The sequence below is a fragment of the Lutjanus erythropterus genome, chromosome 20 (assembly GCF_056507025.1).
Source record: "Lutjanus erythropterus isolate fLutEry1 chromosome 20, fLutEry1.hap2, whole genome shotgun sequence".
Taxonomy (NCBI): Eukaryota; Metazoa; Chordata; class Actinopteri; order Lutjaniformes; family Lutjanidae; genus Lutjanus; species Lutjanus erythropterus.
The window spans coordinates 30,735,001-30,964,173 of NC_139336.1; the positions used below are offsets into that span (position 1 = coordinate 30,735,001).

The 229,173-nt window shown below is 39.4% G+C and overlaps 2 protein-coding genes across 5 annotated transcripts; both read right to left on the bottom strand.

The window, feature by feature from the left end:
• Nucleotides 1-26,432: 26,432 nt before the first annotated feature.
• pappaa (pregnancy-associated plasma protein A, pappalysin 1a) lies at nt 26,433-145,480 on the bottom strand. Its single transcript, XM_084745800.1, has 22 exons — nt 143,941-145,480; nt 134,587-135,691; nt 123,894-124,039; nt 123,287-123,580; nt 122,226-122,418; nt 121,792-121,913; nt 111,151-111,652; nt 101,483-101,611; nt 101,221-101,312; nt 96,039-96,235; nt 75,843-75,953; nt 75,408-75,543; nt 74,922-75,135; nt 68,908-69,082; nt 58,360-58,543; nt 56,931-57,132; nt 56,647-56,851; nt 54,828-54,975; nt 54,373-54,488; nt 47,797-47,868; nt 45,809-45,907; nt 26,433-29,036 (listed from the first exon to the last, which is right to left on the bottom strand). The coding sequence occupies exons 1-22, from the start codon at nt 144,329-144,331 to the stop codon at nt 28,932-28,934; spliced, it is 4,938 nt and encodes a 1,645-aa protein (XP_084601926.1). The 5' UTR covers nt 144,332-145,480; the 3' UTR covers nt 26,433-28,931.
• A 33,992-nt stretch (nt 145,481-179,472) lies between these two features.
• Nucleotides 179,473-219,842, bottom strand: znf618 (zinc finger protein 618). Of its 4 annotated transcripts, none has more exons than XM_084746164.1 (15): nt 219,483-219,842; nt 205,929-206,214; nt 203,922-203,999; nt 203,585-203,629; nt 196,875-196,964; nt 194,487-194,567; nt 193,938-194,027; nt 193,441-193,530; nt 191,678-191,767; nt 190,174-190,251; nt 187,871-187,915; nt 187,015-187,092; nt 183,049-183,219; nt 181,506-182,605; nt 179,473-180,533 (listed from the first exon to the last, which is right to left on the bottom strand). In XM_084746164.1, exons 2-15 carry the CDS (start codon nt 206,185-206,187, stop codon nt 179,985-179,987), a joined length of 2,844 nt encoding a protein of 947 aa, XP_084602290.1. In that variant the 5' UTR covers nt 206,188-206,214; nt 219,483-219,842; the 3' UTR covers nt 179,473-179,984. The 4 variants fall into 4 exon arrangements, with proteins under 4 accessions (XP_084602290.1, XP_084602289.1, XP_084602292.1 ...); XM_084746163.1 differs by having other exon boundaries at nt 205,875-206,214; XM_084746166.1 differs by lacking the exon at nt 193,938-194,027 and having other exon boundaries at nt 205,875-206,214.
• Between the last annotated feature and the right edge of the window lie 9,331 nt (nt 219,843-229,173).

A 229,173-nucleotide genomic window follows, 5' to 3' on the forward strand; every position in this document is an offset into this window, starting at 1 on the left:
ACATATGAGCATACATGCATACATACATACATACATATGAACATGCATACATTCATACATGTGACCATACATACATACATACATATGAGCATACATACATATGAGCATATATACATACATACCTATGACCATACATACATACATATGACCATGCATACATACATATGAGCATACATACATACATATGACATACATATATACATACATACACACATACATACATACATACATATGACCATACATACATACATACATACATAAATATGACCATACATACATACATACATACATACATACATATATACATATATATATAAATTCTTTTTAAAATTCTTTTTAATTTAAAATTTAAAATGAATTGTGACTTCTTGATGTTATTGAATATTTTTGCATATGTTTATGAAATAAACAATGTTCAAATTGGAAAAGGAACGTTCTTTTTCACTTACGCACCATTATGGTACAATGTTGCCTACAGGCAACGAACCCCAAAAACTTCCAAAAATAAAAATAAAAATAAAAATAAAATTTCTTCAGATTATGTCTATTTAGTCTATTTTGAGACATAAAAACACATTTCCCTCACTGGCATCATAATGTGTACCATAGAGGGATATGACCATACATACATACATACATACATACATACATATGACCGTACATACATACATACACATACATACATATGAGCATACATACATATGAGCATATATATAAATACATACATATGACCATACATACATACATACATACACATGAGAATACATACATACATATGACCATGCATACATACATATGAGCATACATACATACATATGACCATACATATATACATACATACATATATATGACCATACATACATACATACATACATACATACATATATATGACCATACATACATACATACATACATACATACATATATATATAAATTGGAAAAGGAACATTCTTTTTCACTTATGCACCATTATGGTACAATGTTGCTTACAGGCAATGAACCCCAAAAACTTCCAAAAATAAAAATAAAAATAAAATTTCTTCAGATTATGTTTATTTAGTGTATTTTGAGACATAAAAACACATTTCCCTCACTGGCATCATAATGTGTACAATAGAAGGATATGACATACATACATACATACATACATACATACATACATACATACATATGAGCATACATGCATACATACATACATACATATGACCATACATACATACATACATATGACCATACATACATACACACATACATACATACATATGGTCATACATATGACCATGCATACATACATACATACATACATACATACATACATACATACATATGAGCATACATGCATACATACATACATACATATGAGCATGCATACATTCATACATGTGACCATACATACATACATACATATGAGCATATATACATACATACATATGAGCATACATACATACATACATATGAGAATACATACATACATATGACCATGCATACATACATATGAGCATACATACATACATATGACATACATATATACATACATACATATGACCATACATACATACATACATACATACATACATAAATATGACCATACATTAATATATACATACATACATACATACATATATAAATTCTTTTTATAATTCTTTTTAATTTAAAATTTAAAATGAATTGTGACTTCTTGATGTTATTGAATATTTTTGCATATGTTTATGAAATAAACAATGTTCAAATTGGAAAAGGAACGTTCTTTTTCATTTATGCACCATTATGGTACAATGTTGCCTACAGGCAACGAACCCCAGAAACTTCCAAAAATAAAAATAAAAATTCTTCAGATTATGTTTATTTAGTCTATTTTGAGACATAAAAACACATTTCCCTCACTGGCATCATAATGTGTACCATAGAGGGATATGGCCATACATACATACATACATACATACATACATACATATGACCATACATACATACATACACATACATACATACATACATACATACATACATACATACATATGACCATACATACATACATACATATGAGCATACATGCATACATACATACATACATACATATGACCATACATACATACATACATATGAGCATACATACATACATACGTACATACATATGTAGCTCAGCGTATGTTCAATCAGGAAGACCTTCTATTACGCTGCCTTCATTCACAACTTTCCTTTACTCCGCCTCTCTCCTCCTATTACCTCTAATCAGCTGTTTGTGGGCGTTCACCTTCGTCTTTACCATCCATTCAGATTTTGCCACGGTCGCGATAGCCAGTCAATTTGCTGCTGCCAAATCTTTAAATCGCCTCTGTCTTTGCTCTATCAGTTGTCATTCAGTCAATCGCGCGACCCTCCTCCACCCCTCTCTCCTCCAGTCACTGGACCCAGGTAGCAGAAGATGTTCACCTCGATCCTCCCTGACGCCCTCTCCTCCAGCCTTCAGGTCCAGGCAGCAGGAGTCCAGAGCCACTTCACCTCACCAGTCTCTGCTTTGCATCTCATCATCACCACCACCACCAGTGTCTAGACCCCGGGGGGGTTCTCTTCACTACAGCTTCATCACCCCCATTTATATATACATATTGTTTCACCTCATTGGGGTCTAACCACCAAAGACTGTTCATGTTTCATATATCATGCATGTGCCAATAAACAATTTCTCTTTTACTCTTAGTCTCTCCTGATTGAAATGAGCATACATACATATGAGCATACATTCATACATATGGCCAAACATATGACCATCCATACAAACATACATATGACAATACATACATACTTACATACATACATACTTATGATCATACATGCATACATATGACCATACATACATATGACCATTCATACATTCATATGACCATACATACATATACACATACATACATATGAGCATACATGCATACATACATACATACATATGACCATGCATACATACATACATGTGACCATACATACATACATACATACATATGAGCATATATACATACATACATATGACCATACATACATACATATATACATACATACATACATACATACATATGACCATACCTGCATACATACATACATACATACATACATACATACATACATATGAGCATACATACATACATACATATGAGCATACATACATACATATATACATACATACTTACATACATACATACATACATACATATGACCATACATACATACATACATACATAGGACCATACATACATACATACATACTTATGACCATACATGTATACATATGACCATACATACATACATACATACATACATATGACCATACATACATATGACCATGCATACATTCATATGACCATACATACATACACACATACATACATACATTAGTCATACATATGACCATGCATACATACATACATGTGAGCATACATGCATACATACATACATACATACATGCATACATATGACCATGCATACATACATACATACATGTGACCATACATACATACATACATACATATGAGCATACATACATATGACCATATATACATACATACATATGACCATACATACATACATACATACATACATATGAGAATACATACATACATATGACCATGCATACATACATATGAGCATGCATACATACATATGAGCATACATAGATACATATGACCATACATACATACATACATACATACATACATATGACCATACATACATACATACATACATACATATATATGACCATACATACATACATACATACATACATACATACATATATATATAAATTATTTTCATAATTCTTTTTAATTTAAAATTTAAAATGAATTGTGACTTCTTGATGTTATTGAATATTTTTGCATATGTTTATGAAATAAACAATGTTCAAATTGGAAAAGGAACGTTCTTTTTCACTTATGCACCATTATGGTACAATGTTGCCTACAGGCAACGAACCCCAAAAACTTCCAAAAATAAAAATAAAAATTCTTCAGATTATGTTTATTTAGTCTATTTTGAGACATAAAAACACATTTCCCTCACTGGCATCATAATGTGTACCATAGAGGGATATGGCCATACATACATACATACATACATACATACATACATATGACCATACATACATACATACACATACATACATACATACATACATACATATGACCATACATACATACATACATATGACCATACATGCATACATACATACATACATACATATGAGCATCCATCCATACATACATACATATGACCATGCATACATACATACATGTAACCATACATACATACATACATACATACATATGAGCATACATACATATGAGCATATATACATACATACATACATACATACATACATACATACATATGAGCATATATACATACATACATACATATGACCATGCAAACATACATACATGTGACCATACATACATACATATGAGCATACATACATATGAGCATATATACATACATACATACATACATACATACATACATATGACCATACATACATGCATACATACATACATACATACATACATACATATGAGCATAAATACATACATACATACATATGACCATACATACATATGACCATTCATACATTCATATGACCATACATACATATACACATACATACATATGAGCATACATGCATACATACATACATACATATGACCATGCATACATACATACATGTGACCATACATACATACATACATACATATGAGCATATATACATACATACATATGACCATACATACATACATATATACATACATACATACATACATACATATGACCATACCTGCATACATACATACATACATACATACATACATACATGCATACATATGACCATACATACATACATACATACATACATACATACATACATACATATGAGCATACATACATACATACATATGAGCATACATACATACATATATACATACATACTTACATACATACATACATACATACATATGACCATACATACATACATACATACATAGGACCATACATACATACATACATACTTATGACCATACATGTATACATATGACCATACATACATACATACATACATACATATGACCATACATACATATGACCATGCATACATTCATATGACCATACATACATACACACATACATACATACATTAGTCATACATATGACCATGCATACATACATACATGTGAGCATACATGCATACATACATACATACATACATGCATACATATGACCATGCATACATACATACATACATGTGACCATACATACATACATACATACATATGAGCATACATACATATGACCATATATACATACATACATATGACCATACATACATACATACATACATATGAGAATACATACATACATATGACCATGCATACATACATATGAGCATGCATACATACATATGAGCATACATAGATACATATGACCATACATACATACATACATACATACATACATATGACCATACATACATACATACATACATACATATATATGACCATACATACATACATACATACATACATACATACATACATATATATATAAATTATTTTCATAATTCTTTTTAATTTAAAATTTAAAATGAATTGTGACTTCTTGATGTTATTGAATATTTTTGCATATGTTTATGAAATAAACAATGTTCAAATTGGAAAAGGAACGTTCTTTTTCACTTATGCACCATTATGGTACAATGTTGCCTACAGGCAACGAACCCCAAAAACTTCCAAAAATAAAAATAAAAATTCTTCAGATTATGTTTATTTAGTCTATTTTGAGACATAAAAACACATTTCCCTCACTGGCATCATAATGTGTACCATAGAGGGATATGGCCATACATACATACATACATACATACATACATACATATGACCATACATACATACATACACATACATACATACATACATACATACATATGACCATACATACATACATACATATGACCATACATGCATACATACATACATACATACATATGAGCATCCATCCATACATACATACATATGACCATGCATACATACATACATGTAACCATACATACATACATACATACATACATATGAGCATACATACATATGAGCATATATACATACATACATACATACATACATACATACATACATATGAGCATATATACATACATACATACATATGACCATGCAAACATACATACATGTGACCATACATACATACATATGAGCATACATACATATGAGCATATATACATACATACATACATACATACATACATACATATGACCATACATACATGCATACATACATACATACATACATACATACATATGAGCATAAATACATACATACATACATATGACCATACATACATATGACCATTCATACATTCATATGACCATACATACATATACACATACATACATATGAGCATACATGCATACATACATACATACATATGACCATGCATACATACATACATGTGACCATACATACATACATACATACATATGAGCATATATACATACATACATATGACCATACATACATACATATATACATACATACATACATACATACATATGACCATACCTGCATACATACATACATACATACATACATACATACATACATGCATACATATGACCATACATACATACATACATACATACATACATACATACATACATATGAGCATACATACATACATACATATGAGCATACATACATACATATATACATACATACTTACATACATACATACATACATACATATGACCATACATACATACATACATACATAGGACCATACATACATACATACATACTTATGACCATACATGTATACATATGACCATACATACATACATACATACATACATATGACCATACATACATATGACCATGCATACATTCATATGACCATACATACATACACACATACATACATACATTAGTCATACATATGACCATGCATACATACATACATGTGAGCATACATGCATACATACATACATACATACATACATGCATACATATGACCATGCATACATACATACATACATGTGACCATACATACATACATACATACATATGAGCATACATACATATGACCATATATACATACATACATATGACCATACATACATACATACATACATATGAGAATACATACATACATATGACCATGCATACATACATATGAGCATGCATACATACATATGAGCATACATAGATACATATGACCATACATACATACATACATACATACATACATATGACCATACATACATACATACATACATACATATATATGACCATACATACATACATACATACATACATACATACATACATATATATATAAATTATTTTCATAATTCTTTTTAATTTAAAATTTAAAATGAATTGTGACTTCTTGATGTTATTGAATATTTTTGCATATGTTTATGAAATAAACAATGTTCAAATTGGAAAAGGAACGTTCTTTTTCACTTATGCACCATTATGGTACAATGTTACCTACAGGCAACGAACCCCAAAAACTTCCAAAAATAAAAATAAAAATTCTTCAGATTATGTTTATTTAGTCTATTTTGAGACATAAAAACACATTTCCCTCACTGGCATCATAATGTGTACCATAGAGGGATATGGCCATACATACATACATACATACATACATACATACATATGACCATACATACATACATACACATACATACATACATACATACATACATATGACCATACATACATACATACATATGACCATACATGCATACATACATACATACATACATATGAGCATCCATCCATACATACATACATATGACCATGCATACATACATACATGTAACCATACATACATACATACATACATACATATGAGCATACATACATATGAGCATATATACATACATACATACATACATACATACATACATACATATGAGCATATATACATACATACATACATATGACCATGCAAACATACATACATGTGACCATACATACATACATATGAGCATACATACATATGAGCATATATACATACATACATACATACATACATACATACATATGACCATACATACATGCATACATACATACATACATACATACATACATATGAGCATAAATACATACATACATACATATGAGCATACATACATACATATGTACATACATATGAGCATACATACATATGAGCATACATTCATACATATGGCCAAACATATGACCATGCATACAAACATACATACATATGACCATACATACATACATACATACATACATTCATATGACCATACATACATATGACCATGCATACATACATACATATGACCATACATATGTACATACATACATACATACATACATACATACATATGACCATGCATACATTCATATAACCATACATACATACACACATACATACATACATATGGTCATACATATGACCATGCATACATACATACATACATACATATGAGCATACATGCATACAAACATACATACATATGACCATGCATACATTCATATAACCATACATACATACACACATACATACATACATATGGTCATACATGTGACCATACATACATACATACATACATATGAGCATACATACATATGAGCATATATACATACATACATACATATGACCATACATACATGCATACATACATACATACATACATATGAGCATACATACATACATACGTACATACATATGAGCATACATACATATGAGCATACATTCATACATATGGCCAAACATATGACCATGCATACATTCATATAACCATACATACATACACACATACATACATACATATGGTCATACATATGACCATGCATACATACATACATACATACATACATATGAGCATACATGCATACAAACATACATACATATGACCATGCATACATACATACATGTGACCATACATACATACATACATACATATGAGCATACATACATATGAGCATATATACATACATACATACATATGACCATACATACATGCATACATACATACATACATACATATGAGCATACATACATACATACGTACGTACATACATATGAGCATACATACATATGACCATACATATATACATACATACATATATATGACCATACATACATATGACCATGCATACATACATACATATGACCATACATACATACATACATACATACATACATACATATGACCATACATACATATAACCATGCATACATTCATTTAACCATACAGACATACACACATACATACATACATATGGTCATACATATGACCATGCATACATACATACATACATACATACATATGAGCATACATGCATACATACATACATTGATATGACCATGCATACATACATACATGTGACCATACATACATATGAGCATACATGCATACATACATATGAGCATATGTACATACATACATATGACCATACATACATACATACATACATATGAAAATACATACATACATATGACCATGCATACATACATATGAGCATACATACATACATATGACCATGCATACATACATATGACCATACATACATACATACATACATACATACATACATACATACATACATACATATGACCATACATACATACATACATGCATACATACATACATACATACATACATATGACCATACATACATATGACCATGCATACATTCATATAACCATACATACATACACACATACATACATACATATGGTCATACATATGACCATGCATACATACATACATACATACATATGAGCATACATGCATACATACATACATACATATGACCATGTATACATACATACATGTGACCATACATACATACATACATATGAGCATACATACATACATACATATGACCATACATGCATGCATACATACATACATACATATATACATACATATGAGCATACATACATACATACATACATACATATGAGCATGAATACATACATACATACATATGAGCATACATACATACATATGAGCATAAATACATACATACATACATATGAGCATACATACATACATACATACATATGAGCATACATACATATGAGCATACATTCATACATATGGCCAAACATATGACCATGCATACAAACATACATACATATGACCATACGTACATACATACATACATACATACATACATACATACATACATACATATGACCATACATACATATGACCATGCATACATACATACATACATATGACCATACATATATACATACATACATACATACATACATATGACCATACATACATATGACCATGCATACATTCATATAACCATACATACATACACACATACATACATACATATGGTCATACATATGACCATGCATACATACATACATACATACATACATACATATGACCATGCATACATACATACATGTGACCATACATACATACATACATACATACATACTTACATACATACATATGAGCATACATACATATGAGCATATATACATACATACATACATACATACATATGATCATACATACATGCATACGTACATACATACATACATACATATGAGCATAAATACATACATACATACATATGAGCATACATACATACATATGTACATACATATGAGCATACATACATATGAGCACACATTCATACATATGGCCAAACATATGACCATGCATACAAACATACATACATATGACCATACATACATACATACATACATACATACATACATTCATATGACCATACATACATATGACCATGCATACATACATACATAATACCATACATATATACATACATACATACATACATACATACATACATACATATCACCATTCATACATATGACCATGCATACATACATACATATGACCATACATACATACATACATACATACATATGACCATACATACATATGACCATGCATACATTCATTTAACCATACATACATACACACATACATACATACACATGGTCATACATATGACCATGCATACATACATGCATACATACATACATACATATGAGCATACATGCATACATACATACATTGATATGACCATGCATACATACATACATGTGACCATACATACATATGAGCATACATGCATACATACATATGAGCATATATACATACATACATACATACATACATATGAGAATACATACATACATATGACCATGCATACATACATATGAGCATACATACATACATATGACCATGCATACATACATATGACCATACATACATACATATGACCATACATACATACATACATACATACATACATACATATGACCATACATACATATGACCATGCATACATTCATATGACCATACATACATACACACATACATACATACATATGGTCATACATATGACCATGCATACATACATACATGTGAGCATACATGCATACATACATACATACATATGACCATGCATACATACATACATACATGTGACCATACATACATACATACATACATACATACATACATATGAGAATACATACATACATATGAGCATGCATACATACATATGAGCATGCATACATACATATGACCATACATACATACATATGACCATACATACATACATACATACAAATGACCATTCATACATACATACATACATACATATATATGACCATACATACATACATACATACATACATACATATATATATAAATTCTTTTTATAATTCTTTTTAATTTAAAATTCAAAATGAATTGTGACTTCTTGATGTTATTGAATATTTTTGCATATGTTTATGAAATAAACAATGTTCAAATTGGAAAAGGAACGTTCTTTTTCACTTATGCACCATTATGGTACAATGTTGCCTACAGGCAACATACCCCAAAAACTTCCAAAAATGAAAATAAAAATAAAATTTCTGCAGATTATGTTTATTTAGTCTATTCTGAGGCATAAAAACACATTTCCCTCACTGGCATCATAATTTGTACCATAGAGGGATATGACCATACATACATACATATGACCATACATACATACATACATACATACATACATATGACCATACATACATACACATACATACATACATACATATAAGCATACATACATACATACATATGACCATACATGCATGCATACATACATAAATACATACATACATACATACATATGAGCATACATACATATATACATATGAGCATACATTCATACATACATACATACATATGAGCATGAATACATACATACATACATATGAGCATACATACATACATACATACATACATACATACATACATACATACATACATATGACCATAAATACATACATACATACATATGAGCATACATACATACATACATACATATGAGCATACATACATACAGTCATATGTACATACATATGAGCATACATACATATGAGCATACATTCATACATATGGCCAAAAATATGACCATGCATACAAACATACATACATATGAGCATACATACATACATACATACATATGAGCATACATACATACATATGTACATACATATGAGCATACATACATATGAGCATACATTCATACATATGGCCAAACATATGACCATGCATACAAACATACATACATATGACCATACATACATACATACATACATACATACATATGACCATACATACATATGACCATGCATACATACATATATACATACATACATATGACCATACATGTATACATACATACATACATATGACTATACATACATATGACCATGCATACATTCATATAACCATACATACATACACACATACATACATACATATGGTCATACGTATGACCATGCATACATACATACATGTGACCATACATACATACATACATACATACATACATACATACATATGAGCATACATACATGCATACATACATACATACATACATACATACATATGAGCATAAATACATACATACATACATATGAGCATACATACATACATACGTATATACATATGAGCATAAATACATACATACATACATATGAGCATACATACATACATACGTATATACATATGAGCATACATACATATGACCATACATTCATACATATGGCCAAACGTATGACCATGCATACAAACATACATACATATGACCATACATACATACATACATACATACATTCATATGACCATACATACATATGACCATGCATACATATATACATATGACCATACATATATACATACATACATACATACATAGATACATACATATGACCATACATACATATGACCATGCATACATTCATATAACCATACATACATACACACATACATACATACATATGGTCATGCATATGACCATGCATACATACATACATACATACATATGAGCATACATGCATACATACATACATACATATGACCATGTATACATACATACATGTGACCATACATACATACATACATACATACATACATATGAGCATACATACATATGAGCATATATACATACATACATACAAATGAGCATACATACATGCATACATACATACATACATACATATGAGCATAAATACATACATACATACATATGAGCATACATACATACATACGTACTTACATATGGGCATACATACATATGAGCATACATTCATACGTATGGCCAAACATATGACCATGCATACAAACATACATACATATGACCATACATACATACATACATACATACATACATATGACCATACATACATATGACCATGCATACATACATACATATGACCATACATATATACATACATACATACATACATACATACATATGACCATGCATACATATATATGACCATACATACATACATACATACATATGACCATACATACATATGAGCATATATACATGCATACATATGACCATACATACATACATACATACATACATACATACATATGAGAATACATACATACATATGAGCATGCATACATACATACATGCATACATACATATGACCATACATACATATGACCATGCATACATACATACATACATACATACATATGACCATACATATATACATACATACATACATACATATGACTATACATACATATGACCATGCATACATTCATATAACCATACATACATACACACATACATACATACATATGGTCATACATATGACCATGCATACATACATACATACATACATATGAGCAGACATGCATACATACATACATACATATGACCATGCATACATACGTACATGTGACCATACATACATACATACATACATACTTACATACATACATACATACATACATACATACATATGAGCATACATACATGCATACATACATACATACATACATACATACATATGAGCATACATACATATATACATATGAGCATACATACATACATACATACATATGAGCATAAGTACATACATACATACATATAAGCATACATACATACATACGTACATACATATGAGCATACATACATATGACCAAACATACATACATATGACCATACATACATACATACATACATACATTCATATGACCATACATACATATGACCATGCATACATACATACATATGACCATACATATATACATACATACATACATACATAGATACATACATATGACCATACATACATATGACCATGCATACATTCATATAACCATACATACATACACACATACATACATACATATGGTCATACATATGACCATGCATACATACATACATACATACATATGAGCATACATGCATACATACATACATACATATGACCATGTATACATACATACATGTGACCATACATACATACATACATACATACATACATACATACATATGAGCATACATACATATGAGCATATATACATACATACATACATATGACCATACATACATGCATACATACATACATACATACATATGAGCATAAATACATACATACATACATATGAGCATACATACATACATACGTACATACATATGAGCATACATACATATGAGCATACATTCATACATATGGCCAAACATATGACCATGCATACAAACATACATACATATGACCATACATACATACATACATACATACATACATATGACCATACATACATATGACCATGCATACATACATACATATGACCATACATATATACATACATACATACATACATATGACCATACATACATATGACCATGCATACATTCATTTAACCATACATACATACACACATACATACATACATATGGTCATACATATGACCATGCATACATGCATACATACATACATACATACATACATACATACATACATATGAGCATACATGCATACATACATACATACATACATATGACCATGCATACATACATACATGTGACCATACATACATATGAGCATACATGCATACATACATATGAGCATATATACATACATACATATGACCATACATACATACATACATACATATGAGAATACATACATACATATGACCATGCATACAGACATATGAGCATACATACATACATATGACCATGCATACATACATATGACCATGCATACATATATATGACCATACATAAATACATACATATGACCATACATACATGTGAGCATATATACATACATACATATGACCATACATACAGACATACATACATACATACATACATACATATGAGAATACATACATACATATGAGCATGCATACATACATATGAGCATGCATACATACATATGACCATACATACATACATATGACCATACATACATACATACATACATATGACCATACATACATACATACATACATACATGCATACATATATATGACCATACATACATACATACATACATACATACATATATATATAAATTCTTTTCATAATTTTTTTTAATTTAAAATTTAAAATGAATTGTGACTTCTTGATGTTATTGAATATTTTTGCATATGTTTATGAAATAAACAATGTTCAAATTGGAAAAGGAACGTTCTTTTTCACTTATGCACCATTATGGTACAATGTTGCCTACAGGCAACATACCCCAAAAACTTCCAAAAGTAAAAATAAAAATAAAATTTCTTCAGATTATGTTTATTTAGTCTATTTTGAGACATAAAAACACATTTCCCTCACTGGCATCATAATGTGTACCATAGAGGGATATGACCATACATACATACATATGACCGTACATACATACATACATACATACATACATACATATGACCATACATACATACACATACATACATACATACATATGAGCATACATACATACATACATATGACCATACATGCATGCATACATACATACATACATACATACATACATACATATGAGCATACATACATATATACATATGAGCATACATACATACATACATACATATGAGCATAAATACATACATACATACATATGAGCATACATACATATATACATACATATGAGCATACATACATACATATGAGCATAAATACATACATACATACATATGAGCATACATACATACATATGTACATACATATGAGCATACATACATATGAGCATACATTCATACATATGGACAAACATATGACCATGCATACAAACATACATACATATGACCATACATACATACATACATACATACATATGAACATACATACATATGACCATGCATACATAAATACATACATATGACCATACATATATACATAAATACATACATATGACCATACATATATACATATATACATACATATGACCATACATACATATGACCATGCATACATTCATATAACCATACATACATACACACATACATACATACATATGGTCATACATATGACCATGCATACATACATACATACATACATATGAGCATACATGCATACATACATACATACATATGACCATGCATACATACATACATGTGACCATACATACATACATACATACATATGAGCATACATACATACATACATACATAAATACATACATATGAGCATAAATACATACATACATACATATGAGCATACATACATACATACGTACATACATATGAGAATACATACATATGACCATACATTCATACATATGGCCAAACATATGACCATGCATACAAACATACATACATATGACCATACATACATACATACATTCATATGACCATACATACATATGACCATGCATACATACATACATATGACCATACATATATACATACATACATACATACATACATACATACATATGACCATACATACATATGACCATGCATACATTCATATAACCATACATACATACACACATACATATGGTCATACATATAACCATGCATACATACATACATACATACATATGAGCATACATGCATACATACATACATACATATGATCATGTATACATACATACATGTGACCATACATACATACATACATACATATGAGCATACATACATATGAGCATATATACATACATACATACATATGACCATACATACATGCATACATATATACATACATACATACATATGAGCATAAATACATACATACATACATATGAGCATACATACATACATACGTACATACATATGAGCATACATACATATGAGCATACATTCATACATATGGCCAAACATATGACCATGCATACAAACATACATACATATGACCATACATACATACATACATACATACATACATACATATGACCATACATACATATGACCATGCATACATACATACATATGACCATACATATATACATACATACATACATACATACATACATACATATGAGCATACATACATATGACCATGCATACATACATACATACATACATATGAGCATACATGCATACATACATACATACATATGATCATGCATACATACATACATGTGACCATACATACATATGAGCATACATGCATACATACATATGAGCATATATACATACATACATATGACCATACATACATACATACATACATATGAGAATACATACATACATATGACCATGCATACATACATATGAGCATACATACATACATATGATCATGCATAAATACATATGACCATACATACATACATATGACCATACATACATACATACATACATATGACCATACATACATACATACATAAATACACACATACATACATACATATATATGACCATACATACATACATACATACATACATATATATTTAAATTATTTTCATAATTCTTTTTAATTTAAAATTTAAAATGAATTGTGACTTCTTCATGTTATTGAATATTTTTGCATATGTTTATGAAATAAACAATGTTCAAATTGGAAAAGGAACGTTCTTTTTCACTTATGCACCATTATGGTACAATGTTGCCTACAGGCAACGAACCCCAAAAACTTCCAAAAATAAAAATAAAAATAAAAATGAAATTTCTTCAGATTATGTTTATTTAGTCTATTTTGAGACATAAAAACACTCCAAACATTTTTTCCCTCAGTGGCATCATAATGTGTACCATAGAGGGTTAAAATACTTCCTGTATACTATGCATTCAAGTGGGAGATTGATGTTTTTCCTTTTTCCATTTCAGCCATGCTAGTGGCGCGAAGGATGATAGTGAGTGTCTGTCTGTCCACCATTTTTTTTTTTCTGATCAAAATATTTCAAAATCCATGCCAATAAATTCTAATTAAGGCTGACCCCAAGACTGATGGACTGGCAAGAAATCTGATATATCTAGCACCATCCTCACGTTAAAATTTCAATGTGTCCAATATTTTGATTCATGACCATATGCATGCAAAACTATTGACATTCTCATCAGCCTCAACTGTGCTTGTTTAATGTTAGCATGCTAACATGTTGCACAATGATGGAAAAACGCAACATGCTAAATATTAACATATTAGCGTTGTCAGTAGCCATGTGACCATGAATGTATTTTTATGGTCATTTGACGTATCGCATTAGAAAAGCTTGATTAACACGACAAAATTAAAAAAAATTCCCTTAATTTCTCAAAAAAAAGTTTATTACCTTCACTTGGGGTGGTTATTTTGAAACAGAGTTAATGTGGTTAATGGGAGATGAAAACACTTTTTCTGAATACATTCTGACTTAGTGACATTAAAGTCACATGACTGATCAGCTAATTCTGTAGCCTCCTCATCGCTGGCATGGATCTATAGTGCATCCATGATTTCTCCACACAGATCTGATGCAACCTTCCTCAACATTACCACATAAAACAAAGAGATTTGACTGTTGCGCCCTTTTCTTCTGAAATGTTATGAAAGTTTTCTGACTGGAGAACCAACGCTACCTACTGCTTATCTCAGTTAAAAACCTTTGCAGATTTATTTGAAATTCGGCAAAACTTGCTCATGTTAGCATTTAGCTCAAAGCACGACTGTGCCTCAGTACAGCCTTGCAGAAGTACTACCATGACTATTAGGCTTTTCTAATATTCTAATATACATATTTGGTAGAAGTCATGTGTAATCAGAAAATTGCATACAGGTGTGTCTCATTGCAGCATTGCAGCAGAGACAAAGCGCTCAGGACAAATTGTGAGAAAGGGAGCGTGCAAATATGGACAGAAGTTTTGACATAATATAAACTTTCTTTAAACATCAAGCTCAACTTTACAATTCAGTGGTTTATACTGCAGACTGGAGACTCTGTTAACAGTCACAAACAGGTATCCACGTCTCCTCTATGAAAAATGTATTTTTGTTGTTTTGCTGTCCATGCTCTGTCTCTTTGTTTGGAAACCCATTACTGCAAATTTGATGAAAAAAAGAAGATCCTTCAAATCATTATAATGAGTAACTTTCACAAAAAAATGACTTATTATCTCAAAATAATGAGAAACTTTCTCCTAACATAGCGGCTCAGTCCGTCATCAACATCAGCATGGAGCAGAGTAGACAATAATGCTGTGCTGACTTCAAGGATCTGTCTTGTTAGGAGGTTAAATTTAATCTGAGATGCTTTTGATCAGCTGATGTGGCGCACATGTGTCCTAGCTGAACTGAGAAAAGCCCCCGGGGTGCAAACCACGACACTGAAGTTGCACAATATCACAATATTTGGATCAGAATTAGTTAGCATGATGGCATTAATGGTGAAATGAGACTCAGATGAAAATAACTGCAATCAGATTTTAACTGAGCTATTGCAGAATGCAGTGCAACACTATTATTTCCCTGGTTTTACCCAATTTAGTGCATGATTCAGCTGAAAAATATTTACATTGAGCTGGAAAGGGGAGAAATCAGTCACTGAACTAACAGACAGCTATCCCCTATGAATTACTCTAATTTATATCATTAACTGAAGGTGGCTATGCCTCTCTGCATGTGAGCTGCTGGGAAGCATTTTCTTTTTCCATCTCCCTCAACAAACTATTCCTTTAAGCTCAGATCCAGTTTCTTTCCAGTCATGCAACATTAACTGCACTTTAAAAATCAGTAGCTTGATGTTCATTCTCACAAATTAGGCCATTAACGTCACTGGTGTGCCAGGAACAGCGCTCACATTTTGATGCCAATGTATCAATGAAGGCTTAAAGAATGAGTTCCTCTTTTATAACCAACCACCTCAGCCCCTTTTTGTTTTGAGAAGGATCACTGTGAATATTTGGTACCTCAGTGACTTCCAGAAAAGTGAAAAATACAATAAAAATCAGATCCAGAATGAACCTGGGCACACTTTTGCATGATGCAGGGTTTCTGCAGTTCTAAACAAGTTGAATGTAAGACTTTTATGACCATTATGAATTCAAATTAAGACCTATTTTACAAGTACAAAAATATTTATGCTAAATTTTCATTTCTGCTCAGTACATAATTAACCATTGATGCTAACCAAGTGAAAGCTAAAACAAGTAAAGTTAACTTGATGTATGAACTGGCAAACGTTCATGCTAGCAGCCAATAAAGCTAATAATGAAATTTGATAGAAACTTCCATTAAGTTCTGTTTTGTTAATTTTAAGGAGGCCAAATTAAAGAGTGGATCCAAACGTTTCGTAATATGTTTTCTGATATATTTATGGAGCTGTTAAGTTAGATTTTTTCCAAGTTGATCCTAATTCACCTGTTTTTTTGAGCAAGGTTTGGCATAATGTTCTTTCCTGCTACATTAACATTAGCTTAGCTCATTAGGCTAATGCAACAGGAAATAGTGATTTAGCAAAAAACACAACACTGAAGCAAAATATCTCACATCCAGTGACTTTTTGATGGAACTTTAGGCTCCTTCGGTCACTGATCAAAACTTCCATTGCAGAAATTATATATTTATGAGGTCTTTTACTTCTAAAGTTTAATTTGTTGTATTTGGAAACTGGAAAAAATCAAGGAGTTTTTTCCATGTTTGCATTAGTGCATTAGCATGATCACATCAATTATTTTCCCAAAAGCACATTATTTTTTGAAGTAATGTTAAAGGAACAATACGGAACAATTGCATATCCAAAAATGAGTGTTGCAGTCCAAATAGTGAGGTGGAGCCATAGACAGTGTATATATGAAAGAGGTTGAAATCTAAAAATTTAATATACAATCTATGGCAGATGTGAGTTGCTTTACCCACCCCCTCCCTCCTCCCCGGACTCGACGAAGCTTCGGTAGACACCGGGAACACTTCAGGAGACGAGCTAAACATTGCAATTTCACAAAAACAAGCGACGAGTCCTCGACCAGCTGTTTGCAACTGTCAGTGTAAAGCTAAGCTCGTTATCCTGAAAACAAAAGCTGAAAATACATGCTCTGTCGTTGGAGTTCAGTGTCTCGCTGCCTGCCAAACTCCATTAACATACTGCTCAATTTAACGCTTACAAACATCTGCGTCTTCTAACAGATTCCTAATGGTTTCTTACGACTTATAAAAAAACACTCATTCGGTGAACATTCGGCATTAATTTGAACTCTGGTTAATGTGAAACGGGTAAACAATAGTTAAGGACCAGAGTAGAAATTTCAAGGGAGGATAACATTGTCGGCAGTAGAGTATTTCAACTTAGCGTGTTTCCTCAATCTTTGATGACATATCATGGTAATTTTATGGTATATGAAATGAAATATATTACAGACTTTTTAAGACCTTTCAACATTTGTATTTAAGACCCACAGAAGCCCTGATGATGATCTGACTTTCAAAGAACTGACCACACTCTTCCAACTTATGTTCACTTTAACCAGTGTTTTATTTCTACACAATAAATGACAGCAAAATGAACATGATACTCATCTTTATGACTCTTCCTTATGAAAATATAGTACACATCAGACATGTTTTGCCATGTACCAGAGCACCAAAAATATATATAATTGCAACTGTGAAAACAGAGAGAAAACATCAACTGAAACATAATAGTCCAATCTGTTGTATATGTGCCTGAAAAAGTGCATACTGTGTAAGAACCAAAGAGAGAGGAGGCCATCAGAGGGAGGGAGCGAGGGACTGCGGAGTCTGATGGCTACCTTTACAGTGTTGGTGAAATTCTCAGCAAACACAAAGGCATTGGGATAAGACTCAACAATATACAGTATGGAGTGAGGAAAAAAAAAAATGAAAGCGGTTGGTTGGTGCCAGTCAACTCAGACAAATTTGAAATGAACTTAACAAAGATCAGTCAAGTTTGATTATGAGGATCGATTTCAAAAGACCCAGAATGATTCTGTTTTTATTCATCTTGACAACAAATAAATAATTTATGACTCAATGGATAAATTCATGGTTTAGACAACTGACAACAGTGCTTGTACTAAGCCATTATGAACAAATAAAAGCTGACAGCGAGTGGTGTGGTAAAGCATCACAGGTCTTTTTTTTTTTTTTCTTTTTTTTTCTGTCTTGCAGGTGATACTTTGACACAATGCACAACATATTCACGGTTCATCTCTTTGTATAATAGTTATGATAAAAATCAATCCAAGAGCTACTCCCAAACAGTTAGTACATGGTTTGCAAATACAATCATCATATAATATTATTATTTACATCTTAAAATATATTTGTTGAGCAATCGGGTACGAAACATCGCAGTAATACCACTAGATATCCATATAATATGTAAATACACTTTTTTTTTGTACTTCCCACTTAGAAAAAAGGACAATTCACCTTTTTTTTTATTCATCGAGGGATTAGGAAACAGACATAAGTGGACCATTCTATAACCAGAGGCCTGTGAGAGGTACTTCATGTGTTACAATACACAAAGAAAATGTCTTACAACAAGATGGCACATCAGTATTTTTCTCCACAATGATCTGAAAAATATTAGGGCTTCAGACACTCTTTCTTACACTCCTCGTCGCTTTGTAATGACTTAGACACTACAAAGTTTCTGCCATTTTTAGACAAGCAATGCAACAACCCAGGTGTTAAATTAGAAACAAAGGAGCGACTGTTGGTGGAAAACGCGGAGAGGTATCAAAGCCTGTCAAAAACGACTGCTATACAAATCATATTATGTGATAAGCGTAGGCTCTAGGTGAGGAGAACTGTTTCCTTCAGCCCAACTTCAAAAGGCTCCGTAAGCTGGGCAAACATCCTCTCTCATTTTCACAGGGCCGGTTTGACCCTGGCAGCCCGGCGCAGGCATACCTGACAGTGACAGATGAGGCAGTGTGTCGAGGAGTGTTGGGGAGGGGTGGGGGGGCGGTGGGAGTCCCATAGAGGGATGGCTGCCACCCCCGGGAGAAACTCTGACTCACTGGCCTCGGCTTGTTGCCAGTCGAGCGCCGGCCACCCCTGGCCCAGGGGCAGCCTCTGCGAGTACACATTTTCACACCTGGACAAATAGCAAGACAGGCCAGGAAAAGCAGCCCACCCATCCCTACCCACCTTCTACTCCTCCCCCACCCCACCACCCCTCCCCATCCAAGAACACTCTATCTGGGGCACCATCAGCTTGCCTTCTGACCTCCAGTCCGTCTTTTCCTTCATTTTTTTTTTTTTTTTTTGATCCCTCGCTTTGCCCGTTCTCTCCTGCCCTCAGCTCGGCTGTGTACATATATTCTGTGTGCCTCTCACAACCTTATTTGCTATATCATGGACTCACGTTGACCATTATATACTTGGTTCTCTTTTCACAACCCCTTGTACGTATGGCTAATGTGTGCATTTTAAAAACAATAAGCAAATAAAAGACAAAAATATACTTTACATTCTGTTTTTTTAAAGGAAAAGAAAAAAAAGATACACTGCACTCAGTAACATTTGAACATGTGGTGAATCCTCATTGGATGCAAGCAGTGTCCACCTACACTCAATGACCAATGAGTTCTCATGTGGTTGTGGGCCCGAAGTGTACTGTACTGGATGTGATGACAGAGACAAAATGACAGTTTTGACTCACAACCGATGTTTTTGTTTATAAGAACAATGTAAAAAATAACTTACATGGACATTAAATATAACTTAAAAAAGTATAACACTCTCAATAAATAGTTCTACTATTTACACCATTGTTATGAGACGCAAAAATGTCACTAAAATACCAAAAATATAGAAGCAGCAAACATTACAGGCATGAGGTACAGCAAGGGATCCTGTGATGACTACAGTAGAGAGGTGATGTCCTCATCCAATGCGTAATCTTATACTTCCTTCCATGAATATCTTTGTTAGCTATGGCTTATGTGGGTACCTTCTCCAATATCAAAGAATATGTTTTTTTTTTTTTTTTTCAAGTTGACGCGCGGTCACATTCTGTGGCCTTTCCGACGGATCAGCTGTTTTGGTATCCGGGAGGATGCTTCTAAGCTAGTCAGAGTGCGCGAAAGCGACAACGGGTCGTGTTACAGAATGAAGGGAAGGATCCAAACGCGAAAGGTTTTGGATTCGTCCATTCGAAGACGGCTTGAATGGCTTTCCAGTGACCTCAAAATGACGGATGATGAACCACAGTACTGCATGTCGTCGGCATAGTGTAGTGATTGCAGGTCAGTCTCCAGTCTCCTCACTGGTAACAGTTCTACGTAAAGCAGCAGTATCTGGAGTACTAATATTACATATAATTTGATAATATCAACATAATACAAGTCTTTTTTTTTAAAACCAGGGCTATATATATATATTTTTTTTTTTTTTGTAAAAAGTGTTAAATGCGATCTTTGAAGATGATGTAGCCTTTACAACGTCCTTACAAAAAGTTACAAAGTCTTTCAAGAGTCCCTTTTTTAATGGGAATTCCTTCATTTAAGCTCCTTCCCTTCCCCTTTGACATCTCTTGGTTTCTCTGCAAAAATTTACACCTTTAACCTAAGATGATGTATCACACAAACACCTTAAATATGTGACAAAAATATGCCTTGACCCTATTTTGGAGGGTGGTTTGAGGCCTGTACGGATGATGGATGGATGAATATAACAGTTCATAGCGACAATACCTCCCTACATCATTGATAACATTGAATGCAAAGTCAGTTTAGGTTGGAGAGGAGTATCTATGGATAGATACAAAAAAGTAAAATGAATGACAGGAAAAGCTAATAGCAACACAGGGAGTCAAACGACCGAATATCATACAGTTTGTTTCAGATCACCATTCTGACAATAGCAGCTTCTAAACATTTTTTTTTGAAAGATATACTTTTTCTTCTTACATGGAAAACTAAAAAAAGTGCAGTAACTGAGGTCAATAATACAAACACTGATTAAATATGACATTTTGTAAAAAATGAAATACATGAAAACAAAAAAACCTAAAAACATTTTTCAACGCTCCTGTCCATCAAGAACATATAGTAATATTTACATATTTTTTCTTTGTATTTGGTGGAAAATAATACCTTCTCACTTTCTCTGCATGTTTTGTCTTTGTTCTTCACTAACATTGGATTTCAAAAATGACATGAAATTGGTCTTACATTGCCACTTTATGTGATTTATGAGAATGATCTGGAATGCTATAGCAGCCTATATGAGTCAGAGGGACTGTGCCATTGGCCCAAATGAAATGAAAAGGCATAATCATGCTGATTGTAACCACGACTATGGTTGCAGCCAAATAAGAGCAGCAGTAATTTGGACCAATACGCCAAGCAGCCTTCATTATCAAATGTGCATGAGAGAAAAAAAAACTAGTGTGTCTGGAATGAAGAGTAACAAAATACAAAGCTATTGTAGCAGCCATATAATCTAAAGGAGTAAATTGGTGGGGACGGAGACCCGAGTTCACAATACTGAAAAGTGCTGATCAGAAGTGCACTTTTTACTGCAGAGACAAACGTTTAACTTAATGACTTAAACACGAGACCCAGCAGAGAATCTTAGGGACCTTTGATTATGGTGTGACTGCAAAATGCTGTGCTGACATATACATCCAAATGTCATTTTCATGTACAACCCTAACCCAGAAAAAGTAATGATGCTGTGTAAAACTTTGACAATAACAGAATGCAAGGATTTGCAAAACCTTGTATTCAATTGAATACAGTGCAAAGACAAGCTCTTAAATCTTCAAATGGATAAAATTCATAGTTTTTTTTGTAAATATACACTAATTCTGAATTTGATGTCTGCAACACGTTCCAAAAAAGTTTGGAAAAGGGCAACAAAAGACTTGGAAAGTTGTGGCATTCCACAGGTAAACAGTGTGAAAAGGGGCATCCTCAAAAGCCTCAGTCATTCACAAGCATGGACGGGATGATGGATGCTGCAGCCTGTTTTTTGGAAATCGTGGATGTCATGACCTCCAGGCTAAAGAGGAGCTAATGCTAACTTCTGCATCTGTGATGGTATGTCGGTGTGTTTGTGCCCATTGCACGGCTAATGCTGAAAGCTGCACACAGGTTTTGGTGCAACATATGCTGCCATCCAGACAACATCTTCTTCAGAGACGTCCCTGCTTATTTCAGCAAGACAACGCCAAGACACATTCTGCACGTGTTACAGCAGTGTGGCTTAGTAGTAAAAGAGTTCGGGGACTAGACTAGTCTGCCTGCAGCCCAGACCTGTCTCCCCTTGAAAATATGTGATGCATTATGAAGCACAAAACACAACAATGGAGGCTCTGGACTGTTGAGCAATTGAAGTCGTATATCAAGCAAGAATGAGAAAGAATTTCGCTTTCAAAACTTCAACAATTAGTGTCCTCAGTTCCCAAAGGCTTACTGAGTATCTGAAACATGTTGCAGGCATCGTATTCAGAATGAGTATATGTTTAGAAAAAACAACAAAGTTAATGAGTTTGAACATTAGATATCTTGTCTTTGTAATGTATTCAATCGAATGAGAGTTTTTGCAAAACATTGCATTCTGTTTTCACAAACGTTTCACAAAATGTTCCAACTTTTTTGGAATTGGGGTTGTACGTTGTTGCCTGCAGAGCTACAGCTGAGCGTTCAATACTACTCGGAGGGGAGAGAATGAGAGATGTGTGTGTGTGTGTGTGTGTGTGTGTGTGTGTGTGTGTCAGATGTGGTCTCCTTCCATCTACACTCGTTCTCACTAAGAGCCATGGCCTATATCCAGCCCTTTATTTCTGTACTCTTGTGTGTGTGAGACTGTGCTATGCAGAACTGTGCGATCAAAAGAAGCCACAGACTCCTGACAAGCATTGACTACATTCTGAACAGGGCTGGGATCGTTTTACTTTCAGTTTGAACGTTTTGAATCGGCACTTGAGGCAAGAAAAGCTCTTATCAAGCGCCGTGAGGGAGGAGTTGAAACTGAAACTAAAATCAAGCCAACCTGAAGTGAGGTGTTATCGATGACATTCTTTAAGTCGTGGTCAATGTATGATGTATTCTGCTCTGGCGGCTGGGTTGAACGGGAATGACAAGTGAGGTTCTGGGTTTTTTTTTTTTTTTTTTAAAGTTCTTAGTGCATTTCATATGTGGTGCTGTCAACATGTATTCTCTGAACGTATCACGGACTAACATGCAAGCGTGGATGAATGCTATAAAGAGGTACTGTAAGCAGCAAGGCAGACAAAAGCTGTCTAACCCTATTAGATATTGTGACGTGAAGATGGCAAGTAGCAGCAAACACAGTAGCAAGAAGCCATGCTAAAAATGTTTTAATTATGCATTCAGGATTTTGCTCTAAGTATAAAATTGTCTTAGGAAATTGTGTCTATGGATTAGTTGACTTTTTTGTGTGTGTTTGTGCATCTTATTTTGGCTTTTGTGGTTTGAAACTTAACAAATATGGCTGTCTCATTCCCCACCAAGCTAGGAATAACCTCTGATGTGCCTATGAAGAAACACACTTTACTGAAAAGGACATCGAGATACAGAATGTCTGACCAGTTTGAAACCAGGAATGATATAAGCACAAACTTCTAGCCCCTCCAAAAAATGTGTTTTACATGCCTTCAAAGTGTCTGAGGATTATTTTTAACATTTGATTTCCTTCATATTTGCAAAAACACAGAGCCAACATCAACACAATCCCCCACTTGCACATTTTGATTTACCTTTGGTTCAATCATGTGATTGTAGAGCAAGGTCACTAAAATAGACACTGAAGCCAGCACAAAACTGAACAAAAGGCATGCTACCTAGGCTTGGTTATGTTTTTTTGTTTGTTTGTTTGTTTGTTTTCTTATTCTTTCAAAAAAAAGTCTGTTTCATGTTATTTTTTTCTCCTTGCTATATATGTTTTTTAAATGATGATATTGCAGGGTTACTTTCCTTTTAGCTGAGAAATGAAGTTTTCTGTGGAGTCTCATGAGTCCCAGCCTCTATTCTAGATCTTTCTGTGATGAGGAGGCGGAGGCATTTCAGCTGGTCGGGGTTGCAGTATGGATGGAGAGGTATGCCTGTTAAGCAGCATGTGCAGGAAATTGGAGGCCGAGAGGAGGATGAAGGAGGGGGGGTCTGCCTCGGCCGCTCTGGCTGTGTTGTGTTGGAGCAAGGGTCCTGGGACGTTGAACAGAGGTCCCCGCTCAGGTTGGTCACCCCAGGGAATGGACGTGTTCATCTTTTCTGTTCTCTATGGCGTTTGGATCCCGACAGGAGCACTCATCCCGTATGTCGCAGGACATGGGGAACGGAATCACCTGGGAAGGACAGAATAAGATACTCACATTCAGAAAATGTAAATGCCAATGGTTCATTGGCTCAAACCTACAGCAAGACTTTTAGATTCTTAGTCAAGATTCCAAATTTCCAAAAATACCAAATATTTCATGTTGAATTCAGGTCAGTGTTGATCTGGAGCAATTTGATGATGCAAGCATTTCTCACTTCATATTGAGTCCAGGTTTGTCCCCTGCTAGTCCACATTTAGTAGCAAACATGCTACTGATTCACCAGTCATAAAAACAGGAAGAGAAAACATCTTTTAACCAATGAAAGGACACATACAAACATATGCTTGGAGCGGTGTTCACACCAGAAATGAATCATTCCAGAATCCACTTGACGCTGGTCCAAGACCATCCCTTCAAGGCGAATTAGAGAGCGTTTATATGGTCCAAATCAGAGTTGAAGTCTGGCGTTGTAAATGCAAACAAACCACACCAAGAAGCTGCTCGAGGTTTCTGTTCAACCAGGCTGGTATGAACCAACCCTTAGTTAGGGTTAAGGAAAGGCCATGGTTTAAGCTGAAATGACTACTTTGCCAAGGTTAGGGGACTTTTAAATTTTTACTCTGTTGTTTTAGGAGGACAGACTCATAAAATCTATATTTTTTTTCAACTTGATGTACTGGTGCCACCATTAAAAAGTGCTGTAGCAAGTAGATAAGAAGTTGACAAGTAAAAGATACCACCCTAAAAGGTGTATAACCCGTGAAGCAAACCGCTGCTGTGTGATCAGGGTTTTTTTTACAAAGTATGAACTAATGTTTTTTGCAACATTGCTATTATTTTAACTCGCAGTTTTACTATATTTGTAATATATATATATATAACAGTCTGTTTCCAGTGAACATGCACATCACCTAGCTCTTTCCATCCCTTTCTTTGCTAGCTGTACCCCCCCCCACCCACACACACACACACACACAAGTTAGCTCACCCATTTCTCTCTTGTCGTAGCTGATGTAGACCAGATTCTTGCAAATATCAAACAGATTTGAAATCAAATTGGCATGGTTCTCATTAGATCATTTGTATTGGGTACACAAACTCATTGTACAAAGTGTACCAAAACTTGGGGCTCAACTGTTCACAGTGCCCTTCCTGTTGCTATCTGAACTGTTCAGTATTATTGTATTAATCTAATGAGGTGTGCAGTTACAAGAAAATAATGGTCATCTGCCAGCCAACGAAAAGCAACATATCTTCTCATGTTAAGTGTAATGTATGTGACAATGTCATGCAGGTTAACTTTTTTTTGTTTCAGACCCAATCTCAGAATATCAGAGAAATTGATAATTGATAGTTATTTCCCTGATAGTCTGATGTCAAAGTGAAATAGTGTAGGTGAAAATAGAACCGGAAGATCAGTGGCCATTGCCCCCGGCGTTTGACGTCACTGGATAACGTTGGCAGTGCGTCACCAGCACCAGCTGCTACTGCCTTGTCTGCTCGCCTCTCGGGGGGCCTGCTTCAGCTGTTTGGGTACACAAAATGTGTCCCCCTTCTCCGGGCCAAACAAGGAACACATGTGGTCCAAGTCATGGAAGGCAGGCAGCAGACCAAGGGCATGTCTGTATTTGTGTCCTGGTGGCTTATCAGATCAATTTGTGGCGGCTTGCGGCCGGTGTCGCCTTTTCTTGTTGGGGCTGAGTGGTGCTGCCTTTTTTGCACAATGGATCTCTGTATACAATGCAAATGTAACAACAATACTGGCCACTGTGACCAACATGGATACTTAGCTGACAGCACGCCTCTTGCCAAAGACAGCTATTAGTTCAATGCTATTAGTGAAAGCTGTCTGGCTGCTGTGGGAGGAGTCGTTTCCAGGGGAGGGTCATGGTGCTATTATCTGAATATGGAGTAGCTGCAGTATAATTACAGAGACTACTACTGTAATGCCATCAAATAAATTGCATCATGAGCTCATACTATCTGGGAGGGTTATTCAGGTAATTACTAAATGCATTAGCAAAGAATCAGAAAGGAATTAGAATTTTCTATCCACTAAAAGATGTATTCATAACAATAGTGCCTATTACAATGCACAACATCAGCGTCAAAGTGCTGGACTTTGAAGCTGACTCAGGGAGCTTCAAAGTCAAACTGACTTAAGATGAAAATCCAAATTCATCTTGCTGTGCTAAATATTAATAGTAAGCACATTGTGAGGTTGTATGAGGTTGCTTAAGGCTAATTGTTTTTGTGTTTTGCTGATTTTCACAGAAAAATTCTGAAATTTCTTGAAAGGGGCAGATCCCTTTAAACCTAGATTAACTTTCACATGTGCCTGAAGATTCTTGTGTTTCCAGCTACAGGAAGATTCTGAGCAACATTAAACAAGTTCCTCAGCTCAGAAAATCTTCCAATAAGAGACAGTTCTCTAATACTCCTTTTCCATACACATGTTGGTTTGACTTGTCTTGTTGACTCATGCATCAGCCCATCGGGGATCTACATCATTACAACAAGGCTACTTGCTTGAGGGTGTCTTAACTGAAAATGAGCTTAGCTCAAGTCGAGCAGCTGTAAATGGGTGAAAAAACACTAAATTTCTTAACTTAATTTTCTGTTAATTCTTCACAATAAAAGTCCCCGTCACTTTGTTCTTTAAATGTTTTTATCATGAAGCAGCAAAATCAGGAAATGTCGCATTTTCATCATCAGTGACTTAACAAGACTCCTATCTGGATGAAAGCGCACATGAAACAAGAAAATAAAGCAGATATCTTAAAGTACAAACAGTGACATAGGTGGTGGTTCAAACCACAGAGATTCAGTTAGAAGCTACAAAAGTATTGAGAGATCAACACAAAGACGCTATTAAAAATGCCTTGTTACATGGTCTTTTTACACAGGAACGAGTAGAGTCTGGTGACACACACTTGTTTGAGGAGTTGGCCGCAGGCGGCTAGACTTTACCACAGCAAGGTAAGGCAAATCAGCGAGGCATGGTTTGACTTGGTGTGGCCAAAAATGCCAATGGAAAAGCCCCATAAGTTTATTGTTTTTATTTCTTTAAATAAATTGTTTAGGGCAAGGAAACTGTAAGAGCACTGTGTTGCAAAGGGAAAATATAATATAAAATCTCATTTTCACCAAGATTTTAAAGTCTTATTGTCTTTTTAAGTAAAAGTACATCTTGAAATTAGACTCACATTTTGCTTTGGCTGTCAGTGTAAAATGTTATAGTTGGTGGTAAACGCAACACACAGGAAACAGCACCAACAGTTTGTGAGAGTCAGTGATTTGTAGACAGCAGGTCTGTGGAATGACAAGGGGGAGCATGCTAGTCACTGAGGAGCAGTGACGCAGGCTCCCCTTTGAAATGGAGTATAAAGTAAGTTGTTTGTGTGGGGGGTGTTCCTAATGTGAGGGCCAGGTGGGCAGTGCCCAGACTCCTCTGAGAAAATGAGGCCTGCATGTGACGACTTTACAAGCCCAGGGCCGGACACACTTCAGAAACAGCTGTCAACCGCATGAGCAGTGTTTCCTCTGTGGCGTTTTGAAGCCAAGAACACAGGGCTCCTCGATCCCACCTGACTCTTTCTCAGTTTAATTACACTATCTCTCAGTTTCACACTTTCACCTTGTCTCCTTTTAGTGTCTCTTCCTCACTTTACCTTGCTTTATTACTTCTCTCTCTTGCAGCAAAAAAACCCACTACCCCTCCTACCCCCCTTCTATTCCCCACTTCCCTTCCAAGGCCAGTTCTGTTTATCTCTCTATCTAGAAAATGATGGTGGGTGGCAAATTTGACATGGTTTCCTTTGACCTTGACCTCAAGGGTGGCTGGGACAGCTGCCACATCTGGCCCTGACTTGAGGTTCTGGCGGGGTGGCTGGGAAATGGGACTGGCTGGCCTTGTGGGCCTGGGGGCCCTCATGCTGCCCCGTGTCCCAGGGCGTGTGGAGGGCTGGGGGGAGGACACCCACTAACAGGAACATGAAAGCCCCTCTGAAGAACGCAGACCTTGTCAGAGCCCCATCCTTCCATCTCAGGAACAGGTCAAAATAACACAGAGTTCGTCTCATTTCTGAGTGTGCAGTCTGTGCGTGTCAGCCTGCGCTTAAAGGGAAGAAGGTGTGCAAGGGGCACAGGCCCGGGTAAAGGGGAATTGGCTGATCTAGGGAAGTGTAACACACTGTTCACTAGCAAGCAACAGCCGCTATTAGAGTGAGTTATAACTAGCAACATTTTTGTCTGTCTTCAAAATCAACATATCCTCACACATATATGACAGGACAGGTAGACTGCCAGTGACTTCCAAAATAACAAATTGTCACACCAAACAGTCACAATTTGGTTCTTTGTTATGGTGAGGCACCAAAATTTCTTGGTTAGGTTTAGGAAGAAAACGTGGTTTAGGTTCAAATAAGTATGTTGCTTTGCGTAAGTTACATAAGTCACATTAATGAAAGTCACATGACATGATGTTAAACACAGTTAACATATTGAAATGGTCACAGTTTGGTTGGGTTAGGTTTGGGAGCCAAAACTACTTGGTTAGTTTAAGGCAACAAAACTTCTTGGTTAGGTTTCAGCATCAAAATTACTGCTTAGGTTTAGGCACCAAAACTACGTGACTAGGTTTAGGGAAAGATCATTAAAATTACAAAGTATGTTAACGTTATGTTACATGACTTACTTAAGTTGTATAGTAATATTAATTTTAAAATAAGTCAAAGATGACATGATTTTACATGGGACATGAACCCCCATCTCTTTCACGTCTTGTTTTTGTTTGACTCATTCATCTACCCCAAACTCCTCCATCCATATGCGGACTATCTTGCTCTTTATACGGCTCCCGTCACTAGAGGTCGCTGCCAAACAATAAACGTATATATAGCTCATAATAAGCTGCACAGATGACTTATACGGCCGTTTCTTCAGTCAGCACGGGATTTTCAAAATATATTAAATTAACCCTAGCCCAGTGGTTCCCAAACTTTTTTGCCGTGCCCCCTTCAGAGGCCAAAACAAGTTCATGCCTCCCTGCCCCACAATTACTGGCAATTAATATCAATAACTGAGGAAGGAACTGATTTAAAGAAGTGAAATAAAGGTCAGCATGATAGCATCAGTAAACTCTTGTTTCTTTCATGCAGACAAATTCATGCATTTCCCTTTAAAGTGTAATAACCTCTTTCCACAAAACTTTGAGAGCAAACCGCAACACAATGCACTGCAAAGCAAACGGAAACATAGAACCCAAACAGTCAGCTGTGCTTTGACCAGGTCATGCATTTTTAGTCTTAAGATTCCAAACAGCTTTGCATGACAGCTTTGTCACTTGGTGTGTCACAACAGTTAAAATCAACTGTCAAATACATCAGCCACTGGAACCACTGAGACAAATGTGATAATCTTTGAGGAAAATAAATTATATATAATTATCTAAATGAAAGAGGCAGAAAGGAACAGAATGAGTTTTAATGGTAAAGATTAGGAGGGAGAAAAAACAACTAAGGAGCAAAAAATCACATTACTGAGTTTGGCAAAATAAGTGCAAGCACATCAGCAAATACCCAAAACTCTTAAAAACTGTGGGGAGTGTGTGCCCCCCTCCGCCTCTCCCCTCCCCGGTGTGTAACTACCTTCGCTCAGCTGTGTAGAAAAGCCCCGCTCCTTTCTCCACATTATCCTTCCTCCCCCTCAGATGCATTTTGGAAGCTTTGGCATGCTGCAACTTATTTAATTATCAGCCATAAGCATTGCATTGCAGTGGCTTGACAAAAAAAACAGAATGCCATGCAATGCCATAACCAAGAAATCCTGCTACTGTTCGTACGGGTGCCTCGGGCCCCTTCCTCCTCCTTAACTGCCCTGGCAGAGCCGCGGCAACAGGGAAATAAAGTCACCTTAGCTGCCCTCAGACATTTAAAAAATAAAGAGCTGTTGACGGCATGTGCTTTTGGCATCCAGTTAAGTGAATATTTAAAGTAGAACATGTTAAGGCAGAATACAGGGGGAAAAAAAATACTATTCACCACTGAAAAATACTGTCTATATCTATCTATCTATCTATCTATCTATCTATCTATCTATCTATCTATCTATCTGTAATAGCTCCAAAAGATTGTCTGCTGAAATGTGATTTATGTGAAATATATAGGACTAAATAGCAGCCAAGAAACCCAGAGAGGAAAAATGGAATTTCAGTTGTTATTTTGGAAAGGTTTTGTGTACATGAATCACCACCAGAAACAGAGGGGTTAAGTGGTCAGCTGCGGCAACGGTGGCTATCACGGACCATCAGCTTAGACACAAACATCAGTCGTGACACATAGCAAGTCACGTATTGTGCATACTTGAGCCAGACTGAGAGCTGTAAACAGGGCGAAGGACTGGGAGGGATCTCAGCGCTTACCCAAGACCCCACCACCAACGCAGACAGAAAAACCTACAGGCACGTTGTTTCAGAGAGGCCAAGCCGTATAACTATATAATCGGTGCCCTCTGCGCACTGCTTCCAGCATCCAAGAAAGGAATTCCTTCCAAACTAGGGGGGGGGGGGGGACCTACAAAAAGGTTCTTGCGCAGGCAACCCTCAGGAAGGCATACTGCATATACCCTTGCCTCCGCTCCTCCCTGCCTCTCCAAATCCTGCCAACAGCTTGCAACTATTAAGGGGAGATCCTGTGGTGACCTTACGTGCAGCCAGTCCTTGCACCTTCAAAGCTCCTGGGGTGGAATAATACACAGCAAGTCATCCAGAACTCCTTAATACACAAATCTCAACCAAAATAAAAGACGCGAGAAGCATATGCTGGGAAGGGGAAAGTAAATGAGCAGCAGAGTTTCACTGCTTTTCAAAATACGGCTCCTTTTTTCTCTTTTTTCCTCCTCCCTCACTTATTCAGCTCTTATCAGGATGAATCTCTCAGTTGTCAAGAAGAAAGAGAAGCCGGAGGAACCTGGAAAACTTTAATAATTGCTAATAACCTAATTCCTTCGACAGCATTTTAAGCGTGGGTCCATCATTTTATTTACATTTGTTTCATACAATAATTCTGTAGCTTCCCAGTAGTGTTCCTTACGTAGTCAAATCTCAACATTCAAATTTTAGTTGAAGTTTGTACAATTCTCAAAAACCTGGGACATTGTGTAAAAAGTAAAAAGAAAAACAATGCAATGATTTGCAAATCCTTTTCTTCCTATATTAAATTAAATAGAGCAAAAAGACAAGATACTTAATGTCCAAACTGATTAACTTTTGTGTAAATATACACTCATTCTGAATTTGATGCCTGCAACACATTCCAAAAAGTTGGGATAGGGGCATGTTTACCACTGTGTTGCATCACTCAACAAGCGTTTGGGAACTGAGGAAACTAATTGTTGAAGTTTTGAAATTGAAATTCTTTCTCATTCTTGCTTACTTTAAGTGCTCAACAGTCCAGGGCTCTGTTGTACCACATATTTTCAATGGGAGACAGGTCTGGACTGCAGGCAGGTCAGTCTAGTAGCTGCACTCTCTAAGTATGAAGCTAGTATGTAACACATACCAGAATTAGTCTTGGCATTGTCTTGCTGAAATCAGCAGGGTTGTCTCTGAAGAAAGACATTGTCTGGATGGCGGCATATGTTGCTCCAAAACCTGTATCAGCATTAATGGGCCTTCACGGATGTGTCAGCCATCCATCCATCTTCAACCACTTACCGAAATCGGGTCGTGACTCGCAAGTAATAGTTCCAGCAAGGGACCCCAGACATCCCTTTCCCAAGCTACATTAGCCAGCTCTGACTGGGGGATCCATGACCATAGGTGAGAGTAGGAGCGAAGACTGACCGGTAGATCGAGAGTTTTGCCTTCTGGCTAAGCTCTCTATTCAATACAACAGTGCAGTAAAGTGAATGCAATACTGCATCAACTCATGAAAAATGGGAGCAAAAGCAAGCGTGTTGCTATCATATTTTGTTGAGTTAACTTAGGGCGAGCATCAGCATCATCTAACATACATCACTCCTTTTTGGCTAACGGCTAAGTGGGCATTTCCTTTAAAACAAAAAAAAAAGAAAAAGAACCCAGATGGAGTCACCCTTTGTTTGTAAAGAGAAGAAATTGCCCAATTGTTGTATCTGGAAAACATTGTATTAAATTCCAAAAAAATATGATTTTTCATATTGAACCGTTGAATCATTTCAGATTTGAGAGGCGCGCTGTTTGATGTTGGGAAACGTAATAATAAACAATCATGAAACGACTATAAAGAAGTCACTTAACCATCCTCTGCTGAGGAGGGGCGAGCAGATGTTTTCATCTCTGTGTTGTAGTGGACTGGTGACTGAATGCTGGTAAGAACATTGGGTTTAAGGTCACAGAGTAAAGTAAGGGAGACAGATGAGTTTTTTTTTTTAACCTTTGGACTCTTGGGATGGACTAAAAGGACAAAAAAAAAAAGATATACGACTCTGGTTGATGAGGGAGAATGAAAGTGTTGTAAAATTTTATTTCGCCCTGTTCCTCTCCCTTTACCTAATTACCACAGATCAGAGGGAAATAGTACGTGTAAAAGGTTTTGGCAGGGGAACAAATAAGAGGTGTGTCTGCGCGTGTGCCTGTGTGTGCGTGGTCGTATGAAAGGGGTCATATCATTGTTCTAATGTGCTGTGTCACAACACACTGGGGACGACAGCACTGAGCTAGACTCCCACTGAGTCACCAGACCTCTTGTGCATAACAACTGATGGCTGGTGTGTCTGTTCATGGGCTGCATGTGTGTGTGTGTGTGTGTGTGAAAGAGAGAGTCTGTGAGTGTAGAGTGAGAGTGAGAGAGCGAGAATGTGAATGAGCATCTGAAAGTGAATGAGAACAAGAAAGACTGAATGAGAGAGGAAAACAAAGAGAGAAGTGGTACATATGTGGTTTTTCATCAGTCTTTCACAGGCCTGTCTCTCTAGTTCTGGGTGAGAAACTGTATATATGCAAATAATTATATAAATACATGTATGAATTTTTCTTGTCTTTTTCTTTTCCTATTTTATCACACCACTGACTGACTGACATACATCATAAATGCTGTTACTTGACATACAGTATACATTCAGCCGCCAGTTTCCTATTTACACCAAGCTAAAACTAGTGGAAAACAAAACACAAAATGCCTCCATCCTGCTCGTCTGGCATAATCAAAGTCCTGACATGCCGTTTGCACACCGCCACAACACACAAACCCAGTTCAGTGTGCATGTGCATGTGAGTGTGGATCTTATAGTGAAGATTCAGGCTAAAAACATGGTGTCAACATTTTTTTAGTCAACTTGGCATGTTGGGGCTTTAGGAGACTTGAATTACACCTGACGATCAGTATGGAGGCATTTTATGTTGTTTTTGATGTTTGAAAACTGGTCATTGTTCACGTCGGTTGTCTGGGAGATTCTCCTGCTCTGTTTTCCTGTGACACTCCAGGAGTGTTTTGTGGACTTACAGCATTAAACACGACCATCAGCTGGCATGAGGGTGAATAGATAATGACTGAATTTGCATTTTTTTGGGTCAACATCTCACCCAATCCAACACATCGACATATATAAAGATGGACGACATGACAGCTATCCAAAAATGGAGCCAAAGCATGTCAATCACCCCTTGATGGATGGCCAATTTCTTTTGTTTGGCTCATGTCCCATCTGCTAACATGGAGGGGGTGGGACCTGTGACCTATACTGCAAGTGCATGTCAAATAAACTTTTCCCAAAGATGGTTTCTCTCATTTTAGGTAGCTCTTGTCACACTGACATCTGTTCAAATGTTCATTTTTCTGACAAGTTTGGTTTTAATCAGTCATTTGATGCTACTCTATGAAAAACGGGGGTTTCACATCATTTCTGACAGCGGAGCCCTCTTGGCGATTAAGTCGGCTGGCTGAGGCAAGACTGCAACTCCAACCCTGATCGATACTCTGGCTCCGAATGATGCCGCACGGTGGAAGATGGCTGCGCTCGTATCAGGGATATTTTGGCTTTGTTTTTGGTACTGTTTTTGTACATCTTTGTTCATAGTCAGACTCTGGCTCATTGGCGTATTTTTAACACTAACCACAATTTTTTTTTGGAGGTTGGTGGTTGTCATCCCCCTAGTTGGTGGAGGGGCAGCAAGAGTACTGATGTAGAGTAAAATGTATTTTAGCCACTTTCAGACAACCTTTTCTGATGGGAAACTGACATTATTCGGCCAAATATCACTTTATCCAAAGCAAGCAGACATATTTAAGAAAAACAGTAATTTTACCTCACAGAACACAGGAGTTGCTGGTCCTCCAGTTAGTTTGTTTGTGTTACTGTGTGACTTTGGTGTTTTAAAAGGTTAGTACAATCTGCGTGTTAAATAAATGCCATGATAATTCATCACTGACCTCCAATGACCTCCAGTGTGGCAAAGACCAAAAAATCTGTTAACAACATAAGTCTGTGTTCAGCAACAATTAACCAAGTTAGGACAAAGTCTTCACTTGCGGTCTGGAGAAGAACATTGAGGAGAAAAAAACACTGTCTGTCTCTGTCACCCAGCAAGTGTGTTATTCAGCAGCTCAGAGGAAAGAGACTGTCATAAATGAGTTACAGATTCCTTTTTTCATATATTGTGTCATTTTGTTTTGTTTTTTTGAGGTTTTTATGCAACTCCGTCCTTGCTCGCCTGCCACGCATGTGTTTGGTTTGAGGAAAATCAGAATCAGGTGCAAAGTACCCTGTTTCTGTTTTGACTGAGTTGATCAAATAGGGATGACTATGAGGATAAGCTTTGCCCGAGAGGAATAAACAACTAAAGCCAAATGCCTAACTAAATGCAAGTACCAAAACGATAATAAATACAGAGGAAATTTAAATGTGGACAAAAAAATACCAAAGTAATAAAACAACAAGCAAAGTTGTCGGGAAGGTTATCTGGCTACTAATTTAAAACTGACATTCAGGTTAATTTGAGTTTCATGCAAATAAGGTATGTTTATACTGGCCAGGCTGTTAAGCAACATGTGTATGCAAGCAAGCAGCATTAATTAGGCAATGGGCTCACAAACTAGAAAGCAAAAGGGATTATATCAAACATCTGGCTTTCCTCTGTTCCCATATCACTCTCACATATCAGCTTCATTCCTTGGTGTTTCCTTTTTGTTGCTCACCCACAGTAACCTTCCTCGCCCCTTTCTCCTGGCAGCCGATAAATCAAATTATGATTGGTTATTTCAGAGCAATTTTTCGTATCTTTCCGAATAGTTTCCAGGGGACCTACTAGTGGAAAACACCAGACAGACTGTTTTCCTCAAACAATGCCAAAGCAAAATGCATTCAAGAGGAATTTGGACAAGCAGCCTGGAGTTCTTCAGCTCAGGTATTCCACTTACTGTATCATAGTGTAGTAGCCAACTGTAGTAATGTTTCAGTGTTTGAAACTGAGCTGCTCCTCAACCGATCTGTCTTTAACTGGTGCGACAGAAATTAGTACCAAATAATTTGATCTTCCCTTTGCTTGTGGTTATTATTTCAGTGAACTGGTAGCACCTGTTTTGCAGACGCTACTATTGACCATCGGCATGTAGCATCCCTGGCTTGGAAATACAGCCGTAGTAAACCTGTGCCAGATTCCTCTGGGAAGGATTTAAGCCCAACTGACATCACATTTAATCATCCCTTGAAGGGGTCGTGTATAGAGGGGAACCCTAGATTTGCAGGACGTGCAAAACTCTTGCAAGACTTGCGCTAGTCCCACCCTAATGTGCTGTGATTGGCTACTACTACTACTGTACATTGATTGACTTGACTTTCTAATGTTGTGTCGTGTCTATTTTAACCATAAACCATTATCTTTTCTCTATTTTGTCTCTACCCCTACCTAAGTAGTTTTCTTTCTCACCTAAAACTACCTAGACTGAAAACTGCATATATATATATATATATATATATACATATGTTTTTAATGAAAAAATAATAACATAATTAAGTCTCTTTTTAAAAGAAAACGTTACACTGAGATTACTGTGCTGAATCAAGTGTGCATGTGCCAGAATTTTGCAAATCCAGAGTTCCCTTCTAGACACGACCCCTTCAAAGGGGAGCTTGTAAAATACGGCCAGCTGTCGAAGGCAACTCCAAACAAACGGGCAGCGTATTACCAGAGCAACAGCTACCTCAGTGGTTCTCAAACTGAGGGGACGTAGAGTCATTGTGGGGGGGGGGGGCATGGATGACGGATGGATTGGTGAAACACAGAGTGAAAGAAAGTTAAAATAATATGATTATGAGGAGGAAATAAGGAGGGGTTTGCTGATGCTATCATGCTGACCTTTGTTTCACTAAAATTCAACTTTTTTATCAGTTCCTTCCTCAGTTATTGTTAATAATTGCTAATAATTGTGGGGTGGAGATGCGTGAACTTTTTTTTGGCCTCTGAAGACGGGCATGCCAGAAGAAGTTTGGGAACCACTGAGCTAACTGATGCTCACTATACTTTTTGCTAGAACTGTCTTTGGCTGCAGTTAGCCTGTTAGCTCAGTTAGGCCTGCAACTAGAGGCAGAGGCCCGATTATGACTTAGATCTGTCCGGAGCTGCAGCCTGGAGCACCAGCGGGGTATTTATGTTTACACCGGCAACAGAAGCAGGCTCAGCAGCCTTTCAGCGAACACAGCGGGACTGGGACACGAACACTACCTCCGGGACTGATGAAGGCCAGGCTCGATGACAAGGAATACTGTATCGATGCATCTTCCAGCTGAAACTACGGGGGGATTGGACTATCGCCTCTTGAAGCACAAAGTGTTTTTACTGGACAGGATGGGACAGGGCTAGGTGGGCATAACAGTTATCTTTAACACCGCACCTTTAACACAGTCAATATATGATGTCAACATGTTTTTTTGTTTGTTTTTGTCAGTTTTTTTCATTAAAACAAAGAAAAAATCTCATCCACAGGAGGGGTGTGTCCACGTTTGATTGACAGCGGCTGGCGGGCTGAGCCCCAGCAGGACGCTCATTAAACAAACTTCCAATATAGCTTACAAGCCACGGGCAGACAGTTTTGTGTTAGAAGCGGTACTGAAGAGTCAGGACCACACCAGCATCTGAACAGAACAAAGTGATACTTGCAGGTACATTTGTTGTTTAATGTGCTGCAGCTGAGCAGCTAATCAGCTATCTAGCGTGTAAACTGATGTCAGCAGTGTACTTTTCTCTGGCGAATGTTTGTTTGGTCGCTCATTCAACAAGCTGTAAAGCAGATTTTATTGGCTGTATGAAAACAAGTTCTCCATCTGGGAGAACTAACATGCCAACATGAAAGGAAAAAAAGATTAAATATAAATTTTTCCTTTTGGTTTCTGATTTTTTTTTTCTCAAAGGAGAACACAGTGCGTGTGATTTACAGAGTTGATATATGCTGTAGCAGACAAAAACAATTCCATTGCCATTGAAATGTGTCTTTAGTGCTGAACTAGTCCTAACCTCTTTTTGGGAAGTGGGCCAAACTGTCAAAGCCATCAAAGAACTTCATTTTCAAATAGATTTCGTACTTGACACCCAAACATAAGGTCAGTTAAAGTGACCATGCCCCCGTTTGATGTACAACATGACACATCCTAAATCTAACAAGACCCATGGCTTGCTATCCTCTTACCCAGCTCAACCTCTTGTTGCTGCAGTAATTCAATGGAGTCTATCCTCCCATTGGGGTCTGTCAGTAAAAGTGAGTTATGCAAGTTCTGGCTGAGCCCCTGCACTGGACCGGGGCCAGAAGATGTAGAGATGAGATAGCGTCAATCAACAGCAGCGAAAACCACTTCAGGAGTGAGGTCACTTCCCAGCGGGCTGCTCACCGACTTTCCTGCTGCTATTGAACCTAGGATACTATCCTCATATCTGATACTGAAGTTATGAATATGGGACAAAAACAAACTTTATGGGTTTTATGGGTTACGTGTGTTAATAGCTGCGTAGCACAGTGCAATCAAATATATGAAGTCTTGCTGATTTGCCTAACTATTTTTGCATCTAGTACATTTGCAATAATTGCAAGTCTCAGTGAGCTTAATCCTGTACAAATATGCCCATTCCATTATTTATTTTTACTGCAAATTACCAGTTAAATTACACATGGGGTGATATCGTCTTTTTTTGTGTGTGTATTACATATTTTGAACACCCACTAGCCAGGAGTAATTCAGGATCTGATCCAAACTGCATATTGGACAGATTTTGGTGCAAATTTAGTGATGGATTCTTAACAACAGCATAGAGGCCATTTCACAAAGGATTGAAGATTAAAGTTTGTAACCACTAAGTATGATGATTGCATTATTTCTCTGTAAGCCCATGTACAAATCTCCTATCAAAGCACTGGCTAGCCACTTAAAAAGTTACTACAGGCTGGTAGGAAGTATTTCTAGACTTTTTCAATCAGACAGATGTACTTAAACAAGTGTAATCACAAAGGGTGAGAGAAGCATTAATGCCCCAACTGGTATCTCATTTAGTCACCATGTTTTCAAAAATATTGAATGGTTAATATCTTTTTATTCTTATTAAAGGAAGGAAAGAAGTCTTTGGGGAAATATCAGGTATGTTGTTTCGTGTCTCAGGTGGCTGGAGGAGCGTGTCCGTGTCTGTGTTTGATTGACAGCAGCTGGCAGGCTGTGTGTTACACCGTCGGGAACAAGAGACAAAGTAAACAAGCCTGCGCTGTTGCCTTCATGTCACGGGCAGACGGCGTGTTGTTAGTGGTGTTGACGAGTAAGGACCACGCTGGCATCTAACCAGACAGAAGTGACATATGCAGCTATGTTTGTACACGCTGTTTAATGTGCTGCAGCTGAGCAGCTAATTCACTGATGCTAGCGGTGTCGTTTTCTCTGGTGAATGTTAAACAAGATAAAATGCAAGACAAGATGTGTGTTCATGTTTCATCTTAAATAAAAAGAAGACTTTAGCAGGAAAGCTAATGTGGGTTGCTGTTCAGAGTCTGTTGCTCTTGTGTTCTGCAGCAGGTACGGATTTAATCATTTTGGAGCCAAGGGCAAACACAGGCGTGGGGCCCTCCACCTCCATTCTTCTCCCTCTTTTTTCAAGCCTTAAATAAATAATAAGTCATAAAAATAAAGTTTTATTTATGGTGGAGTGCGGAGAATAAATTGAGGAGTCTCACAGCCTCATTAAAATTGCTGTTCTGAAGTCTGTTGGTGTGGCAGAGGATACTTCTGTATCTCTTGTCAGACGGCAGCAGGGTGAAAGGCTGTGGGTGGGGTTGCTATTGTCTTTTAGTGTCCTCCCATGTCCTGCTTTTTTCTGCACTGCTGGAGCAGTCTGCACACCATCCTGAGATGTTTGTTTACATGACGTGGATACTGTCTTCCTGAACCATTTCCCGCAGTTAGAGGAGAGGCCCAGAGACACTCATGAATTAGGCACTGTGATGCCATTTTAGCATAAAGACTTTATTAATCAGCAAAAGGTTTTTTAAAAAATCTGTATCATATGTTCATGAGGCATTTTATGGGGCACTCGTATTGAACAATGTGGATGTGACCATTTAAAAATGATGCAGCAGCGCTGTTTGAAAACCTTGTTCCTCTAGCGAAGGCCATCCCTCGCTCAAATACGTTGCCACTGGAAAAATGTTAGCTGTTAGCCAGGAAAGAAACATGATTATTTCTGTCCTCATGACTTAATACTCAAAACGTGCATGAAGGTGGACCGGAAGCAATCATGGGAACTTTTGATTACACTGTGGAAGATGGCGAGATGTCCCTTGTATGTTCTTTTTTTTTTCCTCCCAGAAGAGGAAATGAAGAGGCTCTCCAGTCAAACACACTTGACACAGCCAGTCAGACACATAGACTGCAATATAAATCCAGCCAGACATACAGATGGATATGCCAGGAGTACAACTAAAGTCCCTCGCCAGATTCACAGAGACAGGCCAAGCCAGAGAAGCAGATGCTGCAGCACAGAAGCTACAATACACTTCCAATCAGATCACTTGCCAGCAGCTGGCTGGAACGATCCAGACAAAGTACCTCCCTGAATTAAGAAAGTTACTACGACAAAGATGACCAAACTTTTCTGTCACACTCAGCTTAATAATAAAAGACAAAACAGCTGATTGAGTGCTGACAGTTTAAAAAAAGGAACAAGTAAAACTTATTCCAAGCTCTTAAAGTCATGACCTTTATCTCTCGGTAATAACTAAATTCTAAATAGCTACCAACATTTTGGTATGTGAGTAACTTCACACAGAGACAAATATAGACGTTTTACACATTAGGAAACTGAATACCACAGAAAAAACAAAGACTATTGATGAAGTCTGAAAACTCCCACTCTCTTGGATGTGGAATCAGTAATCTGTCTACCAGTAATCTCAAGTTGGACACAAGGCAAAGGAAGGAAGAATCTGTTTAGAGATGTTCCAAGAGGTGAAATACAGCAGTCTTCAACAGTATACTCAGGTGCGCTTTCCATTATACTTAGTATGTGTCGATAGAAATGATCATTTATAAATGTCAAAAGGCTTGACAATGGCAGCATGCAGCCTCCGCTCGATACAATGCGGCGAAAAGTGTAAAAAAAATTCCTAGTTGGTTAGGCGCAGGAGAAAAATGCTCACATGTGGGACGTGGGATTTTTCCCTAAGCTATGTGTGACTCCAGAGCTGGGGGAACAAACACTGACTGTTGATCAGTGTGACCAGGACCAAATCCATCATCATCTCTTTGTCTGAAGCTCGAGGTTTACTCTGAGGTACAAGCATGCCACTAACCTTCTTGGTCTTGACAGTGGATTGGCAGCAGTCTCCTCCATCGTAGTTGCAGAAGGCTCTGTTGTTGACCGCGTCACAGTAGTTGTCTCCCATGAATGGCTACACCGGAGAGAAAACGCATCAATTAGACAAAACACTGAGTGAGGAAAGTGTCATCTTTAAACTGGGGTTAAAGGGATAGTTTAGTGGTTTTTTTACATGGGTTTGCATGAGATACCACAGTGCATGTTTTAGCTACAGTAGATGGAGGTCTGCACACCCACAGTTTGGAGAAGCGGTAATTCTTAGCAATATTCTTATTCAATTTTAAACAGAATTCTTCCCCTACCAAGTCTACATAAAGACGCCATTCTAACTGGTGCAAAATATTCATGTCCTCTGTATTTGCATTGTATTTGTATTGATTTGTATTTCACATTATTATTGTTTGATTTCCTAGAAGATGGTACACAGAAGGACACTTACACTGTATGTATGATTAACCTTATTATTATAATGGTGAAATTCCATATCCATAAAAGTAAAGTAAGTATGAAGACACAAGACACTTTGTCATGGCCAGGATAACTTATATCCAGTTACAATATAACAATATAAGAACATTTTACACTACAGCAGACAGCAAATTTAAAGTGTTGAAATTTCCAACTGGGAGCCTGTAAATTCCAATTTTCCAGTTAAAAATGAATGCATCGTGAACGTTTTACCTTGCAAAAACATGGGAGTTGCTTGTCACTGTTAGTTTGTTTGTTTGTGTTATTGTGTGACTCAAACAACCAAACTCAAACAAACTAAAAGGTCGAAGCAGCGGTAGACCAGTAACTCCCATGTTCTGAGAGGTAAAGTTATTTTACAGCCAAAGAGTTTGGTTCCTTTGGAGGGGAACAATATTTGGCTCACATAACTGTGAGCGGAAGTAACGCTGTAAAAAATATTATAAATATGTAACTGATATGACTAAAATATGTTTGGCTGCATACCCTATCCACAGCAGTAGCTCTGATACTACTGTTACATCCAGGTAATAAAGACTTTAAGTACGTCATCCAACCCCAGTGCAAAAAATCCCAACTATCATTTTATTATCAGAGGTCTCGGGATGAATTTGTTGATGAATCTGATACACTTTTCTCATCTTATAATGTAACCGAGGACACCATAAACTGTTCACTGCACAAAACACTCCAATAAGGTGATTTACTGGGCTGGCCCCACCCTCTCCACTTGGGTTATCAATCAGGTTACCCAACTAGCGTAAACTGAGTCGATGATAGCATTCCTCCATGAAGTCAAGTTGCATTCTTTCACATGCCGATGCACCTTTTTTGGAGGAAAGACAGGTCTAGCACGAGATCACGTGATTGCGTGTGAGAAGCGGTAATAAATCAGTAATTACATCAAAAAGTTAAACATTAATTAGTCTGGTACCACATATATATAAATGTTTAAAAGGCTTCCTTCAGCAACTGGCATCAGAAAAAAAAAACCTTCAACGTGGACAATTACTTGCCAACTTGTCAACTGTATTTCTCCAACATCTGCTAGCCAGTTTAAAAAACCTAGCCGCCAATATCAACGCTGACTGGAGGTATGTTTAGACTTATAAATCCAAATATTCTGACAGGACATTCTGTCTTCACCAACAGCGCAGGTTGGTTGGTGAGTGAGTGTGAGTGTTTTACTTGCCCAACATCTGCCAATCCATTATCTGTCCAACACCATCGGCCAAACACAGCGAATAAAACTTTATGAAACTACATTTGGAGGTTATTAAGCCTGAGATTCTTTTTTTAAAAGCTGTTGTTTCTTTAACAAGAGGGTAATTTATCAGGTAATTTTCTGTATCTGTGCACTGTCAAGCATGTCCATGTGTATATGTAACTGTAATACTGGCTACCAAACACTGAAAACATATTATATCAAGAAAGAATTATGAAACTATTATTCCAAAAACACAAAAATAAATCAAATTCAGGTCAAGTCCTTACCTCACATCCTTTGAGGCAGTGGAGCAGTTCTGGGTGTGGATACCATTTCAGCCCCATTGTACAGACTATACTCTGAAAGATAAAACAAATGCGTAATTAATTAAATACTGGTGCTTTCAATGGTTTGGGTTATTGTTTGTGAAGCATTGCCAAGACTTTGCTCTTCATACCTGCAGAATTACACACACACACACACACACACACACACACACACAACACCATTCAGCCTAGTAGTTATCAAAAGGGTTCATGTGCTACACATGGAGATTTTCATTGTGAATCCATCTTTGATTTACAATGGCCTTGTTCCACCTTTTAACAAAGCTGGAAAGGTTTATTTTGACATGATAGACGCTGATTTAAAAAAACTGTTTTATTTTATATCTAAGATGTGGCCCCAGGAGGGCAAAGAGCTGAGAGGGAGAAGGAGAGAAAGACATAGAGGTGAAGAGCACATGTTCTCAAATATCTTTGCAGAATGTGTGGAATCCCATCTTGTTCTCCCACTGTGCTGTTCATTGAAATGCAACAGAAAACATTTGCACTGCGCATAGAATGTGTACCTGCATGTGCAGATGCATTCATGCAGGCATATACATGAGGCTGCATATTTTCACATGACTCTGGACTCAGTGCCCTGTGCGGTGTTGCTGTGTGTGTGTGAGTGTGTGTTTGTGTGTGTGTGAGGACTAGAGGCGGTTATATGAGTGTACTCATGCCAGCAGGTGGACGAGGGTTCTGTTTACAGCATGAGTGCGACCCCAGACTTGGATAGTAGCGTGCCTGATCAAAAGTGCCACCCACAGCAAAGGACTGGCTGACCTCAGATGGTCTATTTCTCAGACCCCCCGTGTCCCAATATCTCACAAAGTTGACGTGCTTTTCTTTTGTTGCTGCAAACTAAGGTATTTTTCATTTCAGTGCTGTCAGCAAATCAATGCAAAAAAGAAAGATGGGGGGGTTGAAGGTGGAGAGAAAGAACAACATAGCATCTGAGGACAACTGAGAGCTGCAGGAGTAACTGTTCTACTACTGCAGAGCAGAATGCAGGCTTGTCTGTGGTGTGTGTACGCATGTGTAAAAATGTATTGCAATAGAATTACTAATTACTTGTTCAAGAAATGTAGTCAGAAACCTAATCCAAGTATCACAAAATTACAGTAAAATAACCTGAGTACTTTGTGTTTTTGGTCTGCGTGGTTAACATTAGCAACCAGTCTGTGTAGCTAATGTTAATGTTTAGATTGTGTACCTAACATTTGCAGCTCGTCTGTGTAAGTAACGATAGCTGTTGGTCTGAGTAGCTAACATTAGCGGTCAGTCTGTGTAGCTAACGTTAGCCATGTGTCTTACCTGTGAATTTTTCTTTAAATTAGATGTTGGGTTCTTGAATAATGGCAGCCTTAAACACAGCTGAAGGCAGACACTGTCACTGTACTATGATGTTGTTCAGTTTTTCTCATTTTAAGACAAAATAATATTGAAATTTCCACCCAGTGAAATTTTAATTAGAGGCCATGATAATGAATTGGAGGCTGTAATGTAGATCAGAGTGGTACTGTGAGACTTGTGAAGTGATTTTCTCACTATGTAATTCCATTACATGTAATCCATTACTCCCCAAGCCTCATTAAGATGGTTAGTTCCTGCATGGTGGAAAATTAAGCACATTTTTTTGTCTTAGAGGTGAAACTTTTTGCAACTTCTGTACTTTTATTCTGTTTCCCATGCTCCACTATGATGATGTCATCCAGAAACTCCTTCTCTTCCCCTCTCCCTCATTTTCTCCCTTTTTTTTTTTTCCTCTCTCAGCAAGGCCGTAAATCATGATAATCCATGATCGTGGCCTGGCCTCACCCCTCACTACGTATAGGATCCTCACCCTCTGAAGCCTCCCCGGGGCGCTGATACCACATAAAAATAGATCCCTATCTCAGCGCCACCACAGACGAGGTCATGTCATGTAGAAAATGACTAATTCCGCAGCAAGCCCGACAGGGTAATTTTGCTGATAAAGGGGGAGGAGGGTGCTGGGGGCGCAGAATCTTTAGAGATAGAGGGACAGGAAAGAGAAGAGGAGGAGGTGGAGGTAGGGAAGCAGGAGAGAATTCTAAGTGGGTCACACTCAGAACCGAAATACAACTAGTTTAAAGGCAATAAATCAACATCACTTATTAAGGTGGGAGACATTAACCTCCAACTCAGCAAAGTAGAACTACAAAGTGTATTTGGGGACATGAATTCTCTTTTAGTCACTGTATGAAGAACCCCATCCAAGAGGGGAGTTTAGAAGTATGATATCATGTCCACTCCTACTTACTACACTCCTACTGTTACTACAACTGCTAGACATTGTCATGATTGATTTCTTTTTCCACCGCAGCAGCCTCCCCCTGCTCTTGTTTCTTAATACCATTTCGTGACAGCCCTGTGCATTTCTTCTATCTTATATCTCAACCATATGTGTCTGCTCTGCTTAGCCCCTGGCTATTTATTTCATTTCCTGTTGCATCTATTTTTCTTGCAGCTCGAATCGAATTGGCAGCACTCTCAAGGTGGACCATAAAGGATGCCTCAGACTTTGACGCTGGACTACATTTTGACCGGAGGCAAACTTCTGTCCGCTCATCTCGTAATCATTTCGATTACTGTTGTAAAAGTTGGAAAAGGTGCACATGTGTGTGTGTGTGCATGTTTGCGATGACACTGACCGTCCTTGCTTTACGTATATCAACACTGGAATCAATGTATTCTTTATCTCTCATTGACAGTTAGTGGTGGAGGACAAAACATGGCACACTACCATCAAAAACTTTTCCATCTCCAACTTCCTAACCATGGTGCAATTTGGAGCCTGTTCACAACTGGTAATAACATCTTGGGTGATCTGATCACAAGTGAGCAGCTCCAAGTTCAGGTCTGAATGCGTCCAAGACACACTGAGGGCGCCTCGGGACTCGATCGCTCAGACCACATTCAGTGGTCTGGTCCGCATGTCACCACATTCTGGGGATGAAACGATAATTGGTTTTTACGATAAACCGTGACAAGATTTATGACGATTAGTATTGCCAATTAAATTTTTACTTATCCCTAATAACTCATGCATCAACCAAAGTTAGCGACAGTGACAACACTGATGTCGCAAAGGACATGATGCATTTTCAAATTGTGGAGAGGTTTTCAGTGTAAAAGTTTGTGAGATGATGTCAGTGTGTGTTAACTTTTTGAACATTTCAGCACATTTTAACAATGTTGCAGTAATAATGATAATCGGTTACTGTTGAGTGAGGATAAAGTTAATGAACCTTGGCTATAGTAAACTGTAAATCATTTGTTCCTTCTTGTAAATTCGGCATTAAATTCAATATGTTAAGTTGTTTCTTTCCTTGTGAAAACACTGTCTCTGTATCAGTGGTTACTTCTGTCTGAAGTGCATCTTACTTGCCAACATTTAGCAGCTAAATTTATATTATCTAACATTTTATTGACGATTAAACATGTCAACTTTCACAAATACAGTAAACAGTAACCAATACAGGATACGTCTTTGTATCCCACAGTAGTAAGAACAATATCCTCCTTTGAGTGAAGTTGTTGAGTGAAGAGAAACTTTATAAACTTTGCAAAACTTCTACGACAAATTCTTAATCATTTGTGCCTTCTTATAAATTTGCCATTAAAGCAATAAGTTTTTTTCTTTCCTTGTAAAAAACGCTGTGATTTGCAGCAGCACTGTACCTGTGGCAACTCCTTCCTCTTTTTCTCTACCTGCCAACATTTAGCAGCTGTTTGAACCCAATGTTTCATCTGATTTCACCAAGTTTATGAGAGAACACGACATTTTATTGACAGTAAACATGTCAACTTTTACAATAAGCAGTAACCAATACAGGTTACTTCTTTGTCGCCCGTGAAGAAAGTCTCCAGACTCTTCTGAGAGTTGATGAGTTGGGAGAAACTTTATAAACTTTGAAAAATGTTATCATTGAAAAAAATCTTAATTATTTGAGCCTTAGTATATTTGGGCCGTGGGCTGCCAGTTAAATACAATAACACATTTTGCAAATGTGTTTATCGCATACAGAGTGGAGAAGTGAAACTGCCGCGGTGACTTCTTAATCATTCGTGCCCTCTAGTAAATTTGGTTTTGAATGCAATGCATACATAAATACATGCATAAATGCAATTCACTCCCGTTTTTCGAAGCCCTCATCCTAACACCCTCACCTCTCTGACTTCTCTTGTGCTATCCTCTGCCCCCGACAGCATAGCCTCTGGTCTCAAATTACCACCAAGCACAAATCATATCAATTACACAAATCCATGAAAAACAGATCATTTCATGTCCACGTGGCCCGAGCCACCCCTCTCTCCCAACATCCACCACAAAAAGCTGCTGACTCAGTGTGACTCTGAAACAAAAACAAAAGGAGTTGTAGGGGAAAAAATACAGTAAGAAATACAATGTGTTCCTTTACTCGGCAGTGGCTTCACTTTTCTCCTTCTCTAGTTACAAAACTTGATGCTATTTAGTAGGATCTCTGTCTGACTCTACAGCTAAAAGGGCATTAAGTTGACAAATACACTTAAAATAAATTGCACATCGTTGACATTAATCAAGTCAAATGGGGAGAGTAAAATTAGAAGCGTAGATGAAGTCCAGTACTTTTTACCTACTGCACACACACATATACACACTCATATACACACCATAGCCCTAACCCTACCTCTGGACCCCACCCACAGGCGTCATAAAAATATCCCACACGACACCACGGGGGGTGGGGTATCATTCATGTCCAAGTGGCGCTCCCAGAGGGACAAGGTGTACAGTTCTGAGTGACCTCCCCCACCATAACCTCTAACCTCTGAGCTTTGCTGTCTGCCGGTTTAAGCAAACAGTACATGATCAGCACAGTCGGTAGCTGTGAGGAATATCTAAATAAGTGAGTCATAAACCAATGAGAATCATAGGTTTATTTCAGAAAATTACAGTGATTACCGGTGACTAGCCATTTGAAAAGGTTTTACAACTTGGCCGCAGTGGTAGTGAGGGCTCCATGCTTCTCAAGATTTCTGCAGAGGGTATTTTTGTTCTGTTTTGTTTGTCAGTACAGGTTATTTGTGGTGAAGACAAATACATGTGAAACTGAATGGTACAAATAGTGCAATTACTTGATTACCGGTGAATGGACAAGATTAGAGCTAATAGAGTTGAGCAGAATTAGGTTAAAATGAGTAAATCCAGATTTAAAATTAAGCAGAACTCTGTAGCACAATTAGAAACTACCCTTTGTATAGTAAAACAAGTTTATTGACATAAACCAGAATTAAATACAGTTTAATCAAAGTGGGGATGCTTGTTTACACAAATTAAATGAATAAAATAAATAAATTTCAGTGCTGTTGGTACCTAGTAAATAGAGGGGTGTTCATTAACTTTCAGCTGTTCTGCATTCCTTAACAAAACATTATATTGTTTGCTAGCTAGCTAAAAAGTTAACAAGTTACAGTGCTTGCAAGCTAGCCAAAAAAGTAAACAAAATATGACCATTTGCTAGCTAGCTAAAAAGTAAACAAGTTGCAATGTTTGCTAGCTAGCTAAAAAGTAAACAAAACATGCTATCTGCTAGCTAGCTAAGATGTTAACAACAAGTCACATTGCTTGCTAGCTAAAAGAAATCAACAAAATGTGACAGTTTGCTTGCTAGTTAGAAAATTAACACGTTACATTTTTTTCTAGCTAGCTAAAAAAGTTAGTTAGCCTAGTTAGCCTCATGATGGTTCAGCAGAGGTGCAATAATTTGTCCTCCTTTGAGAAAAACTTGTTGGTTGAATTAATGTAGCAACATAATGAAACAATAGAAGACTGTAGACTGTTTTAATGGATGAACTGAAGTTAAAGAAATAATTGACAGATCATAAAAACTCAATTGGTTTGAGACAGTCCCTTAACTTTCTTCAAGGAACTTAATTATTCTCTTCAATCCGTCTCAAAAAGGCAGCCATATTAAAAGTTAAACCTCCTCAAGTATAAGTTCAAAGTTAATTCTTGATCTCATTTTAAATTGGAGTTTAAAGTTTTGGAGCAACATTTAATCTAAGTTTAGAGTTTAAAGAGAAGTTTAGATTGAGTCTTTCTTCATTTTAAGCTTATTTTGAAGTTTGACACAACATAATTTAAAATTAAACCATTATTTAATCGGTTTTAAACAATGTTAGTGCCACTCAGCCTTAATTTTCAATGATGCTTTGCAGGTTTTTGTTTCTTCAAGAGGGCAGCTCTAATGTCATACTGAGGACAGGGATGCAGGCTGGCAGCACCATGTTTTCAGACTCTCAATCAAAAATAGACCGTAAATGTTTCAAGGGTTGCCATGCTCCTAAGATAAACATTTGCACGGCATCGGGCACAAAAGCCAGGCACTAGCTGGCATTTTGCATTGTGGGTAATGGAGCCAGGATGTTGACACTAAGTGCAAAATTCCTTACAGGAGAGTTGTGGATCGCAGAACTTTGTGAAGTGCGTCTGTCAGAGCTGTGAGGTGGACACAAACACACGTACAAACTTACCTTGACTTTGTGCGGGTTCCTCCAGTGCTCTTTAAGCACGCTTTCTACTGTCATGTTGCTGGGGAGGATCACCACATCACTGTTACTCTCCCTGCACGTGAGCTCGCACTCCTCACCTGTGTGCGTGTGTGTGTGTGTGTGTGAGCGGGACAGAAACAGAGAGACGAAAACCGATAAAAGTACAGTATGCACAAACCACACCCAGACGAAATGACACATCCTTACCCCTTCCCCGCTTTCACTTTCAAATGATTTTGATATTGTGTGATACAAACAGTTCTAGGTCACATAATAAAGGACAAATGATTATAAACAGAACAAAATGAAAAGGACTGAGTAATGCAGAAAATGAAGAATAATAGCACACTTTACAAAGGCTGTGAGTAATACCAACAATGAAAGATGACATCAGCCGTAAGAAAACAAAATAAAACAGTATAATTGTGTATACAGACCTATGCCGTGTCCTCGCTTGCATGAGTACTGAAGGGTAAAATGGAGGTTTTGAGGTAAAGAACACTGGCCTTTGCTGTGTGGGCACAGGCGGAACGACCCTGTCCAGTTCCCATCCTTCCTACAGCGGATCACATTGGACCCCGCGCCCTGAAAATAACACATATATTGACTAACAAACAATTACACACACACAGTGACACGCAAAACACGAGCGGGCCAAGGACACCGAGATGGCATCCCGTTGCAAAGGGGGAAATACAATCCAATTTTTATCAGGCATCCAAGCCACAACGCCTGAGAGGCAGAACAGATTAAAAGGTGTATACATTTCAAAAGTCTGTGGCAGCAGGACTATTCTGGAAATCAATAGCAATCTAATTAGCATGGCGTCAAATTGAGTAGGGCTAAGGGAGACAGGAGAGAGAGAGACAGGCGGCGAGAGAGAGAGAGAGGCGTTCAGACGGTGAGAGCGGTGTAAGAATGTATCGAGAGGATAGTGAGAGTATTTGTGAGAAGCTGTTTATTAATTCTGCATCTTATAATGAGTTTATCATACCTACATGGTATTAGATAAAGGTATGTGTTCAATAATGTATCTGTAGTGAACTAATACTGGACAACACTTTATAATAACCATCATTAATAAATGATATATTGATAGTTTAATTGTGGTTAATATTTATTTCACTGTCAACAAACAATGAAATGATACTTGTGTCTACTAATTATTACTAAAACTCTAATTTATGTTATTTTATCACTAATTTATATAATATAAAATAATTAGTTTATAAATTATATATTGTATCATAGCTGATGATTGTTGCACACATTATAAAAGTTTATATATTAAGTATTTGTTTACCAAATTATTTGTGATCATTTAAGAATCATTACATAGAAAAATACAGAGAAAGATGGACCATATGTTTGTAACCCTTTATTAATGCTTAATAATTCATTTCAAAACTTCCATTAAGGTATAATATGCAACATTTTCCACCTCCAAAACAGACCCTGCACTCTGCCTGTATTTTTTTTTTTTTTTTTCTCATTGTTTTGCCGCGCTCGGGATGTTTCACCAACCCAAAATGTTGGTATTTGATGTCCTGATGCGTTTACAAACGGCTCGGACAAATCCCACTGACTCTAGCTTTAAACACTAGTTGGACTGCGATCATAATGTTGAGTAAAGGTGGTTATAACACCCAACATAACTGACGTATGTTATTATGTAAGTAACGTACCTATATTAACTCAAAGAATAATCTTTTCCTAAATCTAAACAAGTAGTTTTTTGTCTTTTTAGTTTGAAATTACATCCGGACGTTGCATATTTATTACTTCAAACATGACTCTGGACTCTGGACACTAGAGGGGTATTTATAGTGGCTTAGTTTTAAAGTGTATTGGGCAACTGACCAAGCTGCCATGTTTGAAGAGTTGGGAGTGAGAAGTAAGAGATAACAGTGTTCATGATACTAAGTATAAGTTGCAACTGATGTCTATAAAACTTTACAACTGATTGATAAATGGTTTATAGAGCATATATGAACATTACAAAGTTTAATTTATTATCAATTTACATTTATTAATGATGGTTATTATAAAGTGTTATGACTTATATTATTCACTACTTCTATGCCATGTTCAGTCTGGATGTGATATGCAGTAGGGATGCAGAGAAGTGAGAAAAAGAGAGAATGTCTACTTTTTATACACGTGACAAAAAGAAGACAAACACATAGGTAAAGCAAGAGTAGAAAGAGAGGAAAGAGATGGACAGACCTGCTTGCATGGAGCGTGCAGCAGCCTCACCGTATGGGCAGAGCCTCCTGCGGCGGCGATAGCAGTATTACCGGCAGGGTCAGAGCAGTTGAGTCTACAGACGCTGTCAAAGCGGAAGCCGTCGCTGCAGTGATAGGAGCCGTGGAAGATGGGAGGCGGGGGATCACAAGTCACCGGCTCACACGCCCCTTCTAGCCAGCTGCCGTCTTCCGTGCACTGGCGCTTAAACGCACGTCTAGAGAGAAAGGAGACGAGCAACATTTAGACCGGTTGTGTACAGGTTCATAACAACAAGCCTTACTGTCTTTCCTTACCTCTTAGGTTTGTTGGTGACGTGGTAGCCTGGCTTGCACTTGTACTTGCAGAGCGTGCCCACTTTGAGGCCTGTCTCGTTGCAGCGCTTGGTCTGCAGCACAGCATTGGGTACAGGGGGAGGGGCTGGGCAGCGAAGCTCGCAAAGAGCCTCCGGGAAGGACCACAGGCCATCTTCTAGGCAGGTAAGAGTGTTGTTTGTACCTGAGGACAAACAAGAGAGAGGGATGGACACAGAAAAGAAAGTTCAGTGTTGGTCAGTGACTTTGAAAAGATCTTGGAGGGAAGAAGAACTTTGAGAAGATCAAAAGAGGACAAATTTAAAAAAAATGTGAGTAGTTTGAAGGACAGAATGTGAAATGTTTGATTGTTGAATAACAAATGAAAAAGAGTCTGATGAGGACAATTTAGTGACTCAACAAAAAATAAGTAAAAAAAAAAGTTTTGACTTTCACTGATTCCAATCTGTTTGTTATGTGGTCTTATACTGTAGTATTCATGATTGATTCATGATGATCATTGAAACACTTTATAATAAATTTGGAGTCGTTACAAGTGAACATTTAGGGAACAAATGAAAACCTAACTGCTAACTAACTCCTCATCCAACTGAACAGAGTAGTTCATGATTAGTGGTTCCTGATTAACACTGAATCAGCTGGTGAACGGTACATAGCTAATAATGACTCGATTACTTACACAGTAGTTACTGTTTTATTACACCCCAAATGTATGCGTCATACATGACACAGGGTAGTTACTAAGCAGTCCCTCATTACTTTATGATTATCTTATGACTAATTACTCTTTTTGTGGCCCCCAAAGTAAAGTGATACTGAGTAGTTACTACTGTAAATAGTAACTCATTACTTCATCATTATCTTATGACTACTTATTCTTTTCTGTGGCCCCTAAAGTAAAGCGATACTCAGGTTTGTGCGATTCACTGGCTGGGTCTGAGTTACTTCATTCATGAAGTAACAGGTCAATATGATCGATTCACAGATATTCATTAACTAATGATTCATTAATATAGGATCTCCCAGTCTGTTCTCATCATTATCTACTATAATCCTTCATTAGGAATTATTAGGGAAGTACTTATTGACGATTCATCAATTACCAAGTTTTTCCTGATTTGTTGCTCACTTGTTTCTTCATCAACTAATTTGCGATCATTAGCTACTCAAAATTTGATGAGGTTTTATTCATTCACTAATAGTTCAATAGCGGTTAGTTCCTTATTTGTTCCTCACTTCTTCCCTGGTAACTAGTCAAGACTTTGTGTTACTGAGTGTGTTAACTATTTTGCATTAACTTATATAATCTAAGGCAAAAACCTCTGACGTTAACATGCACTCATCTAATCTCATGGGCCCTAAAGATAACGCTCTGAAAATATGCATCTGCGGGTGCGTGTGTGCTTCTCACCTACGAGCTGGGCAGGCTCTCGACACTGAAAGGTGCTCTTTTTGCCGTAGGTGGTGCCCTCTGGGAAGTCGAAGTGGGCAGGATGAACATGGTATTTGTCTGGCAGCCCGCAGTCCACGGGCTCACACGAAACCTGTTTGTTCCACTTCCCATTCGCACAGGTTATGGTCACTGAAGAGTCCGACTGGAAAATATGACAAGATATCAAGTGAGTGTCAGACAGAGACAAATATATGGATACAGGTCTATCCTGTAGTCGGCTATAAGCATGAGTACGCACTGACACAAGCTCTCATTTGTGCATTGGTATGACAAATTGATGTCCCACACACATCCTATAAATGTTTACCTCGCTAAAAATGACTACAGCAATTCAGCACTCACTCTCTAATCAGTGTGTAACCCAACAAAGCTTGATCAGGCTTAGTTTACTGTATGTCAGTATCCTCACAGGCTGCCCAGCAGCTCAAGTAACTGCTGATAGCATTTGTAAGGTCAAGTCATGCCACTCAGACAACTGATATCCAACAACTGCATAATCAGCCTTAACACAAAACAGATTGACTTTGGTGGAAGTGTGACAGGTTCTGAGAAACACACACACACGCAGAGAGAGCTACAAACACATACAACCTCTGTGGATTCATCCCTTTTATGAGTTTCTGTGTATCATAATCCTAAGAAGTCGTATCACTGAAAAGTTGTTGCTTTTGACAGATGTCTTTAACGCCAAACAGAAATTATACCTAAGTCGTAGCATGCAATGAACTTGGTGTTAAGTGGAAAGCAAAGAAAATTTTTGGAAAAGTAGATACGAGTGCAGCTCATAATTGTAAGCACACACATGCACAATTTTACGATCTTACTTGAAGGAATAGTTTGTATTATTTGAAGTGGGGTCGTATAAGGTACTTATTGTTAGTCAGTGCAGTATCTGCAGTGGATGCCAGTCGGCATGGCCCCCGTTTGGGGAGGCAGCAGGAGTACCGGAGTAGGAAGCTAATATAAATGTATATGTTTAAGTGTACCTAACTTTCCCCTGCCATCAAACAGATGTTTCTGACAGAAAACCACCATTATGTAAGCTAAATATTGCTCTATCTCTCACTCAACCAGACTCCATTGGCAAAATCAGTGATTTTACCTCGCAGAACACGGAACTTTCTAATCTACTGTGGGCTTGACCTGTTAAGTTTCTTCGCGTTATCGTGTGACTTCAGTGAATCAGAACTAATCTTTTAAAACACCAAAGTCACACATATGCAGAAACAAACAAACAAATCGAGGCAGTAGTAAACCAGAAACTGCTTTGTTCTGTGAGGTAAAATGACTGATTTTGTCAATGGAGTCTGGTGGCTTCGGAGAGAACAATATGTGACTTACATAACAGCAGTTTCCAGTCAGAAAAAGCAGTCAGATGTCAAAGTAAAGCATCAAAACTATTGTAAATATAGAGTACACATGAACGGATACAGATTTTTTAAAGTGGGATTGTTTTTTAGGTTGATAAATACATTTTTTTCTGCTGACCCCGCCCACAGCAATACATTGCTTAGTGTCGTACACTGGCACTCCAGCTGTCTCTTAAAAATGTGGGCATGCCGATTATCATCTACTGCAGGTAAAACACTGACTATGGATAAATACCTGGTACATCCTCACTTTAAAAAAATCCTAACTGTTCCTTTAAGATAGCTGTCAATAACTACGCTGCACGGCTTAGCGGTCGGTTTTGACTATGCCTGTCGACAGAAAGAAAAAAAAAAAACCTGTGCTCCTTTTTGTGCAAGCTTCTCAAAATCAAGGCAGCCTGCCTCACATTTTCAAGCCTACAGAGTGCATCCTGCGCAAACGGACCCTTTACATGTTGTTGGAATGTGGGAGGAAACTGGAGAACCCAGAGGAAATCCGCACACGGGGAGAACATGAAATATCTGCAAGAAACGGACTCAGGCCAGGAGTCAAGCCCAACAGTGGTAACACCACTCAACTATGACAAACAAAGACGAGCTCAAGTCTTACAGCACGATATAAGACCCAGTATAATAGATTAACATCCCATCCATTCCCATTATAGACCTATCATTGAGAAATAGCCCTTGATTAGAAACAGCAGCCATTCAGGTTACTGCTGAAGGAGCTATGACCTGGCAAGGTCTGACTGAGACTTGCCACATGTCTTGCATTAATTGTGTGTGTGTGTGTGTGTGTGTGTGTGTGTGTGTGTGTGTGTGTGTATGAAGTGTTTATACACCCCATACACATATCACTGTGTAACCCTTCCTGATCAAGAGTGATGAGAAGATTGTGCAGAGAATATAACATTAAAGACCCAGCATTTGCTCCTATATGAGTTCCTGGAAGCAGCAAAGGCAATCAGAATATTTCCAAAACATTACACTTCAAAATAGCAATCTCTTGGTCCAGGGCTTTTTCTCCTGATGAAAAATTTCCTGATCGTACGTCTATCAGAAATAGCTCTGATTCCTGTAAATTATTTGGCTTGCGGTATGATATTTGCAAAGATGAGACCAAAATGGGGAGCCGCTGCATCATCCAAACCTCAACTGTTTTCATCCTCTTCCATTGAATAGCACCATGTAACGCAACAAGAATGCTTAAATTGATAGCAGTGCCAAGAAATCTCACAACAAAGCTGTGAGAGCTCAATCATTTTGACTTTTTTTTTTCTTCTCAGAACAAATAAAATGAAGGGGAAACCTGTGTCTCACCATGAGTTACATCCTACCCCTGTTTTGGTTAACTTTAATTACACACATCTTTTTAAAGAGGGGCCAAACTTTAAGGCCACACAAGCTGGACTCAGTTAGCATTACATATCTGTTGCTTCATAACCTTCTCCCTCTTGCCCTGAATTTCTATCTTTCATCTTGATCCCATTATATGATACTGCATAACAGTATCAGGTTCCCTCAAAATAAATAAGCTCCTTTCATATTTGGATGTCCAACAAAGTAACATATGCATCACATGTGAGCGCCTGCTGAAAAATTACTGGGTGTAGAGTTGAATGTGTCAACCGTGATGGGAGGCTGTGAGCAAAGTCTGCATGGAAGACATGTGGAAGGATCTATTTCGTGATAATGCGATGACTGTAAATATGTGTGTATATGGGATTTTAAAGGGATAGTTCGGATTATTTGAAGTGGGGTTGTATGAGGTGCTTATCAGTAGTCATTGTATTTACTTAAAGTAGATGGCGGCTGGCAGGCCCCCAGTTTGGAGAAGCAGAAAGGAGTACCAGAAAACTGCCTTCTTACAAGCTAAATATCGCTCTCTCCAAACCAACCAAACTCCATAAGCAAAATCAGTGATTTTACCACACAGAACATGGGAGTCACTGATCTACTGCTGCCTCTATCTTTTAGGTTGTTTGTGTTATTGTCTGACTTCTGTGTTTTAAAAGGATAGTTCAGATTCACAAAAGTCACACAATAACACAAACGATCTAAAAGATAGCGGCAGCGATAGGTCATTAACTCCTGTGTTCTGCAAGGTAAAATCACTGATTTTGCTTATGGAGTTTGGTTGGTTTGAAGAGATCAGTGTTTGGCTTTTACAAGAACCATTTCACATCAGAAAATTCCATCTGACAGCAAGGTAAAAAGATAAAAATCATGTAAATGTAGCCTACACTTAAACTGATGCTGATGTTTTCTTTAGGTGGACCTTTTTTAAGTGACTAAATTATGTTTTAGTGCTGATCCTGTCCACAGCAGTTCGATGCTGAGGTTCCTTCACCGAGACTCCTGCTGCTTCTCCAAACTGAGGGCTTGCCAACTACCATCTACTGTAGGTAATACACTGATTAACAATAAGTAACTCATACAACCCCTCTTCAAACAATCCAAACTTTTCCTGTGCGCAAATACAGACACACACGCACACAGAAACACGTTTACGTACATCTGCCATGAGCTGTTTTCACATTTAATCAAGCGTGTATCCCCAAGTGTCTGAGTATATATAGGCTTGTGTGCCTATGTGTGTGTACTGTCTGTGTAAATGTGTGGGAATTTTCCTTCCTTTAAAAAATTTACAGCTGACTACTTCTCTTCCAGAAGCGATTTTAACAACCTTTGGCTACTCTGCCTAATTCAAGCCAGACAGACTAACAGACAAATGAACCGACTGACTGACAGCCTCTTCCTTCAGCTTAGGGGCTTTCCTCTTCTCAGATGGCACATGAACACAAAAAAAAGTTTAGCAATAACACACAGTTGCACATTGATAGACAGAGTTATTACAGTATTGCTTAGTAATGGAATTAAGTATAATTTATTATTGCCTGGTCCTCCTGGAAAAGCCCTTATGAAACAGTTTTGGAGAAAATAATCAGCTTTACTTAGAAGCAGAGAGGTTTTATTTGCCTGGAATACACACATTTTCTGGTAGAAAAATAGTTTTTGCACGTTAGCCTGGACAGAGTGGATTTCAAACTAACTTTTGTTTCAATCACCACGTGAGAGCTTTCGTTTTGAGAGAAAGAATTAATGATCTTAAAGAAAATGTACAATTTTGTTCAAATAGAGAGAAACTAGGGAAGTTAACGATGCCGAATAATCATTAAACGCCACTCAAAAAATGTAGAAAATCATTCACAGTTAATGCATGTTTTGTGTACCATTTCTGCAGCACTCACATGTTTTCTTATGGTTTGGTTTGGTCTACTTTGTTAGTGTAGAAATGGCAGTAATTGCGTTGTTCTGATCAATTTGTTGAATAAGGGCAAGTGGACAAGAGCAGCTGTTACAAGCAAGAGTTTTATTGTTTTATTATTTGTTTAAATTGTCTTTGTATTTTAAAAATGACTAATGATTAATCAATTATTATTATTATATTATCAATTATGTTAACATGTTCAAGTTCAAGTTGGTTCAGGAAAATGCATAAAATTTTCAACTCTAAAGGCAACTGTTCCCACACAACTGAAGGTTACACAGGCTCTCTATTAGCAGACACAGAGTACAGGGATGGGCTCCATAAGTTTGACCACTTGTTCGCCCAATCACCTGGTACCAGCCGTACAACTGTCAAACTTTAACTCAGCATCCACATATTCAGCATCTTGTGGAGAAACAGGCTGTACCTGCTTGTGCTTAAAAACTGGGATTACAATGCACAGGATTCACTCTCATTCACACAGGTGCTGTGGCACCATCAGCACCTCCATGACCTCTCTGCACAGGGGGAGGAAAAGGTGACAGAAGTGACATCTCAAAAAAAATGTCCAGAAAGTCATAATGAAACAGGTGTTACAGCATTTATAGCTTCTGCAGTGTGCAGGGGCGCATTTAGTTAATTTGGGGCCTAAAGTGAACACAGGCATGGGACCCTCCTCATCCCAGTCATAGAAATATATTATCATTTATGGTGAGGTGGGGAGGAAAGCCTCAGGGAAGAAGCTGCTCTGTTGTCTGGTTGTATGGCAGCAGATACTTCTGAATCTCTTGCCAGACGTGAGCAGGATGTTGTCTTTCAGTATCCTTGCACCTCCTCCTTTTTTCAGCATTGCTGGAGTAGCTTTGCTTCATTCTCCAACAGTCTGTGCACCACACTGAGCCATTTGTGGCGAGGCCCTGAGACATTTATGAATTAAGCACTGTGATGCCATTTTAGAGTATAGATTTTTAGAAAGACATGATTAATTAGTGAAAAGTTAAAAAAAAAAAAAACAGTTTTATGGGGCCCTTGGTAGCTGGTCACTGCAAATCACATTTGGTTAGACAAATTTATGCAACCATACCTGAGTTCAAGATTATTCCACTCATATTTAGCCCGTCCATATTTGACCCGTCCTTACAGCGCAGCACCGCTGGATCAGCTCCAGCTGTCAGGCCACTGCCTTGATGAAAGTCAAAGGCAATAATATTTCAAATATGGTACCTTACACGCAAATTTGGAGTGAGAAGAAACTGGAGCACCAACAGAAACCCCATGCACGAAAACATCCACACCATGGTTGAAACGAGGACTGGATTCATTTTTTTAAAATGGTGCCCAATCATTCCAATCAAAATTGCTCACTGGGCATAAATACATCCATATTTGGGTGCCTATAAAACATGCACATAAAAAGTCTTGCTTTGCCTGAGCTGGCTGACTGCCTACTCGTATTAACATGACAAAAATAATATGTTGATATGGCTCTTAATAGGCCTTAAAACTGTATAGGGTATAATGGCTCAAATTATGTCAGAGCTCTAATTCTTGGTCATCACTTTGATGAGACCTAAAGGAGGTCTTTCAGTTATTTAAATAAAGTGGATTGGCATCATACACCCACCGCCCACTTTATGAGGTACACCTTGTTAGTACCGGGTTGGACCCCCTTTCTGTCATCTCAAACCAGTCTGTTCATTCTTCTCTGACCTCTGGCATCAACAAGACATTTTCGCCCAGAGAACTGCCGCTCACTGGTTGTGTTCTCTTTTTCGTCCCATTCTCTGTAAACCCTAGAGAGAACAACCACACTATGCTCACAGTCACTTAAATCACCTTTCTTCCCCATTCTGATGCTCTGTTTGAACTTCAGCAGGTCGTTTTGACCATGTCTACACGCCTAGTTGCTGCCATGTGATTGGTTGATTAGATATTTGTGTTAAGCTGCAGTTGAACAGGTGTACCTAATAAAGTGGCCGGCGAGTGTATAGTAGGCAGGTAATGGTGGTTTGATGGGCTTCTTCTATGTTCTATGACGGACGGTGGGGAAGAATAAAGAATCTGATAAAGGAAAAGCCTTTTCAGTAGCAGCAATGAGTGTTTCCTAAAAACTTCAAAGAAAGAGAACGATAGGAAAAACAGACAGCAATAAAAGACACAAATCAAGCAAGTGAGGGGAACAGATTTTTTCTGAAGATAGCATTATCTAAGAAGGTGGTGTTCCCAGAACCACTTGGACATCCCTGAAACAAGAGCGTAATTGGCTAATCAAAGGAGACGAGATTGTGCTTCACACCGCACTTTTCAACCTTAGTGTGGAGGTATGTGTGTGTTTCTTCGCAAGCGTTTGTAATGACTGAGGAGATGTACAAGGAGGAGATAAGGAAAATCTGATGAAAAGTTGTTTTCTGTTTTATTTTGTGACATTTTTGCTCATTAACTTTAAAGTTCATTTAACTTTTGCATGGGGTTATCAGAATATCAGCCCATCTGAGGGGGAGGTAAGAGCAGATGCTCTGGATGCTTGCAGGCCCCTTGTCGAAATCCTACAACTACTTGACATGAAGCATATTTTCTGTATTACTTTTGATCTCAAATGGATGTGCCCAATGTTTTTTTTCTGTTTTTTTTTAGATCTCTATTGTCTTATTTGTCCCACTGTTGTACAATTTAGTCAGTCACAGCTGTGCTGCTGTTGCAGTCACAGAAATATTTTGTTGTCCCCTGCTGGAATCCACAGATGGCAACAAAACCTGCTCCAAAATGTTGCATTCTGCTCTCAAATCAAAGAAAAGTTTATGTCAAAAATGACGGTTTACTGCGGACAGAAAAAAAAAAAGAACTTCAGTTTATGCTGAATGGTGCCCATGTGTTTATTCGCAGTGGGACCGTTTCTGCGTTCCAACTTACAAAGGCTTTCGGGAGGAGACTTCTACTGCCCCTGGAGGGACGTGCAACTGGTGAAATCATTTCCCAGAGAATTGTTTCGCTCTTTGAGGATAAAAGGCTGGACTTGAAATGGATCAACAAGCTAGTAATAGAAGGCACTCCTGCTATGACAGACAGGGTGAGTTAAAAGAGGATTGGATTCTGTTATGGTAATTATAAACATTTTTCATCTGCACATCTAGTTTGCACCATCAGTTTTTTTTTTTAAAACCAGTGACATGTCAGCTGAGCACAGTGATTTACTCATCCTCGACGTCTGAGCTCTAACTTACTTCGGAAGTTTGGGATTTTGGCACGTCGATTTCTGTCACTCCTGATGAATGCATGTCAAGTAGGAACAGCCAAAGAATTCTGGAGTTTTGGAATGACATATTCCATCATTTTCATTACCCACACAAAGAAGTTATCATAACATCTGTGAACAAAAAGTGATAAGGTGATTCAGAGTCCCTCCATTTAAACACAACAGGCTGAAGAATTTGTTTATACATCAATCTCTCCTGTTGCTAAACCAAAATCACTGTGCTGCTAACTGAGAGTTTAATGTGATATGTAAATTTGTCATGACTGTTTGATGGGTTTTGTACATTTGTTGAAAGTGTCACATGTGTACTGTATGTTTATTCTATGTGCAAACCCTTGGATGGAGCTGCCAAAGGACGCAAAATGAAGTTTGAATGAAGTTATCTCATATCACATCATATCGTAGATTATATTGTACCAAAAAAGTTTGAATTTCTGCAGTTTATAATGCTACAATCCAATATATTTACAAAATGAGAGCTACATAGAATATTTTAGTTCAGAATTTTATTATACAGTGACAGTAAAGTTATCGGGTATCGGTCAGTAAAGATCGTAGAAAATACTGTACCTAGAACATTCTTATGCTTTTGGCAAATCATAATGCTACAATTCATTACTACATGGGATATTTTGCACAGTTTAGTTCATTTTAGTGTCAATAGTGGCAATAAAGTTGTATTGCATTGTATCATATCTTATTGTATCATATCATATCATATCATATCATATCATATCATATCATATCGTAGATAACACTGTACCAAGAAAGTTATTTTTGCAATCCAACATGCTAAAAATCAAATATATATACAGAATGATAACTATGGGACATTTTGCACAGTTTAGGTCACAGAACATATGTGTGGTTTTATAATCATATCTAAAAACATTTAATATTTTGCTATCTAATGAGGAAAGTTACATAGTACTTATTTTACAAGGTATGCATAATCTATTTAAATTAGCTGCAATATGCTTATTTGATATCAAACCAAACAAAACAGACCAGAGGTCTTTTAGAGGAGTGAATGGATGCCAAAAGTTACCAGGTCCTCTAAATACCTTTGAACTGTCAGTCATCATTTGTGAAAAACTGTCCAAGTCCAAAAAATGATATTTGGCAGAGCCCTACTTTCCTTTCTATTCTCTCCTGTCCCCGACATTCTGCGTACTTTCCTGCCCCCCCCCCTCTGAAAAGCATAATTTATCACTAAATGAATTGACATTGATGAATAGCCACATAGTGCACTGTCAATCAAACTCTAATGCAATTAGAAGTCTGTGCCGACTCAATGGAGAACTATTCTGATGGTGTTTGTACATACAGTATGTATGGATGTGGATGTAAATCTGCTCCCGCGCATGTACACACAGCCACACACAGATACAGTAAACGGTATGCACATGTGTCATGAAGGCCATTTAGTGACAGACAGCTGAACGACTTTGTGGTTCCGAAAATGCTCCAATTATGACGAGTTACAGATCCAAACAACAGCCAGTGAAAGACAGGATAGAGAACACATTGTTAAGGTCAGAATCCCGACCAAATACCAAAAAAGTCATAATTTCCCCCCTCTCTTTCACTCTGTGAAACTCTTCTCCTGTACTCCCGAACACACAAACATACCCACACATACAGTTCCAGACTGAAATACACATAAAAACAAAATTTACCTTGTTCTCTGAACCTCCCTTCTCTCTGAGGGAGCATTAATAGATTGTCTTGCAGACTGCTTTACAGAGCCGTGGAGAAGGATAAAGCGTTTATATGGCCTTTACAGCAGCTTGGCCCCGATCCAAAAAGGTTTACGATGCGGTGTCAACTACCCTGTTTGTTTGTTTACTTGTGGTGTGCATGCATCTGCGTGTGTACTGTGTCTGTCCTGCATCTGTGTCCTGTTTCTGCAGGAGATCATCTGTACTTTGCCGTTTACTGTGTGCTGGTATCTACATGGAAGCGTTTAATGTGAGCTGCTGTGCAAGAGAAGCGGTAGCAAATCTCTGCCCTTTAACAGAGACTTCAATGTGTGCGAAAATGAGCAGGGATGGAGCGACGGAGGGAGGGAGAGGGAGCAGACACTATGCGATGATGTCATCGTCCCGGTGGAGTAGCGAAACAAAGTGACTGTTTGAGGTGATGGTGCAGCATGCTCAGCAAGAGACTAAACACTATTATGTCTGTGCTTGTACAGAAAATGTGTGCGTGTGTGTGTGTGTTTGTGTATGTGTATGTGTAGCGAGCCAACAGGAGGAGGAGGAGGAGGAGACTGGGGCGTCTCCGCTCCTCAGTGCAGCACTCATCTACCTGGATGTTCATGATGTCATTCTCCCCGGAGGCTTGCCGTGCCAAGCCTAGTTTTTGCAGGTGACAAAATAAATGCAGAGATGGAGAGGAGGAAAGCGTGTTTGCACTCGTCTCTTATGGCCATTTGTGTACTTGAGTTTGCATCAATGCATCTCCATATTTGCACGCATGTTCCCATATGCTGCAGAAATGCTTTCACACGTTAAGTGTTTGCACATTACATGCATTTTGTACATTTATGCATCCGTCTGCCTCTTCGGCTGCCCAAGTGCGTTCAAACGTGTGTGCGGCAGTGTGCTTACCTGGCTCTTGATGATGTCATCATCCTGGTGGATTTGCAGGACGTAGCCAGAGTTGCAGTAGATGGTGCAGCGGTCTCCGTTGTAGAAGTGGCGGCCAGGGCTACTGCACTTGAGCTCTGCATTGCGGATTAAGGGTTCCTGGCAGTCAATGGCTTCGCACGAGTAATGTACACAACTACAAGTGAGCATGTGTGTGTAGGGGGGTTGGGTAGAGGGGGGAGTTGTTGGTAAAAGAATGACAGAGGGAGAAAAAAGAGAAAGAGAAAGTAAAAATCATATTTTAAGGAGTGATATGTAACAATTGCATCCAAAAGTGAGTACTGCAGTCCAGATAATGAGCTGGAGCCATAGACTGCGTATTAAATAAGTTGGTTCCCTATTTAATTTACAAGCTATGGTTGGAGCAAGTAGATTTTTCCTGCTCCCTCCTCCCCAGACTCAAGGAATCTAAGGCAGACTGCAGGGACACTGCAAGAGCACAAGATGAGTGCAAGACAAGCACGAGTCTTACACTGTAAGATGATCAGCTGTTTATAGTTGTCAGTTGTCTGTCAATGTAAAGCTAAATCCGTTATCCTGAAAACAAACACCCACTGCTCCGAAAATACACAGTTTATTAATGATTTGTGTGTCAGAGACGCAAGTATTTAAACTTAACATGTTCCCTTCATCTCTAACGACATATCGAGGTCATTTGATGATTTATTACAGTAAATATATTACAGATTTCTCCTTTAACGTTACAACCAACATAAACTCAGTGTATAAAATAACACTGCAAACATGGAAGCAGTCACACATTTGCTCACAAACAGAAAGGCTACGCACCGAGTCGACCACATCCATCCATCAATGACTGCTTAACATATCAAATCAATAAACCACATGGAGAAAAGATTGGCGTATTTGCTATGTGCATGAATATGGCGCCTGCGCGCGCACACACACAGCTTACGGTGTACTTTGTGAATTAAGAGCGACAGGATATATTATGTGCAGGCTTGGATGGCAGAGTTTGGTCACAGCTCTGTGTCAGTAGTCTGATGAAGAAGGCATTTAATGCTCTTGGAATGCTTGCATGCCCAAGGCTCATTTTTACAACGGTCCACATTCGACAGTATAGGGTTCCCTTATGAAGCCGACGGGGAAAGAGAAAGAGGGGAAGGTATGGGGGCACAGAGAGAGAGGATGTAAGAAAATACAGGTCTGGAGAAACATTGTTAAACTCTCCCCTGCAAGAATGAAATCTCTATTTTGCTCTTTGTATCCATTTGTTTCCCTGCTTCTGTTGCAGCCATGATCTTTGACTACTTCTTCTCACAAATTATTAACGATCCAAACCTTCTATGCACTTATATTATTTCTTATGTCCTTCATTTTCCCATCTTGTTGTCTCTTCCACTATGACACTCAGAAAAACCTGGTATTAAAAGAATGTAAAAGTAAAATCAAATGAGCTCATAGTGAAATTGTAAAGGAGCAATATGTAACAACTGCACATCTACACGTCTTACTACTACAGTCCAAATAGTGAGATGGAGTCACTGACGATATATTAAACAGGTTGAAATCCTATTTAATGTGTGCATCCTCCTCCCCATACTCGAGGAAGCTCAGACAGGCTGCAGGAACACTGCAGAAGTGCAAGACAAGCTGTTTATAACTGTCAGTTGTCTATTAATGTAAAAATAAGCCTGTTATTCTGAAAATAAGCAGCTGAGTTCGGTGACTGCTGCTCCACTGACATATAGTTCAATTTATCCGTGTAAACATCTGCTCCTTTTAAAAGTAACAACTCATGAACAGGCATTAAGTCTTTCAGTGAACATTCAGCATTAATTCTAACTCTAATAAATGTGAAACATGCAAACAAAAACACAAGTTATGGGCCGGAATAGGAATTTCAAAGGAGGGCGCCGCGACTGTAGCGTTATTGTCAGTGAAGCAAATATTTTAACTTAGCATGTTTGCTTAATCTCTGATGACATATCATGGCCATCTTATGATTAATTACTGTAAATATATTACAGATTCCTCCTTTAAAATGCTCATGTTGAAAAGATGCTCAGCTGAGCAGGTGAAGACTGTTTATAAAGCACGAGAGCTGCAGTCCCCTTCTGTACATTCAGACTTTCTGACGACAAACTGGGGAAGTCTAGAAGCCTCCTCTGTGGACACTTTGGCTTAGAACAAAATCTCTTTGTGGTTTTCTGCTAGTCATTCTGGAATCTCTGACATAAATTACAATTAACTACCTGGAAAACTATCCTCCTCCCTTGCAAGTAAGAAGCACAGTACACAGCACAATAGAATAGTGTGTACGACAAATAGAAAAGGGAGGACAGGACAAAAAAAGAGGTGATGAGCATTGAAATTGAGGAAAAAAACATGAACATGACAGAGAACGGTGAAAAAAGGGAGACAAAAGGGAAAACATACATGTGGATGCATTTGCAGACAAGCATGGAACATAAAACTGAGTCATGTTAATAGCTCCTGTTGTTAACAACTCAGGGAAAAAGGGATGTGGTGTTTCGTGGAGGCACAAGTATTACGGGAAATGTGCTGCTCAGCCCAGGAGAATGAGAGAGTGAAAGCGGGAGCAGGAGGCACAGAAAGGGGAGAATTAAGGCGAAGGAGATGGCAAACAGTTAGGGAGGGAAAGGAGGATGACGTGAAAGTGAAGGATGAGAAGACAGGGATAACATATGATGGAGGGGGGGAGGAGGAAAGCAGGAAGAGGGAACGGGAATAAGGACGAAGCGAAGACGGAGTGAGGTTAAAATGGGGAAGAGGGACAAAAAAATATTTAAAAGTGGGGTACAGACGACAGAAAAGCTGATGAATTGGAGTCGATTAAAGAGAAGAAACCGATCAGTGATATAAAAAGACAAAAAAGACCGAGCCAGAATTCTCTGCTGATGTTGTAAGGATAAACTAGTGAATAATAACTGATCATAATATTATAATATTCAGCTTGTGGCAAGTCAAAACTGGTCTGCTTGACTCGCCGTCATAAAAAACATTATTTTTCAAGCGCCATTGGAAATTAGATGAAGTGGAGAGAATATGAAAGAAAGGAAAGTCAGCAAGAACTCCGGGAGAAAGCAACTAGTCTGTGTGTGTGTGTGTGTGTGTGTGTGTGTGTGCGGTAACAAACAATTTCCTGGCTGATGCAGATACACAGCAGTTTTAATCTATTTAGGTGCTCTTGGATGTCTCACTGGCACACAACAAAAGCCACAAACAGCTCTATCTCTCCGCACAGACCCCCCGACCATCCATTCTTTGTGCATTGTGGTGTTTATTAGTGCATTTCTTGTTGAAAGGGCTGTGGGAGCATCATCAGTATGAATTGTCTCATGCATGACAGTGGTGTGGAAATTGGTAAATTGTGACTCCTTGTGCATGTGTGGTCTGGTTTTAGCTATGTTTGTGAGGAGTGACATGACATCATATGTTTAGAAGTTAAAAGTAAAGGAACAGTTCACTCAAAAATACATGTTTTTACTCTTACCTGTAGTGCTATTTACCCACCGGGATTTGGTGTGAGTTGCTGCATTTTGGAGATTTTGGCCATAGAGATATCTGCTTTAGATGGCACTTAACTTGTGGTGCTCAAAGCACCAAAAAATGACCTGGTTACTATAGGTACCAGGTCATTTTTAGTACCTATAGGTATAGGTACTATATTCTGTCCACTGTCTTCTTGTCGACTATATTCTGTCTACTGTCTTCTTGTCGACTTAAACTCGAGAGGCTCGGGCTTGTGACAGCGTAAACATTAATGGCTGAGTTGTAAACTCTCATCGATGATGCACGCCTCCTTCTGCACTGTGGTACAATTGGCAGGTGTAGATCGGTTCAAAGAAAACTGTTCCTACGTGCAACTGCTTGCAACAAGGTCTGATGATTATCTTGAGTAACTGGGTCATGATTTCTGGACGAAGACTTTGCTTTTGTTTTTTAAAATGTATATTTTGGCACTTTGCGTACCACAAGTCAATTTCCATCTACAGGGATGTTCCATTATCACTTTTGGGCACGCCAAAACCATGCTACACTGATTTGCATTTCCATTACCACTCACAACAAGCCAAGCTGTGCCAAGTCGCATCTGAAATGGACCACCACTAGAGTGGGGGCGAAGTGCGCACAACCCACGGTAGACGAGACGTCAAACCCGTGACAAACCCCCCCTTCTCCCTCTCAAGCGTGTGTTGAGAATCAGCTCATCTGTTTGCAGGGCAGCAGAAAGAAGGATATACACAGCTCTCAGTACTTTAACTGAATCTCTGTGGTTTGAAATTTAGTTACTCTCCTGTGTCGCAGTTTGTTCTTTCAGGTATCTGCTTTATTTTACTGTTTCATGTTTGCTTTCAGTTGGATGGTCATGAGAAGTTACTGCTGATTAAAAAACCCAACATTGTCTGGTTTTACTGCTTCATAATAAAAGCTTTTACATAAAAAAATAACGGGAAACTTTTACTGGGAGGAATTTATAAGAAATGAAATGTATTTATCCACCATTTTACAAGTACTTGACTCAAAACAAGCCCGTATCAGTTACAAGACACACCTTCAAGCATGCAGGCCTATTGTTATGGAGATTCAAATCCCTGCTGTGCTCGGCTGATGAGTTGAGTCAAGCCAAGCCAGCGCATGTGTATGGAAAAGTGGCTCTGGTTCCACTGAATGCAAGAGAAAACAGACATCTCAACAGCCGATATCTCCAAAACTCAGCGACTCACACCAAAACAAGCCAGATGGCTAGCATGGCAGATAAGAGAAAAAAATTGTATTTTTCAGCTTGGCCTGAGTTGCCCCTTTTACAGTGCTGGAGGGTCAAAAGTTTGGCAGTCTTGTCAAAAGCCATTACAAATCTCTTCAATATCTGTTATGGTATTTTTACTTCAATTGGATCATTTTCATTTCCTGGTCCAGATCCTGTGTTTCCAACTGTTACAAATCATTTCGTCACACAGAAAAATGTCCAAATATGGAATAGTCTTTGGCCCCGGGCAGCACCTTTGATGCTTGATTGACAGGTCATTTACTCAATTAACCAGTTAAAGTTGAGAAAATGGCAGCTGACAACCTCAATGTAGTGCTGAACAATGCAGAAACAACTACGGGAGAAACATGTCCACTTTGGAAAGAAAAAGAGCATTTGTATGCAGTGTGCACTTCAGCCGAACTCAGTACAAAACAAACTGGGGTGGTAAACAAGATTTAGTGCTGGAGGCGGCGCGGTGGCTCTGTTGTTGGAAATTTGTGGACCTCAGCAACAGGTCCACATTAATTGTGAATTTCCAGTGATATTATATTTGTTACCTAGAACGTTTTACTGTTATAGCTGTGGCTTTGGGCAGACGTCTAACATTAAACAGCTTGTTGGCAACATTAATTACACCATGCCTCCGCCTCTCCCTGGCTCATATATGCACACACAAACAGCTCTTAGCATCTCTTGTCTCTCCTCTTTTTGTGTGAATGGTGTCCTTGACTTGCATCTTGGGTGTAGTCTGTCGTTTTTCTAGGTGGTAGAGAGGACATTTTGTGGTCTTATCAAATCCACGGCCTTCGCTACAAATGCTTTCACACCCTACCTGAAAGGCTCAACCTTTGTCAATACACGCTTAATAATTCTTTTATTTTATTCTCAATTTAACCCCTCCTCTTTTCTGGAGTTTTCTTTATGCATGTCAAATGTTGTTCGACTGTAAAGCCCTAAAGTCACCAACAGAATGTCCCCTAAAGTCCTGATGTATCATAATCCATGAGAAGTCAGAATAAATGATAGTAATTTGTAACTTCATCACATGGAGACTTGGAAAAACATGATTCCAAATTAGGTGCAATTGTGCAACTTTGTGTCTGTGTTTGTGGCTGCATTCTTGTGTAAATGCACATAATCTTAGGATTTAAAATGCATGTCTTTGGTTTTGATGTGTGTGTAACATATGTATGCCTCATGTTCACCCATCATCCATTTCAGTATGTCTCAGCCTCACCTCTGGCCTGTGGGGTTGTAGATCTCATTGCTCTGGCAACCGCTTATCGTGATGGGGTCGAAGGACTGGAAGGAGCGCAGGCCTACGCCGGAGATGGCCACCAGGCGGGAGGCAAACATGACCACGATGGCCTTGGTGTGGTAGAAGGCCACAGACAGGTCGTGGCTCACCGGGATCACCAAAGGGTTGGTGCGGCAGCTGAGACGCCACTCACCTGTGGAGAGGATATCGGCGATGGAGAGGAGACAAAGAGAAAACAGAGTGAATTGAAATTGAGGTGGGAAAAGCAGGGACAGAAACATGTCCATGTCTTCGTAACCATGTGCAAGTCAAACTTTTTTTTTTTTAGAAGTTTCAGCACTCAAGTACAGTGCTAGTGCTCAGGTTGCAGCTTGACTATCAAACCGTGTTGTTGTTTTATTTGTCCTACTGTACAAAGGTGATTCAAGTGAGTTGCAATTTAAAAGTACAGGAAACAGTTCTCACCGAGACTATGGATACCCTCCTTGGTGTCCACCAGCTGAACCGTGATGTTGCACTGAGTCTGGTCTATGTAAGTAGTCCCGTCAGCAGCGAGATGGATAATCACTGCTGCTGCCACCATGGGATGAGAAAAGTGGGCCTGAATAAAGGAAAATAAGGAGTTTAAAGTCAAGTACAAATCTTCAGTAACTGGAATCCATATAATCCTTCTGTACTGGCTTGTATTTTTTAGGTTGGGGAGTGTTGCACTCTCTCAGCTACCATAATAATGGCACGGTGTTATATTGTAATTCCCTGCTGGGTGTCCCAGTATAGAATGATGTGGACTGAGGGTAGAGAACTCCTCAGTGCAAGGTGGAGTGGTGTCCAATGTCTTGCCTTGTTCATTATATTGTTATATTCTATATTTTTGCATCATTCTTTTCAGATAAGTCTTACCTTCAGCAAATAGTTTTGATATCCATAGGTTGACACGTGGGCCTCACGGCAGGGGAACCATGCGTACTGGGACACTCCATCTGATAGATCAAACACCTTGGACTGACATGTCTACAAAAACAGAAGAGAAAGAGAAAGACATTGGGTCATTTTGTCTGCATCCTTCTAACTGATGCCTGTTTTATTCCATTTCATAGATTTTTTTTTATTTGATTCACATAAACAAATCAAAATGAATATATGTTGAAATCAAAAAAACATTTTTTTTTTGTTTTTACCAAATTTATCAAAAAAGAAAGCAAAAAGAATAACTGTCTGTAATATGGCATCTTTGGTTCTGTGTTCATGGGGATTATGCCAAATGCAACTTGTGCAATGCATGGACAACACCTGCTAAAGGCAAAGACATGGAGCATGCAATGATGATGTTGCACAATACCAAAATATTTCAGTACCATCAACAGCTAGCAAGCAACTACATTAGCTGCTGTTGTTAGTTATCTTTTCTGCAAACTTTGCAGACCTCAAAACTTGAAAAAAGTACCTATCTAACTAATTTATATTTTACACATTCGCTTTACATGAAATAGCTTCAGTTTGTTTACTGTCTTGCCCTTAAAGGCTGTGACCCCTGTTTTTCCACCGCTGTCAGCTGTTTGTCTCCTGCTGCTTGGGCTGACGTGCAGCTGACATTCATTCCGTGCAGCGCTCTTTGTTTGTGTCTCGTCAACAAACCCGGCACCGTGTGATGTGTTGCAAGCCCCATATATCCCTTTTATCTATCCCTGTCTTTGATTCTCCCTCACACTAGTCTGTCTGTATTTTTCCTTTTTAAACCCTGCCATGCCACACCTGTCCACTAGAAGCCCTCAGAGAGTTTGCATGATTCCACAAAGCACCTGAATTAGGCACCTGTGCCATATTTAGTCCTTGGGTGTATGGGAGTTTCCCCCAAGCAATACACCTGTTGCATGGACTTTCAACTGCAGAAAAACACACACAGGTTGATTAAAGAATCTGATCTCTTTAGATCCAGTTTTTTTGTCTATGATTTGAAGACATCTATAATTTTAACACCTTTGTATTGTAGAAATAAAGATCAGCAACATTTTACTGACATACTATACCTTGAAAGCCCTAGTTGTCAAGAACTAACCTGCATCACAATGAGACATGGCCTTTATTTTTCTACTTTTGTCAAATTCAAATTGTGCAGAGATCTGTCCTACGACAGAGGAAGGTGGGGTTTTGTCAGTTAGGGTAAAGAAATGACACTGAACACACGCTCTGGATCCACTAAAAGTTAATGCTAATTCTACCAAAAGAATAGGATGATTTAGAATCTGTTCTGGCCTGTTCTTACAAGCGCTACACAGATGGTACATTTGTTCCTCAAATCAAACAAGGAGACAAAAAGTATTGATTTCTTATCAATGTCCATCCACAATTGAAAGTTGTGATATTTATGAATTCCTGTTTGTATAACTTGTATAACTGCTGCAGGTGAATTCAACTTCAACTCTGTGAAATGCTTCACCCAAAACACTCTATGGGAGGTTCTACAGAGACCCCTTCTATGATGTAATGGTTCCACCCAGAACCCTCTCTGCGGTTTCTATCCAGAACCCTTCTAGCTTCTACCAAGGGCCTTTTTTTCCCCAAGGGTTTCATCTAGAACCCATCCAGGAGCTTCAACAGAGAAGCCTTTTATATTGTGGTACAAAGAACTCTGGACAAAGCCTTGACGAAAGAGTTCTTTATGGGCTTCAGCAGTCCTTCAAGAACTCTTTTCCAAAAGGGTTCTTCAGATGAAAAGGGACTTTAATGACACAAAGAACCCTTGACAAACTCTTTCTTCAGTGTATAGAGCAGGCCTGGACTGTCATACTCTTGATATTCTTTAGAAAGACCCAACAATTCCCACCAAGAGCAACCACTAGGGTGACAGTGGTGAGGAAAAACTTCCTTTTGAGAAGCAGAAACCACTTGGAACTGACAGTTTTTCCCCGTTTTTGCTGACTGCTCTGGTAAGCCACATACATAAAATACTAACGCCAAAACAGCTCATGTATGGTGATTGGTTCGACCTTTCCACTTTAGCACTCTGTCATCCTATCAGAAGCAGCGATAATGGTAGGAGAGAGCTTTAAAGGGTCCAGGAATGCAGTTGCTTGTATCCAGTCATCGTAAATCCTACAATGACAAAGCCACCTCATTACCGTAGCTTTGCTGACATACAAAAGATCAAAGGACCAGCTCCAGGATTTGTGTCCTACACGTTATCGCCTCATTAGATACATTAGGGATGATGTTCAGCAAGGTATGGCGAGTGACTTGAGACAGACAGGATATGGAGAAAACAGGGCTGAGGTTCTGCAATAAGTCATTGTGATTAAAAAGAAGGAAAAGCAGCAGAAAGGCAGAAAAAAATGATACATGGACATATCGGTAAAAGACTATTGAGCAATAGATTACACAGACAAAGGGGAGAGAGGGCACATACCCAAGGACGGTGAGTTTCGCCCGCTGCCCTGAGCTAGTGAAATGAGACACCAGTAACATGAGAGTTTTGCTAGAGAGGCTACTGTAAGATCCTGCCACCGTGGAAAACTGGCCAGACCAGCTATCTGTCTATATATCTGTCCCCTGGATCTGTTGACGTGACCTTTCTGCTCAGAGCTGAAGTGGCAGAAATGAGAAATGCAGGTGACAAACACCTGAGATCAGTCGCCATGAGACTTTGGCCCCACATGACTTCAGCTGCTCAGATCTCCATTATGCATTCATCAGAAAACATGGTCATTTTTTTAAAAAAAATGTTAATGAAATAAATACAGTTAGACTAAGGCTTGTTTTATTCTGGCAAGTGCAAGGTTTCCCAGAGTCCAACATTGATTCCCAGCCCAATTCTGATTTTGGTCTGGGCTTGACCCACAAAAACCCACAACACTCTGAGTAACTCTCTATGACTGTATGACTTAACTAACCAACATGATTTAAAGGGACAGCAGGATGCTAATGAGCTGCAGTCAAGAAGAGGTTTCTATTGCTACTCTGTTTCTGACAGGTGACAGAACCCCCTCCCTGTGCAAAATGATGACTTATTCATGTAAACACAGGTGGCACTAGCTACACCTTCCTCCACACCCCTCCTCCTCTCATCCTTCCCTCCTCGTCTCCTGCTGTGTTTTTCTAACAACCCACTGTTCAAGACAGACAAACACTGCTTAGCATGCCGAAGCCCCCTGCACTCAAGCAAACACCCCCCCCCCCATAAAGTATCACACCACTAGGATGCAGTTCACAAGTCTCCCATGGCTCATTACACTTCCTCCAACCTCCTCCCCACGCGATGGCAAGAGTCACAGCGCTCAAAATAGATTTGTCATTGATTTGATTTAGTCATTAAGAGACAGGGTAAGGGTGGTGATGGTAAGACACTTTTGCACCCATTCAGTGTTTAACCAAGCAAGGACACTTTAGTTCCACACATTCAGATTTTATCCATTCATCCATCGATCCATTCATCAATGCCCACTTTACCTTTTCAGGGTTGCAAAGGGCTGGGCCTCTCCCAGCACACATTGGGTGAGAGGTTGGGTACACCCTGGAAAAGCTGGCAGTCTGTCACAGGGCTGACACACAGAAACATTCTCACCCATTTTTACACCTTCAGGCAGATTAGTGTTGCCAATTAACCTAATCTACATGCCTTGGCCTGGAGGAGGAAATTAGATCACTCAGCTAAAACCCACACAAGCACGGGAAGAACGATACATGGACAAAACATCCAGGTCTGAAAAGTAAAACCACTGTGAAGGGCATTACACATGCATTCTTTTTCAGAAGGAAGTCTGACTGTATGTAAGTTTATGGCAAAATGACTCTATTTTTTCACTTGACAGTACACAGTTTCCTACTGAATCTATGGGCTCAATTTCTTCTATACACCATGATGTTCATTTTGTAAATTACGGTGCCATTTAGAGTAAAAATATATGATAAAGCAGTGATATTGGGGCTCGTGATTGACAGGTCATTCTCAGTAAGTCCATCCAGAGACAGGCACAAGGCTCACGAAACTCAGATCAAATTGTCAAACTAGGCAGTGTTGATTAAATATGAAGGAAGATCCTGTTCTGCATTGCGTATTCTCTCGCCTAAAATGTCTTCAGGAGCATGTTTTGGTGTACTGCTCAGCTGTAATATGAGAAAGATTGCAACCAGGTGGTCGCCACTGCATTTCCAGTTTCCAACGAAGTCTCCCGAAACTCAGATAAAGCTGTCAAACTACGCAGTGTTGATCAAATGTGGACTGTGTGCAGTACATCACTTTCCTGCTCCAAGCTCTTGTTGTTACGATGCACGCACCGGTTGCAAAAAAAAAAACCCAGATGGCGACCCCCATAATGCAAAGTCGGGGCTTCAAAATGGTAGTCCACAAACCGATGGGTGACATCACAGTTGGTTCACACTTGGGAAGAACGTGCAAACTCCAGACGCCCTCAGCCGGCCAGCTCTGGACTCCAACCCAAGACCTTTTTGCTGTGAGACAACACATCACGCATCACGGTGCTACTACTGTCATATTTTATTTTCTATAAAACTTTTAAACTCTGCACATGTATTTTTCAGTTTTATAGTATTTGTTCATTGAAGCTCAGTCTAAAACATAAGTGTTGATAAGCCACACCATCATTTTAAAATTTTTGGAAGCAGAAATTGTTGACGGAGAGTGTTTGCTTTTTCATTTTATTTGTTTATTATTTTGCAGGAATGGATAGTCATTATCTGTCCAAGAGTTAGCTAGATAGCTTAATTTCATCAGCAGTCTCTGAGCAGGCAAATTTCACCCAATATGGTAGGCATCCAGGATCCAGGAAACAAAACCAGTTCTGGCCCTCTTATTTTACAGTCTTCTTTTTTGATTTTATTAAAGAACAATGTTACAACCACTTTTCTCTCTTTTCATGCCAATACTGTTCTCTATTGACATCATCTTTGAACAGATCTTTATGCAGGCAATTGAAGTCCATTTTGAGATGTGTTAGGCTTTTCATTTTCAAATAAAATCAATAAATATGACTACCTTGGCGCCCACATTTGTCTTTGAAACGCCGTAGCAATGTCAGACCTAGCAAACTTTTTATTACTGTGCCTCACGTTTGCTTTTGCATAGAAATTCCAATACAACTTTCTTCAGAAACACCTGAGAACAATCAAAGGTTTAACCTTTGAGCAGACCTCTAATGGTTTTGGACTTTGTAATCAATTTAATTCACCTTCTTTCAAGTTCAAGCAAACAAACTTTTGAAGGGCTTTTTTCCTTGCTATTGTTGTTGCTGTTGCTGAGATAATGAAGTAAAGAAGTCACCATAAATGGACTTATAGTACAATGACGTATGGTTAATTGAACAAAATACTTTTCTTTGTCAAGGTGTAGAAATCTGCAATCTGTCAGAGAGAAAAAAAAGATAAACAGCACCATTACATTTTATGTTAAACTTAAGGATAGAAAGTTTTATCTAAATTTTGTGTTGCAACGAGATGTGTAAAACGCTTGTAAACATCCAGTCAGTTCATTTAATGAGGAAGTAGCAAGCTCATGTCTACAAACAAAATTTAGACTGCCAGAGATCATGGATAAAAATGTATGCGTCTCATATGATCAGGTGTTAATTAAGGACTGGGGTAAACGTATTCTCAACAGTGAGTCCCCAAGGATGGTAAAAGGCATGTGCATTGATTAATGCACTGAGCAGAGAGGGAAGGGAGCCCAGACGCATTCATAGCACTCACTTTATCATAGATTATGTAACAAAACCTGATAATTTTACACAGAATTTGCAAGTATGCAACATATGGCTGCAATTATCAATATGCAGTACACACACACAGGCTACTACAACAAATTTAGCAACCGAGACAGCAGCATAAGCACTGTTACAATAACATCTGCACAACATTTTTCTAGCATAGAGACTGTACCTGCTATTGAAAAATACAAGTCAACGTCTCTCTATGTCTTTGCGTGTTTTTATTCCAACCTCTTTTTATAATCTCTCTCAGAATTTTCAAAATAAACTTTTATGGCTAATACATCAGCTGAATCCAATGAGACCAAATAAAAACCAGATGTGATTTCCTCTATCTCAGACATACTGTAATCACTGATCAATCAACCCGCCCTTAATATTAGGAATATTAAATTACCGAAAAACATTTGGAGGAAAAAGTCAATGTGTCAAACACATTATTTACTGTAATTTTTTTTGTAAGATGTGGTGTGCAGAGCCACCCATATTGTGCACACAAAGATTTACTGTTATAAGAGAGAAAACAAAACATTTGCATGTACATGTGTCTGTACATATGTGATGTAACACCAATATAATCAGGATAATAGATACCTTCTGTGGTTCCAAAGCATTTCAAAAGCATTGAATAATGTTATTGACACCCCCAACAGAGACAGGAAGCAGAAGTCAGAAACAACACTCAAAAGTTAAATTGCTGCTCATTCAGGTTCTGACTTTAAATGGATTATACAGGAGACGAGGAAATATGGAAATTAAGAGACGAAACAGTGCATATGCATCCAAAATGAGACCTGTTTTTGTTTGCCCTACTTCAATCTGTTATGCCTATAAAATATACCACCTGCCAGCAGACCTTTAAATGGATTGCTTGATTACAACTACAATATCACAGCAGGAACTGTTGACAAAAGACAGTCAAAATAAGTCTCTCAGTTGGAAAGACTAAGGTGAAGATACCGCAGATCTGTTGATTGTAAAGTAAAAGCGAATGACTAAAACTGTTGCAAATGATGGGAAAAGCTTACGCTGTGATGCTCGTAATGCGTAGTACTGGGTGCCCACTGACATAAACACTATGCAGTTGTTTAGGGTGACAACCATCACTGGGGGTCACTTGATCAGCGTGATCAACTTTCCATGTTGCTCACTTTACAGCCACACTGGCCTTCACGTCCCAACAGTAACTAGGGAGGGGCGGGGACTAGCGAAGGGTCAATTACAGGCCCGCTCCTCACACTTTGCATGGTGTTAAGTTGGCTCGCTCGCTTTAATAAGTCAGTGTGTAGCCATCATATCTGAGGTTAATGTTGCATGATAAGTAGTAACATAGCTAACAAGCAAAGTCTGTGTAGTCACTCAGTTATGAGCAGTGTGTGTGTTTTGAGTGTTTTAGGGCCACCAACATCCTAGGTCCGGCCCTGGTGTAGTACCTGTTTTAAATGGGTTTGCCTCTAAGTTGATGCGGTTACTGTTAAATTACTACATCTGATAGCGTCTCCTACTCCGACTCATTCTAAACACACAATTCCCTTCTTCTGATTCATAACAAGGACGTACTGTAACAGTCACTATTCCAGGTACATGAGTTAAATGTTGAAAAGTCTATTTGGAACAAAACAACTTCTCGCCTTCCTTGGAAAATGGTAACACTAGGGATGAGTTCAAAGTCTTGACTCAAAAACACACACACACAGTTACACACATGGTCTTAATTTGTACCAGCTGGCTAGTCAGACTGGCAGACAACAACCAATCCCTGGTCTGTAGACAAACTGGTGTTTGTAAATCACCACTTCAGATAAAAGGAAAGCTAAGTGTCTTGAGCCAAGAGGAAACCAGAGAAGATAAAGGTGAGCAGAAAGAGAGAGTGTAGCTGTCAGCCTCATTACCCTGAAAATATGTCTGTACTGTAAAAACGTTCATTAGGAGCATAAAGGAAAACATAAACCTGGAGAGGGGTGAAATGGAGAGTGGCGCTGTTAGTAAAGACAGAGTAATGACAATAATAATGGCTATAATAAGCATAATGTACCTCAACCACAGCCTTTCCCCCCGTAAATCACCTCTACAGAGAGATGCTTGCACATATCCATATACAAACACATGCACAGGCTCAAATACCAACATACACATATGCTACAGTCACCTTGGCTCAAACACTGACTTTGAAGCCTCCAGATTGTCAAAAGGTCCTGTCTTGGATTCAGATCGATAAACCAAACAGACACACGTGTAAACATGGTCCATACGTTCATATGATTATCGAGGCCCTCAGACTTTTAAACGGCCCCACAAAAGTCCTCCCTGCATCTTCCAAACACTGGAGGACAACAGTGAAGCTTGAGGAAGATCTCAGCTCAACGCTTTTCTGACACATCGCACTCAGGTCTCTTTACTTACAACAAAGAAGAGAAATGTCATATTTCAGATCGGCATTTCAGATCTCTCATTACACAGCCATGCCACACCTGATGGTGTCAATAACTAAAATCTTTCCTGTAATACATTAACTAGCAAATATTTCTGTGTCATTGTGCTGACAAATCACTTGTGGTATAAATATATTACTCAGTCTTAATATATTAAAGGGAAAGTTCGCATACAGTAGATGGCGATCTGCAAACCCCCAAATTTGGGGAAGCAGCAGGAGTACCAGTGCAGGAAACTAAGCATTGTAGTCCTGTGGACAGGGTCAGCAGAAAAACATATTTATCTTAAAAACAAGCCCACGGAATAAATTCAAGTATCTGACATATTTACAGTATATTCCTGCTTTACTTTGCCGTCGAAAAGCAGCCTTTTCTGAGAAAAAAGCACTGTTGTGTAAGCAAAATGTTGCTGCCTCTTTCTCAACAATGCTCCGTTTACAGAAACTGTCATTTTATCTCGCAGAATACAAGTGTTGCTGGTCTACTGCTGCCTTGATCGGCTAGCTTGTTTGAGCTACTGTGTGACTCAACTAACCTTTTACAACACAAAGGTCACACAACAACACAAAAGACTGAGTCCGAGACCAAAGGGATCTGGTTGGTTTGGAGAAAGTGGGAAAGTGGGAACGGTAGTTTCCCATCAAAACAGGCACATTTAGAGCACACTTAAACTGATATTCATATTTTATGTGAGCAAATACGGACACCAGTACTCCTGCAGCTTCTCCAAACTGGGGTCATCCCGACTGATCTACTGTAGGTAATTCACTCACTATGGATACTTAATACAACCCCACTTCCCCCCCAGAACCCAATTCCCTTTAAGGTAATGCATCAGTTTAATGGGAATCAATTTTGTTGTCATCTATAAGATAATGGTACTAAGCATGACTCTAAAACTATGTAAGTATGTGGCTTTGGTTATGTTGGGATGTTAAGTGGTGATCATGAGAACGTATCACATCTACACATCTTGACAGACAAAAGGACGCCATCATGCCAACATAATGCCTCACATGTATGCCACATGCACGTTGAAGAATGCAATCGCTGGCAGATATTATCAGCGGACTGGCTTGTAAGAGCGTCTCTGTTCTTGGGACTGTTAGAATTTATCTTTGTCAAGCAACTTTCCCACAACCCCTTTTGTCTACACCACTTTACAAGTTCACATTTCCCAAAATGATTCCAACCCCATCATCTTCAGTCTCGATAGTCTGTGCATGGTTTTTGCCTTCATTCAGTCTCTCGCTTTAGCAGTAAATATAATCACTACCACAACTGAGCTGTTCATTCATTTTGCGTGATCCATCAACCTCAGCATCCAGCGACTCAGTGTGAGCGCTGCTGCACCAGGAGTCGATATGAGAGGATACCTGCTGAGTTTATTGTTTGTTTCAGATCCTGGTTTATGACTCTGTGAGGTCAGACAGTGACCTAGTTTGTTTTTTTGCTGGATTTGTGGAAATTTTGGACACATGCAAATGAAGAAAACAATTTCCTAAGAGAATGTTTATCCTGTCACAGCACCTCCTAAAACATGTTTATTTCCATCAAAAGGTATTTCTTCTTCTTCTTTTCCATTCCTCCCTCTCTCTTTGTCAAAGGCACATATATACGAATTTGAAGCCTGAGCAGGAGTGAGCATCTGTGAGGCATTTGTGGAGAGAAAGAGCAACAGAGAGAAACTAGTATGAGTTTCCAAGCACCATCCCATGGTTTACTGGAATGCTGGTGAGCGCCTGGTGTGTGAGGTAATGTCCTGTCACCCAGCCCCACCCATACCCACTGAAGCTCACCGTCTCATTGGTCCAGGGGCTAATGATGGGCCACTTCCATGGCCTACTGAGAATGGGGCTGTAAAAGTTGGGTGAGTGGGTGCAATTATGCAGTTTACCTATCCCAGTCTCATCAGGGCAGACATGAGTAGCGACTGGGTGGCAGGCAACACGGACCACAACCTAATGTATAGGGACTGGTAAGCGTACAATGCCAGCAAGTTGAAAACAGATGGGTCTGCGGAGAATATAAATGTCCCTCAGTCAGTGGCCCCCTATGCTCAATAAAACAGGGCCAAAACCCTGCATATTAACAGCTTGAAAATGTTACAGGGGGTCATCAGTGCCATGAAAAAAATACACCAGTCACAATGAGGTTTCCACATGGCAGAACCACAATAATAATTGAAACGGGAAAAGTAAAAGGGAAAAAGGAACGCCATCCCAGAGGTTTCTTTTTAATGTTACCACACGCTTATGTCACTGGCACGGTGCCTGACGAGGGCTGTGTGGTTTGGGGGAATGTTGGTGAGTGAGACAGTGCCAGAGGAGCTGGCCTTCCTGCGCTGCTGAAAGCAACAGCTCGGCTACTGTATGAGCTTTTGTTTTTGTGGGCATGTTACGCGCGTGTTTAAGCATGTGTGCAAGTTTGCCTGTGTGTTTGTTTGCATGCATATGTTGAGCAAAGAGTGTTTAAATGTGTATATACACTCTGCATTAGCCTATACACCGTCTTAGAAATAAAGGTGTCAACTAGAACGGTAAAGGACAGTCCAGGGGTCGTGTCAGGGGTTGCCTGGTCAGCAGCTTTCTCTGGAGAAATCATCTGTCTTGCTGAACCGTAAAGGATTCTTTGGTTTGTCCCCAAAGCAGTCTTTTCGGTTCCTGGTAGAACCTTTTATAAAGGCTCCACTTGGAAACCTTTCAGAGAGTTCTTCCTAGAATCCAACATAAAGAGCTATACAGAGAACTATTAGCGAAATGTTTTACTGAGAACCCTCTATGAGAGGTTCTACGGGGAATCTTTCTACGATGTAATGGTTATACCCAGACTCCTCTCTAACAAGAGACCACCCAAGGGGTTCAAGAACTCAACCACAGGGTTCTACCGAGGACCTTTTTATATTCCAAATGTTTTATTTAGAACTCACCCAGGCAGATCTACCGAGAACTCTCTTATATTCCAATGGTTTTATCTAGAACCTACCTAAGAGGTTCTACCAAGAACCTTTTAACATTCCAAAGGTTTTACCTGGAACTAACCCAGGGCACTTTTCCACCAAATAGGCTTGGGTTCTTGGACCAGCTCCCATTCAAGATCCTTGGAATCTTGATGTTATCCACTTAACCAGTCCCCATTTTAACAAATTTTGAGTTGAGCTGTCGTAATCAAGGATCTGCAGAGGGATCTGCACAGTGTACAACAACCTCTAGATTACAGTTTGGTTCCCAAGAAAATCCTGCTATTTTTGGTTCCAACTGGGAACCAAGCTATCAGGTTCTGAACCAGTTAAGTTTTGGTGGAAATGCTCTGAATGGCTCAAAATTAGGTGCTTTAACTGGGACCGTAGCGGTTCCGTGTTGGTGGAAAAGGACCCCCACGAGGTTCTGTGGAGATCCCTTTTATGTCATGGTACCAAAAACCCTTGACAACCTCTTTATGAAAAAGTTCTTAACGGATTTCAAAAACCTTTTAAGAACTTTTTCTTCCAAAAAGGGTTTTTTTTGGATGAAAGGGGCTCTTAATGGAACCTTCAGATCCCTTGATGAACCTGTTCTGTGCAGGTGCTGAAAGAACCTTTTTGGAACCTTTATTTCTAACGGTGTACAATATGCATGTTCACCCCGCTGAAGTACACAAACACACACTGGCTGATATTTTGGGACCTGGAAGAAAACTGGGACAGTTATTATTTCTTTGAGTCATTTCTTTTACTTGTCCATCTCTGAAGCATTACTTACCTACAGATGACTGTGGTAGGTGTTATTTAATTCAGACCTCATGCACATATGTTTGTTTTACATCTAAAGATGGGTGAACTTTATATATAGGCAATTTCTTGCAGCATGAGAGGACTAAAATGTTATCCCTTCTGTTGCTTATGTATAATTAAGGGGAGTGTTCTCCAGGGGTGCCCAGGGGTTGCGTCAGAGATTGCCTGGGCAGCGGCCCTCTCTGGAGAAATCACCTGGTTTGCTGTTTGATCTTAAAGTTTGAATGCACATGCACACCTTCCACTAACACAAACTCATCTGCACACATGTACAAGAAGGTCGGCACACACTCAGACACACACACGCACACACACACACATGCACACACAGGTTAGTTGCTAAGGCCAGTTCTCCAATCCAATCCCCCTAGAGCAAGTTGAGCTGGCTCACCATATTCCATGGTGTGGTAGTGGGGGAACATTATGTTCTGCTCCACAAAGACAGCAGTAGTACATTTCAGTCCCCTATGGACCTGCCCTATAATCCTGCATGGAGTCGGCACTGTGAGTGTGTGTGTTTGCCTGTGAGTCTCAGTTTGACTGTGTACCTGTGTGTAAGGAGAATCATTTAAGTAAGCTGAAGCCACCTTACTGTATTCACAGGTAGGCCTATATTAGAGGTCTGCTACAGCATTTTGCAATGGGTCTGACATTCAAATAATGAAAACAATAAAACTATTAAACCTGGCTAGAATGTTTTTGGCAGTTTTTGCAATCATTAATGTGTCTCAACTTTATTAACTTCATACATTCTCTGGTGTCCATATGGTATTTTGATTGGATCGAACTGCTCATTTGAGGACATTCTAATGTGGAAATGGCCAATAAGAGTGGTTTTGGACCATTTTCTACTTTCACAATCATTTTTATTCAATGATGTATTTTCTTTTGAGTGCAGTAAGACTGTCGGTCAAACTAATTTCCAGATTGTTTTACCTCCAATTACAACCACCAACTCCATCTGTTCATCCATCTGTCATTTGTCATCTGACTTCTTACATTGTTTCATACGTCATTTCAGCCATCATTTAATGTATGCTATATATCATTTACTTACTCGTCTGGTTCTACAGCACCTGATTGCTGTTTGCACCTTTGTATTCATTAGGGGTTGTGTCCACCAAAGTGTTTTTTCACAGCTGCAAACACCCAGCTGGGAATACTTGAGAGTGCTTCGGTTACTATGATACAGAATACCTGCGGAAGTAACAGTTTATTTATGGGCTGCAATTACCTAATTTCACAGAGAGTTTGTGTTATCAACAAATATTTAATCTTAAGATGTCACCACAAGGTAGAGCACCTGCTCCAGGCCTTGCTCTGGATGAAGGAAAGCCCAAAGCAGGGACCCACCTGTTTATGTGGGCTTGTGAGATATTGCTCGCGAGGAAACATCGCCTGGGTCAACAGTTGAAGTTAGATAAAGACTGGTTCAAAGAGTACTTTCATACTGAGCAGGTCACGGTTTATAGTATTTGTCCCAGCTGTCCTCAGATGTCACTGGACAGCATGAAGTGACACTGTTCGTACCATGGTTCCTTCCACCTCAACACAACTCTGCAAGCTGCTGCTGGGATTTGCACTCCACGACCCAAAAATGAATGTGTGTCATTCTTAAAAAATTCAGCGCACATTTACATTCTGTGAAGGTAAACTGCAGACTACTAAGCCATTGTGTACAAAAGGGCAGAATGTATTTATGGCTCTATGCACCATTTATTCTTATGTTGCTGAACCCTCCCTCAGCAGTGGTTTGAATGTGGGAGCGTTCACCCATCCTTCTCCTTGGCTTTGCTCTGGTGCGTGAAGATTCAGGAGTTAAAAAAGTTCAGCTCAAGCACAAATGCAGTATATTGAGATTATCATTCACCGTGGCATTTAATGGATGTGAATCTGTATTAGAGTTTTACAGTAGAAATAAATTTGTGTATTCCTCTTATACACACAAGTACATAGCACTTGAGATTTCGTGCAGATACATGATCTCTCTTTTTCCTCAAGTGCCTTCTTGTGCTGTTGTTGCTTTCTTGCATCCGCAAAGATCCCTATCACTGCTGCCCGCCTCCCGCTCTCTCAGACACAAAGACACACACACACACACACACAGCATCAAGACTGTCCTTAGACATCAAACGGAACTGACACACAAATCCAATGCAGGACTTGTTTACTAGATCAGAAGGAAATGATGTACTATCCATTCCCCGTACCCTCAACGCACTCATTCAAAACAAAAAAACACACCCACAAACACAGAGTCAGTTACACTTTAGCATTGTCCCGTATCAGGGTAGCACATCTTTAACCCAACTCTCTACCAAAGAGCTGTGAGCCATGAACATGCAAACATGATTAAATGAAACCGCAAAGGATGAAGCGAGCTATTACTGTAACAAGGCAGGACAATGTGCTGTTGGTTCCTGATAAAATTACAACAACTACAACAAGCACAGACTCATTTTCATAGGCATTTTTTTAACTTCTCTGCATCATGGCACTAAGGCAAAGTTTGAGAAAGTAGTTAAATCTTCCTACCTCCAGTTTGGTCCAAGTTATGGCTTGTGGATTAAAAACTCCTAAAAGCAATTCTAAGAAAGATAGTTGGTTACTGATTTCGGGTTGGTAATACGGGTCAAGCCAACAATCAACTCGCTTGCTGCAGCTTTAAGTGTTACAGTTTTCCATATGTTGTATCTTAAACACAACACAGAGGTGGGTCAGTAGAGGTTTTGGTTGTCAGGGTCTCTCCATTACAACAAGTCCTCCAAATTAAACAACAAAATACACTGTTTGTATGTAATTACCTTCCAGAACAACACATGCAAGCGTTTTCTGTTCTGACACACCTATCAGCAGGATGATTTATTTTTAAGTGCCTTCAAAACCATTACAAATCCCTCTTGCAAAAATAAAGCCATTTTTCAATCTTATTTAGGAACAAAAAAAGTCTTGGTATTGATTAGGGAAGGAGCGTGGCGACGGTTAAAAGACACCAATGTTGGCTTTTGGTCAAAAATGGAAAGTGAACAGCGGTCCCCTGTGTCTAAACCTGACACCACCATGAACCCCTCTCTTTGTGGACCTCCTGGCTCCATAACATCACAGTATTTCCACCTTTGTGGAACTTTTTGTGGCTACAGTAAATGTCGAACCCTGCAATTACTACAGCCACTAGATGGCTTTGTCACTTTAATGTAAACATCCAGTGTGTCATTTTGGGGCATTGGCTGAAATTACTGGCTGTGTTGTTTTTGTTGGGAGTACAGTCTTGTATATAGACTGATTTTAATGCAAAAATCAAAAGGTATGTGCATGGAGGAAGTTTCATTTGGCATTTGTATATTACTCAATAAATATTAGATAGAATATTGTAAGTATGTATTGTAATTCAGTTACTATTCCCAGACTCAAGAAATGAGGGAATATCTTTTGGGAGAATGGTACTCATTTTTCCAGTAGGGATCTGGAGATTTGGAGAACCCAAGGAGCACTGAAGCTGTTCTGGTGGCTTGTGGTGGCCCGACACCTTGCTAAGACACTTAATGGTGGTTTTCTTTGTACACTCCCTTTGCACTTCTAACCTTTATTCTGGGACTCAGTTTGCCTCCCTCGCTTTATTCGTCTCTGTCTTCCTCTCTACACAAAACCACTAGAAGGACAATAATGGCACATTTTGTGGGATGGATGCTCGTGGTTAACCAGACACTAACTCCAGCAGAGAACTTTACTGTCATTTTGGCTTTGTGCCGTGGTAATGACATTGTCTCGGGGGTCTGGTTGGCTGAGATCAAAGGGTTACGCTTCCTGCCAAGTCCTGACAAGAAATGACAGCTGTCCCCTCTGTATCTCTATTATTGATCCCGTCAACCATGAGAATCTCGCTGTACTGACTTAGTGTCACGATTGTTGTAACTTCACTTACCGTATGTTTAGCATACAAGGAATGGGGGAGTGACAAAGAGAGAATAAGTGTGTTGTGACCACATTGTGAATGCTATGTAACCCCAGAGCCATTCCAACAGCAGCTTAGCATCTGACAGGGTCACCCTTAAGCTTATTTATGCATGGTCACTCAACACTCTCAACAGTTGTTTCTCGAGAAAAGACACTATGTCGCAACATGACCTGCATTTATACCAGTGAAGAGAATATTATTCAAATGACTGAGTATAATCATAGCCCAATTAACCTTTTTTACCCTACAGATTGAGTGCATTCACTTTATTCTTTAATGTGTCATACAAATGTCAATATTGTCTGACTTCTTTTGGCAGCTTGGTTTCCTTGAAGTAGCAAGTATTCCATGGCATTGAACCATCCAGTGTATGGAAATTGTTAACATTGACAGCAATGCTGCAAAACAGATCTTGTTGTCATCTACAAAAGGAAAGCAATAGCATGTCTCTGCTTTTCATTACTGAGGAGGCAGGTGTCAGGCTCTTCCATAAAAACATCATTGATATAGACAAGGTCATTTCTCTTGAAATGACTCAAGAAATCTGGTGAAAATTGGTCTGTATTCTTACACACTTCCCCAGTGGTTTATTCTCAGTAATCATTGATCTGTTACTCGTTGAAAGCATTCTCCTCTTTCACATAGAAACATTCAGCTATGTTCCACCAGCATAAGTCAATTCAGTGTCAGGGTGTTGTAAGTTCTCACTAAAGCTTTGTACCATATACAGGCTTCAAATTAAGGTGAATTCACAAGTTGAGTTGATGCTCACTTTCCCAGAAATAATGTTTTAGTGTATTCTCCCTTGAATGCAGAAAAGAATCCATGCACCCTAGCAGCAGTTCTCAATCCTCACATCTTTAATACTTTTACTACCCCAACAGCTCCCTGTCAAGGGCAATATGTGAGTCTGGATCAGCAAAGCTATGGTGCTTTTTGCAGACTATTTTGGAGGTTTGGGTGATGGTCCACAAAAGTGGCATATGACGATGTCCACACTGAAACGTTGGCAATGGATGATGACATCATCAGGTTGGTTGTCCCATAGCAGAAAAGCCATCTTGCTCACCAGCTCACCACTGTCCTCACCACTGCTTACCACTATCACTCTGACCATGTAACTATGTTGTGTTCAGCTTCTGAAGCTTGAAACAAAGTTGGCCAGCTAGCTATACTGAGGAAGTTAAGCTAAGAAAAAAATAGTGCAAATAAAAAAAATGGCACAATTGAAAGGAACACACAAACAGCAGCCGTTAGAAAAGAAGCATTGCTGCCACCAATGTAAGCGAGTGTCCTTCCTTCACCAAACTGGGAAGGTATACTAAGACATGGAGACATAACCAATGGCCAGCAGCAACTGCTCTTTTTTTTTAATTTTTTCACCTATAGGTTAAAAACATCACTCTGAGAGAACAAACTTACCTGAAAATACAGAAAACCTTTAAATCACAGTGTTACGATGGTAGAGGGCTAAGTGACTGATGACTGACTGAACAGTGTCCTTTGGCTCAACTATTACATTGCTCAGACAAAGTACATCGCAATCTCAGCAAGGATCGCAGGTTAACAGTATACCATTATGAGAAACTATGCAGCTTTGAGGCTTGGAATTTGGTTCACCTGGTTGTTATCACATCAAATGCCCCTTTTGACCAAAAAATCTTCAAAGTCACCAAGGAAATTAAAACCCTTTATTCAGGCAATCACCAACTAACTGAGAAAACTGGAACGTCGCACGCTAGATAGGGAATGAGATCTAGATGCCTGAAAAATGACTATTCACTGGACACGCTATGGCTGATTGCTGGTTGGCATCAAAACCAACTGTCACCAAAAACAGCACTTAAAATTCCAGCTGCCAGACAGAACCAAAAGCTCCTGCTAAATAGGTAACATCTTCAGTAACTTACCGATCAGCCACTGTGGTATTTTATATGTTTTTCTAAAGTGGCCACATTTAAACTGCAAGCCTACGACCTGGTCTTCATCTCCAGATCCAATCATGTGGCATGAGCCTCCAGGACAGTCACAATAGCCACATGCATGCAATTGCACAGTTGCTTAGGAGCACTGCCTGAACAAGAATCTCTAGGTTATCTGAGGCCTTGTTATGTTATCTTTGTTTTCAGGGAGGGACTACCATAAACAAACAAGTGTGCGCAATTGTTTGTGCAAAATTGTCTGAGTATTTTGTGCTCGAAATGTGCAAGGACACAGTGTAATCAAAGTTCATTTTCAGTTGAAGAGATGGCATTTGATGCTGCTGTACTGCATGTTACTGGAGTGGAAAAATAAATGTCAGCGATTACATGAACATGTACTATATTGGTGAGTGGCCACAATTGAGGACACGATTTTTGATGTAACAGTGTACCTACAAGCTCACGATTTACTGGATATTTGGCCAAGTGCGTGAGAATTCACAGGGAGATGGAGAGGCAGAGAGAGATAGCGACAAGACCAATGTGTTTTGTTAACCTGTGTTTGCATATTTTCCACACATGCACATGCACTTGTGTGTCCACATAGAGTATACAGTCAGTGGCCTTGTAATGAGGTGATCTCATCACATATGACCCTTGGGGAACAGTGTGTTCTCCACAGTAAAACTGCTTTTTGTATGAACAATGTGTCCTTCACAGCAGAAATCCTGTCTTTATGGCTATATGGACATGTTCCATCAGTGTCTCATTCCTCTCAGAGAATAAACCATCTGCAATGTTGACGGTTGGACCGCGCTCACTTTTTTCGGTTCAGACAGAAGTGGTGCCATATAAATATCAAATGCATTAAATGGCGGTGGTTAATCTCCTACCTTTGTTTTTTCACAAATCTTTGCCAAAGTGTTCTTGAGCAAGGCACCTGACCACAGCTGCTCAAGAATTCCTACTTCACTGGGCTTGTAAAATGCATCGTCAGCAGTGAGAACAAGCTTTACAGCCAACATCACACACTTCCAACATCACACAGATGCTTCTGAAGACAGAGCACTGTCTGCCTAGAGGTGTATAACCTAATAACTTTAACACAAGTCTCCTTTGTAGGATTATGAGCAAACTGTATAATTTAATAATGTATGTTAATGTCAGCCAAAGCAAGATACTGCAGCATGTCTGTCTTAACATTTGGTTTGAACAGCAAACACCCTGAAAGCTATTAAAGAACTGAACCATAATGAATTGAAATAATAAATAGGGCTTTAAAGGAGATACTTCAACAACACGCCTTAACTTTGACCATCCATATTAGGGAAATGGGATTAAATAGGATTGAATCTAACGCACTACTATGTGTCTGAAGCGTTGTGTGTGTGCGCACATGGATGTACGTCTCACCCTAATGTTTTGGCCAATCAGTCCCTTTCTGTGTTGTGACAGCAGCAGATCAATGCCTCCACCGGGCTTGGTCAGAATCAATGGCTTCTTCTTTCGTCTTCAATAAGCATTACTTTAATGAGAGCAGCAAACTTCTGCACCCACCCTGGGAAACATCTAATTAGATGTCCCCAATCTCTGAAATTACTTAACTGGCAAACAAGCAAAAGACGCTGTTTTGTGAGTGTCTTGCAAATATTATGGCGTTGTGATTTCTGGTTGAGAACGCAATGGCACCAAATCACCAAAGAATCAAAGACCATACCTCAAATAATGAAGGAGAATGCCTGTTTGTAAAGACCAGTAATGATCCAATTTGTTAACTGACCCGTTGTTTGACAAAATATTTGACTTCATGTCTTCATATAGAGAATTTTAAAGGACCAGTGTGTAAAATTTAGGGAGATCTGCTGGCAGAAACTGAAAATAATATTCATAAGTATGTTTTATTAGTGTATAATCACCTGAAAATCAGAATTGTTGTGTTTTTGTTATTTTAAAATGACCCCCTTTTATCTACAGAGGGATACACTGGCTCTACAGAGGTCCTTTAGTGTTTTTTAGCAGCCAATTATGCCTAATTAGACACTGAAAATGTTAATTGGCTTTAACTGGTTTTGACACCGATCCTCTGTAAAAAAAATAAATAAATAATAAAATAAATAAATATATATATATATATATACACATATATATATTGAAATACTTTTTTTTCAGTTGCCAATCTGTAGCTTGGATGGAAAGCTGTGATGGGCTGGATGTGATGATCACTGGTTGATGATCACAAGGTATTCGGTTGGTTGCAGTCTGCAAGCTCACCGTGAGGACAAACTGTGTGTGTCCTTACCTTGGTTACAGCAGGGTATCCAGCAGCCACCTCACCGGAGCAGTAGGGCTTCTTCTCATGGGAAACGTCGACGGAGGAGGCCCACTGGTCGAGGAAACCGTTGGGAGTGTAGAGGCCACAGTCTCTCACTCCTGTCTCTCGCTCGAAGTCCTCACACACCCCATCACCGTCATAGTAGTAACACATGCTTGGCTCCTCTGCAGGTGAACAGACAACAGAAAAAAATATGTTATTTTAAATAAATCTTTGTGTTTTTATCTGTATAATACAAATGACAAGACTTTACACTTTCATTTTGTGTGCAGGTGATACTCCAATCCTTTTGTGGGAAACAGGTTTACACTCAGGTAACTTATGTCATCATCCATGGTCAGGTGACCTTCGTTGTCATAGTAACAATAGCTGCGACAGTTTGGTCAGGTTTAGGCAATAGACGGTTATCTGTTAATATTTAACAGGGGTTAACAGGGGTTGTCGTTTCATGTGACTAGCGAACCAACTTTTGAATGACTCTTTTGGTTTTGTATTTTCCATAGCTAACCTATATAGCTGAAACAACACTATAGATCAAAAATGAAAGGACTACAAATCCATCTGCTCCTTCAGCACCGAGGACAGCACCATGGATTTTGTGGTTTTTCAGAGCCATAGTCGGGGCCATAGATTATAATTTGCACAAACCTCAGTCAGAATCAATGAGTCTGGTAGACTAGACTAAACATATCCAAGCAAACCACCCCCCTCTGCCCCTGTTCTCTCTCTGCTACAAGAGGATGGGGGGGGGGTGGCAGCTTAACAAGAGGGATGTGTTTTTGTCCTTTTGGTAACAAGGGGAAGGACATCCCTTCTCAAATCACCCACTGGGTTAAGGCAACAAAACTACTTGGTTCGGTTTATGAAAAGATCATGGTTTGGATGAAAATAAGTACGGTGCATTAAGTAAATCAGGTGACATCACATCACACAAGTCACGTAACTTTATGCACCTAAAAACTTTAAAGCATAACTTTTGGTTTCACACAGGAAATGACCTCCAGCCTCCTGGTTGTCCCATGTAAATCTGACCCATCCATCCACCCCACCTCCTCCACACACAGACTTTCTCGCTCTGTATACTACGTTGCTGCTCCCCGCAGAAGTTAATGGGAAGGACTGGCATAACTGCATGCTATTTTAAAGTATAAAGTCATGATATTTGCCTTGCATGTTTTCATTTGCACAAAGCCATACAGGTAAGTTTTTACACACCACTTTGTTCACACCACATGACCATTCTAACTTTATCTCGATTATTTCAGAGGCTGAAGAAGGAGATGACCAGAAAAAGAAGGGTAAGGGATAAAAGGCGCAGGGGAAAAGGAAGATGAATTCTTGAGTGTGTGAAAATCTACAAATAGAGATGAAAGAATATGTTAACATCAGGAAGAAAGAAACAAAAGGAAAGAATGAAAGGGAGAGAGACAAACAGATTGAGGAGTTTGGGGGGGGGCTAGGGGGACCAGACAAAGTCAAGAGGTAAAGAAAGATACAGCCGTAATCTTTACAGACGTCCCACCCGGAGTTAGGGTCTGGAACTGGAAGCTTATGGACTGGAGGAGAGGGGAGCAGAGCAGGGAGGTTGCCTGGGCCTCATTGCTCTCAGCTCTCAGCTAAAGCAGTGTCAGCCGGTGGGGTTCCAGTTAGGGGGAAAGGCGGCATTCTGTGCCAAGTTGGCCGGGGCCTCCTCCTCGAAATTCCAGCCCTCTCCAGCACAGCCAAAAACTCAAGTCAGTTCTGTGCTCTGGCAATGGTGAAACGAGGGGCTACTGAGGGGGCATATGGAATACGCTCCCGCCAGTCACTCAGCGGGAACAGAGGCAAGGAAGAAGGGGAAGGAGCGAGGCTGAGATGAGAGGAAGCTCAAACAGTGGCTTGTGAAAGCTGCAGAAGTAATGGATAGAGTGTGAGCTAAAGAGAGGAGAGGAGAGGAGAGTAAAGGATGGAAAAGGAGCAAGACTATTGCTACAGTATTTGACTTTGGACAGGGATAGAATAAACAGATAACGGAAAAAGTGGAAAGGTGATTGAGTGCAAGAGCAAAAAGAAAAGAGAGCCCTACAGTTGGAGAAAGAAAGAGAGTGATGAGATGAACAAAGATGGATAGAGACGGAGAGAAGGTCCAGAAGCTGTCAAAACAAACTGTACCTGTGTTTTTTTTTCTTCAAATAGGAGCAAATCTGAACTTCAAAAGCCATCACTTATGTGACAGTGGCAATATGTGACTGTGGAGTAAAGGGATAGTTTGGACTATTTGATGTGGGGTTGCATGAGGTACCTCAGCTGCGGTAGATGCTGGTTGGCATGGTGCAATTTAGGAGAGGCAGAGAGAGGACCAGCATAGAAGCTAAGCAATGTACCCCTGTGGACGGGGGTCAGCGACAAAAGGTATTTCAGCCACTTAAAAAAGGTTCACCTAAACAAATATCAGCATCAGTTTAATTAAGCACTATATTTGAAATATTTTTACCACTTTACCTTGCTGTCGGACATCCTTTTCTGACGGGAACATGCCACAAAACAAGCCAAATGTCACTCTTTTCAACCCAACCAAACTCCATAGGCAAAATCAATTCATTTTACCTCACAGCTCATGGGAGCTGCTGATCTACCACTGCCTCAGCCTGGTAGTTTGTTTCTGTTACTTTGTGACTTTGGTGTTTTAAAGGGATAGTTCGGATCCACCAAAGTCACACAATAATGCAAGCGGAGTAACAGATTGAGGCAACGGTAGACCAGCAACACCCCTGTTCTGAAAGGTAAAGTTATCGATTTCTGCTGAGGAGTTTGGTTGATAATAGTTGGCTCATGGAACTGCAGTTTCCTGTCGGAAAAAGCTCTCTGATGACAAAGTAAAACAGTGAAAAATTTTCTAAATATAGCCTACACTTACGCTGATATTTATTTTTTTAGATGGGCCTTTTGTTGCTGACTTCTTCCACAGGCGTTCATCACTTGGCTTCAGTGCTGGTGCCTCTGTCTGATACACTGACTGTCCATAAGCCTCTCATATAATTTCAAATAAACCCAACTATCCCTTTAAGAAAATCAGATTACATTTCCTTTATCCTTTTTCTCCACCTATGTTTTCTATGGCTTTGAGCCTTATTGAGACATGGCCGCTGGGATTGTAACATCAGGTGGGGTCGTGAAAAGAACTTGTCGATTTCATCAATTCCAGATATAATTCGGCTCAATCGTGTGAATAGCCTATTAAAGCTCATCCAGGCTGTAGCACCCTGGCCCCGTTGTATACTTAGTGTCAATTCTCCATCCAACTCTCTCTTTCACTATCCAACACACTGACAAGCAGGCACTCTCTCACACATACAGACAGATGGACAGAAGGTCCCATCATTATAGTGTCAGATTTCTGTGCAAAACTACAACTATGTCAGACAGTGTTGAACACACACACACACACACACAGAAAAACACACACACACACATTTACGCACACCCCTGAGCACTGCAGTTGGTGGAAAAACAGCACAGCCAATGCAGTCATCCAGCAATCTGACAGGGATTAAGTGGCCACTTCACAGAGGCTCACACATGTGTGTGCATGCATGCATGTACTGTACATGCACAAACACACACACACACACACACAATCACAACAGGGGGGCAAAATGATTGTCAGACAGGAGGAGAACTGGACAGGAAACCATCCATCTATTCATAAAGAAAAAAAACTACATAGGAGATGCCAGTCACTCAACTATGTAAAGTAAAATGACTCACCCTTTTGAAAAATAATGACTTCCAGATTTTCAAACACAAGGTCAAAGTGATTATGGTATCTAATGCAATTTTTATCCTTTTGAGAGAGACATGAAGTACTTGGATGAAACACCCGCAGATGTCAACTCTGTTCATTCACAAAGTCAGCCCGTGGGTCTCATCGACAACTTCGCAGCATTTGTATTTTTTTTTCTATTTAATATTATCATGGCACAGAGGAATACAAAGCTGAAATATTATGTTAGAACTTAGAGCACACTTTATATAAAAGTTGCATCTAACATGTAGATGCCATTTAAAATGTCACTTTTGGCCAGTAAAGTATCAGTCAACATTTAAAAACACTTTAAAACATGAAATAGATAGAATACGTATAGATTTCAATAAATTAAATTAAAACAGCCTTTAATTACTTGTGTTTTCTATACTCCTCTTTACAAAATGTGTTAGCTCTGGCTACATTTACTACACAAGCAATGTCTTGCTCCAAATGATTGCTTGCTGATCCAAATGTTAACATAAAAGCCTTGAGATAAAACCATACAGACTTACTAGAATGCAGAAATTCGTAACACAGACTGCACGCTCATATGACACACACTAACTGTTACTGTTGCTGATGTATGTCGACAATGATTTAACACAATCTGGGCACTGCACAGCCACAGCGCATATTACAACGGCTTCATCAGAACATGAAAAGAGCACTGAACCACTGTAGTTCATAATAATAATTGAACGTGCTTTCCCCTGATGCAATTAACAAGCTACAGAGGAGTTAGATTTTCTCTGCAACCTTGTAAATAACATCATCAGAGTCCACATTCATTAGGATGTCTTTCCCCCGCTGCCAATAAATCTGTTATTTTTGCACATTTTACACCCTCAGCCAAAACAGCTTTCTTTGTTTTTTTTCCTTCTTCTTCGCTGCCCCACACCTTTTGTCGTTTGATTCGTTTTCTTTCGGCCTGGTGGCGCTGGTGTAACATTACATTTCGTGCACGCTCAATTTCAAGTTTCCGCGCTGACTTTGACCTGTACCTCAAGGGGATCGTGGGTGAATGTATTTATTAAAAGGTACAGTTCTCAATGGTTTTTGGCTGCACTGAAATATCTTCTTAAATCAAAATTATTATTATTATTATTATTATTATTATTATCATTATTTCAATCAGTGCAATTTCCAGATAGCTTGCTATATGTCACACAGCTTCTGATATATATCATAACCACATGCTTCTACTAATGGTACCGGAGCAGCTTGAGAAGTCAGTGGCTAAATTCCTCAAATCAGAGGTGCACTGAAGGCAAACAAACTATCTTCTATTTCTAGTATTTTCCTCCAGAGAAATAAACCAGTGAGCAAGCATTTCTATTATAACCTTGACGACATGTGACTTACCAATACAGTTGAAGAAGGGCTCTTTCTTGCACTGACTGGAGCAACCATCCCCATTCATGGAATTCATATCATCACATTCCTCTCCTTTGGAACTAAAACGGCAGGGAAGCATGACTCAGAAAACATCCATACAAACATGATAAATAAGGAAACACATTAAGAGCAAAGCAGTTCTTTTCTGAGAGTAATTCATTGCACATCTGCATGCATGCATTTTAGTATGTTATGTATTTTAATCATGTGAGTGTGTGGGGCCTGTTACCTCTGGATGCGTCCATCCCCGCAGTAGTGCGCCCCCAGTTCGTGCACCAGAGGCGGGGAGGGTTCACTCTCACTACGGCCGGAGATGGTTTGGACCTGGTAGGTGTAGGCAACGTGTGGCAGCACATCCCTGCGCAGACAGAGGCAAAAATCACAGTAAGCTCACATATTTGGTAATAGTGTGAATCCTTGAAGACATTTCTGATGAGTACAAAGAAAGGAAAAAAAGAGTAAAAGTTTGCACAGTGAGAAAGAGACACGGGCCAGGCTTGTGGAGGATGGGTCGACAGGACTGAATGTGTGTGTCTCCTAGTAACTAAGGTACCACTACCCAACAAAAATTACAACATCTGTTTTGGCACACACTGCCACAAATCTACCAATCCAGTCACACGTTGCGTTTACTGGGTCCAGCTTTGATTTGTTTCCTTATCATAGTGAATCAAGGAACCATCATGATGAATGCACAATGGACAGGAGAAATATTGGGGGGGGGACTACTCACTTTGCCGGATGTAAGTCGCCATGATGGTTTCCTGAGTCACCATGATAAGGAAGTCTGAAATAAAAGTCTGAAAGGAAAAAAAAAACAAATGAGAAAACCAAAACCATAAACCGAAAAAAAAATCAAAGCTGTAAATGAGAAACCAAAGCCATAAGCAAAGCAACAAAACAAAACTCGATGAAAGAAAACTGTAACAAGTGCAACTGAGGGTGCTGTTGTGACATCAGCTGTCCTGTTTTTATTTTTCGTACTTTTTCTCTGATCTGTTGTTTGCCTTTACATGTTGTTACACAATCAGATCTAATTGTTTCAGTTTGACTACAGGCATGATTTAATGGTTTCTGATCAAGTGAATGACACACATGATGGGTCTCCTCAGACTCATCAATAATTCTGCTTTAATCGCTCAGATAAGATGAAACATGGAGCTGAGGCAAGTAGCCCGTTTTATAAATCCTCATTATCTTTTGTTTCATTTTATTTGCAGGAAGCAGAACTAAGAAGAAAGGTTAAAACAAAAAACATGTAAAGGCAAGCAACAAATCTGAGATTATGTATTTATACATCTATATTGACCGATAAAAACAGGATAAAGATCGTTTTAACATCAGCACTCTCAGTTGCAGCTTTATTGTTTACAGTTTTCTTTCTGTTTTGACTTTTTTTTTCCTTTTGCTTATAGTTTTGGTTTCTCATTTCTAGTTTTGATTTGTCGCTTATGGTCATGGTTTCTCCTTCATGGTTTTCTTTTTTTGGCTTTCAGAATTTTTGACCCGACATCACGTGTGTTTGTGAGTGTGTGTGTGTGTTGGGGCTGAAGACTTTAGATTTTAATTTTGTTTCAGACATGCACACACTCTAATATGTTTTATAAATGTCTTGTGTTATTTGTGACTTCTATATGACCTGCGTTGGCTGCTGTCTGTAAATGGTCTTAAAATGACAATAATATTGTTAATTGTAATTACTTTGGGGACAAACAAAAGTAGTTATTGTGACAGGCCTAGTTGTCATGTATTTGTGTAGTTGTAATTTTGTGTTGTTTGTCAGTTGTTGGCTGAGGTAGATACAGTTGGCTCCCTTGTCTATTACAATTAATTTTTTCTCAAACAAAATTTTTTTAACTTTTGTTTACCACCGGATGGATATGATATGGCTCACATGAGTACCAGGGCATACATGGATTCATATGTCCATTACACAAAGCAACTCATACACATGCACGCACATACACATACACAATAGCTTTGTTATTAGTACCACACTGCCCGTCAGCTACCGGCTTTAAAGTTAAACAACAATGCACAGGCATGAACCACTGTCCCCACTGCTGCCATATAATCCCCAGTGTGAGTGCAATGCAACACCAGCAGCAAACATCACTCTGGTACCACAAAGGTTTCGCCCAAGGCCAAAGCTAAAGTCAGCAACCGAACCAGGAGTGTGTTGTATCTTTGGTATCTTTTTTTTCAACTGGAGTTCTGTAATGTTGCATTGGTTCATCACAGTTCTCTCCAGCAACTTGATAGGATGCTGTCTGATTGGTTTAAACAAAGTGGATCTGGGGAATTCAGTGTTGACTTCCTGGCAATGAATAGCGTCAATGATTTGTGGATTCTCACTTTTTAAATAACATACCATAATATTTGGGCTTGGGGAAGGTATCAAGTATCAAAAGGCTCAAGTCCGGGTGAAGTCACAAGTAATCGGTCAAGTTGCAAATCTTTTTTGATTTTGTCAGGTCGAAATCCAAAGTCATCAAATGTGCGACTCGATACACCTCTGGTCAAGGTATCCAGCATACCCATGTACAAACATATCATAGACAAAAAAACATTGCATTGCATGATGGATGCTCTCCCTTGAGTGATCCGTGTTAAAAGGAGCACAATCAAAACATTTACAACAGGAATGAGTATTCTCTTCACAACATTTCTGACTGTGACTCCGACTGTCCTGTGGCTTTTGTTTTTCACCCTCATCTTCGTTTCTCCAGTGTTTGTTCATCACATTCCCGGCAGACAGAAAGTAGACCAAGTTCAAGTTAGCTGTGCTGTGCTGTCCCAAATATAAAAAATGGTGGACCTAAAGATCAAGTAACAAAATGAATTTCCCCACAGCAAAATGTGTGCCTAGGATGAGATATTTATGTTGGCTTTATTATTATCAACACTGAATGTTTGACCTGACAGACTCTCTTTTATATTACAGTATGTCCTGTTCTGCAATGTTGGCTCACACTGGTGCAACTCCAGGCTACACTCAAACATGCCCCCTCTAATTGAATTAGTTTAGCCCCTGGAAAAGTCAAGCTGTGGGGGACTTTATCTTTGAGGAGAGCAAATACACAGAATAGAGGGAAAGAAGAGAGGAACAGATATTGCTTTGCAGCAAGGCAGCACATGAATTTCCTTTTTGTGGATAATGAGAAATTCTGGCTATCATACTGTAGGTAATCCAATGCACAGAAGAGTAATTGCACTGCTTGATCAGGCCACAGTGAGAGGTACGGTCATGCAAGAATGAGCAAGAACAAAGAGACAAGTTGCTAGATCCGACTGAGTAGGAATTAAGTGGGGAGGAAAGCAGGAAAATACATAGGGCAAATACATAAAGAAAAGGGAGGAGTAAATGGTGACTTCTAAAATAAGGTCTAGGCAAGTTGTATATATAGGGCAGGGGGACTTCTGTGGAAAATGTGATGAGGTAACGGTCATCTATTCTGCATTATGCTGAGGTTTATTCCATCGATCTTCCCACGGGTAGTTAGGCTCAAGGTACTGCTCTCCCAATAGCTTTGAGTTAGCTCAAAGAAGAGATTTGGAGACCAAAGACACCTGAAAAATTACAGCATTGTTTGCATGTTTATATTTCCCTGACAAGCGATTGTCTCAGTCATGGGGATAACAACGGTCTTCTTTCAGCAGCAAAGGAGGAAGTAGTGTGATGTTGGTGTACTGCCACAAAAAAAAAGTCTTAGGAAGAAGGCCGAGGTGGACGACTGAGCACCCAACCGCAGTGTTTCAGACCACAGGCTGTGGTTTGCGTCCACAGTCAATGTTGATTTTCTTTAGCAAGTCTATCTTAGACTCGCAAGTCAGCCTCTGAATGCTTCGCTCAATAGAGACTGAGAACAATCTCCCAGCTTTTGTTGCTAAAACTTGGTGGAAACAATTAGGGAGTTTAAAAAAAAAAAAAAAAAACTCCATTGCTGAACCACTCAAAAGCCTTTAGGGAGGCCCTTCATATTGGTGTGGTGACATCGACTGCTTACTCCTGAGGAGACTGGAGGGGAGCCATGACTTAGAAATCCCCTGTTGATCACTAAAAGGCAAGACCTCTGATTGTCTGGTATTGCAAGACTGTATTTATCTGGGCTAACAACTGCAAACCCGCCAGCAGTGTCACTAGTAGCCCGCTACTTTTTGAACCAGACCCCACAACTTCCTCCCATAAGAAGCTGTGTCAGTTATAGGTCTTGACTAATCTATTGCAGAGGTCTTTCCACTAAAGTCCTTTTCTAACAGTTCCAGTCTCACTGACTTGATTCAAAAAGCCAATCACTGAATTCTACCAGACCTGTATATCCTCACTTATTTATTGCAGACTACGCTAAGAACTCCAATGTCACTGTGCCATTAACTGCTAGCTGCTTAGGCCACATGGGCAGCTCCCATACCTTTAATCACCTGAAGGCCTTGATTCAGGACTTCTCTCCCAGATAAAATGTTTGGCTCTGCAGTACAGGAAGCCTCTAGGCTCCTCCAAGACACAACAGAACTTCTCTAGTCCAATCTGTTTAGGTCTCAGTTGAGGGGCTCTATAGTCACCTGATCTGAGGGAACATATGAGGGTACTGTGGCCTTTCTTTCTCCATGGTCCTGAATAAAATGTTTGATTCTGCAGCACACCAAGCCTCTGAGTGTGGCATCCAGGTAAACACATTTTCAAGAAAAAGGGCTCCACCTGGACATGACAGAACTTCTCCAGTCTAATAGTTTAGATCTAAATCAAAGGGCTTTAAAGTCTTTTGAGCCTTTGAGTACAGAAGATCAGATGCCTCCTTAGTGAGTTTAAAAGAACAGAACTACTTTGGTCTTTGTGCATCACAGGGAAAGCAGTGTGATTTATCGTTTTGTTTGTTACAGAGGCTTAAAAGTTAATGCCATTGTAAACAAAGTATCTCAAGAGACTATCAAGGTTATTTCAGATATATACAGATCCAAGGATATATCCCTGATCTAATCCACCAGTAGTGTTTCTATATCCTGTGCTGGACTAAGAGCTGAAGTATGCTGCCAAGCAACATGTGTTAGCTGGGTGTCATAATGAAACTTTGGTGCTATAGTTTAAATTGTGCTCTTCCTCATAGCGTGATAATAACTGTTTAAACGCGGCTTTCACCCTGTTCCCAATTAGATGCATGCTTGAATCCTCTTGAGCTCGCTACTAATAGCCACGCTGTGTCAGGCAGGGAAAACTGAAACCGAACACGTGGCACAGATGTACACAGTTCTATGAATTCTCCATCCCTTAGAACTTGGTGAGTGGGATGTACCGTACAGGAGCAACATTTAGAATGACAGGGACATTAATAAATGGCAAATTTGTGAATGAGTTTATGGCCAGCGTCATCTTTACATCTCACTTGATGTGGTGCAGTCATTTGCGTACGCTATGTGGTGGATAATATCCAGTGATAGACATGACTTCTGGCGGCGATCCAGACACCATAAAACCACACTTTCATCTGTATGTGATTAGATATGAAATGTAACTGATCTGATATGCAACTCACACTACAAAGGATGTTACTCCAGTCGCAGACAAGGTGTCACGTGATAAGATTTCATCGTTGGTGCCTCTTTGTGCATCCAGACATTCTTCTCAAGACCCCTGTAGGAATGGAGGTTTTATCTTGGCTCGTGCTCCAAGTCAGGCACAAGGCACTGTAATATGCCTTTCAAAGGTGTTTTGATAGCACCAGGTGATTACACATGGAAGCATGTGCTAATGTATGTGCCTGCTACTGAGAGCAAGAGGAGTGTTTGTGTCTGTGTGTGTGTTCAACTGTGTGTGTTCCTGCCATCACTTATGTGTGCACTCAGCTTATATGTGAGCATGCATATGGATGTGTTTCCGTTCTGTAGCTGCTTGTTGTTCTTGGCTGAGAGATCCCAGATGAGAAAAGCAGATAAATTTAAGGACGTTGAGAAAATATCTTAGATTGAGCCTGCAAGAACAACAAACAGGGCAATGCTCCTTTTGTCGGGGTGGCAGCTGACATGCATTTGAGGTTTTACTCCTGTTGTATGTATGTCTAGTGTGTTTAGACCTAAAAGAGGTACTTTCAAAGAGAGAGATCATTTTAATGGCAAATACTTATCTTTGTAGAGGGCGTCTGTGTTGCTATGGTCAACAGTTCATTTTTGCACAATGAACAACCCCATTTTTGTGATGTCATCAATTAACCTAAAGGTAGAAACATAGATGTCAAAGACACCAGTTCTGATATCCACTTTGCTATAATAGCCTTTTTTATTCCTATGTAATATGTCCGTTTCTTATGTTGGAATACAAACTGCTGGAGAAATTTTGGTGAGAGTACCAGACATCCCATTACTCCCCATGAGGGCTACACTGTTCACTCTGTCTGCAACTCATGAATGGTTCATATTAGGACGATTACGCAAGGCCAGCATCCTATAGGGACAGAGAGTGGGGGGTGGAGGGGGTGGTGGTTGAAGGGAGGTCAGCCTGACGTGAAAAGAAGAAATTGTTGAGAGGTAAAAACCAATGAGTGATGAAAGGGACTTAAATTTTCTAAAGAAATAAAAAAGTGTAGCCCAAACCTTCACAGTTTGAACTATTGAGGATGAAAATTAAATTCAAAATAAATACAGTTTAAATTTGAAATACACTCTCGTCACCCTCCCCTTCCAAGCAGGTAGGACAAACTGAAGAGGCCAAACTCATGAAAACTGATTTAGACCCTGTCTAGGTTCATAGATGGCACAGCGTACCTTACAAACTTTTATATCACACTTATATCATCTAGATTATCTTTTTAAAGAACAATTTGAAAATGTTGTCAGTTGTCCGGGCATAAAACCAATGATATTGATCTTAACAAATAAAAACAGCTATGGTGTTAGTGCAAAAAAAAGAACATTTAAATAAAAAAATCTTATCACATTGTGGCCTTCAAAAGTCACATTAAATCATAGATTTGAAGAATCATGACACCTTTACTTATAAATGTTGTATTACATTCCTGCATATAAAACATAAAATGTGACATTCTTGTGTCCACAATAAAAAGAAAAAGAGCTTGAAAGAGATGTTCAGACATTGCTTACTCCCTTAGAGACACACACACCTGGGCAATCACAGTGTGAAGTGTACCTGGGATTGTCAGTTTCAGAAAGTTACAGAAATTGGAGGACACAGTCCTGGCGCCTTTTCTGGTACACACAAAGAGTACTCACAAAGGAGACTGCCGGAGCGCAGAGCTATTTTTCACAATTAGACAGAGAGTGTGCAGCACAAAAAGCATAAATTTAAGAGGAAACACGAGGTAGACTGATTTCTCAAGCAGCAGCAGACATGTCAGCAGAGTGGGTAAGGGATGGATGGGGAATATAATGGGTAAGAGTTGTGCAGACCCAGGGAAGAGTCAGATTACAGAGGGGGTGTGGGGTGGTAGTGATGCTGGGGGAGCTGCCCTCTCTCTCTGTGGGCTGGGAGGTCTCTTCACATCAGCTCTGAGATAGGCTTTGACTGAATGACAGCTCTGAAGCCCACATCAGGAAGAGGATTAGCCCATGGGCTGGGGTACCTCAGAGGGATGGGGTCAAACTAAGCCAATCCATCTACCCTCTCTCTTCATACTTTCTCGACCCCCTAATGTTCTCCTCCATCACCTACTGGCCCCCTTGAGCCTAGCAACGATTTACCCCCAACCGGTCCAACCTCCCAACCCTGCGTCTCCTTTTCGCTTCACCCTTCTAACTCCACGCCATAATTTACTCTGTCACCCGGACCTCCCACCCTGACCTCCCAGACCCTGGCCATTCCAAACAAGCCATGGATGAAGCCAGGATGTCAGTTGTCCTCTTGCTCAGTTTGCCCCAGCTCAGGTGAAGGCCAATGCCCTGACAGTGGGAGGTCAATCACCCCCCCCCATCAAGACCTCCGTTGCCCCATCCAACCCCATGGAAACACGTTGTGAGAAGAAGCAGCTTGCTGTGTGGTCAACAAAAGCGTCTCAGCAGCTGGACCAGGGCAATCAAACAGAGCACTTCACATTGGATTTGTGGCATGCCAAAACATCTGAGTGAACTTTGCTCTTTACCCCACCATGTCAAAGGCTATGTTTGTTATGAAACAGTTGAGTGTGATGGGGTATTATCTTAGCCATGAAACTCTCAACAAATGCTATAACATAACTGACAAATTTCTGACTCTAAATTCTTCTGTTCGACATACATTTTGTTTGAATGATTTATTTGTTGAAGTATGCCACAGTAACAGTAGAGTAGTGGCATGACATGAAAACAGATACCAGAGCAGAGTAATACTCAAACAAATCATTTAAATTCATCAATTCATCTATAAAAAGAAAATTAGTTGCCAATTTTTATGGCAATCAGTTTATCATTTCAGCAAGTTTTCAAGCAAAAATGTCAAACATTTGTGGTTTCCAGCTTCTCAAATGTATGAATCTGCTGCTTTTCTTTGAGCATCTTTGGGTTTTGGACTGTTGGTTTAACAAAAGAATCAATCTAAAGATGTCACTTGGGACTCTGGGACGTTGTGATGGGCATTAATCACAATTATGTGACATTTTTACAATGATTTATTGTGAAAATGATCTGCAGATAAATCAGTAATGAAAATAATTGTTAGTTGCAGCCTTACTTCCCCTGCATCAGTATCCTAAATTAGATATACAGGCCATTGTCCAAGCACTGATTAATAACAGAGAGTAACTTAAAACACTGCAAGATTATTATCTTTAATTTTATTATCAAAATTATTTTTTTAAGGTTTTCTTCCTAACATTTTAGGTAGATGCTTTATTTAACAAAAGACAGCAAAAATGTTTTGTGGCTTTTACACTTAATCTTCATTTGAATAAGATTTCAAAGGCTGAGACACAGATACTTATACTTGCTAGAAACCCCTGACCATCTTACAGAGACAAGATCCCATATGTTCTCACAACAGAAAATAGTCAGCCAGTGCCACTGACCACTACCACTGGAATGCAACCACAGCTAGTGAAATATACCACAGCAGCGAAACTACCTACAGTACATCAATAATCACTGAAGTGTGCCAAAACCCCCAAATAAATACATCCCTACTGCAGACAGCCTTCCACAGACACTGCAATTCAACCAGGAAGTTGCGCGCGGACATGGAACGTAGGTATCATCGCTCCATCTTGCATAACATGCATACTCACCCTTTCGCCTCTTATCAAGCACTTTCCGTCTCATGTGAACCACGCTGACAGCACGATAGTGAGATGGCATAACACGCAGCAGTGCCATGTATAGCACAATCTTTATCGAGTCAGCACATTCCATGAAAGCAAAGCACTAAACTCTCACCACAGTGTGCAGATAATACCTTTAACAAGCCATCTGTTTGCCTTTGCTTCGTGGAACATGGGAAAAAACAAATGTAGGCAACGATTGACCTGTGACTTAGGAAACAAATGTTGGGCTGCAGATTTGAAACTGCAGAAGCGGTGGTGGCTCGCTAGTGCTCCTGGGGGCATTGAAAAGGATATCTGGTATTACAAGAACATATTTTTGTGGATAGTTTCCACAGATAAACAGCTTCTGACTGGCGTGTCCAAAAACCCCTAATTACATCATACTGAAGCAGGAAGCTAAATGGCAATCACTCAGCAATTTTCAATTTATGAAAAAATATTTTGTATTGTTTCAAAGCAAAACATGTGTCCAAGTTATTGTGTGGCTTTCTTACTCTGCTTGGTCTTTCTTAAACCTTGATAAGAAACAAACTTTTATTCTATATGTTATTTAAAGTTCAACTCCAGTCAGGAATGTCAGGGAGAACATATCGAGTTTTAATCAGATAAAGCCAGTCAGAGATGACGGACGTAGAACTTCACCTACCAGGTCACTCACCTGTCTGTGTATCGGCGGGTGGGTTCATTCAACATCAGACCGTGGGGTGCATGGGTGAAGGGCGGCTGGCGCAACAGGCGGTAGCGTAGCGGTTGGCAATGCCTACAAAGTGCGCTGTCTGGCTTGGATGCCAAGAGGGTGGCATCAATCTCTAGGTGTTGCTCCATAGTAAAAAACTGTACCCCATACACCTCTTCTTCGATGTCCAGCTTCAGGGTCAGCGGGGTGTCACAGAAAACATTACTGGGACCCAACGAAATGTTGTTCCCACTGACAGTCAGCAGCAAGATGTTGTGGATAGCTGGCAGTGCTGTTTCCTCGGGGCTAAAGAAGGTGACCCACACGGTCAGTGAGTCTGGTATCAGCGGGTAGAGGAACTCTAGCTGAAGCATGCAGCCCTGAAGTGGGCACTCGGACAGGCCGACAACACCTTGCTCGATCCCTGCATTGGGGCTCCAGGTGCGCACGCTTGGCTCACAGGCCTGCTCCACATCTGGAGGGCCTGCGGGATAAGATAACAAAAAGAGACACACACAACATGTTAACAATAAAAAAGACCTTAAATAATTCAAGGATACAAAAAAATGACATTAAATATAAATCAGACACAAGTAGAAGAGTGTGCTAAATAGAGTGCAGATCTCTGCCAGGAAACCTAAAAAGAATATTTGGATGTTACCCGTTTTCAATCACCAATATTTTGATTGATTTTGGCATTAGTGTATAAAGTCTTGGCTAAAAACATGTTTTGTGAGGTGACCATTGACACAGTGATGTTTACCTTTGACCACTAAAGTTTAATCATTTAATCCTTGAGTTCAGGTGGACGTTTGTACCAAATTTGAAGAAATTCCCTCCAAGAGTTCACAAGAATGCCAGAAACACGAGGTCATGGTGACCTTTACCTTTGACCTTTAACCACCAAAATTTAACCAGTTCATCCTTGAATCCAACAGGTCACCTCTGGCCACAGGTGTGGAAGCATAAAAAAGGTTTTACAAGGTTATTAAAAAATTGGGAATCACAGAGGTAATTCAGTATTGATTAATCAATAAAATATCAAAAATTTGGGAAAAATGTTCAGCACTGTTTCACAAGCCCAAACTGACATCTTCAAATTGCGTCTTTTGTCCAAGCAATATTTCAAAATCCAAAGGATCTTCATTTATTATCAAAAATGACAATGAAAAGCAGCAGCAAATCCTTACATTGGAATTACAAATTGATTATCAAAATAACCCTACAAATATTATTTGGATTGACTAATCTATTAATTGTTGCAGCTCTAGAATTATTGTTAAATAAAATAAAGACGTGTAATGATGAATACACATATTTATGCTCCAGGTCCTTGAATTCTTCAAAAGATGCAGGTAAGGCAAGTGATTTTGAACTAAATTATGAATCTAATTGCATTTTATGAGTGCTGACAGGTCAAAAATTTGCATCAGTGATCTTTTGAGTCTGACTTCCCTTCTTGCAACATCAAGGTGGAGGTGAAACTGAGAGTTCATTGTGAGTCCATCTGCAGAGGAAAGGCAGAGCTGAGGTGTGTACCTTCTGAGAGGGGCCTGTGCAGGGTTCTCACTTCAGCGCAGTCATTACAACCTCTAACAGTCACACTCCAGCCATATTTGGAGTCCACACACAGCTAACTCGCATTATCCCAAGTGACGTACACTAACATTCATCAAGCACTTTTAGAAGCCAGCAAGCAGCAGACACTATGTTCTCCCTCGATTTCCTTTTGTGCATTTCCAAGCTGGCAACCAACGAAGCCATTTGCTAACCTCATTTCTGGGCACCGTGCAAAATTCCAGTGTTTAATCAAGTGAGGACTGAATACGGTTTCCAAGCCACATTATCTCAACACATTTATTATTGTACTGTAAGTGTGTGTGTGGCCAGAGTGGAGGTGAATTAAAGAAAAAGAGAAAGAGAGACAGAGAGAAAGAGAAGGAGAGGGAGGGAAAAAGAAGGGGGGGGGCTGAACTAAGATACTCCAAGAGCTTGGCTTCGCTCGGCTCATGTAGTCCTGGCTTTCTGGGTACATTTTCATTGAGTTTGCAAGGAAAGGAGCTGTAGCCACTGAAAATATTTTGTAATGTCAGCTGTTATGATGGGCCCTACTCCTGGTCTGGCGCTGTTGCTAATGTGGTTGGAGATTTAAGAGGAGACAGAATAGGGGTGTCATCCACTGTGTAACCTAAGGCAATGTAAACTGTATTTCTACGATGCAAAGATGTATCCATGATTGGCAGTACAATCTGTGCACGCAAAGGGGTTTGAAATCCAACATCAAAACCACACTGACTCACATTTAATTATCTGCTTAATTGTAGACAGAGCAGCTACCTGCAACAGGTCATCAAAATTCACAATGTCTCAGCCCTCCAAACTCCACAGCAGAATACAGGCCGCTCGAAAATTTATATCACATGCCTACCACTACATAAACAGCTCAGCTCTGAAGTGTTTGACCTATAATTCCCTTAGCGGGAGGAGAGGGGGCCTCAAGGTGACTGAGGCGTCCAGACCTGAGCTTTGAATATGAGCCATTCATTCTCTGTTGATGAGCTGGTCCCATCTGTTTAGTCTGTCGACAAAAACACCCGTTCTGGGGAAAATGAGTTAAATACATTAGGCATCACTCCAGTGTGACTGGCCCTAGGTTCAACGTAAACCATTGTCTCTATACTCTCAATACTCCTCACTATCCCATGGACATAGGTAGAGGTCTGGACAAATGTGACTGAAACGGACAAGGTTACATTTCACCGGAATTTGGGAGGGATCAGTGTTGGTATCCTTCATGGAAAGGAAGCTCACAGCTGCTTCCAGAGTACAATTATTACAAATGACTTGTGGAAAAATCAGGTGGATGATGGGCCTCCATTATTAAATAGTAGTGATGGAAAAATCATGATTCAATTTGAAATCTCTCATTTGAAAAGTTTTTTATTCTGTTAATGACCTCAGAATAGATGGTATTGATTGTGTATTGTGGAGCACACAGTCCAGCACTGGTCCTGGTGGTTTGGGATATGGAGTTCAGACGAAACATGGCCCCGTGCTTAAAACAATGCAAATGCCTGCATTGGTGGGGGTCATGTTGTTTCAGATTCCAATGAAAAGATGAAATATTATCCAGGAAGTCTAGCTTGAGTAACAGATCCACGGGTTTGCAGGCTTATCAGACTGGACAGTGGTTTATAATACTATGAGACAGGATCTTACAACTCTGTAAAGAATGGTCACAGTTGCTTATCTTTCATGGTGATGATCGCTGGGTAAACACTGGAAATGCAGTGTTCAAGTTACAAAATAATCTACCACAACTGTGCACTTGCACGAATTTGACTGGCCAACAAATGAATGAATGAATAACATCCAATTGTGTTCCAGGAAAGTTGAGCCTTTTTCACCTTTTTTGCCAGACAGCCCTCCATTTTTTGCCCGACCCCAACCCCCCCAGATGAATCAGGGGGGTTCATTATTTCATACAGCCCCAATCCAAGAAGGACAATTTAGTCTCTGGGGGGCAGCGGTCAGTGTTTCAGGGCTTCCGTTGTAGCCAGCAGATATAACAGCTATGGGGGCCAAGACTTCTTCTGCAATGTGCCAGTCATTGTTTATCATCCAATTAGCAATTTGAGATGTAAGAATGGAGTTGGACTTGAGAAACAATGTCTAAGACCAGATTGTTTCACAAGTATGACAGCAAATAAATTTTTAAAAAGCTACTGAAAAGCTACATTGTCATCAGATGATAGTCTGTGGGTTCCGAGACCGCATTTCGGCCAGCGCGATCCAGGTCTTTTGCTTTCCACATTAACTGTTTATCTGCACACAACTGTTGTCCACTCAACACCTACACCTTAAAGCCAAGGGACACTCCTTTCAAGAGAACAATGTTTGTATTTTGAGCCATTTTTGTTAACCTGGAACGACCATCCCTCAACAAAGGAGGAGGTCTACCACACAATATATCTGCCAATCTTAAGATCACTTCCCAGGCAGTTTAACACCCAGCTACACTCATGTGACTCTAACGACTCACATGATGGCAGGGTGAGTCAATGACTCACATGTGACTTTAAAGACTCTCATTCACACCTTCACTCAGGTGAACCTTCACTCAATGGAACATGAGTCACATGCCTCTCAAGGTGTTAAGGACCCCACAGAGGTTAAATACCTGGAACTCCCAACTAATCAGTCGGAACTGAAGAAGCCTCTTGGATGAGGTCTTCAAGAACTCTAGCAAGTCCAGTTGCCTACGACAACCTTTTCTGGGAGCACTGTCCGCACAAACATAATTGCTCAATACTACTCAGACAGCAAACAAACTAAACTTTTTAGGGTAAACGTTTGTAATATCACATGACAGCAGCATGGTGAAGGGGTGCTTTGCATTTTCACCTCATGCAAGAAGGTCATTTGTTCGAATCCCAGTTCGGACATGGCTTTCCGTGCGGAGTTCGCATGTTCTCCTCATGCCTGCATTGTTTTCCTCCAGGTGCTCTGGTTTTCCCCGCCATACATACAGTACAGTATGCGGAGAATAAATTTGGGAACAACAGGGATATACTCTGCTTGGGTCATTTTCCTGACACATTTTTAAATCATCCCCCGGTCAATTATTATCAAGTCGTCTGAGTATTGCGTAATGTTGCATTGGAGAACTGGGAATCCCATAATAAGCAACTGTGCTGGCCAATTAAGCTTAATCTTTTTTATGCACAGGTAAAGAAAAAACTACTGATATACTGTTCGGAAATGAGGATGATCAATGTTCGATACAACCTACGGAAATCAGCTAAAGACCGGCTGGCAAAGTATAACAGGATAGATGCAGGTGCCTGCCCACTATCCAGGCATAATCCTTTTGCTCTGGAGAATTGTACTGATCCACAAAAAGTCCTGAGAGCCGGATGAATAAACAGACAGGGATATGTCCGGGCATGCACGCTTTATGCTTTCTAAGAAGTGTCTGGCTCTGGCTCTCACTATCGATGACTCACTGTCACACACTGTTACACACTTCCTCACTTAGAAGGCAGACATCAACCCCCTCCAACCCTTTTGCCCTGACACACATACAAACAGAGAGACACTCCACAGACACACTTCATGAGGGCAATACACACTCTACGGCTTGGGAACCAATGTCACATCATGTTCCGTTCGGGGTATTTTGGAGGTTAATCTGTCATCGCTGTATTTAATCATATGGAACTGTCGATTATAAATCACTACAGATTGATATTTTTTTACTGATAGATGTTTAGTGAAATCATTTAATAGGAAGGTAATGACCGGCAATGGATGTTAGAGGATTTAAAATTCAAGGATAGATGTTTCCTTAGTTAAAACTTTTTTTTTGCCGATAATAAAAGGTTTACCAGAAGAAACTAATGATTAAGAACAAACTGACAACTGTGTTTCAGGTGATGTATACATCATACAGCCTCTACCATCTCGGGTGAGCGCAGAATTTGTCCAGATATGCTACTAACGGTGACACAGCGGATCCGCTTGCAATTTCTTCATCTGCAAAGTGTCATAATTTTCTTAAGTCAGCCTTGTTTCTATCATTGGGAGACACTTTACTTGCTTGTAATTCCCAACAGCTCCCCGTTTTCCTTCCAAACCTTGTCCTTTTTGAGGATATTCCAATAAAAAGGGTGCTCTGGATAAAATAAGACGTGCCACTTCTCAGCTTCTCAAAATTAGACCCTCATCACTGACTGCTGACCGGAAGGAAAACGTGAAGAATGTCAGCATTGATTTTGATCAAAGAAAACAGGTTTGACGCAAAGCAAGTATGCGAAATGCTAACAAGCAGTACATCGCTTAGCCTGTTCACTGACAAAGAAATTCTGAGTGAGAAAAACTCAAACAATCTGATGTTATCTCATTCGAATCGCCTCCAGTTAGGAAGCGGTGTAACAAGGGAGAAGTAAGCCGAATGTGAAGGAAGCTTTGTGCTTTTCTCTCTGTGCAATAAAGGGTTGTAAATGTTAAAATAAAATAAATACTCACTCAGTTACATCAGACATCAGGCCATTTTCTCAAGAAGTTTTGACAGGTAAGAGAATGTCACTGTTTGTCTTCGATCACTTGTTTTTGTGTTTCCTCATTGCTAATTACATGAAAAAACAATGGGTCACAATGAGTGATGTGTGACTATTCTCATGCGTATTTCCCTTTTTTCTGTCCCAGATTTAGCTCATCAAAATCATTGACATATATAAAGATGGACAATATGACTAGACTTGCACCGATTAATCGGCAATGCTCGGAATCAGGCCGGTTTTCACGTGACTGGCCTTGACCGGTGACCGGCCGGTCAGCGTCACAAATCCGGTTCTGTGCCTGTCATTGTCACACACATGTTCTGCACGATGGTCACGTCATGCGCGCAGCAGACAAACTGACCGTGACGTCAACACAGCGCTGATAACAGCTACACACTCAGACACACGTCTGCATGAAGCTGGTGTCAGAGACAGATTCCAAGAACAGGATAAAGAGAAGACAGACAGTCTACAACGGGACAGAGCAGCTGACAATGTCGCAAAACAGCCGTAAACTCTCTCGCACTTCAGGCTAATGCTAGCAAGCTAGCAGCAGACTGCTGTTCACAGAGGGACAGTTAAAATCTCACCTCCTGTTCTGGCTGAAGAATAAACATCCTGTGTTGATGCGTCTCCTCAAACATTTTCTCATCCAGACACGTTTAACTTCTGTGTTTGTTTTTCTCACGGCAAAGTTTTACTTCAAACTGTTGCACCGCGTTAGTCTCCGGTTTGTTTACATCTGCTTCCACAAAAGATCACGTGAAATCGCGTCCCACGAAATCCCGCGAGATGATCTCGCGAGATCACGTTCACCCAATTCATAATCTTAATATAAAATTATAATAAAGCCTGGTTGTAATCTGGATGATTTTGGAGAAAGTATTAAATGAATATTTAATAGTCAGTGTCTAATTATGAACATATTTACAAGAAAAGTTGCAAAAATGTTTGTGAATGCTGTCAATTACAGTTCTTAGAAAGACTGAAAATCGGAACCGGCCAAGAAAGTTGAAATCGGTGCAAGTCTAAATATGACAGCTCCCCAAAAGTGAAAACAGAGCAATCCGATTGTCCCCTGGTGGCTGCCATACATGTCAGTTTTTTTTTCTCAAAGCTGGTTTCCGTCATTTAGGTAGCTGACAGATTTTCAGTTGTTAATTTTCTCATAATTTTGCTTTTAATTTGTTATTTGATTCTATAAAAAAGGGTTTCACATCGTGATTGACAGCTGAGAACCGATCGCAACTGAGTGAGCCAGGTTTATAGGCAAGAACTCGATACCGCTGCTCCAACTGCGAGTTTGGCTTCAAATGATGCCACCAGCACAAGATGGTAGCGCCCGTATGCAGGATGTTTTGGCTTATTTTTTGTACAGTGGGAGGAAGTGACTGGTTATGCAGGATATGAGAAGGAATTAGCTACAGTAATTAATTCAGCTCTGGATTATGTAAAAATCTATTGCTGACAGGGAATTACACAGTCAAATTTAATTTTTGGACTGTTAAAACCAGTGGATGAGCTTTAACATCTTTGCTGCAGTGAAAAAAATGTTTGGGTCACCAGAGTGCTAAAGACCTATTAGTGGGTTCTTGTTGAGAATGTTACTTAAAACAGCCTAAGCATCAAGTGTGTCCACAAGGATTTTACTTCAAATTCTGTGTCACACAGTATGTAACAATTAATTTTGTTGTTGTTTCATATTACTTAGTTATCCTTGTTTGGACCATGGAATAAAACAAGTCTTCTGTTTTCAAATGTCAGCCAGACTAACCCTGTGGCCTGACACTGTATTTCTTCTAGACTTCTAATAATATCTTGGACCTATACATACAGACACACATGCTTGCAGTTAAGACTTATTGGGTAAAGCCATATTTACACACAAGCAAACATTTTGTACATTCTGTATAATGCAAATGCACATGAAGAGCATTATTTTGTAAATGCAACTCCACGTGCACACACACAGCAACAGGAATGTGTATTCACTTAGAGCTACACACACACACACATTCCTGCACACAAACAGTATGATGGTGAACATACACATTCTGGACCTTTCACTTCCATTCATGCACACTGCTGTTTTCAATCAACCCAGGATCCTCCCTTGTGAATGTCACTAACCACATGCAATTCTCCTAACTATCTTGGGTGGTTTCCACCCCACCCAACCTCTCGTACCCCCTCCCTGAATCCATATCCATGTGTGTTTTTGGCTCTTTTTTTTCAGTCTTGCTATTTTTCCCTCCAGCCATATTTCTCCGAGGCATGGAGTACTAAAGATTTATGAGAGCTACTCTGGCTCTGTCTGACCACACCAGCGTTTCCCAGTCAAGTAGTGTGAGGGCAGAGCCCACAAGTCCTGATATAACAGGTGCCATGACTATGCATGCATGCTGATAGATTCATGTAGATGCACATGCACAGTTACACAAGTGCATTAACACACTTATCTTTCAATGCAAGGATGCTTTGCCAATAGTGAAGACTTTAGTTTACAGTATCTTGGAGTCAGTAGTTTGCCAGAATGTCGATTGGAAGTTAGTAACTGCTGGACACATATGCACCATCACAGCAGGAAACGGCAGCTGTGGTATCCAGTGAGAAGCTGGCCCAAGCAGAGTTAACAGTGAATGGGGAGCTGCCACAAACAGGGACCCCTTCCAAGAGGGAAAATAGAGTACAGTTTACACACACAGCATGTTAGACAAGCCCAGACTTGCCTCTGGTACAAACACTATAGCCAGTGTGAAGGCAAGGTTCAGTGACTTTAGAATCTATAGAGCATCCACACGCACGTGGACACCAACGTGCAGAAAACCATTCATGAGAAAGCGTCACAGTCGGAGATAGAGACACAAATAACACATGCTGTTATCATTATTTTTTTAATTGTTGTTGTTGTTGTTGTTGCTGTGTTGGTTATTATTATGTGGGTTTGTTTTGTTTTTTTTGTCACAAGTTATTCTAATCGATGGTTTGTGCATGGAAGCAGCACAAATTGCTTCCATCCACTACAGAAATCATACAGCCTACATACGGTACGGATAAATCTGATTGGATGATGAGTGAGGACTCATTACTATGTTGCTTGTACAGTAAAAGTCAAGGCAAATAAAAAATCAAATATGCTTGACGCATGCACGGGGCAAAATTTGAAATGGATGAACTTAAGCTAAATGTATCTGTATGTCTGAATTTATCATCAGCTGAGAGAGGGGCACTATTTACTTATTAATTTCTTTGTTTGTTTGTTTATTTATTTATTAAAAATGTGTTTTGTTAGATGAGGAATGAATAAGGACAAGTCAGCATGAGTGTAATCAGTTCATTCCCTCAGGGCATTTCAGCTGAAAAATACGATACGCTAACTAACTTTTACTAATGCAAACTTTTATTACTGCGAAGCTTAAATAGTAGGGTTTAGCATGGCAGTTTTGTCCTGCTGTTTAACATTATTGGAGTTACAAAGTTTTACCCAAAAGCATTTGTCAAATTCAGGGGTTTAGTTCTTGTCACTGAAGCATTTTCATATCATATAAACATATCATTCGAACATACGTGGAAAGGTACTGCCCTCACCTTTGTGTGGAATTTCGTTATTACCATTACAGACACATGGCGATGCATTTGCTAGCAACATTAAGGCAACAAATGACCCATAATGCAACATGCTCTTAAAGCAACAGACTCTCACTAACACTACTAGCTTGCTCCATTTATGGGGAACATCTGCTGTTGTGAATAAGTCGATGTGTAGTCCCTGTTTCCAGAAAGCAAGTCCTAAATTCAGGCCACTACAGTACTATGCAGATCTCAACACATGTGGGAAACACCGCTACACCTGAGATACTCTACTGCACACAAGATGTGGTGTCTGATGTAAATAATGCATTCATTAAAATGTTTAAAAAGTGCATCATGAGGGAGAACAGCATGCACACATCGCTGCACATACAGTAGTGACATGCATGATATCCAGAGTATGCTTGATGCTGCCAGAAGCAGAGAGTAATCAGAGGTGCAAAGATGGGTCAACAACTATTTTTACAGCTGGAATACCTCATCTCTAATGCCTGTCCCTGTATAGCTCTTCTAATATGGATTCACAAGCAGGGCAAAAATAGAAAAACAACCAAGATTCCACTAATTTTATTGCACTCAAATACCCCTAAACTGAAATTTAAAAAAAGGGGGAACAGCTAAGACGTGATCTTTAACCTTGGTTTTGGGCCTGAGCCCTAATATGGGAATTGTGGTACCATACAGCACCATCCATTGGGAAGCGACCTCCTTGATCCGTCCCTGTTGTCCCACGGCCCAAGTGTCATGAATCCAGTGAGTCATTTGCATGTTTTGAGGTTGAGTCAGTCACCAAAATTTTTTGAATGTTAGAGTATTGACTCAGAAAATCAACAAAAGGCGAACCTCAAATCATGCTATCGTACAGTAAACCGAGCCGCAAAGAGTAAACCAACAACCACCTTACAATAACAGCATTCGATGCAGTGAAACCTAACAACCAGTGAGTATACAGCATAGTATCATACTGTACCTTCAGCCTCTCGTGGGGACCAGTGTCCAGAAGGTGCACACGGTCGTGGTGAGGAGGAATTGGAGGCATACTGCAGCAGAACTCTCCCCTCAGTGCATTTATCACACACTGATCCCACTTCTCTAGGAAACCAACAGACAGGCACAGCAACCAACTTAGATACAGGCCAAATACACATAATTCATACAGTGTGTAAAGATACAGTAATGACAATATGGTCATATTATGTGACAAATTATGAGGCTTTAATAATGTTTTAAGACAGTGCTTCTAATTATTTGGCTCGCTTTTAGGTGTTTTAGTATCTAAACAAATCATTTAAACACACTATCATTACATTATGTCAAACAATAATCAATAATGTAATTAATCTCTATCAACTTTATTACCATACACACCCGCATCTGTTTGGCAACCTATGTAGCTCATTTCACCTGTCGTAAAAGTGTCCAGAAATCGGTGGAAACCATTCCAGGGTGATGGAATTATGATGCTGCTCAACCACTTGAGGTGCCATTGGCACTGGAGGAGGTTTGGAGGCCGGTTGCCAGGTCTGGTAGATGAGGTCCAGGTAGCAGTGCATCCTCGCCACCTGGTTCAGTGTGAAGGAGTCCGTGCAGGCATCGTCTGCAGGTACCGGAGATAGTTGGTTGGTGTGAGGAATGTGGGTTAAATCATTTCACATGTCTGGATCCCATGAGTAAAATAAACCACCAGATGATATTTTGGAGTAGGGGAGACAGGGGATGATTGCAACACTGTTTGCATTTCTATTACTTACTCATATACATCATTGGACTAGACCAACCAATCCTGCTAATTACCCATACAATTTAAAGCTGATTACATATGACATATTGTTCAGTCAAATCAGATGTTGCAACTGACCCCAACCTTGAAGACAGTTGCAACACAATCAAGGGATGCTTGCAACATGTTAAAGGTACATTAAATTTCACTATTTAACTTTTGCCTTTTGTCTCAATAAGCATAGCATTCTGAAAATATGCACTGAAACAACACTGTTGCATTTAAAACAATGTGATGTTATTTAGTTCCACGATAATATTCTAATATTACTTATTTAGTAATATTTATCAAATTATATTTGCTAATTTGATTTTTTTTTAACTCCAGTGTGGAACTATTCTGTGTCTTGTGTCTTCCTGGTGGGTGGGTAGAAGGTCTAACTGAGCATGTGCAGTATGAGTAGAATGTTTCTGAATGGAGGAATAAGACTTGTTGCAACCGTCCCCAGTCTACCCTATCTTTTTTTAACTGTAACAACAAAAATATTTCAGTTTTGCACAAAAGCAGTGACATACAAGGATGTGCCCCCCGCTGTGTTTCCCATGAAATGTCCCTGCTAAATTCCACACCCGTCTCAGTATGCACACACACTCAACAAATTCCTGTACAGCGACCTCTGTGTGTCATTTTTGTGCGTGTGAGAGGTGTATCTGTAAATGTTTAGCCCAGGTAAAGAGCATCTCACCTGCATAACTCATGTAGTTGTTAAACGGCGTGTGCGTGAAATGCCGACAGCCACAGGTTTCGTTGCCTGGCTCGGGATCGTGGCAGCCTTTGTATTTGGGCGTGGGGTTGGTGTCCGCGCACAGATCTCCGGTCTCCATTGAGGGCTCAGTTTCCAAACACGCGTCATTACACGACTCAATCTCTGAAATACCTCGAAACACGTGGTAAAGGCCGAGACTGTGACCAATCTCGTGGACCATTGTGTCAGTGTGACCAAATGTACCATAGAAGGACGGGTTCAGCACGATTCCACCTGAGAAAACACAGAAGAAGACACAGATACACATGATGTAAACACTGCACACAACACAAAAGCCTACACCTAGTGTGATGTGAAGTGATTGTGGATCTGTAGTAAGATTCAGACAATGCATTATTAATGGGCCTCCTCAGCTTCATTATCACCTTCTTCCCTGTTAGAGCTGTGATGAAGACAGAAACTGCTTGAGGCTTGAACTGTAATTACTCAAAATCAACAATCTGGGCTGCCAAAGAAGCGATGTGTGCATGTGGGCATGCATGCATGCGTGCATGTATGTATCTATGTGTGTTTATTTGTCTTCTACCCAAATGTGTGAGGGCCTCTTTGTCCCAGGGCCAAGTGGCAACCCCCGCCAGATCTTCATCAGAAGAATTGGCAAAGAAGACATTCAGGTGAGTCGAGCCATCCAAATGCAGAATCTCTTTCAGCTCTTTCACATCCAAATAGGCTCTGGAAAATAAAGAAAAACAAGAAAAAAAGAGCATTAAGCTAATGGCTTTGCAATGAGAGTAGTCTCTTCCTTAAGAATGCAGATCTCACCAAAGCAAAGCTTAACAAACAACAACAGCGTTCCTGGCCAGACACGGTTTATGTAATGCTATCTTTCAGAAAAACAGAGCTCAGAATTAAGTCCCTGTTGAGTTTAAATATTTCGTTAAAGTGTATTGGCAATTTAAACCAACAGAATGAGGAATAATTGACCCTGTGAGGTTGGAACCAGTTGGTGTTTTAACCACTATGCCCAAATAAATAAAGAACTTCTCTCCTTGTTCTGCCCAGGAGTGCCTGAAGTAAATCTTCCTCTCTGTGACCAGAATGAGTGTTGACCTCACTATAAACCAACTTGTAGTTGATAATCCCACAACAATCTGTGTTTAGTTTCTTTCGACACACAACAACACTTCTTCACTTGGACATGACCAATAGATTTTTGGTAATTTTCTGTCTGGAAGGCCTGGCACAGCGATTGTGCACCTGCAGCGTGGTTATAAATGGTGTCAGATAAGGTTAAAGAACTGTGAAGAGGGCTGGTATCAATTTCACCCAGATCATTTGTTCTCATTCCATTCCATTTCATTGCAGTCGCCGTTCACTTACACTTGTGTTTACAGGCCATGTGATTACAGACCGTGTTGTTCGTGTTGTTGTCTAGGAAGTGCAGAGGGCAAATAAACAGTACAATACCCCAAATATGCAGTTAAGGGCGTATAGTGTTTTTAGAGTTGAATTGTCGCTTGTGGAGACACGAAACGCCAAGCCGCAATGTTTTTTATGTGTATGGTGATGTCGGATGTTTTATGTCAGAAGCCAGTGAATCATGCAACAACCAGTACAATAAAAAAAATGTTTTTCATTATTTTGTCTGTTTTTGACAATCCCCTCGAGTGTGTTTCTTCTTCTTTTAGACATACAGTAGGGCTAAGAGAAGCCACGGCGAGCCACATAAGTACCAAACAGGTGCTTGTGGTGATAAACCATCTTTTCTGCTGAGAATTAAAATAACATGGGATGTTTTTTTAACATTTTAAAGGGATAGTTCAACCCAAAAGTCCAAAATACCTATTTTTCCTTTTGCTCAAAGTGTTATTTATCCATCTGGATTGTTTTGGTGCAAGTTGCTGAGGTTTGGAGAATATAATGGAGCATGATGTCACTTGGCTTCCTTTCAGAAATCAGGACCCACTTACTCGAGATAATCCCGACCTTGTTGTGAACAGATTGAGCAAACTTTGCCTGCTAACCATATCAGCACGCAGAGGGAAGGATGTATCTGCTCATTGACAAGAGGTTAGAGCTTGTGACAGTACGAGATGTAAACATTAAAAGAAAAATTCATTTGTTTCATGTGGATGCAGGCAGTGAGGATGGAAAATGTAGTCAATTGAAGCTACAAATTCCAACACATTCCATTCCTTTATCCCGGGATATCACAGTGATTTAAGGATGAACTACAGGCTATTTTAACTTGGATTTGTAGTCTCCACCTCTGGGTAGCTAAGGCGCGTGCAAGATGAGTACTTTTGCCACCTAAAGCTACGCTTTGGCCAACAAAGCAATAGCTATAGGCTTGGCTGGTGATACACAGCAACATCATAAGGTCGTCCGCAATGCATCCTGGTACATGCAGACACCGTTGCGTGGCTCTGTGAGCAGGAAAACTCTGTAAAGCCACACGAAAACTGCAGAATTTTCCCTTTAATGGCGACCTCATCGGTTGAGCTCAAACAAACAAATGGACCTTGTCAGCTCACATCAAAACTATCTAGATAGATAACTTGCATTACAGGTAAAACAAAAAATATATATTTTGATTTCAGGGTGAATTATTCCTTTAGTATTGTGACACTGCTTCATGTTTTTTAATGCTTGAAATAAACAGCGAGTGGCTCACACACTTAATATTTGATACTACAGATTAAAATCTTCACACTTGCCCTTAATATACTAAATGAATGTACTATACTGCATATGATGAGGTGCTAGTGTGGTCATTAAACGCGTCCCTGCAGAAACGGATTCCGGACTTTTTGTTGTTGTTGCTTTGTTGTTGTTTGTTAGGCTGTATCTATAGCACAAAATGTGTTTTAACAGTTTTTTTTTTTTTTTCTGATAGCGTCTCAGATCAGGCTGACTCATTCAAGTCAGCTTCAAATTAATTGTTCAGATATTCCGATGTCTCCCTATCCACAACAGTGTTTTGTCTTGGCCCTGGGAGTACTAACGGCAGCACTAACGACTGCAATCATTCAGCACAATGAGATATCTTTCCAGCAGTGAAACTGTCATTCATTTTATGAACACATCAAACACGTTTTTCTCTATGAGCTTGGCTGGTGGTCCTGGCAGACAGCATCAACAAGCTCAGTCATCTCTTGGAAGAGCCAATAATCTGTTGCATATGCTGAAGTGATAGTTTATTCCTCTCCTTTGGCTTTGAGAGGCTTTGGAAATGGATATGCAATGGATACAAGAACGGGAGTTTATCAGAAACAAAACATGACATTGGCCCTACTATCACAAATTAGATCCTCTTCGGATGTTTTGACCTAGTTTGCGTGACCCACTTGCCCGCCGTATATTTTGTGCTCTTATTTTGTAAGTGCTTAGATCTTCAGATAAGATGCAGTAACAGAGAGGCTAAAAAAACATGCCTTTACCGCACCTGACCCCAGTGAAATGGGGTTTCACTGATCCCCCTCTTTGATTAAACGTGTACTAACTTGTAAAATAACACTCTGTGCTCTTTTGGGAATCCCCTGTGTCTTACCATCTAGGCATCCCTAATTCAGTGGCTAAATATTGTAATGTTGAGCCTTGGTTTGCATGTGCTGGCATAAAAATGGACCTTGATGAAAGGGTTTGGGGGAAAGTGAAGTGGGGCTCTCAGACATGAATATAAAGTTGAGAAAAGTGTATAAAGTGACAGGATGACGGATGAATGAAAATGTGAAACAACACACAAGTGAGATTGATCACATCTGAGTAGTTACTACAGGTATGTTGCAAAGTTTATTTCCACTTATATAACATGATCAAATATTATTTACGTTATACAAAGAGTTCCCAAACTTTTTCAGGCCCCCAGAATAGCATTAGTCTGTGTTGGGCGCTTTTACTTTAGGTGACACTGAAGTTAAGACGGTTTTAAACTCATAGCTCTTCTTACGTGTGGCATCCATACTTTATGTTTGCTGCATCACATTTGCAAGTTTAACTTGGTCTGGAGTTCTTAGGATTTTTTGCAGCTGAGCTTTTGTCAGCTGGGCTGTTGGTCTGCTCATCAGGTCTTTTTTTTCCTTTTAAAAACATGTCAATTTCTTTTGAGTTCGCACTAAATTTCTGAAGCAGAGCAGCTTTATGGCAGGCGGCAGTCCAAGTCTTCACTGACGGTTTATGATGTGATGAATGATATTTTGACTGGTGGGCAATTAGGAAGAAAGGCACGGCAAATAAGATTTTGATTTTTTTATATACTATCATAAATTATATTTTATCATAATTTACATAATGATATAGATACATATTTTTTTAATTATTGTTGTCTCACATTTTGTTGAGACTCCTGACAACCCTTGGAGGTCCCCACTTTAAAAATCACTGCTTTATACTACCCACCTTTAAAACATACATACATGTACTTACAGTATGTGCTACATTATTTGTTAAGAGTAAATATCATGCTTTTTCATGTTTTTTTTGTTTTGTTTTTAATCACACATCACATTTGTCCCACTTAACTTAGGTGAACTCAGGTAAATATGAGGATAAAAGCAAACATTTCAAAGACTCATGAAGTGCAAGCGAAGTGCACAGTCCTGGAGCATGCTATTTATATTTACTCTCCCACACAATAGCTGCCTTGAAATGAAGTATGTTTACAGTATAATTGAATTGCTGTAAAGTTATAAGGTGTAGTACAGTTCCACTGGACAAAGACACTCGACCTGATTTCCTTTGCATACAGTACAAGCTAAGGAGGAGAGGCTATCACTGACGGTGTGGCCTGCACGCTGGTAAAAATTTCTCTACTGTGCATACTGTCATTTAAAGTTTTATGAAAAATTGCATACAGTGATACTGACATGCAACACAGTTTATGATTAATGACCTTTTGATAAGCGATATGCACAAAATAGCAGCTTCAATTACAGTGTTTGGCTGCCAAAAGCAGTGCAACTGCGTGAGTGGTACGGCTTTGGGTTCAGTGTTAAGCTAGTTTCTCTTTATAGGCCAGTTTTTGCTGAATGCATAAAAGAAATTTCAATTGCTTCATCTTCATTAGACAATTTGATTTGGTTTCGAGACTCAAAAGTTGACCTGAAGAATCTATTTTATATGCGTAGCATTTAAAAAAAAACATTTAAAAATGTGTCCAGCTGCATCAATGTGCTCATTTTCCTTTTTTGCTTAATAATTCTATGTTGGAAAAGCAAATGTCTGCATAAAATATTAAAAGTTGAGCGTAAACTCAAGCTGTCTCATAGCGTATGTTCAATGTAGCCTAAAGGAAGCAATTTAAAAGTCAGTAACACTGGTGTTTGGCAGTGTTCTGGAAGAATTTACACCGGTGAGATAACTCTCCCACTGCGACAAGCCTGCTAAGGTTACCACCAATGCACATTTCATATGCAGCTACACGAAATGTTTCATAACATCTCTACAACCACTGTTGGACAAGTCTCTCTGACTCAAATCACAAGTTGGATAAGGAGCTGCTTAGTGAAGATGCAGTGTTCCCTCAAAACAGACGTTTTGAATAAAGGGTTCAGTGTAGCAAATGCTTTCTTCAAGCCTATGCGAGAGCAACTGGGGGCACTCACTGGGGCCAGGTCTAAGGAGCAAGAGAGAGAGAGAACAGATGATATAAGGTCCCTCTTCCTAATAATTTCAGGAATTTCATTATTTCCTTAGAAAATATTTGTCCAGAGTTTTTGGACATGCATGAGGGGGAAAGGGGTCACAGAGGTTTGATGCTGAAATTATTGAGTCAGCAATGAATAAACGCAGCATTTCTACTGTAGGGTCAAAACCTAACTAATCTGAGTTCAATTATTCTAACGTCCTTGGCCCTGTTTCAAAAATGAAATGTGCATCACATGCCGGACTGATGCACAGGGGAACTCTCAGAGCAAAAACAGGCAGTTTTAGTATAATCAATTTAAAAAAAAAAAGGTCCTTTATGTGTCTGCGTGTGCATCCAGCATATGTGTGTGCATGTTTTTGATTTCACACTTTCTAACAGATTCCTATTAGACAGTGTGAAATCAAAAACATGCACGTCACACGTCATGACAACTGACACTTGGTACCTAGTCGAAGCCAAAATTCTGAAAACGTGATGTTAGTCATTTTTCGACAGTACTGTACGTACTAAGGGTACAATCCTCCACTTCTGACAGGGGCAACATTGTCGAAAACTGTCCTATTCTGCCATTAAATGCCAAAGGAAGAAGAAGAACGCCTACTGGCACAGAAGAATAGCAACTTGTTTAAACTGGCGTCAAGTGCAGCTGCAGCGACAGCTCCACCTCAACTCGCCAAAAAGAAAAACAGTAAGAGCCGTGTATGGGAGTACTTTGAGTTTGTGGCAGATCATCAGGGATTAATAATAAATTCACAAAAAATGCCACTGAAGTCTTCAGATGGAAGGAGGCAACACTTCCAACTTAGCATGAGCAGAATGAGTTTCAATTCGTGTTACTTGTTATCCTTATCCTGAAATACACTTGTTTAGCCTACCATGTTTCAGCTAACGTAATGTAACCATAGCTTGTAGTAGTAGGCAACCGTCCCGACTGGGGTTGGGTATCCATATTGGCACCGGTTCTTACACGACCAGTACCTACTGGGCCAAATGACAATGCAGATTTTGGTACCTCAGTCCGGTGCCACATGCAGTTGACTGAAATAGCTGCCCTCTAAATGGCTCTGGCAGCAGATAGCCTACCCTTAGTTTGTCGTTACTTAGCTTTAGTCCTAACTCCTTACTGTTTTTGTTTTTTAAGGTATTTGGTATCCAGAATCATGGAAGTTCATTGGTTTTGGTATCAACCACTAAATTTCTGGTGACATCCACCACCATACCATAATTCACTGAGGTGGTAGGGTAAGAAGCAGTTGCCGCTCCCATGAATGCACACAAGTTGTGCTCAGTCTCGCCATGCAGAACTTCGGCCAATCAAATAGCAGAAGTTGAGCTTCATTGTGGAACCAATGATCATTGCTGCCCCCCCTGCCCCCCCCCCCAAAAAAAAACTTTATTGCACACATGTTCATATACAGAGATTTGCAAGCTAGTATTGTGTTGTGGACTTTTGGGTGGGTTGTACCAAAGCTATGACGTTCATCCAAGCACCTGCCTCTCATCACAGCATTGGACTGCAGCAGCAGTGGCTGCTTTTAAAAAATGCTTTGGTTTTGCAAGTAGGTGGTTGTCACGGTGGTTAAAGCTCCTTAATGACAACGTTGGTTAATGTTTGTTAGAGGCTTTGGTTAGCTCTCACTATAGAAAGTCTGTACCAAATGGCTTCATTGGGGTGTCTGTAGTGAGCTTGGGCCTTTCAAACACTGTCTTTGTAACTGTCCATCCACATCTTACTCAAACCTCCTCGCCAGTAACCCTTTACCCCGCTTTACCCCGCCCCCGGCGTTCTCTCGCTCTCCATCTCTCACACACCCCTCAACTATTTCCCCATCCCATAGCCCCTGTTCCCCTCTCTTGCCTCTCATCATACATTTTTTCAGCGGAGATGAGCCACTTGGGAAAGACAGGATTTTCCATGCATTTAACCACACCACTTTTCAGACATGTCCTGGGAAAAAAAAAAAAACAAAAAAAAAAAAAAACTTTTTAAGACTTACCAAGAAAGAGAATGTGAGAGAGAAAAACTCAGCGAGGCAGAGAGGGAGAGAAAGGTAAGGTGAGTGCAAAAAACTCAAACATCACTGCGGGGCATCTGTTGTAGGGAGATCCAGGGGTGCACGAGGCACCTCGAATTGCTGTGGTAATGCTTTTATATCTGATACATTTTAAATGGGAGATTATGACTTCATCCATTTGCACCCATATATAATTCAAATAAGCTCATAAATTTGCCTTGTATACATATGTCTGGGGCAACATAGTGTGAAAGCTGGGGTGAACTGGCATGGCAATGACGGTCTCACGGCCAAGAACACTTTTAAAATTGGAGGGGGGCCCTCGGTTCCCCTGTCATCAAGTCAGTCAACACCACAGCCCCTAAACCCATCATTCATCTCTGCCTTTATTACTATACTTGCACTCTCCGCTTTAACCTTCCAGCTTACTCCTCTGATTATTTTTTTCCCTTGCAAGGAAGACACATTCATAGGAACTATGTCAACGCTCGGATTCCAGAGGTCCTGACACGACTGCTCACAGCTAAGAGCAGAGTTTGAAAAGGCAAGATCTGGAGACATGGAACGGACGACTGGATGGTGCAAATTCTGTGTTTGAAAATGAGTCTGAGCGCTTAATTGAATACTGGGGTGAGCAGTCTCAGTCCTGGCAAAAATCTGTAAACCTCTTCATCAGCGCCTTCCTTGACTTATGAACCACAATGACCTTGCCAAGGCATTCTCAGCTGAATTCCCGGGTGTGTCATATTTTCAAAAGACCACCTACAGCATCTGGCAACACAATATCCCATCATAGCCAGATGCAACTTCCCTACCTCCCTAGCGGCCCAAGTAAAGCCCCTCCTTACTCCACTTTCCACTCAGTCCCCTGGTTAAGCAGAAAGACTTCTATCAGCCCCCATGAGAGCACAGGTGAAACCTCGACAACAGGTGCTTTTATAAGTGTGCTATGGCTTTAAAGGGGAAGTGCAAAGTCCTGGTATTTACGCCCAAGCACTCCATTATGTTTTATGGGACGGGGGCTTAAGGTTTAGACGACCAACTGTAAAACACCCAAGTCAAGGGCCCTGGGGATTAGCTCCCCGCTCTGAGCTAGAATACAGCAGGGAGAGGGAGCGGAGGAAAGAGAAAGAGTGGTCCATCCATTAACCTGCCACAGTGAGAGGTATTGACTCAGGAGGGGGAGAGAGACAGAGGCCAAGGGAAAACAGATGACCTATTAGCCTCTGATAAAGCCAGACCAGAACTTCATTTCCCAAAAACATATTGAGGCTGAAATGGGCCTAACAGGCACCTTGCAAAGTTTGTGTATCCATCTTGCTTTTGTTTGGGAGGTTCTTCCAAAAAAGCATTTTTAATTTCAGGAAGGACTCTGATGAGCTCCGATATTATGGGATTGAGCTTCTATCCAGCTGCTCAGATAATACATTCATCTTCCATTGACAGTCAAACGCACACATCAGCCCCTCGAACAACTTATTCAGAGTGCCATTTGTTTTCTGCTCCCTGCACACATAATGTAAATTCACATTGAACAAATTACAGCCCTCCTTTGCTCCAGACATAAGAATGTTCGGCCTTACAATACATACTGTCAGATAACATCAAATACCAGCAAAACCATAAGAAGTGTCAAAACCAAAGGCTGTGAAAACAATGCAAAATATTTCCCTCAGCCAAATGTGGAGGGAGGGAAAGGGGGGGATTATTATCAATGGTATTTTCAGAGGAGAGACTGTTGCAGGACCACAGAGCTGCCTGTGTCCTGTGCTAGCCAGATTTTTGAAAACACTACATCTAAGTGGTAACAGGCGCAAACGCTGCAAAAATAAATGCAGGACCTCACAACCATTGTTCCCCTGCATACGCAGTACATTGTTCATCCAGAATTCCATAATTAAGGAGGAATGTCAAACTGTTTGTAGTGCAGCTCTCCAGACATACCATAATCAAAGCAAAATAAGCAACCACTTGAGGAGATTATATCTATTTTTTTTAGACTGAGAATTCTCTTGTCCTCTTTCTCTCTCTTGCTGGTAACCTTCCATTCACAAGTCCATCCTTCAAACACCCGCAGGGGGAGGTTTGAACATTGCAACGGCAAGCGTTTTGCCAATGGCTGATGTCTAAATGAAGTAGTTTGCCTGCCACTTGATGAATGAGCCTCTAATGATGACTTAGCTGGAAGGGATGTGGTGGGAATCGAGAGATGGAAGCAACGGCGAACCCACCTGCTTTCCCCGTCTGATGTTGTTAATTAGATGTCATTATTTAGCTATTTAGCGGTCATTTTAAACAACGGGATAGTGCCAAACAGACAATGCTCCCAGCTTAACTGTGATTGAAAACAGTCTGGTTTCCTTGATTCATGCTATCAGAAAGACCCAAACAATCCCACACACAAGGGCTGGTAATTGTTCTCCCTTTCGCTTATCCCCACATGACAGTGGCAAGAAATACCGACAAACATCTGAATTTCAGTCATTTTTGCCTCTTTTTCTGGTATAACCATAAAGACCCCCTGCATTTTCCACAAAAATGTCTCAGTCTACTGTGTTGAGTTTCAGTATACCAAGAAACAAACAATCTTGCTATTGGAGGTCTGGCACAAACCTTATTACAGCAAATTCCTGAGATGTATTCTCCTTGCCAGCTTTTACTCATCATCTACAAGCCACAGTGAGATTACCACAAAAGCAAAAAGTTGCATGCATTCATGAAGGTCTCTGTATTCTCCCAAGGTAGCTGCATGAAACCACATAATCCCTTGCTTGATGTACAGTACACCTAGGAGTCTGTAAATCTGGTATTCACGTGCAAGCAAAGTGAAATTCTTCAGTGTTTTTCCTGGAAAATTCATTCAGGCACCCACGTTCAGGGACCCATACCTGCCTCCCCAGGAAACATGTCTTTCAGTGGTTTCCTGGAGAGAGTGGTATGTCTTTGAAAGTATTTCCATTGCTACAAGCAAAAGCCATACTGAACTCTCTTTTCTGACCTCTAATTGCCCTTACACTCTGTTTAGAGTGTCACTCTTTCCAAACCAACTCCCTTCTCCAATCAAGCCAGCTTAATTAGGACCACTGGGTATAGGAGAAGCAGAGTAGAAGAAGCAGGGGAGAGTTGTTGAAAAATTGATACAAAAATGAGCGGTCTGGCCTGTGCATTTGCTACCGGGAAAGTCATCTGCTTGCGTTTGTTTTGCCCTGCTTAAGTGTGGAACACTGATTGAACCAGGCCAAGGCTAGATTGGACTAGCTGCTCCCAGAGGATTTCCCAGGCCACACAGGCTGGGAGTTATGTTACACTCAGCCTCAGCCCAAATGGTCAGGAAACAGTAGGACTAGACATCAAAACCTCTCTTCAGGGACACATGTATGGAAAGATTTGTTGTTTGATTTACTCTAGGCATGTGAGGCCATGGTGTGGAACTGGTTTACCAAAATTATTCAATCATGTCAACCAAAAAATGCATCAAATTAAGCAAGGAATGCTGTGGTTAGTTAAAGCTTTTTGGTGAATCTTTGGTGAGTCTTATGTTTTATAAACAACGACTTAAGAGGATTAGCAGTGCTGAAAACATGTTAACATGCAAGATGTGAAGAAAGTGAACTTACTTGTGTGGAGAAGAGCGGTTGAAGCACGTCTTGGTTACATCCGTCACATTGGGGTTACAGCAGTCGCCAAGATCATAGAAGAAGTTTTCCCAGTTACATTCAGGGTCACATATACCATTCCCCTGCTTGTGCTCAGGGCAGCGGCTCCGAAGGCCAGACATGCAGTCACCTGCATCATACCCCGTCAGTGGATGGTTGCATTCTGGGTCGCATGCATCATCGCCCACTTTGCTGATATCACAGTTGGCTAGAATCAGCCGGTTTCGAAGGGAGGAATTGGTCACATTGTGAATGCTAAGCTCCCAGGTGATGTTGTAGGGACTAAAGGCATCATTTAGCTGCTGGTGCTGCAGGCTGATCTGGTGGTCTGATACAGTCGGCCTCATCCGTGCGTCGTCCCAAATGTTTATGACGCGATATCGTACTTTCTTGGGCCGACGGAAGTTCCAAAGGTCGTTGTAGTTTTTGATGACCTCAATATTGTCGCACACAGTTTGACCACAAGTTGGAGGCTCTAGCGTTGTGTCCAATAATCCCTCTGAGTTTCCAACTCCACCGCCACCCGGAAACCATAATCGTCCACCTCCACTGTGCTCAGGCTGAGGAAAGCTACCATCTTTTACAGTCAGCCACTTCCGGCCTGGGTGCTCAAAAGTTTCACGAATGACCAGCTGAGGTAGATCTTGGGGGTCCTCGTGGCCCTGCATATCCCTGATAATCTGCCTCTGCCCTCGGGCCTGCCTCCATAGACCCACCCTCTCCACTGCCCCTCTGTAATTATGATTCAGTGCATTCCCTCCAATCATCAGCACTTTGCACTTTTTGGTCAAATGGCTAAAAACATCACCCGACTGCTCCCGACTGACACCCACTTGGGCGCCATTGACAAAGAGCTTCATGTACACGCCATCATATGTGACAGCAACATGTGCCCATTGATTGGGTACGTAGCGGGTGTTGGAATGGATGGAGGTCACTTTGTGGGCACGGTCAGTTTTAAGGGAGAAGAAGAAGCGGGGGTCACGATTTCCGTGTTCACTAACCGCCTGGATGCCAAGCAGCCAGCCTCGGTCACTGGAGGCGTAGAAACATTTGTCGTATAGGCCTGGAGAGACAGAATGAAAAAAGTCAATTAATATGTGTTATTTATTTATTTATTTATTTATTTATTTATTGTCAGGTGTGAATGTGAATGTGAACATGAGAGAAAATGAACAGCAATGAGCAATATGGTTGAGTACCATTGACATTTGAACCAGTACCAGTACCTGGAATTCAGTAGAGGTACCCAAAGATTTTTTTTTCAGTGCTTGACTCTTTTATTAGGGACAAATGTAATTTCAGTTGTAAAAAATAAATCCAAAGTCATATATTTCAACATGGTATTTATTAACAACATTTTGTTATTTATTTAAAACATTTTGGGGTTTTTTTACTGTTTCATGTTCACTTTCAGGAATCATGTGAAGTTACTGCTGATGAAAACCCGACATTTACTGATTTTGGTGCTTCATAATAAAAATTTTGTTAAAAAAATAACGGACTTATTGTGAAGAATTTCTAGGAAATTAAATTATTTTTTCCATAGTTTTAAAGCCGCTTGACAAGCTAGACATCTTTTAAGCGGGTAGCCCTGTTGTAATGGAGATGTAAATCCCTGCTGTGCTGGGCTTATGTGCTGAGTCAAACTGAGTCAGCACATGTGTGTGGAAAAGGGGCTTAAGTTACTCTCTCACCTAGATAGGCTCTTGGGTACTGCAATTTGGCACCAATTGATTTAATGTGAATTGGTATTCAGTAGTACCAATGTAATTCGGTAGTTACCCTTCAGAGTTCTGAGTTCAATGCCCAGCCCTAACGAGCATTGCTCATTGGTCACCTGTAAGAGAGCTGACACTTTCACTCCGAATTTTATCTAGTCAGTAACAGAAATTTTTGAGATATTCACTGGCACATGCAATCCTTATTGCTAATTTTATTTCAGCGTTTGTTGGTCAATATGCCAGTAAGATTTCAGTGTATACATTTTAAATACTAAAGATTACTGGAATATTCTGAAAAGTGTTATTTCCAGAGGGAGACTGAAAACATAGTTGAAATTAGGGGTCAAATGTAGTAACATGATGTATATTTTTTGATATCTAAGTACGTGTTGCCCTGGAAATTGGGTTGAAGTGCATGTTTAGCTAAGGGAGACCCCATGGAAATCTCTCTGTATAGGCTTTTCGTGAACACTGAGCGCATTTAAAGCTGTTCGTGTAAATGTCCCTTGCCAGTGGGGTAGCCAGAAAAGGCTAGTTTTCTGCTAAAGTCTTGTTTTTGTAGAGGCACCAAAACACCTTTTTCCTGTTTCACTTGGACCGTGTGTGTCAGCTTCAGCATGGTAATGTGTTTTCACTTCTTAGGGGATCTCTGAATGTTAACTGTTTGTTTGTTTAGCGCTTGTTGAGGTACGTGTGTGCAGGCACACAAATTCATGCCTGTGTGTGTGTGTTGGTTAAGGCATGTTCGTGACTATGTGCATATATCCATACGGTCCAGTGAGAGTGTGCAAAGATTCCAAAGCACCTTGGCATGCCTCACAAGGTCCATCTCAGTATGTGGAAGTCTGTGTGTTCACAGGTGATTCTAAGGAGGGAGCAGGACTTCACTCTTGTCACAAGAATTACATTCTTGGGATTTGCTGTCAGGGCAGCACTTCTAACCATGAGCCTTCTGGCAATTATAGTATATATCTACAAAGAGACACTCAATCTGTGACCTGCAAACCCAGCCCATTTAGCTATGCACTGTCCTTTACAGTTGCTTCTGGGATCTGTGCATCACATGCCTGTAAATCCCCTTTGTATTTGTCTCTGCTACCTTTACTATGGTCTGAAATTATAAGCTGATTACCATAGTGATGATCACATCTTTTCCTCAACGTACTTGCTCACTCAGATGACTTTTTTTCCTCATCGATTAGGCTACCTGAGCCTGCAATAAGGGGCCGGCTAATGGTGATTGCACGGACATCTTGCTAACTTGACCTGTTTCTAATTAGATACACACTCCAGTATGCATTCATTAACTTGGTATTTCAATGGACTAATGTTCAAAGAGCGAGGGTTGGGTTCAGCGTCAAGGTCAGTCCTTTGGAGGATGACGTTTTCAGGCTTTCCACTACACTGGAAGGAAAAAGCCTTCCATCTGTCAGCTAGTGCACTCAAGGCTAAAAGGTGTGCTAAAATGCTCGTAGGGCTCCTAGTGTAAACAGCTGTCATAATTCTGCCATGCTCAATTAATCTAACACACTACACTTTTCCAGACCCTGCACTGCGCCTCCTCTGGCTCACACAAATACACCTACACACACACACATGTGCGCATACTTACACAGACATGCTTATATACATGTTCATGGGCAAATACACGCACTCTCATATACGCACAGAGAAACTGAAAAGCTGAAGTACACATTTGTGTCCTCTCAGAAACACACACACACGCAAAGGGATTTGCATGTGCGCACGCTACGGTAGAGAGCTGTTCCTGTCAGGTTCAAAGGCAACCTTCCTCGCACTTGCCATTTGTCTTCTTCCAAGAAAAACACACTCAGGAAAAAAGAATAAAGTAAAAAAAAACCCACACATACACACACAAAGAAAAATGTCACAAGGACTTGATAAAAAGCAGGGAGGAAGGGAACAATGAAGACTCCGTTTACTTTTGAGCTGTTCTGGCTCTGAAAGGTCAAAGAAAGGCACTTTTCATAGTCATACTAAAGTGACCGCCACAGCAGTCTCCCCAAGGAGACAATGGAAAATTCCATTAATATTTTAAAAACAGGCTTAACGAACATAACAAGGATATTGATTCTAAAAATGTCATCGCAGCACTTGAAAACACTTGACTTTAAACATTTGACTTGGCTGTCAAGTTTCACTCTGAATCACTTCAACTAAACAAGTCATAAATGATCTATGATAACAGCACTTAAACATGTTTTTCAATGTTAGATCACATAAATTTACACCACTTTTTTCTGCATTATAACTTACAATGTGATACTGTCATCACAGAAAAGCTTACCAGTAGATGTAAGCACATTAATCTGAACTTTGGGGTAACACTTTTCCAAACACTCATTAAAGGGATAGTTCATATTATTTGAAGTGGGGTTGCATGAGGTACTTATGGATAGTCAGTGTATCACCTACAGTAGACGGAGGTTGACACGCCCCCAGTTTGGAGAAGCAAAGAGGAGTACCAGCATGGAGGCTAAGTACTTCTGTGGAGAGAAACTGCCAAATATCACTCTCTCCAAAGCAACCAGACTCCTAAAGGACAAACAGTAATTTTACTTTGCAGAACACAGGAGTTTCTGGACTACTGCTGCCTCAATGTTTTAGTTTGTTAGTGTTAAACTAATCTTTTAAAACACCAAAGCAACACACAAACTAACCGATTGCAGCAGTGGTAGCCCACCAGCTCCTGTGTTCTTCAAGGTAAAACCATGTTTTTTTCCTTAAGGAGTCTGGTTGCTTTGGAGAGATGGATATTTAGCTTATACAATGGCGGTTTCCCGTCAGAAGAGACGGTCTGACAGCAAGGTTAAGTGGTGAAAATAAACTTAAACTGGCATTGTCTTTTTTGGGTGGACCTTTAGGTGGTTAACATGGTACTGGTACTCCTCTCCTACTGTAGTTAATACACTGACTGAACCTCATTCAACCCCACTTCAAATAATCCGAACTATCCCTTTAAGGCACAGCAAGCCACTCATGACCATGATAATGTTTCAAACTAATAAGAGGACCGTGAAGATGTTTCTGGTTGATTGCTGAGGATAAGTGTCACTCTCAGTGTTCAGCCCCTCTTCAAACTCCAACCACTTGCCAGGTAATTAGTCATGATCTCAAGATTATTCATCCTCCTCTTAGTATCACATTTGATTATGATGAAACAGGAAGGGGATCCATTCCACAAAAAAAGGACCCCCAACAAGCAAAATTTGTTTTTGAACAAATGTTTGTCTGTATCATCACACCAGATGATAGCACCAAAATATATCTGTTATCTCAGCAATTATCTGCCAACGTCTGCAAATAATTGTCCCCGGCAGGTCATGGAAGAGAGCCACTGTTCTCCTTGTGATTTATTTTCCTCTTCCTTTGATGCGGGACAGCCCAACATGACCCGGATACAAGGGCTAATAGGGCACAACAAAGTTTGCATAACATTTGAACACAGAACTTGATGTTCTGATTGTGTGGTCGTGTGTGTGAGTGTGGATGGGTGGGTTCGTGCATTTACGTGTGTGCATATGTGTGTGTATAAACTCTTACACCATTTCTAATGTGTTTAAACCTGGGATCAATTCTGACCACATGTAATTGTCACACACGGGAAATGACAGCACAGGAAAAGCTCTTTTTTCCTCATAGTTCACTTTAAAGGGCACAAGACAATCCATACTTGTATTTGATGATGGTTTGATCAGTCATCTGTGGAGAATAAAGTAACAGCTATTGATCCCTGAACATTCTTTTCTTCAGCCAAAGGTGGTCCTGCTCTAGCTCACCAAAGAATTTCTGTAAGAAAGCTGGTCAACTCCAAGTGAACAACTTAAAGGGATAGTTCACCCCAAAATCAAAATCATGTATTCCTCTTACTTGCAGTGCTATTCATCCATCTAGAGGGTTTTGGAGATATCAGCCATCGAGATGTCCACCTTCTCTCAACTATAATGCAACTAGATGGCACTAGATTGCTTGTTGTGCTTATAGCGAATGTCTATTTGTAGAAATCAGTAGCGGATGTAAACACTCATGGTAACCTCCTCTTCTGTCCGAGTTGTATCGTTAGCACCACTGAGCTAGCTGGCATGGCAATACAGTTGGCAGATGTAGTTGAGTAGAAAGACAATAGCACATACATGAAACTGCTCACAACAAGGTCTGTGGATTATCTCGGGAAACCAGATCATGATTTCTGGAAAGAGACACTGCTGTTGAGTTTTTCAAATGTAGCTTTTGGCGCTTTGGCCACATTCAAACAGAATCAGACGTTGCAGCAATTAGCTGTAGGGTTATTTGTGCTTAGAACATAACCACCGTGAAACATGATGTGAAACCGCTGATTCACTGGCTTTCTTGCTAGCAGTGCTATCTCACCTCATTCAGCCTCTACCTTGCATGACCACAGCTGCTCTCTCTCTCTCTCTCACACACACACACACAGACACACAAACCAAAGGAATCTTCTTGATGTCACTATTTAGCAGTATAACACTGCAAGCCAGACCCAGATGTTGAAGCTGGATGGTAGAGATATGCCTCTATCAATATCTAGGCACCACTGAATTGCTCCTTGCAGTAATTTTGGTCAAAAACATTTAAATGCAACCACTGTTGTCTTTCAGTGTCCTGTCAATGCCTACCTATAGCAAAAGATCTCTCTTTACTGCCAAAATATTTAATATATGAATTAAGCAGATCATCAGGGTGAAAGTGAGAATTATATACACAAATCTACTATTTTGTAATTTATTCCAACATGTAATTTATACCAGCATGTGCTGTAATCTCGCTCAGCACTCCTCTGGCAGCAGCATCTCTCTCCATCTCCTCTCACACCGTACAACTCAGGGAGGAAAATGCCAGTTTTTACTTTGCTTATTGTACCCACCAACTGGGACATGAAATATTCACCATTACGCCTGATTCTTCCTTAACTGGGCCTAATGATGTCCTCTTGATGAGCTGTAATGTTAGCACCACTGAGCTAGCTAGCATGCTGATTCGGTTGGCAGGTGTAGTTTGGTACAAGGAAAATAGTTCCCACATGAAACTGCTCAGTCTGTGGATTATCTTGAGTAACCATGTCATGATTTGTGGAAAGAGACATTGTTGCTGAGTTTTTCAAATGTATTTTTGGCGCTTTGAACACCACAAGCCAAGTGCCATCGAGTTCTATTATATTCAAGTGAAGGCAGACATCTCTAGAGCCAATATCTCAAAACCTCAGCAACTCACACCAAAAATGTCTGGATGGATAAATAACACCGTGGGTAAGAGGAAAAACATGTTTTTTATTTTAGAGTGAAGTGCCCCTTTAAGTTGATTACATTATCCAACCAGAAAAAAACATATGCAAATGCAACTTTAATAGCCTCTAACTTGAAATTTGTATTTCTCATTCATTGTTACTAAATGAGGATATTTCACAGAGTTATAAGAACTGTGTTTGTGCAAGACGCAACTCAAAAACAAAGACTGAGTCACCAGAGCTGGTCAAGGATGCAAAAGTATCAGACCACTCCAGGGCTTCCAGTTTTCATTTTTCAAGCAGAGACTGAGCTCACTGTATGATGATCCCCCACCGATCGCACAGAAAACAACAACATAAGTCAAAAGGTAAATTGAAATGTGGAGGAAAGAAAGCAAAGAACAAATGAAAAAGAAAGAGAGAGACAGAAAGAGAAACAGCGGTGGTCAAAACAACACAGTAAAAGGAAAAAAACAGCTGCTGCTGCTGCAAACAACACTGTGCTGGGATCAAAACAAGGGGATGGAGCATTTTTAGAGGCACTGGGATTTTTGAGGTCTGAATTGGATTTAAAAGATTAGGCTTTATTGAATTTGTTTGGTCATCCTATTTGTTCTCTAAGGTCCCCTCACTGACCACGCTGATGTGAGCACAATGTGAGTAAATCTTAAAAAATTTACACACAAGATCATACATGAGTGGTAATCTCTAGTAGAAGCAGAAGCCAGCACAATATGAGGAGGCACAACAACAACACCTGCATAAAATAACATAATAAAACCCATAATGTTCACTTTTTTTCTGCTAAGATTGTGTCTGAGATCAGTGTGATGTTGTTGTTGTACTAGACTGCATTATACTGTACAGATGTTGCTGTTATTGTGTCCATCCACTGTAAATCTAAGAGTCACTCAGGTCACAACAGACCCTCTCACCCCCCTCTCCCCCTCAGTTTGAGACTCTTACAAGGGATTGGTTTTGCAGAGTGTGTCCCTGCCAACTGGCGAGCACTGCCTAAAAGTCTACTGTATTTCAACACACACATATACACACACACATAAGTGATTATTTATGTGTGTGGTGAAGTGTGTGTGAGGGGGTTGTTTTGAAAGAGCCAGACAGATAGAACATAAAGGAGCATGTAAATTTACTCATATGGTTCAGCAACGTCTCCAAATGTGCAGACTGGCATACTGAGGAGTTCAATTCAGTTCAGTTCAGTTCAAAGGCAGCCATCTGCACGGGTAGTACTGTAGCAGGCAATGAGTTGTGTATGCAACGCTCCCTATCGGCAAGGAAAAGCAACAAAAAAAAAAACTGTCCTATACTGTAATGCACAAAAGCAGCTATTGGTCAAAAAAACAGATGATGCAGGACAGTTTAACACCTTTCTGGTGCTCCTTTACGCATGGCTGCAGGACAAAAAGCAGTGCGCACAAGTGGCAACTACAAGGTGTCAAGCTTTCCTCCGACGACAGGGATCTGCTCAAGTGTCCTCCTCTGCGCAGTCAGTGGAGAGAGATGCATCATCACTATCTGATTGTGCCTTAAATTAGAAACTCGCCGTGATTTCTGCACAATTGTCTGCGTTTTTTTGGAGAGACTGTCTGTGCACGACACCATGAAAGCACTAACACAAGCAGGACATTTTCGGGGCAGCAGAAAGGGGGGGAAACCCTGGCATCTCTCGGTCCTGTCCCGTAACTCCGGTAGCCAATCCAAAGGTGTCGATTTTTGGGGGACACTCAAGCTTTACAGCCTGGAGCTGCGTGCACTTTGAGCGCCTTCACTATACACTACACTATACAGCAGCCCTCTCTCCCGCTTTGTGCCTGACGTGACGTGCTCGCTCACAAAGTTTTGGCCATTACATCATAGTTTTAAAATAGCCAGAGAAATTACATTTTACGCACAGTGACATCAGCTGCCGGTCAAATGATGCAGCCGCTTATATCTGCTGCTCCTCACTGAGATTTTACGATCACAACCCGCATAAATCATCATTTTCAAAGTGGGGAAAATGAATTTGCAAAATGAAATCAAACCGCAGCGATTTTCTCTCTGCAAGGTGGCCAACTTGATCAAAATCTTCAGTGACCCTGTGCTTGCACTACCTAAAATATCCGCTATACTTTTCAGAGCATTACATCATTGTCTAGTCTGATAGATGAACTCATTTTCAACTCGCTGAAACTGCATGTTGCTTTGTTGGATACACTAACATGACACTGGGATCAAATGCTGCACATTTGCATGTTTAGTTCACATTTTCATTTGTAACTTTCAGTAATAATAACAGGAGTTAATTAGATGGAGGATGTGTACCTGCAATCACTGTGGGTGATCGTTGACCTCCCTCCGGTTTGATCCACATCTCCAGAGTGAAATTTCCTCTGGGTATCTCCACGCCGGGCTTGAGCCGTAGCTGGTCCCCTCTGCCGGTGAAATATACAGCTTTCCCCCGGTTTGGAGAGTTTTCCTCCGCCTGTGAGGAGCGCCGACGCTGGCGAAGCACCCGCCGCTCCAAGCCGGGCAAAGAGCGTTTGCCCCGGGGCAGACGTGTGGCACAAGCCCCTGGGATGGTGGCTTTCGCCTCCCTAATGCGCACCAACTCCCTCTTGGATCTCCCCTTTCTCCGGACTGTCCCGCACTCTGATCCAAAACACAAGATGAGAATCACCAGGCAAGACACCCAGGGAGATGTCCAAAGTTTCATTTTTCGGGAGAGGAAATGGCAAAAAATATTTAAAATAAAAGAAAGGAAAAAAAATAAAAAAATAAAAGAAACAACGGAATAAGTAGAAAAAAAATGTATGTCCACAATGTTCTCCTCTTCGAGTTTTTCCTTGTCTTTTTTTTTTTTTTTTTTTTACAGCGGCAGAATGTCAAAGCGTAGAAACTGTCTAAATAAACCCATAAAGCTATGCTGTTTTTCCCTCTTTATAATGCTAAGCCACGACCCCCTCTCTTAAGCAAAACTACTCTGGAGACATTCAGGGGACACAGGAATATTTGATTCATGTATGTGTTCCACGGTGCCTTTTCAATGGGTCCCATTTAGCCAAAGGGATGACTAATAAGTAATCAATCAAGAGGGGGGTCCGGCCGATGCCCCCCTCATCCCCTTTGGACGGTAGGAGTTACTCGCAGAAATCCACAGTTGTCCGCCAAGCTCCTGTCACACCTTTTTGTTGTTTCCTTATCCTACCCGTAAAACAGCATGAGAAATGGCACATATTAAATTCCAAAGAAAAGTGACAACAAAGCGACCTCTCATATTTATTACAGGAAACAAAGAGGTAAATTGTGCGCAAAAATTGGAATCCAAACTTCCCCTTTTGCCTGTGTGCCTGTACAAAAGTTGCACTATAATATCTGGTGAGACGAATGAGAGGAAGAGGGACAGGGAGCTGCAGAAGAAGAAGAAGGAGAAGAAGAAGAAGAAGAAGTAAGCATCGCGGTCCTCATTGATTGCCTGGAGCAGATACACTTGGAGGAGTCGCAGCTCGTCGTCCGCTTTAGAGGCAGTTTCTCTCTAAGTCTTTTTAAGAACAACTCATGTTTCAAATGTTCCGGGGCTGTGTGTGTGTGTGTGTGTGTGTGTGTGTTTTCTTTTTTTTTCAAAGTGGGAAGTCACACAGGTAGGCAACTCTCACTGACGGTAATTCTCTCTGTGGCACATAGTGATAGGATGGTGTTTACGGAGTTTGAAAGGCGTATATGTATCCCTCTAGCGGTTACAATTTAAACAATCCAACACTTCCAACCAAGTGCACAACACAGGACCAAAAACCAAGCAGCCTGAGAACACGAGAGAATTATTACTGTCCCCTCTGGAAGCTCTGTTTTAAAGTTTATTTCATTCTCAAAATCAGTTTTAACCACCGGTATTCCTCTAGATATAAACTTAAGCTCAGTTAAACATGTCTATAAATGTTAATGTTTAAAATATACTGTAAAATATGCTATAACATATATACAAAGTTGGCCAGTATTTTCAATTGTTAAATATATTTAAAATACGTATTTAATTACTTTTGAGCATTTTATCATTTGTATTTTTGCTGGGCAGAAAAAATAAGGTGTCATTTAAAACAAAATACAAAAAAACAAAAACAAAACAAAACAAAAAAACAATCAAATTTGAAATGCTTAATATAAGAGCCAGACAGATATATCAGTTAGTCAATATTATTGGCCCGATATTGGTCTGACACACCACTATCAGTCTATATGGATGCAGATTGTTTTTATTTATTTGGATCATTTTAAAGGCAGAATTTGTGTATATTAGATCATATTTCCCAAATTCAGATTGTTCTATTTGTGTGTTTTTTTTTTATTTATACTTATTTAAAAAAAAATACCAGCAAAAGTTTACTGTTTCTCTCATTTTGGATTTTACGAATAAAGATTTTTGCCGATATATCGGTATGCAAATTTTTTAACTTCCTAATATCGGCATCAGCCCCAAAAATCTCGTAGCGACAGACAGATCCATAGTGATAAGGTGTTGTTTTTTTCCAATTAAGTCCACAGGACCAAAACCAAGCAGCCTGAAAAGATTAAAGAATTATTACTGTCCCTTCTGAAAGCTCTGATTTAAAGTTTATTTCATTATCAAAATCACAATTTTAACCACCGGTATTTCTCTAGATATAAACTAAAGCTCAGTTAAACAGATTTAGCAATGTAAATGTTTAAAATATACTGTAAAATATGCTATAACATATAGACAGAGGTGACCAGTTTTTTTTTTAGTTGTTAAATATATTTAAAATAGATATTTATTTACTTTTGAGCATTCTATCATTTGTATTTTTGCTGGGTAGAAAAAAATAAGGTGTAATTTAAAACAAAATACAAAAACCAATCAAATTTCAGAGTTTGTATTTTTGCATTTTAAAAACTTAAAATAAGAGCCAGACAGATATGTCAGTTAGTCAGTATTATTGGCCCAATATTGGTCTGACACACCTCTATCAGTCTGTATGGATGCAGATTGTTTTTTTATTTATTTGGATGGTTTTAAAAGCAGAAATTTGTGTATATTTGACATATTTCCCTAATTCAGATTGTTCCATTTGGGTTTTTTTCATTTATACTTATTTCTAACTAGTAAAAATAGCAGCAAAAGTTTACTGTTTTCTGTTATTTTGGATTTTATAAATGAAGATTTTCACTGATATAATAATATCAGAATTGTTTAACTTTCCTAATATCGGCTTTAGCCCCAAAAATCCAGTAGCAACAGATAGATCCATAGTGATAAGGTGTTGTTTATGGAGTTTTAAAAGCGTATGTATCCATCAGGCAACACTTCACACAACACTGGACTATAACCAAGCAGGCTGAGAACATTGAAAGAATTATTACAATCTTTCTTGTTCTTTGTTCAAATCCATCCTGAAAGTTCTGCTTTAAAGTTGATTTCATTTTCAAAGTAACAGATTGAGGCACTGACGCACATTAAAGCTTAGTTTAATGTATCTATTTGTGTAAATGTTGAATTTTTACTGTAAAATGCAACATAGAGGCTGGAGAGACATGGATATGTATTTAATTTCTTTTGAATGTTTTGTAATTTGTTTCTTGCTGGGCAAAAAAAAAAAAGATGTAAAGTGAAGCAAAACACTTTAAGAGCTTGTGTTTGTGTTTTTGAAATACTTAAAATTTGACCCTGATATAGATATAGACAGATATATCAGTCAGCCGATATTATCGGCCCATACGTTGTCAATTTTTTTTTCACATATTGGTTTCATTTATTCATTCATTTATTCATTCATTTGTTTGTTTGTTTGTATGTTTATTGGCAGCAATTTACGTATATTTGATTATATGTTCTTAACTCGAGTGGTTCTGTTTGTTTTTTTTGTATTTACGTTTTTTTATCATTATTAAAAATACCTGTAAAAGTTCACTGTATTTTATATTTTGCTGGGCAGAAAAAAATATTTGATGTAATTTGAAACAAAATACTTTAAAAGCCATACAGATATATCCATCTGATATTATTGGCCCAATATTGGAAAAGATATCTACTTCAGTCTATATTGATATCGGTGTAAATGTTGTCAGATATTTTTTTACAACACACAGTGCAGATTCTTTTTTGTTTGTTTGTTTTGTTCTTTAGTTTGATAAGCAGCATTTTGTGTGTATTTTATTTTTTAAATTAATTCAAGTAGTTCTATTTGTTGTTTTTTATAATTATTAAAAATGCCAATAAAAGTTTACAGTTTCAATGACCTGACCTCAGTTTGGATTTTATATAAATATAGTGGCCAATATATCGATGTATGTTTTTTTGTTGTTTTTTTTCTTTTACTCCCCGATATTGGCATCAGCATTGGTCCCCAAATCCAGTATTGGTTGGGCTCCTCTTGAAAAAAAAAAACAAAAAAACAAAAAAACATTAACAGGTTGTATTTATTTATAAAATTTAGTTATTTAGTTTAACAGCATTTTGTATTGTATATTTGATTATATGTTCTTATTTTAATTTGTTCCATTTGTTTTCTTTTAAAGTATAGTCACATATAATTATTTGAAATACTAATAAAAGTGCTTTGATCTTATTGTGAAATAAAGTGAAGCATATCACTCGATATATGGATATCTGACTTTCTTTCTTTTTTAACTTCTTAACATCAGTATCGATATTGGCCCCAAAAATCCAATATCAGTCAAGCTCTACTTAAAATACATTATTCAGTCATTAGTAATTTATTAATAATTCTATTCAGTTTAAATACTCAGTATGTAAATTCTGGTATGACGGATCTCTCTCACATTAAAACAATTATGAAAGAAAAGTTTGATGATGTCATGAAGTAGCATGAGATCATGTGACTTGTTTTCTGCACTCATAGCTGATGAGAATCAGTCTGACATGACTCAGGCTCACGTTCATGGATGAGGTAATATTAAAGATTTATTCACATTATGTTTAGTCTCATTCACCGACTTCCTTCTTCACTCTCTGATGTATCCAATACATCCCAGCAACTAGCAACTAGCTAGCCACAGTTAGCAAGAAAAACATTTATAACATTTGTATTTGTGTCCATCTCTGCTCATAGATTTTTGCCAAATAGCCCATGAGAGCAAAGCTTTTATTTTGAAATGTTATAAAAATCAAAACTGTATTTGTAATCCATATATATAGGCCCCAAAGTTTACAGTGTGTTTAATGCAATATAAACTACTTCTCACACTCCTCCATTTTAACTTTGGTAAAGGATGATGTCTCTATAAAGGTAGAACTAACTGCCCCGTCAAAGTCATGTTTCCCATTAATGTCTTTTCAAAATAAAGTAAGCAGTAGATCACAGAGGTAATGGGAGAACAATGACAAAGCCATTGCGGATCTTGTCTCGTCTTTACTTAACTTAATTTGATGGATCATACGTCCTTTCTTCTTTCGGTTTAAAAGCCACAGTTTGATGTTTTTAATCACAGAATGGGAATAAGTGCACTTATGAATGTTTTGTTTTTTAAAAATCGGGCCAATTCAATTAACTTCGGTCTAAATTTACTCCAATTTAGTATTACCACACAGTGATTCTTGTCAATCTGAAAAAGAAAAATGCAAGGGATTCGTAAGTTTCAGGTTGACTCACACATCCTAATGTTTACTGAGCCGTCACTCAAGATGGATGTGAGTTTCAAAACCGCACTCTCGACTAAGGTCTGTGAGCCTTTGAGAGCGGTGACGAAGCCTTCCTGAGTCCGAGCCGCTGAGTGAAATGAAAACGATCCTTAGGTCAGTGTTACTGTTACTCAGAGAGTATTTTGACACAAGAGAAGACAGTGACTCTACCTTTAATGGCTTTCCATAGAGACAGTCAGCAGGAATGCCAGTGTTTCCTCTCTGTTCTCCCACGGTTGTTTGTTGTAAATGTGTGTTTAGACGGCCAAAACTTGCCACCTACCATAAAGGGAAGAGAGAACAAACATTAAATATTTGCTTTCTTTTTTCATATGGTGTTGTGACTTCGGGCCGCATATTTCCCTTTGTGTCCTGAGTTGGGGGGCTGGGGGGGGGGGGGGTGACATATTGAAAGGTGTTTGACCTTGAAAGTAGCTGGGAGCAGAGTTTCACATGGACCACACATTTTAAATCTTGTCAAAGGAGACGGTGGATAATTCTGTCCAAACTTCACATGACGGGTAGTTAACACACATTCTCCCCTCAGAGTTGGTTGTGTGGCAACACTTCCATCTCTTTGAAAGACTTTTTTTTTTGAGTCCTTGTCTCCCTGAACCCCTGATCAGAGAGATTCATTGCTTTTAATGCACACTTGCCAAAACTTTTCACCCAGAAATTATTAAATTTGTATATTACTGAATTGTTTTATTAATTATGCTGTGGATTTGCAAGGAGGTGGTTGAAGGGAAGGGGGCATGAGATGTACAAAAATCAATATTTTTTTGAGTTTTTATCACATATATATTGCGTTAGGTACACCTATACGCCTGTATCTGGCACCAAAATGACAAAAAAGCTGTTTTGTAGATATTCTCATGGTATTTTTTCTTTTCCTGGAAACAATTTTTGGTGACTCATCCTGCACAGTTAGTTTCCCTGATTGACAGATAGCTTTAGCCTACTTGTTGCTAAAGTAGTTTATCATGTCAGTTAGCATTAGCTGACAACAGAACTGGGCTCAGCGGCTTTCTAGCGAACACAGTCGGTCACCAGGGCGGTCACAGCCTCCGAGACCGAACAGGAAAAACAGTACAGGGGTAAAGTAACTTAGCTAACTGCTAACTGCTCTTAGCTCTGTGAGCTGTGACTCAGCCCTGGGGTGCCAAGAGCCAAACTCTGGCACAGCCTCGGCACTTTAGCCTATTCCCTCTCGTCAGCCAGCTCACCGTTGGTCTTGGATGGGTGTTCTGGTCCCGTTCTGGCCGTGTTCACTGGGAGCCCTGAGTCTGGGAGATGGGGGGAGGGGGTTCCCTAGCAACGAGCTACTTCATGGGAACTTTAACACCCCAGTCCACAGTCCTGCAACAAAAGAGCTTTGGTTAAGGAACTGAAATATCGTGATCTTTAGTAGGTTTAGGCAACAAAAACACTTTGATTAAGGTTGGGGAGAACTCATCATTTTGGTTAAATATCACGTATGTTCAGGCACTGCTGACTTTGCAAAAATTCTGCAGTCACTACGACTGGATAGTGTTTTGCAAGATTGCCTATTTTGTTGGTGAACATTTTCCTGATATGGTCAATACCATGGGGTGGAAGTAATTAATTACAACTAGTCAAATTACTGTGATTAAGTTTTCTTGTACTTTTATGAGTATTTTCTTTGAATATTTTTCAGTAATTTTACTCGTACTTCAGTATGCATTACACTATGCAGCCTACTCAGTTGCTTTTGAAATCATAATTGAATGCTGAATACAATTTGAATGAATATCCAAACCTTTCATTTGCATTTCTGCAGCCAGGCTATCCGATCACAAATGGGTCGATAAAAACAATGACATACAGACAAAAAAACAAAAAAACACAGTAGCAGGCACAGATGTGACCATGGCCGCTGAGGAGAACAGCGCAGGCGTTCAGAGTAATTTAGAAATAGAAACCGCACTGGATGTCTGCTATTGATCGCATTAGACAAGTAAGTTAAAAAGTAACTGATACTCTGAGTAGTTGTAAAAGAAATACCGCATACTGTCTCATACTATCTAACAATTTATCATTTATTTGTGATGTTTCGGACTTTCATCAGGCAAAACCAAAAACAAAAAGGCAAAACTTTTGGCCCACTCTCTCCAATGCACCTGACTTTTCTAATAGAATTCTAACCGAATTACGTTTTCCATTAACATAATGTGCAAACTGTATTCTCTGCTGCAAATGAATTGTTTATAAACAGTATTTCACACATTTTGCACACATTTGCGCTCATTTCCGGGATGCATTCTGGGACAATATCGATACCAGTGTTTAAGATAACGATCGGGCTCATCAGATACGTTTTGTCACCACCCCTCTCCAACTCATACGGATGCAAACGGTACTCATTAGTGGCTGAAAGAGACGCCAGGCATTGCCGGATGAATGAAGCACACAAGGCTTACAATGTAGTATAAAGACGGAGAAGTGCGCACGTGGAGGAGGTGGGATGGACGGATGCCTCAGACAAACACAGGACTTTTATCCAGGAGACCGGAGTTCATGCAACATGTTAAACCAATTGCTCACGGCATCTTTTAACACTATGTGTGGATTAATATTGTTGCGAATTGACGGCCTGGGGCGCCTCATACAGGCACTGAAGGGTATGAGACAAAACACCAGGGTTGGACAGCAATGTTTTTTTTTATTGTTGTTATTCCTCTGACTTTTTGTGCCAGGGAAACTAACAAATCTCCTTATAAAAATATAACTTCATTCTTTTGTACCACTCAGCCCTTCATTACACCATCTGTGAATGAGCACATCATGCGTCATTCTTCTCCGAATCAGCAGCTGAGTATGCTAGCTACTCAGTCCAACCACAAATAACCAACACAGCGTTTAACCAGCCCATAATGATGCAACACATAAACATCAACCACTGCAATCTGTGAATGTCATCTTATTTACCAAGAGGCAGATATAGTCAACAAAGACACCAGTGTTCAGCTGATATATCATGCATCCCTGCTTTTTTTTTTTCAGTTGACCTATATTTTTTCAGCCAGCAAAGGTCACGGTGTAATTTAGTGCTTCAATGTACTGTAAAGGGATTTTAACAAAATGTACTTGATATCAGAAGTTAACGCTGAAAGAACATGGAAATGCAAACCCACTAAGGTGCCAAAGTATCATGATCGAAGGTGAAAGATTTCTCCAGTCCTGTAATTACATTCTTCACAAGATCAGACAGTGACTCTGTCTCTCTGTAAAGGAACATGAGTGCTGAAGATAGAAAAGATGACCTAATGTCTTACAGTCAGCATCCGTTCAGGTTGGTACACTATGTGCAGACTGAGGAGGGGGGGGGGGGCAGGCAGAGAAAAACCCTCTGAAACATGCTCACATAAAGGTCATTCACCATCCCTCTGTTATGCAAGGAGATTGAGTTGAATTGTTTCAATATAGTCTTGCACCCCACCACCCCAACCCCTCGGGGCACGGACCAATCAACAAGCACAAAGTTCAAACCGTGTGCCTCCCCGTCTCTCCACTATTTTCCAGCAAAAAGGCATCACACAATATATCTCCTTTTTTCAAAAACAGGGCTGATTCCCAGTTATTCCTGGATTTGATGGTCCGGGAAGACAACATCCCATCTTAACCCAATGACCCGTGACGGTTCATGTCACGGAGCCCCTGTGCAATACTGCAAATCCCGCCGCAAATCTGAGTCAGTCTGTAAAGTAGAACCCACTGCGCTGCTTTCAGAGGGGCACGAAGCAGAGATCAGTCAAGGGTCAGCAGTGGACAAACACAAACCTTTGACACCATTGAATTGGGGGGGGGGGGGGGGGACAGGCATAACATTTTATAATAATCTCTTTTGAACCGAACTGAAAATGCAAGAGACTCAATTAACTGAGTCACATTATCTGACCCTTTTGTCATGCAATTGTCCAAACAGCTCCTTAGATGTACAATAAAAGCCATGTGGCATGGCATAGTAAGTATATAATATAAAGAGTTGCACTGTTAGGATTATCTGCATTCATTATCTGAATGCATGCAAACATTTTTTGGCTTTTCCTTCTCTTGCCACTCACTTTTGACCCAGAGAGATTACATCTGTGCTATCTAAAAATAACAGCTTGGTGAGATGGGTAAAGTATGAGCAGGAATCAGAAAGTTCATATCAAAAGCAGAATGAAGCAAAAAGAAACATATATGGGATTTTCAAAGGTCGTTTTCATAAATTATAACATGTGAAGAAAATAGATGACGTGAACTTTGTCTAATGGAGCGTAGATCATAACCGTCCTCAAACTTTATCTCGAGCTCCACATATTGCTGCCTCCCTATCACTTGTGTTTAGAGAAAAGTGGTTGCAGCATTGTACAATAATCCCAGTACGTCATCCGAGTGACTGTGGAGCAGTGCGAGTCAAATAGGAAAAAAACATTGTCCTATAATCCATTAATGCACCCAGCTTAATCTGTGACTGTGGCTGTTCTAAAGTGCAAACCTAAATGCTTTTGCCTTATTTTTTTTTTTTTTTTGTGTGTGTGTGTGTGTGTGTGTGTGTGTGGTGTGTGTGTGGATGATCTGGAGAGAAAAATTATATACACACTCGAGTGTCAACAATGTTAACACGTTAAAGAATAATGCAGATTAGGTTTACAGTAAATATGAGGGGAATTTTGAATGGTTTAAAGGCATGAAAGGAAAATAAAAGCAGTATAGTGACAATAGAATTCCATAATAGTGTCCAGAGCCTTGTAAGGCGGCAGCGGCGGCTCTTTCTAAATATAATGCCGTTACAGAATACCCATTAAAGCCCTTAAGAGTATAATCCCGTGCTACCTACAAACTCATACCAGGTCCAGTTTTCAGCGATTCCATGAAAACTGTCACGCAGGCAGTTTCTGGCAAATAAAAGAGCAGCCACTTCCTAATATGTGCTAACTGAGATGGAGGTGTTGTTTGTTACTTTTAAACAGAATAGCGCAAAGATTACAGGAAATGTATATGTTCGCGTAAATCGGGTTTAATCTTTTCTAATGCTTATGACAGCTGTCATTTATATGCGCTTAGCATGAAGGGCAGCCAGTTCAGCCGGACGGTGCCGTGCTATATGTGAACGCTGGAAAATAAGAGCCCGCTGTTGTGTCATGGTCTGAGAATCAAAACATAATCACAATATTGGCAGAATGGTGTAGGGGAGTTTCTGTGACTACGGGCATTTTTGACAATAAAAAAAAAATCATCTCTGTCACCTTTAATTTTAACCATCAGAGTCTGTGATACAAATAAACTGTGTTTTATGGTTTTCACCACTTGTTCTTATACAAAATGTCCTTACTGCAACATTATAATAAGCTTTTAAAAAGCTTTTTTTGTAGAAACATAAGAAACAATAGTGGATTTTGTGATTTGCTCTAAGCAATGGAACATTTAAACAGATGTCAGCTGTGTTCATACACACGAAACATAAAATATGCTGCTTTTTATGACAGATATTGCAATTCTAACGCGTAAATCATCTTGAAGTGTTGAAATCATTTTCACAGATAAAAATCATATTATTGACTAAAATAAAGCAGTAATGACATCTTGTATTTACTTTAGCATCAGTCAATTAGACGCAAAAACATGGAAAATTAGAGTCCAGATTGCAAAACACTTACATTAACCTTTACATGTTGTAGAAATGACACGACAGCTAGCTTGGTCTGCTGTGTTATCTTTGACCATCAGCATCTAATACACATTTTTAAAATGTGGTTCAAAATATTCAATCACTAAGCTGTTTGGTGAGGACACACAATAAATACCTAAGAAAAAAAGGAAAAGGATTATTTTTTTCAAAGCTGCTGGTGAGGATTCCTTAAACATCAGTTATTTTGAAATGCTTACTAAGCATCATTTTATTTTGGAAGGACATATTGCAAAAAGAAATGATGACTTTAATTTATTTAAGTTGAAGGCTGACAATAACCTCAATGATACGTTTTTTTATTTCTATATATGATAAAGAAATTATGTTTAATTAAGTTTTGTTACCTGTTACCAAGATTGTTGGGTTTGTTTTGATGTACTGGTTGTGACATCATACGCTGTAGTGTCTTGTTTGTTATTAAATAAAAATTTAAAGGGAAAAAATTACAATTATTTGGCTTTGAAAAAACTTTTACTATGGCATTTATTCAGTGTTGCGACATTCACATGCAAAAAATCATATAAATGATCAGTAAATTAAAAAAAAAAAAAGAATTTTAATATGTGTGTATATGTAAAAGTAATATTTGCATGACACTATCTACTTTATTGTAATTAAATGAACCCACTCTCCATATCTCAACACTGAGACCACAGTTGTGGAGACATGAGTGAAAGTGGTGTTTGGACGTATAAAAGAATTAATAAATTTTATTAAACTGCTGGGACTTAAAATGCCCATAATTGCAGAAACACCCATACGTGAAATATGCATCGCAGAGAGATTACTGACTTTGACTATAAGATGCATAAAATCAATAAAATGTCACACTTTGTTGATGGAAACTGAAACTGGTTCCATCTTTTCCCATGTGAATTAGTGAAGTCCGTACTGTTTAATTTATGTTAATTAATCACAGCAAATTGAATCATCTTAAGTCGGACTGTAGATCATTCTGGATCACAGCGAACTCATGGTTGTGTCCTACTTTTATATCTGTAATTTACTCCTCTCTCCTAAGTGCGTTTGTATCACTGTGCAATAATATATGACATGCTAGTCTCTTTATCTATAGATCATCCCACCTCCCTAACTTCTTGCCTTATCCAAGTGCTACATCATTTATTAGTCATAGCTCCCAGCTGTAGAGCAACAGAAAGTGTGAGGAGAGGATGTTGTATCTCTGCCTCTAGCTTCTCTCACCACAGAGAATCCCATCTTTCAGACTACATCTGTCCACTTATCTGCACCTTTAAGGCAGATTTTCACTTTCACAATACAACTCTTTCCTCAGAGCAAAAGGTGGTTTTCTCCTAGATGCTGACTTGGGTGAATAATTGCATGTTTGAAAGACAAAAACATCTCAAAACCCTGATATTATTGGTGGTAGGTACAGCAGCTTCACCACCTTGAGTTAACTTTTGGCATCTTGTAGCATAAAAGATCCACTTTCTCAAGTAAAATGCTGGAATGGCTATTCACTTATATAACATCTCTTGAAGGCTAAGGTAACATATAGAGTATCATTTCATGCAAACTTTCCAGTCAGAAATAAATCACACCCACTAAAACAGAGGAACAGGGATACAACTGAAAATGCAATTTACTTCTCAGAAGTTTTCTGTCTGCGTCTGCATTTTAGATCATGGTCTAAATGTTTGCTGTCCACACTCTAATGTCACAAAACAAACAAAAAATTCATATTTTTTTTTGTCTTCTTTGTGTTTTAGTTAAATGTTGGTTGACAAACAATGGCATGATGCTTTACTGCCAGCATCTGGTAAGCTGTGTGGTTGAATTGGTCGATTTTCTTTGACAAAGCTGGCTGCCGATGCCCTTCACTTAGCCATCGCTGGCGAAGCTCAGTTGTGTTGCAGTTTCACTTGGATTGCGATCGTGTCTTGTTTTTTCCTGCTGGGATAGTAAATAAATGAGATTTGGAGGTTGGTCTCTCGTTTTCTGGGAAATGGAAGAGCGCTGGCCATGTTTTTGGAAGCTTCAGCACATAAAAATCATATCATCAAATTACACATCAGCATAATTTTCCCATCCTCGCTGCCACGAGAGACTGGCATTTTCAAATGTATCTGCTTTGGAGAGCCACAACACGGAAAACAAAAAGCCCAATGCTTTTATCAAAGTTCTAAAATAGCAACCTTTTGAATCACAATGCCTCAGTCTAATTATTGATGGCACATGATGAGTCAATCTAATAGAATTCACTGAGCAAGATGGACAAGTTACATTAATTTAACGCACAGCTGCTTCTTTTTTAGCACATCCTCATACCTAAATGACAGAATAGGCGGATTGCCAATGATTCCCGTTGGGGAGTTCGAGCACCAGTCCCCAACTGAACGCAAATTTTGCCCCGCGTGTGCTCTGTGTTTAAAAAAAGCTAGCAAGTTTGCCATATCAGCTTTAGGTGATAATATGTCAGTGTTGTTTACAGCTCTTTGCATTGCCCCAAATAGCCCCAAAATATCAATGAATTTATTTTTAGCATGTGTTTTCCCAGATGTTATAGCCACTAGCTAGCAACGGAATAAATTACTCTTTCTCTGCATTCGACCATTATTGGAAACATTTGGGATAATGTAAGGAGGCAACTCAACAAAATATATAACATATGTCTCACGTTTGCTGAGAGCATGGTTTCACATGTTACGTGAACCCTAGTCTCCTGGTGAAAGCCCTGTGTTTGACCCTTCCATCCACCCGTCCTCTTCTATATGTGGACTTTCTCACTCTTTATGCAACTCCCTGATAATTACTGCAGCCACTAAAGTTCGCCACCTACCAAAAACCGTAAATACAGGTTGTAATAAACTACATGCAAAGATGATCTTTACGGAGATTTTTCTGGTTTTCATACCAAAATGAATGCACTGTTGACTTCAAATATAGACAGGTATATAAAATAGTTTAACATCAATACTTAAAGTTAAAGCTAAATATTTAATTTGGACACTTCAGGAAATAAAGAACCGTGCTGAACATCACATCATTGTCTGCATATGTAAATGTGCATGAGCAGTGTGTTCCTCATCATCTTCACATCCTGGATTTTAGCCGCTGTTGTAAGCTGTGCGGTAAACAATAACCCATTATGGGTCCCCAACGGCAACCAAGGCTTGCCCTTGGTTTAACTCTGCTGCTTGTGGGGAAGAATTATATGTGCAGGGGAGCAGAGTACGGCACAGTCAGCACACCACTGCTTGCCACCGCTACTGCCCCTCCGTCTAGACGTTAGAGCACGTCCATATGGAGATGGTTAAAAAGCTCATTAGCCGGCCTACTTGAAATACAGTTGCAGTGACGCTTGTCCATAAAAACACAAAGTAGAGTGGTTTCTGCAGTGGTATTAACCAGGTTGAAGCATCAAGCCCCCAGGACTGACAACAATTTGGCGCAGGCCTCCCGTTCACCAAACGATGGCTAAAACTTCGTGCTTTCCAAGAAAGGAATAAGGAAAGAAATTATTTCTTGGAAGAGTTCTGAACCTTTTTGCTTGAGGTAGTCTGATCCATCTGGGTGAGGAAGAGTGGAAAAATGTCTGGTAAGGTGAATGGGATATGGCCCATTGGAAGAAAAATGGCTTGGTCTTATTAAAAACATTTAGGGTGACCAAAGGATTGCTTTAGGGCAAGGAAAGATTTAAGGAAGAGAGAGCAAAGACCAAAGTCATGCGGCAGCCAATCCCAGTTTGTCACTACTGAATGTTCAGCTATACATTCACACAGTGAACCCAGTGACCTAAAACTCAAACCCACCATCCTTTACTTACATAAATCACCACATTATGAAATATAGCTATAGTATATCTGACCCCTTTGGAAATTTGAACAGCTGTAGATTAAAGCAACATATTTCCCTTTAACTGTACAGTCAAGTCGATGTCTACACAAACTTGATTTAAGATTTTTAAAGAACTTGATACCATAGGAAAATTGTACTTAATTGTGTAAAAATTAAAGTCTCTTATTCCATTAGATTTGCATGAAAGATTGCAGCCAATGAAGATATAATCAGGAATTTGTTTTTACATTTATGTAGAAAAAACACGTCTGAAACCTCTGCCCAATCTCAAACAAATACTTTGACTCAACAAACAGTAACTTATGTAACTTTCAAGCTCCTACAATCAGTGGTTTTTATATTAGCAACATCCAAAATAATGCATTGTGAAAAATGCTGCTTATAGTGACGAACCTACAGAGGTGAACCTACCCCCTCAGCTAACTATTGTTTTGGTTTTACAGCCTGCAAAAAGCTCTGATAAACCCGCTGCACTGTACCTGCCCAGTGCTAAAACATAGACAGACAATATTAGCAACTAGCTTGTGAACTTAGTGAAGCTTTTAGCAACTTAAGAGCCGGACGTTTCCCTCAGGAGTCGGTGGAGAACAAAACGGAGCTAAAAGGAGAGTGACTATGTACTAATGTTGCCCTGTGTCTGCTCAATGTTTCAATAAGTTAACAAGTTGCTATATAAATTTAATATTTGATAATATATATTTAACAGTCATATAAACCCAAAACTAAAAAGACAGCAACTTGATTAATATATAAATATTAGTAAAGTTTTTATGACATGTATATCATATATTCTAGGATATGTCAAATCTGGAGTTAAAGGTTGCCAGAATGGTCTTACAAAAAACTGCTTTCTTTCCCAAATATAAGATGATTTTCAACAATCAGAAAACATAATCAAATTACTGCGTCCACTAGCGCATTGACTGCAAGAGGCTGCGACGAGGATGAATCAAATTTGACAGCAGTGACCACAGAGCAGCAGCAGCACTATAAAGCACTGAGGAGAGAAAACCTCAAACATTACAGATGAAAGCTGCAGATAACAACTGTCGGTGCAGTTTAACCGGTTTGGAACTGAAGGTAATGCTGCTTATTGAGCTTGCCTCAGCACAATCCGTTTCTCACAAACAAAACACCTGCAGAGCGGAGGTCAAGTCAAGGGGTCTCTGCGTAATACACAGCAACCATTTTTAAATATAGCAACAGACAAAAGGGAATCATCAGAGACCGCTGGGCGTCCTGGTGATTTGCTGTTCAGGCTGCAGTTTTAAATACGCCGTATGCTACTGACGTAAGAATGACTGACAGTAAATCAACAGCTGTCAAAAGTTGGACGAGCCCTGTACGACAAAGTCAACAGTCTCTCAAGTATGCTTTGTGAGCACATATGAAAGCTTCACACCTATTAAAGTTTCCCCTGTATTAATACAACCAAGCCTCATTGCTCAACATCTTTGAGGTTGTGTGTTTCATTGGCAGGGCATGTTTACACTCATCTGAGCATTCAAAGAAAAAACGCTCATAAAGAATCGGATTCATAGAGTGGCGCCAGTGTCACGGCTCCGTACTGTACGAGCGTGCACACCAGTGTTTATCTGCGTGACTGAGTCTGGGTGGATTGCACATGGTTGACAGAGGTGTGTTTCACCTGTAAGCAGAAATGGAAATAGCCACATGTGTCAAAGGGACAGTTCTTCACTGTGTTGTTATATTTAGCCATCTAGATTCTTTCTTTTTTTGTGTTCATTGAGTTTTGGAGAAATCAGACGTAAGATGTCTGCCTTCTCTTTAATATAATGGCACTAAATGGCACTCGGCTTGTGGTGCTCAAAGTGCAATGAAATACATTTGGAAAAACTCAACAGCCATGTCTCTTTCCAGAAATCATGACCTGGTTACCAAGATAAACCACAGAACTTGTTGTGAGCAATTTTATTTAGGAACTATTTTCTTTCTGTACTATAAAGGCAAGTGTTGGTCACTGAAAATCTGTACTGTTATATTGCTAAAATATTACTCAATTTAAGGTAAAAGTACTGGTGTTTGAAAAATACTGAAGTAAAAGCACAAAGTATTCATCACAAAGACTACTCAGTGTATTAGTTACTTTTAGCCTTAATGTCACACTCACCTACCCAAATTAGGGTTGAAATTTTTGTGCGTTTTCCTTAACCAATAGCTGAAACACCAACAACGGATTTATCATTAATAATTTATGAGAAACACATTTTTCCCCTCATTTTCACAGTTTTTCTGTTTTTTGTAATTTTAAGTTGAAGTTTAAGTTTCTCTGCCAGACAAAACAACGTCAAACGAGGAACAATTACTGCCAAGACTATAAATTAAATATCCATGAATACATTTTTAATAGGTTAAATTCTTAATGGCAATTAATTGATTAATTGATTAATAATTAACAGTCTCACTCCAAATTTGTGCTGTTGCAGCGTGTTGTTTTTTGTTTCTATGTCCTGATTTTCATTGGCCCGTTTGTGATCGGATCACCTCATTGGCTACTAAAATGCACTAAAATGCTATATTATTGGATATTAATTCAGTAACTCTGCATACTTATAATGCATATACAGACATGAAAATCTACTCATAAAAGTACAAGTACCCCCCCAAAAAAATACTCAGTTACAGTAATTTGAGTATTTGTAATTAGTTACTTCCACCCCTGAGGAAATATAGTAATGTAGCCAATAGTTCAAGCAAGACACGACTACAGGATACGGGAAAAAAAGTTTTAAAAATCGTTCATCAATTAAACTTTGAGCGACGCCCTCCAGTGGATGTATTGCTCAACATCCATGCAAACGCAGTGGAAGTATGCTGGCAGTGACAATTACATCATTTGAAACTTTTTTGCACATAAACGGGGCGTAAATGAGCCTTAATGCCGTCCTCCTCGGCTGAGGTGTAACCTCTCCTCTGTGAGTGGATGCACACTTCCCTCTGCATGGTGATACAGTTGGTGGGTGTAGTTCAGAAGAAAGAAAAAGGTTCCTGCATGAAACTGCTTACTGCAAGATCTGTGGAGTAACTGGGTCACATTGTTTCACTGTTGTGAGTGAAAGGAGTGAATTTTCTGTGTATAGTTTTTTAAAGCCTGTAAGTCCAAGAGTATTCAAAGAGGTATGGTCCTTAGGCGACTACAACTGAGAGAAAAATGGCAGGAATGTCTAGAATGTGGCCGGTAAACAACATTAACAAAATGCAGTGGACTTTGTAAAGAACATATATAACTCATTCTCTCCGGGTGTGTCGTAAATAATCGGAGAAGTGGTTTGTGGAGTACGTAAACAACGTTGTGGTTTTTGTAGACGGCACGGAGTTGCGTAAGACGTAATGTATAGTCGAGTCTGGCTGGGAAAGGAAACATAATGCGTTTAGTGGGATGCTAAAGTCAGTAAGCAGGAAAACACATGCTGCAGCATAAGTAAACAATGCATAATGCTACATTGAGATGAGCAAACAATGGGCACGTGCTGATTTGCAGTCAACAATGCAATGCCGCACCTTAATGTGTCTGGGCCAAACAATGCAAAAGCCGATTATGCAAATTGGGGTTATCGAGGGCACTGCAATGTAACAATGGCACCAAGTTGATTGAGTCGGGCTGTGTGTGCGCGTACGCTACCCATCCCCTTGGGTTTCTTTTTTCCCCCGCAGATGCCCTTCCCTAAAAAAAACAAAAAAAACCCTATCCTACGGTCTCTGTTCTGAGGCCTCATTATAGGCGCTGCTGTCAATCACAGGGTCAGGGGTCGTGGCAGAGGATCAGCTCGATCGATACCCCCCGGCCTGATCAATCAACTTGTCTTTTTCGTTTCCACCAATGAGATGCCGGCTTCCATCAAAACAAAGGGGTGAGAGGGAAAAGGATGCCAGAAAGAATTAGGAGGAATAAGAAAAGGGAGAATGTAAAGAAGCCTGCCTCGCTGAGCAGGTCCCTGAAGCACCGTTTTTTTTCCTCAGTTTGGAATGACATTGTCAAGGACTAGGACATTGATGAGTGCTGTGCGTCATCATGATGCACCTGTAATGCCCTTGGGTCCCTCTGTGTTTGCTCCAGATCTGAGACACCTTGTGGGAGATTTAGATCTGAGGCTGCATAGTGATCAGTTCCTTTTGGCAGCAACATGCACTGGTCATCTTTGTCTTCTTTCGTGGTAACACTATTTTTTTTTTTTTTTTTTGAAGTTAATATTTACAAGGTAACACGTTCATCTAAAATTCTCACAATGGAAAAACCCCGCTTCTTACGAAATAACTCAAACAATTAAACTTTATGATTACAGAAGCATACTTCCATTTAATTATAAATCACCTCATTTCATATATCCAAATTACCAGACACAGACAGCCTCTCCTCATTTCCTTTTAGCAGTTGCAGAGTTAAGAAAATTGAAATGATCCATTAGCTTTGATTATCAAACAGCTTTAATAAATGGGTCATTTTTCAGTATCCTCTCAAATTAAAATTGCCCAGTGTGTATTTTCAATTGAGTGTCTGCTTCTGTGCCAAGGAATTATTCTCCCCAAGGAATCATTCCAGCCACCAAGTAGTTACAAATCATGGAAATGAGATGATGGAATATAGAATAGAAAGGCACTCAATGCTAAATCATTAAAAATGTACTTTCTTTACCTCGGCTCCGGAGCGACACCTCACGTGACATTAGTTGGCGGAGAGCCAAGCATAAAGAGCGTGCCGGCCCGGGCCGTTCCATGGTAAAAGATAATTCTTTTAAAACTGCGGGCAATATCCTAACAACGCAGTCATGACACGCAGCAATAAAACAGATTTAAAAGGTTTGTAATACAATTTCAATGCTCCAAAATCAGGCGGGACAGTGGTCTTAAGTGATGACACTTGGACTGCCAGAAGGAGCAAGTCACTCACAAAACTACTTTCTCCTCATGATTGTGTTACTTTCAGATAGCATAACACAAATGCCTCAATTATTATTTATTAGAAAATATAAAACTCCGCGTCCCGCTCCTTCGCCCCAGCACCACAAAAAGGACAGAATAAAATCTACTTCAAACGAGACGGGATGGACCACCAAACGGAAACTCGTGATTTGTTCAATTTTACCTTTTTTTTTTTTTTAATAGAAGTGACACAGACACAAATCATAAAAACATTTATCATAAAATCCTTCCAGTTGAAGCAATGCAGGCTTAAGGGAAAGGGAAACCCACTTAGTGACTTTCTTGCTGAGAGTTAGATGAGAAGATTGATGCTACTCTCAAGCCTGTGTGCCAAATTTAAATTTGGATCTAAGAGACACTGAGCTTAGCTTAGCACAAAGACAGGAAATGGGGTAAAGCTAGCCTGGCTCTGTCCCAGTGTAATAAAATAATAATATTAATAAAAAAAGTACCTACCACCGCCTCTAAAGGGGTGGTATTGTGACTAGTTTCTGGAGATCGTCCAGAACATAACCCTCTGTAAAAATGTAACTTGTCATTTTTATTCTTACTTGTTTTATACAAATAAAATAAAGAGACATAACTTGTTAATAAGTGAACTTTGGACATGCTGGTAGGCTGACTTAAACTTTTGACAGGCTAGTTGCTTCCCCCTCCTTTCAGTTTGTATGCTGAGCAAACTGCAGCCGCCAGGGGTTAAAACTGAAACCAACGTCCAAGTGCCAAAAACTGCAGTTACCCTCATAGCCAGTTGAGGCTTTCTCAAAAACCAAATGAATCTCCATAGACCCCGATATTAAAACGGCCAAATTTACAGCAGAATTAAACGTGTTTACAGACTTTCTCTATAGCCAATTTCCCCCTTCATGACAGCTGCATGGGTGGTCTATTTTTACATAACTCACCCATTTAAATCAAGTTAAAGCTTAAAGTTATGCTTGATTAAGGGCATACCCACTCTGAGTGACAGGTGGGTGCCATCACAGAGGGCTAAACGCCAGGGAGACGCCTCTTTTGAGCACCTCAGCTCCACTCATGCTCCACCTCTTTGCCCATTTTTGGCTGAGTCAGGCAGGAGCCACTACACTGTGGGCTTCAAAACGGCTCCTCAGAAACCAGCTTTATCTCAGACCCTCCAGGATTTCATGGGCCTTTTTTGGGATTGTTGCGGCCTAAAATGCCTGATTTCACGGCAGCTTTTCTAAAAAATTGCAATGCATGTTGCGCTGTTTTTAGGGAATTTTTGCAGTTAAAACTTGCAGGACCGAATGAAAATTCCAAAAGAAAGTTGCGATTTCTTTTGTAGAATTCATTAAAAGTCAAAGGCAACTTGTTCCAGGGAGAACCGCGCTCTGTTCTAAGTGTTCCAGCTAACCTTTAAAAAAGGCTCAGAATTACAAAAATGCTAAAAATCTGCTGCACCAGGGGGATATTAAACAAAGAAGCAGAATATTTTGGAGCTCAAACTCAAAACATTGATAAATGGTCAATAACAATGACAAATGCAAAAAAAAAAAAAAAATAGTGAATAACAAAACAAAACATTGGTTTTGGAGTTGGGTCATTGTTAGAGCTGGGGACTCTTCTGGCAAGGCTGCACAGAATTCACAGGGATTGGTCGAACTTGCATGAATTGTCGCGATCGCACCTGGACTGTTTGTATTTAAACACGGTATGTAATTTCGCTATCGACAAGCGAAATGAAACGCACCATTACCTCAAATAAAATAACGAATTTCTCTAGGTCTGGCACGATGCAAGTACACAGACAGATGCAAGAGTAGCATCAATCTTCTCATCTAACTCTCGATGGGAGAGTGAGTAAGCACATTTCCCAAAATGCTGACATATTCCATTATAAAAAATGTTTTCACAGATCTGAGTCAGCGAATGCTACTTCTTCAGAGCCGCATGGATCAAACGAGAGAAATGATTTATGAAATAAAAGCAACCAAACAGGATGCAAAATCAGAACTGTGATAACAGAGTTTGAAAACATGTCCAAAGAAACATTACTACAGTTACTTATTTTCGACTCTTTTGCATTATTGTATAACAGGTACATGCAGCAGGGGACAGAGGGAGGAGAGAGAGGAAATGTAAGAACAAACAGGTCATGAACTGGATTTAAACTCACTATGTTATGGTATATGTTTTAGCTTAGCGAGCTGTCGACGCAGCCCAGGGGAGACTGCATCCAACAACTCATTTGCAGGGGAAGAAGGTGCAGCAGAAGGTGAACTGATTGAACAGCTGAAAACTGTGCAGACGCTTACAGAGGAGGGACAAAACGGGGTGATCGAGAAACCAGCAGCAGAAGGAACAGATTTTATAATAAGCCAAGACAGAGGAGTTGATTACTTTCAACTTCTGACATTTTGAAATAATTTCCCAGCCAAATAACACAATTTTATTGGTGTGTGTGCAGTGTTACTTGTCAGGCCTTGGGTTCTCTTTGTGCAAATTAATTGTAGAATACAGAAATTATGTCAATGAAAAAAAATGTTTAACAAAAGGCAGAGTCATGTCGGGAACAGAACCACTGATGTGCCCTGGCAATAACAATGGTTGTAAAGACCAGCGTCAGCAATCCTGAATATGGCAGTTTAACAAAAGGGCAATTACGTCTTTGCACAAAACAAATTGGCCTGTTTCGCTAAAACCCCAAAATATACGGGCGTCATTGTAAGGGTCTAAAATTCAGGTTAGATACTTCTTCTCCTCCTCCTCCTCCTCCTCCTCCTCCTCCTCCTCCTCCTCTTGTCATTGTCTTCAGCTGTCTGAAATTGCCTGGTGAGGCTGGATGTGCTCCCCAGATCATGACGACGATTAATAAATAATAACGGTGAGATCAGGGGGACATCACTGAAGGGCTATTTATATCCACAGAGCAAATTTAACCTTGACCTCCTTTTTTCCACAGTGATCAACACTTGCCTTTCTCAAGCCAAAGAGTCAAACATCATATTTTCACACTTCGGCGTCATCTCATAACTCTGACTTAGATATGAAATATTCAAATGCTGCTCTGCCTGCTGTAATAGGCAGTGAAATTCCTCATCGCGAGCCTCATCGCAGACTGTGCACTCTTTGTTTCAGGGAGGATGTCGCCAGCACCTGCGAGCTGGTGCTGGGGAGGAGTCCGAAAACACCTGGACGCTCGTCACGGGCGTCAGTGAAGGTGTCACAATTTCAATATTTAATCAAAATTCTCCCAGTATTCTTTTCTCTCCAGCCCCGCCTACTTGTGGCATCCTGTGTGTGATTGAAGAAAAAGAATGATGCTCTGCAAAACTCTGTGGTCTAACAATGGAAAACTGAAAATCAAATACCTTAAAGTCAAAAATCAAATCAAATTGTGCATTTGGAGAAGTGTGACAGCCCTACAAGAGGTGTCAGAAGTTTTCCCTCTCCACCTCTGCATACTTGCATGATTTAAGAAAAATCACCAAGTCATGGTTGTCAGGACATAATCTTTAAAAAGTATACATTTATGTTGAAAATCAAGTCAAATCATGGCCTTAAAATCAAAAGTCAAATCAACTTTTCTGATTTGGAGAATCATGACACCCCGAGTGAACGTCATATTGTATCATAGGTGGCTTTGTGCAGACTCAGAGTTGCACGAGAAGCCACAAACTCAATCTTTCTGGCCTACTGTGGGAACAGACTTTAATCTGAGTCGGTGTATGATGTGCGTGCATGTGTACATATGCGCAGGTGTGCAGTGGGAGCAGAGGCAGGCGAACAGACAGGCACACCGGGTGCCTGTGAGGTCAGGGGCTAGGTGGAGTGTTAGCGGGAACGACACCTGACAGCAACTGGGTGGATGCGCCCTGGCAGTTCTGTACATTCATGTCACTACTGATAAAAGTCAGCACCTGCTGAGCAGGAGAAACTACAGTGCCGGTGCCACCGGGTCCTCCATACAGGACAAGGAGAGGAGGATGAGAACACTTCCTTCCGCCTGTCCTTCCCTGTCCCTCCAACGCTCACTGAGCAGACAAGTCGGGACAGCTGTGATGGCCATTGGTTGGGCAGGGGTGAAGGTGCCAACCTTGTCAGTGCCAGAGGTGGGAGCAAAGCTACACGGCACCACCTGATTTGGGCTTGGAAAACGAAACCTGGATGCCTCTCTTCTGGTTGTGTAACAGCCAAGGGCAAAGGGAAGTCTACAGAACTTTCTCTGTTACTGTAAATGTAGCTGGACGGCTACATGAGTCTTACTGGGGAAAGCAAAACAAACAGGTACAGACGAGTCTTAAACACGCTGACAAAAACAAGTTTACACGTAGCTGCTGCTTGTAAACGCACCAGAAAGATAGTTGATCGTAAAGTGCCATTCCCAGGACGTCAAATACCAACGTTTTGGGCTGGTAAAGCGTCCCGTGCACAGCAAAACGATAGGAAAATAAGAGGACACAGGCAGAGAAAGATCGGTTTACATTGTTTTTTGGAAAACCTTGCATAAGTGTGGTACTGCAGCAAGTGAACATGAGGGGAGGTCAAGTGCGTACGCACAGTGGCTCATTGACTCACAGCTATCAACTTCACAGTGTTTTTGTGGTTGTGTACATGTTTTCTTGCTGTCAAGCGATTTCTTCAGGCGCTCTGGATTCCTCCTGTCCAAAAACACGCAAATCCCCCAGATCAAAAGTCCCAAATGACCCAAAACTCATCTCAATGACTCAGTGAACAGTCCTTCATTGTGAAAGTGGAGTTCAGAGTGTAACTAATATACTGCATGATCCCATAAACATAAGCAAAGGAGCCTCAATAACTACATCACTAACAAACATCCAGTTCTGCAGACTTTGGTGCCACTTCTATTGAAGAAATCTTAGCCATTTGCACATTTGGATAATTCAGTCAGTATGTTATTCTCTGAAGTGTGTTTTTTCATTTTTTAAAGACTTTTTAGCAAGCTTATCCATGCATCTACTATAGGCTTTAAAGTCCAGGTACCAAGAGTATAGAATGTTCCACAGTCATTTAAGGTTCCCCCCTGGTCTCGGTTAGAACAGCTGTGTTTCCAGTCATACAAAGCTACACCTCTACAACATAATGCAAACCAAACTCATCAAATGTTTGATTTTTGTTCCAAAATCTATATTAACTTCTGTAGTGTTGTTACTGATGCGTTTATTGTGGGCACTCTGCAGCTGATAAAAAGCCAGATACTGCCACCTAGTGTTCACATCCTGCTACACAGAGGGAACCCCCTTTATATTCAGCTGCTGATGCATTTATCACACTGTCAATGAAGCCCATATTCACAATTTTGGAACATGAACAATGGCACCCAGTAAAAAAAACCAAGTCATATTTCCTGCTTATAGGACTTGTGTGGATGCAAAACAACCTCACACAGGCAACTCCTCCTTCTTAACTTTCCTTGAGAAAGAGCTGATCTGCAAGTTTTCCTTAACCCAGAACGAAACGGAAGCAATTGGCGGGTTGTTTTCCCCACATTTTGCTTTTTTGCAGTAAATGACTGAAAAAAAAAAAGAAAAAAAAAAAAAAGAGGGCCAGCTCAGCTCAGCAAACACTTGGTGCTGTTAGCAAAAACAAACTTAGCATGTCACTGTAGTAATAGGTTGTGGAAAAACGTCACCTTCAGCAGCGGGGTGTGGAGGAAGGGAGGAGGTAGTATTGTGTGTGTGTGTGTGTGTGTGTGTGTGTGTGTGTGTGTGTGTGTGTGTGTGTGTGGAGGGGGGGTGCATGCAAACTTGGACGCATGTGCTGCAAATTAGGCTTTGGTGGGCAGCCCTTGTGCTGGGAGCAGCAGAGGAGACGAGAGCGCGGGCGTTTCTGCATGGCTGCAGACTGCTGCACCTTGGGGGCCGACTGACCCGGGTGCGAGCGGAGGGAGAAAGACAGCGGGCTGCGATGAACACTTGCTCGCTCTTTTGCCCTATGCGTAGCCCCCTGGGGAACCCTTGCACGCACCTCTAAGCAGCCTCTGTATATTCACTCCCCATGTGCGAGTCTTCAATCGCTCTGCCCTCATATAGGGCCTCTTCCCCCCTCTACATGTGTTTGAGGCCCTCCGTCTCTCCCTCGCAGCCACTGTGGAAAGCTCTGCTTCATTTCTCTCTGGGTGGGAGTCCTCATTCACACTGAAAATAAGCAAGCAGCCACATTTTCTCAGGTTCTCCTGATTCATAAATACAGAAGCTAAACATTTTAAACATCTGAAATCAATGTGGGCAAAGGGAGCTTAAACCTTTTACGTGGAATACACACTTCCACAAGGATAAAAGTGAACTTTATGACCAGTTTTTACAGTCTCTTACATCCTTTTGTAAAATCTGCAATCACATTTTCAAAACTATAAATGCAATTAGCAGAACATCTGTCTGTTGCAGATCACAGCACCAACACAAATCATGCTGTTTTCACAAAATACGCAGTCAACACTTTTCTACATTTTAAGCTTACCCAATACCAAAATTAAGGATGTCTTTTGCCTCATTTACAAGTAAAAATCTATTGTTGAAAACCTTAAAGGTAGAATCAGTAGGATTTGTTCGAGCTGTTCATAAACTCACCAGAAAGAAAGCCAATTGTTTATGAGACTAAACTTTTTTTTTTTTCAGAAAAATGCTGCATAATATGCCTTTAAATGTTGCACAAAACAACTTGACAACAGCAGCTCAAACACTGAATTTTGTGGCTGATTAGAATTTTTTATTTAACAGATTATTGAAATATTGAGAAATAGCTGATTTGTGTAAGTTATGCAAAACAGACTGACCACAGATGATTCCAATTTCGACTGGAGACAAAACCAGGTTTTTTCAATTACGTGAACATACACAGTAAAGGGGCTTTTTGGATTTGGATTGATTTCGTTCAATGTGGATACAGAACAGCAAAGAAAGAAAAAAAATCATGTCTGAATGACAGAGGGAGAGAGACGCAGGACAAGTGCTGTGTTTTACTGTGTTTTTACACATTTGGAACCAAAGATCATGTATGTTAGATTTTTTTTTGTTGATCACTGGCAGCAGTTTCATGCATGTTAATGAAGTTTTTGCTGCAGCAATTCTGTCAGTTTTTCCCACAATACATTCTCTGAAGTAAGAACTCATTCACAAAACTGCACACATTCAGCACTTAACCAGCGATGTAGGGTGCTTTAAAGTACAAAGAATGAGTTAGAATAATCAGTGGATTTCACAATGTCTACTGGGCTGTAAAAAAGTTTTAACTTAAAAAAGTTTGTGTCCAGGCTGCCTTAAAATTTTAAGTTGACTGATTTTGAAAGGACAAGTTATAATAAATTTGTAATAATTCAAAGAAAATAAGCTTTTCTAGTCAAATTAACTTTATATATATTAATCCAGCTGTACTTGAGAAAACATGTTCAGTATGCTTAAAATAGCTTAAGTTGAACCGACAACTTTTCAGTCACACTGACGAACAAATACAAACAAATCTGACATTTTCAGTCAGTTCTTCTTTCTACACAAAAAAAACCTCACAGCTGCTCCTGTAGGAGCTACAGTATTTAAGCACTGGCACAAAGGCAACGTGTGAAACTGCTCCCAATAAGTGTATAAAGTTTTTAAGTGTAAGAGGTTAGAGAATGAATTCAACAATAACCTTCAGGGTTCAGGTTTTTCATTATCGTGAAAACAAGCAACCGTGACTCATCTTAAAGTGTATTAGAGACACGCAGCGAATTTCCATCATTTATGTTTTCTTCAAACTATTAAAGAAAGGATCTCATGAGACCCAAACAATGCATGCTGGGAAGTCTGCTAATATGCCAATCATGTTTAATTAAATGAACTGATTTTACTGTTTACAGTACATTCATTCAACTCACTGCATTTCAAGTCAAAAGACTTAGAAGAATTCACGTTCTGAAAATAGATAAGACATTTTAAACTTAATTAACTTGATCAAATAAAACTTATTTACATCGAGTTGATGAGGAAGGACTGGTTGATTCCGCAAAGTTCCTGTGAGATTTTTTTTGCACTGTAGAACTAAAACATGAAAATAGTTTACGTACCATCAACTGTTGTCTTGATCAGAAAACATGCTTGTTTTTTCTAAAGAATGCGTCGATATTGAGACGTGTTCACTGTGTTTTGATAGTTAGTCTAGAGCTTTTTTGCCTTTTGCAACGCAGAGTTGATATTTCCTGAACAAAATGTGGTTCGAGGCAGAAAATGAATTAAAACTTTGTATTGTTTTGGTGGAAAGAATCAAGCAAAAGATTTGTGACACACAACTATCATGTGAATATCTCCTGCAGAGCATCAATTTTAACACTAATGTGACAAATCTAAAACACTCCCAAATACAAAATACTGTTTCTATAGGGTTTGGCTACAGAGGCATGTTACATATGACAGTAAAATGTATAAAATTGTGTATAAATTGTTCCTTGCTCTCTTTATTTTGCAGGAAAGTTTAGGGGGTTTTGTCCACAAATAGGCTGCAAGTTTATGAAACACACAGTATAAAGACTGCTGCTGTGTTGTGATACAATACTGTGAATTTATCATTTCTCTACCCAGTGAGCTCCAATTAGGCTAAACTCCCAAACAAAAAATGCAAAATACTTCCTGGGTCCTCCGTCTCTGAACACACACACACACATTCTCAGACAGCTATCATTCCTCTAATTGCACGTTACGCCACAGTTTGACAGATTTGGAGTTTATTCACACGTCACATACTACAGTGGGTAATGTATTCAAGAAACATTGAACAGCGCTGCCACATATGACACAGGAAAAAAAACAAAGAAAAAAAAAAGACACTGAACCCTTTCTTTGCCATTATATAAAAATAGTGTTGCTACAAAAGTATAAATTAGGCTTACTAATAAGACAACTCAGATCTGAAGCTACACAGGAATCTGCTGCCAAAGTGCGATAAAAAAGAATAGAATCAAACACATTTTTTGCATTTTAGCAGAGTATAAAAGGAAGTTAATGCCTGTAAAATAGGATGAAAGCAACACTAGTTTCTTAACCTGAATTGATAATACAGACTATAATCCATAGTTAAAACAGAACAGATCTCCATGTTAGCATTCTTATACCATATTGTACAATTATTATCTGAATAAGTTAAAATCCTGAAACAAAATAAAACTTACAGCTGATTTCAGTTTTCTAATAACAGTATCTAAGTTGAGTTTTCTATTATATCAAAACCTTTTGAAATGCTACTGTAGAAAATAGAGGTATAATGTTATTGGTGTTCCCTACTGTATCTCTGAAATGAAGGCTCCCCCTTGTGGCGTAAAAACAGCAGTTCTCTTGTATTTACATAATACATCCTCTGAAAATGGATGATGTCAACCCATAAACACCAACCCATGATCAGCATCGCTACTCCCACCTAGAAAGGTTCAATTTCAGCCCGGGTTGCTTCTCTGACTCTTGATAGAGTGTCTTAAGGTAACGTCTAAACTTGTAAGCCAGTGTTTGTCATCAGATGCAAGTGAATCATGTCGGCTCTAACTTTATATATCAGTACTCTTATTAAAAGCATGCATATCTTAGATATAATTCTCATTTAATCAACAAAAAGAATGCTATTTCTAAGTAAAATCAAGTTGACATCATTACGTCAACAATGGCATTTTGTCCCAGAGCATATTCTATTTAAAATACTTATTTAAAAACTGTAAGAAAAAATCCCTTCATCAGTTCAATCGAGGATCGCCGCTAAAACCGCTAACCGATGTACAGTATTTTGACTATATCTTGATCAAAGCTAAATATTGTATGATCAGCTGATTTCCAATTTTTAAATTACATTACCTTCCGAGTACTGAGGTAAAACATTGGATTGGTACTTAGAAAATTAAATTTAAAATATAATTTACAGCAATTTTCTTTTCTTTTTTTTTTTTACCAAAATATAAATGTGTGACATAAATCAGTTTGAAAACAGCAGTATACATATTGATTTCAGGAATGCAAATTATCACAATGAAAAAAAAATGTATTCCTTGGTTGCAATGAATCAAGTCATATATGCCTTACAGAGGAAAAACAGATAAACTGTTAAGAAGTTAGATAATCAAATCAACCAAAACATAACAATAAGTTCTTAAACTTGATGTAAAAATGAAAAGACAGAAAGAAAGAAAGAAAGAAAGAAAGAAAGAAAGAAAGAAAGAAAGAAAGAAAGAAAGAAAGCATTATTATCATAACTCAACACTGCTGGAAAATGTTGTCTTTGCTGACCTCAAGTGGTTTAACTTGTCGCCTGGCTGCAGTGATGTTCAGGGGTACGTTCAGTCTGAGAACAAGTGTGCACTGGTTTCCAGGCTGCACGACGCGTTTCCTTCAAACAGTGTGAAACGGTGTGCAAAGGGCTTTGAGGTACCTTTTCTCTCGTTTGATGGGCGTGTCAAAAGTGTTATCGAATCAGCAGCAATGTACATACAAACCCGCCGTGTTAAAAAGGCAGAGCAGCGCATACAAAACAGGGTGTCCAGTGCACCACAGTTTCAGTTTAAAGCTATAATACGCAACATTTATTCAAAAGACACTTTTTTTTAGTTAAGTACTCACATTGTCCCAAATACTTCAAACAAACACAGAGAAATCCATAATTTATCCAAGTTAACAGTGACTTTCCCACAAGGCATCGCTAGCTAGTTGCTATAACTTCCGGGAAACACAGGACACATCAGAGAAAGAGGAAGGAAGTTGGTGAATGTGACTAAACGTAACTTTTTAACGTCACCTCACCCTTTTAAAGTGGAGATAACAACTCCCATGACCCACGCCATCAAACGACATCTTTTGTTACTGTTTTAATTTGAGAGAGACACCAGTGGCAGAATTCACGTACGGTGCATTTGAACGCAGCACAGGTGTACTCGAAGACCCCGTGAACATCACTGTTGGGTGCGGCTGCAGGTGCATTTTTTAACCACGCCCAACTACACAAACAGGCGTGAATCCTTCAACCAGCGAGGGCGGCAGAACAGTGCTTTTCAGCCTGGTGTTAAGTCACTCTTTAAAGAGAGAAAATAGAGAAAAGCAGTTATGAAACACTAAATCAAAAAGCTGTTACTGGAGGTAAGGAGTCTATTACAAAACATCTCGTGTAGTTGGTGAGACAGTTTGCAACGCAGAGCTATTCGCCTTTGACTGACTGACACGATGTAAGCATTTTCAACCTTTTATTCTAGTAAAAGTTGACAAAACGGACAATTGAATTCAGGTAGACTGAAAAGATTCTCATTCTAGTTAGACCATGATCTGTTCTTGGCTTAACACTTTCACTCGGATGACTTCCTACGTGCTGGGTCCTTGCAACCTTAAAAGGTACGGTCACATTATCCTTAAAACGCCCACGCTTGACCTTGAGGAGGGACTCGACGTCTTAGGTCTGACATGGGTCATTAATAAACGATCTTTAACTGTAAACCGTGCAGCAGTTTTCAGTCTGTTAGTGTGATATTGCACAAAACAAAGTGGCGCCACAGGGCTAGAACTTCTACATTTCCAAGTTGGGATGCACGATACTGGATTTTTGCAGATATGCCAATATTTCCCCAAATCATTTTGGCCACTTAATTAAAAAGAACAGCTACAAGTCTCTCCTGTACTGAGTCCAGCGTTATGCCTGCTCTTATGACAGCTCTTATGACAGCTCACTGGCAGATGCAGACATAAAATACAGCAGTTTTCAAAATGCACACACTCACAAGGCAAAATAGGAAAACTACTGCTGACAGTTTTTTCCCCACAGGTGCCTGTTTCTCTTTGTTCTTCATTAATTCGTCCTAACAATCGTGATGACGGCTGTTCAGATCGGTAATTAAATTCATTGTGTCGAGGGAATGTGAGTTTACTCCTGTTGCTGACTAATCATTGCAAATAACAACTATGCTATCCGTTTTGGACACTTCAGACAAACTCACGTCACGTGTCCATAATTAAAGCTTCATCCCATCGGCCTGTCATTTTGGCCGAAACGTTCATTTTTGGCCGATACAATGTGTCATTGTAAAGTCTTTAACTGACCGATATCGTGCATCCCCATTTCCATGACTGGTTCATCACTGTTCTTTATCGGTCATCCCTAAACTCACCAAGACAGGTTACACAAAAACAGGAAATAAATGCTTGAATCCGTCCGCCTCAACCGAAATGAACGAGATGCTAAAGAAATGTTCGTCGGGCGTAAGCGTAATGTGACCGTACCTTAAGTCCTACTGAAGCTTAAAGCTGGGAAAGGTGACAAAAATAGATAAAATTATGTTTTTTTTTAAAAATGTAGATAATCATATTATTTTTTCAGTTATGACTGTTAGTGTTTAATATTCTAATAAAGAGAAGATGGTAAAACAAAAGTCGTCAATTCTGGGCAAGCAGGTGGAGACATTCCCTGTTCATTAATGTGGGGCATTTAACTGTACTGCATCTTTTAGGAAAAGAAGACAATATTTAAGCTGCACCATAAATACTATGATTTATATATATATAAAAAAAAAAAAAATCCAAATGAGAGTCTTGTACCACAATATCAGAATTGATATATTTTCCTGCTCTGGTACGACCCCCAGTGAAGACCTGCAAATGTGATTGTTAATCTACAACTGAGTGTTTTCAGTAAGAGTTTATACAGTGGATATTTGTGCTTGGGTGTGTTATTGTTGAAATAATTCCTGACCTGTTTTGTATACCAAGAGATGGATTCCAAATAATACAATTAAAAAAGCATGAACACGTGGGAACTTTGGAATAAAACAAATACCACAGTTGTCCACGTTTGACCACTAGAGGACACTGTTTCCAACCATCAGCCAAAGTCCCATAGAGTCTACATGAGTGAAACAAAAGAAATACAAGCTTCAGAAAAGAAGGTGAAAAGAAGGCCATTTAACAGCAATAAAAAGGCATGATGTTTGCTCTGACTGTAGGGTTTAAGGTGGTTGCATGAAAGAGACTTAAGGCCCAAAAACAGAGATGACAAACTAGTACTTGACTAATTAGTACCAAAGGCAACAAACAAATTTACAGTATAACTTCCATTCATCCAAGTCAGTTTAGGAGGTATTGGGTCGAGTAAAATGTATACTAGAATCCATAAAAAAATAAATAACTTGACTTCATTAGTATGCATGTGTTGACTTTAGTGAATGTACTGGCAGAATTCACTTCATCCTGAAAAAAATAAACCCTCAGTGATCCATTTTTTTTTTTTTTTCGTTTGTTGCGAGTGGCACTAACTGTATTTTGGGGTGGAACGTTTTCACAAAAGTCACGGTTCAGTACATACCTCGGCATTGAGGTCACAGTTTGGTGTGTGTGTATTTTTTTTTTTACGGTACAGTGAGGAAAAAAGTGGCGGTGCCTGCATGGGTGCACTCATTCCTGAGAAAATCCCGTTGATTTCACAAACGAAAAAGAAAATAATTTACCATTAATAACTGATTAACTGTAGGAGCGTGGTGTGAACAGTCGTGTTTAGCAGATAAAAGTTGGAAACCAGTATGCCCTGTGATAAAGCTTATTGCCTTAAAAATGGAAATTTGTAGCTTACATAAGGAAGACGATGTTTATATTAAAATAATAAATGAGGAAAGAAGAATAAATAAAATAATAACTTTCCTATGAACAAGTCTTTTCTAATTAAACTTTGAAAACAAATACAGACACATACATACACACATACACACACAGACACACACACACACACACACACACAGTGGGCAACCACACAAGTATTTATGCAATTATGAATTAAATCCTTGCCTAGGAGCTTACCAAACCGATGGCAAATAACATTACTGCTGTTTATCTAAGGGCAACTTATAGTTGACTGTAGGTGTCTCTTTCCACAGAGCAGAGCTGCAAACTATCATGAAGCCAGACAAAATGGCCTCTAGATGTCATTATTGTGTAGTGGCTGACATACAAGCTGGGCTGCACCATCAAGTATTAAAGGATAATATAAGACGCATTTATACAAAATGTCATTTAATGTCCTGCTGGTGCAACCCAGCTGCAGTACACACAGACCACAAACAGACACAAATATGATGCTGTCCTCTTGTACATGTACAACCTTAATTCCAAAAAGTGTGTGAAACATTAATTAACACAGAATGCAATGATTTGCAATTCCATTTTGACCTTAATTCATTATTTAATGCTCAAACTGATAAAAAATTGAGTGTTCTTCGTAAATATTTGCTAATTTTGAATTTAATCCCTGCTACACGTTTCCAAAATGTTGGCACAAAAGATTTGGAAAGTTGTGGAACGCTCAAAACACACCTGTTTGGAACATTCAAAAGGTAAATGGGTTAAATAGCAGGTGATAGTATCATGATTTTGTATGAAAGAGGCGTTGTCGAAAGGCTCAGCTGTCCACAAGCAAGGACAAAATAGTCCAGCAGTTTAACAACGATTCTCAACACACAATCGCAGAGAACTAAGGGACTGCACCATCTATAAGCCGTAATATCATTACGAGATTCAGAAAATCCAGAAATCTCTGCACGTAAGAGGCAAGGCCCAAAACCAACATTAAATTCCTGTGACCTTCAACCCCTCAGGCGGCACTGCATTAAAAACTGACACTACATGGGCTCAGAAACACTTTGGAAAACCGTTGTTGTTAAAAACACAGTTTGTTGCTGCATCTACAAATGTAAGTTGAGAATCTGCAATGCAGATGAAAAGCCATATATCAACAGAACCGACGCAGGCTTCTCTCGTCTCAAGTTCATCTGAGATGGACTGATGAAAAGTAAAAAAGTGGTCTGTTGAGTCTGCATTTGAAATTATTTCAGGAAATCATGAACGCTGTGTCCTCTGGGTTAAAGGGGAAGAGGACTGTGCAGATTATTACCAGCGCTGACTTCAAGAAGTCAACATCTGTGATGGTATGAGGGGGTGTTAGTGCCAGGATAACTGAGCATTACAGGGAATGAAAAGAAAGGAAAGGCGATGTAACACAGTGATAAACGTGACCCTGTCCCAACTTTTTCGGAACATCGTTGCAGGCATCAAATGAAAAGAGTGTAAATTTTCAAAAATCAATAAAGTTGATCAGTTTGAGCACGAAATCTATTGTCTTTGTACCGTTTCCAACTTAACAGAGGACAAATATGATTTGCAAATCATTGCATTCTGCTTTTATTTACCTTTTACACAACATCCACGCTTTTTTTGAAATTGGGGTTGTAAAAAAATATATATATCTGTGAAGAAAACTCACCCAAAAGCTTGATTTTAATAAGTTAACTTCATGATACTGGCCCCTTCTGTGCAAATCTAGCCATTTGACTTGCATATCTAGCAGCATAAAGACCTCTAGAGTTAATTTTAGGAAGAAAACAAACCATTGGATGATTTTTCTTTACCATTTATAACATCAACAAAAAGGAAAGCATCATATCGTTATTAATGTTTTATCAGCTGCTTTTTTACCCCTTTCAATGAAAAATGCATGCGGCGCAGTGCATGCAAATGATCCACAGCTAAATTTTTTTAGGCCACTGAAGCAACCGTCAAATTAGCTGCAATGATTTTGCTCTCAGTTGCCTGCCTGACAATCTCCCATGATTGAATATGCTGAAAAATATAACTTTAAGTGACACGTGAGAGTAAATTATAGACCTGGTACAGTTAATTGTCAGAGGTGCAATGGCAGTGAGGATTCACCGCTTGAATTTTTTTGTCATACACCAATGAAAATGGCCGCTGTCTGACATACTGTACATGCTACAGTACTTACTGTTATACATTTCCTGGACATGGAGCAGGATTGTTTTCAGAGGTCTATGACAGTAGTTTCAAGCAGAGAAGTCTAACTTTACCTGAAAATGTTGCCGTCCAGTGAGAATAACAGCATCATAGCCTGTAAGAGTTTAGTGATTAGGCTGGAGTAATTCAAATCACTGGCTGTGATAAGACTGAAACTCGTCCTGCTTACGTGTGCATCCCATACCGAGGGGGGGCGTACCAAACAGGACAATCTTTTGAGAGTTATCGTTCCACCCCTACATTTTGTCCACAGTACTTTACAACAGTCCTTTCTCCGTATAAAATATGTAAATAAGCCGTATTGTTTTATGGGTGTTTGCAACCTGTACAATGTGAGTTTCCTGTAAATATCTGTCTTGAGAAGTATTTAATGTCCATACACATTTAAGTTTACAGTTGGTCTAAACCTACAGTATATAAATAATAGTCTTAAGTCATTGGTTGGAGGTGAAGGTTTGGTTGGTTAGGGTTGGTTGGTTGGGTTTGTCTCCTAGCCCATGTTGGAGCGAAGGAAAATTAGTTTGTTCATCTCCTCAGTGGTTACCTGCTGCCGCCTCTTCATGGCCAGGCTCTGCTCGCACACTGTCACACACTCGCTGCGTATGCCCACAGCGGGCACGGCGAGGAGCCACAGTGCCAGGCGAGCGAGCCTGGGGAACTTCTCCCCCACCGCTGAGCTCCAGTACTGGAAGAGGTCAGGCGTGCCTTGGAGGAGAGGCTCGGCCAGGTACTGAAAAATCTCTTGCCTGACTTGGCTCTGACTGTCATCGTTACCAGACACCGAGCAGGATGAGGAGGTCCCCCTTGAGGTACCGCCGTTGTTTCCCCCTCCCTCTACGCGGCTTATTTTGGGGGTGGGTGGGCCGTCGGTGTCCCGCTCGTCACCACCTGAACCTCCGCCACCTGTCATACCTCCATCCCTGGTGTCAACAGCCATTTCACACGCACGAGAGATGATGTCTTCATGCTGGTAGGCCGGCACTGAACGCAGCTTGAGCTGTGGGTCCAGGACCATGGCAACCTGGTGGGCGCGTTCAACCTACAGACAGAGGAACATTTCAACAACACATTTTTCTAAGTAAAACCAGTTACTAAAAAGCATTTATCATGTATTCAGGCTCTCTTTATTAGGGCTGGGTACTGAATGCTTCTGGAATTAACAAATACTGAAAGTTTATTGTCAATACTGCCAGTTTGAACTGAAGTGCTGAACTTTGATTTCTTTGACAACCAGAGGAAACTTAGACCCCGTTTACATCTTGTATTAAAATGTGTTTTGGGTGATAAGACTGCAGTCAGATAGTGCATGACCACAAGAAAGTGCAAATGTAAATATACCCAAGACGCACTGAGGATGGATGATGATCTAATTGGCTAAACCGCCTCCAGAGGTGCTTAGGGGAACTCTGGGACCACATTAACCACAAAATGTGTCAATGTAGTGTGAGCGTAAAAGCACAGGTTTGGTTGGGCAGAAATTCATAATAGCATGCGACTCAGTGCTGCCAACTTGGCCACTCTCACTAGATTTAGCTTTTCAGACGCTCTTAGCATGATTTCTCAAAGTATGAGTGAGCTTCTTCCACTCTTTCTCTCCGGATCTCTATATCAGGATCTGTAGCTTATAAATAAATACGTTTGTTTGAGCTTGTAAATATCTAAATAGCCTGAGTTAGCTTGAGCTTCTCTCACTCGTTTTTTATCCAGATCTTGGGTGTTCCTATATGTAGTCACAGACGTGCCATAAAAAATAATATGTAAAAGATTAAGAAAATAAATGTGATATCTACTGACTACTTTTATCAACTTTTGGAGGCAACCTTTTTCCATTGTAAAATTAGTTGGCAACACTGATCCCGATCAGATATACATGTGGACACTAGAAACACTAGAGACACATATTAATACTTGGTGTAAATGTAATCAAATATTTAGAAACAATCTAGACAAGAGACACATTTTAACGCAAGGTGTTAAGAGGGGTTTAATGGAAGCAATACTAGTTCAGTACCTTGAAGTTTTCCTTGAGTGCTTCAAGGAAGTAGTGGCAGAGTTTGCTAGCCGTGCCAGTTCCGGCCTCTCCAGCTTTGGACGTGAAAAACTTCTCCAAGCGCAGGTAGACGGGCAGCACCTGCTGCAAGGTTGGTCTCCTCTGGCTGCTCAGCTCCAGAGCTGCCAGACGCAGAGGTGCCAGCAGACAAGCCAGTGTCCCCAGCAGGTGCTTGTTGAGGCCTTGGAGAAGCGGAGCCGTGGACTTGCTGCGTCCGTAAGCCTCACAAATCTGTTCAAAGTGGGCATGCACCTGCAGAAGAGCTTCAGCCATACGATCCCAGCAGGGAGGAGTGGGGCACTGCGGAGGGCTGCTCTGCGTACCTTCCTCGGTTGTGCTTGCGGACGTGTTGGTGCACTGTTCCTCGCGAAGGGCCAGCGTGGAGGAGGAGGCGATATCTCGGCACGTTGACAGAAGCTCAGCCAACTCGTGAAGACCCCGAGCCTGGAGGCTGCGCTTCCCGAGGACAGCCTGGACGACTGCGCCCAGCGAACACCCGGCGCAACGCAAGCATATCCTGCCCCGGCCGCCGCCGCCAAGAGGCGATCCCGCAAATCCTGCCGCCCACACTCTGGGCTCCGAGACATACACGGTGCGAATGTCTGACATGACAAACTCAGACAGCACATTCTGCACCCAGTGGTGAACCTGCTCAGGCCCCTCCCTCAACTCGGCCTCCCTCACGCCGAGCACATAGCGCTTCAGTCTTGAGCCCTCCACCTGGTAGGCTGTTAGGACATAGCAAGCATCTGGGCCCGCTGTCTGGGAGTGGCAGGTGACAGCGATGCCAAGCGAGGCGTTGGAGCCCAGAGCGCACGTGACTTTGACTTTGACTTGGTTGTACATGCGGGGCAGCTGGCGCAATGCCAAGGCACTCATGTTGCCAAAAGCATCACGGGTGGAGTAGGCACCGTGACGAGCACCCGTATCCACTAGGGTCTGTGCCAACTTCAGGAAATCCTTGCTGTTGAGCACATTTAGCATGCTCAGATCTGAGCACATTACCCGTAAGAGACGCTCAGCCACCTGCTGTCGCTCCTTCTCAGGTAGTCCATTATTCTCTGCCAGCACAGACAGCAGATGGATGGATAAGAAGGCACAGCAAAACATAAAGATAATTAGTGTTAATGTTTTTTTAATTTGACATATTGGCAGAAAACATGCGGCGTCTTAGGAGGGAAAAGGAAATGAAGAAGCAGAGAGAGACAAAGACGTGGCAATACTACGGAAACAAACCTGACTTTGTTTTACAGACCGGATTTATTTTGAACTGGAATTGGAATTATCTGAATTTTATTCACTTGAAGAAGATTTTTATTGCTTTACCTAGAACCCAACATAAATGATAAGGTTGAACCTAGAATAATAATATAATAAATCATTTTTTCAAAGTGAACAATTTTCTAACAACACAATTTGCAAAGACTCAAAGGTTGCACAAACCTTTTTCATGCGCCCGTATTATACAGTAACTAACAGCGTGACAGCTGATGGCAGTACTTACGGCTGAGGGTGTGGTTTCTCTGGGAGAGACTTTGAGGCTGGATTTGTAGTTTAACTGAGGGAAGGGCCTGGGCCTGGACCTGAGCCTGAGAACCTCTCCACAGCTGGTCTTGAGGACCGGAGGCTGAGGAGGTTTTGGGAGAGTCCCCTTTGGTGTGGTTCTCGTTGTCCGCTGAGGAGATACAAAGATGGAACATCAGGCAGAGGCGACGATATTGTACAGTTTTAGCGCAGAGTGTGTATGTTAAGTGTTTTCTGGTGGAGAAAAATGTAAAGAATAAATTATGACACAAAATTAAACAAACAAAACGACCGTCAGCAAATGAAAAGACAATAATACATTACTTTGCCTCCCTGAGTCTGTCATAAAACAAAAACAAGCCGTGCAAGTTTACAAAAAGAAATTCCTCAGTCATTTCTCACAAAAGATCAGCTACAAATCTCGCAGGGTATGCCATAAAATGAAGTCAGTCTCACAGTAAACATCAAACTACAAAAAAAAACAAAAATTCCTCATAAATTATCAGCTAGAGTAAATATATTTTGTTTTCGCTGGTGAAGCCTGGATAACAGTATTTTAAGACTGTCCAGATGATAACTGTTTAATTCTGACTGCATGCAAGGACAAGCAACATGATTCATGCATAAGAGGGTAAACAAACTGCACTTAAGTCATTTATCAACTAAAAATACCAAACATTAGGTGGATACAGCTTTTCAAATATGGTTATTTGCTTGCTGTCCTTGCTTCCATACCACTGTTAACTGAACAAGAATAGGTTTTTTTATTTTTATTTTATATTATACACAAAAGGCTTATTTTCTCTTCTCTTATTTCTCTCAAAATTTATTCACAAATTTGTTTAAATCTGCATTGGCGAGCACTTCTCCTTTGCCAAGACAATCCATTCAACTGACAGATGTGGCATATAGAGATGCTGATTAAACAGCATGAATTTTGCACAGGTGTGCCTTAGGCTGGTCCCAATAAAAGACCACTCTAAAATGTGTCTTCTTGGAAAAAGGCATTTATCTGCCCCTCAAACATGGATGCAGTGCCATATATCTCCTTTGTACAGAGATGATCAGGTTCATTGTTGCCATTTGAATGGTCCACTTCTCTTCAATAGCTGTGCAGAGTAGCTGGATATTGGCAAGAATGGGAACATGCTGTCATACATGCCGATCCAGAGCGTCCCAAACATGCTCAGTGGGTGACGTGTCTGAGTATGCAGACCATGCAAGAACTGTTTTCAGCTTCCAGGAATGTCTGTACAGAGCCTCGCAACATGCGGCGGTGCATTATCATGTGCAACACAGGGCAGCTGCTGACCATTTAACTGCCTTAAGTGAAAACCGTTGTAAACACAGATAAACACAGGTTGTCACTGCATCTAAGATTCTGCCCTGCGAGGAGAAAGCCATATGTCAACATCTTAAAGAAATGCCACAGATGTCTCTGGGCCTGAGCTCATCTGAGACGGACTGATGGAAAGTGTAAAAGTGTGCTGTGGTCTGACGTGTACAAATTTCAAATTGTGTTTGGAAATCATGGACGTTGTCTCCTCTGGGCTGCAGAGGAAAAGGACCATCTAGATTGTTACCAGCACAAAGTTCAAAAGCCAGCATCTGTGACTGTATGGGGGTAAGTTCATGCCCATGGCATCATGGGCAACCTGCACATCTATGAAGGCCCCATTGACGCTGAAAGTTACACACAGGTTTTGGAGCAACATATGATGCCATCCAGACACCATCTTTGTCAGAGATGTCCCTGCTTATTTCAGCAAGAAAATGCCAAGACGCTTTCTGCACGTGTTACAACAGTGTGGTGTCATACAGTAAAAGAGATCAGGTACTAGACTGACCTGCCTGCAGTCCAGACCGGTCTCCCACTGAAAATGTGTGATGCATTACGAAGCACAAAATACGACAACAGAGTCTCTGGACTGTTGAGAACCTGAAGTCACAGATCAAGCAAAAAATTGGAATGAATTTTGCTTTCAAAACTTTTCAATGATTAGTGTCCTCAGTCCCCAAACATCTACTTAGTGTTGAAAGAAAAGGTAGTAAACATACCACTGTCCCAACGTGTTGCAGGAAGCAAATTCAGAATGAGTCTATATTTACAAAAAACAGTAAAGTTAATCAGTTTGAACATAAAATATTTTGCCTTTATACTACATTCAAGTAAAGGTCGTAAAGTATTTGCGAGTCATTACATCATGTTTTTATTTATGTTGTTATATACGACAGAACTTTTTTAAAATCGATGTTTGTCTCAAAATAATGATTTAATATTTCAAAAGAATGAAAAACCTACATTAAAAAAATGGAAAACAATGACTTAGTATGCAAGTCATGGGCTGTAATGGGCTTCCATACGATACAGAGGAGGAGACGAGTGTATGTAACATGGATCTATCCATCTGTTTCTAACCGCTAACAGAGATTTCAGTGTAGCTAGTTCATACACCTCACTGATAAACCACAGAATTCTAGAGAAACAGGAAGCTTCATGATTAAAAAAAAAGTTATGTTGTGTCAACACTTCTGATCATATTTTCACCCTCTCTCTTTCTTTTACTCGTGCTAAACTCTCATGTGCACGGGCTCTGCTGCAAGTCTGCATCACACTTTTTGCTTTTATTATACTTCTAGCATCCATGATGAGGCTGGTTTGGTTGCCTCGTAGCAGTGGCACCACTACAACATGAGGCAATGGTGGCGGATAAATGGCATGACAATGAGCCTCAGGATCCCGTCATGGTAAATCTCTGCATTTAAACTGCCATCAATAAAATGCACTGGTGTTCACTGTCTGTAGCTTAAGTCTGCAAATACCATAACATACCCAAATGGGGCTCTCCATAGATAATGCTGACAGTAGCAAGATGTTCACAAACACAACGCCGTACACACTGTCTGCCATCTGCCCGGTACAGGGACAACCGGGATTCACCTGTGAAAAGACCAGTTCTTCAAGTTCCAGACACCATCGAGGGTAAGCATTTGCCCAATGAAGTCGGTTACGACAATGAAATGTCAGGCCAAGACCCCGGTGAGGACAACAAACATGCTGATAAGCTTCCCTGAGATGTTTGTTTGACAGTTTGAGTAGAATTTCTTTGGTTTTGCAAACTGTGTGCAAGCCGTCCAGGTGGTTGGTTTCAGACAATCTGGTGTGGCTTTTTTTCAGCTGGTGTGGTTTACACGTGGTGTGCGATTGTGAAACCAGTTGATTGTACTTCCGAATTCTTAGAAACAACATGGGGATGGCTTATTGTGGTGAAATTAAAATTCATCTCACGGGAATGTCTGGTGAACACTGCTGCAGTCAGCATGCCAACTGCATGCTCACTTAAAACTTTCGACATCTGTGGCATTTTGTTGTGTGATAAAAACTGCACATTTTAGAGTGCCCTTTTATTGGAACCAGCCCAAGGCACACCTGTGCAATAATCACGCTGTTTAATCAGCATCTTGATATGCCACACCTGTCAGGTGGATGGATTATCTTGGCAAAGGAGATTTGCTCACTAATGCAGATTTAAAGAAATTTGTGAGAGAAATAAGCCTCTTCGTGCAAAGAAAAGGTCTTAGATCAAAGACACAAGTGTTGAGTTATATTTTTCTTTAGTGTACTTGATAAAATTATCACAGACAATGCAACTACTGTATATATACATGGCTACATGTATGATGTGCTAAAGCTGTCGCAGTAAAACATAAATGTATCCAGCAGCCTCAGAACCAGATCTGCAACAACCCTCATTACAAAAATACTGCACGTTTCTCGGAATTATTTTTGTATGCAAGAATTTAATTCCTATACACCTCAATAAACAATTAAGAATTACGTGTGATCATACAGACTTTCACATGCATTGCAGCCACTGAGGGTGTGTTCACATTTTGTATTCGTTTCCCTGTCGAGCTTATCATGCATTCATAGTCGTGGACTCACCAGCGTGGGACTGCATGTGCTCCAGCAGGTTGTTGTAGAACTGGAACTGGATGCCACAGGCACCACAAGTGTAGGGTTCTAAAAAATCACAAGGCCCAGAAGAGCGTTGACTCTTTGTCGGAGCAGAAAATGAATACACTGTACATCTGTACATCTACTATTATCTGTTATCCCTGATCTGTATTGGATCAGCAGCTCTGGAAGTCATTTATACCAAGATGTTGCTGCTTTTGTTATTCCTGCAGCACTAAATGACAATATGCTGCGGTATTTCTGAAAAATCGTGATGCCGTTTTTGTGTTACTTTGCAAATATTTCCAGCAACGTTTAAAAGTTGTATGTTGGGGTGTCCTTGTGTCCCAGGGGTTTAAAGGTGCTGCTGGTCATGCAATTACGACGTCCCCGTCTCCCCTCATTTTGTCTGTTTCTACTGTATCTATCTAATAAAGGCAAAACATAATAAACAAATGAATGTTTACAGCTTAAATTAAAAATATATTTTTTTAAAAACTGCAACAGCTTTTCTAACAATCTTTGTCCACCAAAAGAAAACTTTGTAACAGTATGAGTCAGCTTAGTTTTAAGTCATTACAAGACACGACTATGTCTGAACACAATGCAGATGTGGAATAAGACTAATGTTAACAATCCTGTTCAAACATTCCCGAGTGATAATGAAGCTAAATGCAGAAAATCTGTATAATCACAACGGATTATAGAGAAACTGTTTGCACCAAACATGACAGATTAACACAAATTGAAGCAGACCAAAAAAAAAAGACAAAAAAAAGGTGAAATGAGGAGGAGGCAGCATGCATATGTTCTGTTCTGAGCAGGAAGGTGGGGTTGGACTTACTCTGGGTTGTAGAGAAGGAGGTGGCCACCAGAGGGCTCGGAGTTCCTGTGGACGAGAGAACAGAGAGGGAGTGAAAACTACAGATACACGGCCCTTTTCTGTCATTCTTCCCCCCTTTTTTATTCAGTTGGTGCCCTTAGTGTTTAATGTTATTTTTATGAGGCAACATGACTTGAAATAAAGGGGATCTACTCATGATATGATTTAGTGCTGAACATTTTAATCAGTGACTATGATGTCAACTGTGTAAAATTTTGATATTCTGTTTATTACAGGCGAATATCGACTGACAACTCTAAACAACTTTCCCAAAACCATAAGCAGAGTGATGTGACGTAAAAGTGTCAAATGGGGGCAAAGAAGATAGAAAATCACGAGTCCAATAAAAATAAAAGAAGCAGTGATAGTAGTAGTAGAACCACACCCACAGAGTTAAAAGTTTACTGCCCAATTCTATTTCTGCTGAGGTCACTTTGTAAAAATGGAGCACACGACAGCAGCTCAGTTTACTGAGAGCCGAGCTAAATGCTAAAAGCGTGATCTAATAAAAAAAAAGAGCAGGTTTGAGCCTGATAAACACTGTGAAGTTCCCTGTTTCTTTTTCCTTTTTAAAAGTAAAACAGTTGCTGGGTAGGAGTTGATCTTTTGAAGTTAAGCACGGGAGATGTAAAAAGTACCAAGTAACAGTTATCATGAAACCCTTGAGGGGAAACAACCAGTTATGTTGTTGTCTATGGAAACTACTGACAGCGGAAAAGGCACCCACAGAAAGGAGAAGACATCAACTTTTAACCCAGACCCTTTTTTCCTCTAAGTAATGAGGACAATGACTCTTAAAGTTTGTCCAGTATCAAGCAAGACCACTGAAGCCGTCACCCCTGAAATGGGCTGCAACGTAATCCTTATGGCCTCTTCCAAACAATCAAAGTATGTCCACTAAAACTGGTAGTTTTGCCCCCTGAGATTGTAATTTAAGAACAAGAAAAATGACCAACATTATGGGAAAGATCCCTACAGAAACTGACCTTTTTCTTGAAGAGTTAAGTCCTTTCATTTAACCAACTTATCTAGCCTCAATTTAAAAAAATAAATACGTTTTATCACTGTAAAACACAATTCATTCAAACTCAACAGAAAAGAAAAAAGTAAACAAAATGTCTTGGCTCATCTTTCCTTTATTAGAACATTCACCAACTCTAATTTGGTTGAAATAATCCCTTATTCCACCGTGTTGGGCGTGAAAATGTTGGGTGAGGAGGAGTGAGAGGAAGGTTTGTACCAGCGGCGAGAAACACCAGAATATTTTCTCATCTTCCGTGGTGAATTAAGGATTTAATTCAACCAAACCAGAGCTGGTAATTGCTGAAACAGCGGAAAGATGAGCCAAGACATTCTGATTAGTTTTGTTTTGCTTCTGAGTCTGCTAGCTTCGGTGAGAGCAATAAAACAGCTGCTTCCTGTTGAATAAAGAGGATCTTACTCTTTAACAAAAAGATCTGTCTCTGTATGCTGTGAGACACTTCAGTTGACATACTATGGCAGTCGCCATCGCCCATAAGGATTACATTGCAGCCAGTTCTCTTAAATCTTCTATTTACTCTTAAAATTTCACAACCAAAGATAATGTCTGAAAATATAAACATCCTCAGGTAGTATTTTTTGGGTTGGGTGTGCTTTAACGAGGTCTAATTTGCAGCGGAATGGCAAAAAAGCCAACAAACTACACATCATCATCATAATCGGATTCAAACATTGCTGATTGGCTCACAGAAACTCGTGGCATCACCATTTTCCAGCTTAGCCCAAAGCAATTCAAACCAGCGTGACAGACAAAACAGCACAAACAGAAAACTAATAATGAGAAAAAAAAAAACAAGACTTTTGTAACTTTTGCAGACATTTTGCATTCGTGTAGGACAGCACTGCTCACAGTGAGAGGCTGATTAAGAAAATATGTTTTCAGGGCCTTTAATTACAAGTCTATTTCTGGGTTAGTGCCATGATGTGGCAGCTGTTGTCACAGCCAAAGGTGATCCAACATGGCATTCAACAAGGTCTCTATTTTCACGGTGTGAGTGTTGGATGGAATAATAATAATAATAGAGCTCTTAGACTTGAGTTTTATATAGCAACAATTGATGCAAGGTAGGTCACACACACACACACACCTCTTTACATCCCCTACCCGCCCCATCTCAATTTTCAGCCCGGGCAACCGAAAATACTTTTCACCATTCGAGCAGAAATGATACATTTCCACACAAATACACACATCCACATAACATAAGTGACTCAGCGCTCACCGCTTGAATTCTGCGAGCTGTTTGTGTCAACCAGACTAGACTGAATTGCACTTTCCAGTTTCCGCCTGAATGGACTGTCTGTAAGTGAAGACACAGGATAAACAATGAGCGGCATGCCCACGCCACATAACGTGGGTAATAATCTTAATCTAAGTTACAAACACACGCACACACAGCAGTTAAGATGGGAGCAAAGTCGGTGACATGCAATTTATTAATCTTAATTTTAGTTTGCTGCATGCAAATCAATCACGCTAACAGCCTTGACAAAAGGATCCAAACGTTCATATTACATTTAAATATGGGTTTAATTCCTCGTCTTCATTCCATCTTTTTGACCCACTTCTAAGATGTGAGTGTGTGCCATGCTTTAAATAGTTTCTTTATGGCAGAGAGCTTCTTAGCAGAAAGACTTTGGGGGGGGGGGGGGGGGGGGTCATGTACCACAAAATGCAGCACCAGCTCGGAGAAAAATCAAGGACTTACGACAGCTGGACAAACATTTTAGTGAGACAACAAAGCAGGAGATCATTTTTTAAAATTGTGTGCAATGTTCACACTGGACTACATGTAATTGTGAATCTCATAGGGGGAGAAAAAAAAAAGGGACAACAGCTTCAGTGAGACTAACATTTGGTAAGAAATTGGAGAATGTGTGTGCTCTGTATTAACTTTGGTTTAATGTTTTTAATCAGAACTTTAATGTGTTTAGGTGCTTGAGGCAATTAGAAAAAAAAAAAAAGATTCATAACAGGAAAAAAACGTTCAATGTATCATCACCTAAATTGTGCAATTAACCATTCACTAAAGGTTAATAGTTTCCAGCAGGGTTGCCACAAATACAGTGGCAAGGTGACCTAGAACCTTGCATTCAATCTCTTAGGGTTCTCTTAAACCCCGTTTCTACTGTGGCTCAGTGTAACACACTTAAACCATAGTGAGGCATGCTCTTATGAGACTCTAACACAACGCGGCTGTGATATTAACGCGACGGTCACTGGCCTCAACCCCAGCCATGTCAATATCATAGTGAAGCCATTGCATACCGTCGTTCTGACTGGCTGCCATTTTAAAAAAGACATTATTCAACAGCGCGGCCAGTGGGAGCTTTGTTTCTGCTCGTGTTCACTAGTTTGTTTTCCCACTTTATCAACATTAATTTCTGCTCGATTTTGACCGACTCATTTCCAGCGAGATCAGGATTTGTCACGTCGACACCCACAGCCATTACAAAGCATTCAGGTTCTACATCGCCTATGACAAATACAACCTATATGATGTGCAAATATTACACTTGGCTCGGAGTAAAATGTAAAAATGGTGCATGAAACTTTAGTGTGATAAATTTCTGTTAGTCACCATCCAAAGCAGGAACAACTGTGTGTGTGTGTTTAGAGTTTAAGCATTCAGATTATGAGGTTATGAGGCAAGCAAACTTTGCTAAGCATTCTACAATCAACAAAACTACTGAAAAAAATGTAAGATAAAAAAAAATTATGCTTACTTTTGATCTTACCAGTTTGGCTGTGGCCAAATTTAGTCATATCCATGCTACCACATTCCTGTACCCGTGATGCCTTCATATCAAAGGAGCCTACATCAAGATACAGTAGAGTCTTGGAGTCAGTTGTAGCTCACTTTAAAAACAAAACTCAAGATGCTGGCACTTCCTCCATAATTAGGGAAGCAAGATATGATTATTAAGTTCACAAAACCTGTAGATTATGCACACTTTATTATTCCATTCTGACCTAATCAAATGTAACTGTGATCACTGTTACAACAAAAACCAAGAACAGGTCTCACTCTTCATTGTTTTCCTAATAAAGTATATAGGTAAAAACGATTCAAATGAAATATTTTGACGATAATCTGTCAGATCAAACATTATTGTAGCCGATATAATTGCATATATTAATACAACAACCCCAGTTCCAAAAAAACTCAACCTATATTCAATTGAATGCATTACAAAGGCAAGATATTTAATGTTCAAAATGATACACTGATGCTTGCAATGTGCTCCAAAAACAGTTGGGACAGGGGCATGTTTACAACCGTCTTACATCATATGTTCTTTTAAAAACACTCAGTAAGCATTTAGGAACTGAGGACTTGAATTGTGGAAGTTTTGAAATTGAAATTCTTTCCTATTGTTGCTCAATATACAATTTCAAGCGCTCAACAGTCCAGGGTCTCTATTAACGTATTTTGTGCTTCATAACGCACCACATATTCTCAAGTGGAGACAGGTCTGAACAGCAGGAAGGCCAGTCCAGTACCCAGTTTCTTTTAATACGGACCAACTCAACTGGAAGACATGCAGAATGCGTCTTGCTGAAATAAGAATGGACGTCTCTGGGAAAGGATGTTGTCTGAATGGCAGCATATGTTGCTCCAAAACCTGTTTGTGCCCTTCAGCATCAACGGGGCCTTCACAGATGTGACAGTTACCATGAGTACTAACACCCCCTCCAGTACCATCACAGATGTTGGCTTTTTGAAGTTAGCGCTGGTAACAATCTGGATGGTCCTTTTCCTCTTTACCCTGGAGGACACGATGTCCTCGATTTGTGAAAATATTTTGAAATGAGACCTCAGCACACTTTTCCACTTTGCGTCAGTGCATCTCAGACGAGCCCGGGCCCCGAGAAGCCAGCGGCTTTTCTGGATAACGTTGATATGTGGCTTTTACTTTGCATGGTAGAGCTTTAACTTGCATTCGCAGATGCAGCAACAAAGTGTTTCCGAGCCCATCTTGTATCCTGTATACAATTAGGTGGTCAGATTTTAATGCCGTGCCGCCTGAGGGTTCAAAGGTCAGGAGCATTCAATATTGGTTTTCGGCAGTACCCCTTACATGCAGAGGTTTCTCCAGATTCTCTGAATCTTTTAATGAGATTATGGATTGCAGACGGTGAAATCCTTAAATTCCGTGTCAGTTGTGTGTTGAGAAACGTCGTTCTTGAACTGTTGGGACTGTATGCCCACGCAGTTTTTCACAAAGTGATGATCCTCACCCACTTATAAGTTTGAACATTAAATATAATGGCCTTTGTGCCTTATTCGGTTGAATACAAGTTGAAAAGTATTTGCAAATCAGTGCACTCCGTTTTCATTTACATTTTATACAACGTCCCAACCTTTCTGGAATTGGGGCTTAAACAGGCTATACTTGTAGTACAAACAAAGAGAAACTAAAATAGAGACTCTAGTTTCTGCTTAACACAGCTATGATTTCAAGCTGTAGAATTTAAACAGGCTCACCTATTGGGTTGTGAAGAGCAACATGCTCCTGGTATGGGTTAAAATACTTGTACTGCTTCCCACAGAACTCGCACACATAGCTCCCAGTTTCTGCAGACAAGAAAACACACAATAAAACCTTTGTTTTCATCTAAATCCATGTCAGTGATAAAAACCTGCATCATATCAATTAAGATCCAGTTTGTTGGATTAGTTTTGCTCAATTAAAAAAAAAGAAGGACAGAATCATTTTGTTAATCATGTCTCATTTCACTAGGGAGAAGCAGAAAACAAGAAGTCGTAATAGAGTGGAGAAAAGGAAGGAGCTGGTGATTCTGATCTGATCGTATCTTTTTCGACTGAAAATTCCCATCTGAAAGTTTACGTTTAGCAATGCCTCAACATCAGAGAACATAAAAAGACAGGGGGTCTCCCTGTATAGTGCGTGGAGGTTCACGCTATCCCCCCAATCAATTCAGTAGTAGTCATTAGTGCAGTGACAAGTGCAGGCTTCCCACCTGCGAACACTGCCAATTGTGTTTGAAGGGACACCCGCTGCCGTCGGTTGAACCCGCGGTCTCTGCGGAGGTGGGCGAGTGCTTTTTCCCCTGCGAAGGAGGACTTTTGGACTCATGTTCTGAAATCTTTCCAGTGTGGAGTTAGCTCATATGCTTAGTGTTACTTTTCTAACATGGATCATCACCATGACTTTAGCCATTACAAACTGTGTCCAATGCACTTAACTGGACACAGGTGGACTTCAAGCTGTCAAACTTTACGGCATGTTAATAACAATCAAAAGGAATGATGGATGCACCTACAATTTATTTAGAATTTTAAATGGCAAGTCTTGATTTCTGATTTTCCCGTCTAAATATCCATTGTAATACAACATGAAACAAACAAATTATTTTGAAATAATGACAGTGACTAATGATCCCAATATAATCTATTTCTTACAGAGGGTATAATTTGCTGCTTAAGCTACTGCATGTGTAATTTGTAATCTTGCTCTGTCATGATATATCTGTGGAACTAATTGAAAAGAATGCATCAAACAGTCTTACTTGGTCCAATTTTCTGGTAGGGTTCAACTGGTTCCTCCTCTTTAAGGCCATCCACAGGTAACACTACCTGTTCATAGGGATCTGAGAGAGAGAAGAGGAAGAAAGGGGAATTATTGTACTTCCTGCATTCAATTATTACACACATTGAACTTGCACAACTGCTACAGTCTCCTTAAGGCTAATGCACACCATCGCTGAACAGTTCACATCAAAACAGCCACGACTTGGGATGTTGTGTGAAACATAAATGAAACCAGAGTGAAAACAGAATGCAATGATTTGCAAAACCTTTCAACCTATATTAAATTGAGCACAGTACTGAGACAAGATGTGTTCAAATTGACTAACTTTATTGTTTTTTGTAAATATGCACTCATTCTGAATTTGATGCATGCAACATATTCCAAAAAAAAAAGTTAGTTTTCCATTACCTTTTAACAGTCTGTGAGCATTTGGGAGGTGAGGACGCTAATTGTTTAAGTTTTGAGAGTGAAATTCTTTCCGATTCTTACTTCATATGTGACCTTCAGGTGCGCAAAAGTCCGGGGTCTCTGCTGTCAAAGCCACACTGTGGTAACGCAGAATGTGCCTTGGCACCGTCTCACTAAAATAAGCAGGGACACTTTTCCACTGTCCGTCAGTCCATCTCAGATGACCTCAGACCCCAGAGAAGTCTGCGACATTTCTGGATGTTGTTAATATATGGCTTTCTCTTTGCACGACAGAGTCTTAACTTCTATTTGTAGATGCAGCAATAAACTGTGTTAACTGGTAACAGCTTTCCAGAGTGTTCCCAAGCGCATGTAGTAATATTCTTTAGACAACCATGTGGGTTTTTAATGCAGTGCTGCCTGTGGGGTCAAAGGTTACAGGCATTCAGCGTTGGTTTACAGCCTTGCCCCCTTACATACAAAGATTTCTCCAGATTCTCCAAATCTTTCAATGACATTATGAATTGTAGATGGTGAAATCCTGTTGCAAATGTTGCAATTGCATGTTAAGAAACAATCGTCTTTAACTGTTTGTTCACGGAGTGGTGAACCTCGAACCATCCTTACTTGTGACCGACTGAGCCTTTCAAGGATGCCCCTTTTATACCCAATCATGATATTATCACCTGTAACCAGTGGAACGTTCCAAACATATGAACCCTGTCCACTGTCCCTGTCCAACTTCTTTGAAACATGTTGCAACATCAAATTCAGAATGAGTGCATATACTAATAAAATAAATAAAGTTCATTAGTTTGAACATTAAATATCTTGTCTTTGCACAGTATTCAATTGAACATAAAACAAAAAAGAATTTATACTCATTGCATCCCGTTCATACTTTTGTTTTACGCATCGTCCCAACTCTTTTGGAATTGGCGTTTCAGTAACCACAGCCTTCATTATTCTGTCCTCTGATTAAAGTTAGTAAAATCACACAAACATTGATTTGCATTGAACTGTATTTTGACAGACCTTTATTTTGATATGTTGCAAGAGATATGCTTTGCATTGTGGGATTGGGGAACCGTGTTAGTAAATGAGCAGTGAAGCACAGACATCCACATGGCGAATGCTTCATCCATGTCCTGTGCTGCTCTTATGCCCTCGCGAGCAATGGCTGTAAGTTTTTTGGTTGTTTAATATCTTAGTTAACACATATAACTGACCTAATCTTACTTTATGCAGTGTTACTTTGTTAATATGCGAAATGACATAATTCATTACAGCGTTGCAGTGATGCTAATTTACAATGTTGCATGCTAATGCATGACAGTGGCTGCTATTAGCATCAACTGGCTGGCTGTAATGTAATCATACAGTAACAACTTTGTTATGCTAGCTAACGGATATTCTCAGTTTTTTGTTTATTACAGTTTCAATCATAAATTTCTGCTTGTCATACACAAAGATGGTTAATACAGGAGCAAGGAGCTTGGTTTCTGTTTAATTACATTAACAAGATCAGCAAGGTCATTCCACTGTTTACTTACATATTTATAGCTTTTCTACCTTCTTACCAATGACTTTGTATGGAGGGATAGTCTATAGTTTAGTGCTAGTAAGTATTTTTTTCAAATTGCAGTAAATTCTGAAATAGTGGGCTTTATTTACCTCCACTGGAGTGAGAGCTAGACTCTCTGAAAATACACTTTACCTGAGACAGACTATTAAATGAGCAAAGGCCTGACTCTAATAGCTCCCCATTTTCCTGATCTACTCCTCTTTACCATGCTACTCAGCTTTCGTTGCTGCTGCAGGAAGTAGAAATTCTGCAGCAAGAGGACGGTGTGAAATGGGAAATTCACTTATAAAGGGCTTTCTAGTTCAAGTCTTGGGGGTTTCAGAGAAAAAAAAATTGTCATGCAAACTATTCAAAAAAAAAACTCCTGGTTACCATCAACTGCATGCAGGTCACGGTGCTCCTGGAAGCAGCTGTAGTATTTATACTTCTTGCCACAGATGTCACAGGAGTAACGGAAGCTACCTGCAGATGAACAGATAGAGAGAGAGAGAGCAGTGCTGTTTATTTGTATCTGGCAGGCAGGCACACAGACAATGGATTTTACTGGCACTGACAACCAGTATTTTGTGCATCACTGAATCCAAAACCGCAAACTGGGTAGATAATAACCTAATAAAAATTAAAAAATAACAAAACCATGCTTTGGTGCACAGCTTAGAGTGCACCTTGTACCCTGAGGTGTTCCAAATGAGTATTTCATTGTGCCAAAGAAAGAGGAGCAGAGTTCTGCTTTTAGTCATTCTGCAGTAGGAAAAAAAATGGATTAATGAACAAAGAAATAAGATTAAAATACATAGAAAAGATTTGATTGCATTGGGAGAGACAGACAGAGGGAGGCTGAATGAGATTAGATAAACAAGACAAATAGGCACATGAATCTCTGAGGGAAAAGTGAGAGAAAAGTTAATAACGATTTGATTATTTTTCTAAGTAACATCTCCATACAAACAAAGCTAATAAAATAATGTAGCCTATGTATGCAAAATAAGTTAATTCAATGCTGCATTTTAAATTTGACAGCATTCAAATAGTGGTGTTTACCTTAACACCAACATCATGTACAGTCTGACATTAAACTACGACAAACTACCACTAAACTGAACACAGATTACCAGTAAAATCAGTTTTTAAGAAGAAATGAAGAACACCAATTATTCAGAATGAATTCAGTTTAGACTACATATGAGATTTTGTGTGTGAAGGTTGATTACAGATCAGATGCCAAATTAGACAATATTTTAACGGTTATTTATACTGTATTTGACTTTCCTCCTAACATTATTATTTGCTTTATCTGTTTATTTTTTAAGGTGACACTATGAATCTATGAAAAGAACCATTATTTTTTCTTATTTTTATTTCATTTTGCTTGTTGAATCTGCACACTGCCTATAATGTGGTGTTTAAACGTCTTGGCTTGTGCGGAAAAATAGCTGTTGCTGCAGTTACTTGTTATTAATGGGGATCTTCAATAAAATAAAACGATAAATAAATAAATAATAGCGTTATAAAAGTATAATATCAAGTTAAGTTCTTATGCATTAAAAGGGAAACTTTTATTTGGAACATGTCAGATTGTGCAAACATGACTCAAACTCAAACTTTGAACTGGAATACTGACATTAAATCATGCAAACGTACATTTCTGAAAGTGCATTGAAACAAAAAAAGTTGTCTGTTTCCACTGTAATATCGCTTCTTGTTCACACGGTTTAAAAGTTTATTAACCAAGTCTGTAGATGGCCAGGAGAGTGAAAGGACAAAGGATGCAGATTACTTGTTCTGTTTTTACTAATTTTATTGCAGTGGGAGGCATCGTGCAGCCAGGTGGCTGTTGACAAGAATACCTGAAGTGCCTCTTGGCACACAGCAGTGAAATCCTGTCTGAAGACAATCTGTTGCATAAACAGCATGGCACAGAGCAACTGTGAGACAAAACCTCCTTTCTCCTGTGGGTTCAGGTCAAATGTTCTCTACAAACGAATAATAATAATAAGAAGAAAATAAACATTTCTGACTGATGTTGCCCCAGCAGAGGACCCCTCACCTTGCACAAATGTTTTATCATTTAGCAACAGAGCGACAACTTCTGCATTTTTTCCTGTCCTTTCTGACTCTGTTAATTCAATCAGCTGCACAAAAACATTTCTAAGTCTGAAAAAATGTCTTCCTGATCTCTGTCAATGTTTTTACAGAACGATAACATCTGTCAAAATGTATTTTCAATATTTTGGAAATAGAGAAAATGGCTGTCCCAGAAATGTGATACGGGGGGGGGGGGGGGTGGGGGGGGGGGGCGAGCAGAGCGAAGCCAACACAGCTGATTTAAAACAACCAGTTTCCACTTCACAGCAAAAGGGTCCGTGCAATTTACACTTAATTGGCAACAAGGAAGTACAGCTACAAAAGCGATTATTAGGGTGTCTAACTGTAATTGCATTTATAACACCTCAAGGCTCTAATACTATGCATATTCTATAATTTACCCTGCAATTAACATGATTAAAACTATTTTGCGCAAATTTGTGGGTTCCTGGCATTTGTCAGTGTAATTAAAGCTCACAACATCATTGCTCCAAGCAAAGGTGAGGAGACATTCAAAATAAATCAATAACTCGGTAACACAAACATGCAGATAACTGGTTATGGATGCATGATCCGTGCAGCTTGTCTCCTTACTGTGATGTTTCCCTGCACTGGCTTTTACACAGCTGCACACAAACACTCCCGAAGAAAATAAGGACAGTTAAAAGACAATCTGCAGCCGCTACTTAAGTGCCTCTAAAAAAAAAAAAAAAAAGAGCCAAAAGCCCAAGATTTGACAACCTTGAACGTCCTCTGATTTGGGTGTTTCAATAATAGTTCAAGCAATTGGATGTTATATCCTGCCCACTGGTTTTGATGGATGAGCCTGGGAAAATCCTGCTTTTATTCAAATGAATATGCAAACTGGCATTTCATTTCACTTGATAAGCACAAAAAGCCATGACATACTTCACATTCAAATGCCAAAGTACAGTTTGCATTTTCATTTTCACGTTTAGGTTGCACGCCGTGTGCCAATTTAACAAAGCTGAAAATGCAAGATCCATTTTCCATTGAGTTTCACAACCAATATGACAGGGTTATACACTGCGCAAACATATAAAAATGGATGGAACATCCCCGTCCCTGCACACCTGTGCAATAATCATGCTGTTAAATCAGCATCTCTATATGCCACACCTGTCAGGTGGATGAATTATCTTGGCAGAGGAGAGGTGCTCACTAGCTTGAACAAAATTCGAGAGAAATAAGTATTTTGTGTGCTTTTATTTCAACTCATGAAAAAGGGGAGCAAAAAAAGTGTTGCGTTTATATTTTTGTTCGGTGTATTTTGGAATAGACTCATAATTACTTGTAAATAGAGTTTTCATTTTCATTTTGACGGTGGGTAAAACAGCTGAGAGTGTGTGTGTGTCTGTGTCTGTGTGTGTGTGTGTGTGTGTTTGTGTGTGTGCGCGCAGGAAGCCTTATTACTACCTCTCATGCTGTGCTCTCGGGTATTTTTAGTCTTAGTCTAACTTTCAGCGTGATTCCAAAAGCGATATTCTGAGATGCTTAATAAATATGGAGTCAGGTTTCAAAGAATCAGACTGTAATTGCACCGTGTGAACGGGATCACGAAGTTGACGCAGTGGGGGTTTCAACTCAGGGGGCTTAAAAAAAAAATTTCATCCAGCAAAGAAGTTGAACCTGGCTAAACTTTAATCACAATGCAATGTCACTGCTTTAGTGGCCAATCATATACTTGAGAGTGCAAATTCCTGGTATATCACTCTGCAACATGAGCGTCATATTTCTATGTTACTTGGCAATCAGCACAACAAAAGATAAAAACCTTGCAGCGTGATAAGTTTCTACAGTTTTCTCATGTTTTAAGTATTACAAAACTCTGCAGTGCTTTGGCGTCTAATGATTTAAATAGATTCAAGATCTATTAAACTTCCTGGATCGCATTTTATTGTCTCACTGGTACCTGAAGCAACACACCCCCACCAACGCCTGCTCTTTTTTTTATTGTTTTGTTTTTTTCAAAACTCAGGGCTGTTTTTGGTCTCAACGCCCACTTAGTCAGAACTACGGAAAGTTTGTTCTAGCTGGGCTCCCAAAATACTCTCTTCAACTCCAGGAACTCCTCCACAACACTACAGCCTGTGTTGTCTTCTGCTTTTGCCCACACTGCTTCACCGGAGAGATACTTTTAAACCATTACTAACAGGGAAATCCAGGCTTATCATCAGTTGACCTGGCTTAATTTTCCTCAGTTGGTTTCAAAAATGCGAGCCGCTATAGTAAAAAAAAATCCTTAAAGGGACAGCTTTGATCATTTGAAGTGGGGTACGAGGTGCTTATCAATAGCCGGTGTATTACCTTAGAGCAGACAGACGCCGCAGTTTGGAGAAGCAGAGGAGTAACAGCAAGGAAGCAAAGCAAAAGTTGTGCACTATATTTAGAATATTTTTCCTGTCGTCAGACAGCCTTTTCTAACAGAAAACTGTTGTTATATGCCAAACATCTAATTTTCACAGAACACTGGATCCGCTGCCTCAAGTCAGTTTGTGTCATTATGACCTCAGTGTTCTTAGGTAGCTAAATATGTGCTGCTGCTGATCCTGTCCACAGCGGTGCGTTGCTTAGCTTCTGTGCTGGTGCTCCTCTCTGCTTCTCCAAACCTTGCTGCCTTAAACCTGGGCTTCAGACACGCAGAACCGATTTTATTCTATCACTTTATTTTTCCTCCGCTCGTTTTATCTCAACTCACTGCCACATTTTTGGGGGCCACTTGGACTTCTCATCGGAGCAAGCCATATTTAAAATACACTCATAAATTGGCATGCCAGTCATTATCAAGTATCAAGTCTAAATATGTGGCGTCGACCAAAAACGCTTTACAGGATGTTCCATCCTCTTAAGAATTTAATCTATCAGCATTTTTTTTTGCCAAGCAGCCTCTCTGGCCTACTTATTAACACTGTCACAGGCCTTTTGGTTCTACTGCGTTTGTATTCCTCATACAAAAAAAAAAAAAAAACTGTTGTTCTGTCTGCAGATGATTGCTCTTTCTCTTCTCCCTGCCATGTTGATAGTGTTGCCTTTAAGCGATGTGCACATTCATGTAATGATTGCTGAGAGTGTGTGTAGGATGCTTTATAAATAACTCAAGTACTACACTGAGGTAGGAGTATTTTTAGTCCTAATCAAACTTTCACCGTGATTCCTGGGAGTGATTTTGAAGACGCTGGCTAAATGCAGGCCCTGGCAGCTGATATACAATGCAATTAAGGGAACAACATTCCCATACACGCATACTTCTTACAAGTGGTTACAGTTTTAACTCAGGTAAATTAAAGGTACTGTAAGACAATGAGGGTACAGTGTGTGGCTTTTTTAGCGGTGAGGACATACTTTTAAATTGGTTCCGGCGAGGTTATTCGGTTAAACTTTGACTAAGCTAATTTCATCAGCAAACATCATTGTGATAATGAGAACACTGTGTCCACTTATGACATGGCTGTGCCAGAAATGCTGAGGTTAAGTTGAAGGTTGCCTTTTGTTTTGTTTTTTTTAAATATCCGTGTTTGTGTGTGTTTTATGGAGGTGACAAATAAACCTGATTCGGAGCACAAGTGGGCCAACTTCATATTAGGACGTCCGAGAAGAGACGAGACTGATGGGAGAGAGGGAGGGGGGCAATGAGGGTAAATAATATGGCTTTTATCCTGGTAAGGCACATAGAGAGTTTTAGGTTTGGTGGATTGATTTGAAGGGATAGTTTGGATTTTTTAAAGTGGGGTTATATGAGGTACGTCTACTCCAGTAGATGGCGGTCAGCACACTCCCAGTCTGAAGAAGCATCATGAGTACCGGTGTAGGAATCTAAGCAATGTACTGCTGTGGACTGTCCACTAGATTCAACATATTTTCACTGCTTTACTTTGCTGTCAAGCAGCTTTTTCTGATGGGAAACCGCTGTTCTTTCTCTGAAGTCACAAGACCCCTTTGGTAAATCCAGTATTTTTAACTTGCAGAACACAGGACTTGCTGGTCTACTGCTGCCTTGATCTGCTAGTTTATTTGCATTATTGTGTGACTTCTGTCATTTTAAGAGGACAGTTCAGATTCACAGAAGTCACTCAGCAACACAAACAGACTAACCGACCGAGGCATGAGTAGATCAGCAGCTCCTGTGTTCTGCGAGGTAAAATGACCATTTTGTCAAAGCAGTCTCGTGGCTTTGCAGAGAGCAACGTTCAGCTTTCCTTTTAACAACAAAAGTACAGTTGCTCAACAATTCGGGGGCTCTGTTGTCATATATTACGCATCATGATGCGCCGCACATTTTCAACAGGAGACAGGACTGAACTGCACGTAGGTCAATCTAGATGCCACGCTGTTGCAACGTATTCAGAACGTGTCTCGACCCCATCTTGCTGAAATGAGCGGCGGCGTCCCTGAAGAAGACCTTGTCTTGATAGCAACACATATTGCTCCAAAACCTGATGGTAAAACTGTAAAATCCTTGCAAAAGTGCGTTGAGAAACGTTGTTCTTAAGCTCTAAGACTATTTTCCGATGCTGTTTTTAGAAAGACCCTCGCCACATCCATATTTGTGAACCACTGAGCCTTTGGAGGACGCCGCTTTCATACCCAAGCATCATACGATCACCTGTTATCAATTAACGTGTTCACATGTTGGAATCTGAGTTGGAGGTGGCTAAAATACGTTCTTTTGCAGACCCTGTTCACAGCAGTGCACCGCATAGCTTCCTACACCAGTATTTGTATACCTGCTGATTTCACAAACTGGTGACATGCCAACTGCCACCCACTGTAGGTAATATACTGACTACAGATAAGTACAATCCCACTTCAAAAAATCCAAACTATCCCTTTAAGTCAGCTTCAAGAAGAACTAAAAGATATGTAGTAAAAACAACATAATGTCTGTTAAATGAGCCAAGTACGAAATAAACAGCTTGTGCTGGCATGCTAATAAACTTGAGTGTGTTCGCCGGATGAGTGTGCAAAAGTCTACTCACTGTTGGGTGTCGGGGGCAGACCGTCTCCCACCATGCTCTCTGATTCTATCAGGGGACAAATAAAAACAAGTCAGCCTTGGAGAAATCTGCGAGTAGATCAATGTGTGCTCACATCTGCTCACTCAACTCGCTTTCAAACAACTCAGAGGCCAAAAAAATAAAAATTAATTAAATACAATTCCTGGCTAAAGCAGGACACGCATGACTCATGTAGAGGAAGTGAATCATTTTAGGACCATATTGTCCAGAGAGGAAAAACACAGCGAGCAGTCAGTTATTATTTGTCTTTTTCATAAAAACCAAAATCGTAAGTATAAAAAAAAAAAAAACGTCTTACCTCTGTGTGCTCTGACGTGTGTCTGAAAGCAGTTATAATACTTGTACTTCTTCCCACATACCCCGCATACATAGGAACCTGCATGAGAATTCAAAACGGTGTCATAAAAACAAAGTGACAGCATCATCAGGAGCACAGACATGTAGGATATTTGACTGTCAGAAAATGTAATATCCTCATTCTCTCTGGTGTGCACGTCCATCTCCCGGTTACTTCTGAGTACAACCAAACAACAATCAGTTAATACTCTAAGCTCCAAATACGCATCACTTTCCACACAGTGTTTACATTACATTAAATGTTTTCTGCATATTAAAATTCTGAGATCTTTTCTCCGCTTTTGCTGCAAAGGGAAGAACTGGTACAAATCTGAGTCCTTGATTCAATCAGCATGAACGTCAGTAGCAAAGACCGGTATCAGGGCCAACTTTAAAGGTATTTTAACTTGTCAGCATCAGCCATATAAAACCAGCGTCCATTGCCAAGCCTCTGCTTATTTTGAATCAAAGTCTGAGCTGTCAAAAATGTCAAATTGTGTTCCATTAAAATTGCGACCTAGAAATAAACGTTTGACTTTTTAATCCTAGTAGGGCTGCGCTGAGAAATACTTTTTTCACATTTGAAGCTTCTATTTAAGTTTTGAATGTCTGTCATCATATTTTATGATCGCCCAAAGAAAATGTGAAAAATCTCGGCAGAATCTCCAGTTTGAATGAGGCGATTCATCTGAAGTTCATCTTTTTTATTGAATAAACCTTCTTTAATTAAAATAACTCAGACCGCCCTGTTAATACAGGTGTGTGTACCCTTGTATTTTTTTTTTTTGACCACAGTGAAAATGCTGCTGTAATATAAGTGTAACCTAATCTTTACCTGCAAGTGAATTAAGCTTCAAACTACTCAATAAAGTCCTAAATCCTGCTGTTGTCAAATTCTTCTTATTGGGATATACCAAGCTAATCCCACTGCACTCCAATTTATGATGTTTATTTTTAACTATTTTAGAGGGGTGGTTGTGTAGGAAGCTGTAATTCGAGGTGCTGTTGAATTACATTACATTGAGAGGTCTTTCTAATACTTTGTCCCTCACATTTATATAAATGAGGACATATTAGATACATTACAACCTTCATTAAGAGCTGTATTACAGTGCATTCCTTTTAGTAAGGCGTACCTAATAAACTGGCAACTCAATGCACATACAGTGCATTTGTTTACCGGAGAAATTATTCACCTAAATTACAAATTAACTCGTATTTTACTCATTTACCCCTGATGGTACAGTCTTAAGCCATGAAGTTAGTCTTGGTTTTATTCATTTGTGTTTTCAGACATCTTACTTTAAGATTTTAGCTGCCACCCAAATATTAAATACCACATACAACTGCAGGTAAATGGAGGTTCAGTTGTGCTCTCAGGATTGGAAAATCACACTTAGAAAGCGGCTCCAAAACAAAAACTGCTTCCAGCAAGGTCTGTGGATTATCCTGAGTAACCAGGACATTGTTTCTGAAAAGATTAGAGCTGCAACGATTACTCGATCGACAGAAAATTAATTCTTAACTATTCTGATAATCTATTAATCATCTGTTTTTTTTCCCCAAGTAAAAATGTCAAACATTTGCTGTTTCCAGCTTCTTAAATGTGAGGATTTGCTTCTTTTTTTTGTCATTTAGGAAGGGTCTTTGTGTTTTGGACTGTTGGTGCAACAAAAGAAGCAATTTGAAGATGTCAAATTGGGCTCTAGGAAACTGTGAGCATTTGTCCTAATTTTTTGACATGTTATAGACTAATCAAGAATATAATAATTAGTTACAGCCCTAGCAAAGCTATAATGCTGCTGATTTTTTTTTAAATGTTATGTGGTTTGTTAGTTTTGTTAGTCAGGAAGGAAGGTCAGGGTCAAAAGACACCAGACAGATATAGTATGTATTTATATGTATGTTCACACACCTATGCATGAGTCTGTGCTCTTCGTTGGAGGAGGAGTACCAAGGGCAAACATACCCTCGGTCTGAGCTCTACGGGATGCAGCTCCACTCGCTCCTCCATCATTTCCTCCAATGACAACACAGATCTCAGCAGGGTTGGCATCACCCACTTTCCCATTACTCGTCTCCGAGGTCCCAGGCTCTTTCTTTATTGTGACAGGTGGCGGACTAGCACTCTTGGATTTTGGGGCTAAGGTTGGTGATGGCCCATCTGTGGCTGCACTCCCACCGTCCGCCTGCTCCTTCCCAGGATTGGGTGCCTCTTGTGCGCTCATGACTCCGCCTCCTCTGAGCCTGTGCTTCTGCACCAGGGGAATAAACAAAACAGAGAGACAGACAAAGACTTTACTTTAACGCACCGACCCACTGTTTTTCAGTTCCAATTTGCTGATACCAGCTTGCTTTTATTCATAAATTTAGTTTGTGGAATGTAACTTGTGCGATGGCATCCCTCAACGAGTTTGGGGCACTGTAAAATTGTGGCTTGTGAAATCCGCATGTGCTGCAAATAGGCTGAGAGACAGACCGTATTTGCATCATTTTCCATGATGCATTGCTTAGAGTTTAAGTTTGTTATTTTAAATGCAAATGTTTGAACACACCTCCCTTATACTATATGCTCATGTAGAATAGACGTGAAAAGCACTACTCAATTCACACTGCTTAGTATAGTGTTTATAAAGAGAAAACACGTCGTGTTGTGCGATTTAGATCAGAACACGGATCTGTGACACGTCTGAATCCCAATAAATGACTTAAATCAATATTTGCCCTTGATACCAATATTGGATCAGATCTCTATCTACTACAGTCTTGCTTAAGGCATGACTTGACCAACATACGGGCCTAGCATCAGCTTTGCAAAGTCTAGAAAAGGCCAAATATTGAAAGAAAAACTCTGTTTTTAAATACATAACAGATGTGTGAGCTCATGATGCACAGAATCCACAAACAGTTATATATCTGTAACAAAGTAATTCCAGGGCAGTAAAAACAGAAAAAAAAAAATTCTTGTGAGCCATAAAGAACAGAGTGACTTAACTGTTCATGAGTGACCTTTGATGGCATAAATTCCACAGCTTTGTGACACCCAAATGCTCTAATTTCAGAAATATCCAAATTACACAACTTGCCACTTCAGCACAAGGCTATAAAAGGCCTTGTCAAGAGAATGTGCTCAAAATGCAACCAAGCAAAACAGAGTTATGCCAGGATGACTGATATTATGGAAAAAGGGAAAATTGGTCTTCTATTAATAGCTCACCAATACAGCAACAACAAGCCTTTTCATAGTCCAAATACACCTTTCTTTGGATATGACACATGACCAAGAAGCCTCGACAAACAGGCACATGAAGTGGATAATGTTGTGACAAAACACTTCAGGTTTTCAGTTCAGATTTCTTACCTTCATCTGCACGTAAATAAAAAGCGCTGTCAGCTGAACCATGCGGTATGTGCAACATTTCAACGGGCCTGAAGGTTGTGCAAGTTGTGGGTTTTGTTGATTTCCTAATACCTTCTGCAACCTTCATATTGGAACAAGCCTGAACACGGCTTTTCAGATTTTAATGTTGACTTTCTTGTACATCAAGTGTGCCATGAAAATCCACAGCATGCTTCACGGCAATTCTGTCAGTTCTTTATGTTATGATGAAGAAAAATTGTCTGACAAGGGGAAATTCCCAGTAACGCTACAGGAGAGGTCAAGTGCTCACCAAAGCCAGGATTCAAACATTTGCTTTTAATTTGAGTATTAAGTTTCTCATTATTCATTTTTTTGATTTCATTAAAAAGACTTCACTTTTCCATCCTATTTGCCAAACTGAAATTGACTCAGTTTAATACCGAGTTGGGTAAAAGCCAAAAGCTGCTGTCATGATGTAAAATTATCGCTTCGCATAAACAGGTAGCTACAGCAGGGGTTGGTGTCGGGTAGAGGAGGGAGGAAAAGCGCAAGTTTGTTCAGTCATTTAGTGTCAAATGGAGACATCAGTTTCTTGGGAAATACGCCTGTTGGCAGACAGAACTGCACACTGAAACTGAGGTTTATAAAGAACCAGTGTAAACATGCGTGGTGTCTTTATTCTATAGCCATTACACTGTGCAATCAACATTTACTACTCACAAGTTAAAGCTACTACAAGAAACTTTCATATTTTGTTTATTTTGTGTTTGCACCTACTTGCCCAGTCAGGGAAGTGGGTCAAATATGTACTTGCCCGAAGTAAATTTTTACTTGCCCCTGAACAAACTGGCTTATTTATTACTGGTCGTCAAATAACATCAAAGACTTAAGTTTATGGTTGTGTTTAATCTGGGGCTGCAATGTTTAGAAAATATCAGAAAACGGTGCAAAATGTTCATCCCAGTTTCTCAAAGTCCAAGTTGATGTCTGTAAATATCTTGTTTTGTCAGTCCATAACCAAAAATATTCAATTTAATATGACAATAAACAAAGAAAAGCAGAAAATCTCAATTTTTGAGAGGATGAAAACAGAATTTTCTGCCGTTTTTGCATGAAAAATTACTTCAGATTAATTGATAATCCAATAGTTCTTCTGTTTTTTTTACCACTGGTTAGTTGCTTAATTTACCCAGCATCGCATTTTAGTTTCCCCCGGCAGATGGGAAACTTTTATTATTGAGCCTTGCCATAACTACAAAATAAAATGTCAAAAATAAAATTAAAATCTCCTGCTTCATTCTAACTGGATGACAGAGCACTCACTGTAACTTTGCCTGAGAAAATGTAAACACAGACTAATTTAATGAGATTTGTGGGAGGATCCGACCACAGGCATTAAGAATAACTACAATAACATGGAAACGCAAACTTCTCAATGTTCTCCTTTGTTCATGCAGGTCACACAGAGCCATCAGTATTAAACTGAGACGGTTTAATAACCAGTTAAAAAGTCCTTGTAGCTTTCAACCACAAAAAAGTTGTCTAGTTCCACTTTAAACATTTATTTTGTGTGCACTTCCCATTTTTAGTCATTTCAATTTCAGTGTCTGGTTTCACCAGTGGCATAAGGTGCACAGCCACCGTGGACACCTGTGTAATTTTATCCACTCTGTTCATGGACTGAAAGTGTAAGCAGAAATTAGCCACCAAGCTGTATTTATATTCATGGTTTACCAATGGTTGTTGTTGTTGTTGTACCTCTGAATAAAATAAATACTGTTGTTGAAAAGAGAAAATGTCTGCACTTAAATACAGAAATGAACAGCTGCTCAGTGATACCTACTGGCTTATAGACCAGGTTCATATAGCTTTAACTAGAGGCTCATAACTACAATTTAAAGCCATAAATGTTTAAACTTTCACGTGTGTGACGCATGTGTGACGCATGTGTCAGCACTACATTAAACGTGTAAAGCCAAGCTTCTTTGTGGAGGACTTAACACCTGTTTTAACATAAAAATATACAAATTATCATCATTTTTTAAAAGTTGTATACTACTAAACCTCTGCGGATGTGATAGGATTGCTATCATCGTAGTATGGCCTGGCTTAAGTTCAAAACATCTGTTGTACGGGACGCTGTAGCAGGGTCCTGTTTCAGGACTGATAAATGACATGATATCAGATCGTGCACAGACTTACATACTCGCCAATATACAATCCAGCATTATTTTTACACCGCAACTGAAGCATTTCCAACGCTGGTATTTATAAGATAAGAGCAACATTTGAACAGTAGCTTAATTTATATATAATTAAAAATTAAATAATTAGGCTGTGCGCAGAGCTGTTAACTATTAAGTCAATGAATCAAATAATCAATCAACAGAAAAATAATCAGCAACTTTTTTAATAGTCAAATAAGCACTGGTCACTAGTCAAGCAAAATGCCAAACACAAGATGATTTCCTTTGTATTTTGGATTGTTGGTTAACAGCAGTCAAACAAAGACATCTGGTGAATTTGTCTTGGATTCTAGGAAACTTTTTTTCAAACAATTAATAGGGAAAATAATCAGCAGATTGGTCTATAATTAACTGGAATTACAAAACATAAGATACATAAATATGGAGCCTGTTTACAGACCACAGCAACAGCCGATCACATTTAATTATATATTCCTGTCTTGTTTAGTTTATCAATATTTAACAGAGTCACTCCTGTGTAGCACATCAGCTTGACCAGTATCTTTCAATGCATCTTTGTTTTTATCTAAAGGTATCAGAAAAACACCTTGAAACTGTGCTTCTTCAACTCATAAATCCAGCCGTCGCACAAAAATGAAAGGTGCATTTAAGCACCGCTGCAGTAACAGAATTATGAACCGCGTTTTAAACCTCAATGCAGAAGCTCGCGCAGAAATATTCTGGGTCAGCAAAGTCAGCGGCCCGTTTATTGTCTACGCAGCAGTGCCAAATTCTACATCCTGGTGACATCATAATCTCGATGGTCAGCTCTCCGTTTTTCAGCTTTGGGACTGAACTGTCTCAGGTACAGCTGGAGTCTTTTCCCCTTTAAGGACAATCCAAACATTTCTGCTCAGTGAAGAAGTTTTCATAATTTAGATTAAATGTGGAGTTTAATCTAAAGTTTGAGGACTTTTAAAACAGTTGAAAACATGATTGAACAAGATTGTCTTCATTTTTTTTTTTTTATTTGTTTAAAAATATTTATGGCACCTTTTAAAATATAATAACAACAAAAATTGGCCAACATATCAATGATGCATTTTTTAATCTCTTATCGGTGTCAGTATCGGCCCCCAAAAATCCAGCATCGATCAGGCTCTTGTTTTGTTTCTAGTCGGTTGAAGTCTGTGCACGTACCTGTTCCTCTTTAAACAAATGTCACTGAAGCATTATATTACAACACACCTATAAGAAAAGCAAAGCCTTGCTGCTGCCTGTGTCTAAAAATATGTCTAGAAAATGATCCTTACAAGGTCAGTCCACAACACTACATCAGTCTAATTCCACGTCGATGGCGTAACATGAATTTCCGCAAAAAATCTGGTTAATTCAAATGAGCCCCACTTCAGATGGTACCATTTATGATTAAAGCCACTGTGAAAACAAAAATGATATCCACAAAAAATAAATAGCACCTGCTAGTGAAAGGGATTCAATTTTAACATTTTCTGACTCATTGGGGAAAGAAATGATGTAACTGCAGATGAATTATGGGAGGTTTTTGTTTTTTGTTTTTTTTTGCCAAAATAAACAGCTGCAGTATGGCAGGAGTTTAGGTCCAGCCTTGAGCCAGCTTCTCTCTGCAGGCGAGTTTGCTCGAGGTATACGGGAAATTTAAATTTTCTGAGGCCTGTTTTTCCATCTTTACAAGACCTCGACTGCTTAAAAGCTTAACTACAGTATGTGGGCTGTTTTTTTTAAAAAACACAATTTAAAAGGTTGGCTAATTTGCTATGTTTTTATTACAGTCTTCCTCCTCCTGAAAATGCTGTGTGTTTCTGTGCAAATTTAACAGTGTGTCATGAAAAATACAGTAAAGCCTGGCCCCTCTGTCTAAGCCTTTTTTTTTTTTTTTTTTTTTTAAACGTAGCCTAAGGGAAGCAATTTCAAAGTCGACAACACCAGTATTTGGCGCTGTTCTGGCAGAACTTACACTGGTATGAAAATTTTCTTCCGTGACAAGTCTAATCCCCCCCACGCACACAAAAAGCAATGTGTCATCATTGTTGTTTCATGAATGATCGAGTAAAGGCCTTCTGTCAGCTTAAATTCCAGCCAAAACAAATGAAGACTGCACAAATGTAGTGACTCTTATCTTTAATGCATTTATCATCTCTTAATAAATTATTCACACTAAAGGAGATGCATTGATCATGTCACTTGCTGTGGGATTGAAACCATTCTTCAAAACTGTTCAGTAAAGGTCACAGCGGAGGCTTTTTAAGGGCCAGCGCCAATCACCACTTTAACATCAATACTTATCAGCAACTGGTTCCTATTCTTTAATATTTTTAACAGAAAGAAACCAAGTAAAAGCGACTGCTAAGCATCACATATATTCCTCTATAGCACTGCTCGTTTTTCTAAATAATTTATTACATCCCATTATCAGTGATAGTAACAAAGTAAATGTATTCAAGAACTGTACATTTTTAAATTTTTAAGTAGGCTGCTTGTACTTTGGTTGAGTGGGCGTATATCTGATTTTACTTACACCTCCTCCTCTACATTTCAGGGTTAAATACTGTACTTTTGTACTTGTGCTGCACAATATAAAAAAAAAGTCATATTGCAATTATTTGGCCTGAAATTGCAATTGCGATATGAGATACGATTAATGAAAATAATCATTTTTGCATCACAACTTTCATATTTTGCATCTGGACAACAGGATATTCAGGCCAAAGCATCACTACACCACTCCACTACTTCATTATAACGCTGTTTTGTCACACATTTTTTCCTTTCTAAAACAATTGCAGGCTTCTACGATTTGAAAAAAGGGTGAAAATTAGTGTGTCCGCACAGGTGTGATTCTTACATTACTGCCAGTCAGCGCTGGAGCTGATAAAAACCTGTGACCGCTGCAGAGTCATCTGACCCGAGAATGAATGCTGATTGTACTCTTCACCACTGAAGACAAAAGCCAGATATTGGTGGGTGTTTGTGGGTTTTTGTCTGGTGTAAAAGGGGCTAAATTAAAAATAACAACAACAACAAACTTTATTTATAGAGCACTTTTCTGAACACGCTGAAAAGTGCTTCACTTTTTGATTTTTAGGGCTGCAACTAATGATCATTTTCATTGTCAATTAATCTGTTGATTACTTTCTCAATTAACAGATTAGTTGTATGGTCTCTTAAGTATCCAAATGATGTCCTCAAATGTTTTGTTTTGTCCGCAACTCAAAGATACTCAGTTTGCCCTTTACTGAAACCAGAAAATGCACATTTGAGAGGCCGGGATCAATCATAATTCTGTTTAAATAGTTGGTAATAATTTAATAGTTGACAACTAATTGATTAATCGTTGCAGCTCTGTTTTTTTTCCTCAGAGCCTAGCACCATGAAGAAAGGATCAATACCACTTTGGAAACAATAACTGAAGAGGTAGCCCATATTGAAATTGTCACAATTTTATATATTGAATTTGGGAACATGCAAAAAAGCTATTGTAATGCTGTGCATTGCATATTAACAACATAGTTTGAGCAGCATTATTGCTTTGCGGAAACAAATAGAGGTTGGCATCAGTGCAAGAGGGAGTAACATTAAAAGAAAACATTAGCAGAAGAAGTGTGAGTTTGTTGATTCATTTAGTCTATAATGGAGACATCATTTTCCCAGGAAATATCATGCCAAATGTCAGACAGAATTGCACAGTAAAACCGAGACTTATGGTGAACCAATCCAAACGCGCACAGTGTCACTGTATAGCCACTGCACTGTGCAATCAACATTTATTTCATAGTAACTTAAAGCACTATCTTTCTATTTCCACTTAAATAAAAACACATGATAAGCTTATACGAGTACGACACAAAGGGACAGTTCACCCCAAAAATCAAAAACACATATTTTTCCTCTTCTCTTTCCTGCAGCGCCATTTATCCATCCAGACAGTTTTGGTGCGAGATGTAGAGTTTTGGAGATATCGGCTGTAGAGATGTCTGCCTTCTCTTGAACATAATGGAACTAGATGGCACTCGGCTTGTGGTGCTTAAAGCGCCCAAAAAAAAAAAATACATCTGAAAAACTCAACCGCAAGCCAAGTGCCATCTAGTCCCATTATATCGGAGAGAAGGCAGACATCTCTGCAGCCATTACCTCCAAAACTCTGCAACTCACACCAAAATTATAAGCAAAAAGCACTACAGGTAAGAAGAAAAATGTGTATTTTTGATGTCAGGGTGACTGTTGTTGTACTTCTCTATGCTTATCATACATTTTTAAGTGGAAATAGAAAACTATTTTGCTTTAACTTATCACTATGAAGTAATGGCAAATTGCAGAGCCTATAAAATAATGACACCAGGGATTTTTAGATCCGTTCCCTGTAAGCCTTGCTGTACGATATTTTCAGGGAAAATTGTGTCTCCATTATTGATTATAAATAGCACTACATGTAAGAGGGAAAATATGTAGTTTTGATTTTGGGGTGAACCTGTGACTCCCAACTATTTGGGGCCTTTTTGCCACGTTCAGGAATTTCCCCTCTAAACATGTCACATGGTTTCATTTAGATAACTCTTTGAAGCTCGAAGAGGTAGCCATTATTCCACAAAAAAAGGCAAAGATTAGTGAAAAGTCTAAAGCCCTTAGGAGAAGCCTAACCATGAGGCTGTAAGGCACTGGATAAAAGTTCCTGACTGCCTTGAGTAGATACAGTAAACCTGTTCCACCTAAACCAGTTCCAACAGTAAAATGCGACACACTGCTGAATTAGTATTAACAATCTAATATCATTAAAGCTGCAACAATTAATCAATTAATAAAGCTACTACAAGGAGCTTTCATACTGTGTTGATTTGGGGGGCCACAGCTGACAAAAGCGAGAGTGTTTCTACTGAAATAACCACAAAATATAACATCACAAATCAAATTATCTCAATAAAAATCTCCTCCTGCTTATTTTTAACTGGCTAACTACTACTACTCACTGGAACCTTGCCTGGAAAAATGTAACCGCGCGATCGTTTCATCCGTTTTCAGAGACAAACCGACCCGGTGGCAGGCACGAAGAATAAAAATCTTCTTGCAGATGGTCTCATTAACTTCTGTAGGTGATATGGAAGCATCAGTACCAAACTGAGATTGTTTCATAACCAGTTAAAACTCCTTGCAGTAGCTTAATTGACTACTTTGATTCATCAGTTCGAGTAATATTTTTAGGGGGAAAAAAGTCAAAATTCAGTGCTTCGTGCTTCTTAACCGAATATTTTCTGGTTTCTTTACTACTTAATGACACTATGCTGAATAATTCTTCATTGTGGGCAAAACAATTTGACATTTGTGGACGTCACCTTGGGCATTCAGAAACGCGGGTCGACATTTCAACCCATTTTCTGACATTTTATAGACCAAACAATTAATCAATGAATCCAGAAAATAACTGACTGATTAAAAGACAATGAAAATAATTATGAGTTGCAGCCTTAAATGTCATGTAATAATATAATAGTCACAAGGGACATTTTTACTGCAGAACAAATACTTTTGCTTTTAATAGCCTGCTTATTTTGCTGGTAACTTTTGTACTTCTGTGTTGTCCTTATCTTCTGAAAATCTACTTTTGTTCACAAAAAGAACAGGAAGTTCTCTCTTAGCACAATGTGTTCAAACATGCTAATAAAGGTCCCGAGAGCGCCACAAGCCTATTCTGTAGGTGTTCCACACGGACGCTCTCCTGCAGTGGTCAACAAGGCCACCTTAAGTCTTTGGTCGGACCACAGGCTGCCCCTGAGAGGAGGTCGGGTGGCCGTGATGGATCGAGCAGTGAAATCAATGATGGAGCGACTATGCTTCACCTATTTTAAGACTGTTTTAAATCAGCAACTTTTCAGAGTCTTTTGTAATGGATATTGGCTGATATCGATCCCGATTGATTGGTGTAACCCCTACTGTTGGGGAAACAAAGCAATGCATCTCATTACCCTCTTAAACAAAAACGAACTGATTTCTATCATCTGTAATTGAATAAAATAACTGCAAAATGAACTGACTTTTATCAGCTATAATCAAATTAAATCCCCGTAATATTTCCTGTGCAACATTTTGAATGCATACCCTGGATATATGAAATGCCTGTTGTGGCCTGTTTTCCTCTAATTAAAGTCAAAATGCAAAATTAGCCATCTGGCCTTCTGTTCTTTCATAGTCTGAGCCTTCTGATATACTGTAACCTACAGCACCACGCAGAAAGAAAATCCAAACCAGATGTACGTTTGCTTGATGTGCCTTTAAATAAAGGACCAACTAAAACAAAAGGCCAATAGAGATGAATACCAGAAGACCAGGAAACTGTTAAATTAAATAAACAAGTGCTATTTGCATATATAGGATCTATAGTTAGTACACCATCACAGGCACTGAAGTAAGAAGGTGATTTATGTCAATTTATTTAACTAATTTTCTCTTTGTGATTTGGCCCAGCTGTGCCTTAAAATGTCAATGCATGCATGTTAATAACAATATATTATATCACTGTACTAAATGCATCTAGGGTTACAGAATAAGGAGGTTAAAGCATACAAGAAAAAACATCTCTAGGACATACCTCTGTTCAGAATTCAGAGCTTAGTCGAGGTACTTAAAATAATTGGCCTATATTTGGGCAGTACTGTATCTGCCTCTGCACAATAATGAAGTAAATCAATCACTGTGCTTGGTTAAAGCAAAAAATAATAATCTTGTGCTCCTAACTTAGAGAGATTTTCTTACTTTGAATTGTACCTTGCATTGCCAAAAAAGCCCTGTGCTCTGCATGTTAAGCAGACTGGAGTGGAGATCCCAAATATAAAATACAAATTTGTTTAAGGCTCACGAAAATGTTTCCACTCTGGAGGGATTAAAAATAGGAATCAGCTAAAATGGGGGGGATGGAGGGGGTCACTTCAATCACTGCTTTCACTGCATGTTTGTATTATCCAGAGCAGAGTCACTGACTAGGAGCAAGGGTTGACCAAAAACCTGTTTCACACTAAAACGCTTTGCTTTCCCCCTGTTTCTTTAATCAAATGCACATTTTCCTGTCCTCTGTAATAAATGTCTTCCAAGATGGTGTATGACCAATGATTTCAAAAAGCAATAATGCAGAGAAATGGATAAACCCCCCCCCCCTTCACCTCCCATACGCACACACACACGGGATGCTCTGGAAAAAGAAACTGTGTCGTCTAGTAAAATTCCATCAGCATACACTCAAAACCCCCATAAAAACCTTTTCAATCTATATGTTAATGCCACGAATTAAAATTTAATAACAAGAGATATTGAAAAGCAGACTTGAATTATACAAAAATAAATCCTGAAAGATCAGGCCCCTAAAATTAGAAATTCAGGGCGGCATCCGGTCTGCTGCTAAACCCTTGTAGGCTGGCAGATTAAATTTTTGATGAAAATCAAAATTACACTGCACACTGACGCAGGCGCAGCAAACCTGGCACTATTGTGATTTATGGATTCATTAAACCCGCGGGAGTTTCACCCCTCCCCTTTTCACTCAGAGAAATGAGATTTGCTTTGCTGAAAATTTGTATTTTCAGAAAAGCTACTCAGGCTCTGCTCTACCTTCAGAAAATGGTCAAGGAAAAAAAGAAGCTTCTGTGTACATAACCACTGCACGTAAACAGGCCTAATTTTCATTGCTGCAGCAATTGAACGTCCTTATGCATTATTCATGAAACCAATAAGGTTCATTTTTAAAAAGGAAGAGGCAGGAAAAATATGTGCAGAATGCACAGAATTTTTTTTTAATGCAGCAGCCCCAACCCCTGAAAAGCCATTCCCTGGAGACTAATTTAAGTGAAGCCATTTTCAGACATTTTCAACATGCCACTAAGAAAAAATAGCAAGACATAAGATGCTCGCCGTGTTTAAAAAGGATGTATGTTTGTTCAGACACATCTAAGCGCAAATCATGAATCTGTAATTGTGCATTAACAAAAAAGAGAACTGGCGTGACATCAAAGACAGAAACTGTTTGTGTAACATCACTTACCCTTTAAATAGAAAACAAAAACCTCTGTGCTAAGTTAATGACAATAAGAGCAGCAGCTATGTTTCAAACAGGGGAGCCCACAGGCTGTGATATGATCCCTCACCATCTTGTGTTTATCAGTGCCTGAGGGGGACAAGTTTCACCTCTCCATCCAAACTATTCGCTCCAAATATCCTCGGTGAAACAAAGCTTTTGTTCATTAAAGCACAGACAGACCAGCATTCCTCTTACCTTACTTAAAATGAGAACACTCCCAGAATACTGCTCCTATTAACCATATCAGGGTTTAAGGTGTTTTTATTTCAACACTGCTGCATTACTCCTGAGAGCTTTATAACTTATTACTTGGTCCTTCAGGTATTCTGCATATAAACATTCCCATCACTCACAGAGTGATCCAACCCTATTAAACTCATGACACTGGTTGCCTCTGTTCACTTCTCTACTTTAGCTGAAACTCCTACATTTTGATGAGATTTTCCCAGGCAAAGGTCAGAATTTACACCCAGATTTTTGCATACCAACCATACAATTTCCACCACGCGCTCTTTGAATTTATACAGATTTGAAGGTCAGCAGCATTAAAATTACCCACAGCAAAATGGCCTCCGCAGTTTCCCCCCTTACATTAAAATAAAAGCAAGCCATGCAAGATGGGAAACTGTTTGGCGTCTGCAGGATTAATATAAACAGTAGAGGCACTGGTTGTGATTGTTTTTCCTGCCCTCAAATTATGCTGACATGGTCTTTTCTTCTTCCAGTGCTGTTCAGTTCACTTTGGAATAGTTATTTTCCGCTTACACATTTCCAATCTCTAGAAATAAAAAGTCCAAATTGTTCCATGTTTACCAAGTGGTAAATTACATCTGTATACACACACAAACACACAGTCATACACAAATAAGCAAAGAGAAAGAGGAAAATTACAGTAAATGTGCATATTAGGGCTGAAAAGACTATTTTGGGTTTTTTTTTATCTTTATCTCCCAGGCTGATTTCTGTTTTTAATCAAGTCCACCATGCTTAAAAAGACAGAAGAAACTGAATTATTTAATTAACTTGCGCACTGCTTTGAATGCCGTTTTGGAAAAAGGTCATTTTGCATTAATTAGCATGAAAGGCACATGATACTTTTCATTTTTAATTCGTGGCCATCATTTCCAAACGGCGTCTATTCATTTCAAAAGCATAAAAACACGCGTCTCCATCCGCACAAACCAACATTCAATTGAATAAACAAGAAGTCACAAAAACTAGTCTCATTACAATTTTTTTTTTAATTTCCCAAAATGGCTGCCTACAGGTGGCGCCATTGACACCCAGATTCAAAATCCTCTATCTTACTAAAAATAAAATTCCAAATGTATTTTGACATGACGACACTTTTGAGGGTTTTCCCGGCTTTCACACAACGAACGCGAAGCCGTCAAATACGCGCAAAAGTAGCGGCGATGTTGCGCGAGTTTCGGGGGAAAAGCAACTCCGGAGCTCTGCTCAAATTTGCTGGAAAATTCACAAAACATGGCTGCAGGAGGTTTTTGTGTTTCAGATTGTTCCTCCCCTCATCGTCCTTCATGTTGCCACTATCGCCTGGTCCCCTCGCTCTGTCGGCGCACACACAGCGCTTTTAAATAGGTGGTGTATATGCGAACTAACTAGGTGCACACACGACTAGTCAGCAGTTACACGGAAACTTCATTACGAAAATTCAGCCAAAAAGAAACATCAACAGATTAGGTCTATTTCGGGTGGCTTCAAAGCCTGCACCTGGGTTAGTAGCAGGCAATAGTGCAAAAAACACTGCCGGGGCTCGCTTATCAAGTCGAGGAGACAGAAACTTAACATTCCCGAGTGAAATTTTTCAAATTTAGGATTTCTAAATCAGAAAAAAGAAAACACAGCGGTGTGACATACCTCCAAAAACGATGCAGCTCATGCGAAACAGGCTGGCGCTCCAGAAATCTTCCCTCCCCGACCAGAGGTGACTGCACAACTGCTTCCTCAAAAAAATTGTGAATTAGTTATGAGAAATTCCAAATGTTGCAAAATTTTCACCACAGCCTCTTTTTTTCTCTTCCTCCGCGACACGCTACGTTACATTTTAGAAAGAGTAATGGCGTAATGAATCATGAATTTGCCGATGTTTACTCAGTTCCGTGCAAAGCTCGCCGTTTTTCTGCCTTGCACAGGGGGGTTTGTGTTGCGGTTCCTCCTGTGGAAATTTCGTCCGCCATATACAAGGGCAGATTCCGAAATTGCAGCGCCGGCCTGTATATTAGCCTACATGGGGAAAAAAAAAGAAAGAAAAAGGAAAAAAGTCTGGGAAGAAGACAGGAAAAATAGGTTGGCCGACCATGGAGTTGCACGGGGAAAAAAAGAGACTGGAAATTACGCAGAGGAAAAAATTATCATGTGAAGTGAGAACATTATAATAGCAGGCTCTGATGGAGCTGTGTCATTCAGATAACAGCTTCTTATTAGGTTAATGTTTGAGCTTGCAGCTGAAAGATCATTCCTATGCAAAACTATCATAGATAATATCCAAGTTTCACATTTGCTTTCCAAATGTTCCCATTGTTACCAATTTAATATAAAGAAAAACACCAAACCTCTGTGCAAGGCGTATTTTTTACCAACTGTCTAGTGTTATTAACTGAACCAACCAAAATTAGCAGACTTTTTTGCCACAAAGAGTGCTGTTTACTGCAGCAGTCAGTGTGTTTTAAGGTGACTTGTTAAGAGAAAGGTTTTGGTTGGCCAACAAATTTTGATTTCAAAACCCTACTCTGAGAATTAGCAATCTTTTTTTTCTTTTAAAATAGTTTAGTTTTTGTTTCTAAAGAAAACCTGTAGTGACAAGATGTTTAAATAAGCACATTTAGCTTGTCAACAAATAATAATTATCATTTATAGTGCATGTACAGGCTGTGTGTGGGTTGAATTAATTAGACTTGACAATAATATACAGCAACAATAACAATACTAATAAAACAACATATTATATGCTATCATAGTAATATCTCAAATGCAATACAGCAACAATTTCCATGAGCAGAAACAGCTATATAATAAATACTGAAGATACAACAGCTTAGATAAATGTCCAAGTTTCATAGTTATTTTTCAAAATATTTTCGTTGTTGTTTTAATGGAAAAGAAAATAGCAACCCTCTGTTCAAAACTGAAGTTTTCTGTTTGTTCATAGTGCTCAGTTAAACCAAAATGAAAACTCTTTGCATAGTTTCATCACAAATTAGGAGAAAGTCACTAAAGCTTTTGTTAAGTGTTGTTTACTGCAGCAGTCTCCACATGCATGTTGTTTTACGGTAACTTGTCAAGAGAAAGGTTTTAGTTGGCCAACAAATTTTAATTTCAAAACCCTTCTCTGAGAATTAACAATCTTTTTTTTTTTTTTAAATAGTTTAGTTTTTGTTCCTAAGTAAAAGTTTTTGTGCCAGAGTGTTTAAAGAAGCAGCTTTGGCTTTTTTTTATTATTATTATTATTTTTTTTACATTTATTGTGCAGGTACAGGCTGTAAATGTAGGTTGAATTCATTAACTTGACAATAATACAAACATACAGTAATAACAACACCAACAAGAATGATAAAATACTACATTATCACCTCTCAGATGCCATCTAGCATCAGTTTCCATGAGCAGAAAGAGCACTGTAATAAAAACTGAAAACATTAAGGCTTGTTTGTCTTTTTTCCAAGCCTTTTATTCTCCCCTGAATCATTATTCGTTAAGTCATCTGAATGAAAAACTTCTGCAAACCTCTCACGAGGGATCTTCAGTCATTTGAAGAATTAATAGATTAATTAATTACTAAATTAATTATTTAATCAATCATTGATGCACCCAGTTGACCGATCAATTAATTAATTTGTAATTAGTGAGCTGGTGAGTTTGTAATTAAGGATTATAACTTATTAGAAAGTAAGTCAAGTCCACAATAACTAACACTTAAATCTATAAGATGAAAAAAGAGCAATGTGTACAAATGTGTAAATTCAGTGTTACTTATCTTACTTAACCCTTTGCTCATTAATCTGTTTATCTATAAACGTTTAATCATTTTTACATGACATTAAATCTCAGCGTTTTGCATTTCTACTCACGACATAAATACTTTAGGCGGCATGGTGGTGCAGTGGTTAGCGCTGCCGCCTCACAGCAACAAGGTCTTGAGTTCAAATCCCCCAGAGGCAGGGCCTTTATGTGCAGAGTCTGCATGTTCTCCCCGTGTCTGTGTGGGTTCTCTCTGGCTTCTTCCCACAGTCCAAACACATGCATGCTAGGTTAATTGGTGACTCTAAATTGCCTGTAGGTGTGAATGTGAGTGTGAGCTGTTGTCTGTCTCTGTGTGTCAGCCCTGCGATAAACTGGTGACTTATCCAGGGTGAACCCGCCTCTCGCCCAATGTCAGCTGGGATAGACTCCTGCCCCCCGCGACCCTTCAGGAATAAGCAGTTACAGAAAATGGATGGATAAATACTTTAGCACCTTTATGTTTTGTTGTAGTATGCAGTATTTTTTGGAAAGCTTTGACATTCATTCCAGCAAGAAAGCTTGCAAAATTATCAAAGTGCAGATATAATAACACTAAATAGTAGGTTGCATAAGTATTTGACACTTGGAACAACTAAATCTTTCTGCACCAGTCGTTTTTAGAAGTGACCTGTATCTGGAAGGTCAATTTGAAGTCAATTTCCTGCCAAAATCTGCACCATGGAGACCATGAAACACTTCGAAAAGACCTCTTACAAAGTTATTGAAAAGCACCAATCAGGGGAATGGTACGAGAAGATTTCTAAGTCAACAAACATCCCTCAGGGTACAGTAAGGTCAATGAAAAATCACGCTTAACTGCAAATCTGCCTCCAGGTTCAGGATCAGGTTACTTTATTTGTACCCGTAGATTTAGTTTGCGGTAGAAGGCAAGGTATCCATTTTGACACACATCTTACAAACACCACAGACAACAGACAAACATAATAAACTACTCAAAGGCTCCACCGATGTACTAAATCGAATCTGCCTCCTTAAAAAAGGCGTATCCCCACAACAACAGCAGTGGGCGAAGCCACTAAAAGAACTCTGGATGTTCTGGGTGCGTCTCAAATTGGTAAAGGGAAAGTAGTTTTTGAGGAAAAATAAAAAAAGTCGATCCATTACATGGGCTCAAGTTTTCCAGACGGCATGGAAACTCTGAAACAAAGAGGAAATAGTCCAATTGGATCAAAAATATGTTTATGTGCATCATACTCTAAACACTGCATATCAGCAGAAGCACAGCATCCCGGCTATGAATCCTGGTGGAGGCAGCATCATGCTGATGCTTCTCTGCAGCAGGCCCTGGAGGGCTTTGTGAGGGTGGCGGGGTCAGAGCAAAATACGAAGAGATCCTGCAGGAAAGTTTGCTGCAGCAGCAACTCTAAACATGAAACCACAGCCACACAGGAGTATGTTTATATCCTGTAGTGGCCGAGTCAGAGTCCAGAGTCCAGAGTCCAGACAAGAATTTCTGGCGGGAGTTGGGCCTTGCTGTTAACTTGAAGTCCTTGTGCAACTCTACAATGCTTGAGCAATTTTGCAAGGAAGAATGGTTGGGAAATGCCGTTTGTCCAGATGTAAAAAGCTGACAGAGACCGATCTGTGTAGACTAAAGCCTCGTTGCTATCAGAGAATAGGTGCATCTGCTAAATTACTTGAAAGATACAAACATCTGTGCAATAGTTTGCATTTTATTTGTACTAAAATCAATTTGAAGTTTTCACATTGGAACTATTAATTGTTTTTTTTTCCGTTATCAGTCAAAAATCCTAATTACAGCCTCTGATTCAATGATTTATTGTAAGTCTAAGGGTGGGGGTGGCATTTTCAGTTATTATGAGGATTAATTTTCCTTTTCTCATGGGTGCAGCATGATTTATTTTACATTTAATATCAAATTAAGCTGGGACATTTGTCTTCCTCTTGTCGTCAATATTCAGATTATTGCACAGAAGTAAAATTGTGTTTTTGTTGTTGTTTCAGTTGGTGAAGGATAAGAAATGGTGGAACTCAATAGAGAGAATGGTATTCGAGTTATGATGTTAAGTGTATATTTATATTTATTTAATTTCGTTGTTTGTTTTGTGGTGTGGAAAGTGCATATATTATATACTCAAACTTTTTTTCAGTGTATAAAACTCATGACTGATGTTTGAAAAAGCAGCAATAATTTCATGTTTTTCATGAGACATGATATTCTCTGTTTTGGCAACTGCTCAATAATCAACTTATTAGCCCTTTGCAATTAGACAAAAATGAGATTAGTGATACTAATTATTATTTCCATTACTTATTAATCTGTCAGGTATTTTTCCAATTATTTTTTTTGTTCTATAAAATGTCCGAAAATGGTTAAAACTGTCGATCACTGTTTCCAAGGGCCCAAGATGTCGTCCTCAGACGTCTTACATATCATAAAGAAACCAGAAAATATTCATACTCAGCCGGACTCAGAGAATTTTGAGTTTTTTTTCTTGTTAGTTATTAATTTAAAAATCAATTCCTAATCCATTAATCATTGCAGCTCAACCTGAATCAGCCCTCGCTCATAAATTTTCAGATGTATTTTCCTCTCACTGTCTGGACGGTATCGTTTTCATCAGTTTGACAGAGTTGCTTTGTATGCTAATTCTATCCCAGATGTACTTGTAAATTAGTAATTGGTGCTGGTTTGATTTATTACAATCCGCAGTCTATGCCAGTCTATTGCATTGACTTTTACTTCAGATGAACCCTCCTCCTGCTCTCTCGATGTATTTGTCTTGTCTGTCCAGCAGAGGGCATCAACGTCCCAATAAACGGTCGCCGCCTTTGCTCGTGTGCAGTGGCCAGCCAGTATGTTGCCTCTGTGGATGAAAAACCTGCTCACGTTTCGCTCTCTGTCTCCCTCTGCTGCTCGGGCTTTGCACAGGTCTGATCCAATTCATCCCACCTCTCTCTAGGTTAATGCCTCTGAAGTCTGCTCCTTTGCCTCCTCAGGATGAGGTGTTGTCTGTCAAAGCTGCTCAGTGTGTTCAGGCACACATTCAAGAAAAGTTCCCTCATGGGCTGATGCAAAAAATCATCATTATTCCTTCAAGTGTTGTGATGATTTTTAGCTGAGGCTGTTAAATAAACATCAGCATAACTGCAATGCAGACACCAAATCCCGTAGCATCTATTTGCTGTCCACATGTCGCACCTTGCAGTCCAAATTTTTTCTGGGACAGCATAATCGCTTGTTGCATCACTTTATTGATCGGTTTACCTCATCCATATGCAGCAAGGCGTCTGAGACACTGAAGTAGAATAACACTTACCTTTGAGAGGCTTTCAATGCCACAGGAGCAGGGGAATTCAAATTCTTCGTGGATGTTATTATAAAACTGGGTGATATGAGTTTCGTTTCAAATTAATGTGTAGAGCACAATCTCATACAAAAGCAATTCAAAATGATCTACAGAGTGACAAAATGGCTGGAAATAATTTAGAACATGTATACACAGAAAATGGTACAGACAACGTTACAGTTATCTACACTACTGGTGACAAAGACATCAACAAGTAACACTGAAAGGCTATTTTGATGATGATGCTTTTATGTGAGTAAAAGCTAATTTACTTACTTACTTAATCCTCTTTGTGTCAGATGAACATGAGGCTGCAACAGTCTTCTGTAATGAAGTTGTAGTTGTAGTATAAGGCTGCCTCTATGGCTGGTGAAACTTTCACATGACTAGTTGCAAGTTGCAAATTGTATTAAACATAATTTCCACACAATTTGACAGTTACACAAAGCAATTTCAAAATAATCTCATGCAACATGATTCAGTAGTTTAATTTGCTAAATTTAGCTGACTAGATTGGTAATTTATGTTGTTTTCTCATGAGACCTTCATATTAGCGTAAGCATAGCTTTAACTAAGCTAGGAGTAACGTTAGTCACCCGCTGACTGCAATGTAAACAAACTTTACCTATGTTTGTTTGTTGGCTTCGTTGCTACCTCGCGTATCCTGCGTCCATTTGCAGCGATGGTTGTGTGCATCCTCAGAAATTAACACTACGCAAACACAAACACATAGTTAAACAGCAAGTATATCTATATCTATATAAACTGATACTACAACGTAGTTTGATGTCATCAACCGACACGTTATCAGCATTTTGACTGGCTGTTGTATAAAACTAGTTTCCCAAAGTTGAGGATTTTGTGACTGTTTTGGCTGAGTTTCAAACAGAGGGCTGTACTACAAAGGAAGCTCAACACAGCCAGGCTTTCTTTGCAGTATTAGCAATGCAAATCGGATTTTAAATAGTACATAGTACTCAAGGAGGTATGAAGTTGTTCCATCACTCTTTTAGTGTGTGGATGATACACTGTGCAGATTTAAAGTTTTAATCCGAAGCAAACTGAGGTTCCCGTGACAGCACGATGCACACGGTTTGTTAAAAAACTTTTTATGGACGTTTTAACCTGAAACTCAGAACACAACGTGCCCCTGACCAGGTTATGAGTTCCATGGTGATCTAGCCAGGTTAAAAAAGAGACACCTTCATGACACTGAAAACTCTTTAGACTTTAGACTCAACATGCCTCACTAACCCTTTAATCTTGCTTCACAGTACACCCCTCTCAGGGCTTCACACCATGCAACTCAGCTGCAGATCAGTTTCAAACACCTAAAATCCACCTAAGCTTGTTTTTTCAAGGTGAGGTTGCTAAACCTGTGCCCACAATCCACCATTTCTGGCTTCTGGTTGTTTTTGTAGTAGCTCAGATTAGTTATTCCTCTTCCCTGTCCCCTAGATAAAGGGTTAAAGTCTCACACCACACGAGACCAGACAAGTTTTGGGTTGTGTTTAAAAGTCTTCCTGGCACGTGAAGCCCAACCAACTCCAGCTGCTGCGTGACGAAAGCCGTAACCACAACTCAGCGAAATGCAGGTTAGGTTTTAACATGTCATACCAGCAGCACAAGGCAGTGGTAAAAGTTAAGGTCAGCATTAATTATTGTTTGTGGACCGGAAAATGGTTGAAAACACTGAACACTGAGGACTCCCAAATAACTCGTTGTTTGTGTGCTGGTGACACTCTCAGCTGTTTTAAATCACTTCATGTTCTTTTCTTCCACAGCGATGATGACAACAAAGACTTAATTCTTAAGTCTAATGTGTAAAACTAAGAGAAGGATGCAAGAAGGTTATTTCGGGAAGCGAGAAATGAATGAGACAGTTCTTCACAGCAGCAAATTAAATCCACTGACTCATGCTAGGAAAGGAGTTTCTGACTCCTACTGAAACATTTGGCAGCTCAGAAATTTGCGATAAAACCTGGCAACCATGGTGTCCTTAATATTACAAAACACACTCCATCTTTCCTCTCTCATTTTTCACAGCTCAAGGTTGGCCTGACCTCCTCTCAACCTACTTTTTGAGAAATATTCCTTCAAGTGGCGGAAGAAGCAACAGGTGAGTGGAGCTGACAACAAGGATGCTATTTTTTCTCAGTGACCTACTTGGGCTCGAGAGCTGCCAGACCTTTGCTGCGTGTTCAAGAGCTCGCCGTAAAACTGGGAGTCGGTTCCCCTAATGTTAGCAAAATGTAGGTCTTCCAAAGATTTAATCAAAATAACCTGCAAAAAGAGAACGGAATCTGACAGAAAAGCTGCTTTTGTGCCAGGAAAGAATCACAGAACAGAACCAAAGAGTGAGTCGATGCTGCTGTTCTGACACAAAACTCAATTTTGGATCTAAAGTTGACCATACTGACTATAGTTTGCGTTTGACATCTAAACCCACATTCACTTGAAGCTTTGTGACTTTTAAAGTGACACCATACAACTTTTGAAAGGAGAAGTCACTCCATTGAACACAGAATACCCCTATAACAAAGTGGCCATACGTGGTCCAGTCATATGCTAGGTTTTGACCTCACCTTGTTAAACATAAGTCCCTCTTTCAATCTCAACGCAGACTAATTTGGAAAGATGTTCGACTACTGCTTGAACAGAGACAGGTGTAGCTTTGAGATTTGAGATGACAAAGAGGTTTGAAGTTACCGACGAAAACTGGTGACAATTAGCGTGTCCGCCTGGGTGCCGCCTGGTCTCCATCACTGCAGGAGCTGGAGCCAAAAAAAAATCCCTGTGACTACTGCAGAGTCATTTGACCTGGGAATTAATGCCAATTCTACCTTTTATCACTGAAGACAAAAGCAAGATGCTACTGTGAGTAAGTATATTTACTGCAGTGCAGTGTAAGTAAGCAACAGGTCCAAGGTGTACAACTACATCATGGCTCTGGCCTCAGCCTGGTTACATAACAAGATCAATGTTTTTTAGCAGTTTTTTTAGACAGTGTTTCATCATGCAGTGATAAAGTTCTCACCTCATTCTCAGATACATTCATTCATTGACTTATCTATCCGCTATAATTTTTCTTGGTTCACTTCTTGCAACATGCTTTTTTTCACAGCAGTCATCATGTCACAACAGGAAGAGCACAGGTGTTACTAATGGCATTAATATCCCCTTTCTATTCATGTAAGCCGTGACAGCGAGACAGCGAGACAGCAAGCACAATACCAGGAATACCCTGAAACCAAAGCCGCTAAGTGGAATTCAGACATTATTTATTTTACGTGACATGTCAAAATGTTTTCAATGAAAACTGGAAGGTAGTATTCAAAGTATTCATAACAACATGTAGCTACAAGTGATAGAAAACCTTGAACAACAACATGTTTTTTTCTTAAATCACAGCCTCGGAGTGGAAACACTGTTTACTTGTTGTGCAATAATTTACACACCAACTGTGAAGACACACAAACCACACGAGAAGAAGCCCGGATGCACAGTCAGGACGGTGTTGAGCACAAATAAAACATACAGTATATTGCTGTTGTGACTAAATGATGACAGTTATGATTTAGATGACATTTACACAACGTTACGCTGATTGGTAAACACAATGACCTAATCTGTGACCAACCACTGTTGTCCAAGTTCATCCATTACCTAATGTGTATTGTCAGTACAAGAAAACAATAGTTGCCGGCTGGTAAAAGCAGGCAGGAGTCCTGGCTGTTGTTCATCAGGTTGCTGCTGGTAATTGCAGGTTTTTGTCTGAGGCCGATCAAAGGCCTCTTACATCCATGTGCAGTGTGTAATTTAGGATCAGGGAACCTGTTTAATGCTGACCCCAAACCAAAAATAGAATATTTTTTTGTTTTTGTAAAGTGACTGACTTTAGGCGTTAACATATAAAGGGACAGTTAGATGTTTTTAAAAACATGCTTGTTTGCCGTGAGCCAGATCAGAGCGTCAGCATGTATTTCACTTAACTGTTTCCATGTGGTCCTTTTTAGATGTGTCTAGCTTAAATAAATAAAAATCATAACTATAGCTTAGCTTTAAACCGCATCTCACCGTCTCACTGGTGGATCAGAGTTGATAGGTTGTGAATGAGATGACGTGTTTAGCTGAAAAGGGAAATGGTCAGCCTGTCTCTGTCAGACAAAAGAGGAATAATACACCTCCTTGTATAAAGTTTCACTCAAAACCTGTGT

Bases quoted from the DNA above. Each gene is read 5' to 3' on its own strand.
- pappaa (XM_084745800.1), bottom strand. From the start codon at position 144,331: ATGAAACTTTGGACATCTCCCTGGGTGTCTTGCCTGGTGATTCTCATC. The intron at 75,136-75,407 runs GTGAGAACTGTT...TCCTCTCCACAG, and splicing joins GGAGGGTATCCATAGTCTCG to GTGAGTGGCGTCTCAGCTGC. The intron at 57,133-58,359 runs GTGAGAAGCACA...GTTTGTCCTCAG, and splicing joins AGAGCCTGCCCAGCTCGTAG to GTACAAACAACACTCTTACC.
- znf618 (XM_084746163.1), bottom strand. From the start codon at position 206,187: ATGAGCGCACAAGAGGCACCCAATCCTGGGAAGGAGCAGGCGGACGGT. The intron at 194,568-196,874 runs GTAACCAGGAGT...TCTCTCTCTCAG, and splicing joins TGACCTGCATGCAGTTGATG to ATCCCTATGAACAGGTAGTG. The intron at 183,220-187,014 runs GTGAGTCCACGA...GTATCTCCTCAG, and splicing joins GCACATGCAGTCCCACGCTG to CGGACAACGAGAACCACACC.